General features: G+C 45.8%; 3 protein-coding genes and 2 long non-coding RNA genes across 18 annotated transcripts in view; 3 read left to right on the top strand and 2 right to left on the bottom strand.

The window, feature by feature from the left end:
• Nucleotides 1–32,530: 32,530 nt before the first annotated feature.
• LOC135906106 (GTP-binding protein 2) lies at nt 32,531–166,434 on the bottom strand. Of its 7 annotated transcripts, none has more exons than XM_065437314.2 (12): nt 166,411–166,434; nt 150,671–150,905; nt 132,361–132,536; nt 129,125–129,279; nt 123,692–123,891; nt 114,071–114,165; nt 92,711–92,800; nt 83,117–83,335; nt 42,828–42,956; nt 42,106–42,331; nt 37,603–37,829; nt 32,531–34,238 (listed from the first exon to the last, which is right to left on the bottom strand). In XM_065437314.2, the coding sequence occupies exons 2-11, from the start codon at nt 150,819–150,821 to the stop codon at nt 37,615–37,617; spliced, it is 1,656 nt and encodes a 551-aa protein (XP_065293386.1). In that variant the 5' UTR covers nt 150,822–150,905; nt 166,411–166,434; the 3' UTR covers nt 32,531–34,238; nt 37,603–37,614. The 7 variants fall into 7 exon arrangements, with proteins under 7 accessions (XP_065293386.1, XP_065293387.1, XP_065293384.1 ...); XM_065437315.2 differs by lacking the exon at nt 166,411–166,434 and adding an exon at nt 157,241–157,384; XM_065437312.2 differs by lacking the exon at nt 166,411–166,434 and adding an exon at nt 157,108–157,227.
• Nucleotides 72,264–75,583, top strand: LOC139049844 (uncharacterized). 2 transcript variants are annotated; one of them, XR_011508610.1, is made up of 5 exons: nt 72,264–72,598; nt 73,652–73,799; nt 73,902–73,982; nt 74,058–74,117; nt 74,629–75,583. It is a non-coding gene; the product is annotated as an uncharacterized lncRNA (long non-coding RNA). The 2 variants fall into 2 exon arrangements; XR_011508609.1 differs by having other exon boundaries at nt 73,902–74,117.
• A 609-nt stretch (nt 166,435–167,043) lies between the features above and the next one.
• On the top strand, nt 167,044–179,187 carry Gtpx (Glutathione peroxidase homolog with thioredoxin peroxidase activity). 5 transcript variants are annotated; one of them, XM_065437325.2, is made up of 8 exons: nt 167,151–167,223; nt 167,320–167,362; nt 167,688–167,721; nt 167,807–167,901; nt 170,294–170,441; nt 177,067–177,212; nt 177,385–177,469; nt 178,926–179,187. In XM_065437325.2, exons 3-8 carry the CDS (start codon nt 167,719–167,721, stop codon nt 178,956–178,958), a joined length of 510 nt encoding a protein of 169 aa, XP_065293397.1. In that variant the 5' UTR covers nt 167,151–167,223; nt 167,320–167,362; nt 167,688–167,718; the 3' UTR covers nt 178,959–179,187. The 5 variants fall into 5 exon arrangements, with proteins under 5 accessions (XP_065293394.1, XP_065293396.1, XP_065293397.1 ...); XM_065437322.2 differs by lacking the exon at nt 167,320–167,362 and having other exon boundaries at nt 167,044–167,167; XM_065437324.2 differs by lacking the exon at nt 167,320–167,362 and having other exon boundaries at nt 167,110–167,223.
• A 20,283-nt stretch (nt 179,188–199,470) lies between these two features.
• Nucleotides 199,471–288,358, bottom strand: part of LOC135906131 (glycogen debranching enzyme) — a 130,535-nt gene continuing 41,647 nt past the window's right edge. For all 3 annotated transcript variants that reach the window (XM_070525879.1, XM_070525878.1, XM_070525880.1), the window contains 17 exons: nt 287,336–287,444; nt 285,785–285,945; nt 284,958–285,142; nt 279,918–281,177; nt 278,455–278,729; nt 275,034–275,167; nt 273,884–274,017; nt 273,045–273,226; nt 267,389–267,491; nt 262,586–262,811; nt 261,060–261,171; nt 260,173–260,308; nt 258,468–258,580; nt 242,837–243,054; nt 241,266–241,363; nt 220,143–220,230; nt 199,471–199,835 (listed from right to left, as the gene is read on the bottom strand). In XM_070525879.1, coding sequence (XP_070381980.1) covers nt 199,545–199,835; nt 220,143–220,230; nt 241,266–241,363; nt 242,837–243,054; nt 258,468–258,580; nt 260,173–260,308; nt 261,060–261,171; nt 262,586–262,811; nt 267,389–267,491; nt 273,045–273,226; nt 273,884–274,017; nt 275,034–275,167; nt 278,455–278,729; nt 279,918–281,177; nt 284,958–285,142; nt 285,785–285,945; nt 287,336–287,444 — 3,825 coding nt within the window. In that variant the 3' untranslated portion in view covers nt 199,471–199,544. The remainder of the gene's footprint in view (nt 199,836–220,142; nt 220,231–241,265; nt 241,364–242,836; nt 243,055–258,467; nt 258,581–260,172; nt 260,309–261,059; nt 261,172–262,585; nt 262,812–267,388; nt 267,492–273,044; nt 273,227–273,883; nt 274,018–275,033; nt 275,168–278,454; nt 278,730–279,917; nt 281,178–284,957; nt 285,143–285,784; nt 285,946–287,335; nt 287,445–288,358) is intronic.
• Nucleotides 222,808–234,206, top strand: LOC135906105 (uncharacterized). The gene is made up of 3 exons (XR_010565633.2): nt 222,808–222,938; nt 229,547–229,796; nt 234,128–234,206. It is a non-coding gene; the product is annotated as an uncharacterized lncRNA (long non-coding RNA).

Here is a 288,358-nt window from a genome sequence, read left to right on the forward strand (position 1 = left end):
TAGAAAGTATACAACGTAAACAAGCGCACAGGTTACATTTATTCTCGCATTAGAAATCTTGCATGCCTTCTCCACTTCTGCACTCACTGAATATTCTCTCTCTTACATGTCTTGACTAGTGAGCGTATTACGGTCTAATTTTGCAATGTTTGTTTTGCAAACGGGGTGCCGTCCCTATTGGTGACGCCCGAGCCCGGCGCACCCCCATTTGGTTGGGGCCTGCGCACCCCACGGATACGCCGTGGTCAAAGGGGTTGTCATGCTGCCCGAATCTCTTCACGCCATCTCTGGACCGTACGTGTCGAACGCAGGGGGGGGGGGGGGGGGGGAGGCATAGTCAAGCAAGCGTGGAATTTCTGCAAAAATATTGCACACTTGTAGGCCCTTCACATCTTTATTAGCACAGGTTTGAGTTTGACGAATTACACGTATACTATGGCTGAGTGAGCACGCTACTCTACGAGTGAGAACGCTACCGCTCGGACCGACAAGCGTGTTCTGCCGCGCTAATATGAACGCCGAGCGAGAGGCCAAATTTAGCTCCGACTGCGTCAACAGACAACGATGCTATCTGTGCACGTGACAGCTGCATGATCGAGGTCTTTCCGCCTCACATATTATACCAAAGCAGGGCGCCTTGGCAGTACTTGTTGCGAAGATGTAAGCGATATTATAGTACGTGTTACGTGCGGTTCTAGCAAGCGAACCCTCCGACCGAATTCAAAACATGCAAATTAAGCGATTGCGTAGCTTGGCGAAAGGCTCTTCTTGCTGGGCTAGAACTTGCGTCGACCCGATACGAAGGGGAAAGCCACATTATCATCGTCATCATCGCGGCCCACTCAAGAGGACGCGTTTCTACCAGAAAGCATAGCATAGTGCATAGCGCTCGCCGCCAGCATTCCCCGGTGAACATTGCGGTTACATAAGCTATAGTTGCCGGGAAGCGTGAGAAGCAGTCAGGCATCTTTGAATGCTATCGCTTTCCACTCTTAAAGGCGATGCTTAAACGTACTCAATTTTTTTTCTTCTGTTATTGACGACGATGCTATTCTGAGGTTCCCCTAGGAAACCCTCTTCATTACTACCTACCTTGGCCTCCTGAGCGCCCGTGCACCCCTCCCCCCCAAAAAAGAAGCAACTGCGCGACCAGCAAGTCGCCAGCCCACTTCTCGTCAGCCTGTAATTGAAGTGGATCCAGCCTCGTTGAAAACCACCATACCTTCTCACAATTTCCTGTTTACTTCTACATCATCAAAACCTTTATCTCGGCTCATTGCCCACGTAGCCTCATTAGCAGCCACAACGGCTATTTGTACGTAACTGTCACTTGCAGGCACCGTTATTAGATTCGTCGGACGATTCCACCGCTGTCAACCAGATGTAGGAGTCGTCGGACGATCTCGCCGCTGCCACCATTTGAAGCAGTTGAAGGACGTAGAGAGGAACTCGATGAACAGGATTTATTTACATTATTTACATCTTAGACAAGACATACATCGACAGTCTAGCGTGACTCCCATATGGGGCCCGTAAGACTAACATACAGCAAACAGCTTACGAGCGCACAGCTCACGAGTACATTTCGAGCACTCAGCTCACTAGTACATCTCGAGCACGACAACGAGCACACTCTAGCAGCAGAAAATCGCTGCTTATGAGCTCTCCGCTCGACGTCACAGTTCGACGTCATTGAAGATGACCCGCCCTTTTGTAGGAGGATGAGGGCTGTCGACTTGGAGGAGGAGGAGGGCTAACATACACGTGCCGCACACACACACTGGTGTAAAGGTCCGGAGCCGACCTCAGAGGGGCTTCGTAGAACTCTGCTCCGTCCGGGTGGCGCGGCCGGGTAGCACATTGACTGGTGTCTCGAAAAGCTCATGGGGAGGTTCTGCCAATTACCTCCCCTCGAGAACTCCCCTGAGCTGACCCCGCGCCACGTGGCTGCCGGTTATCCGCAGTTCTCTGAAGTGCGCCCCGTCCCGGTTGCACTGGAACACGTGCAGCGGGCTGAAATAGCTGGCACCTTGTCACCTCGTACGGCCATTCCTAACTCCGTGAACACCACGATCTGCACCTGAGGAGACATCTCGCGCAAGTCGTCTACCCCCTTCGCCAAGTCGTGTCCCTTTTCTGTTTAGCACGTCATTTAGCCCAGCTGCTACTATCGTAGCAGCTGGGCTAAATGACGACAAGGTTGCGTCCGTGGTCATTTTCCGCGAACTTTCCTTTTGCTGACTCCATGACAAAACCCAATGTCCGCCCCGGAAATGTCCCTACCGCCATTCTTTTGTCGCCTTTCACCCTCTCCACAATTACCTCTTAACACCTAGCCAGGTTCGAGTCGCCAGCGGTTATCACCCTATCACTGTATTCTACTGGCGAGGCCTCTCCCTGCTTCCATTTATCATCCTTTTGCGCGTGATGTATAAGAACGCGCAAAAGCCTCGGCGAGCCGATCTTATCCCTGGCACGCGCAGGCCTCGGCGAGCTCCAACCCACGGATCATTTCGGGTTCTAGCTTTGTTGTCCACGTTGCCGCTTTGATGTGCTGAAGGCGCCGCCAATAATGCGAAATAATGACACTTCGTTACAATTAGTAAAGAACACGATTGAATAAACATAATTACGTCCAGCCGCCAACTTGTGACGCTAAGTTCAGCTCTATCGCACCCCGCGACTTCTGCAACATCAGTCAGAAATTCGCCTCTGAAGGTACGTCGGACAGAGACTTTCTCGCGCCGGCGGCGCTGGTGTCGAGTGAGTCATCGTCACCGGCGGCCTTTCACCCACTCTGCGTTCTAGATTTTCATTATATGCGGAGCGGGCTCTACTACGGTCGCTACTGCTCCCACAGAAACATCTGTGATGTTATTGACAAGGCACCTTGCCGTAAGGCGCGAGAAAGCTATGATCCACCACGACTGGGTAAGCACGAGCGCCACAGGTGCGAGACAGTCTGTCCGACACAGCGGTCGCCAATTCGGCCGTCAGTGCAGCTGCTTCACCTATTTTACCGCGCCGCAGTCAGCGTTCCGAGCGTAAACAAATGACTCCACTCCGCAACGCCGGCACGCCTAGGGACAAACGACTACATAAAAACCTCCTCCGTAAATATAGTGATAGGCAGAGTCATATATTCAAGGAGCAAAAGCCCCCAGATTTTCTCTCTCGCGTCCATATATGCTCGCGTCCACTCTTACTCGCGCCTGCGCAGAAACAGCTGGCGATCCCTCAAATGAACGTCTCGTGTTCGTGGCTACGTTTCTTCTTGCGGATAAAACCGTCGATAACAACGACCTGTACTGGGGGCAAGGAGTTACGGAGTCGCCATCTGTCGGAAGCGCCTCCCTTGCGTAGTATGAGGGATCACGCGGCGCGCTCCTCGTAGGTTTCGATTACGGCGCTCAATAAAAACACCACGCGGCAGCCTTCCTAGCCATTTATGTAGGTACTCTGAAAATGAGGGAAGTTTTTGACAGTCGATATAATAATCTTGGGCAAACTGGAAGCACAGAATCGTTTACAGACGCTGTCTCTTTACCGAATACGTATACAGTAAATTCCATGCGCGCGGTCGCCGTGATGGAGTCTCCCGAACCGGCTTCTTGCGTGAAAGGTAGGCAAACGCTGAGAGTAAGCTATGTGAAATTTGTTCTTATAGTGGGCTCTCTGCATAACCAAATGGGGCATAACAGAATGAAGCCTCAATGCAGCAATCGCACGGGTTCGTAACGACCGATTGCGCGTCTGCATGCATGTCCGCGCACAATGTATTGCTTTCGCTGTGAGCGCGTTTTCGCACCGTGCCGTGAGCTTTAGGCTGCAGCATGTGAGCATTTGACAGCACACTAGCAACCATTGTTGCGTGGACGCTATCAGAACTGCTCAAATATAATTTCGTTATAGAGACTTCGACGACTACGGTGACTGTGATGTGCCGTCGCGACGATTCAATTTATTTTTGCCTTCTAAATTCTTGGACATTTCAATATTATTTCTCAAGTTGCGTCGCACTATATGTCTAGCGGTCTTGTCAGCGTGCGATTTACCTCCGCTTCTTTTTCGTAATCCAGTGCTTTAATTCATAACACAAACATGACCATATTGCATGCCTTCTATAATGCGCGCTTTAGCGCTCCCTTTCCGTTCCAGTGAACTTGCCAGTATTTAGCATCAACAAGTTCATAGACCAAACCGTCATGACATTAGCCGGGCAGCGGGCGCGGGCGAGCGTCTGAGTGCGCGTTTTTTGCTACTCACCGAACATCGCGCAGTCCCGGCGCCGTAGCAGAAATCTTCCTCGCGTTTGTGCTTGCTGCATACCCGTGTTGTAGCCGATGGCTGTCTGCCGGTTCTAAGTTTCGCCAGCCAAGCTTCACGCAGCTCCTTGCCCTGCGGCTACGTGCAAGTAAGGCTGACACCGGGCTCCGTTGCGTAGGTGCGGCACTGCGGCACCAAGCAGTAGCCTGCCATGCTGCACGCCTCCAAATGCAGCCACTACCTATTATAGTACTTTTAAATGTTCTCAAGCGCACACCCCAAGGCGGGAAAACCTCCCCACTTAATCAGAAGCGCGGCGCGGGTGGGACTTAAAACTTTTGTTTTCAGCTCGCTTCGGCGCTTCCGAAGCAGCCGACGCGGCCGCTGTGTCCACGTGATCCCTCATGCCACGTCACGCCGACGGTGGCGCCAGCTTTTCCAGTGGTGGAGCTCGCCCCCAATAGGGTTGCACACACATTCAGTGCCATTCCACTCTGTGAAGGTGGATCACCATCGAAGCTGTGTATAGTGATGACTATATTGGTTTAACATATGGTAATTACTATTAGAGCGAAGCTGCATATGGCTAGGTTCTGGAAAAACTTGCACGCATCTATCGAGCCTTTTAGATCGAGAATTTTTCCCCATACGCATGCTGCAGGCTGATCCCGAAGATAGTACAATACCGGGCCGACCCGCGGCGGAGGCGAAACAGGCTTTAAGCACTTCGCCAACTTGCAAACATAAGTTTAATATCGCAAGTCCAAATACACTTTGACCACGAGGGCTGCAATGTGGGCTTGTTGGTAATGTATCTTCAAGGGGAGTACGGTAGGGTGATTAAAAGACGGGACAAAAGAAGACACATAGGGACACACACAATGTGTGTGTGTGTGTGTCCTATGTGTCCTATGTGTGTGCCCCTATGTGTCTTGTTTTGTCCCGTCTTTTAATCGCGCTACCGTACTCCCCTTGAAGACACTTTGACCGACGTCGGCCATGTCTATAGTATATAGCTTTCAGAGGGAATTTGTGGGGAACCAATTTTGCGTGACCTGTGTTGTGTGTGACCGCTTGTGGTTTTCGAGTGACCTCACAACCATTATTGCACTGCAGGACGTCGACCAACGCACAATGGCCTAGGCTACGGCGAAACAGTGTGTGCCCTCGGAGTGCGGTGAGGTGCGTTTTTGTTCTACGTACGTGCCGGGATTCGTTAGTAAAATGTGTCGTGCCTCGTTTTGCAACAATACATGGCTATAGGTATACACCCCGGTGCCTCATAATCTTCCGAGGCTCAACATCGTGGAGCAGCGACTAGTCGCCTTCCATTTATGTGCATACGGCGTTTGACGCACGGCAATAGACAGTTCGAGTTCACCATTAAGGGGTCCACATATACAGCTTCGCTTCATCCAGCTTCACAGAGTGGAATGGCAGCGAATTTTATTGACTGAATAAAGACACATACATGACTTCGTGATTCTACCGTCTGTAAGACGACGCCTGGTGCGAAGACAGAGCCCTTGTATTACAACGCAACCGCGCGAGCCAATCAGTCAGTCCCAACCAGACAAAACGATGATGATGATTATGAGGATGGCTATATACACATGAAGACGATTATGAACTACGCATTTTGGGCTCACACGTCTTTTATTTTGTTTTGTTACAATAGTGATCATCGCTTTATGGTCACTATGGTACACGGCCATGGGCTGAACGACGATGCTGGAAATATTTTTAGCAAACGTCAACCGATGACGCGTAGCTGGTACCTTGACACAGCACTGAATGCCGAACCTATCCTCCTCGCGGTATTCGGGGTCCCGAAGGTCATCGCGCATACGCTCGTCGTCGGTGGCCTCCTTCCGCCGCCGTGCGTTTCTTCACGGGCACGCTGCTGTTCTTCATCGGATGGGAAACGGCTACACGACGGTCCACTCCCGTCGACCGACTCGCGCCCGCTCACGCCGTCGCTCTTGGAGGGCACGCTGCTCTTCCTCGGTGCGCACCATACGCGTCCTAGCCATAGCAAGGCCAGAACGCAACTGCTGATAACGACGCGCGACGTTGACGTCACAGTAAAGAGGCGTGCACATAACGTCGGACTCGACGCGCCTTTAGCGTTTATAGTCAGACGTTATTGGCGCGCGGGCAAGTGTCGCTCGACGCCGGGCACGTCAGAGTGCTGGACTTAGCTATATATCGATTTCTTCGTCAACGCGAACCTCTTCTACACACGCAGGAAAAACGGGTACCTAGCTTCGCTGTAAGAAGTCGCAGTTTCGCCAGAAAGGCGAAGCATTGATTGCGATAGCAAATTAACACACATCCATTCGAAATAAGGATAGCACTTTCATCGGCCGTATCAACTTGCAAACTTGCTGACTAAATTAACAAGCATGGTGTCAGCGCGCACAGCAACGTAACCACGTCACACTCGATGACCGCGGGCATTCGCTGTCGAAACGCTGGCGTGAGCAAGCGCGGCAGCAGCAGCGAGCGAAATGACCTTCGCGCCGCTTTTCAAAGCGAACTGAGCGCCGAGAGCACACAGCACGCTTAAAGTTACGAGCCGTCGACGCACCTATAGACTTCGCCCCTACGCAGATCGCTCTCAAGATACGACTGCGCGACCCTGCGCAGCCTCCACGTACGCAGTTGCAGTCGGAGCAGAACGGCGCCCGCCCCCCTCCCCCCCGGTACCTCGCATCGTTGGGTGCTTCGCGCGCGACGGAAGACGATGCGCTTCCTTCCCGTTCTTCTCCCTTTCGCCCGGGTAAGATCGAGCCGCGATCGTTGGTTCAACTCGCACGCTTTCACTCGCGCATACGTCGTAGGGCGCGCGACAATAAAATGTGCCCTTTAACTTCATATGGAACAATACGGCGACGCCGACGACAGTAATGCGCCTGGAGAGCTATCGCAATAAAAGGACGTTGCAGCCACAGTTGCGGCAATGGGCTGCCAGGTGACCAGCTGTAGCACGTATAGGGATCCACATTGCATGCTGCCACGCGCTTTCACTTGTAAATGCGCCGCTTGGCTACAGCTAACAGCCAAAAGCTCTGTGACCGCTTCGACCTCCTCTCTTTTTTTTCTTCGTTGTCTCCCCCTCCATTTCCTTAAGGTATTGAGCCGAGCTCTCTAAAAGGTTGCAGAATATAGTGCTTCTTCTCCTTCACACTCAATCTGTCTCTCTCGTTCACTTTATTACCTTAGAAACCTCACTGTGTGGGTATTACATAAGAGATGGGTGCACAAGAATATGACAGATTGACCATATCTTGATATGAAATGAGCTTTTGCATGTTCAATGAAGGCTTGTGGATCGGTGATAACTACGATGTCGTAGGGAAACTTGTTCTAGTCTGCAGAGCGGTGAGATAGTACCAAATATTGTATCTTCATATGGAAGCAACCTACTCGTATTAACCAAAACGCAGCTTTCCAGCAACATTTACGACCTCGACGTTTTGTATATCTTGCCTAACATTGATCTATTCCGACAAGCCAGGCTACGTGTCAAATAAGGCGGTGTTCTTATCGCCTTAAACGGCGAGCTATCGTGCTGCCTCATCAACACATCACGTGATCTTGAAATCTTATGGCTCATCTGCCCCGCCGAAGCACAACTAATTCTTGGTGTTTGTTACAGACCATCCAACCATCGTCCCGATTTCCGCCGCAAACTGAACATCCCCAAGTGGTATCCTAATAATATTATTTATGTGGTATCGTAAAGTATCCCGAGTGGTATCCTAAAATTTATATACATTTTAATGCGCGCATTTTTCTCTTTGGATATTTTAATCACGCGATTATTGATTGGACTATACTTCATAATTAGCTACAGGCAACCCAGAAGCTACCGCATTCCTTGACTTTTCTCTGAACAACAATCTAACGTAACTGATAAAAGAACCAGCTCGAACCAGCTCATCAGTCATGCTAGACTGATGAACTGTAACGTTCTCATGTAGATACTGTAAATAAATCCCATATTCCCTTTTCTCGATGAGAACAAGTCTCTCCCTTCAACAATGTCCTCAGCGTGAATGAGTTGGACGACAGCATGGGCCAGCTACCATCTATTTCATGCCCGACCCCAATCCTTACACCACCCACCCTGAGGGCTTATCATCCATAAGTTACGTTAATGAGTTCAGTGACCACAAAGTCCATGCCAACTTTGTTTCACACCCTCATTTCGCCACTCACACACGAAATTTATTCGCTTACGAAAACGGAAACTACGCTGCCATAAACAACAGGGTACTTTACATAACATACGAGTTCAACTGGTTATCCTTTCAAATCAAGATAAATTATTTATTTGAGAAGTACAACTCAGTCATTTCAGTTTGTGCAAACCGTCATCATACATGGTTCACCAAGACCTTAGAACACTTGAGAAAAAAATAAAATCACCGGCGATTACGGTACGCCCTAATGCGAAATTTGAGCGCAGCTCTATGTGTTTTCATTTCGCGATATATTGGCTGGCATGGACAATCTGTCTCGTGCGGCACGTTGCGAACGGAGCGAAGTGTGGAGCGACTACCTCGCTAATCTGGAGATCGCGAGAGGCAGCGCGTGGGTGACGTATACGCGCGATTCGCGGCAGCCACCGCAGACGGACTACGCGCGCTACTGTGGCGCCATCTCGCAGCCATCGTCGGCGCACTGCGCTTTCCTTCTTACGCTTTCACCCTCCTCTTCCGCTTTCCCCCTGGCTTCAACGTCCGTTGCAGTACGTTCACGGAGGACTGCTCTAGGGGGCACCTCAGGAAGATCGCAAGGCATCCGGGTGGTTAGCTCTGTCACCTCCCCCTCCAATTTACCTCACAAGGCATGGGAAGATGCACGACGCAATAAATCAGTTTTATTTTCACGCAAACAAAAGATACATTAGTACATTTCATACAGATAAATTCCAGAACTCACCGAATACGTGCTGTGATAAAGCGCGCGAGCAATTCTGCTATTCTCCACGGCAAACTGGCTCACCTTTTCGCCAGTATATTTAAAATCCAAGTCCTCCAGCGGAGCAACAAAGTCGTCGTTTGCTTCGGGTGGATGCTGCGACTTGGTTGCAAAATAGGCTGAATTGTTTCTGCGCTATTTCTTAATATATACCACACATCGTCACCGGGAAACTTCCTGTAGACCTGTTCCAGGCCACGACGTCATGCAGATAGCTGCCTACCGTTGCCTACCGCGAACCTGATTTTATTGGTCCTGAGTCTTTTATCGTTCTACAGAAAGCCACAGATTATTGCGGCTACTAATTGAAGTGGCTCGACGAGGGGGGGGGGGGGATTGTTTTCTTCTGCACATGCGTCTGCGCGCTAGCGGCGTCATGGGTTTCCTGTTTACGAACATGAAGCTCCTTTATAGCATCGTGTTTTTTGGCACCATGATCTGTCTTGGAACAGTTGCGCAATGACCTTTGAATCGTCATGCAAAGCCTTTGTTTTCATTGTTTACGTTCGGTATACCTACACAGCTGGCTTCATCACCGCCGTGCGCAGTATGCACTTTCTGCGTCTCCAACCATATGCTTAATACTTTCACTGACAACAGCTTTAGCACATTATACTTACTGGCTAGTTTCCTGGTCCTTTTTCTCAACCGTGAATCCCATACACAGTAACCCAAGAGACTGCTTTCCTTCATGTTCTCCAGTATAGTATTTCGAAGCAGGTTTACTGAGCGCACATCAGTTATGAGCCAGGACAAGAGCTGAACCCGTCCGTACGTCCGTTTACAAGCATTGCGAACGAGACTCACGCAACATAAATAAAAAGGTGGCAGACTCGAGTGATTTTTTGAAGGCGCAATTACTGCGAATAGCAACCATTTTCTCGCGACTGCTTCCGGATCGGCTTCTTTTCGAACTGCGTCCTCTGCCTGGCGCTTCCGAAGAGTCTGCTGCAATTCTCTCCGGACCTTTTCGGCCAGCGGATGCGAAAGCCCCCGCCTCTCTATCTTCCGATCCGATAGCGAGGGTCTTTTCCTGTGGCGCCATATATTGGCCTCGAGCTCCACCACTGGAAAAGCTGGCGCCACCGTCGGCGTGACGTGCTAGGAGGGATCACGTGGACACAGCGGCCGCGTCGGCTGCTTCGGGCGCGCCGAAGCGAGCTGAAAACGAGCTTAAATTTCCTCGTACGCTGCGGTTTTCATTTAGTGGCGAAATTTTCACGCTTCGAGTGTCTCCTTTACAACGCTTGAAAGCACTACAATAGGTAGTGGCTGCCTTTGAAGGCGCGCAACATGGTAGGCTACTGCTCGGTGCCGCAGGGCCGGACGCACGTAACGGAGGCCGGTGTCAGCCTTATTCACACGTAGCCGCAGGACAAGAAGCTGCGTGAAGCTTGGCTCGCCAAACATAAAACCGGCAAATAGTCATCGGCTACAACTCGGGTATGCAGCAAGCACAGACGCGAGGGAGATTTCTGCTACGGCGCCCGGTCTGCGATGTTCTGAAAACGCGCACTGAGACGCTCGCCCCGAGTCCGCTGCCCGACTAATGTCATGACGGTTTGGTCTATGAACTTGTCGATGCTATAGATACTGGCAAGTTCAGTGGAGTGGAAAGGCAGCGGTAAGAAGCACATTTAAAGAAAGCATGGCATATGGTCATGTTTGTGTTATGAATTAATGCACTGGATTACAAAAAAGGAGCAGCGGGAAATTGCACGCTGAGAATGCCGATAAACATACAGTGCGACGCAACTCGAGAAATAGTATTGAAAGGTTAAAGAATTTAGAAGAAAAAAAGATTGAATCGTCGCGACGGCACATCACAGTCCCGTAGGCGTCGAAGTCTCTACAATGAAATTATTTTTGAACAGCTCTGATAGCGCCCACGCAACAATGGTTGCTTGTATACTCTCAAATGCTCATATTCTGCGGCCTTAAGCTCACGGCACGGTGCGAAAACGCGCGCGCGCAGAAAGCGAAACAGTGCGCGGACAAGCATGCAGACGCGCAGTCGGTCGCTGCGATTCTGCGCGATCGCTGCATTGAGGCTTCGTTCTATTACGCTCCATTTAGTTATACAAACACTATAAGAACATATTTCACATAGTTTGCTCTCAGCGTTTACCTACCTTTCACGCGAGAAGCCGGTTCGGGAGACTCCATTGCGGCGACCGCGCGCAGTGGCGTTCACTGTACGTATTCGGTGAAGAGATAGCGGCTGTAAACGATTGTGTGCTTTCAGTTTGACCAAGATTATTATTTAGACAGTAAGAAACTTCTCTCGTTTCGAAAGTACTTACAGAAATGTCCGGGAGAGCTCGCGCGTGGTGTTTTCAGTGAGCGCTGACAGCAAAACCTATGAGGAGCGCGCCACGTGATCCCTCTTACTACGCCAGCGAGGCGCTTCCGATAGAGGGCGACTCCGTAACTCCTCGCCGCCAATACTGCACCGATGGCGAGAGCCGGCGCGAAGCTTGTCGTAGCGATAGCAATAAAACCGCGCCAATATTGAACGGAGGCGCGCTCGCACCGTGCTGTCCTGGTGTGGACGCGTGGAGGATTAGAAGAGGCACGCAGTGAGTATGGATGCAAAAAACGACGAAGCGAAGTTGACGCCCCACTCGCGCTGCTGATTCCCGCGCGCGTGCCGCGTGCATGCATCATTGGCCTCCTTTTCACTGGGCTTTGTGACAAGGTTCCCGTAGGTCGTGCACCATTGTTGTGGATTCCGGTCATCGTTGCGATGCGCAGCAGCAGCCCTCGCGTGTGCGGCGTTGTGCCTCGGGATATGTCTCCTCACACCATCGCCCAGCTTGAGGGCCAGCCACGCCCGGTATGCATGCAAGGAGCGCGGCCCAATGCAATATAATATGGCGCCATGGAGGACTGGACCCGACGCGCTTTACTTCTAGCGATGCAAAGCCAGCACTTGGGAAGAAACAGAAAAATCCAGATATAGTAAAAGAGAACGTTGGAAATGAATCAGTCACCATAACTCCAACTAGCACAGCTTTCTGCCATAGGTGAACGTACGTGAAATCAAGCCCCTGCACGTAACCAACAAGTGCAGAGCAGGTATTTCCTTAGATTTTGAGGATCGATATTTCCAAAAAAGGATCCGGTAGGTGCACGTTACAGAAACGCAGGCGTACGAAACAAGAAAAAACAAGGACAACACAAGCGTTTGTGCGCCTGCTTGAATCATGAACCATGTTGCTCGGCTTCCTGTCCTACGTGGGACATTCCGAACCTAAGCCTTGCCAAGAGCTGGCACATATGTGCGCCCAGTTGACAAGCGTCTACATAGAAGAATCCTACAGTGATCGACCGTTGACGCCATGCTGGTGCCGCCGTAATGTTATTACAAGTATTGCGCCTGTAGCGAAAGACTGAGCCCCGCTCTCCGTGAACGCCCACAGAGCGCCACAACAATTAGCCCGGGTTGCCCGGCGGCGTGCAGCGGGGCGCGCTGCTCGTTAGCCGCCGCTGACCGTCGCGCTCATCGATCGGGGGCGGGCCAAGATGGCGGCCGCGTGACAGGATCTCTTTATTACGCGGCGCCGGGGAAATACCGTGAGCCACGTGCCGGCGGCAATTAGGCGGCTCTCCGCCCGCCTGTCGCGCGCCGCTAATAGCGCCAGGAATTTAATAAATCCTGCCGCCTGCTGACAGGCCGGATTACAGCTGTTCGGGCATGCATGCGCTCCTGTTGATCGAGCTCTCTGCGCGGCCGGCCTGCAAACATGGCGAGCCCGGCTCCCTCCTGCGGCAGGTGCGCGCGCTCGCGTCGATGCAGCCGAAATGCGCCGTCTGGAAACGAGTCTTCTATGCCGCTGCACAAGGACGCCGCCAGCGGCATGAAACGAACGCCTCTCCACGGCATCCACAGCCCGATGCTTTTGAGAAAAGGAATCAGCTGTGAATAATGGATGCCTTTGGAAAGGCAGTAATCGGAATCTGACGAGGGGATATTAAAGCCCCAAAATATTTTTTTTTATTGAACAATTATTGTGCGCCAGTTGCAGGGCTGTGCAGGATGCAGTGATCACAAGATAGAAATGTCCGAGGTTATATTCGATTTGAAGACAGGACGGTGGAAGTTGTCAGGAGAAAGCTGGTCAACTTGGCGGTCATGAGAAAGCCAGATGAGTTCAGGCTGCTGCTTGCAAGCAAATATGAACTTTAGAACAGATGATGAGGATAATGTAAACGCAGTAACATCTGAACTTTCTTTTTAATTAATGGGTGTGCTCAGGCACAAGCAAGCTCTCCCAAGCAATAAAATACCCAATAAAGAATTTCAGAGAATGGAAGTTTAGAACGCTATAGAATAGGCGGAATTGGCTTAACTGCCTAAATTGACTAACATGTGCAAAATAAGCACACTGTGCTGTCGTCGTCTTGCCACGCTAACATGTTGTACAACTCGCTGAACAACGCGCGCTATGTCGTTCTTTGTGAGAGAGGCCGGTCGGAAGAATGCGCGAGAAGTGAAAGCCAAGGGGAGCCGACCGACTTGCCCAGCTGTCGGCGCGCTTATAGATCCGCCTACATAACGCTTTCGTGTCACCGATAACAAGACGACAGTTCATCTTTGTACGAACTATCGCTTAGGAAATCGACAAAACGGAACCTTTCGCTTTCCCATTCTGTGTTGAAGAGATCATTGACACCGTTTTCAAGGATTGACATATACAAAGGGCAGATGCATCCCACAGAAGAGACAAACTGGGCTGTTGCTTCTGTGATACCTTTCGGTACACGAAAGACTCCGGAGGTTGGTTCCAGAAAACGATGAATGAAGTACCACAATTCGCCTGCGCCAAATTTACAATATGTACGCGGCGCGCCCACTGGCACCATTTCGACGTGGTGCCAATGGGCGCAATCTTGTCTGACGCGATAAGTATCGTCAGGACGTTTGTTTGGATACAGTCAGCTAATAGTCACCTCAAAACCACACAGATCTGTTAACATAAAACCGCACTACATTGAATGCCTTTCGGCTGGCGGCTTCCAATTATCAGCACGGTGGTAACGACATGTACAAAGAACAAATATTCGCCCTTAGCACGAAAAGTGTGCTTTAGGTGAACGCTGCGCCCTTACACAGAAACGAAAACGTTGTTTTGGTATTCAAAACACCCTTGCACCCACATTTTTGCGCGTTACTGTTTGTCAAAAGAGTGTTTTTTTGCGCTCGAAAGCCCCTTGCAAGGTTGTTCACAATCAAGCGTGTGCGCCGGGCCGCAGCTGTATGGCGACAGTCAAGAACTGAGCAGCCGGGCCAAATAACTGTGCGGCATTTGCATGGTTTCGGGCCAGAACTTCCTCTTCGCGAACTATATATACTCGCGCTGCCGCACGGTTTGGTTTTCCTTCACTGACAGCGGCGGGGGAGAATTATTGGCACCAGACGACGTTAGAAATGACGCTTAGTTAGTACAAGGGAGAAACCTTGCGGGGAAAATTAATAAAAAAAAAGAAATATCAAGAATTTATATAGAGAACTGTCTTGAAACAAGGACACATTTCTCCACGGGTGAGCAAGCACCTCTATGACAGTGTCCAGAGAGGAATCTAGAGAAAGGATGTCCGGAATGAAATCAATTATACCAAGTTGTATAAACCGTACTTCTAATTTTCCCCCCTTAGATATGCAAAATGGTAACAGAATAAGAAAACATCATCTCCCCATGTTGGGCACATATCGAGGAGCAGGCGCCAAACCAGCCCTGTGACGACAGAAGCTTAAGGCAGGTACCCCCGACAACGTAATCGGGTAAAAATTACGTTCGGGTGTAAAAGGAGATTTAATGCCAAGGGAGGCGTCGGTACTCAACGAAAGTGCAGCCGGGTGCAAAAAGAACTGCGTGCCTCTTGAACCTGGCAGCGGCTATGCAAGCAGACGCAGGAAGTATTAATCGAAGGAGGCTACTGTGTGATATGCGCTCAGCTGGCTATCAGCCATTTCGTTCATAAATAAGGTCTTATGCATGGCCAAGCACCCAGACCGATATAATTAACTTTACAGGCGCAAGAACCAAGAAACGAAATGTGTGTAAAAGATGAGCAGCGTTGATTGCTGTGTGCGGTGAACATAGATCTGTTATTATGAGAAATGTCGAGATTAATAATATTAGTTAGCGTCACGCTCACTGCTTGAAATATTCAGCCAGGAATACCGGAGTAAGGGATGAAAAGTCGGGCAGCACTCCTCCGAAAGCGAAAGCCTGCTGCTGCACACACTACACGATCAGAGTGGTCCGGCTTCTCGCGAGACATAACGAGCCGCGAAGCACACGTGTGGCAAGCGTGCGTTGCCGTCTTCGCCAACGACGTTTCTCTTCGACGCTGCACAGCAGGGGCAGCGGCCGCTTCGCACGTCGCGCTTCGTTTCTCGCTTGACCTCGGCCGCATCCGAGGGGAGTGTGCAATGCTTTATTGATGGTTCGGATGCTTGTTCTTTATTGAAGCTTATGCTGTTCTGTTTGTTGTATGGGTGATTTCAATGAATCTAGGCACTGTTCGCTTTGCTGAGCGCTTGTAACCTCCACCTTAACGGAGTACGAGTCATTGCATCTTTGCTTACTTACGGGGGTGTGAGCCATTGCTGATGACGATGCTTTTGTACCACTCGACTAGGCGCCGCGTTTCTTTAGCTATGAGCCATTGCGACGATCCACTTTAGGCTTTCGCCTTAATAACCAAGCAAGAACACGAGAAAAATGTCAAGGCCATTCCACTCTGCGAAGGTGGATGACCAGCGGAGTTGTTAGAAAACTTGTGGTAAAGACTTTATTGCATCGGTCAATCTCACTTAGTAACGATGGTCACAATGATTTTGTGGTCGCTATATGATATTTACCGGTGTACTTATCTTTTTCGGATGACCGCTATTCACCGTCTAACAAATCGTATCGCTCAGCGTGGGACGCGCCCGCATGAATCGGAAGTTTTTCGAATGTTATCGATGGTTCTATCTGCTGTCTGTTGTCACCGAGGGTCGTGTAATCTGATCGTATGTGCGACGCAAATTGTGTGGAACTTTCAGGAAGACACACGGGCACCAGCGGTTACACTGGAACCCTTCGATGACTCATGCATAAAAGCCGACGCGCTCGATCGGCAGAGCAGATTTTCGACGATCGCCGACTGTGTTCGCCGCTATCCCTGTGCTTTGAATGTAGCCTGCTTTTCTGGGCACAGGTTCGCCCAATAAAGATTTAGTTTCGCCATTTACAGTTTTGCCACTGTGTTCGTGACCGTCACTACCACGTGACAATATACACTGATCGGCACACTCGCAACTACACATTCTTTGATAATGTCAAATCGACGCGCGTACGCCGCTGGGAGGTCAGTTGGGACCACGGTGTAAGGATTATGATCATAATATTCTTACACCGTGGTTGGGACTGACCAGTGTGACATCGCAAGCGATATGCTTGCAACATGAAACGCGTAAACCGCCCCCTTTTTCGGTCCCGACACATCCGCACTGAAATCATCGACAACGACAACAGGGGTATATAAGTGCAATCGCAACTAACCCACGCAAAGTGAGTAGCCATGAAACTTACGCGGAGATGAGCGATTGCATTTTTTGCTTGCTTACGGGAGTATGAGCCATTGATGATGACAGTTTTCGACATGCTGTTCCGTATGTTGTATGCGTGATTAGAAATAATGTAAGCACTGTTGGCTTCACTTTGCTGACTGCTTGTAGCCTCTGCCTTACGGGGCTATGGTATGGTATGATGAACTTTATTAATGTCCTGAAGATCAACCCATAGGTTGACGCAGGCGGCTCCCATGTCGTGACATTTAGGCTATGAGCCATTGCATATTTTGCTTGCTTACGAGGGCATGAGCCGTTGATGATGATAGTTTTGTGTGCGGACACAAAAATTCTATGGTACCTTAGCCATATTCAGCTCCAGTGCGAAAAAAAATGCAATGATAATTTGTCTGCCCCCTGTGACGCGTCTCGCAATGACATTTATCGCTATACTTATCAAATTACCTTCTAGTATTCCCATTCATACACTATAGGAGAAGATAACGCATGCAGGCGGGGAAATGAGTATATGTTTTCCGATCTTTTTATATGGGCTTCACACATATTCAAGAACGTTTGTACAGTCAGTAAACGAAAACTGCACAAAACTGAGGCAACCAATTATTTCTTGGTGTAGTACATTATTGATACTACATTTTTGTAATTCGCAGCACTATCGCAGGGCCTCCAGCTTCAGCAATACAGAGGCGTAATTTATAAGCCTGTGCTCCAAAAAATAACACACGTACAAATTCTAAAATGGGGCGCACATACATCTTGTAGATCACCAGAAGACAATTTTTCCGCATTCCTGACCTCTTGTATCTGTCAACTCCTTTTTATTGCGATAGCAAGTATAGGGTCACTCAGGGCGAATTTCTGCCTTCGCCGTGGTGTTTCGCATACAGTCCAAGGGCGACAACCCGCGCGTCGTATGCTGTATGTGCGAGTGAAAGAGCGCGAGGGAACCTGACTATCGCGGCTCTATCTGGAGCGCGCGAATGAGGAAAGCGGAGAGCAAACGCGTCGCCTTCCGTCGCGCGAAAGGCCGTGAGGGCGCTGTGCTCCGGCATCGAGCTCCACCACTGGAAAAGCTGGCGCCACCGTCGGCGTGACGTGCTAGGAGGGATCACGTGGACATAGCGGCCGCGTCGGCTGCTTCGGGCGCGCCGAAGCGAGCTGAAAACGAGTTTAAATTCCCTCGTACGCTGCGGTCCTCATTTAGTGGCGAAATTTCCCCGCTTCGAGTGTCTCCTTCACAACGCTTCAAAGCACTACAATAGGTAGTGGCTGCCTTTGAAGGCGCGCAACATGGTCGGCTACTGCTCGGTGCCGCAGGGCCGGACGCACGTAACGGAGGCCGGTGTCAGCCTTATTCACACGTAGCCGCAGGACAAGACGCTGCGTGAAGCTTGGCTCGCGAAACATAAAACCGGCAAATAGTCATCGGCTACAACTCGGGTATGCAGCAAGCACAGACGCGAGGAAGATTTCTGCTACGGCGCCCGGTCTGCGATGTTCTGAAAACGCGCACTGAGACGCTCGCCCGAGTCCGCTGCCCGACTAATGTCATGACGGTTTGGTCTATGAACTTGTCGATGCTATAGATACTGGCAAGTTCAGTGGAGTGGAAAGGCAGCGGTTAGAAGCACATTTAAAAAAAGCATGGCATATGGTCATGTTTGTGTTATGAATTAATGCACTGGATTACAAAAAAGGAGCAGCGGGAAATTGCACGCTTAGAACACCGATAAACATACAGTGCGACGCAACTCGAGGAATAATATTGAAAGGTCAAAGAATTTAGAAGAAAGAAAGATTGAATCGTCGCGACGGCACATTACAGTCCCCGTAGGCGTCGAAGTCTCTACAATGAAATTATTTTTGAACAGCTCTGATAGCGCCCACGCAACAATGGTTGCTTGTATACTGTCAAATGCTCATATTCTGCGGCCTAAAGCTCATGGCACGGTGAGAAAACGCGCGTGCGGAGAAATGAGTGAGCGGACAAGCATGCAGACGCGCAGTCGGTCGCTGCGAATCTGCGTGATCGTTGCATTGAGGCTTCGTTCTATTACGCTCCATTTACTTATACAAACACTATAAGAACCTATTTCACATAGTTTGCTCTCGGCGTTTACCTACCTTTCACGCAAGAAGCCGGTTCGGGAGACTCCATCGCGGCACCCGCGCGCATGTGGCGTTCACTGTACGTATTCGGTAAAGAGATAGCGTTTGTAAACGATTGTGTGCTTTCAGTTTGCCCAAGATTATTATTTAGACACTAACCCCCGTATGCAGAGATGTAACTTAAGTCGAAGCACATGCTTGACTTGATTTAGATGACGCCTGGCGTTAACGTGCACGCCCAAAGACGCTCACTGCGTTTCCTTCGGCGCGTTCCCGAGAGGCGTCACTCGGATCAAGTCAAGCATGTGCTTCGACTTAAGTTGCATCTCTGCATACGGGGGTAAGAAACTTCTCTCGTTTCGAAAGTACTTACAAAAAACTGGAGGACGCTTAAGCTTCGCCTTCAAGAGTGGAACGCGACAGCGTTCCTGTCGACCCGCCAAGGGATTTGAGACAATGGGCTTCGGCGCAGCGACTACGCGCCCCGCATCGGACGCGGTGAGCGTCGAGCAACGCAGCGTTCGGCGCGGCAACGAAATGTGCGCCTGAGCAAGTGACGCACGCCTGAGCCTTAGAAGCATAGAGTTTCTCACTATAACACCTAGAGGGTAATCTGGCGCCACCGTCTATGGGAGTTTCTTAAGGGGGCACCGTGCCGTCGTGGGAATGACGGTATATGTGTCTGCGAGCCTCGTGTTGGCTGGTGTTGTAAGAGGCTTCGTCTGAAACGTGGATATGGCTACGCAAATAACGCGTTCTCAAAGTGAAATTTTCATAAAATGTTTCCATTCACGCATATTACATCTTTACTCACCCACGATGCATGACGAAGCGAAGAAAAGCAAGAACAGACGACCAACTCTTTCAAAGCCAGCGCGAACCTTGTCGTCTGTCCTCCAACTTTAGCGGCCCGCTGATACTTTTTACGGAACATGTAGTCGTACACACAATAACAACTTCTCGTAGTTAAACCATGTTTTCGCGTAATAATAAAGCTAAAACAGCATTTCACGTGCTGTTCTAGTAGAAAATGAATCATTGTGACAGACGGAACGGTACTTGCCAAGCGCGTTTTCAAGGTGTCCTGTCTCTACGAGAACGATGCCAATCCGAAGTCACAATACACCGGCATTCCCATGCATACCACAGCGCAGCAGCGCCAGATTTCCCTCTAGGTAATGTAGTGAGAAACTCTGTGCTTAGAAGAGCTCGTTTCTAAGGCAACACCGCATTCACTAGAGGCGCGTTTGTACCGCTTTGAAGCATGGAACTCGTGGCTCAGTGGTAGCGCCTCCATGCGCTTCCGTCTCACACTCCGGAGACCCTGGTTCGATTCCCACCCAGCCCATCTTGCAAGTTGTTTTTTATTCATGAAGGGCCTGCTGGGATTTATCGCTCACGGCCAACGACGCCGACGACACCGGCTTTTCTGCGACACGAGCTCCTTAACGCTGTCGCGTTAAAATGTCCGGGAGAGCTCGCGCGTGGTGTTTTCAGTGACCGCTGACAGCAAAACCTATGAGTAGCGTGCCACGTGATCCCTCATACTACGCCAGCGAGGCGCTTCCGATAGATGGCGACTCCGTAACTCCTCGCCGCCAATTTCGCGACCGGGCGCGGAAGGAACTGACGATCGCAGCTCAATCTCGCGCACGACAGGAAGGAAAGGAGGGAGGCAGCGCGGGAGGGAATGGGGGCGGCTTCAACTCCGCTGCAGACAAGTGCGTACTTAGCACAGCCGCGCGCGCCGTATCCTGAAAGGGATCTACAGACGGCGCATGCCTTTGTGCGCGCTGTGTTCTCGCCGCTCTCGCGCTTAAGCGATAGACAGTACGAAGGTCACTTCGCTCGCTGCTGCTGCCGCGCTTGCTCACACCAGCGTATTCACAGGGGTGTCCGCGCTCATCGAGTGTGATGTGTTCATGTTTGCTTGTGCGCGCTGACACTATGCTTGTTAATTTATTTAGTAAGCGAATGTTACTAACTTCTTACGGCCGATAAAACTACTATCCTTAGCATAGCTGTTTAATTTGCGATCGCAATCGATGCCTCGCCTTTCGGGCGAAACTGGGACCTTTTTAGTCATTATGAAGCCCAACTGAGGAAACCGTCATAAATCACACCAAAGTACTTGAGTGACTCCACTTGAGGTATATTCTCGAGACGGTAGCAGAGCATATGTTAACAGGCTTATGAAGAGCAAAAGTTATTAGCGAGAACTTTTTGTTAATGGGAGGCGAATATTGTCCTAAATAATAATGGCGAAGTGACAGCTCTTTTATGAACAGCGCGCTTGCCTGCGCACACTCTACAAAAAGCTTATTAGAGAACAAAATTTTCTCCCAGTCAAAAATGTACAAAACCATGGCACAAGATAATTTGCAAACTCAAGATTTCGTGATCCATCCAATAAAATATTGTGCTCTACGCTGTCGAAGGCTTTGGAAATGTCGAGTGCCACAAGCGCTGCTGTCTATTTCATTTCACAATTGACACATCGCGACGTGAGCTTGCCAGATGAAACATGAGGACCACGTATTTGTTCTGTGCAGTTTTCACCAGGCAGACATTCAAAATTGTTCCAATTTTATTGACCAAATTTTAGGTTAGTGCAGTTGGTCTAATGTTATATATTGCGCATCCTTCCCAATGATCTTCAAAAGCTGTAATTATTTTAGCAATGTTCTACGCGCGTTTTCCGTATTTCTGTCGTTATTACACTTAGAAGCTCACCATATTCCCACTTTTTACTTGGCCATTTGCTAAGTTCTTCCTCGACTCTAGCGACTAAATTTGCTATTTGCTCAGCGTTCAAATTTGGACTGGCCATTTTGCGCTCCTTGCTCTCTTTCCCAACTACATATCCCATTTTCAAAATGATGCGTTTATGGTCACTCCCTATGCTGCAAAACCCTTCCTCATCGATGGCCATTTCTCTCAACTTATCTATACGGTCTCTAACTTATCTCTATGGTCCAGAATAGCGCCCCTGGCGGCGTTTTCTCGACTTATTCCTAAATAAAAAGATGTTGATCCATAAATAGTTTCACAAGCAACGGTTCAATTTGTTATTTTTCGTTTTTTCTTCTTCTTTGGCTGTTGCCTCGGCTCGCTCCCTTATAGGTCGCTTAATTTCTCAACTCCTTGCGACTCATGTTTCCAGTTGCCAATTTTGCATGAAAAGTGCTGTTCAATTACGAAAAAAATTGGAGGACGCTTAAGCTTCTCCTTCAAGAGTGGAACGCGACAGCGTTCCCCTCGACCCACCAAGGGGTGTAAGACAATGCGCTACGGCGCAGCGATCACTTACGAGGCGCCCCGCATCGGACTTTGCACACACCAATCACGCGGTGAGCGCCGAGCAACGCAGCGTTCGGCGCGGCGACGAAACGTGCGCCTGAGCAAGCGGAACGAACCAAAGAACTCGGTGTCTCGGAGGGAGAAAAGATCTAAGCGAGCCAAACTTGGTGATCGGCACGGACAGCCGGGCCGCGACGCGCCTCGCACCGTTCCCCAGACGGCCCCAATGCTCTCAAACAGACGAAGGCGAGAAGCGGGCGAGTGGCGCGCCACCTGTCAGGGCAGCGTCGTACATTGCGAGGAGGGGGTCTTCTGCGTTTGCCGCAAGATGGCTCTGCGTGTGCGGCAAGCGCAGAAGAAATGTAGCGGAAACGTACTTCGTTGCGTGTTTAACTGTGACTTCTGTAATTTACATGCTCATAATTACCCATATACACCGCAGTATAACTTTCTACGGCACGTACGTTTCTAAGGCAACACCGCATTGACTAGAGGAGCTTTTGTCCCGCTTTGAAGCATCGAACTCATGTCTTGTATCGGTTAATGTTACAAGAAGGGCCTGGGCAAGACGTACTTAAAAGGGTTTAAAATATGTGGATACTGGCGAACGTTAAAACATTCTTCTTCAAGCTTCACACGGGAACCTTGCCTGTAAAAACGTGGTTAGAGGAAAGAGGGATTTATGTGCCATGGGGAAGCAGATGCTTTCTGTGCAACAAAGCTGAAGCGTTCGAACATGTTTTCATTGATTGTAATAATCCCATATTCTTTTGGGATATATTGCAGAGAACGTTAAAGGTAGGCCTACCCCTCAATCCACATGGCATTCGTTTTTTACCACCTGAACGCGATTTTGAACAGATGGATGTTATCTTTTTACTTGGGCTGCACGCAGTTTGGCGCAGTCTGTTGGCATATAGACATTGTGATGTTAAAGACATTGTGACGTATGCCGCTTAGATTCCTCCCCCCCCCCCTACTGGGTACGTGCCTGCTTCGAGTCATTAGGATTGCGCTGCTCGAGACAGAGGGAAAAGGTAAACCCACCGTGGCCTTTCTAAGACATCACATGAAGTGTACCACGGTTGCAGCATGCAAAATGCTTGTTATTATCGTAGTTATGTATGGTGCAATATATTTTATGCCGTCTAACAACAAAAAAAAATGGCTGTGGCTTAGGAAAGGTTAAGCCCAGGATGCGAAGCATACTAGCCTTTATTTTAGTTGTTGAACCACTGTTTAGCCTGGTGAACTGCTGTTGCTTGGCTATATTTGGTTCAGCTAGACGAAGAAACAACTCATGCATTACTGCTTCGCCTTCAAGAGTGGAACGCGACAGCGTTCCCGTCGACCCGCCAAGGGGTGTAAGACAATGGGCTACAGGGCAGAGACTACGCGCCCCGCATTGGACGCGGTGAGCGTCGAGCAAAGCAGCGTTCGGCGCGGCAACGAAATGTGCGCCTGAGCAAGAGACGCACGCCTTAGAAACAGCTCGTTTCTAAGGCAACACCGCATTCACTAGAGGCGCTTTTGTACCGCTTTGAAGCATCGTACTCGTGGCTCAGTGGTAGCGTCTCCGTCCCACACTCCGGAGACCCTGGTTCGATTCCCACCCAGCCCGTCTTGCAAGAGTTGAGCCAAAGCCACTTCTCCTCTGTCGTGACGTCACGGTGTCACGTGGTTTCATGGCGACACCGCCGCGCCTGAGGAGCTGGGTTGAGCTCTCGTAATATGCTTCGCATAAAAATACATGGATACAAAGTTCAATCGGCAACTAAAGCCGGCCCGATGCATTGCCGGCTTCTTGCACCGACAAGCGTTTCGCGCGCTCGACGTTCAGTCGTGCTCTGACGGAGGCCCAGCCCGTGTGGCCGGCCGCGTGCCTATGTAGCTGGAAGTAGACGTCGGGCCGACTGTTTTCGGAAGGCAGGTGGCCAGTGAAGCCGGCTTCCGACTATTTCTCAAAAATCGGCCAAGCATCGGCAGTCGGCTAGGGTTGCTTGGGTACGTATGCCGCTTAGATTCCCCCCCCCCCCCCTTACTCCTTGATATGTGCCTGCTTCGAGCCTTAGGATTGCGCTGCTCAAGACAGAGGGAAAAGGTAAACTCGCCCTCGCCTTTCGAAGACATCACATGGAATAATTAACTTAAGTGTACCACGGTTGCAGTCAAATAGTTGCATTCCATCTGCAGAAGCCAAATCACCAGCTCTGGAGCATTTGAACGCGACTTACTCGAATTACCTCCAAGTATACAAAGATGGCCCCATCAAAGCAGACGAAGAATGCTGCGCAGCTGCATTCTATACTCCCCTCTCCGAGATATGCGTGGTCTGGCCGTCTGGATTGTATATCCTCATGGACAGTTGTGGAATGCGTGGCAATAGCTGGTACCCTTTTGCCTCCACCAGATGTGGTTCTCTTATGGACTGAAAGACCGAGTTGCCACAACTCTACCGTGGTCTACCCTCCATCAAGTTCCCGCGCAAATCGCTAGCCCTCGTGAAAGAACTCGGCGATAAAGGCTTCACAGTAAAAAAGTTTCAATGGATTCCCTCCCACAATGGTATTGCTGGCAACGAGAAATTGATGATCTTGCATACGTAGCGCACTATCATCCTACCAAAGGCCCCAAAGAGTAATCAAGATAAAAAATCTGACATTCGAAATCACTTTGGGTCACTTTGGATTCCACCACATATGCCCTGCGTAACCAAGAGATTTCATCGAAAGGAAGCCTCATTTCTATATCGAATAAAGACAGGATCTGCTAGTGCACCAGCATGCTTACTTAAGACGGGACGTATCAATTCTCTGAACTGCGCGGCATGCGAGAAGACAGGAGACGTTGAACAGTTTCCATGGTCGTGCTCGAAATTCCAAGATGAAAGGGACAATCTCCTGGAGAATCCGGGAAAAAAAAAAAAAAAAACACCGACCTTCCGCATGCGTGCCTGCAACATCTAGTGTTCCCCGAAGGATAAGTTATAGCCCGCAAAGTTACTTCACGTCTCGTTATCGCGTTCTTAAGAGAGACTGGTTTGATGGATATGTGGTGAAACGCCGCAGTGATTCCATAAGAGACGCTCGGGCGGAACAATTGCCGACCTTGATCGCCAGGTTAAACCAGTCTATTGCTACAACTCGTCACCACCACCATAATAACATTTTCAGTGAGAAGGTAGAGGCAACTCAAAAGAAACCTCAAATGATGTAGGTAACAGAATTCTGGTAATGACACTTTAGGGGCCAGGGAGAAATTTGGAGGGCGTTCGGGCCCCGGCGCCCCTCTGTAGTGGGCGCCTATGGTTAGAGGTATACAGCTTCGCTGTAAAACACGTATGTAGTCTGAATACAAACACGCTATGACAAAGAAATCTGACACGGCTGTGGACGACACGAATGACGCCGACTGGAAGACACCACAGCGTAGACTTAGCCAGTCACACCAGGGACAACGTATAGCCCGAGCCCCACTTGCGTAGCGTTGGTGATCCGGCTGCGGAGCGCTGCACGACGCACTTCATTACATCTTCCCCCCTCGCCGAAGATGGAGCCAGGTGACCTAAGGCGTCATGAGGACGAAGGGCTGGTGATACGGCTTGAGGCGATCTACGTGCACCGTTTCACGGCCTTTGCGACGCAGGTCCGTAGGGGGCGTCAGAGGTTCGATGATGTAGCTTACCGGAGAAGTTTCCTGTAGGACCCGATAGGGTTTATGGTATCTGGAGACAAACTTGGAGGATACATCTGGTGCCGAAGTAGGAGGCAACCACAACCAAACAAGAGCATCAGGCGAAAACAAGTCGCCCGTCGTCATGACGAAATTTCTGTAGCGCTTGTTCTTGCGTCGGGAAGGTAAAGAAGAATAGAGGCAATGGGAGATGGCAGTTCTCGACCATATAGTAGACAGAAGGGAGAAAAGCCCGTTGTTGCCTGGGGTGCCGTATTGTAGGCGTACGCGACATAGGGAAGGACGAGGTCCCAGTTGGTGTGGTTGGAGGCGACATACATCGAAAGTATCGAAAGCCGTTTGTTTGCGGGTGATATGCGGTGGTACAGCGATGAATAACGCGGCATTCAGTGAGAAGTTCTTGAATGACATCGGCGAGAAAGACGCGGCCTCGATCGCCCAAAAGAGAACGAAGCGTTGAAGCAGGAAGGAGGCAAAGTCACGAACCGTCGCGGCTGGCAGAGCGGCCGTTTCTGCATACCTCGTGAGGTGGTCCATAGCCACAACGACCCAGCGATTGTGGGCAGCTGTGTATGACAGAGGCCCGCATAGGTCTATCCCAACCCGGTCAAAGGGTCGCGAAGGGCTCGGCAAAGGTTGCATTGGTCCAGCAGAGCAGGATTGACATTCTGTGAAATAGCGAATGTACTTTTGCACAAAGGTGTACATACCATGCAAATAAAACCTATGATGTAGTCTGGTGTAGGTCTTGAACATACCAGCATGTGCGCAATGAGGAACGGCGTGAAACGCGGCACATACATAATAGCAGCCACGTGCGGCCGTCGGAACAGTAGTTACGACGATGGGCGATGCCGTCGTGATGGCGAAATGCAAAGCTTGTCGGCGTAGCGCTCGCGGTGATGGGCATGCAGACGTATCAGAGAGCTAATCTATCAATGGTGAAAACCAGGAGTCCTTGCACTGCTCCAAAGCCATGTCGACAGAAGCTAATTGAAGTGGGTCGTCTAGGACGGAGACACTGACAATGTCGGCCTGGATAGGCGAGCGCGAAAGAACATCGGCATCGGCATGCTTCTTGCCCGAGTGGTAGACAACCCGGATGTCGTACTCTTGGAGCCTGAGTGCCCGCCTGGCTAGGCGGCTGCAGGGATCTTCGAGATACGACAACCAGCAGTGTGAGTGGCGATGGGTAACAACATCGAAGGACCGGCCATACAGGTGGACGAAATTTTTTTTATGGCCCAGATGATCGCTAGACATTCTTTTTCCGTGACTGAATAATTCGCTTCAGCTTTCGTGACAGTGCGACTCGCTTAAGCCACAACATATTCTTGGTAGCCGGGCTTTTGCTGGGCGAGCACAGCGCCAAGACCAAAACCGATAGCATCCGTATGGATATCCGTGGGAGCAGTTTGATCGATATGGTGCAGCATCGGTGGTGTTGTGAGCAGGCGAAGTAGTGTTGCAAAGGCAACATCGCAAGCCGGGGACCACTCCGAAAGATTGGGGTCTCCCCGAAGAAGCTCTGTCAGCGGTGCCACAATCGAAGCGAAATTTCGAATCAAGCGGGGGAAGTACGAACAGAGGCCAATGAAACTGCGCAAATCTTTTAGAGACGTGGACCTTGGGAATTATTTAACAGCACATAGCTTAGCGCCATCAGGGAGAACGCTGTCCCTAGACATAACATGTCCGAGAATGATCAGCTTGAGTGCCCAAAGTGACATTTTTTCAAGTTTAGTTGGAGGCCAGCGTCACTGAGACAGTGTGAAACCTGCTCCAAATGATGAAGGTGAGTAGGAAAATCTGGTGCACACACTACTAAGTCATCCAAATAACACAAGCATGTGTTCCATTTGATGCCACGGAGAATGGTATCCATCATGCGCTCAAATGTCGCGGGCGCGTTGCAATGGCCGAATGGCAACACACGAAATTCGTATAAGCCATCTGGTGTGATGAAAGCAGTTTTTGCAGCAAGTGCAAGTAATTTCCCCTATGTTGTCCTTGGTGTCAATGTTTGTTGGCTCGTTATGTATACAGGAAGGTGAGTCGCACCAGCTTGGAGGCCAAGCAGCGCGGTTGAGAGTGCCGAGAGGTGGCGATGAACAAAAGCAGTGGAAGGCGTGAAGGGTACGGTAGAGTTGGAGAGAACGGAACAGGATACAGGTTTCAGAACGGATGCATGCGGAGGCACCTGGACAACTTGGTGCAGGAAAGCAAAACGTTGCGAGATATGGCATTGCCAAGCGAAGACGACTTCAGCACGAGAGCAGTCAATAACAGCTTGGTGATGGGAGAGAAAGTTCCAACCTAAAATACTATCGTGGGAGCAGTGGAGATGAACGATGAAATCGACCATGTAGAGCCCTCCTTGAATTTCAAGTCCGGCAGTACACGCAGCCACCGGCTGGATGTGCTGTGCTGTGGCCGTGTGGTGTAATTGACCGAAGAAAGGCATCATGACTTTTCGTATTGAGCGGCATAGTTTTTGGCAATTACGGATATGGCAGCAACCGTGTCAATAAGGGCAAGCAGAGACACCTTCAACAGCGACATCAATAATGGCTGGAAAAGCGAAAGGAGAGGGCTAGCTTGGCGATGATGACGCAGTTCTTGCCTCAGGAACTGTGCCACTTAGTCTTCCATGTCAGCGGTAGAAGGATGTCGATGCATAGGGAACAGCGAGCAATGATGGGGAGAGGCGGAGAACGGCGGTCAAAGAGCTGGTCGAAGGCTTGGACAGGAAGTTGTAATTCGCGGTCTGTAGAGTAAGAGAACGGATGGTAGCACGTAGAACCCCTTCATCCACATTTCCGCCGACCAGGTTTCCACGTTTCCGCCGACAAAAGCGGCGGTGGCGCGTGGATAGAGTGGCTTTAGTCGTACGCAGATGAGCGTGGGTCGTCACGAGGATAAAGTGGATGGTGGCTGCACAGGCGTGCAACGTGTTCGGGAAGACCACAAAAACAGCAGATGGGCCGATTGTCCGCTGTGTGCCAGCGATTAATCGCGGCGGCAGACTCACAGGCCTGCGACAAGTCATTTGGGAAGTTCGGCCCCGTGATTTCTAGTTCTCGCCCTTGGTAGAATGCTATCTGTGGTTACCCTAGCAAAGCATGCATGTGTGCGCTGCTGTTTCGGTGATGGTCATGACAATTTATTGGCATCGCCTATGAGAGGGAGATAAATTATTAGAGGTCGGTCTGAGCTAGCATGCTCTGGCCTGCTACTCTGCACATAGTAAAAGAAAAATGGGACAAAAAAGTGACGAAATATGATGATGAAGACAGGAAGGAATGCACATATACATTAACACAGTGGTTTTCTTAAAGTTTTGAAATGAGGCGATGACACATAGTCACCTAACCTGGCTGAGTTAATAAGGTAAGCTGTACATGCTTCTCATTCTAGCATTTTTGCAGATATCCTTGATATTTTACGGCAACGCTGTAAAAGAAACCCTGCGATTTATTTGTCGCCGTTGATAGACAATTCAACCAATCACAGTGAAAAGTGCGCACTGCTGGGTTCCTTGCAGCACCACCAGATGGCGCTTGCCTCTCTGCATCCACTGTTGTGGCTGCAAATGAGGCTATATGGAGATTGAGCCGAGAGAAAGCTTTCGACATTGTACAAGTAAGCAGTGATACAAGTAAACAGTGATAAGATATGGTGGTTTCAATGAGACAAGATCCACATCAATCACAGGCTTGGGCTAGCAACTCGCTGGTAGCGCAGTTACTTTTCTGGGGGGGCCCACGGGAACTCAGGAGGCCAGCGTAGATAGTAATGAAGAAGGTCCCCTAGGGGAACGTCAGCCTAACACTGCCGTCAATAACAGAAAATTGAGGAAAACATAAAAGAAGAGAGCTCGTCATGCAATAGGCTAGATAAACACGCAGGGTAGAGATTGAGGAGCAGTTAAATAGAGAGGAAATAGGGGTGTATGCAGTGACAGACTGGAAAGAGCCTCTAAGGTGATTGAGAAATATGTCTGGGAAGGGTGCAACAGAACTAAATTGGAAAGAAAGGGAGTCGGAATGCTCATCCATCATGGAGCCAAGTGGAAAAGAGAACACATACTTCAGAACACACACTTCATATTTATATACCTGCGCACCTTCAGGCATCAAAGATATGAAGTATGTGTTCTGAAATAAAATAGTTGCGAGTGCAGTGAGTGTCGTTTTTTCTTGTGTGTCTTCACTGTGTCCGTGTCAGTGCGCTGCTTCACCAGCAAGGTATGATGATTAATCGCCAACTAGTCCAACTTTCCACATTACGGAAAAGAGTAAATTCAAAATGTCAAGAGCATATCTTTGGTTATCACGCACAATGAATGGGAAGAAAACTTGGCTACGTGTAATGTATTTGTGGACCGGAAATAATTGCAGAGAGAAGAATCAAGAGTTAGTGGAATGCCTGAGTGCTGATATTAAGGGTTTCGGGAATGGTGCTGAACTCATCCGATTAGGTGACATGATTGCCCGCATACAGGATCTACGTGGCTAAACCGGCAACAGCAGGAAGTCAATGCTAGATCTTTGTGAGCAACATAACCTCATTATCGTGAATAAAGGGCCTAAGTGTGATGGGCAAACCACGTGGGACGTGGTAACTGGCAATCGACTATTGTTTACTGTCTGATGACAGAAGGAACTTATGATAAGTTGAGAGAAATGGTCATTGACAAGGAAGGGTATAGCAGCATACGGAGTGACCATAAACGCATCATTTTGAAAATGGGATATGTAATTGGGAAAGAGAGCAAGGAGCCAAGAATGGTCAGTCCGAATCTGAACGCAGAACAAATAACAAATATAATCACAAGAGTGGAGAAAGAACTTGGCAAATTGCCAACCAAAGAGTGGGAATATATTGAGCTTCTAAGTGTCATTATGACAGAAATACGGGGAGAGAAGCAACATGCCCATCAGAAAGAAAAAAAATCAAAATGCTGGTGAAACAGGGAGATATGAGAAGTGATTGCCGGATGACAGAAAGCATACCGAGAGTACAGGCAGGCAAAAAAAGTGCAGTTGCCACAGAGTGAAGTAGCCAAAAAAATGGGACATGTACCGGGAAAAAAAATCTATGGTTCTAATAATACTGGTTCAAGCAAAGCTAAAAGGTGAAAGTGAACATTGGTTGTCAGAAATACGCGAGAAAAAGAAGGCCGCACCTCAAATATTTTGGAACCACATAAACTTATTAGGCGGGAAGTCTGGAACAATAGCACAACATATCCTTGACGAAGATGGAAACAAACAGGAAGGGGACACGGCATTAAATTGTATCTGAAAAAATAACAGGCAAATCATTTCAAGGCAGTGGCGAGGTGATTTCTGTGGGAAAAAAAAAAAAAACGAGAACCAGATTGGAAATGAGCTGGTGCTGACAAATTTGAACTGGAAGAAAGGCGAAGAGAAAATTCCTATGCGAACAGCCACAGGGTTTGACAAGGTTCCCATTAGGCTGATTAATGAACTAGGACTAAAAAGGTACGGCAGCTCTGTTAAGCAGTAGAAAAAAGTTTAAAGTATAGATGAATACCACACAGTTGGCAACAAAGTAGAATGAATTTAATTTATAAAGGTAAGGGAGATAAAGATAGAATTCACTCATATAGACCGCCGACCATTACATAGGTAATATACAGTTCAGCAATACAGGCGATTAAATTAAAACTGCAAGCATGGGCAGAACATAATGGGGTATTGGGAGAGCTTCAGAATGGCTTCAAAATCGATAGACACCTGAACAATAACTTATTTGTTCTTACTTAGTGCATTGAAATATCCAGAAAAGAAAGGAGTCCTTTACATGAGGCTTTTTTAGACATTCCTGGAGCGTATAAGAAAACATAAACCGCAACACATTGTTATGGAGCAACCAAAAGTGGCGCCAGTCAGAAGAAGACAATTTGACATGTATAGGTGGAATCGGTCTCGACAGCCACCTTGTTTATGCATCGTTGTCCCTCTTGTACATATTGTAAATACATCTTTGTATGTGACTTTTGCAACATAACAAATTGGTGAGAAAAACAACTGGCAAGAAAACACTGCCCAACGGCAGAATTTCGATCGCCATATTTGACATGCGGTGAATAAAATATTGTTATATATGTTTTTTTTTTCTCATAGCCCTAATGCATAAGTCGATACTGTGAAGTCGACTCATCGTTATGTGGTATCGTTATAACTCATATTATGTGGTATCGTTATAAGTGGACTGCACTATGCAAAAAGCGAGGTGCAAGAGCAGACATTAGTGACAACAAACTCCAAGACAGCCGCATTGGCAGATGGAACTTGGCGTGCGTTTATTGGCCGCACTGCTAGCACAACGCACTGAGGCCTGCTCACCCAGTAGTCGGCGAGTGCTACATAGCTTCCAGGAATTAAATGCTGACCCGGAGAAGCCATTCATGAATACCCGTGATCCACGAAATGCACAACCGACGCACACTCAACATGGGCGCAGGTACACAAATCAACCAGTGAAAGCCCCGGCACCGTTCCAAAACATTTCTCATGGCGTGCGGCATGGGGCAGCACAGAAACATGAAAAGGGCATGGATTGAGATCAAACATATCAACTCCAATTTTATTGAAGTAAGCTAATAAGACTGTAGCAGAAACAAAGTTCAATATTTAAACTGCTAAAACATGAAAGATAAAGTGTTGGGCCACGAGTATGGCTGCAGTATAAGTCATAGTTACATGTGAAATGCTTTACTGGAGTGTTTGCACGTCATATGACCTGTTAAAATGTACAAGAAGAGACAGTTGTTACTCTCTCTTCTTGCACATTTGCACAGAGATGTCTGAAAAATGTTTGCCAGTACATAAAATTTTAAGACTCTTGGACGGGACAGTTTTCTTGCCCATTGCAGAGCTTCTCTTTTTTCTTTCGCTTTTTATCTTCTTTTTTTTTTTTAATGGAACCCATGTGGGTTTCCTGTGTGGTTTCCAGTTTCATCTAACTCAGTTGGTTATCTACCAGGTGAACACAGCTGATCAGTGGTCGATTAGTGATGATTTTCAGCTCTCTCTGGTGGTTACAACTGGCTACGAATATGAATGGTACACTAACCAGTGAAATTACTGTGATTGTGACACAGGAAGAATATATCACAAGACAGCAGCTACAAGGCATGAAAGGTTATGGTTTGCAAAAGGCACTCGGCTCCCTTTTTTTCCAACAACAGTGTACTTAAGCTAAGGTCACACGACAAAAGTGCATAACAATAGAACAGTATTTATTCACTTTCCAACTTTTCATGCGTTTCTCTCCACTGTGAAGTCTTTAGCAACATGAGGCTGGGTCTTTGCACTTGCAATGACTAGCATGGTGCCATTTCTTGCACATGTGATACTGATCAAATTAGGTTCAAAAACAAGATCACAAGCCTCTAAGCAAGGCCATGCAGAAATGTGTTCAGCAAAGACAGTCTCACTAAAACACTAAAAGGTTAAAACTGAAACAGGAGTTCCTCCCACATTGTGGGCATTTGTGAAGAATCACAATGGCTTATGAGTATGTGAAAAGCACTTCAACAGGCTGTGTGAAAAGTGATGGCGATGCCGGACCATGTTGGTCAGCAACAAATGAGGGCCACTTCGTGATGGTGTTTCCACAGTATTGCCACATATACAGGTCAGCAATGTCAGGTGGATGCCACTGGTGTGCACACCAGCGAGCCTTCACGTCACAGCCTTGTGCAGCCAGGGCGATGACTTTGACCATGGCATTCAATATTGTGTGCTTCAATCCATATTCCTGTGCATCAGCACCATGCAATGTGCTCAAGCCGAAATGCATTTAGCAGCATTACTGCACTTCAAGTCTTACACACCACAATAATGTCTCATCAGCATTCAAATGAACAGGACAGCTAAGAAGTCTCTACACATTTCCAAAATGTTGGGGAACATATTCTGCAGCAAGAAGGTAGGGAAAGAGCACACCACAATTAAATGTGCAGATGCAACTTGATGGTTTATGTGCTTTCTAGGGCAAGGAGGCACTGTTCCCCTTGACATTTTTGGTGAGAACAGAATTGTTGCAGGAAAGCCCAGAGAGATGTGACATGTTACCACTCTCCTCAGCAGTACTGCACCCTTGTGGCTATGTTAGCCACCAAGGGCTTTGCAATGATCTTCTGCTTGTATCCTTTGCTGCTAGGCCGACATGCACATAGGTCTGCAGTTGCATTGTTTGACACTGTGTGAACAGTAACTCCAATGACAGCCACCACTGCTCTGCCTCGCACTATTATCAGCACCTGCATTTTTGCAAGAAAATAACAGGTTTTATGAGCACACATTTGAACATTTAGAGTTAAAACATTGCACAAAATTCATTATGGTACGAGTGTTAGCCTGGCAGACAGACAGACACGGTGTCATCTCAGCAGCCGTCAACTTGGTGGCTGGGTGCCTCACATAGAAAATAAAAAATGGATTTTAACCAACTAGCCTGCCAACATGTTTTGACCATGTATGTGTGTGCACACACTTTAATTTAACCGAGGCATGTCATTTTTGTGAGTTGTATAACAGAATACACTTCTTATGCACATGAGTGGCTGCCAGCTGGAATCTTAGTATAAGGTTGAATAAAGTGATAAACTTAATTAGGAAGAGTCAACACAAATCGATCTGATTATCAGTTCACAGCTATGAGTGCTTTTTTTTTGGAAGACATCCACCCCAACTGGTACTATGTAGAATTTCATGCGTGCCAGGTAGACCTTGCATGTAGACCTTACATCGAATACAGATATAGTCTGAACAGAAAGGCATGCTACTTACAAGTCAAATAATGCCCACCAATGTAAAAAATATATGAGCGGTGACATAGGTAGGTACTTAGCGTGTCTCTCTTAACAATGCCAAAGGCAATGGGCTATTCTTGTACCTAATCATTTAAGTTGTGCTTATGTCCCCTGAATTTTTACTGAAAGCTCTTCCATGATACTATTTCACAACATAGAACATTTCCTGCACAGGTAAAGAAAACAGAAATCACTACATTTTAATTAAGTATCTCGCTGCATCCAGAACTATTAAATAAAGGTCTGTGTGACATCATAATGTAGTCACAATAGCAGCAGTAATTCTGATCCTGATGTGTGGCACAAGAAAAATTAAAACTGAACAGAGAAAGTGTCCAAAGCCTGAGTGGTGCTCTGAAATGCTGCCCACCCACACTATTCTTGCCAACACTGCAGCCATTTCAGTCAGCTGTCTTACAAAGCACCAGTGCAGCAGTCAAGCATTGCTTCCACCATTATGCATCATGTACTATGTAGAAAGCTTGAAGCGATGTGCAAACACTTAAAACTTTCATGTGAAAATGTGCACCAGTTACAGTTGAACCTCAACAGAATGATCGTGGATATAACAACTTATCGGATATAATAAAGAAAGCTTAAAATATTTTTCCCCACGGTCATTGTGTAATGAATACGGTTGATTTATGTTAATTCTACCCTGAAGGGGTAGGATACGGAAAAAAAAGAAAGGCAGAGCACGCTGCTGCTTCATTTAGCAGTATTTGCCGATTCTAACATGCTCCTGAATCAAACGTGTGCCCACTTTAAATGTGCCCAAAGCAGAAAACTAATGCAGAAAGGACATTAAATCTGCTAAGCTATGTAGAAATCTAACGCACACCAGATTCCTTTAGTAAAACAAAAGGGGCAAGGGTATAATGTGCATTGCACAATGGCGACTACTTTCATAGCTTTGTTTCAGTACATGTGGGTTATGCGGTAAAGCATACGAATGCCACTACGGCAGTTTGGTTTTGTATCCGATTGCACCTTGCAAGCAATTATTGGCCAAATTTTTTTTTAAGAAAAGGAACAAAAGGTGCCCATTAAGATTGGGTAAATATATAATCAGGCATTGGGGGGGCGGGGGGGAGGGGGGGTAAGCTATGGTTACTGCTTGAAAATCTTCCTAGGACAGGTCAAAAATAAGTATTTATGGCAGAAAATGATGTGTGTTCGACACATTCACTGTCCCCTAAGCTAAGACAAATACTGCCACGAAAGGGGTCGCTATTGGGGTCAACATAGGGGTCAGGCTTGTGCATGCCGACTGGTCAAGTTCGAATTATCTGGCAAAGGCCAATATTAGGATTGAAATAACGAAAGTTTGGGGCTTATAGGAATGCATGGGCACTGGCTGCGAATGTTAGTTGGGATCAAATTAATAAAAAAAATCAAATGAACAGCAGTGGAAATAACGGAAGCCAATTGTATATGCTTATACCAAAGGTATTTTTGTGTTAGATGCCACTTTGTTATAATGGGGTTCGACTGTACTGTGATGATCGCTCAAACTGAACAATTGCACAAACTGTGAAGGCATTCAGTAAGCTCTGCAGTGCCTGCACACATTGTTACAGGTGCTCTCATGGTGGTCCAGAACAAAACATGTTTCAATCTAACCTTGTGAAGGCTGTAGTGTGCAAGACAGAGTGCAAAGCTAGGAGACAGTGGTGACAATGCCAATCGAATAAGGTGACAGGCACGAGTAATTACTACTTGGCAGGTGCTTCAGTCCTCCTTTTCATGTCAGCAGGTGGGAAAGAACGCTCGATTGTAGTGTTCGTGTGACCAATGCGGGACCCACCACTAAAGTAACTGGAGCTGTTAAATCAAGCTTGTTCCAGTAACATAAGTCTTCGTTACAAGTCTTGCATTAAAAGTTTATTGGAATGTGCAAATATAGCACTTCTTAGACCAGGTTGAATATGAATTGAATAAAGATGACACGAAATCAAGTATGAATCGGATAAGGCACTGAAACATAAATACATATCTGCCAACCTGTTAACGTTAAAAATTGTAACAAAGGTGTGGCTATGCCGGGTGGGGGGGAGGAGCACGCATTTTCTAAAGGTTTGCTCTGAGCATGCACCTATTGTGGGATACATATGCACCACTTTATTAAATGGGAAGATAGGAACAGCAGAGACTGAAAAGAAACGCAATGTATTTAGAAGATAACCGTGGTGTTTCCAGAGACATTGCATTTGCCGATTTTGCCACCTTCAGGAATGCATTTGAATAAACTTGCTTGAGAGCTGGCAGCACACCTTTGAGATCAGGCAGCATGCACCACTCGATCTCAGAGACCATAAAGAAGGCACAGGTATTATCACAATTTATTTCTCTGTATGCATATTTTGCAATCTGTGCTGTCCCATCCTTCGACACTTTTAAAATGTTTTGGCAAACAGAATCTATTTTTCATATCATAGAATGGGTTCAAATTTGTACACATTATAAAAAATTTGAGCGTTGGCAGGTATGTAAATAGCCATGAAATAATTTTCTAATGGTTTCCGAGCATGATGCAAATCTTTTGTACATCTTCACAATCACACTAGCTAAGTCCAATTTGGTGGTCCACTGATCCTCCATTTGGCAAAGGCACAATGGCTACTTGTTTCAAATCCATTTGTCAATCACCCACATGTTAGCATAGATTATTCCATAACTATATGAAAATAACATTTTAGACTTAGAATATCAGGAATTTGGCATTAAACATTTTCGAATGTTCACACACCCTTAAAGAAACCTTTCTCAAAAACAGCACTAAGATGGCAATAGAGGGCATGCCTTGGCAGACCTTCTGTTGAGCTCAGTGCAGGGCAGCTGGGACGTGCAGCGGGTACACCTGAAGGACACAACCAATGCCTCGTGCCTGCCCTTGGTGGAAGAGCAGGCGGCTACCTGGCCGCAGGCACTCAGGCTGTCGCACAAACTTGAATAGAAGCACCCCCCGGTCAGTGACCCCAAGGCTCGCACTGCTTCCCCCACGCACACCCACCACTACAGCAGCCTGCTGCACATTGCCTGCATAAACAGACGACAACCGCTGTGAGCACTCATAGACAGAGCTGTCACAAACGCTGCCACATGCAGACTGGCGTGTGAAATAATGGCTATCCCAGTCCCTCATCACAGCTGGCATGGTAAACAGTCGTGCTGCTCCATGGCATGCCTTCACCAAAGCGCCATGAGGCTTTTCACTTGTGCTAGTGCCTGGGCAGCATTATGGCCAACAATAAACAATGTATAGACCTATTGCAAATTTGCCTCCCAAAAGGGGGTACTGGTACTAGTACTACCAAATGTGCTGATACCAAATGTGATGCCAAATGTGCCAAATGTTCCCAATACCAAATGTGATACCAAATGTGCTGATACCAAATGTACCTGATGTGCTCATCATCTGCAACTGCTCAGCTTGGTAATAACATTTTGTTCAGTGATTCTTTTATCCATGACGCGGAAAACATACCTGGCTAGCATTAGACGTAGAGATTTCAAATATGTCAAGGCACACTTCTTTACAGCAGCGATTTCGGTGGAAAATAAGACAACTGTAGCAATGTACAAGAAGCCACTTTCAAGCAACACCATAAGCTAAAACTAACTAGGGAGCACATTTGTGGCAATAAAGAAGTCCGCTTGCATGTATGCTTTATTAGGGTTTTACACCATTGAAATGCAACAAGCTTTGTTATCATCATCAGCAGCATTCACTGAAACAGTTGATGGCAGTGCCAGGGTCACAAGAGAACTTCACCACACCCCTTTGCTTGCAAGCAAACAAAAACATGATAGGGCACACAGTGCACTTTCCTCTCTGTTGCTTTTCACTTTCCACTCCTCTTCAAGTGGAAAGGCTGTAAAATTTTCGCCTACAGTATACCTGTGCACCATCAGGCTTTTTGTTTCCACAGTTACAGAGCAAGAATGAAAGTGGTAGTCAATGGTTTCCACTATGAAAACCTCATGATCGAATGAAGGAAGGACGTGTCATTTACATGGGGCCCCGCTCAAACTGCTGCATTTTCCCACCTGATCAACATTCTCACCACACCACCTATACTGGCCCACTTTGACCCGTTTTCTCCTACAGAGGTGAGTACCAATGCCAGTGGTCACGGTATCAGCACTGTCTTGGCCCAGCACCAGCAGGGTCAGGTGCTGGGTACATACACCGTGCTAGCTTTCCTCACTGAAGGATCCTATCGGTCAGCTTGTGGGCTCTGCGGCTGCAAGAATATTCCTATGCAATAGTTTACAAGTCGGGCCGATTACATCAAAACGCACACCGTTTATCACGCTATCCAGTGGACAAACCACCCACCAACCCTGACCCCGATGCCGACGCTTGCATTTTCTCCGTTTCTCAGCTGCTACACGTTGCAGACGAGCAACGCCGTGATGCCACCTTGTGCACCATCAGTGATGGCTTGGAATCTTCACTTTCTGATTCGCCCTTTCACCTGTGTGTTCTCCTGGATGGTGTACCACTGCAATGTACACCCCAATGGTCCTGCCCTACTCCTTGTCATTCCTAAGCACCTCCTGTCAGCTGTTCTCTAAGAACTTCACGATTTACCAATGGCAGGTCACCTTGGCGTCTCTTGCACCTATGACCGGATTCACTGATGCTTTTTTTAGCCAAACCTTGCCCACTCCGTCCGGAAATATGCTGCGGCGTGTAAGAAATGCCAGTGCTGAAAAACACCATCGACGCTCCCTGCCAGGTGCCTTCAACCACTCGATATTCCTTTGGAGCCGTTCTTTCGCGTTGGCTTGGACTTATTTGGCCTTTTCCCTTTATCCACATCTGGAAACAAGTGGGTCGCTGTGGCGACAGATTACGCCACGTGCTATGCCATCACCAGAGTGCTTCCAACAAGCTGCGCCACAGATGTCGCCGATATTCTTTTATGCGACATAATTTTGCAGCATGATGCTCCACACCAACTGCTCACTGACCGTGGTCGAACATTTCTTTGTAAAGTCATCGCCGACATCCTGCAGTCCTGCTCAACCAAGCACAAGCTGACTGCGTCTTACCATCCACAGACTAATGGTCTCACGGAGCGTCTGAATCGCACCCTAACAGACATGCTTGCAAAGTATGTCTCATCCGACCATACTGATTGGGACTTCGCCCTACCCTATGTCACTTTTGCATATGATTCTTCGTGTCACGACACTGCCACTTATTCCCCGTTCTTTCTGTTGTTTGGCCGAGAACCCACACTGCCACTGGACGCATCCCTTCCATCTGCCGCAGAAGAGACCAGCGAGTATGCACTTGATGCCATCACCAGGGCAGCCCAAGCACACGAAATTGCCCGCGCTCGCCTCCTGACCTCGCAAGAGAAGCAACAGCGTTAGTATCATAGCCAACACAGAGGCGTCCGCTTTTCGCCTGGATCTCTGGTACTCCTGTGATCCCCGATTTGTCACATTGGCCTATCAGAAAAACTCCTGTCTCGGTATACAGGCCCATATAGAGTGCTGCGTGCTGTGACTCCAGTTACGTACGAAATCGCCCCAGTCATTACCAGTGCCTTATCTGCCCCAAATTCCACTGACGTTGTGCATGTCGCAAGCCTCAAACCATATTACTCTCCTGTTAACACCGATATTTAGACACACCGATGCGGTGCTTCTGCTGCCGGGGATAATGATACATGCATATTGCGTGTTTCTTGTGGACGATGCACGCAGGCACCCTGACGAAGACGAACGTTCTCTGGCTCTCGAGCTGTCGACTGAACTGGCCAGCACTGCAGATATTCTTTGTAAATAGTCTCCAGTTCTTAATCCTTCGTTTCCGTAACAATATGATTAATAAAAAATATATTGTTAAGGTGTTTATTTGATCAGACTAGGAGCAGCGCAGCGGCAACAGTCTAGGCAGAGCACGGACACTGAGCGCGAGCAGGCTTCATGAGCAAAATTGTGCAGGAGGACGACCCACTAGAAAGCGCTGGAGGGGATGACCCACTATATTGTTCCAATCCTTCCCTGCACCTTAAGCTTTCTTTACCTTGCTGCAACAAATTACTAATCAAGATGCTCTTTTAAGAATCTGTGTAACCATTACTGTTTACAAGGTGAAGTGTAGACAAGAGCAGTAGAGAGATTGCCCTGGGTTTGCTTCTATCTACTTTTTCCTGTTACTTGTACTCCTTGCTTTAGAAAAGTTCTTTTGCTATGTTTTATTGTCGCTATACTTTTATTATAATGAGTTTTCATGTACCGCATAAGCAGCATTTCACTTATATTCTGGCGTATTATGTGCCAAAATAACGATATTTTTACGAGACACGCCATAGTGGGGACCGGATTAATTATGACCACCTGGAGTTCTTAAATGTGCACCTAAATCTAAATACACAAGTGTTTTTGCTCCCATCGAAAAGCGGCCGCTGTGGCCAGAAATTTAACCCGCGTCATAGAGCTTAGCAGCATAACAGCTTAACTGCTATGCTACCACTGTGGGTAAAACAACATTTCAATAGACGTACACATCCAAATTTTCAGTCTAATCGCCCGCTACAAAGGCCAAGGCACCAATAATGATAATCATCATCAACAAATTTCCCCTAGCGTGCTTGGGCCAGGCCTGATCATGCACACACAGGCTCTGGCTAAGCTTAGTAATGAACACCCAGGCCCAGGCTGGGCCCGGGCTGGGTCAGGCTTCATAAAGTGGGCCCAGGCCAGGCCTGGGCCAAAATATCAGGCCCGTGCAGTGCTATAATACTATATATGTAGCCGTGTGTGCGAAAACAAAAGTCAGTTGACAGTTCAGCAATGTCCTTGTCTATCTTCCTTTATCCTATGTTTCAGTTCAGCTGTTCAAACTTGCCTTAGCCATGATTCAAGTAGCTTGGTTGAAAACGAGTCTGATAGATGGCATTTCCAAAGGGAGATTAAGTTTGTTCCACACATTCACTGCCCCATAAGTGCTACCAAGACAGATGCTGCCATTACTGGGGTCAGGCACATGCGTACTGACCAGCCAGGTTCAAATTATATGGCAAAGTTTCATTTCAGGATCAACATAATGACAGTTGCCCATAGAAATGTATGGACACCAGCTGGGACCTTTGATCGGGATCGAATTAACTGAAAAATTGAATTAACCACAGCTGAATTAACGGAAGTGTACTGTACTGCTCTCTCCAAAGCCTGTTCGTGCACCCAACAGCAACTGAGATTAGCGACGTGGAGGCCCATTGATGTGAAGCTAAATAGGGGCTAAGAGCATAAAAACAGTTGGGAGCCAGACAGACGAACAGTGGCAACTGACCAGCCTGCACCAATGCCTGGAATCCCACTGCCAGGCGTCCCGGGTGGCTGAGCACACGCACGCGTGCTCGGAATAGGCGCGTAGCTGTGGGGCGCACATCTGCCGGGCTGCAGAGCACCGTGCCTCGGCGAAGCAGGGCTCCTGCGCTGGGTGCCAGTGCCAGGGTGGCACTTTCCCCAGCACGCACCAGGCGGCAAGGTACCCGGTGTCGCTGCACTGACACCACCTGCACAGCACAGTCATACCCATCTCAAGCAATAAGAGGGGCTCTGTGAACTCAGCCTTGCAATTGAGCGTATCAGTGGTGTTGCATCAAGGCCAAATGCCATTTATGTACCAATTCTGGTTCTATGTAGTGTCTTTTAACATATACTGAAGTCAAAAATTTGAAACTCAACGTGTGGCTGAACCCTCAGACAATGGCAAAAAAATGCACAAGCCTGCTCTTAGCCCTTCCACCATCTCAAAAGAATGTTTACCAGCAAGCTGAAGGTATGAACAAATTTTCAAGACACAGCTATTCCTGGAAGGGAATGAGGGTGATGATGTTGGCTTGTTGGTTGATCATCATAGAAGGGCATGTAGTGTAGCTCAGAAGAAACAAGGATAGAAGAAATGGAGCATAGACACAAGCACTTGTGTCTTTTTGCCTCCTTAAACTTTATGCGGTACACTAGATGCCATTCCTGGCAGGGAAACTACAGCATTGCAGGAACACTGACCCGCACAGGATGGAAGCTGCCATCATGGCTGGGCCCTGCCAGCAGCCGATCATTTTCACGCAGTACACCTCGCGTCAGCAGGCCACCCACAACGGGACCAACATCAGGCACTTGGAAGGTCTCGTCAATCTGCACAGCCACCGCTGTCAATTACCATCAAGCCGTAAGTGTTTTACAACAAGTGAAGCAATGTCAACTTGAGCCTTGATTCAATACTCAATGATTAGAGGTCAGTCATAACCCTACTATAATTCTTAATTGAAGTGGTTTAAGGCAAGCTGGTCCGTCTCGATTTCAGAAATGTAGTGCATGATAAACAAGAACAAAAAAGAGAGATGGGGACACACGTGCTGAGGCACACACATTGGGAAGGCTAAGTGGCTTCATCGTCTCTCTTTTTTTGTCCTCCTACATCATGCACTACATATCTGAAGCCTGTTAGTACTTTATCTGCACTAGCATGATTCATTTGTTGTTGAGTGACACACCAGTGCAGACAGCAATAGCAGGCACAGACAGAGAGGACTACCCCGAAAATCACCTCATTACCTTAATATTGCTCACACCTCAAGATACCTAACACACATACAAATCATCAACACCATCATATATTATGCCTACTACAGGACTACTTACCCCACCTTGTATCATCTGGTTCCTTTGCCCTTACCACACCACCTAATTGTACACTGCATGCTTCTCTTCCTTTGGCACCTGCTCTTTCTGTTGATGTCAATTGGAATACCGCTGTGCTCTGTAACCCACAGCGACATCCTCCTTAAGCATTCTTTAATGTCTTAACATTGTGCACATACCATATTTTCTAGATACAACACTCTGGAAAGAAAAAAACAAATCTGCACATATAACCCACATTAATAACTGCATACAACAACGCTCAAGCCTTTGAAAAAAACAGTCTCTTTCAGAACTCCACCTTGTGATATCTTCAGCTAGCAGCTCTGGTCCTGACCTCTTCGGCGACGCTGATAATCTTTAGCTTCTGCTGAGCTGTAAACGGCTGCCATAGAGCGCAGCTTGTCATGATTTGAGCTTTGGTTCCCCTGACACACCATGCACCCTTCACTAACTACTACCACAGCCAAAACGTGAAATGTCGACCCTAAAAGAGGAAGGGAGTGGGCATCTAAGAAAGAGGGAAGAAGGGAGCTTCAACATGCAGGGGTGGGGAGACGGCAGGGATCCCTGGAATATTATGGAATGGGATGGTGGAGAACTTTGCCTTCAGGTGTGGCATCATGGCAGTGCAGTGAAGTTGCACCTGAAGGCGAAATTCAGCTATTTTCATTTCACTTCATTTATTTAGCCAGAGAATGCATTAATGTTTCAAACTATAACATTCGTTGACAACAACATACAATACATAGGAAATTTCTCTCCCAGGGAACACGAGGCAAAAGGCGCCTACGCCTCTGTTTGGTCTTGCAACCAAACAGAGTACACAGCACTGCAGACAGTTTACTGCCAATCTGAAACATACAAGGTCCATTAGATTTGCCTGCACCACTATGCACCAGCTCACGGCAGTTGATGAGAAGTTAACAAGAAATTGTGCAGCTTGAGTTCTTCAGTGCAGGCACAGCGTGACGCTTGAAACGAATGTCAAGGTGCAGACACAATGCAGGCATTTTGTTTTTTCCGACTAATGTGCATGGAGTGCATAAGTTTGAGAAGTCCTGAACTGCTGGTATGATCGGCTTCTGAGGCGTAAATACACCCACGCTAGCATAGACACAGCAGATGCACATAAGTGGGGTTGTAATGGCACCTACATATTTGTGCCATGTCATCCGCTAAGCTGCTGTTTCGCATCCGTACGTCTACACCAAGTTGACACCGAAAGTGGAGGGGATGCAGCAAAATCATGAACCAGCCCTGCATCTTTCCTGCACCTTCTGAAACAAAAGGCAGTGTGCAGCACCTTGTGAACTGGTTCAGGTGGTGCAGGTGAAACAAACGTTCCTACAGTGCAATACATACTACAGTAGAACCTTGTTGATACATTCTCATTACGTACGTTTTCCCAGCGCCAACGTTCGCAATTGAGAACACAAAAAATTACCCCATAGAGTTACGCTCATTTTTTACCAGTTAATACATTCCCGGAAAATACAATTTTTCGGCACCAATGTTCAGTACATCACCAAATTGCGATCGTATGATACGTTTTCCAGCAGCTAGATCCCATGTAAACAAGAAAATGCACGAGGCGCACACGATCAGCAACAGTCTATAGCTGTTAGCTGCGGCAGCTTCACCACAATACTCGCCCGCCTGTCTCCCGTGAAAACACCGCTGCGCACTAAATTGTTCATTTCGGTACCAGCAAATGTTCTCCAGGGTCGTCGCACGCGGAATTTACAGCTAGCACCGCCAGCCCTATTGCAATAAGCATCTTCGCCTACCTGTTTCACAGCACGAGGTGCCTTCGAAAGTGTAGCGTACGTATTTAATAGGCGATTACCGAAACGTGCCTCTGCTCCTTGCTGCAGACTGCCGTTGTATACATTTTCCAGCTGCTAGACCCCATGTGAACAAGAAAAGGCACAGTCAATAACAGTATATAACCCGTCTCACGTGAAAACGACAGTGCACACAGTTTTTGTCCGGGTCATCGCATGCCGCATCCACAGCTAGTGCCGCCAAACCTATTGTGATAAGCATCTTCACCTATCTGTTTTACAGCGCGTAGTGCGTAGTATCATTGGTAGTGTACTGCACACTTTTAGTCGGCGATAATCCAAATGTGGCACCATTCCCTGCTGCAGGTAGCGCGATTTGGGTATCACGTTTTGCTTTGGCAGCATACCGCGTCGCCCACCAACTCAATTTCGTTTTGGTTTGCCCCCCCCCCCCCCCCCCCGCCCTCGCCCTCTTAAAACAGCAAGCAATAGGAACACAACAAAACACATCTCGGATTGCCGGAGGACTACCATCTCGACAGGTGTCGGTGTCTCGTGCCACAACGTTCTGCGCGATGCTTCGCATTACGTAGATGTCAACAATAGTTGAGTATGTCAATTTTTTTAGTTACTTCGGATTGTATGTTTTCCCAGTTTGTATGCTTCTTCTTGCGTTCTTCCAAAACATATGAACGAGGTTCTACTGTAGGTGGCTAGCGTAACATACAGCGAAAATAGGTCATAGAATTCCATGTATTTATAACCTAAATATAACGAAGTGTGTTTATACACTATTTCAATATAATAAAATGTTACTGCCGCCTTGAAGAAATACCGTGACAACAAATTAAAAATTTCGCGCACGCAGATGGTCAAATGGTTGAATTACAGGCAGCTGCTTGCGATCACACCTCTGAAATGGTGTCCCATGTGTGCAGGAGCGAATGCCGAGGTGGAGCAGTGTACGGAGTGTATGTATGGAGCAGTGTATGGAGCAAAGTACAAATGCAATAAGATCTTATCGCGCCCCACGTGCTGTGTGCTTTGAGTGCGAGTAAAAGTGTGGGAGGGTGAGCTGAGAAGGATGGTGGCTTGATGAGCACTGCCTCACTGCACGAGCGAGGGGAAAGGAGGGAGGGGAGTGGGCTTGCGGTAACATGATTAGGTGTGTGCCAGGGGTGGGAGAGTGGAGTGGGGGGCCGGTTGGTCCGCGTCTCCTTGTATAGCACAACCGTGGCTGCAAATGGCTATGGTGGCATAGCGTGGTTGTCAGCACGGCTGAACACATACACATAGCATGCACCCTGTTTAAGAGGTAATCTACTACATTTGCAAAGAATGGGCATGCCGAGATGGCGTTGCATTGTGCAGTCCTTTCGTGCATTTAGTATCGGAGGTTGCGTAACCTCGAGTTTCGGAGACGCGTTGACATGGGAAGCAATCGAAGCATTCGCTCCCCACTGCTGACACTTTTCATGATAATCAGCGTCATCCCACTGCGGGCGACACTATCAGTCGTGACGGCAAAGTGGATGTGAAAGCATGGCTAGCTTAGCATCACACCACCTATGCAAATATATCGATGACACGGCATGAAACTATCTTTCGTAGTGTGGGGTCTGATGTGGGTTTCTCACACCGTACTCTTGGGACAAAGGAACGACAACACAGTAGTGCAAACAATCACAAGGGCATTTATTGCACCTTTCATAGATCAATGCCTGCTAGCCGAGTTGCTATCCACAAAACACGCCGATGGGCGCGCGACAAATCCAGAAGTCCGACTTACCGCGACTGGAAGCGAGCGAATATGTTCGCCCCATGCTGGATCCCAACGCCTGGTCGTTCGCGTGTATAGTCACGCGAATCGTGGCGCGTTCGAAGACGGCCACGCGAGGCGGTCTCGCAGAAGCATGGGTCGCCGCGCGCGCGCGCGGGATGTCCACGCCGCGCGCCGACCCGCCGGGAAAAGAGGGTCGCTGCACGTGCGGGGCGGCACATCCGTCCCGCGTGCTGTCTCGAACCCCAAGAGAGAGCGCCTTGTCTCTCCCGCACCCAAGTAACCGCGCAGCGGCGCGACGCTCGCGCCATCTCTCACACCACGCTTGTACCACTCCAACACCGTGGCCCACGCGGCAACGCCGCACGAAGACGGGGCTATGCGGGAAAACAAGCTATCAGGGGAGGCGCGAGGGTCGCGCATCCCCACAGTAGCTGACTCTCAAATTCAACAAAATGAATTTTTTTCGCTCATTCAAATTGGCTTTTTTTCGATTTCCTGATGATTCTGAAAATACTGCGGCCTTTTCCTCCTAAGAAAAAATCTATCGGTGACTCTACTTATTTGCATAAAAGGTCGAATTTCAATGCAATGAAATTTTGGTATAACGAGCAAATGTTATATAGAGGCTTAATGCTAATAATAATGATTTGCAACATGCCCTGGGTTTACTGTTGAATACTCTTAGTATTCAACAGTAACCACAATGAAGCTCTCGAGAATTGCTCCTGCTGCTTGTCTGCCAAAGTGGAAGAGGAAGGACGCCTCGGCGCTGCAGCTCGCACTTGCATTTGGCTTTGTCTGCTTGGCTGCTCTTTGCTTGACCCGATGTGACTGTGCCTATGGCTTTCTGCTAACCACAAATAAAACTTGTAGCATTTGGTGGAGGTGCTACAGCCATGGAACTCCGGAGCCGCACTCTTCTCACCGCTACCGCTACCACCATGCCACACAACGCCGGTGAGCGACCCTCTTCATCAACTGGTCCAGTTACCTGCGATGGCGTTCGTCAACGTGACCGAGCTGTGTTCAGTGGCACCACCGACACTGGCGTTGACGACTGGCTTTTGTTGTACAAATGGGTGAACAACCACAACAAACTGGACGATCCGACCAAGCTCACCAACATTATTTATTATCTAGTGCATGTCGCTAACCTGTGGTTTCACGACCACAAGGCAACCTTTGCGACATGGACTGGATTTAAGACTACCTTTGTGGAGGCATTCGGCCGACCTGCCGTAAGAATGCTTCGCACCGAACAATGCCTCCACCAACACGTGCAACAGCCAGGTGAGAATTTCACGAGCTATACTAAGGATGTCACCAATCTCTGCAACTGCATAAGCAAAACTATGACTGAGGAATGTAAGATTAAGTAAATCCTCAAGGTCATTAAGATGACACTAATGAGATGCTTCTGGCCATGAATCCTGCCACTGTCGCAGCAGTAGTCACCTATTGCCAAAGCTTTGACAAATTACGCAAGCAACAAGTTCTTGCCCGCCACTGTTTCTCAAGTCGCATCTCTTTCGAGCTTGGCGGATGCCCCGGACACACTTATGATGGCTCTTAGTTGCCCCGCAACAAAGCCTTCATTCGTGAAGAGGTGGTGCGCCATTTCACACTGCTCCCTTTCATCCAGAGGGAGAGAAAGAAGTTTAATGACACGAAATGCCGAGAGGTCGGCCTGAGGTGTATTCCTCTAGCCAGCTACTCGGCATTGGGGGAAGGGGAAGAGGGAAAGAAAGAGGGAAGAAAGAGGTGCATGATGGGTGACGATGACGATAGAAGGAAGATGTAGAACATATGGCAAGCAATTTGGCATGCTCAAAGTCTGCAGTCCAGGCCCGTAATTTTTAAAAAGTTCAGTAATGCCTTGATGGCCTTGAAACTCGACTGAGCGTCTGGCCAAGAGCCTAAAATAATATCCTCCGACAACGGTGCGCTGTCGAGATGCGTAAGGTCCTTGACCAACCTATCACGCTCTTCCACAAACTTAGGGCAGTCACAAAGCACATGACCTATAGTCTCAGTCACATTGCACATCTCACAGTGTGGAGACTCGGTGCATCGCATGAGGTGCACGTATCCGCGCGTAAACGCTACCCCCAGCCTTAGTCTGTGCAGAAGACTGGCACAGCTTCGTTGGTGAATTTTCCATGAATTTCCATGAATTTCCATGAATTTCCATGAATTTCCATGAATTTCCATGAATTTTTTAGGCTACCACGATGAATTTTCGGTGGTAGCCTAAAATTCATGGTGGGGTCCAATCTCTGGAGTCGTCTGTGGCGATTATCCGGCTTTGCTGTCAATTTTCGGATGACACTGGAGAGGAGACAGTCGGCGTCCGCTCTTGAAAAAGGAATTGAAAGCAGTGACTCTCGTTCTTCGAGTGCTTTCTTCGCTTCGGCGTCGGCCAGTTCGTTGCCCTGGATACCACAGTGACTAGGGATCCACTGAAATGTGATGTGGTGGCTGTTTTCTTGCGCTAAAGTGTAGAGCTCGGCAGTTTGAAGAGCCAACACTCTATAAGCGCTTTCTTTCAACACCACTCTAAGTAGTTGAAGAGCCGATTTTGCGTCACTGAAAACTGTCCATATTTGAGGAGGCTGTCGTACAATATATTGAACGGCCTCTCTTATTGCCACTAATTCCGTAGATGTTGTAGTCGTCTTGTTATGCAGACGAAACCGTCGAATGACTTGATGCGCAGGCACAACGAAAGCCGCACCAAACGCATACGACGAGACCGAGCCATCTGTATACACGCTCACCGAGGAGTCATATTCTTTCGACATATATTCAAGTTATAAATGTCTGAGGCCGACGGTAGGTATTCGCTATTTTTTAGAAATTCCGGGAATAGATAGACGTACCGGTATTTTGGACATTACCCATGGGGGCATATGTGGAAGGTCAGCCGGGGCAAAGTATGCTGGTATAGCAGATGCTTGGCATTGAACGGCTCTTGAAAAAGTGGAGTCCGGCCGTATATCGGGTAGTTTCGATAAGGGATGACGTCCATGGCGGCAAAGCAGTCGCAGGAATACTCGAAGAGGTTCGCATCGTAGATAGACAGGTAAAGGGGTGACGCGAGCTTCCTCAATTGCTCCGTAGGTTGAGGTGCAACGTGGAACACCGAGACATGTTTTCAGCATCTGCGCCTGGGCACTTTCCAGCGTACGCAAACATGACGGGCTCATACTTGATAAAACTGGCAGGCTATACCGAATGTATCCGACGTAGAGAGCCTGGTACAGCCGGAGTAGCGAATGCTCAGATGGACCCCATTTCATACCGGCCAGAAAGCGAAAAACTTGAGCAAGCCCAGTTAATTTTTTCTTTAACATTGCCACATGTTTCGACCATGAAACACCGCGGTCAATGACAACGCCGAGGTATTTGTGGTGGGTGACATATGGGATGGCATTTCCATTGATCATAATTGGATACCAACACATAAGCTTCCGTGTGAACGCTATCGCAGCGCACTTGTCTGGGGCCAGTTGCAGTCCTTGGCACTGCAGGTACTGAGACGTTAAAGAAACAGCTCGCTGCAATCTGGCACGAATTTGTGGTCGCGTGACTGCGGATGCCCATATGCATATGTCGTCTGCGTAGGTACTGATGCGTACTGTATCAGGAATTATTTCCGCAAGGCCAATAAGGGCAACATTGAAAAGAGTCGGGCTGAGAACTCCTCCTTGAGGCACTCCACGGACCACAGCGTGTCTTGTCGTTTCGCCAGCATTCGTGGACATGAAGACTGTACGACCATCTAGGTAATTTGCAATCCACATGTAGACGGCCGCCGATGCCTAAATTACTGAGGGCATCAAGAATGGCTTCGTGCAGTACATTGTCAGAAGCTCCTTTTATGTCTAAGAAAACTGCTCCTACAAGTCGGTGGCGCTTTTTTTCGTGTTCGATCGTGGACACGAGGTCAATGACCCCATCTATTGCAGACCGGCCACGTCTAAATCTGGTCATCATTTCAGGATAAAGCTCATTCTTTTCCATGAACCATTCTAGTCTAGTGAGTACCATCTGTTCCATCACCTTACCGACACAGCTAGCTAAAGCTACTGGCCGGTAAGATGACATTTCGTAAGGCGATTTTCCTGGCTTTAGGAGGGCCACCAAACGGCTGGTTTTCTACTGCTTCGGGACTGTACTGGATGACCACGTGGCGTTATAGTATGACAGCAGGACTTTCCGACCTTCCATCCCAAGGTGGCACAGAGCAGTATACGAAATACCGTCAGGTCCAGGGGCAGAAGATCGTCTAGACGCAGCAAGTGCAGCTTCCAATTCCGGCATCGTGTAAGGAAGGTCAAGACGATCATCTATAGGAGGTAGCACGGGTCGATCCAATGATGGACATGCTGAAGTATCGGTACCGGTTACTCTCTTACAGAAGTCTTCGGCAACCTGCACTTCCGTGAGACATTGGTGAAGTGCTAGAGCACGGAAAGGATGTTTTTGCTGAGGAGGGGCACGAAGGCTTCGTACTACCTGCCAGATCCTAGAAAGTGGCTTTCGAGGATCCAGAGACGAACAGAAGGTCCTCCATTGTTGCTTTCCCATTTTTTGAAGGTGACGCCGTATTTTTCGTTGAGCTCGTCGACATAAGACAAGGTCTAATGACGATTGAGTTCGCCTAACCTTCCTTTCCGCTCTATGACGGACCGCTCGGAGTCGTTCATATTCAATATCAATCGCCGTTCTGGATGTAGGTGCATTGATGAACTTAGTTGTCTTCTGCATTGATGATACAATAATGTCTTCTATATCAGATGGTGAAGTGATGTCTCCGCAGTACTCTTTGACAGATGTAGAGAATGTGGACCAATCAGTGCAGCGTACAGCAGGTGGAGTTGATTGCACAAACCACTTCATCTGTACATATGTTGGTATATGATCGCTCCCATGCGTTTCTATGTCCAAGCACCAGTTGACTAAGGGCAGGAGGCTCCGAGATACAATAGTGAGGTCTAAGCAACTTCCGTAGGTAGTGCCGTGGATGTAAGTTGGAGATCCATCGTTGATGACAGCCAGACCTTCACTGTCTATGAAGTCCATCAAGTTCCTACCCCGACAGTTCATTGCGGCACTTCCCCAGTAAGGATGATGAGCATTGAAGTCTCCAATAACAACATGAGGGCCTGGGGAGCTTTGTAATACAGTGGATAGATGAGAGAGTTCAAGTCCTTGTCTAGGAGGTATGTAGGCGCCGATGATCGAAAACACATGTAGTTTATGTTTTAGTGTCACACACACATATTCATTGCTGTCATGTGGAGTGATCGTGTTCCGCACAAACGTCATGTCACTGCGTATACACATTAACACTTTGCTCTTGGGTCCATCTTCACGTGACCAGAGCTTAACATATCCAGAAAGGCGAAATTCCGACGTGAGATTTGGCTCGCATATCACGATCACTGGGAAGCGGTATTTGAATACTCGTTGCCTAAAGTCAGACATGCGGCCGCATAGACCTCGAGCATTCCATTGCATTATAACAGAATGATGCATCTGCTGTTCCAATGTACAGTGTTTTATCGTGAGAGCCATGATTATTACCCTTATTTTAGAGCCGCTAATAGTGGCTCCATAGCATCTAACGCCTTCACGACCGACAGTGCAGTTGGCGTTGCCAATCCGGAGAGTAATATACGCATAGTGTTTACTAGCTGTTTAAGCATGTCTATCACCTTTTCATTTCCAAGCCTTTCAGTACCCTCCCGGCACTTGGGGAGCGTCGAAGGAGTATCTCCTCCGGAAGCCCTCAGTGGTAGCGAAGGCCACTCGATAGCCGAAGAGGTTGGACGCACGTTGGATGACGCCTCATTCCTTGACGGGCGCGGAGATACTGGGGGAGGCGCATCTTGTGTGTGCCGGCCTTGCTCTCTCTGTGGCACGGTTTGCATCCAAGTACTCAAAGGAACTGCCTCTTTACCCCGAGGCTTGCTCTGGGAGCGGCGACGCCTTTGCCGCAACCGGTGCCTTTTCTTGCGGACGGAATCGGCAGCCTCCTTGTGCGTGGAGTTCTGTCTCACCATTTTTCTCAGAATTTGCCTCTCCTCTGCCATTTTGGGGCAGTCCTTCGATGTCGCTTCATGGGCTCCGGAGCAATTTGCACATTTCATGGCGTCAGTCTCACAGGAGTCTACCTGATGAGCACCACATCTTCGGCACGACGTAGGATTCTTACACACAGCACTCACGTGGCCCACTTTGAAACACTTGTGACACTGTAACGGTCGTGGTACATATGGACGCACTGAGTGCCTCACATAACCTACTTTGACCGATGCTGGCATAGAGTCTGACTCGAACACCAACTTGATGCACCGGGAGCGGCCGAATCGGTGGATGTCGAGGATTCGCACTGTCGACGATAATAGAGATCGCAGGTCATCATCCTTTATGTCAATGTCCACATCTGATATCACACCAGTGCAGTATCAACTGGGATGTTGCCAACCACTTGAATGCCTTTCAAAGCCTCCAATACTGCCAGAGAAGTCACGTCCACCGTCAGAATGTTCTTCCGAGCATTAATGCGGATCTCTCTCACATGTCCTGAGGCTATTCGATCGAAGTATTTGGTCAGTGATTGTCTATTCAACGAATTCATATTCGTACCTTCCGTAGTTGGGGTGTAGCCCACGGAGAAGACCCGTTCGTCACATCTGCTGTTATGAGTAGAATCACTGCCTGCTGACGTCCGGCGAAGCTTGCGCTTCAAGTGGCGCGATTGGACTAGCGTGTAATCACTGTCCGAGTCCATCTCTGCCGCTGTTGAGCTGTCAGATGAATCGGGAAGCCTAGAGTCGGTGATGTCGCGATTTCCCACAGACAGGGCTACCGCTGCGGGACTCGCCTTGCCATGAGGGCGCGGAGGTCCTCCGTCCTCTATTCTGGAGGACGACGTCTTCGGGGAAGCTCCTGATATGCAGAAGGCGCACAACTTTGAAGAACCACAGAACAAGATCAACCGTTCCGCACTTCTTCGTCTTCCCCCCTTTCACCCAGGAGCCTGGTCAACCTTTGTCCTCGACCCTGCAGCAGACCACTCACGAGCAGGTTGCAGAGTTTCTCCCGCCAGTCCACCAGCAACCTCGGGTTACCACACCGCTGATGTATACAGAAGTTGTGTCGCGTTGTAGACTAACAACGCTCCCCTACTTGATGCTACAGCTTCCCTACTCAATGCCACAGCTGAGCTGCTCGACTCCAGATCTTCCCTATTCGACTCTACCGCGTCTAGCCCTACTCACCGTGCCTCAAGTGCTCCCTCAGTTCTTCCAGCTACAAGATACCTGGCACATGTGGGACAACAGGCCAATATGCTTCGCCTGCATGGGACGCGCGTCGCGTTCAAGAAGCAAGACGTGCCCCGCTTTGGCTCCAGGCATAATCTTCTTTTTGTGTGACCCACACGCTCTAGTGCCTCACCTCTTATGTCAAATGCTTCCTAAAAGTGAGCTCTTTTGAACCGTTATGGCCATTACTGCACCTGAAACTTTTTTCAGACTGTATAGACATCGAAAAGTCTGCTCCTGGCCAGCTGCTGTGCTGGGTCTTGCCTCGTTAGAGGCTAGGCCTATCACCGGTAGCGCACTGACCCCCAAAAGCCATAGAGGTGCAATCACAGGGTGAAGACCTACACCCAACTACGTTCAGACCCAGTGAGTGGACCACAATACTGCACGCATACAAGGGTGGCAAACCAAGCCCGGAAACACTGGTTGTACCTCCTCATGCAGACCCTGTTCGAGCTGAGCCTACCGCACCCGCCGTCGGTGCTCAGGCCGACGTTGCTCCTGTGACCTTCAAGCCTACATACCGCGCTCAACAACAGCTGCACGTGACACACACAGTCGCACTGCGAAGTAAGCAACTTGCTTCACTCCCTCCCGGCACTATAAGGGTAGTTTTCCGACCAAGAGGAAGCCTCGCTTTGAATGGAGCCATGGCACAGCCACTCATGCAAGCTCTGCAAGTCACTGCCGCTGACCGGGACCTAAGAGAGTTTCACTTCCGGATCCACCCTAGGAATAACACCTTCACGGTTGCTACACCTCACGAGTCAACGGCCCTTCACCTCATCCAGCTCAAGAAAATGGTCCTCCAAGAGACAAACTACCTCGTCGCTGCCTACATCAGACAGCCGCCTGCTGCTGCGCGCGGAGTCATCTCACAAGCCTACTGGGCGGAAACACTGGAACAAATGCTATGGGACCTACAGACTCGTAACCCAGAAGCTGATATCATCACAGCCCGCAGAATGAGTAGGCCCCTTTCCATATTGATCACATTTGCGCATGGTCCAGTCCCTCACACCATACTCTACATGAGTGTAGTCTATATATGCACGCCGTACAAGTGAAGTTCAGACACGTGCACAAAATGTCGTCGACCACGCCACAGATAAGACGTGTGTCCCCACCCCAAGAGTGGTCTCTGCCCGAGGTGCGGGGACAAGCATGAGCCGCAAGATCTTCCCTCCTGCACCCTGACCAGCATTCTCTGTGGGGGGCAGTGCACCTCACAGGCACCCGGTGGCTCATGCAAGGCAAGAAATGCCGCCACCAAACGGTGCAGTCCACCACCCCAGAAGACTAAGTGCCCTACCAAGAAGGACTTTCTCCCGCTTAGCACGACCCTCTCGTCTACTTCTACATGGGCTTCCAAGGCTGCCAAGACGAACATCGTGACCTCCCAGAACTCAGAAGTGAAGGCTCTGCGGGATGAGGTAAGGCAGCTCAAGGCAGCCCTCTCTACCTCCATCCCTGCTCTAACCCCCACTCCACCACCCCATCTTCTTCATCCGCCCCATCCGACCAACCTCCTCAGAAAAAGAGGAGGCCTGATGAGAGCCCAGCACAACCTATAGACCTGGAAGCCCGATTTCAGGAGCCCGCCCAAAGCCTAGAAGCCAAGTTCACAGAGCACATTACTGCACAGGTCACTGCGCAGTGCCAGACTGCACTATGATTGAAGCTACCATTACGGGTATAATGAATAGGGTCATATCTAGCATCATGACCAAGGTAGAGGAGTGTTTAGCTCTTTATTCCTGGACTCTCAACGGCCTTTCCTCCCACAGTCCCACCTTCCACACTCGTCCTTCGCCCCGCCACTATTCAACATGGCTCCTCCGAGAGGCCATAATTCCTTACAAATTATTCAATGTGATTGCAGAAGTTTTCAGCAAAAGCGCAACCCTCTGCAGCAGGTTATCACCAATTCTTTGTCCCCACCACGCATTGTCGCTATCCAGGACGCCAATGTTTGCAGGCAACTGCCAGGATACGCTACCCCCTCTGACTCCACTGATCTTTCTGGGGTGGTTACATACATCTGTAATAACTTGCATTACGCGGAGCACAACATACCTCTCCCATCGCTCACACCTTCATCGAAATTTTGCCCCCCACGCCTGCACAATCTCCCCTGTTCATTCTTAACTGCTACCTTCTCCCCATGACAGCCTATTCACCTACTCCCTCCACTCCTCAAATCCGTAACCCAAATGGCCAGATCAAACTCCCTAATGGCTGCCAGCGACTTTAACTGCGGTCACGTGGACTGGGGCTATTGGCGCACCAACCACAGAGGCAGTTTGATACAATGAAATGCTACTGCTCCGACGGACGGACGGACGGACGGACGGACGGACGGACGATCGTCCGATCAATCCGACCGACCGATCAATCAATCTTATTTAAGAGAAACAAAAGGAACTGGAGGGACACCTGGGCAAAAAGCTGTAGTAGCAGCTTGACAGTGGCCCAGGGTCCCTTACATGGCAGTAGCACTCGCATGATATATACACAGAAGGCTTTATACATAACAAACACCGCACATCGCAGGTATGCATAAAAAAATGACATTTAACACTTGAATGCAAATTACTAAAGTGTCGCTATAAAGAAAGTAATCACGCAAACCATTTTTATTTAGCGTAGCTGTGTGCTTATATTTGTTTGGTACAGTCGGTATATCATGTGTTAAGGACTGTAGGCTGTAATTGTTTTGAAACTATGGTACCTTCCATACCTTGGGGTTTCGTGCAGTCTGTTTTGTGTGAGTGCTGAGTTCTAGCTGAGCAAGGAATGTCAAATAATTCTTAACATATTCGGAAGAGAAGTAAATTGTTTCTTACAGTCCTTACAGTGCGCCGCTTTTGCCTTTCTTAGTTCAGCATTTAGCCTGTTTCTAAATTTTATGAGTGTTTGTAATGCTAATTCACACCGCGAGCGCAAGAAAAAGTGATAGAGATTATTTTTTGTTTTGATCATTTTTGCGAGCTCATGAGTAACCAAAGGCTTTCTAACTTTTTTGGAATGTTTAGCTGTCTTCATTGGAAAATTGCTGGCGTGCATATGGGTAAAAGTTCTAATAAATTCGTTATCTGCCTTATTTGCATCTGTTTTGTTCAAAACATGTAACCAATTGTGATTCATAACGTCATTTTTGAACTGCTCTAAACTTGCTTGTGTTATAGGCTGATAAGTGAACTGTTAACAGGCATCAGCTGTTTTCTTAGAGTCATCGGTGTAGATTAAAAATATAGGGCAGTGGTTGCTTACGTCTGACACCAATGTGCCTGTGTTGCATACAGTAGTGGAAATATCAACAATGAGTACGCCAAGCAAAGAAGATGTATGACTTTAATGCGTGTTGGTGTGGTGATTGCACTGACAAAACCTGCAGACTGGAGGCACGTGTTCAGTTGAAAGAATGAGTTACTCTGTTTAAGTACATCTATATTAAGATCGCCGCCACACACAAGCTTCAAATTGTTCATGCTTATATAATCTAGGAATGGTTAAAAAAAATCTAGAGAAGTGTCAACATCGTCGCTCGGTGGGCGATACACTAGAGATATTATCCTTTTTTTATTCTTTACAGTGAGTATTTCGTAGTCATCTGTTACTCTCGTATAGTCTGTTAGTAATTCATATTTTGCATAGCTTTCAACAAAAGGTGCAGCACCACCACCTTTCTTGCTGGGCCTATTAATAAAAAAGCAGTGATAACCTTGTAAAGTCAGCATAGCACAGTTACTGTAGACCATGTTTCTGATATCATGATCACATTAAATTTAAAAGTAAATTGTGCCAAAAAATGGATGATATCGTCACTCTTGTTGCATGCTGAGCGTGAATTAAGGTGCAAAGCAGCCGTGGCCGATGCATCCTGTTCAGCAATATCTTTAATGATTTCAGCCTACCTACACGGGTTGGTAACAGTGTTACTGCCGATACTAGCCCAGACCTCACGCTTGGTAAAAACTTGGCTCACCTACAGTTGGAAAGAACGCAAGTCGCAATAGGCAGCGACCACCACCTAATTCGCATAGCGGTAAACTATCGGCGACATCAGCGCACATTTACCGCTAGGCACACTAATTGGGACCAGTGCCAACAATTTACGCAAGCGCTGCCAGCACAGGCCCCCTTCGACCTAAGCACCTAGATCCGACTGCTCAGCTACAGAAAGACATAGGTCAACATACCCAAACGCTCAATACTATCCCAGACAAGCCCGTTATCGACAGTAAGCTCGCCCACCTCCTTGAAGCTCAAGAAAACATAACGCGAAGGTGGAGAACTCAAAAGCACAACAGGAAACTAAAACTCAAACTCACCCAGCTTCAATCCTAAATAGAACACCATAGTGCCCCTCTTTGCAAAGCTAACTGGGCTCAGGTTTGTGACGGCCTCTGAGGCAATCTCTCCACAACCCCCGCTTGGCACCTGTTACGCCACATGCTAGATCCAGCGCAATCTAAAACTCAGATGCATCTTAGCATTCGCCCACTCACTCATAACTCACTCATAACCATCGGCAGGACCCCGACGCCTTCCTCGCGCAGGTGAAGTGCACCTACATCACCCCAGGTCTTCCTTGCAAACCTCCCGAGTACTGTTAGATATGGCGCTGTTTCCTGAGGCTACTTCGAGTTCCCCAGACCACTTCGAATCGCAGCACAGCTAATTGAGGAATGCAGAAGCAGGGGTGCCACATTCCTGAGGCAGGACACTTGCAAACAAGTTCGTACGCCGCCGGGATTAGAAGGGGTCCTCGGACAATAGAGCCCAATCGTCACCCCTCTTCGCCTTTGAAGAAGGCATTTGCCACCACTGCGGAGCCGTACCACCGGGAGCAGGTGGGCCCTCGTTCAATGGAGCATGAGCGCCCCCCCCTTCTCCACCTTAGAAGTGCATTGCAAGTCTGCGAGGCAAGACTGCAGAGAGCCGCCGGGTGTGACAACGCAATACGGGCGCCAACCACTGGCTGAAAATGGCGTCATCTGAGCAGACTCTCCCATTGGTCAAACATGACGCGACTTCCAGTGCTCGAAGGGTTTATAAGAAGCCTTCCAGAGAGACCAGAGCATTCCCTGATTCCCTGATTGACCTCTCTCGAACTTCTTGCCGCGGGCCGCAGCGTCCGAGTTGCTGCCGGCCCGTAATGACTGTACGACTGTCATTGACGTCTCACCTCTCTGTATATAATGTAAAATAAATACTCCCAAGTTTGGTTTTCATCCCGAAGTCCGTCCCCCAACCCCTACATCTGGTTGGCAGCGGTGAGATCGCCTCCGAATGCATCAGCTGGTGGCAGCGCTACGGATAAACCTTCGTCGAGAGAGATCCTAAGGAACCGGGAAGAGCGAAGAAGAGAGAGCCTTCGTCGAAAGAGGTCCGAAGAAACTGGGAGTAGCGAAGAAGGAGCGAGCCTTCGACCCAGGGAGTCCGGAGGAACCGGGAACAGCGGACGAATGAACCGGATGGCAGGGTGCTGCAACCGTAAGTGAGCGCGTGGTTTTTTTCCTTATGATTCGCCAGACTCAAATGTTGTGTGTTCATTTTGATAGTTCTGGGAATCGGGAGTTTGATGCATTGTGTGTTTGCACAAATTAATTAAGGAAAACAGTTTTAACCACCTGTCGGGGCAGCTGCCATGGATCTTAGAAGGTTGACGAGGTTAGACTTGTTGTTGGTGTGCGACGATTTGGGAGTTGAGGCGGACGAACGGATGAAAACGCCAGCTATCATACGGGCGATTCAAGATAGTGGCAATGATGGCAAAAGCATTGAGCTTGCTTGGGAGGTGATACAGGAGCCACGGGAGCGTGAGCGTCGTGAATGTTTGCGGGAGCGTCGTGAACTTAGGAGTGAGCGTAAGCGTGAAGAACGCGAGAATGAACGGAAGCATGAGCTTCAAGAACTTACTCTTAGGTGTGAGCATCACGAACGTGAGTATCAGGAACGTAAGCTTGAGCGTGAGCAAAAGTATGAGAGAGAGAAGGCAGCACTGATCAAAGAGATACAGTATTGTGATCAGTTATTGGCACAGAGACAACGGCTGTCTGAGAATTCTGTAGGTAGTACAGAGCGAAAGAATGAGGCAGCATCTAGCAGATTTTCGCCAAAAGCCGACGAGAAGAGTAGTGCCTGTGAGATTGGCTGCAGATTCATAGGAAAAGGGAAGAGGCTAGCTGCTAACAATGCCTTAGTGGCAACAGAGGCCGTTAAAGGCCGCAAGGAGAGCGACGAGGTGCTGTGCCAACAGATGACTGTAGAGACAGCTAGGCCAGCTGCGAACAAATTGGCACAGTTACCGCGTGTGTGCGTCGCAGGTAATGTTAGCGAGGTTGCTAGCAAAGAAAAGGGTACTTCTGACCCGACACAAGCGAGCACCCATGTAGAGCCAGATGTGCGTGCAGAAGTGAAGTGCGAGCTGAGCGGTGCAGTTGAGGGTAATTCTCAGGATTGCGAGCTGCGTAGCTCAAGAGAATACAACTGCATTGTTCAGGGATCGGTGCGGCTCTCCGCCAGTCTAGATAGCCTAGATAGGGATGATTCAGTTATTAATCATTCGGACTGTGCGCGTGAGACAGCGATCGATACCGACGGGCTGTGTGCCAATGCACAGCGTGAGCTGGGCAATGTAGCAGAGGGCAGTTCGCAAGAGTGCGAGTTGTCTAACTCGAGTAAAGCCTGCTCCATTGTGCCAGAGTCGGTTGGGCTGTCCGCCAGTCGAGGCAGAGAGAGTGTTGATTTAAATGTAAATCACTCAGACTGTGCGGGTAAGAGACCGATCCGGGCCGACGAAATGTGTACCGGCCAGCACGAGGCACGAGAAGGCGACATAAAAGGGAATGCCAAGAGAAAGCGCCGCAGGAAGAAGCGCCCTAAAGATAGGAATGCGGTAACTAATGTAGCGCCGCCAAAGATGGCGAGAAACCCAAAAGGGCAGGGCGCGAGAAAGAAGGTGCGGTCGTCACCGACGATGCTGACGCATCCAAAACAAGCGAGTCACAGGTCAAAGGGGGACCGCGAAGCATGTTCTGCACAGACGAGGACAAAGGGCACAAGGCAGTTAATCTCCTCGTCGTTCCGTAGTTCTTTTCAAAGCTCAGCGTGCAGTTCGAAGAAACGCAAGGTGGCAGGACGAGACCAGGTGAGGAGTAGTGACGCGGTCAGTCGAGGTCCTGTTGAAAGCGGGGCGGGAGGACGCAAATTGGCAGGGGACTTTAACGTCTTGAAGGAGCTGATAGTGAGTCAGCCCTTTTGTTGTTCCTCCGTAGCCAGAGTAGCTTTGAAACCGCACCCACCTCGAGTCAGACTCAAAGTAGGAGTCAGACATAAGCGTTTGGAAAGGGAGGCCAAGAGAGCTTCCGTAGAAGTAAAACGTGTTATTTTGTTTTATTTTTGAGCATCGGAAAGTTTTCGCGATTTGAGACTAGGATTTCTTTCAAGGTGTAAGGTATGAGCTTTGTTTATGTTTTGGTTTGAGAAAGCTCCGAGATTTGAAAGATGCGTTTTATGTAAACCTGTAGTCTCGCGAGATGTTCATTAATAAGTAAATAGGCTTTCTTTTTTTGTGTGTGCGAGTAACCTGAGGGTCAAGGTTATTGTAGAGAGGCCTATCGTAACGCGCGTGTGATATTTAACCTTCTTTCTTTTTAGGTGGCTTTGAATTTTCTAAGGTTAAGCGCGTAGATTTTTAGTGAGTGCATAATTTGCACTGAGAAGCGTTCTTAGTTCCATTAGCGCGTGTCCTGTGTGGACGGAAGGAAGCAGATTTATGACTGGGTTGCTCGTGTGTGTTGAGGGCAGCCGTATTCTGACTTCTTTAATGAGTATGCGTGGAACGAGTTAGTAAAAGACTCATTATTTCAAGGGTTCTGCGGAGTGTGTAAGTCCCGCAAGTTTAATTGTTCGTTTAAGTCACGTGTCCTGTAGGACTTTCAGGGAAGAAACGTGAGTAAGCGTTTTGTTTAGTGACCACAATGCTAGCGCGCTTGTGATTACGTGCTTGTGAGGTTGACCAGATTGTTCAGTGGCACCAATACATGCGATAAGTACGCCACTGCGATAGCTTGGAAACATGCTGTTCGTGTAGTTAGGCCACTTAAGTTATGTTCGGCTGTTTTCATTTGTTGTTTGCATCGTCAACGACCCTTTTGTTTTGCAACAACAATAGTACTCTGGTCTTGTCGGCAATCGAGGAGAAATGGATAGCTGTTTGGAAGGGTGGTTGGAACTGTTTTGTCGAAATTGGGGAAATAAAAGATCAGGGTTCATTCTGACTCAGTAATAGCCTGGCGAGTCAGGGGTGAAGAGCCTGCGCTTACACGTGGGGCAGCGCTGTGTTGTTTTGTTTGTTTGACGTATGTTCTCCAGGGCCCAGGATCCCGAAGTTCGTCAAACGAGGCTCGACACCAATACCCTGCAGGTTCTTTCAGCGTTCCTCATGGCCAGCGAATTGAGTTCACCGGCCATTCAGAACAACCGGGGCGAGGACGAGCTGTTAGATATGGCGCCGTTTCCTGAGGCTACTTCGAGTTCCCCAGACCACTTCGAATCGCAGCACAGCTAATTGAGGAATGCAGAAGCAGGGGTGCCACATTCCTGAAGCAGGACACTTGCAAACAAGTTCGTACGCCGCCGGGATTAGAAGGGGTCCTCGGACAATAGAGCCCAATCGTCACCCCTCTTCGCCTTTGAAGAAGGCATTTGCCACCACTGCGGAGCCGTACCACCGGGAGCAGGTGGGCCCTCGTTCAATGGAGCATGAGTGCCCCCGCCCCCCTTCTCCACCTTAGAAGTGCATTGCATGTCTGCGAGGCAAGACCGCAGAGAGCCGCTGGGTGTGACAACGCGATACGGGCGGCAAACATTGGCTGAAAATGGCGTCATCTGAGTGGACTCTCCCATTGGTCGAACATGACGCGACTTCCAGTGCTCGAAGGGTTTATAAGAAGCCTTCCAGAGAGACCAGAGCATTCCCTGATTCCCTGATTGACCTCTCTCGAACTTCTTGCCGCGGGCCGCAGCGCCCGAGTTGCTGCCGGCCCGTAATGACTGTACGACTGTCATTGACGTCTCACCTCTCTATATAATGTAAAATAAATACTCCCAAGTTTGGTTTTTCATCCGCAAAGTCCGTCCTCCAACCCCTACAGTACACAGGCTCACCCCAACCACAGCTTGACGTGCCTATTATGGAATCCGAATTTTGCGAAGCCCTATCGAAATTGTGCAATACTGCACCCGGGGAAGATCAAATTACAAATGCTGCCATCCGAAATCTTGATGATGCCTCCATATCGGACCTAGTCACCTACTTTAATGAGTACTGGGAAGCGGGTACCCTCCCTGCCTCCTGGAAGCATGGAAAAATCATATTTATCCCAAAATCCCACAAGCCCATCAACCGCGACAACATCCGCCCTATTTCTCTTACATGCTGTCTTGGCAAGGCCTTTGAGCACATAATCCTTGCCAGACTAACAATGTGCATGGAAGACATTTTCCCCCACAGTATGGTGGGCTTTCGTGCGCATCTATCTGTGCAGGATGCCCTACTTCAAATTACGCACAGTGTGCTTGATGATACCATTCCCCATCTCACTAAAGCTATCTTGGCAGTTGACCTCACTAAGGCATTTGACAGAATTTGACATGCGGCCATCTTACGGGAACTGCAGGCACTACAGGTAGGACCTAAAACTTACAACTATGTTCGCGCCTTCCTCTCTGGCTGCACTGCCTCCTTGCATATTGATCAGATCAGCACACCCCCTTATACACTCGGCTAGTTTGGAACCCCTCAAGGCTCCCCACTTCGATTTAACATTGCTCTCATCCCCTTAGCCCAGAAGCTCAATCTCATCCCACACCTAAAACATACTCTGTACGCTGATGATATTACCACATGGACCACTCATGGCTCTGATGGGGAAATTGAGGAAACTCTACAAATAGCAGCCGACGCCATCTCTGCTCATGTATTATCTATCGGACTCGAGCGTTCCCCCTCTAAATCCGCGCTCTTCCTAATTAGGCCAAAATCTGCCGCTAACTCGCCCATCCAAATAATTTTACAAAGATCCCCTATCCCCCTCACTCCCACCCTGGGCATCCTTGGCCTCTACCCGCAGGATTCCGGATGGAATGACCATACCCTTAAAATACTCAAGGCTTCCACGCAATCAGTGTTGCAGCTTCTACGGCGTGTATCTTCCCTGCACAAGGGTTTAGACGAAACAGACAACATGAAAGTTTTACATGTCTTTACGCTTGGCCGCATTTCGTACGCCACTCCATATCTCAAGCTGAACCGCATGGAAACCGAGCACGTGAATGTCATGATCTGCCTTGGAACTAAGGCCGCCCTAAATCTACCCCGCAGTATACTAACACAGCCAAACTCCTTGCACTAGGCATGCATAACACGCTTCCTGAACTAGTTGAGGTGCACCTTCAGACGCAGTACATAAGACTTGCCGCGAGCGCCACTGGCCGCCATATCCTCACCTCCCTTTGCATCAACATACCCACTAATCAGTCAACCCTTATAGCCATTCCTCAACACACCCATACACCCTTTGTAGTGAAACCCCTTCCTCGAAACGTCCATCCCCAGTACCACATCTCTCACTGCGTAGCTTGCGCAAATGCCCTCCACAAGCATTACTGACAAGTCGAGAAAGCCATTTGGTAGACGTCGCATGTACAACGCATGAAGCTGTAGCAGTTTCTTACAACCCAACCCTACCCCGAACCCCTAACTCACCATCTTCCCTCGGTCTCTACACCTGAGAAGGCAGAGGAGGCTGACATCGCCTTAGCCTTTGCACTTTCGGATGCTGAATACATCTTTAGCGATTCCAAGACTGCTCTGTCCAACTTTGCCAGAGGCAGGATTCACACCCCTGCCTGGAACTTGTTAAACACCCCCACCCAGAATTTACCATGCAGGATAAAGCTTCGGTGGGTGCCGGCTCACTCTGGGAGCTCCGGAAACGAGGCTGCCGATAAATTGGCCTGAGGTTTGATTTGCCAGGCTCAGGACAGCCTTGATCTGGGCTTCTCGAGGGAGTGGGCACACAGCTTTGCGGAGCTCATGCAAGTACCCCGTTTGGACCATTGGACTTACCCTCCTCCCCACCCCTCCCTGACCCACTCCCAACAAATCCTCTGGAGATGCCTCCACACCCGATCTCTCCCATCCTCTCAGTTGCTATCCCACTACTGTGGCACCTCCCCTACATGCTCCCTATGCGGCGACCCTCACGCCACACTCTCCCACACATTTTCGGCTGCCCTGCTGATCCTCCCCCGCAGGGTCAGCCCGGCATCTCAAGGTGGGAGGACTGGGAGGTCCTGCTCTCATTTACGGACCCGACATCACAGCTTGCTGCGGTGGCTCGGGCTGCCGACATCATGAACAAAATGAACATGAACATCTCAACATAGTGTGGGACCGTGCAGTGGTCCAGGGACCCAGATGAGTCCAAACTCACTTGCTGCGAATAAAGTTTTTCTGTCTGTCTGTCTGTCTGTCGCCTGCAGTCTCATGGGAAATGTGGCACACTTGCTTTTGTCGCTACCATCTGCCGCGTTTGGATGTGACCACTGAGCCACATGTTACTGCAGCCCACCATTATGATGATCCTAACCCACCGCTGAACTTTTGGAATGCACGGCAGAACTTCAACACCCATTGTTCTCCCTCACCACGTCACCGCTTGATATCGCCATTGCATCGTCGCCCTCCTCAAACGAGGGAAACTAAGTGGTGCAGTTCCGGAGGCAAGAGCTGCAAGCTTGTCGAAATGTCCAAAACCTCCACTATAGCCGCAAAACAATATAAAAGTACAGGTCGAAGAAGTTGCTACATTTGCACTAGTTGATACAGGTGCAGCAGTGTCTGTTATATATGAGAGGCAATTCGCCGACGACTCGGGAAGGTTACGCGGCTCTTACTGGCGTTGTACTTTGCATTGCCAGCACTCAGCCTATCCAACCATGTGCTGCTTGCACTACAAGACCACAGAACATTCTCTATACTGTTGAGTTTGTAGTGTTGATTCCTGTTCTCATGACGTCATCTTAATTAAGGCGGGACTTCCTGTCTCGTCATAGTGCTGTCACTGACTGTGCCCATGCCGAATTCGCGTTGTGTGGCTTTTCCAACACTATCACAAGAAGCCAACAAACACTGACACCAAGGACAACATAGGGGAAATTACTTGTGCTTAATAAATGAAATAATGAGACGATAAATTAATGGAAATTAAAGTGGATGAAAAAACAACTTGCCACAGGTGGGCACCGAACCCACAACCTTTGCATTTCGTGTGCGATGCTCTACCAATTGAGCTACCGCGGCGCTGTTTTCCCATCCACTTTCTTGGGTATTTATGTGTACTAGTAGAACCCTGGGAGTGTTAGCCAGCGCCGCCACTCACAGACCTTGGCGGCGGACGTGGAACGTCCTTCTTGCCGCAGGCGTCACGAGAATGTGATCTTTTTTGGGGAAGGCAACTGGTCAATAAACCCACGTATGCTACAATTAAAGGCATCAATGTTGCCGGATTAGCGCTTTGTTTGGCTGGTTAAGCGCTGCGCCAACAAGTGTCTGGACCGTGCAGACCGATCAGGCCGCTCACGTACGTCTACGCCAAAGTTCCTTCATCAGCTTGAGTTTATGCCTCCAGTCATTTGCCGAAATGACCAGCTTGCCTGTGGTTAACGGAATACCAGACAAGTTCGGCGCTACGACAGAATGCTCGCAACGCACGCTGCTTCGATAGCTCTCGCTTGGGGTCGACAGCCAAGCAGCTAGCGGAGAGGTTTCGTGCGGGCGGGGGCGGGCTCCAAAACAACCGGAAGTGGACGATGTGACGTCGCATCGTGACGCAGGACCAGTGAAGGCGGAGCTTAGCCCCGCTCGCTCGACGAACGAGTTGAGGAGGAAAAGCATGGCTGGGGAGGAGGGTAGCTTCTAATTGCTTGTAGCTCCATTAATACGTAACGCTTCACTTAAATTGTGGTGCGAATGTTCTACTTAAGCTGTACCCTACGCGCCTACAAAATTTGTCCAAACTGTTTCAGGGGCCCTTTAAATGATCCCCCTGGCCGCCTTGGCCGCAGGGCGCTTTGGCTGCAAGAACAGGACATACAAGTGGTGTACAGATCTGGCTGGAAGCACACTAATGCGGATGCCCTTTCTCGGTGTCCGCTACCACTTGATACTTTCTTGGTGCTCAACTTCGATTCTATGCTGTCAGGGCAGCGTATAAGAATTCATGGATTGTTAGTATTATTGACATCCTGTCCATCCTATCCACCACTTTGTCTTCCCGTGCACTCTGCCATCAAGCCACTCATCTTGCTGAGTGCAAAAACCTGCTCTGCCCGTGGAACTATATGCCTGATGGTCGAAAGCGGCTTCTGGTCGTATCACACAGTCACATGCGCTCCAACATTTCTGCTGCTTTTCACGCCGACCCACAGAATGCGCATGCCGGCACGTTGAATACATACACGAGGTTGCACCAATTTTTTTACTGGCGCGGAATGTACACCTTTGTCTGCAAGTACACTCTTGGCTGCACCGCTTGCCAGGGATGCAAGGTGCCTTCTCAGCATTTGACTGGTGCACACCAACCTCTATCTTGCCCAGACCGCCCTTTCGACCATGTCGGCATCAACCTTTAAAGCCCACAAGTGTTGACCAAATCACCCGCTATGCTGAGACAACAGCCCTTTGTGTCGCTGCAGCACATGACCTTGCTTCTTCGTTGTATGCAATTTCGTGTTTCAACACGGTGCGCCTTGTGAAGTTCTCAGTGACAGAGGCCATGTGTTTCTGTTGGAAGTCGTCGCAGGCCTCTTTACCGCGTGTCACATAAGTCACTGCATGTCAATGGCATTTCACCCATAAACTGCAACGGTTTAACTGAGCATTTCAACTGCACTCTTGGCAAAATGCTCACAACATACTTTGCATCCGACCATTCCAACTGGGACATGGTTCTTCCTTTTGTAATGTACGCTTGTAACACCTGAAGGCAAGTGACTACTGGCTTTTCGCCATTCTTTCTGTTGTATGGAATAGAACCATCGTGCACACTGGACACTGTACTACCATACCAACGAGACGTCTCCGAATGCCGGCCCATTTCAGAACTCGGCAAGTACGTAGAAGAATGCAGGCAACTTGCTCGCATTTTGACAAGGGAAAATCAAGCGCACCAACAGAATAGACACGACACTGGCTTGACCACTACAACACTACACCCACCACTACACCTCGTTTGGCTGTGGATTCCACCCCACGCCCCTGGTCTTTCGTTGAAGCTTCTGGCTCAATATTGGGCCCTACTGCATTGTCAACCCTATGTCTCCAGTGAACTACGTGATTGAGACTTTCACGCCGTCTGACGACATGCACTGTCACAATTGCGGCACCTTACACGTCAGCCGCTACAAACCCTACTACAATCCTGTTACCGTATCTGCACCATAAGTTGCCAGGATGGCTCCTTTTCTCTCCTGGTGCCATTCTAATGAAGAAGAGCTCAAGTATCGCTCCTGCCGCTTGTACACTGAAGAGGAAGAGGACGCACGCTTCGGCGCTGCAGCTCGCTCCTGCGCTTGGCTTAGTCTGCTCGGCTGCTCCGCACTTCAGCCGACGTGACTGCGCCAAAAGCTTCCCGCTAAGCATCAATAAAACTGTTAATAATGATAATACAATCCACACCCTGAGTTTATTGTTCAATTCTTTAACTTTTGGTGTCGGTTATAAGCACAAAAAATATGGTGTTTACTCAATGATAGTGTGGTCCTTAGCATCTTAAATTTTTGTAACCACTAAGTTTTCACTCCTAGATTAATAAAGTTAAACCTCGATATAACGAACTTCAATATAACGAAATTTGCAATATAACTAAGTACAATAATCTCTCTTTATAACGACATCGATTTTCTCAATATGTCGCCTTATTCGAAATTTCTTCCTGTCTCGACCCAAGCGCTTGTATGTTAAGCCGCATTATTCAAAGCGCATGAAGAGCTTGACCTGCTTAGAGTGTAGTGGTGAGCGGAGGTATCGGCATGCTCCTTTTGCGCATGCAGTGTCAAATTAATGCCGCTACCGAATTAAGTCTCATGCAGGCACAGAACAGGCCACTAAAGTACCAAACCCCACGACTGATGATCACCTAGTAACGGGTACCAAGTGAGTGCCGAGTGATCCCAGCTGTTTACTGTGGAGCGAACGAAAGCTGTCAAATTCCATGGTGCAGTGCACGCAAACCGTTAACCTCGGTCGCAATCACATCGCTGGTGTCCTCCATGATCGAACCCACATGAAAATAAAGTTTTCCTGACGCTTTGCAATGCCAGAGAACTGCGGTCTCTTGGATGCCAAAAAGTGGCCAAAAGATCGTGGGCAAACTTGTGCCGTAGCATGCCATGGGGTGCGCTCAATGAGTAAAGTTTTACCACTCTAAAGAGCACTTCTGGCATTGAAACGTGCCAAAAAGCACGAAAGAAGTGTCCTTCCGATTATAAGTGCCATGTTCAACAAGAGGAGCTACGTTAACAAATTGGGAAGACGACTCTGGGTAAGCCGGTCTAGAAGTTTGCTCGCCGCTCACCACAATCAGCCTGCATCGCAATAAAACACCGCCCCTAGCTTCGTTGCACTTTTGACGGTGAAAATTGACCGATAACTTGCCAAAAACACGAAAAATCTGAGCGTCACCGACGGCGAGTCAGGCTGTCAACATGGCGGGTAAATGCAAGCTGGTGTTTGCCCAGCGATTTTCTCGAGCCGGTCATGCTCGATTCACGCCATCCGACTTTAGACAAACGGTCTAAATGCGTGGTAGGGTCATTGAATTTTTTTCCTGCACATTTGTAAATGGCGTGAATGCAACGATGTGCGAACACCGACGCTTGAACCGTAGAATTAGCACAGTGTCGTCGACAAAAGTGTGCCGAAAAACTCCCATTTTGTAAACTTCACAGCTGCACGCCTCGAGAAAAAATTACCCAGCGATCATGCAAAGCCCCTACTGCAAAACTGTTCAGTTTTCACGATCGCGCTGCGTAGCTGCAATGAGCAGCTAATCATTCTTTAGGCACAACAAACACAACCTCAGACTCGAGCCACGGCATCTGCAGCATTTTCCAGTGTGATACTCTCGTATTCTTCCGTGACCTCTGCATCCACCCTATAAAAGCGGCCACTGCCTTCGCCTCCTAATTCGCTCTCCAGTCTGCAAGCCGTTTGGATGCCAGTGACTCCTCTCACTCACTTTTATGTCAACTCCTCGCTTCCTCATTGCTAGCTTCGATGTTGCTGCTTCTCCAAAGCTGCCCTCTTCCGGCCTGCGGTTCTGAGCACAATCTTCCACCAACGGGTGCCCTTCCACTGTTCCTGCTTCTTGGTCTCCACAACTTCAATCGCCTTCCTTCCGCTACACGTTAAGCCGATGCCAAGCCCGCTATTGCAACTGTCGCCATCACCAGCGCACACTGATGAGAAGAGCAAGATGCCCTGACGACATTTTGCAGCTTGTGCGTTCTGCATCACCCACCATGTTCAGTCACTTTGGCGCCGACGGCCTGTGCATTCGGATCCATGCTGCAGGCCATGTGATTGTGCATTCTTTGGAGTGCTTCATTAGGCATTTTTCGCATGTGCTTTTGCAGTCTACAGTGATAAATGGCTCCGTCAGTCTCCGGGTGAAAGTGTCTGACTTTGGAGCAGAAAGTTCTGCTGATGAAAGAAGCAGTAAAAGATGGCCAGCAGAAAACTGATATTGCGAAGGAATTTGGCATAGCGCCGTCTACTTTATCAACTGTGTTGAAAAACAACGAAGCTGTGCTTGAAATGGCTTTGAAACGAGCGTCTTGGCGAAGAGAATGAGCAATCACGATTCGAAATAACCCGAAGTGGAAGGTGCACTTCTATAATAGCTGAAGAACACCAGGAGTGCAAATCTCCCCTTAGATGGACCTGCACTTACTGCAAGAGCCAAAGCTCTCGCCCTCCAAATGGGCCATAAAGATTTCAAGTGCAGCAACGGCTGGCTTGAGCGTTTCAAGAAACGACACTGCATGACCTCGAAGTCGATTATTGGCAAAATCGCAGCCATGAACAGTGACACTTTAGACGTATGGTGCCAACATCGGCTCCAAGCTCTATGTGAAAAGTATGAAGACAAAGACATCTAAAACCTAGATGAGGCTGCATTTTTCTACAAGATGCCATCGAATCGCACATTCACTACCGCCGGCAGATCCTCATAGGGAGGAAAACAGAGCAAGCAGCATGTCACTGTGCTGTTTGGTGCCAACGCAACAAGCGAGAACAAGCTTCCCTTGTTGATATTGGGGAAGCCGGAGAAGCCATGGTGCTTCCGAAATGCAACTATTCCCAAGGAATGCATCTACAAAAGTAACAAGCAGGCACAGATGACTGCTGCCATTTTTGAAGACTACATGCGCCTTCTGGACAGACGACTCAACACAAAGAATTGGCAACTGCTTTTCATAATTGACAATTGTCCGAGCTGCGGGAAGAGATCGACAACCTGAAGCCAATCGCTGTGGAATTTTAACCTGCAAACACAATATACGGTACTGCAACCGATGGATCAGGGCATCATTGAGACTACCCGAAAGCTGTACAGCAAGGCTCTTTTGCAGCGCATGCTCACAGCGTATGATGCCAGCAAGAGGTATAACATTGATCTGCTTGGTGCGATCCATTTTCTGAACTTTTCATGGAAATAACTCACACCTTCTAAGGTCGCCAACTGCTTTGCGCATGCTGGCTTTTCCGGTGGCGGCGGCAGCGACCTTGACGATGTTTGGACTTGCAGTGATCTATTCGCAACTCCAGCAATTCATGCGACACCTAGCGGCAGTAGGGAGAAACGAAATACAGAGGTCCAGTCGCCGTGTGTGCCGTGGAGGCTGCTGTCGCGGACGGAAGAATGAAGCTGCTAGCAAAGAAAAAGCGAACGGCCAAGCAGTTCTGCTGTGTTCCTCGGTGCGTGCCAGCGAGATGGAAGGACCGCGATATTTCCGTTCACGCACTTCCCTCCGAGTGGAAAGGCTGAAGCCGCAGAACCAGGTGGATCGCTAACCTCCGCATCGGCAAGGCTGTGACGCTTACAGTGACTGTTTGCTCACGGCATTTTGCACGGGATAATTTCTCCTTACCAGGTGAGACACTATTGTGAACTCGACCCTAATGCATGACCATTGTGCGTGGCCATTATACATGTCACTGTGTCACCTTATGTAAACACGTTTCGCATTGCGGGCACTGGCGATTGGGATATGCATTATTTGCTGCATATGTTAGCCGCAACGCGAAATTCGAGCACAGGTTCGAGACCTGTCACAGCGGTTTCTCCGAGGAACGTCTCTTCTGCACTCGTTAACCACATTGGCTGTAATTAGAGCTCATGTTCGACGCTTCACAGCGGTTTCTGCGAGCAACGTCACCTCTGCGCTCGTTGGCTACACCCGGCTGTAACTCGGGAGGCTTTTGATGCCCAGCACGTCTCGCGCAACTTATACGGGCGTCGGAGATTCAAATGTTTACGAATGATGTACTAGCAAGTTCGGGAAGTGTTGAGTGTAAACGTGCCACGTATGTGGCATGCTAAAGCGGAATAAATATCATGCGTGGTGCGGATGAACTTGCAGCACAGGCGCACTGCACGCGGGCACTTCCCAGCGCGACTGATTACGAATTTGCCACTTGCACTTGAGAATCTCTGACGTGCTCAAGAGTGGCCATATGACACTGGTATTTCGCACCGACGGCGAGCCTATCGCGTTCATTGCAGAAGTTTGCCACTTACGCGACAGCCACATGTCAATTTTACACGCGTTTGCTAGTTTCGAGGAAAATTTACGGCGTCCGCCGTCTACTGACGTGTCGCATATGTATGTGCAGTATTAGTACCTAAGCTAGCTTTATCTGTGTTATTAAATCATCCCCAACTCAGTGGCATAACTACTCCGGTCATGTGGTGGTGTTTGCACCTGTGTACTTTGTGTTATGAGCAGCTTTCAACTACGTTTTGCAGATGCTACATTCGGTGTACATCGTTGCATAGCCTTGCACACTCAAACCGTGCTTCATTTCCTTGCAAATGCTTTTTTATAAATATTGTGGCTTTGTTTCTGAGGTAAAAAGAAAAAAAATTCTGGGTGCAGCCCATATTGAGGCACAACAAAGCATAAACAATTCATTTATTTTTTCAGATGTAGCATGTCAAAGACAGCGGCTGAAAAAAATGCAATACCAACTGAAAACCTGCCAAGGACGTCATGTTATGATGAGAACAAGGATGCTCATATGAAAGAGCTTTCACTGGCAAGACTTCGCCGACGTGTGTATCGGTCAGCCAGAGTAAGTTAATTTGACTACATGGTGCAGCACTTATATGCTTATGGTACATACACCATGTCTACAAGCATGCAATAGATGTCAACACCTTTTAATGCATTACAGAATGAATCAAGCAAAGAAACTGTTGCCTCCCCATTAGAAGCAAAGGTGTTGCCCCATGCACCTGTCAGCACGACCACCATGGTAAATTGGCTGCCTGCAACTTGTGCACACATTGCTTCACCACTAATTCCTTGGGATTAAACTCTGACATTGCAGGACGATCTCCCATCCCCTGACCGCAATAGCATGGACCAAATAAGTGACAAAGGAAATATGGTAATTTCTTTTTGTATATGTATGTGTTGTGGTAGCTGTCTTTACCTAGACGGTGGCATGCTTTCTGGATTTACATCGTAAAAGCATTGTAGCACGTGGTGTGTGATGGGTGCACATTAATTGCAACTTGTGCACACATTGCTTAACCACTGGTTTCTTGAACTGAACTCTATCTGACATTGCAGGACGATTTCCCATCCCCTAACAGCATTGACCAAAGCCTTGCAAACACCATAAGGGACAAGGACATAGCAAATATGGCAATTTATTTTTTCTATATATTTGTGATGTGGTAGCTGTCTTTACCTAGCCGGCAGCATGTTTTCTGGATTAATTCGTGAAAGGATTGTGGTGTGTGATGGGTGCAAATTAACTGATGCAAAAAGCTTGGCTTTCCTACTTCCAACATTGAATTTAATACACTGACGTGCATTATTGGAATGACAAAAAGAAGCTGCATTTCGCGTCAGATATGTCAGACATTACAACTCTTGCTTTTGTTTTGTGACAGGAATGTGCTTGCCAACCTGGCCTCCAGACATTAATGGCAGAGTACTCAAGAGAAGAAAAAGACGTGGCAAATTTCCTACTAGAAATGGCTTCACGGACAAGGCTTACAGAAAGCAAGGCTGCCCAAGTGACATCGGGTACTTTTCCACAGAAGTTTGTGAACACGATAAATAGTAGCGACGTAAATACATTCACAGGCCTGCCATCATTCGATGTTCTGAATGCTCGTGTGACGTGCTACACAAAAATTCATCCACTTTCAGGACGGCACCAGTTATGTGTAAAAACAGTTGCATTGACATTGGTGAAATTGAAGCATATTTCCACTGCATTCTTGAGTCACCTTTTTAACTGTTCTCTAACTACATGTAGCAACATAATTGCAGAGACTGCTCAGTTGATGTGTGAAATTTTAAAAGTAACTGTGGCTGTGCCACCAAAAGATGAATTCCAGTGGCGCGTTTGCATATTCGGCATTAGGTGATTCACCTGAAGTCGTGCCATGGCTGGCGATATTGCAAGTAGCCTGTATTGCATAGAGGCATTTGTGCGTGTGACCTTGGCTCCATCAAAGCGTGGCGGCCTTGAGAGTAAGTGCAGTCTTCTGTTTGGAAATCCAGCATTTTTTATGCCACTCAGCCACTTCATACTTTTCAGACACGGTCGTTGCCATGTGATCTACATGCTGCACTTGTTTGCATTGGCCAAACCTGCAGACTTCAACTTCAACACACTTTTTGTAAATTAGCAATGCACATTCTTTTGCAACTTGTATTCTTCATTGAAGTGCTGATTTACACTACGCATTCTGATGCAAGTTTTCATCTTATGGTATTCCGAGATATTTGCAGTTCACTTATGATCTGTGTGCATAGAGTTGTGGTTATTCTTCAATGGCGGTTTGTTGTCCCTTTCCTTACTTGTATTTTTTCACAAAATAAACCACATGCACTCAATATTTTGTTCACTGTACTTGCCTCATACGTTTTACTCAAGCCCATTTTTGTTGCACTTTTTAGCATATGAGGGTATATCTGGCCAAACAGAACATGAGAAGTAACATGGAACAGTGTCAAACCTGCATACGATGAGTATTTAAAAAGTTTGGCCACCAGAGTTGAGTACTCTGAAAGAATGGTTTGATTCAAATGACCCCAGCTGGTATATGTACCATAATTTATGCTTCTTCCCAGTTTGTTGAATACAGTGCAAATGGCTGTCCTGGGAAGCATAACTAAACCACTGGTAATACAACATGGGGAGACACTTGTGCAGACTTAACATCAGTGAATGATAATTATTGACCTCCAGAGAGCATATAGAGCTGTCCTTACTATCAACATATCAATAAATGGAAAGTAAGTGACATAAAAGTTTAACATGCACTTAAAGCACTTAACAAACACTTAAAGGGGCACTGAAACGCTTCCGACTGATCATAGTTACCTCACTACAAAAGGACACCGCCTGCTGCAAAAATTTTTCGAATCATTGAACTGTAAGCGGAATTAGTAGTTATTGCACTGATGCATTGCTTTCTCCTTTCGCCTCAGCTAGTGTGCTGGAAGCTACACGGTGCATGGCAAGGTAGCAAGGTCCTGGTCAAGTTTTTTTTTTTTACACATTGCTACTTGTGGTTCAGGCATGTGTGGCACTCTCTAAACGCGAGATGGACGCCTGGAGCTACATCACTTACAGAGACCAATAAATACACACGGCTGTCTGATCGTCCTGCGAACAGAGCTTGTGGTGGTCGTGGTATGTATATCATGCGGCATGCCAGTTTCAGGGCCCCTTTAAGAAGGGCACTAACAAAGACAACAAAAGTTGGTTTCATGAGTTCTGCCTGAGTCGCCACTGATATAACGCAGTTGCTCGAGCACAAATTGTGAAACAATAGCGTATGAGCCATAGGAAACGAACAGTCATGTCGGCAAAAAAAAAAGAAAAAAAGCAGGATATGTATTGTGATAGGTAACCCCAAGCGCCACAGCACAAGGTGAAGCTAAGTTGCAGTTCGGCACATAATAGGATCTCTTCTGCTTACAACGGTGCACGCACATGAACATTCCGCTTTACTACGATCTTTGCACTATGAACAGCATTGAAACGCAATGTAGAGACGAAACGTTAAAGGGACTGACAACTACACCAAATGTTCCAGGATAAGGTGCCAGGAGAAACAGCCGAGATGTGCTTGCACTTTTGCGACAATCCAGCAGTGCACGAACACTTTGCCTCCACGATCGATGGGTCCCGGAATGCGTCGGCGATTCTCACCACAATCTCGTGCGGGTCCGCTGTCACGCCGGAGGTTTGCACACACGCGCGACCACTTCTACTTAATTACTCTTTGTACCACTGGTGCCGACTAAAATGAGGTGCTCGACGTCCACTACCCGTTCTCCCCCCACAAAACAGCGCGAATTAACATCGCAGTGCAACAAACTTAATGTTTTCACCAAGGAAAGCGTACGCGGGGACCTCCGTAAAGCCGCCATACTGCACAGTGTAGCCAGACCGGGTCAGGCTCCGCAGCGCCCCCTAATGTTGATTTGAGTTGCCAATACGAGGCTGTTCATAATATTGCTGGCCAAGAGGTAGAAGGCGACTTCAACACATTCGTGTCCGCTGACGCTGCTGCTCCCGCGGCCGCCCCAGCGACAAATGCGGAGATGCTAATTGACACTGCTGTTTGCCCCGACGAGGACAAAGAGCCACGTGAAGTGCCAACTATGGCGCAGACGCGGGAGTACCTACGCCTGCTGCGAAATAAGGTTGAATGCATGGGTGGCGACCACGGCCTCGTGCAGTGCTTGGTCAAATTAAAGCAGGGGGTGCTCGCACCCGGTAGGAACTTGAAACAGCCAAAGTTCACAGCCTTTCTTGCACCTGAATAAAGTTTTGCTTGTATTTTGACTTCCTCGCAGTTGTGGTGCAATTAAAGCTCAACTGCATTAGCTTGCCTCTAGTGGTCGCTTATATCGAATTGCCCCTTATAACGAATTTTTTTCACCATCTCGCTGACTTCGTTATAATGAGGGATTACTGTATTTGACTTTTCGTGACCTCTTGTCCTCAGAACAGCATGTGTGTATTTAGAACCTCAATATAACGAGGTGTGTTTGTATATGATTTCAATATAAAGAAATTTTGCTGCTACCGCAAAGGAATGCTGAGACAATAAAGGGAAACTTGCATGGATGCAGATGGTCAAATGATTGAATTACAAGCAGCTGCTTGCTAATGCATGTCTCCGCACATTGCGTCTCGTGTGACAAGAGTGACCGCCAAAGTGAAGCTGCATCATGACCTGTATAAAGTCCAAGTGCAATAAGATCCTATCGCATCCTGTGTGTTTTAGGTGTGAGTGAAAGCGTGCGAGGGTGAGACAAGAAAGATGGTGGCTTCACGAGTGTTGCCTTCCTGTGCAAGCAAAGGCAAAAAGAGGGGAGGGGAGTGAGCTTGCGTAAACGCGTTCAAGCGTGCGCGAGAGGGTGGGGGAGTGTGTGTGTGTGAGGGGGGGGGGGGGGGGAGTAAGTTGGCGAAAGCCTCGGTTGTGGCTGTGAATGGCTGTAAGCGCGACTGAGTGCATACTGAACCCCTCACCCTGCTATAGAGGGACTCTGCCGCATGTACAAAGAGTGGGTGTGCTGAGGGGGCATGGCACCTTGTAAGCTGTCTTCTCGCATGTTTAGTATGGGATGCTGCGTAATCTCGAATTTCAGTGCACCGTTAGAACAAAAGGCAGACAAAGTATTCGTTCCCCGCTGCCGGCGCTATTCCTCATAGCGTCATCCCAGTGCGGGCGACGCTATCTGCTGTGAAGGCAGAATGAATGAATGAATAACTTTATTTGACAGGATTAAAACCCTGCAGAACCTGCGGGGGTGCGAGCGGAGTGCACACGAAAGCACGGCTGGCTTCGCTTAATTTATACCACCGTTGTGAAGATGTTGTCGACATACGTGGCATGAAACCATATCATTCATCGCTGACTCCCAAATTTATCAAAATGAATTGTTTTCCCATTCAAATTTGCTTTTTTCGATTGCCCAATAATTTGGAAAATTCTGAGGACCCTTTCTGTGTGAAATTTCAATATAACGAAGCAAAATGCCGATTTTACCGACTTCGTTATATAGAGGCTTAACTTACTGGTTAAATGCAATGGATTGTGCACTTGTTGTCAAGAGTGATGGTAAGCTGTCAGTCATGATTCCAGAGCACCTGCCATATGTGCTTAAATGAGAGAAAGAAAAAGAAACTGCAAAAAGCTGGTGAGGCTTAGACACTAGCCCAGATGTAACAAACTTAGGAAGACCCACTCAGATTCAAAAAGACACTTTCTTACCAGAAAAGGCATTGGCCTTCCTAGTGTAGTATTTGCCAACTACCCACCTCATGAATTGCAATTACAGTCTAATGCGCTTATAACAATACCAGTGAATATAACAACAGATATAACAACTTTTGTGTGTGACTTATGGCAAAATAAACCACTTACTACACGGTTCGCATGTCACATTATCGGCTATAACAATTAAATGTGGCAACTCCTACTATTATCCAATACATACAATGATATCGACCTAACATTTGGTTGACCATGCTCCTTTATAATGAGCACTATTGCATTGCTGGTATGAAAAAGTTGAAATGCAGGGCCCACTGTAGCATCACTTAGACTGAAGCAAATATTTGTTTGCTTAAGATATGCAAGTTGCTAAATTGAGACACTGGCACATCTGCAAAAGTGACTCATACAAGCACTTTTCCATATGTTTCACCAATCCGATGCAGAGTGATGCGTGTATTGGGAGATTACGCCACGTAGGGGAAGAAAAGAGAATCCATGTTGAGCAAAGGCTTTACACCTTGTGACTATGCTTTGACAAAATAAATGGGTAGGTTGTGTTGGCACCTTAACTAAAGGTGCCTATGGCAAGAACAGAAGTAGTAAGGTGAAGGTCTCCCACAAACACTGCTAAACACAATTTGGAAAATACATTAGGTGGATTCGAAAGCATCATATGGCATCAGCAAGCTTACTTCATCAAGAACTGCTAATGTCACAGGCATGTGTCGGGCCTTGGGAAGGTGCGGAAGTCAGCCTCATTGCTCTGCAATGCCCTTCGGGGGAAAAAAAAAGCATCCCACCCATCATTGCCTCCACTCCTATCTAACAAAAAGCTGGACACACTTAGTTTTAAAAGGGTTCTGAATCGTATTTTATTGAGGTTGGAAAATGCATTTTTGTAAAATGCACAATTTCAGAAATACTTTGCAGCAAAAAGTACTTCAATGAGTTCAGCAGAAGCGAAGTTATTGATTGCCTTTGATTGCATTCCCGGAGCTCCCACCCCTTCAATGCCTTGCACGGTTTGCACTGCGACTACTTCTAATCTCGCTGCCTATGACGCATCAAACTAGGAGGTTATTCCTGAGCCTTCAGTTAAGCTCGCGGTGTCTCATCCCTTTGCTCTGCTACAGTGTACTAGATAGCTACATACGGCTGTTCTTGCACCGAGTGGCACAAGTAGCACGTTTCCTTTTTCCCTTATCTCTACGGCAATAGCACAGTTTCCAAGGGTTGAACAAACATCATTTTTATGTTTGCTGGTGTGAGTACGTTGGCTGCATGCACATCGGCTAGGCAGTGGATGCCACACTCCGGACTCACGCTGGAAGGATTCCTAAAGTAACGAGCTTCAACCCTGATGACGAACCACTTCGACGGTGTGCAATTTGGGAAGCAGATGACCTGTTCATCAGATGTGAGCAGGGTTGCCTCACCATACGCCTGGAGTCACGTCACCTACAGATACCAATCAGAGCACGCTGTTATGCTCAGTGATCCATGGCAAGCTCAGTGAGCGGGCTCATCACAGCACCCCGCGGCAGCTGTAGTATCTACTCTACGCTGCAGACACAGCTATGTGCAACTGTAGTGGATAACTACGTGCACGATGCACGAGAGGGCTGGAGTGTGTGCTTGTGCTCATGTGCTCCAGTCTGGCCATGTCACGTTGTGTGAATTGGCTTTGTCCTTCGCCAGCTTGAATGGCAGATAGTAGCCATGCGGGTGAAGAAATACCAGACAGACACTGGTGCCTGGTGTCCACAAGTTACATTTTAGCAGAGTCCGCTCAATCAGGCAGGAGCCTGATTCCGCCAATTCCACTGCTCGTGCACCGTCGGCGTGCTGGGCGTGTCATCGTCTTTTGTGACCAGACCACTGTGGCACATAATAGTGCGCTACAGTGCCCCCCTTCTAGCGAGGAAGCTGTGAGCTGGACGAATGGCTAAGCACGGATGGCAGTGGTGCAAAACTTATGCGGCGAGTAAGACTGGCCTGGTCGGGAGGCAATGGGACAGCAGAAGTGGCTAAAGTGTCACAGTCCAAGTAGGCAGGCTTCAGACAGTCGACGGAGACCGTATCTTCCCAGCTGTAGATGAGAAATAGAAAGTTTTTCGGTGGATGCTTGAGTACTTTGAATGGACCATCAGACAGGGGCTGTAAGGGAAGACGCACAGCGTCGTGGTGCACAAAGACGTGCCTGTAGTTCTCAAAGCCAGGGTTGACGTATACATGTCAGGAAGAACATCGTTGTCGGGGGGAATGACAGTATGCATAGCCCTGCATAGCCAGTAGGTTTGAGGTCACCAAGCTCCAAGAAGTTGTTGTAATCGATGCTGCTCTGTTTCAGTGGTGCGCTGGATGAGCGTCGCCTTAAGGTGGTCATAAGGGCAGTCGATGGGTGGAGAGCATAGAACATCGTGAACAATCGCAGCAGTAGTAGGTGGAAGTACTCCAACAACATGGTCAAACATGGTCAACTGCGAACTGAGGCAGTGGTGATGGAACAATGATTTGATGGTAATGAACCAAGGTTCGGAGTCCGATGACCAGAACTCCGGAAGCTTGAGAGCGGAAGCCTTGGGATCATGGGTAGGTGGCTCTGACGGCAGCACTTGATCGGGAGAATCTGAGGCCATGGCTGACTGGATAGAAGGCGGACTGCAAAGACAGAGGGGCTCGAGCTCCTTGCAGCGGTAGGCCCAGCGAAGCAGCTGAGGCAACCAGAGCTGAGAGCGATGACGTGAAATCCGGGTCACCAATTTGTGGGGGAAGAAAAACCAGACAGACACTGATGCCTGGCATCCACAAATTATATTTTAGCTGAGTCCGCTCAATCAGGCAGAAGCCTGATTCTGTAGACTCCATTGCTCATGCACCATCAGTCCGCTGGGCATGTCGTCTTTGTGACCGGACCACTGTGGCACATAGTAGTGCGCTACAGCCGCACCTAAACTGCACATTTTGAAGGACCATCAATAGCTCAATACGAAGAGAAGTCTGCCATGGCGTGTAGCCAGGAGTGGCTACGAGTGGCCAGGAGTGAGCACACGCTGGCAAGCATACATGTCATCTGATGTGAAGCCACTTGAGTGTTTAAGACTAATTGAAATTAGCAGGGCTCCACGGCTACGATTTAGCAGACAATAGTTGGCGACAGTATGATAGTTGTACTTCTGAAAGTACTATGTAATTCTTGTTGAAAATCGAAACGCAGATGTTTCCTAACTTGAGCCTGTTTATTAAACCGCGTCGATAAACATTAACAGTAAAGGTGGTAAGAAGCGCACTGATCCAAGCACCCTTTCTAATTGATGTGGGCTACCAGCCAATAGCAGATGTCTATCAGAATCTTGCATGTGACAACATATTTAAGCCGCCGGTGGCTTCAAAATGGGCGAGGAGAAAAGGCCTCGTTAGAAAAGAGATTGTTTGAGAAAAAAGTCACTTTGCGCTCTGCTTGTGAGCTCCATGTGCTGCACCCAACTGCAAAGTTTGGCCGAGATGTTCGCTAGCAGCATATGCTATCCGCAAACTGTGTTCTTTCCCCAAGCCCGAGGGTTGGTTCAAGATCACTTTAAGCAGCATAGAGTGTCCACACAGTCAAATCACAATACCATAGTGTTTCCTACAAACAGTGGCAAATGCACAGGTGTACAAATGCTTTATCAGCTTATCAAGTTGTGACTTAAGGCTAATGGTGATGTGCGCGATTCACTAGGATGGCAAGACAACAGACAAGAACAAGTCGGGCATTCTCTCATCAAGTTGAATTTCTGAGTGCCAATTTAAGTCCAAGTGTTCAGATTATGTACTTAATTCAAAAGTTACGTGTGATGAAGATTAAAAATTCTGTACCCTTATTTCACCTTTTATTTCCTTGCATTTGCAGTAAACATCATTACTTCGCACTTCAGTTCCCTAAACTTAGGTCTGCGTACTTGAGTTTTGTTACTAGTGCAACAATAATTGTGGAAGCTCGCCAAATAACACTTCTTGAGCTTGCACCTTTCAGACACAAAAGCAGCAAGCTACAATTTTTCATGCCATGCCCGACTGTGTGCAAGAGCTTCTACACTACTGTGCATTCACCAAGCCCTACTGCTGTACCGCAGCATGCGAGCCTTGCCTGGAACTCGGGAGCCAGGCGCATGAGCCCATCACGCTCCTTGGGCCCGTGGCCAGGTGGCAGCACATGCAGGAACGTGTAGAGCAGGCCTAGGCCGTCACCGTTCACACACGACACCAGGAACACAGGCACCACACTGCCCTCACGAACCCGTGCTGCTGCGGTCAGGGCATCATCCTCACAGAGCACCTCCAGGGGAAGCTTCTTGCAGCCGGGACCCTACACAGGGAGCTCAGGACATCAAGTGGCATGCACATTGCTGTGTTCAAGCAATCACTGATAGGCACAAGGATTACTTGTGCTCGCCATTTCTGCTTCTGCTGCAGCAAAGCCATGGCTGCCGCATGCATCAGAGGTTGGCTGCACTGTATAGTCAAACCTGAACTTAGCTTATTCTGGGGCCAAAACCTGCAATACCACAAAGGCCCCTATATAATATGAAGTTCCATTTTAAAATTTGACATGCGTAATCTCTGTGTCATATATTTGAGCACAAGAAATTTCCATATTCTATACTAATTATCTTGCACTGCGAAGGCTAAGGCGGAGCGACGTGGTATTACATGAGGGGTGGGCTCAAGTTGTACATCGTCTTCGATGATGTGCTTGAAATCAGCGGGATCGTCAGGTGCTGGACATGGCGGCCCAAGCCTCAAAAGCAGCAATGCATCGTGCAGCAAATGTTGAGCTGCCTCAGCAAACCGTGATGGAGATGACTATTCAGAAATCATGCTCATGCATGTAATAATGCTATATGGAAAATGACGCAGTGTCAATCCCCATCAGCAACCACTCGTGCCTCCCTTTCAATTGCTACTGTTACATTACTTGTGATATGGAGTGCATGCATTACTTATGTGTCTTATATTGAACATTAACTCTTTATGGTCAATGACGTAAATATATGGTGCTGCAAGCAAGTCCCAAAATGGTCGATGCCGTATATTTACGGCGCCGTCTGTACGCTTAAAAAGCGTACCAATTTCCTAACTTTTTCTTTTCCGTCATGTGCTGCCACTATGTGGGGATACAGTGAATTTTTTTCATGCGAGGCCTCCCTCTCTCGGTTTTTGTTGCATGGTTTGTTTTGGCGCTAGCTTGCTCCCGTGAGTCTATATACTACTGCTTGCGCATTGGCATGAGCGTGGGCAGGCGGCCGTTTGGATTTTGTTTCACGGGCGGTTTTGGTTTTTTGCGCTTGCGAAACTGATGGCTATCTCATTCCTAATCGCTCAGAAAGCGACCGCTTGTTTCTCGCTTGTTTAGTGCTCACAGGGGTGCGCATACGAAGGATGCCGCCGTGCATGCGTTTCCGTTTCTTTTCTTTTTTTTAAAGTCTCGCGAGAACTAATTGCCCTAGCTGGTTGGCGATAAGATGAAGATTAGCAGAAGTTTGTCACACGTGTTGCTTTTTTTGATGGGCACACAACCAAACAGTTTTCTTGATTGCGCGCACTTACGCAGTTCGATTACGCTATGGACGTACGTATTAGTGTAAGAGCAGGAACATTTGAGGCTTGCGAAACATCCTAGTGTGTGGATTTTCAGAGTCTTAAACTATGTGCATAAAAATGCATCAAAATTTTAATTCTGATAATTTTTTCCTTTTTATTGTTGTTATTCATGAATGAAGAGTGCATATATACCAACACAAAATATTTTTTTCTCCCTTTACGGTCGCCCTAGAAAAATTACGGTAATGTTTTTTCGAAATAAATCCTTAAGAAGAATCGGAATCTGCAATAAAAAAAAAAAAAACGACCCTGGGCAGTCGCATGTGGCGCAAAAAATCGACCCTCAAAGGGTTAAGAGCTGCACCGGCTTCTGATTACATTGGCTCACTTGTCATGTGCACCTTTAAGTGCGGAACACTGAATGATTTCGTAGACCCAAATGAGTACCTCTAGGAGGATTTCACCGGCAATGTGTAGTCTGAGAAAAGTGAGCGAATCAGCTGGCATGCTTGCATGGCTGTAATTTAGAATATTACTGATGTACGGTAAATATTCATGTTCTGCATTACATTATGTGCATAAAACTTTTTTATTTTTTTACTATCTCTATAATTACCGTGTGTATTATTTTCAGGTTGGTACTACATTTGGCTAAATAAAAAATGGGCTTAAACTACAGCTGTCATGCGTCAGCCACGAAAATAATGGTGTGTGAGCTGCAGCAGGGTCTCCCACTGCTGCCGGTTTTGAATTCTGCGGCCCTCGAAAGCAGCCGCCTTCGAGCATGCCCATAGAATATGTGGCAGATCCACCCTACCCATGCATAATTTACATTGATCATTGTATTGCCCTGGATAGAATGAGCTGCAGGCCATCGAGTGCGGATACATGAGAAATTTTTTTTCTACGAAGTGTGCCTTAGCTGTCCCTAAACCAGGCAAAAGCTGGCAACTGTTCCCGCTTCATCTTTCAACACATTCTGCTTCAGGATGATTGCACTTCCCCCAGCGAGCATTTGCACCACTACCCACGTCTGTCTAACTTTTGCAAACTATGCCTCTCCACAACTTAATTCATGGGGTTCTCGGAGTTGCACAGTGAGAGGTGCCGCAGTGGAGAACTGCAGATGAATTCTGATGACCTGGGGTTCTTGCATACCAAAAGCACAGTACACAAGCGTTTCTGCCCCCATCAGAATGTGGGAATCCAGCCAGTCCTGTGCTCGACAGTGGAGTGCCACAGCCACTGAGTTAGGTAGCATGCATCTATGATTTCATTATACGATGAAAATCACTGCACTCTCGGCACATGTTCTTTCAGTTTTTGCAAGAGCCAGAGTCACTGTGAAGCAAATCTGATGAATGTGCTGCTGGGCACTGCTGTGATGAAGAAGCACTACGTGACAAAACGTTCCACAATATTTTTAAAGTGCAAATACGGAGAATCTGTTATGGTGGCTTCACCTTGTGAAGCCACATCATCTACTTCGAATAGCATGTAGCAATATCAATGAATAGGCCCTTTTATTAATTGTAAAGCTAGCTTTCCTATGAGGCAGTTTATACAACTAATGGTGGAGTAGTCATTTTTGCAAACGGCATGTGCAAGCACAATTTGCTTTCGATTATGACATAAAAAATGTAGACGTGACTCTCGTAATGAAACCGTGTACAAGTGACAAGCTTCAGAGAATGCAGCTAGCACTTTTTCTTCATTTGAACAACGACCAGTGCCGCCATTAATTGGCCAAATGTGAAGTGCAGGGAAATGCAATTGCAAATTATGAAAAGGGTCTATTGACAGCGCGACATATCTCATTGAGCTGACTTGTAGCCTTTGTCCTTCACCAGGGGCATAGCTAAGGAGGGGGGGCAACACTGGGCCATGTCCTGCCCCCCTCCCCTCCTTAAGTTTCGGTTTTCCAGACTTAGAGTCTCCTACAAAAATTACTTGTGGCACCAGTATCTACAGGAGCTGCGAGCAGGGCAGTTCAGCCAGCACAAGAATGATGCTTACGGCACATGAATTTACCTAAACTTCATCCTTCTGGCTTCGAACGGTATTGTGACTGCAAATCGATCACTTTCAACAAACTACTGCACTACAAATGCAAAATTTCATAGTGCTTGTTCATGTAAGCAGTCTTATTGTCTTCTGCATTTAGAAAAGTAGGATTTCTTCAAAACTTGAGGCAAGAAAGACAGGTATGTAGTATACACTCAAACCTATTTACAACAATATCCGAGTGCCAAGAAAATCCCATTGTTATAACTTATAATTGTTACAGTGGAGTTGCACAAAAAAAAGCAGAGGGGACAAACATTCAAACATTTTATTCAGACAGGCCGAAGCACACTCGAACCCATTTATAGCATTACCAGTTTTAACAATACTCAAATTTAACAATGAGCAGTTGTCCCACCTTGAACTTTTGCATGTATTCTATGGTAATATAAACCACTTACTGCAATGTTCCCATGCCGCATTATTGGCTATAACAAGTAAATCTGGCTACTGGGTGTCTGCACCACAGAGAAAAGGAATGCAAATTTCAGGAAAGAAGAAAAAAGAAAACCCTGCTTTGCCACTCTCACCTCTGTGCTGCAGTGCTCCCCACACAGCAGGCCTTATACCCATGTCACACTGGAAGTTTTAATGTCATTCGAATTGAATGGCATTAGCACTGAATGACATAATTCAGCTGCTATGCAGCAATATTTAATGCCATTAGAATCGAATTACTTCCACAATTGAGTGAGTTCAAGAAACTCACTCAGCTTTGCACTTGAAGTGAGTGCATATTCTCTACCCCAGGGCCAATGTAAAAGATGACACAGCGTTTGTAACTTGAGGAGTGTTCATGTAAAAAGGTGTTTATTTTGCACGTCATTTTAACAAGAGAAAGCAGTACCGCAGACTGTCACAAAATGTTCTTGCTCTCCACCTCAGTGGCATCTGGCCGCCGTCGCTTTACTAGCCGGCCATACTGTAAACAAACGGACGCCTGTGTACATGTACAAAGCAAGGTATACGGCAACTAACCGTTTCACGTGCTGCAACGGAGTGTCATCATTCAGCACTGCCATGTAAATCATACTGTTTGTGTTCAATTTATTGACTATGACCAACTCTACGGCTTTGACTACTACGCTGGCTAAGCTTTGTCTCGGCTTATGTGCCCAGACATTTTGAAATAGAAGTTTTATATGAGTGTTATTTCAGCGAAGTGACACCCCATATTTATTCTGAAATAAATAGATTGACTTTTCAGGCACTTACACATACCTTGTTCTAATTTTCATGCCAATTTTTTTGGAATGATCGCCATTGATTTCATGACCAAATTACATTTATTTTTCCTGTGCAGCACCACTATAAGTCCAATGGCATTAATTGCACCGAATGCCATTCGAATCCAGTGTGACAGGGTATTTGTCGCCCTCTTTAGTATCCCTTCCACTCCTCCGATGCCAGCAAGAGGGTGGAAAGGAGAAGGGGAGGGGCGCAGCAAAGGAATGTGGTTTTGGTGAAGGCACAAGAACTTGGCATTACTTTTCCTTGCGAAGCACACACCCTGTAGCCAGCATAACATGGCGTGGGAGCATTGTAGTAAGTGTTTTATTTTACCGTAGAACACATGCAAGAATTAAGGGTGCCATCACTGGTATATTGCTATGTATCTGATACATTGTTAAAACCAGTATCATTATAAGTGAGTTCGACTGTAGTTGTAAACAAAGCCACAAGATCGCCTAAAGTCATAAGCATGAAGATTAGGCACATCCATGTACTAACAATCATTTGCACAGTATAGCTCAATGATGATGATGGTGATAACGACTATGCTTTATTGGCATCATCTTTGAAACATGGCGGTGACAAATAGTCACCGAGCCTGCTTGTTTTAATCAGGTATACTGCACATGTTTTTCATACTAGCATTTTGTATACACCTCCACAATCTCTCCCCCCAGCCTTAAAACTCCTCTATCTCCTTTGTATCACTACTTATGTTGTATAAATTTCTTCCATGCATTTTTTAAAATCAATACTCTAAACCTCTTTTGCTTATCTCGGCCGCTGACTAGTTGATGTTTCCATCCACGTTAAATCCAAGTGCTTTTGGAAGGTGTACATTACCTACGGGTTTCACTGGATGAATCCCTTCCGCATTCCATTAGGATGTGCTGAATATTCTCTGGAGTTTTACTGCAGCATACACATGCCTCCTCTAGTTCTGAATATTTGCTCTGGTATGTTTTTGTCCTTGGGCAACCAGCTCAAGCCTCAAATAGCAAGGCACTGTGCTTTCTGTCACCATAAAGATTCTCCCTTCTAATTTCTTTCTTCTAATTCTTGTAAATCTCCATGGTCTTTTTTGTTCCCATTCTGTGCATCCAATTCACTGTCTCTGTTTCTCTCACTTTCTTTCTGATGACTCCTGGTTGTCTATTTACACACTTTCAATTACCCTGTACATGGCTGTCAACTTTCTTGATCTCTTCCTCTGTTTGTGCCTATGCTTTTCAGGTACAGATACTTGTGCACTTTAGCCACCCATTTATTTTGATCCAGGTTCCCGAGACGTTCTACAAAACTAATCTTGCTCTGTGCTTCTCCGACTTCAAGAAGGCCCAACTCCTGTAACCCTGCACTGCCTCATTTATGGTTTTACCATGGGCTCACAAAGCCAACCAACCTACTGATCTTTGGTTAACTTCAAACCCCAACAAGATATACGATTTGGAGCACAGAATGGCATTTGCAAACATAGTGCTGGTACCATTACTCCTTTCCAGATTCCAAGCATCACCTCATATTGATTGTCGCCCCAAAGTACTCTATGTTTCATTATTGCTGCATTTCGCTACCCCTTTATTTCCAAATTACCTTGGTGGGTACTTGAGTAAGCTGTTCCTTCATTTATGTATACACCGAGGCATCTATATTGCCTGACTATAGGTATGACTTGCTGTTGAACTGACACTCCATAATTACTTGTCTCTTCATTAAAGACCACAATTCCCAATTTCTCTGTGCTAAGCTTAAGGCCTTGATTTGTCGATGCATTGCCACAGATATTTGCAAGTGTCTATAAATCTCTCGCATTGTCCACTAGTAGCACTATGTCATCCGCGTACATTATTCCGGGAAATTTCTGTTGTGCCATTTGTCCATTACTCATGTAGGATAAATCAAACCCTAATACACTATTTTCCAATCGTCTTTCTATGCCTTAACATAAAGCGTGAACAATAATGGAGACAGAGGACATCCTTGCTTCAGTCCTTGGTGAATATCCACCACTTCACACATTTTCTGCCTTCCCCTACAATTTGTACTCAGTTGTCTCTATATATGAGTAATCACTCAGCAGCTCCAAGAAATTGTCATCTATGCCTTTGTGCTTGAGAATATTGCATAACATTTCCCTATCTACGTTGTCATAGGCTCCTTCAATATCTAGAGATGCTATCTAAATAGGTCTATTCTGAGCTATTGAAATCTCTATACACTGAGTTAGTACAAACACACTGTCCTCTAAGCGTCTGCCTAGTCTGAACCCATTCTGTTGTTCTCCCCGGACATCATTTTTTTTTCCACCCACTTCGACAGTACTAATTTTACGACTTGCATTGCTATTCTATAGGTCACCAACATTAGCATAACATAAGAAGCCAACAAACACTGACACCCAAGGACAACATAGGGGGAAATTACTTGTGCTTAACTAACAAAATAAAGAAACGATCAATTAATGGAAATCAAAGGTAGGGACGGTTGTGGAATCGTTCCGCACCTTTGATTTCTATTAAGTTATCGTATCTTTATTTTGTTTATTAAGTTTGTGGGATCGTTCCCCACCTGCGGCAAGTTGTTTTTTCATCTACCTTGATTTCCATTAATTTGTTGTTTCTTTATTTCATTTATTAAGGTAGTGAGATCGTTCCCCACTTGCGGCAAGTTGTTTTTTTATCCACTTTGATTTACAATAATTTATCGTTTCTTTATTTTATTTATTAAGCGCAAGTAATTTCCCCTATGTAGGTTGTGGTATCGTTCCCCACCTACAGCAAGTTGTTTTTCATCCACTTTGATTTCCATTTATTTATAGTTTCTTTATTTCATTTATTAAGCACAAGTAATTTCCCTTATGTTGTCTTTGGGTGTCAGTGTTTGTTGGCTTCTTAGGATATGACTAAAGAAATCGGGCCCCTCGGTAATTTTTATCTCTAGGGCTTCTCTGTTCTTGCTGGATCTATTGACTCTGAACTATGCTTTCTTATGTGCAAAAGAGTCCCTAACAACGTCTGTGAAGTTATCCCTCATAACGTCTGTGATTTACCGCAGCGCATCGTCTCCTTTGTATACGTTACTGCGTTCATCCCTTATAGCCATTTGACAATTTTTAGTTGGAGCTCTGAGCGCTCTTATATGGTTCAAAAATCTTTTTGGGGCACCTTTGTCTCTTTTGCAAAATGTTATGCACCCAACGTTCACTTGCGCATTTAGTTTTCTCTTGCACGAGTTGATTTGCCAGCCTTTTTCATTTCTCGGTATTTTTTCAATCTAAGGAGTACCTCTTCTTCATGTAATCCCAACTTTTTGGCTTCTTGATGATCTCTAGAAGCCTGCTCATTGCTCTTCTATAGCTTGCTTTATTTTCTTGTTCCACAACTTATGTGGTTTCCTCTTTCCCATCCAACTTTTGCCATGTCTGTCTTTTCTGCTGCAGAACACCTCTCAGTTCCTTATACTTCCAGACTGTTGCAGGAGACATCTCTATTTTCTTCTATATGTTTTTTTGCAATATCTGTTATTTGCTTTGAATTTATTTGTAAAAATTTTGATGCTATTGGCTTCTGTTTTGCTTTAGTTTTTCTCCTAAATTTAAGGTTAAATGGTTATGATTGCTACACAGCCTTTTTATTCCATGTTTGTCTATCATCATTTGGTTGAATTGTTCATAGACTCTTATTGAGACTAAGGCCTAGTTGATACATGACTGCCTGTTCCCGCATTGCCATGTTACCTGTCCATGACACTTATTCTCCCTGTTAACTACTACAAGGTTCATCACACAGATCCAGCATTGGAGGACCGTTGTAATCCGCATATCCGTCTAAATCCTCCATGTGTGCACTCATATCTCCTACTAAACCCACTCGGCCTGATTTTTGAACTCGCTTCCAATGCAATCAATCAATTCTTTATCTTTATTTCTGCTATCACTACCTGTCCATTGGTAAACTACGCCAAGCCATGAATTTTTTCCTTCCCATGTCCCGCTAATCTATACATGTTCCTTACATGTCTCTCTTACCCTTTGCCACTTCATACCTCACCTAATTAGCATGTTTACACCCCTGCCCTTCTTTGATCCAGTCATTCTGTTGCACTCCTCTTATACAAAATTGTCGATAACAGGTGGGTGCATCAAATCACACAGATGCGTTTTGGTCAATGCGTATACGGTAATAGCTTTGTCATTGAGAACCGTTTCAATTTCCAGCCTTTTTTTTCCTGTCATGACCACCCTGCATGTTTATGTAAAAACTTTTTCTGTTTCTATACTTATCCCTTGTGCGTCTTTTCTTAACTCCTTGTGGTCTAATTCTGCTCTTTGCTGGTGTGTCACTACAATAAATACTTAATCTTCCTTCTTGATTGCCTGGGGATCGTCTAAATAAGCTACTGCTCATGCCGCAAATGGACATCCAACCGATGTTGTTACACTATCGCTAAAATGTATGCTAAATGTATCGCTAAAATGTCAAATGCATTCCGTCACACAGCGCCTTCACAGCCTGCTCGGTGCACTTCTCCATTGATGTCATTGACCGTAAAATCCATTGCCTTAGCTAGTATCCATATTTTCCTTTTCACTGCAAGCATTGCCTTTTGAATTGCATACCCCTGGCACTGTGTACACTGCAAGCAGAGTACACGAGTGCCCTCTAACAACATTAGTAGGAAACTCTATGGTACCAAGGATACCTGGCATAAAACTATATGCACACAAACAGCTGCTTGCCCCAAACCCTTTCACCAGTCAAGTGCATACCCCTCCTCTGAAAACAATTCCTGACTACACCACTGGCTTTCACCCAATTCGCAGTCGGGATGTGTGCCCCCTTGCCTTGAGCAGGCTATGCAGCTGTGCCAGGGTCTTGGCCAAAGTTGCCGATCCCACTGTGTCCACCTTATTCACCACAATGGCCAGAGGCACCTGCGCAGAGACAGTCAGTCAAGACACAAATCTACTTCATTCTGGTGTGTACCATTGCAGGCTACCATGCACATGGTTTTAAATTCAGTTTCCTTAGTGCCTGCATTCCATAATATGAGGCCATACTAAGATGGGCCTGCAGACAGTGTTTTACATGAAGCCACTGAAAAACATGTTACTAGAGAGGACCAAGTGTTGCAGCTTCTCTATTGCTGGATCTCTTTTAAAGCCTCACAGATACAAATGTGCCATTAAGTGCATTTCCTACAAAAATTAAACAAAACCCGATTGCATTTATATGTGGTCCCATCAACAAAAATGTGAAGGTATCAACGAAGAAGCACGAGCATGTTATTGACTTGAAGAAGTTTTTAGGAACCTATGTCAGCAGCTGTCTTCTTTTCTAGTAGAATGGTGCACCTATACAATGTGGTCTACAACACATGCCTAGAAGTAAAATTCAATGTAGCATCCCATTAAGTGAAGCTATTATCTAATATTTCCTGCAAACTACACAAAAGTCATGTCTACAGACAAACTTCTTTATACAAAACAAGTTATAAAGAACTAATGGATATAACAATTGTGAGGAAAGGCAAGGCGTGGTTCTTGAAGCCATGCACGCGGTTGACTGTAGTTGCCAGGGGAAGAAGGACCAGGTGGCATGAGTGCGGCGGCGACAGAACAAAGAAGATGCGGGTGGCATGAGGTGTGTGTGTGTTGGATGTAGTGTGCGTGTATGGACAGCATGTGGATAGCATGAGGGAAGAGTCACAGAGCGTGGTAATAAAGGGAATGTTTACGACGAACATGTTTACCTGATGTCGTTCGTAAAGAGTGGGGGCTCGTCCGGGATGAACATGAACATGGAATGTGCCCGAAGAGTTGCTGCAGCATCTGCTGGAGCAGACCAATGGCTCCACCATACAATGCGAGCAAATCGTGGCAGCAGTTTGAAAAAGACTGATGGCGGCAGAGGCAGCGCCAGCAGGTTCTGTGACAGCAGTGGCGGCGGTACAACCGTCAGGTGACGCTGCTGTGCGCTTCGCCGGAGGTCAGTTCCCAAAATACAGCGGATTCAACACCGTCCAGCCCCCCAATTGAGTTTTTGGTCTGGCTGGAGATGTATTGTTTGATCCCCGGTGTTGCTGCTGACAAAAGACTTACCCACATTGTGCCTGCTGCTCTGGAGGGCAGCATGAAGTCGTGGTGGGGCTTCGTGACCACGTCTGCATCGTGCGAGGATTTTACTACAGCCTTCATTGTGGAATTCTCTTCTATTGACATGAATCGCCGCTTGAAACACTTAAGAACTTGAGCTCTGCACGCAATACCGAGAAGAAAATTTAAAAGAATTTGCTTACACAATCACAGCCTATTATGACCGGAGCAGCGGCGAAGTTTCAGAATCAGAAAAGGTGGACCGCATGCTGTGGCAAATGCACCCGCAACTCCAAGACTTGGTAGAAGGCAAACAGGTTGCCAATCTCGTGGAGTTGGCTAAGACAGTTGACGGCAACACAGAGCATGCCTGGAGGCGGTTGCACTACAAGGCGCTACCGCCTCTGAGAGACCAAGTGGCAAGGGACCTTGCCTTCCAGTCAGCTATGAACCATTAAGACCAGCTTGTGCTAAAAGGCCACTTCTCGCAGCGCCGTCATAGGGATACCAACAGCGCGACTCCATGGGATTCCATGGACTCCAACAGCGCGACTCCAGCCAACTCTCAGACACCCTCTCTCTGGTCAGAACCCCGATAAATTCTGATCACATCACCGGAGCACAGCTGGCGATGCATTTGCACTAGTCCATGCCCACGTCAGCCACGCCAGCTCAGCTCTCCTCGGCCGCTTTTCCTGCCTCTTATCCCATGCTTCACATGCTTTCTCTTGAGATGACTTCTTTTTGTCTTCTTTCTCTTAGCACTTTGTACATTCCTTCCTTTTGCCGACCGGCGGCGTCATCTCCTTTACCACAAGACACATGTGGCTCGCTTGTCACTTGTGGCAGCTATGAGTAGCTGCAACCATCGCTTCCTGTGTGTGCCAGACTTGTGTTGGGACATTGTTCTCGGCATGGACTTTTGAGTGCAAAAGGCATCTCTATACATGTAGCACTAAGTGAATGGACTATTGGCACCGAGCCGCAATGCATTGTGCCGTCTGCTAAGTGCGGCAGGGGCCCAGTCACACTGCTTGTAATAGAAGAAAATGGAGAGTCTTACCATATGCACACCCTCTTCAAAGAGGTTCTTGCAGCTCCTGATATAGGGAGTAGAATTCCAACCGAAGAGGGCAAGCACCGCATTGTAGCAACAAAACTACAACCAAGCATGAATGAAGTGCTTGACGACTTCAGCCCTTTGTTCACTACACTTCCTTGGCGCACCACCTTTGCTCAGCACTGCATAGACACAGGGGATAGTACGCCTGTGAGGGGCAAGCTCTGTCTAGTGAATGCTAAGAAGCAGAAAATCATTGAAGGCTGCTTACATGACCTCCCAGAGCAGGGTCTTATAAAGCAAAGCAGCAGCCCTTGGACTAGCACCCCAATGACTGTCGGGAAGAAGTCTGGAGGCTACCATCTTGCTGTAGACTAACGACCGTTGAATTCACGAACCAAAACACCTGCCTACCAATGCGTCGAGCGGATTGGCTACTAGCACAACTTGGCAGAGCTCAGTAGTTCTCAAGCTTTGATCTCTTCAAAGGGCTTTTCCAGATTCCTGTTTGCAATGCCAACATAATGAAAATGTCCTTCACCTGTCATCAGTGTACGTTTCAATTTGTAAGAATGCCCTTTGGGGCGGCAGGTGGCCCGAAAACTTTTCAAATCTTGATGGAATGAGTGCTACGGGAAATCAATCACCACTTTGCTATGGCACTTTTAGATGATGTGCTAGCCTACTCGGAGACACTTGAGAGTCATGTTGAGTTGGTGATGGAAGTACTGCAATGTATTGAAAGTGCTGGCCTTAGGATTAAACTGGACAAAATACAGGTGCATCATCAGTCCCTTATGTTCTTGGGCCACATCATCACCTGGGCAGTGTAGGCCAGATGAAGAAAATGTGCGTGCAGTGTCAGATTACCCAAGACCCAGCACAATCAAGCAGTTGCAAGCCTTCCTGGGGCTTGCTGGCTATTATAGGAACGTCATCCTGCACTTCTCACTGACAGTGCATCCCACTTACGGACATTTTGAAGAAGAATGAGCCATGGCAGTGGGCAGAGAGTCAAGTGCAGGCTTTTGCTGCACTCAAGCAATCATTAGCTCAGGCTGCAGTTATGAAATTTCGAAATCTAAACTGGCCTATTGCAGCTGAAACTGATGCAAGCTCTGTCGGCACTGCAGCAGTGCTACTGCAGGCTGGCCCTGATGGACTGCAGCCTGTTTCCTTCATTAGTGGGGTTTTTACAGAAGTTGAAAGCCATTATACTGTCCAGGAGTGGGAATACCTTGCAGTAGTGTGGGCAGTGGACAAGTCCAGGGCCTATCTTGAATTTCCCAAGTTTTAAGATTCACCGTGACCACTGGCCCTTGTTATGGCTGTTTAGCACCGACTATGCTTCTCCCAGGGTCAAGCATTGGGTCCTACGAGTGCAGGGCTTCAATTGCCAAATCAAGCACAGACGTGGACTGGCAAATATATCTCCAGATGCCTTGAGCAGAGCCCCTCTCCAGTGTGAGGACCACCCAAGTGACAGTATGCATGAGACACTGTTCAGCATTACTGCTCCAGAACCTGAAGCGAAAATTGCATGTGAGCAAGTAGCAGTAGCCTTGGAAGAGGACGCCACAATCTTAGGTGACACAGTACAGCTCATCTAAGAACATGCTCTTGATGGTTGCCTCAGAAAATTGAACACTGGGGTCCAAGTGGCTAGGCTCCCAAGCTCGGTCCCTGATTACCACAGAGACAACAGAACTGGAGTCAATCAGCCTGCTGGTTCAGCAAAGAGGCAACAAGAAAGTATCATGGCTACCTGATCACCTCTGACAACTGGCACTGAAGATGGCACATGGCCACCCATTGGCAGGCGATGCTGGATGTTTCAAAACCATGTGAAGTGTCTCAGCACGGTTCGTCTGGCTGGGTATGGGCATGTGGGTTGACATATCAAAGTACGTACAGTGCTGTGCTGTCTGTCAGTGAACAAAAGCTCGACGCCAGAAGCCTGAAGGCCTCATGTACAGACAGTAGGCCACAACTCCCATGGAAGAGCTTAGTGTCGGTATTGTTATGGGAAGGAAGAAGTGTGCGTCTATTTACAGATGGCTTTTAATGGCTGAGCCAACAAGCGTAGAGCAGCGATAATACTAAACTCTTCTTCGTCGTCTCCAAGACCGCCTTCAGCGTCCTCTTCTTCCCACATTACCGACTGTGACATCACCCCCGTCTTAAGCACTTTATTGGTGTGGCTCGTCAGTCTTAGAAAGGTAAGGTTTGAGACGGCTGATGTGGATGATGTCAGAGAGAGGTGAAGGCACCGTGGCATTCAACGGAGGCACTTCATATGTGACAGGGATCACCTGGCGAAGGATGCTGTATGAGCCATAGTATCGCGAGAGGAATTTCTCCGAAAGACCAACACGCCGAGTTGGATACCAAACTAGCACAAGAGCACCTGGTTCGTAGTTCACATCGTGATGGCGCTGGTCGTAACGGCACTTCTGGCGTGGTTGGGTCGCTGTGGATATGACATCCCGAGCGTACTCTGTCGGCGAGTCAAGTGTGGTCAAAAGGAGAGCTTCAAAAGGCAAAGTCGGCTCATGACCAAAGAGGAGATAGAGGGGTGAATAGCTAGCTCTGTCATGGCGTGGTGACTTGTAGGCGAACATGACAAATGGTAGAGCAATGTCCCAGTTGCGATGATCGGAGGAAACATACATTGCCAGCATGTCAGTTAATGTGCGGTTCAGGCGTTCGGTAAGACCGTTAGTTTGAGGTTGGTAAGTGGTAGTAAGTTTGTGTTTAGTAGCACATGACCGAAGTAGGTCGTCTATGACTTTGGCAAGAATGTATCTGCCGCGACCGGTGAGAAGTTGGCGAGGTGCACTGTGGTGCAAGATAATGTCGTAAAGCAAGAAATCAGCGACGTCTGCAGCGCAGCTGGTCGGTAGGGCTCTAGTAATGGCGCAGCGAGTTGTATAGTTCGTAGCGACGGCAATCCACCTATTTCCGTCATTATAGGGAATGGTCCGAGGAGATCAACGCCAACGCAAAAAAAATGGTCAGCCAATATATCCAAAGGCTGCAGCAGTCCAGCAGGAGGCACAGTTGGTCTTTTCCAGCGTTGACACGACTCACACGCGGCAACATAGCGCCGGACGGAGCGGTTGAGACGGGGCAAGAAAAACCGTTGCCGAATTCAGTCATAGGTCTGCGTGATGCCAAGGTGTCCAGCGGTGGGAACGTCATGCAGTTGCTGCAGTACAATCTGTCGCAGATGAGACGGAATGACGGTTAGGAGCTCGGGCCCATCGGGGTGCATGTTGCGGCGATATAGGATGCCATTTTGCAGTACGAACGAGAAGGGATGGGTCAGACGGATCAGAGAGCAGGCGTGCAATAATGGCGCGCAACGACTCATCGCGTCGTTGTTCAGCGCCAATGTCTTGCAAGGCAGAGAGCGAAATAATGCAGATCGGTGCGACATCCACTAAACCATCCGGTACATCGACGGGATGACGAGACAGGCAGTCAGCGTCCTGATGTAGATGACTTGTAGACCACAATGTATGTGTATTCCTGCAGCCGTAAGGCCCAGCGACCAAGGCGTCCGGTGGGATCCTTGAGGGAAGAAAGCCAACAAAGGGCGTGGTGGTCGGTTGTAACTGTAAATGGTCGACCATATATGTAGGGTCGGAACTTGCCCACTGCCCAAATGAGGGCGAGACACTCGCGCTCAGTAATTCAGTAATTGTGCTGAGCAGGAGAGAAGAGACGGCTGGCGTAGGCAATAATGCGGTCGTGCCTACATTGGCATTGAGCTAAAACTGCGCCAATGCCATAGCCACTGGCGTCAGTGCGGATTTCTGTCGGAGCGGAGGCGTCAAATTTGGCGAGAACAAGAGGTGTGGTGAGCGGCGTGATGAGCTGCGAGAAAGCAGACGCTTGTTCAGAGCCCCAACAGAAAGGAACATCCTTCTTCAGGAGGTCAGTCAGGGGACGGGCAACATGGGCGAAATTTTCCACAAACCTGCGGAAGTAAGAGCAAAGTCCAGTAAAGCTGTGAACATCTTTGTCACAAGTTGGTACGGGGAAATTCTGCACAGCATGAACTTTAGCGGGGTCGGGGCAAATGCCTGAAGAATCGATGAGGTGTCCGAGCATGGTTATTTGGCGGTGACCGAAGTGGAACTTGGACGAGTTGAGCTGCAAGACTGCGGTGCGAAAAACAGAAAGAACAGATGAAAGTCTTTCAAGATGAGTCGCAAAAGTTGAAGAGAATACGATGACGTCATCCAAGTAGCACAAACAGATGGGCCATTTCAAACTACGCAAGAGCATATCCATCATCCGTTCAAAGGTCGCCAGGGCATTGCACAAACCAAAAGGCATTACCCGAAACTGATATAGGCCGTCTGGTGTGACAAATGCGGTCCTTTCACGGTCCATTTCATCTATGGCAATTTGCCAATACCCAGAGCGAAGGTCTATAGATGAAAAATAAGTGGCACCGTGGAGACAATCCAGAGCATCGTCAATGCGGGGAAGTGGATATACATCTTTCTTGGTAATCGTGTTTAGATGACGATAGTCAATGCAGAATCACGAGCTTTTATCCTTCTTTTTTTACGAGAGCAACAGGGGACGCTCACGGGCTGGAAGAGTGTTCAATAATCCCTTTGGCAAGCATCTTGTCAACCTCGCTCTGAAAAACTTGTCACGCGGAGGGTGACACCCGGTATGAGCGTCGGCGAACAGATGCTGCTTCGCCAGTATTTATACGATGCTTCACGACCACAGTTTGACACAAAGGGTGATCGTTCAGGTTGAAAATGTCGGAGTAGGACTCGAGGAGGCCATGGAGCTTTGCGGTTTGTTGGATTGAGACGTCCGGTGCAATCATCTTTGTAAAGTCGTCGGTCGGGGCTGATACAGGAGGTGCAGAATGAGCATTGGTCGAAAACGGCGCAACAGATAGAGCAGAAATGTGGCACTCGTGCGTCGGTGACAACATGGCAAGAGACATGCCTCGAGAAAGTACTTGCGGGCACTGTCCGAAATTTAGGATGAGAAGACATGTCTGACTGTCCGCAACAGAAACGATGTTGTGAGAGAAGGAGAAATTGTGAGAAAGTAGGACTGAAGTCGCGGGAGTAAGGACATAGTCTCCGTCAGGTACAGGTGGGCAGGCTAAAACAGGGATGCAGGTTGCTGCAAGAGATGGCAGACGTATAAAATCCACGGAACAAAGCTGAGTCGGAGCTTGATCAGGAAGGTCAATGGGAACAGGTAGGGGTAGGTCAAGTTGTACAACACCGGCGGAACAGTCAATCAGAGCAGAATGGGCGGCCAAAAAGTCGAATCCAAGGATCACATTGTGAGGGCAACGTTCGAGCACACTAAACAAAACAGACGTGTGGCAATCGGCGACACTGACACGAGCAGTACACATTCCAAGCACAGCCGGAGTTCCACCATCGGCGACCTGGAGCAGTCGAGTCGGAGTAGGAGTAAGGACTTTCTTCAAGCGCGTTCGAAGCTCCGCACTCATGATGGAAATTTGGGCTCCAGTGTCGATGAGTGCTGTAACAGGCAAACCATCCACGTCCACGTCCAGCAGGTTCCGATTGGCAGGCAGGGTCAGCAGAGGAATTTTAGACCAGTGTTCTAGAGCAGCGTCACCTCCAGGAACTGCCCCAGTTAGTTTCCCGTTGGAGAACGGTGACGGTAAGCTGGGGATGGAGAGCGACGCAGCTGGGGAGAACGGGAGCGGCGACTATGTGGTGATGGCGAGCCGCTGGTCGCGGTGGCTCGAGCGTTGTCAGGTGCATCTCCAACCTCGGTGGAGAGTGATGGCGGGCGAGGATTCAGTGGAGAGCGGCGGTAGGCGGGAAAGCTTGGTCAAGAGTGGGCTGGCCAGGTACTTCGACAGTGGCGAGAGATGTGGCCCACACGTCCACAGTAAAAGCAGATGGGTCTATTGTCATATGTGCACCATCCAGCTGGATTGCGATAGCTTGCATATGGACCGTATGGGCTCTGGTGAACATGGGCAGAGGCAGCAGACGAAGTAAAGTCAAGACGGCTGGCGGAGCAGATGGATGGAAGACCCACATTGGCAAGTTCTTGAATGATCGACTGAATGAGTGACACAAGGGGCTGGGAATCGTCAAAGCACTGCGTCACTGGCGTGGCAGGAGATGCTGCTTTGATTTCTCGCTGAATGATACGTACGACGCTCTCGCAGGAGGTGGGCTCATGCGGTGGTCAAATGTCTTCACACATTGATGAAGCTGCAGTATTAAGTAGACGCGTAAACTGTTGAACTATGCAGTGACTCTTCGCGTCTTCAAAGCGACAACATTCGTTATTGTTATGTTCTTGTAAACAAGCAGGTTAAATGCGTCGTCCGCGATGCCTTTTAAAACGTGGCTGACGTTGCCTGCCTCTGCCATATTGTTGTCCACTTTGCGGCAAAGAGCGAGGATGTCCTGGATATACGGCACGTAAGATTCAGTGGGCGTCTGTACACGGGTCCCAAGGTCCTTCTTCGCAGCATGTTGGCAACCGACGGGCTTGCCGAACAAATCTCTAAGCTTCTGTTTGCACTGGTCCCAACTCGTAATCTCTTCTTCGTGTGTTTCGAACCAGACCCGTGCTGTTTTCTTGAGGTAGAATATTATATTAGCCAGCATAAGCATGTTATCCCACCTGTTGTGTCAGCTGACCCATTCGTGATTCTGTAACCAGTCATCGACGTCAACGTTGCCAATGCCGGAAAACATGCCAGGGACACGAGGCTGGGCCAGGATGACCATTGGCGGCGACAACATGGCTATGGTTGAACTCTCTACTTCGGATGACACGGCGGCCAGGTTACATCCACTGCAGAGCTCCGTCTTGCGCAAGTGATTACCCAGCACTTCCACCAATTATGTTACGGGAAGGAAGAAGCGTGCGTCTATTTACAGATGGCTTTTAATGGCTGAGCCAACAAGCGTAGAGCAGCGATAATACTAAACTCTTCATCGTCTGCTTGACCACCATCAGCATCCTCTTCCAACATTACCGACTGTGACAATATTATCGGCCCTGGCCCGATAATATTGTGCAGTAATAGTGTGATAATAAAGGGAATCATACTTCTCTTTGAAATTTTCATAGAAACCAATACAGTTAAGCCTCGATATAACGAACTCCAATAACACAAAATTCTCGATATAACGAAGTGTTTAACTTGTGATAACCTATTGTCCATAGAACACCATGTATTTAGAACCTCAACATAACAAAGTGTGTTTGTATGCGATTTCAATGTAACAAAATTTTGTTTCCACCACAAAGGAATGCCGAGACAATAAATGGAAACTTCCGTGGATGCTGATGGCCAAAGGATTGAATTACAAGCGTCGGCTTGCAAACATACCTCTGAACTTGTGCGTGGCGCGACAAAAGCGAACGTCGCACTGGAGCCGCATCATGTTCCGTATAAAGTCCAAGTACGATAAGATCCTTTCGCCGCCTGCGCACTTTGTGCTTTAGGTGTGAGTGAAAGTGGGCAAGGGTGAGACAAGAAAGATTGTGGCTTCCATGTGCCACTTTCCCGTGCGAGCAAAGGGAAAAAGGCAGAAGGGAGCGCGGGCAAGGGATGGGGGTAAGTTGGCACTTGCTTCGCGATTTCTGCCGCACGTCTCGTCCGTGGCTGGGCATGCCTGTAAGCGCGGCTGAATGCACACACAGCCACACACCCTGCTTTAGAGGTAATCTGCCATGTGTGTGAGGCGTAGGCAAGCCGAGATGGCATGGCATCATGTTAGCTGCTTGTTAGCAATCTTGAGTTTTGGTGACTCATTGGAGCGAGAGGCAGACCTTCGCTCCCCACTGCCAGCGCTTTTCATGATAGCATTGTCCCAGTGCGTGTGACGCTATCAGCTGCGAGGGCAGAGTGCAAGCGAAAGTGTGGCTGGTAATTCGTACCGCTGATGTGAAGATATTTTAGACGTGGCATGAAACCTCATCATTCATTGCTGACTCCCAAATTGATCAAAATAAATTGTTTTCTCATTGAAATTAGCTTTTTTCGATTGCCCGATAATTCTGAAAATTCTGCGGCCCCTTTTCTTGTAAGAAAAATTGATCGACAACTGTACATACTTGCATAAAAGGTGGAATTTCAATCCAATGAAATTTCGATATAAAGAAGTAAATTACCGATTTTACCTACTTCGTTATATTGAGGTCTAGCTGTATATCTAAAATTTTCTTTCATTGAAGCAAAAATATTTTATAAATGAATATAATAGGTCTCTTCTTAGTTCATGAAAAAGATTTGCTGATAATTTTGAACCAATTAAGCCAGAACCTGGCGGCACAAGATGCTGCCAATAACCCACCCAATACAGCAAATAAAACACTCCTGTGTGGTGTTGGTTTCCTGGCAGTGTGCCAAACTGGCCACATTCTAACACTGCCACCTCACCACTACCATCTTGCACTCTACGCACACAACATGCTGCGCCTTGATTGAGAGGGTCACATACCATTGCATGGGTTGGAGCACGTGGAGGAAGCTTCCCTGCTTAGCTGCAACTGGGATAAACTATTGAACATACAATCAAGGAGTGCTTTATGTCCTAGGACTGTATTAATATTATGAGAAATTTTGTCTTCTGTTTTTTTTACGCTTTATCATTGACTTAGTTGAAGCCATGCACAAGGTGTATACCAAATTGACATTTTCAAATTCTCTATGTTTTCCAGGTTTTCGTTGAGCGACACGGAACTTTATTTTATGTCAAGACAGGCTGAACACCCCAATGCCCAATGCTGTAACTCTCAAGTAAGTATTTAAAATAATAATGATAGTAATAATAATAAAAACTTAATCCAGTTTGAATTGTAAGGAGTAGTGTTTACTTTATTCAAAAAAGAAAACTGAAGGTAAGGGATAGTAAAATGCACAGCAAATAAAATATCTTCAAAAAAGAAAAATGATTAAGCTCATTGTAAATCGTGTAGAATGTTTTCAAATACGAATAAACAGAAATGCATACAGAAGCAAATATTTTCGAAAATGAGCTATTTCTGTCAAGTGATAGCAAGATCATCGGTATTAGGCTCGAACTTTGTCCCAACTGAGATATTCCCAGTAGTTGGAAAGTCAACCTAAACTGTCCTCACATACTCTTAGTCCATGCACAAAGCCTCTGTTTTGTGTTTCACTACTTTCAAAAGTTTATGTTGGATTGGATGAGGGTCACCTGCATCTTTGCCTCAGCCAACACTGCTTTTTGAGAGCTCAAGCTCCTTCAAAGAAGAGGCGGCACAGTTCTCTTTCCGATCATTCCGCAATGCAACGGTCATTTCTGTTGTTGTCCTCATTCCGCCGTGCGTTCCGCCATGCGTTCGCCCCATGGACCATTTAAGCATTCTCTTGGTCAGTTGCAACGTCAACTTCCAATTTTTCGTACTCCCTAGGGGCCATGAAAACATTCGAAAAATCAAATCAGGCAGTGAGAAAAAAATATCATCATCATCATCATCATATTTTATGTCCACTACAGGACAAAGGCCTCTCCTCATGAACTCCAATTGCCCCTGTCCTGCGCCAACCAATTCCAACTGGCACCCACAAATTTCCTAATTTCGTTGCACCACCTAGTATTCTGTCATCCTCTACTGCGCTTCTCTTTTTTTGGTACCCATTCTATCACCCTAATGGTCCAACAGTTATCTACTCTACGCATTACATGACCTGCCCAGCACCATTTTTTTTCTCTTCATGTCAATCAGAATGTCGTCTATACCCGTTTGCTCTCCGATCCAAACTGCTCTCTTTCTGTTTCTTAAAGTTATGCCTAGCATTATTCGTTCCATCGCTCTTTGGCAGTCAACTTGTTCTCAAGCTTCTTTGTCAGTCTCCAAGTCTCTGCCCCATATGTCAGCACCAGTAAAATGCACTGATTGTACACCTTCCTTTTCAATGATAATGGTAAGCTTCCAGTCAGGAGCTCACAATATCTGCCATATGCAATCCAACCCATTTTTATTCTTCTGTGAATTTCCTTCTCATGGTCAGGGTTCCCTGTGATTAGTTGACCTAGGTAAACATACTCCTTCACAGACTCTAGAGGCTGACTGGCGATCCTGAATTCTGGTTCCCTTGCCCTGTTATTCATCATTATCTTTGTCTACTGCATATTAATCTTCAGCCCCCCTCTTACACTCTCTCTGTTAAGGTCCTCAATCATTTGTTGTAACTCTTCTGCAATGTTGCTGAATGGAACAATGTCATCAGCAAACCGAAGGTTGCTGAGGTATTCACCATCAATCGTTAGTCCTAAACCTTACCAGTCTAATAGCTTGAATATTTCTTCCAAGCATGCAGTGAATAGCATTGGAGAGATTGTGTTTCCTTGTCTGACTCCTTTTTTTTATAGGTATCTTCCTACTTTTCTCCTGTAGAATTAAGGTGGCTGTGGAATTTCTGTAGATATTTTCCAAGGTATTTAAGTAGGTGGTCTGTACTTCTTGAGTACACAATGCCTCTATGACTGCTGGTATCTCTACTGAATCAAATGCTTTTTTGTAATCTATGAAAGCCATATAGAGGGGCTTATTGTACTCTGCGGATTTCTCGATAACCTGATTAATGACATGGATGTCATCCATCGTAGAGAATCCTTTCCTGAAGCCCACCTGTTTCCTTGGTTGACTAAAGTCCAGTGTTGCTCTTATCCCATTGGAGATTACTTTGGTAAATATCTTATATAATACTGGGAGTAAGCTAATAGGCCTATTTTTTCAGTTCTTCAATGTCTCCCTTTTTGTGGATTAGTATAATGTAGGCGTGTTTTTTACTGCCTTTAAGGGCTCTAATTTTCACAGGCACTTCCAAAACGCTCTGAAGGCCTGCCAGTACACATGTTAGACATATTGGTGCTCGTACTGTGACAGGAGATGGCGGGTGAACGCATGTATAATTATGGAATGCTTACTGTGTCCCACGCCAATTTCCACTTCCTAATCTTGGTATGCTTCACCGCAATACTTCACATATGCTATTCCGCTTAACATTGCTGTAGTGAGGCGAAGCTGACTTTGGGAAACTGGCATTATGCAACTTTCCGTGCTTTCGAGCTTCAAAGCCATTGGCAGGGATTGCAAAGGTGGAGTCAGCGCCATTTCTGACAGCGGTGAATTCTTTCAATGAAAAACACAGCACGGAATGGCAAGAACCTTAACAGCGAACGTCAAAGTAGCTAAGCCTAGCGTTGCCGCGGTGGTGGCTATGGCTGCTAGCAGATCTATGTGCGAGAGCACTGATTTGAGTCTTCGAGATAATCAAAAGGGCGGTGTTGGCTTTGATTAATGCCGTTTCGGACCTGTGGTCCTGGCAAAATGTCCGGAAAATCGGACAGTGAAGGGTTGTTGCGTCTAAAATTACAGACGTTCTTATACAATGACTCTATGGGGCAAGTGGCGGTGCCACGAAGCCATCCGCATTATCGGGCATTTCACAAAAATAAGGTGTCCGGAAAATCAGTCGTCAAATGTACATTCGCTACCAGGCTTCTTGCTGCTCGGTGCCATGTTTTTCATTGAAAGAATTTGCTGCTGTCAGAAATCGCGCTGACTCCACCTTTGAAATCCCCGCCAATGGCTTCAAAGCTCGAAAGCACGAAAAGTTGCATAATGCCGGTTTCAGAAAGTCAGCTTCATCTCAATACAGAAATGTTACGCGGAGAAGCATACGCGAAGTATTGCAATGAAGCATACCAAGATTAGGAAGGGGGCAATTGTCGCGAGACACATTATGTATTCCTTTCGTTTCATTTCGTTCCATTTCACACGCATGCACCCGCTGTCTCCTGTCACATTATGAGCACCGATACGTCTAATAAGTGTACTGGCAGGCCTTCAGAGCTATTTCGGACGTGCCTGTGGCGAATTGAGCCCTTGGGGGAAGTAAAAAGCATGCATTAATATTTTCGGGCGTTTTCACGGTCCCTAGGAGTCCGAAAATTGGATGTTGACTGTATACACAGTAACAGTAGAAAGAAGTCCACTAATCGAAACACCCTTTTTGATTGATGTCAGCTATTGGCTAATAGCAGCCACACATTGAAATCTACTATATTACGAAATAAAGCTTCCAGAAAAGAGTGACAAGCAGTTTGTGTTGAAAAGTGAGTGTTTGAGAGAAAATTGTGACTTCACGCTCCATTTGTGAGCTTCGCATGCTGTGCAAGGCCGCAAAACTTTGCCGAGATGTTCACAGCAGCATATGCTATGTGCAAACTGTGTTTTTTTCACCAAGCCCAAGGGGTGATTCAGGGCCCTTTTAACAGACCAGAAAACATATTTATTTATCATAGTGAGACAGACCCCCAGTTATCACTGGGAGCAGGGTGATCAGTTCTGCTTATCATATGCGGATTTGATGGGAATTCCACCTTTGCAAAGTTCCTTGCATAAAGGCCGTTTATTTGGGTCGTAGAGCATCAGCAGCAAACGAGGCACCAGCAGGTAGGGCGTAGCCAGAGAGCAAACTGGGTATGAGCCACACGATGGCAACGGGGCTTTTCAGCCTGCTGATCTTCGTCACGATCACCCCCGGAATTGAAGAGTAGCCATCCTGGTGACCTAGGTAGAGGTGAGGGGATTGTGATACGGCTTCAGCTGGTCAGTGTGCACAGACTCTCGCCCCCAATGACACAGATCGGGAGATGGCGATATAGGTTTGACCATGTAATTAACTGGTGATGGTTGCACAACCACATGGTAAGGCCCGTGGTACTTCAGGAGGAGCTTGGATGAAAGGCCAGGAGGAGCAGCAACAGGTGGGACCCACAGCCACACGAGTGAGTCGATAAGGAAGGACTGAGGGGGTGGGCTGAGGTTATGATGCTCTTTTTGGCGGCACTGTTGAGCAGACATCAAAGAACAGGCCACTTGTCGGCATTTCTCCGCATACTGAGCGACCGTAGAAACAGGTGAGCATTCAGGAGGGTCCAGCTGGTACAAGAGAACCATATCAATGGTGCTGGAGTGATGGTGGCCGTAAAGCAGAAAGAATGGTAAGAATCTATTAGTGGCTTGAGAGGCAGTGTTACATACATATGTGATGAATGGAAGTACAAGATCCCAGTTCAAGCGGTCAGATGAAACATACATTGATAGAATGTCACCAAGAGTTCTATTGAATAGTTCTGTGGATCATAAGCAGAAGTAGCGCAGTGAACAACTTGGCATTCAGATAGGAGTGACTGCAGGATGTCCGAGAGGAATACGCGACTCTGATCGCTCAGCAGTTCATGAGGTGCGCCATGGCGGACCTCATGAATGAACGAGGCGACATCTTTTGCTGATGCGGCAGGCAAGGCGGTGGTTTCAGCATATCGTGTCAAATGATCTACGGCGACAACAATCGATCAGTTGCCAGCGCCAGTAGATGGAAGAGGCCCGTATAAATCAATGCTGCCACAGTCAAATGGCTGAGCTGGGCAGGGAAGTGGCTGGAGAGGTGCAGTGAAGAGATGTGGGACGTATTTGCGTTGTTGGCAGGCAATGCAGGAGCGTACGTATTTGTGGACAAAGTTGTACATCCACGGATCAGGGCAGATCAGAGTGAAAAGCGGAGCATAAATCATAATCAAAGGTGGTGGGGCACTACTAAGAGCCATGTGCAGCCGTCATTGTGGTAGGTATAAAAGTCCACCTCAGATGGTGAAATGCTGTGCCTGTCAGCATAATGCTCGATGTGCCGAAGCTGCCAGAGGATTTGACAAAAAATCCAATACCATGACGATCCACTGGTCTTTTCGTTGCTCCGAGGCCATATCCAGGATGTCAAGTGGTGAAATATCATGTCTGTAGGTAGAAGTACAGGCGTCTGAAGTAACTGGGAAGCGCGAGAGGGCATCGGTGTCGGAGTGTCTGTGTCCAGAGGGATAGACGACATGGATATCATATTCCTGGATTCGGAGGGCCCACTGAGCAAGGCAGCCCGACAGGTCTTTGAGGTTAGACAACTATCAAAAAGTATGATGATTCATGACCATGTCAAAAGGTCAACTGTAGAGATATGGGCCAAATTTCTGAAAAGCCCATACGATACTCAGGCACTCTTTTTCTGTTACTGAGTAATTGGCCTCAGGTTTTCTGAGGGCACAACTGGCATAAGCGACCATGTATTTAGCATTAGTGTTCTTAGGTTGTGCGAGCACAGCACCAAGGCTGACACCACTGGTGTCAGTGTGAAGTTCGGTAGGTGCGCTTAGATCAAAATGGCACAAGATGGGCAGAGACATGAGGAGGCAACGAAGAGTAGTAAAGGCATCATCAGAGGCTTCCGACCAGGTAGAAAGTTCATTGTCGCCTTGGAGAAATGGTTTAGTGGTGCAATCACAGTAGCGAAATTGCAAACGAAACGTCGAAAATAGGACCATCGGCCAATGAAACTGCGCAGTGCTTTCAAGTTAGTGGGCTTCGGGAATTCGGATACGGTGCGAAGTTCTGCAGGATCAAGAAGAATGCCTTCTTTGGAGACAATGTGGCCTAATATAGTCAGTTTTCGAACTGCAAATAAACACTTCTTTAAGTTAAGTTCAAGACCAGCATTCTGGAGACAGGTCAAAACTTGAAGTAAACAGTGAAGATGGAGCAGAAAAGCAGGGGAAAAGACAACGTCGTCGAGGTAGCAGAGACAAGTATGCCACTTCAGGCTATGCAGGATGTTGTCCATCATGTATTTAAAGGCGACAGGCATGTTGCACAGACCGAACAGCATTACAGTGAATCAGAAGTCGTCTAATGTTACAAACATGGTTTTAGAACAGTCAGCGTCAGTCATGGGCACCTGCCAGTAGCCAGAACGGAGATCTAAGGAGGCAAAAAACTCTGCTCCTTGCAAACAGTCAAGTGCGCCATTGATACGTGGCAATGGGTATACATCCTTTCGAGTAATCTTGTTAAGCCTTCATTTATCAACGCCAAATCGTATGGTGCTGTCTTTTTTTTTTAACTAGGACGATTGGTCATGCCCAGGGACAACTAGAAGGCTGGATGACACCATGTTTGACCATATTGTGCACCTGGTCATCGATAATGCATCTTTCAGTTGCCGATACACGGTAGGGACGCTGTCGAATGGGTGCATGGCTCCCATTGTCAATAGCATGCAAAAGAGTTGTCGTGCGGCCGAGTGATGTTGCTTGGCAGCCAAAGATGAAGAGAAGCCTTCGAACAAATGAAGAAGTTCGTTGCGCTGCGTCGTCGTAAGGGCACTGGCAATAGCTGGCGTAAAAGAATGCAGCAGTGGTGTCGTCCATCATGTCAAATATTGAAGGTGAGGCCACTGGCTCTGCTCTGCCAAGGCTTTCACAGCGGTGCGAAGTAATTGGTTCGGCTGATGGGTTTGACACGTGCATGAGGGATGCGCCAGTTTTGAACTTGAGGACAGCAAATGGCAGTGGTAGTAAACGGCGACAAACTAAGAGCTCAGATAAAGCGAAGAGTACTGTGCTGTCATCTACAGAGTCATAAGAGATACTGACACGAGCGGAAGACCAGGCAGGTATAATGGTGTTTTCTGAAACGGCGATTCTGTGACAAGGGCCCTTGTGGTCAGTGATAATATCGGTCGAAAACTGAAACAGCTCGATTTTAGCGTGGGCGTAGTCAATGATCACATGATGTGTGGAGAGAAAGTCCTAACCTACTATGACGTTGTGTGAACGTGATGGCAACATGATGTATTCTACAATATAAAGCACCTCCTGAATGATGACGCGATAGGTGAGGCGCCGGATGGCTCAATGTGCTGCGTGTTGGCAGTCTAAAGGGACAGTTCAGAAAGCGGCATCGTCACTTTTCCTATCTTGCAGCAAATACAGGAATCTATTGCAAAAAGTGCAGCGCCGGGGTCAACAAGTGCTACCGTCAATGTTCCTTCTATTGTGACTTCAATAACATTTTTTGGGGAAGTGTGAGGCCTTATACATTTCGCTGACACCGCAGTTCTCGCCTCCAGAACTGTGATATTTAGTTTTCCTGGCGCAAAGGGCTCCGCCGATGGTGCATAGGGGAAAGGGAGCGGCGGCCAAGAGAAGGTGAACGGCGAGCGGAGAATGCGGTCTCGACGGCAGGAGATTCAAATGTGTCCGAATAGTTGCGGCGTTGTTGGAAACGTGGCGCATATGGACGCACATTGTTGAGGACGTTCGGTGTAAGGAGGCGACAGTGACGTGCTACGTGTCCAGCACGGCCACAATAAAAACAAATCGGACGATTCTCTTCCATGCGCCAATGGTCTTGAGGTCATGCATACTGCACCACTGGCCGGGCAGGAGGGGATACGGGCGGGTGCAAAGGCGGGCGAGGGGGACTGTAGGTCTGTGGTGCAGGCCTCATAGCAACACTCAGAGCCTGCTGGAGAGAAGGTGAAATGCGGTCAGCTACCTGCTCCTTGATGACATATTGGAGAGCGGGCACCAACGGAGAACTCGACTGGCCATGTGTAAGTGGAATCAGAGAAAGCTGACAAGCCACCTCTTCAAAGACAAACTCCTTGATCTGTAGCAGCAGCGAAGTGTTATCAGGGGCAAAAGCCAAGCTTGACATTGAAGTGGCCTTAGAAGGAGATTGGCAGGTGGCTATGCATTGTTTGAGTAGTTTCTCGAAACTTTAACAGAGACTGACGAGTTCAGAGACTGTCGCCGGATTTTTCGCCAACAGCATTTGGAAGGCATCGTCTTCAATGCCTTTTAAGATATGGCGCATCTTTTCAGCATCAGCCATCGTGATCTCAACGCGGCTACAGAGGTCGACAAAATCTTCCACATAACTGGTAAATGACTCCCTGCACTGTTGCGCACGATGACATAAACGTTGCTTGGCGCGAAGCTTGCGAACGGCGGGGCACTCGAGTACCTCCATCAGGTAAGTTTTTCAGGCCGTCAACATCGTGAGATCACATTCGTGGTTGCGGTGCCACACGCTGGCGACACCGCTCAAATAAAATGACAGGTAATTCAGTTTTTTGGTGTCGTCCCAGTGGTTGTGGATTCTCACTCGGTCGTAGTCAGTGAGCCAGTCATCTACGTCATGGTCTTCGGTACCGCTGAAGGTGGGTGGGTCGCGTTGACGCAACGAGCCAGGGCAGCGGGTTGTGGTTGTGGTGGTCCTTGTTCCGGCATAATGAAGAAGGGCTGCAGTGTCCAAGTGTGAAGTTCCAGATTTCCTGTTGTACCCAGCAGCTCCACCAATTGTAAAGGGGGTTTATTCAGGTCGTAGAGCAGGAGCGACAAACGCAGCACCAGCAGTTGGGGCACAGCCAGAGAGCGAACTGGGCACTAGCCTCGTGATGGCAACGAGGCTTTTCAGCCTGCCAACCTTCTTCTTCAGACTTGCAAAGTTCTCCATTTGCCTGTCACAAGTTTTGAGGGTTTGTTTGCACTGAAGCTTTTTTGAAAGTGTATTTTGATATGAATTCTTGCAGTAGTGAGTCATGTATCATACCCATAGCTCTGATTGGAAATAAGATAAGCTACTGAAAAGTTAATGTAGTAACCTGCACTTTCAATTTTAGTAGCTTCAAAGAAGAGTTTGCTGTACCATTTCTTTCTTATCAACAAATGGCATCCTTGCTTGCTTTGTTCGCCAAGAGAAGAAATGAGAACATCCAGCCTATACAGAAACTACAGCTAGGTTTATCTTCCACCTCTCAGAGCCGGTTTGACCCCCACATCGTCACATCACTTGCCAGCTTTCCTGTTGATTCTATATTAATGCATTATAATCAGCATAGCAGATGCACTTTTGGGGGCTCATATATATCAGGTGGCTGTATTATTGCAAGTGCACTCATTCTAATTTCTTAAACTCTTTACCAGTGTGTTCTAACACTGAATCATCCACCATTTTGTTTTATTTATTTTTCTTGAGAGTTTCGTCCTACAAGTCCAAGCGCATCCTCAGCTTATCTCCGATATGTCTTCGCGGCAATCAAGCATTGTCGGCACTTATGGCGTCAGCCGGCATAACCAGTTTGAGACACATGAGCGAAATTGGTGCACACTTCACTGACCCCCACATGTCCTGACAACCATGAATGGCTTTGGCAACACTCCAAGGGTCAGATGTTGTACACCTACATAAATATCAAGACATGTGAATGTGGGAACAGCCTTAGCTCAATTGGTAGAGCATCACATGCGTAATGCAAAAAATCTGGGTATGGCTCCCACCGAGGGCAAGATGTTTTTTCGGCCACTTTCATTTCCTTATTTTATCATTTCCACATCTTGATTAATATGAATAATTTCCCCTGTGCTTTCCTTGGCGTTATTACCTGTTGGCTTCATATGGTTGTGACTAACGAAAATCAGGCCCCTTGGCTCCTTGTCTTCTTCTCAGTAAATAATGATGTTTTAGGGAGTTCAAGCACAACAAATTTTGATTCGAAATTTAAGATGGAATACTACTCCTTGTGGTGGTGAAGTGGCTATGGCATTACGCTGCTAAGCTCAAAGGCACAGGATCAAATCCTGGCCGCCGCGGCTGCATTTCTATGGGGGCGAATTGCAAAAATGCCCGTATACCGTGCATTGGGTGCACATTAAAGAACCCCAAGTAATCAAAATTAATCCGGAGTCCATCACTACGGCATGCCTCATAATCATATTGTGGTTTAGGCACATAAAACCCCTAAATTTAGTTAACTTTTTTTTATATGGAACAAAAAGCAATAAGCACAAAGTCCTATACTGAAGTTGATTGGCTAAATATGCAGGTCACTTTGCTGTCATTTCATAATGCAAGTAGTATTATAATCAATCATGATGACCAGTTCTCGGACACATTTTTCTCACCAGTGATTTAACAAAATAAGCCACCTCCTAGTAGAATGTTCCAAGTGTACCTCTATTCAAAAAAGCCAAATATTTAAATACATTCCTTGATTGAAGTATTTTGCCTGCCCTTTTGGGCATCCCCACCGCTCACTAACTTTCTCTTGAGCGGTCTCCAGCAGCTGCCAGGCCTAGTGCACTGGCAACCACATTTATTACTGCACCTCCAGAAGGAGTGGCACTCACCTGAAGAGCCAGGGCAAGCAAAAGGTGGTCACGGCCTGTGCCAGTCAGCCCGCTTGCAGCATTTACAACCATCATGACAAAGTGTGGACTGTGACCTGCACACCAATACAAGGGACTCTCTCTATGCATGAACATTAACCACTTGCTGCTGTGTTCAACAGCCTGAAAAAATGCGGTAGACAATAGACAAATCACTGCACAAAATGTCAATGATTTACTTTACACACAGTTCCACAGCTGAACTACATGCCACACAGAAAGCTCTGAAAACTGTGGAGATGGATTTGCACACGGCTTACCCTATGAGCGACAATGAAGAAAGGGCACGACGCCCCTCCACTTCGTAACGCAACAAAGGCAGAGTTCATCGACTCTCCGACATGGAGCAGAGAAGACCCCAGCATCAGATCGCCAACAAACGCAAGTTTATTAACTCAAGATGGAACACAGTAAAGCAGTCACAGCACTTACGGGCAAAGGCTCACCACAAGACCGATCTGAGTATGCGCAGCTGCTGCGCTAGGGCTCGCCGGGTAGCAGTCCACCAAGCTTGAGAACATAAAGTCGCAGGAGCAAAGGTCCCATGTAACCAACTCATTGCGGGCCTGTGAGCATCTGCTGCGGCGATGAAGTGCTCAGCAGAAGAGAGCTCAGACAGAGAAGGTGCCCGGGGCCCAAAAATAAAAATGGTTGAGTCATAACTGGCTACTTGCGAACACACCTCAAATCATGCGCTGTGTGACCAAGAGCCACTGCAGAAGTGGAGCAGTGTTATGTTCTGTAGAAAGTCCAAGTGCAATAAGATCCTATCGCACCCTGCATGCAGTTTGCTTTAGGTGTGAGGGAAAGCACGCAAGGGTGAGCCAAGAGGGATGGTGGCTTGATGAGTGCAGTCTTCCCACGTGAGCAAGGGGAGAGGGGGGGAGTGAGCTTGCAGCAACGCAATCAAGTGCGTGTGGAAGGAGGGGAAAGAAGTGGGGGTGCACGTTGGCACAAGTCTCCTTTTGTAGCACGGCCGCCATAGCTTGGCATGGCTGTCTGCTTGGCTGAGCGCATACGTAGCCCAAGCACCTTATTTTAGAGGTAATCTGCCCCATGAGCAAAGATTGGGCGAGCTGCGATGACATGGCATCATGCATGCCAACTTTCTATGTGTTTATTACTGGAGGTTGCGTAATTTTGACTTTCAGGCATGTGTTCAAGCGAGAGAAGCATTCAATCCCTGCTGCCAGCACTTTTCATGATAGCGTCATCCCACAACGGGCGACACTATTAGCTGTGATGAATGAGCGGATGCAAAAGCGCAGCTGGCTTCACTTCGTACCACTGTTGTGAAGATATTGCCGACACGGCATGAAATCGTATCTGTCATCGCCAATTAAATTCAACAAAATGATTTGTTTGCTCATTCAAATTTGCTTTTTCCGATTGCCCGATAATTCATAAAATGTTGCGGGCTCTTCAGCACAAGAAAAACTCATTGGCGACTATACTTATTTACATAAAAGTTCAAATTTAAATGTGACAAAATATCAATATAGCATAGCAAACTGTCAACTACACCGCCTTCGTTATTTTGAAATTTAACTGTATATGCGTGGTGTAGGGACGCTCGACTCTCACACATGATCTTGTTTTCCCCACATGGCTCTCAAGTCTCCTGTAATCTGGCTTCTCCACGTAGCTAAGTGCCGGTGGCGGTCGGTGTGGTGGCAGATTAGTATGAGAGATGGTGCGAGTGTTGCGCTGCTCACACCACCTAATGGCGGGGTTACTCGGGCGCAAAGGGGTTAGCCTGTTCCTTTTTCTATTGGGGTCAGCGGCATGCATGGTCGTCTCACGTTGGCGACATATTGTCTCACGTTGGCCGATCCTCTGACCGCCAAAAAAGCTTTGGAGCAGCTCTGCGAGCAGAAAATTCAGACCATTGGAGCAGGTTTGGAGCATGAACTGCCCATTTTGGAGCACTAAATACGCTAAAGGTCAGTATGAATGAAATACAAGCATACAAGGAAAAGGTGTTCCTTATTTGACTTTGCAGAATACTATCAGGTTACAGCAGATCAATTCTGTGGAAGCCAGCAAGGCGAGCAAAAAACCCGACTGTAACATAAAGCTACGGAGAAAACCCATATGTATGTTTCTCAGGAACTGCCATTAATTTACATACCTGATGTGCCAAATAAATGGGGTCAAGAAAAAAAATAACTGAAGGCTTTCCGTGAACAGTGCCCATTCAATGTTGATAGGCTTATGTTAATGCTAGCCGAGTTGTTGTTGTTGCTGTTGTTTTTCATTGTGAACAAACAACTAATATTTAGTTTTAATGAACTAAAAATTATTACCTTACTTGTGCAATAAGGTGTCCATGCAAAGGTTGTGGAATATCTTGAGAAATTACCAATAACCGCGTATATAGCGACCTAGGTCTTGTGTTGCCCTTTTGCCGACCAAAAAAAAAAAAAAGCCTGCGAATATATATATTTTTCTAATCCACATGGCCACGTATCCCCACAAGATACCCATGTGGTCCTTATCCCCATGTGGTCTAAGATGTAAATGTCATCATCAGTGCATTGTGCATATTACAAACATGCAAAACTGGTTCACGGTCTTGTAACGGTTCAAAAAGCAAACTGTTACAAGATTGCGCTACTTCGTGTTTGATAGGGAGCGAAGATGTTTGTCAAAAACTGTTGACATGGTGAGAAAAACGCGCACCCGCTTGTCCCCAGTGTCTCTATATGACGAGGTGTGTATAAAGATTGATGCAATCTTTGGTGCACAGAAGAGTTGTCATGATTATAGTGGTTTTTTGTTTGTTTGTTTGTTTTTTACCTTTTGTTTATTTCAAGGGCTTTCTTTCTCATTAAAAAGCCTTTGCGAATACTAGGTTGTTTCAAATGCTGCTATCGGTCATTTCTCAATGTCATCCCCAACTTCTTAATTGGCATCTCATCGATTAGGTAAATTCAGAAATTGAGCTACACATTCGTGCACAGTTAACGAGAGATAGTCACAGTGGCCACTATGAACCACACTAATCAAGGTACAGTGAATGCCATATGCGTATGCCCTTAGGTAATTTTTAATTCTCGGCGACTTCCAGTTAAGATAGCAGAATACTGCAGAATAAATGTGAAGTACTGGTCATTGCACGTTTGCCAGTATTTCCCACAACGCTTGCCGAGAAAAAGCTCCAAGATATTTTTAAAAACAATAAAGGGATAAAAATGTTCACTGGCTTTCCAGTCTGCTTTGTCTACCAATAGAGTCAAATTTCGATATAATGAACCATGTGGGGCCACTGAAAATCATTTCTTATTCTGAAAGGTCGTTATAGTGAAAGCCCCAAAATTAACCAATCCGCCCATCAACCCATCAGTTCATAAGTTGTCACCGTTTGAGCTATCCACAAAAACGTTGCTGTGGGCTCTCGGCCTGCACTGTTGCTATTTTCCATAGATTCTGCTGTCACGCACCACCGAAGTACTGTATACTAACAGTGACATGTGCAAAGCATATGCTGATGCTGAGAAAACTACTGACAAAAAAGAAGCTCCATGTTGCCTCCAAAGCACAATGTTTCTTGTTTGTTTTTCACATTCCTTGCCGTGGACACTGCAACCGTCTCATTTGAGGCGGACACCTGAACTATTACTCCAAAGTGCAAGCGCATGTAAACGACACCGCCCGGAAAATGCAAAGTGCGACCGTGTGGCATCCTCGCGAGTATTGGGGTTACATTTCTCCGTGCGCGCAGCTAGTACACTGACTATGAGCTAGTATGGCTGCAGAAAGAAGCACAAAAGAAAGAGGCATGTACAGAAAGAAGGAAGAGGCATGCCTCCGTTGCTAGGCGGCACTTGCGTGGCTGGAGCATGCGCTCGCAAAACCTGATGCATTGTCGTCTCCGGAATAGATTTAAAAAAAAAAAGAAATCTCTCCTGCATTTTTTTATAGAGCGCCGTCTCAGGTTTTCCGAACCCGTATGCCACGGCGTCTGCTTTCTGTGCCTTGTCGTCTGCTAACCTACTGTTTCAGCTGCCATGAAGGCTACATGGAAATTTAAGAATTCCCAGTTTCCAGAACATTAGTTCGTAGTACTGAAATATTTTTACATTGAAACGATAAAAAGTCAGCTGGGTATTTCTGAAAAGTTTGTTCATGTGAAAATTTAATTAATGTGGTGTTCGTAGTAATGTACTTCACTGTTCTCTGAATTACCTAGACTATTCAGGCTTATTTGCAGTTTCGCCACAGGCACCATAAACCAGTGCAAAATTGCAAAGGATCTTTCATGTACCAAACAATGTTTCATTAAAATTTGTGAACTTGATCTGCGTAAGTCGCATCGTGAACATGGTTGCCTCGAATGCAATTTTGGAGGTTTGCAGTTTCGCTGAGCATTTAATTATGACCGTAATTTGGCTGCTAAGGTTGACTAAATACAAATCTTTACATCCTTGGCTTGCGTTCTGCAGAGGCAAGAGCCTGAATTTGAGTGGTATGGCCGTTGTAAGAGTTGTCGGACGATCCTACCGCTGTCAACCAGATGTAGGGGTCGTCAGACTATCTCGCCGCTGCCACCATTTGAAGGAGTTGAAGGTCGTAGAGAGGAATTCGGTGAACAGGATTTAATTGCAGTTTTACATTTTAAGCAAGATACATTGGCAGTCTAGCGTGACTCCCATATGGAGCCCGCAAAACTAACATACAGCAAACAGCATACGAGCACACAGCTCACTTGTACATTTCTAGCATGACAACGAGCACTCAGCTCCCGACGACGAGCACGACCTAGCAGCCGGCAAACGCTGCTTATATGCTCTCTGCTCGACGTGATAGTTCGACGTCATCGTTTGACGTCACCGTTCGAAGTCCCCGTGGACGGAGTCCCAGTGGACGGAAACGTTCGTCCAGTCATTGTAAACTAGCTGCCCCCCCCCACAGGACAGTTTACGCACACATAGGCACACACATTCCGATGTCCGGCGCCGACGTCAGAGGGGCGCCGTTCCACAGAACAGTTTACGTACACATAGGCACACACATTCCGATGACCGCGCGCCACGTGGCTGCCGGTCATCCGCAGTTCTCTGAAGGGCGCCCCGTCTGGCGGGCTTGGAACACGTGCAGCGGGCTGAAAGCTGGCACGTTGCCACCCCGTACGGCCATTCCTAACACCGTGCAGAAAATAGTGTAGCCCAAGTGCACATTTGAGTGATGACTGTGGTTGCCATTGGATATTTATGGCCAAGAAGTTTTATGAAAGCAAGCAGGTCGTTTGTCTGTGCGCCGCACTATCATCCCAGTAACCAGACATGGTGCACATGCAAAATAGATTTAGAAAGTCACATGCACAGCATTTGCCCATTAATTGACACAGACGTACCAATAGGGTGCAAAATCGAGTGCAGAAATGTATAACAAAACTGATGAGCTACACAATGAGCCGGCTGTATGACCTTATTTATTCAGCACGGCTTTCCTTCCCGACTGCCCCATGAAATGAGCACCAGTTCAAAACATATTTAGCTGGTCCGCATATACACAAATGCATAACACTTTTATGAAGCATTCGTAGTGCATTGTACAGCATAAAACAGTTTTCATTTTCTTGTGGCCTAGTCACAATTATGCCACAAAACACATTCACACTATAAAAATGCTGTCGCTAAAATGGATTGCTTAGGCTTGGATTTCAGGGCTAAGGGCAAGCCAACACCTGTCTATGGCTGAGTGGTTGCCACTGAACAAACACGTCCTGCTAAATTTGCCAACTTCATTCAAAATTAGTGTTTTGGGAGAGGTTGGTGCAGCTCAATGGTTTGGCGCAACATGGTGCAATTGGCGCAGCACTTCCATCCCAGGCTTCGGAGTGGAACACCGGGATGGATGAACACGATCGTTTCAATGCGCCACCGTTCATGTGATTGTACACGCAAATGATTAGGCGTTGGTGCCTCCAGCATGAGGGCGAACATATTCACTGAATATCCTGCCATGGTGAGTTGGGCTTTTTCGACTCATCCATGCCCATTGGAATGTTCTATTCAGCTAGCTAGCACTGGTGTATGAAAGGTGCAATAAATGCCCACTACTGTGTTGTTGTTCCTTTGTCCCAAGGACACGTTTGAGACCCCCACAGTGGCTGTCAGCTTGTGCAGCTGCACCTCACCCTAGTTACAAGCACACAAGCTGTGCACAAGCTAGTAAATGTGCATATGTAAAGCATCCATACCAATATTGAGTGCAAATTTCAGGCTGTTACAATGCCATTTGAACATTGTTCACAGGCCCCACAAAGTTTTGCTGCTGACAGCACAAAGACAGAAGTTGTGCAACTCCAGTCAAATGTGCCACTTAGAAAACAGCTTCTTTTAAATGGCTTACAGCCTACAAGTCATGACCCAAGGAGAAGGACCATTTCTATGGCTAAACAGTAGGGTTGTGCGAATAGTGGATTTTGAGTTCGAAGCGAATTCGAAGCGAGTAGTGATTATGGCCAAATATTTTCTAATTAAATTTCGTATAGTTGTTAAAACATAATTGGCCCAAAGGTGACAAGAGCATTATTAGATGCGTGCAATAATTAAGTAGACTAACTTAACTGGTGAAAATGAGGCCACAATAATTTCTAGTATGAACTATTTATTAGAACGCAAATATGAAAGACTTAATGAAATGGGACACAGAGTTCAGTCAGTTGTCACGAAGAAATATAAGTTGTTCGACATGCTCAGGAAGCAGTTGCTTCCTCCTGGTCATCGCAATGTTGCCTGCTGCTGCTTTTGCTGGATGCCTGGGTAGCTGGAATTGGCAGGTACCTCTGCGCGACTATAGCCACCGCAGGGTAGACCTGAGAGCCCAAAGTTGACCACCACAGGAGGGGATCCTCTGACCGGCCAAGCAGTGCGGTTTGGAGATACTCATTCACCTGTTTCTTGTACTGGGACATGCCAACCGCCTGCAGTCTTTCCTCTGAAGCCATCTTCACTTTTGAAAACGCAGCCCACACAGAGCATGCCTCTTCTTTGGTGCTTGCGGCGCTTTCATTCTCTCTGGCTTCGTCTGTCCCAGACGGGTGGAGCTTTTCAACTTCAGAAAGCAGCAGGCTACTCACACAAACCTTTTCGCTTGGTGCGGAATGAAAAATTGCCTTATAACGGGGATCTACCAGCATTGCCAGCACTAACAGTGGTCGCAGCTTCACATCCACAAACCTGGTCTTCAGACTTCGCAGGAGGCTGCCAGCAAAGGAGGCTGCCTCATTGGCTCCCGAAATGTACTCTTTCAGTGTAATCTTAGTGCACCGAAGCAAGGGCATCACCTGCGGGAGTGTTGGGTATGTGGTCGCAGAAAGTTCCGTTGTTGCTTGGGGCTGAAGTACACTGACCAGCCCTGCCATTAGCTTCCACTTTGCGGACGACAGGCTTTCAACACCATCCAACTTGGATAGCTCTGCAAAGATTGCAGTACGAAGCTCAAGGAGCCTCGACATCAGGGCATGTTCGCGCGTATGTCTTGCATGACTTCGAGGTGTTCAACCCCCTTTTTTTTTGCATTTCTTGCAGTCGGGCACGTGCTTGAGTGCTACGTTTGTAGTGACCAACAATAGGACGTGCCTTTGCACACAGCTGAAAGAAAGGTTGTGCTTGCTTTTTTGCGTCAGTGATCCAGAGTTGCAGAGTGTGGGCGAAACACTGAACCCTGTGCCACTGGGAATGCTCCATGGCAGCGACAAAGTTTCTGCCATTTCTGGACAATATATGTCGGCAAGTCTTCTGGAAGCTCCCAATCCCTAATCACCTTCTGCAGAAACTGGCAAATGTTTTCCGCGGTACAGTCTTCAGCCATTTGACTGCATGTTAGAGTGTAGGTGTGCAGCACAAACTTCCTGTCCATTATGTGGCACGTCACACTTACGCAGCTCTGACAAGCGCGCGAGATCCAGCTGTCGGTGGTCAAACTGTAGCACTCGACTCCAGCATCAATTATTGACCGAAGCGCTTTCATAACTTCACCCTTTTCTGCGGCATACAAAGCGGGGATCACCGACCTCGAGAATGTGGTCCTTGAGGGCACGCTGTACTCGCGAATAGCTCACCTCAGCATTTCGGCAAAGCCACTTTCCTCGACCACGCAGTAGGAGTGCAAGCTACCCGCGATGAAGGTCGTGATTTTCCCAGTCAACTGCCTTGTCTTCGGTGCAGTCGACTTCAATGTCAGCCGAAAGTGCGATGAAACTGACGGCTGTGGCGTAGACTGCCCAGCGATCTTCTTTTGTCTTTCACAAGTGGCGCATTCTTGTTCGTAGGCTGCATACAAGCTCGGATGCTTCTTCAGGTGGTTTGCAAAGGTGATTGTTGTCCCTGTTGGCATCTTCAGTAACTTTTTGCATTGCTCACACCATGCTTTGTTTTTAATTGGAAGTTTACAGAAATACCTCCAAAGTGGGTTTTTCACACTGCCGTCTACTCTACCGACCAACGAGGCGAGGCTTCCGCCATTTTCAACTTTGACAATGTCGATGTCATGCTCATTCACTGAGCCTTAGCATATCGTTTTCTATTGAAATATTATAGTAGATGACTACAATATTTCAAAAAAAGGATAAATTAATGAAGCGATTATTTATGAGCGAAAACATGTGTCAGATCAAAATAAAAGGTTATCCTTATCAGAAACTCATATTCTAACTGTAGATTTGGCGCTGGTGAGAAAAGACTGCTGGCAATAAACGCGTCAAGACAGCGTCGCCCTATGCCGGCGCTGTATCGGCATATTGTCGCACTTTTTTATTTCTTTTTGGCAGTTGGTAAACAAAGTCGATTGAATGACTATAAATAATATATTTGAAAGCTCCCACTATAATATTTATACAATTTTGCCGAACGCATGAGTTTCTTTATCTTAAGAACTCTGCTTCACCGATTATTGGACAGTAAACAGATCTGCGACCGTGAGTTTGCCAACACTTAGAAAAGCACAAATATTAGAACTGCCCTCGAAGCGAATATCGAATAGCGTATTAATCGAAAGTACTATTCGAAAATTCGAATATTCGCACAAGACTACCAAAAAGAGATCGTGTAGTCTCACCTTAATCATTGATTATCACCATGCAGCATTGTAATCACTGATAACCTCACATAGCTCGGGCCACAAATTATGAGAACAGACCAACACTGTGTCATGGGCTGGGCCAGACATCATAGCTGCTGCTCATTCCTTTCCTGAATAAGTGTAAAGCTCATCGCATGGCAACGAGGTGATGTAGACTGACTGGCAACATGTTGAGGATGACGGCAAGCTTCGACAGCTCTCCATGCCATGGAGCTCCATTATGACCAAGTTGGGCAAACCATCCCCATTGGGCCAACTTAAACAGCGAAAGAGGCCTTGGGAGGGCCATGACGAGGGTCATGACAGTGGTAGCCAGCGCAGCATGTTTGCCCATTTATTTAGGAAGCCAATTGCTGTAACATCCAGCCCTGACAGTGACATGATGACATTCTGTTTTCGCATGTTGTACTTCTAGTCATGCTAGCTTATCAGCTATAATCATGTGATGGTAATCAGTAATATAGGTAAGACTACGATCAAAGCTCACAGTACCTGTGAGTCCAAAGACAGTGGTGCGCAAGTACTTGTGGTGTCCAGCCAAGTCGATGAAAGTGATGAGCTTGGCCGAGCGCTCGCATAGCTCCTCCGGGCTGCGACAGCGGCCATACGTGACTGGCTGCCCCTGGCTTGTGAACCCCAGGATCTCACGACTAATTGATGACGTGTGCCCTGTCTGAATCTCGTGCAGGTGCCTGCATATTCAGAACAGATCATACTACAATGCCTCTGCCACATCGCTGCCTTCCACCATTTGCACTCACAGGTTCTCCAGGGTGGCATATAATCTTTTAAAGCAGCAATCCCTATCTTTCATGCATAACGTGTATAAACCTTAGAAGGAATGGGCTCACCAGGCTCATCTGGCAAAATGCGACAAAACCCGCCAAAAGGTAACTGTGCACAAGTGTCGTGCCTCAGCTTTGAAGTTGCAGCTGCCGTGTAAAGATGTTTTTCAATGAGCTTCCATGAGTGCCACCATATTTGATCACATTGCCAATGCTTGCTTCTGCTGGTCTCTTGCTGCCTCTGTTTATGACAGCAGAGCATGGGACTGGCATGGCGCAACAAGCCAATCATCAATGAGTGTGTGAAGGAAACAAACCTTGGGCCAAAACATCAAAGGATATGTAAATGTCGCATTTATGTGCTCCAATGCTCCTAACGCCTTGTCCAAATGCTGTGAGCACTGCCATACGGTGTGTGTACTAGAACTCGGGGATAGAAATTATGTTCTAAGAAGCAGTCATACACAATTTTATACAATGTATTAAATAAGGATTACTGTCATTTGTTCATTGTTTTTTCTTCATTTATTGTTAATGCCTTTGAAGTCACATGTTGTCTTGATTTCGGTTCAGCAAAATATTTTTCTGCAATGGCATTGCATTTCTTAATTCAACCTAATCACTCGTGAATGTGCCAACTGCAGTAGATTTGTTAATGTTGTGTTCTGAGCTTGGAGCATCTATGTTTTTAAATTTTGTAGTAGCTTACAGAAAAGACATATCATTTGTCACTTGTTCACATTGTAGTTCGACACGAAACGTTCAGCTTTGAACATCCTTACATAAGTAAACCATCCCATCGTCGGCATACTTGTTAATGAGTTCATTTATTCCTGATATGTGAGTGTGAGTCTTAGTTGGGTTTCAGAGCAGACATTAGCAGAGAGCACAAAAATGTTGTTTACAGGTATGAATGACTGGTCATCAAATTTTTCCTGAAAGATTTCCTGTGATCAAAAATAATCAAAATATTGTTAGCAAAACCTTTATTTGAGTTAGATGATGGTTTGACATATTATTCCGAAGTCCTGGCAGAAACAAGGATGAAGAAAACTTATGAGTACAGTGGCCACAGTGATGCAGAGTTGGCAAAATATAATTACAGCTATTTGAGGTAATAGTTCTGCTGAAATTGGCAAGGTGGAGGGAAGTAATTAATAAAGAGAAAATGAGACATCCACCCAATCGTAGCAATTGCTACAAAGGAAACCCATATGGGTTCCTCGAAAGAAAAGTCTCGCAGTTGAAGAGAAATTTGTCCTGGTCCGGGACTTGAACCCGGGACCACTGCCTTTCCGGGGCAGCCGCTCTACCACCCGAGCTAACCAGGCGGCAAGCAGATGGCTGGGCAAAGTCGAATTTATTGACAACTCCAAGCAAAGACAAGTGTTTCACATAATAGTTCTGCAGAAACCCGCAAAGTGGTGTACAGTTGAACCCGACTATATCGAACCCGTTTACATCGAATTATTCTATATATCGAACAATTTATGGGCATAGTAGTTACAATGAGTATATATAGCAAAAATTATGCTTACATCGAACAAAAATAGCAGCAACTTCCGATATATCGAACGTCAAGCTGCGGAAATGTGCCCCCAGAAGTTGGCTTTCCCTTGTGGTGGCGGGGAAACCCGGCAGCGCGGGTCCATCCAATCACTCTTCCTACCATGACCGCGCTGCCTCGGGCAAGCCATCGACACCCCCCTGCATAAAATGATCCTGGCCCGCCCGCAGCGCTTGCTCAGACAGCCAATCAGAGGCTCTTGTGCCGTCGTCGTGCACAATAGCAAAAGTGCAAGTTGTCTCACTGCTTTTCTCGTTCATTGTGCGTGTGTCTTGTGAGCCTTCTCCCGCATTGTTGCCGTGATGAATCCGCAGAATTTGCTTTTCGTCGTGAAGCTCGAAATCATGTCGGGTCGAACGTGGTGAGAAGTAGGATGTCCCTGCAGCGTGCAAGATTCTGAGGAGCACTCCCAGGATGTTCTTGAATAAGGGGGAGATTAGGGCTAAAGCGGACAAACTTGCAACCCGGTGCCCGTGGCGCCTGACGCATACGCACGGCCGTGTACAAGTGGTTCATCCGAAATTGCTTCTGACGTGCCGGCTTCTGCGTGCTCGGTGATGACTAAATTCTGATGAATGCGGCAAAGCCGTTGCCAGTGTTGTTGAAGCTTGAGCGAGCTGTCAGAATTTCCGGAAGCTGTTGACGAATCAACAGTGGACGAGTGCGTGAGTGCAGATGATGGTGTCGCGGCCACAGGAGAGCCCGAAAACGAAGACTACATTGCCAATATTGTACCAAGTACAAGTGAAAGGGGGCACAATGAGGAAAGCAACAACGGTCCTTTGCCCACATCCTCCGAAGTGATTGGTGCACTGGCATTAGTCTGGTGCTTCTGCGCGAATGCGGAAGGTTGCGGCCTCGGCTGCTACGACTCTAGACAATGTGGAGAAGTATGTGCGTCGCAGGCAGCAAAATTACCCAAGCAGAAGAAAATGCACAACTATTTCATGCGAAACTAAGCTAGTTTCATGAACAAAGTGATTTTGTAAATGGTACGTTCTTTTATGACATCCAATTATTTAGCAGGCTCATATCGAATTATGCTCCATATCAAACTGATAGGCATTTTCTTGCGAGTTCAATATAGCCGGGTTCAACTGTAATTAATAAAGGGAAAATGAGACGTCCACCCAATCATAGCAATTGCTACAAAGGAAACCCATACGGGTTCCTCAAAAGAAAAGCCTCACAGTTGAAGAAAAATTCATCCCGGTCCGAGACTCAAACCCAGGACCACTGCCTTTCCGGGGCAGCCACTTTCCGGGAAACCGTATGGCTTTCCTTTGTATATGACTGGGCGGATGTCTTATTTTCCCTTTATTAATGACTTCCCTCCACCTTGCGGGTTCCCGCAGAACTATTATGTGAAACACTTGTCTTTGCTTCGAGTTGACAATAAATTCGACTTCACCCAGCCATCTGCTAGCCACCTGGTTCAGATAGTAGAGCAGCTGCCCCGGAAAGGCAATAATCCCGGGTTCGAGTCCTGAACCAGGACGAATTTTTCTTCAACTGCGAAGCTTTTCTTTCGAGGAACCCGTATGGGTTTCCTTTGTAGCAATCGCTACGATTGGGTGGATGTCTCATTTTCCCTTTAAAAGTAATTACACCTAATGCATGTTTTTTCTAAGCTTCTCCACTCTCAACCCAAATGACTGAAAGCTGAACACACAAAAATTACTCATCAGGAAGCAGTCTTACTAAAGCATGTGAGCCTACAGCTCATTAAACAAATTAAGAAAAAGAATAGTGGAGTTAATCGCCCTCAAACTGCACAGTGGGTTATGACTGACAAGGGATGCTGCAGTGTGGAACTCCGGATTAATTTTAGCCATCTGGTGTTCTATAACATTCACTTTAAATCTAAATACAGGAGTGTTTTTGCATTCTACACCCAACAGAACACGCCTGCCATGATTGCTAATCAAAGCACTATGGAGGCAACATGGTAGGTATTGAGGCAAGAAATGGCTAGGCCCAGTGAAAGCGCCATATCTCATTTATAGAGATCGGACTAGCCAGTTAGAAAGCTGTACAGAGAGCACCTCAAGAACATCACTTATGACACCATTTGAATTGTGTACAAATTACAAAATAAACTGTTCAAACGTGTTTTTTTTTTTTTACCCTCCCCTCACTACTGTCTGTCGTTGCTCTATGCGACTGAGATATTGGTTCCCGGTTGCACAGTAGACTCGGCCAAGGAATATTATGGTAACTTACCATATTTACTCAATCAAATACGAGTTCTTTTCATGATTTTCAGTGCTTGAATTCAAGTCTCGTGTTACATTTGGATAATGGCAAAATTGACCATTTTAATACAAATATGTACAGTAATTCCTCGTTATAATGATATCGCTTTACTCGAAATATTGCTTTATTCGAAATTTCTTCTGGTCAAGACCCAAATGCATGCATTTTAAGCCACACTACTCGAAATGCACAAAGATGTTGACCCACTTAGAGCGAAATGGCGAGCAGAGGCATCGCTGCCGTCGAGCAGCGGCAACCCTTTTGCGCATGCAGTGTCAAATTAATGCCACCGATGAATTAGTCTCATGCAGGCACAGAACACGCCACAAAAGTACCAAACCCACAACCAATTACCACCTAGTAACGGGTACCAAGCGAAGTACCAAGTGCTCCCAGCAGTTTATTACGTAGTGAACAGAAGCTGTCAAATTCCATGGTGCAGCCCGCCCGAACTGTTAATATCGGTCGCAATCACATCGCTAATGCCCCCCGTGATAGAATCTACACAAAAATAAAGTTTTCCTGACGCTTTGCCATTCCAGAAAACCACGGTCTCTTGGATGCCGAAAAGTGGCCAAAAGACCTCAGGCAGGCTTGCACTGTAGCACTCCATGGGGTGCGCTCGATAAGCAAAGTTTTGCCGCTCTAAAGAGCACTTCTGGCACTTAAACGTGCCAAAAAGCACAGAAGGGTTCCTCCAAGTAGAAGTGCCATGTTCGACGCGAGGAGCTATGTTAACAAATCAGGAAGATGACCTTGAGGAAGCCGGTCAAGAAATTTGTTTGCTGCTTGCCATAATTGGCCTGCATCGCAATAAAGCACCGCCCCTAGCTTCGTTGCACTTTTCACGGTGTAAATCAACCGATAACTTGTCGAAAACACAAAAAATCTTGCCGTCGCCAGCAGCGAGTCAGACTGTCAACATGGTGGGTCAACACAAGCTGGTGTTTCACTAGTGATTTTCTCCAGCCAGTCATGCTCGATTTGCACCATCCTACTTTAGTCACATGAAGTCCCACTTAATTTTGAGAAAGCGAAACTATCTCCGAAAGTGATCACAAGAGAATACCACCTAAGGAAAGATCTGCCTTCTCCTCAGACAACAATGGTGAGTGAAGAGAACTTGTTTCCAAATTTTACCATTTCTTTTTCCATTCATCTCGTGTTACATTCGAAGTTTTATTACTTTTTTATTTCTTGTGACTGGTAGTCTACCTTTGCACTACAATCGCAGCCGCATTACATTGGAGTATATATGGTAGTTGGCTGCCACAGTGACTTATAATGTATCCAAGTGAAGCAAATGAGTTCACTCACCGAAAAAGGTTGAGCCTTGCACTGCCATGGCCATTGTCCAGCTCACCCTGTGTGAGTACACCCAGAACAGTGCTCTTGCCAACATCTACACTGCCCAGCACGGCCACCCGGATCTCAATGCTCTGCTGGTCTTCGGGCACCTTGCGCACCAGCACCTGTACAAAAATCACCAGAAAGGGTCTGCGAAAGGCATACAGTGCGATGACGCATGCAGCCCTAACAAAGGAGGCATCATGGCACAAGACAAATGCATTTTAAGACGACTTGACTTTATGACAGCAGCAGAGTTGGGCAGACACTCACTGAATGAAAGACACACTCTTTTCGTCCAACATAATGTAGACTGGCAGCAGTGTTCTTTTGATTTTTGCATCAGTTACAGAGGTTGAAGACAGAGAGAGAGAGAGAGAAAGAAACAACTTTACTGAGCCGAGCTCGACATCTTCTTATACGCCGTCGATGGGAGTGGTTCCCTCTTCACGGGACCCATATGCTTCCCTAGCCGCCTGGCCCCTGGAGATCAGGACGAGCTGGTCTTGCAGGGCGGTGCTGGTTAGCAAGGTCTCCCATCGCTCGGTAAGGGTGGATGAGGGATGGGGTAGGGTAGTGGGGCAGGTAAGAGGTGGGGGGGATCGCCTTGATGAAATCGCATACTCCAATGACGTGTTGGAGCGTGCCTAACTGAGTTTTGCAGAAGTTACAATCCTCCTCGTACCTTTCTGGGTACATCTTGTTTTGAAGGTAAGGGTGCGGGAAGGATCCTGCCTGTATTTGCCTGTAGATCGCTTGCTGTTCTCTGCTAAGCGATTTGTGAGTATCGGGGTAACGGCGCCTCTCCGTCTTATAATGGTTCGTAATGTCTCTGTAACTAAATATGGACTGTGGCTCACCTTCCTCAACCAATGGATACAGAAGACAGAGACTGACATCCATTGAGTGCCGTTTATTGCTGGAACAGCTGTGACTAAAATGGCGCTGGCATGAGCCCTCATACTCAGCATTGGCCTCTTCTTTCTCTACAGTTGTCAACAGACTGTAGCGGCTGCCTAGCGCGTGTGTGCTTCTAGGAGGTATAGCCGCTGGACAGGACGTCTCATGTGCAGGCTGTTCGACAGGGAATGATCTGACAATACTGCCCCTTCTTGGAAATGCTTTTGCACCATGGCCGATTTTCCATCTCAGAGGCAGCGTGTTTATGTTCTTGACAACTACACCATCACCGGGTTGTAAGTAGTAAGACAGCATCAGCTTGCTGTGTTGAGCAGATTATAGAAATGGGAAGCATCCCTTCTCCCTCCGCTTCCCACCATGTTTGTTGTAAATTTGCAACGTTGTGCACATGTGTCACAGGTCTGAGGAATCGAACAAGATCCGGTATGGCATCTAAAATTTTGGCAGCCATTATGCATTGTTTCTAGTATTGGTTCGATGAGTAAAAAAATGCAGTTTTGCCTGAAAAATGAAGCAATGAAAATGACAGCAAAGTATTAGACAACCACACACAGGTTCGTAGTTTTATTGGCCATATAAATTGCAGTAAACATTCACTTACCAATTAAATTAACAAGCACGGTGTCACGCATGCACAGGTAAACATAAACGTATCTCAGTTGATGACTCCAAACAATTGCTGACACAACGCTGATGTGATGAAGAGCTCAGGCATATGGGAGCAAACACTTAGTCTGCCGCTCACTTCAATGCATGTTCGAAGCTTGAGATTATTATGCGACCTGCAGTACTAGGTGTGTGGGAAGACAGTGCACATAAAGCCACCAGCCACCTCAGCACGCATCTGTGCTATGCTGCGCTGACAGCCAGGTTAGAGGAAGAGACACACCTTGGCGAGCTGTCTCAGATGCTGTGCCACAGCGGCCAGGCATGGGCTCCAAATTTAACTTGGCTCATACTGCAACTCTCATTCGTGCTACAGGTTAGACAGTGGTCATCACTCGTCACAAAAGGTAAAATTAAGACAGTTTATGCTAGTGACCACTGTTTTGTGTAAAAAGCAGCAGTTGGTATCACCAGCGATGGGAATGTGCTTAAACCAAATGGCTGACAGGGCAAGGAGCTGGCCCACCAGCTCCCTGCCATTGTGCAAGTGTATATATGCTCTAGTGGGGGGAAACTGCTATTTGTGAGCAACTATGCATCGAGAAAACTGCGGACAGCAAAGCACCACGCTGTGTGATTGTAGGATTACCGCGTAAACCTATTTATTTGTTATAACAATTGTGTTTTCATTTGTTGTGCAATTGCCTTCGGTTTGAAAAGTGGTATATGCAGTGTTCTGCCATTACACAACATAATGTGGCCATAATTTTGGATAGAATGGACTTCAGATATGAAGGACCTTTTTCACTGCATTATGGTCTGTTGTAACAAGCGTTGACTGTATTGTGCAGCTGACAGCTGTTTATGGTACATTAGCTGACCTTTTGAAGTATGGCTATGCACACAATATCAGCCGCATGGTGAGAATGATTTGCCATAAGCATGCCCCACCATATGGCAAGCTACCACCACTGGTGAGCACACACCTCCAAATCAGTCACTTCGAAGCACATTGACAAGGGTTGTGCACAGCGTGTCAGGTGTGCCTTCAAGTACACGCACAATTTAGAATGCATATGCAGAGTCAATAAATGCAGAAAGCCTGCCTGTCAACAAATCAGCATCACCAATAGTCAGGAAACCTCTGTCACCACTTGGAATTGCCATACTTCTTAATTCCCTGCAGCAGTGCAGAGGCTATGAAGGTGGCTTGTTTGTGTGATGCATGCAGTGCTCACAAGAAGCCCTTAATGCTTTCACGCACAGCAACAATACATGCACAAGCCCATATAGTGATGCGGGAATTAGCCTTTATGATCTACGGAGACAGTATATCGACCAATTTAAGCTCATCCTTCGTTTTTCTTTGTATGCAAAGTTGCAATAACACCAAGAAAGTATTTCGGTGTGTCTGATCCATAATATCAGGCATGTCAGTGGGGAAACTACATAACCTCGAAGATGTTTTGTTATACTGAGTGGAGAAAAAGTACACAACCTACACGACCTCATGCATGTGCACGTGACTTTTGCCAGCGTCTTACCTAAAAAAGAGATGTTTCAAGCACCTATTTCTGTTGCTTTCCTGTCTAAAGATCGAATCTGAAGTATGTAATAAAGATCGCATGATTGTCACACCAGTAATTTGCCCGTATTATCCTAAGCGTGCAACAGCGTACCTCAGCTGCCTTGCGGGCATTTCCTATGGAGCGCTCACGCAGCACAGTCAGCGAGGCACCCAGTTTGGTGGCCATGCACCCCAGAGTGGCCAAGGAGGCCGCCATGTCAGTCGCACTCAGTCCCACCAGCAGGCCTCCATCCTCCACGCCAATTTCATAGATGGCTTCGCCCTGGCCTGCATACATGCATGTTTGCTCAGAAGGTGACACATCATTCTAATAACTTCAATGTCCGCACTAAAAGCACTGTATCTGCCAAGTCAAAAACAAGAACAGATCCGAAACCTTTAAGTTGCTCAAGCACTTTTGAAGATACCGGCACACCAGCAGCTGCCATGAGCCTTTTTCAGAAACAATAGTTTGAAACGGCATTCCTTCTTTATATGTTTTTACTGTGAAAAGCATGTCCAAATGCAAGCCTTACTAATCCTAGAGGCCAATTTATCAAGACCATTCTTCTCTTAAAGAGCTGCAGCCTTTAGGGTTACGGCCTCTAAAGAGCTACAGCATAAGGCCAAAGGACACTAGACTGTCGTCAAGTGCAGATCACAGGCAATTCTCTGCCTATATCGGACAGACTGTGTAAACATAAGATTACAGGAGCACGAATCATCAAGACAAGGCAACTCTCAGTCACACATTGCCTCGCACTAAAAAACATCATCTCAGTAAACTTGGCTCCAGTGATGGAGGCCAGTGGTGTTCAATGAGGGGCTGCTCATAACCTGGCACTACCGTCTGCCTTGTCAGTATCATTTGGCACTACCTGTTTGTTCTAATAAAATGCTTTTCAGTATGGATAACTGGGCTATATCATTAGCAAGGTGAGCTAGAGCAGTACAACAAACACAAAAATGTGTCCTCTTTCTCCATTTTTGTTGTCCCAATGCTCTAGTTTCTTAATTAATCAACTTTTCCTAAACCAAAAAAAAAAAACTTTGTTGCATTGTTCCTATTGTCACGTGGTAGTGACGGTGAAGAAAGAAGCAATACGGTGGAATACAAAACTAGCTTTTATTGGGCGAACCTGTGCCCACAAAAACAGGCTACACTTATAGCACAACGGTAGCGGCGAACACGGTCGGCGATCGTCGGAAAACTGATCAGCGGGTCAAGCGCGTCGGTTTTATAGATCAGTCGTCGAATGTTCCAGATTAACTGATGGGACCCGCGTGTCTTCCAGAAAGTTCTACACCATTCGTATCACGCGATGGCATCTGATAACACAAGGTTCGGCGACAACAGACACGCAAATAGAAGCGTTGATAACTTTCCAGAAACGTCGGATACATGCAGGCGCGTCCCTCGCTGTGCGATTACAGTTGTTGAGCGGCGAAACGTGGTTGCCCGATAAAGATAAGTACACGTGTCATTACCCCCCTCTTAAAAAGCATCGACCCGATGCTGCAAACAAACAAAAGTAACAAAGAAAAGCACTCGTAGCAAAGAAAACAACAAACTAAGGAAGTTCATCAGCGTCCGTAAAATGGTTTAAGGCGCACCACGTGGACCACTTCAGATCGTGCGCGGCGCCGCTGTGAGTGCGAAATGCCATCTGGCACGACCTCATAGTCTAGTGCGCCAATACGACGGATGACCTTGTAGGGTCCGAAATAGCGTCGCAGCAGCTTCTCACTGAGTCCTCGCCGGCGTATCGGGGTCCATACCCAAACACGGTCGCCGGGCTGGTACTCGACGAAGCGTCGTCGGAGGTTGTAGTGTCGGCTGTCGGTACGCTGCTGGGTCTTGATCCGTAGGCGGGATCAAGACCCAGCAGCGGATCAAGAAATGCGTCGGCCTGCGGCGTTTCCCAATTGAACTTGACATCAGATTTCGTTAGATGTGTTAGCGGCTCCGCGATGCGCGAAAAGTCCTTGACAAAGCGCCTATAGTAGGCACACATGCCAAGGAATCTGCGCACTGCCTTCTTGTCGATTGGCTGCGGGAACTTTGCGATGGCAGCTGTCTTCTGCGGGTCAGGGCGTACTCCAGATTTGCTGATGACATGGCCTAGGAATAGAAGCTCATCGTAGGCAAAGCGACACTTTTCCGGCTTCAGGGTGAGCCCTGATGACTTGATGGCCTCTAATACTGTCGCAAGCCGCTTAAGGTGATCGTCGAAATTTCCGGCGAAGACGACGACGTCATCCAAGTAAACAAGACAGGTCTGCCACTTCAGTCCTGCTAAAACCGTGTCCATCACGCGCTTGAACGTTGCAGGCGCCGAGCACAGTCCAAATGGCATAACCTTGAATTCATAGAGGCCGTCTGGCGTGATGAAGGCGGTCTTTTCGCGATCCCTTTCGTCGACTTTTATTTGCCAGTAGCCAGACTTGAGGTCCATTGATGAGAAGTATTTAGCATTGCAGAGCCGATCTAATGCGTCGTCTATCCGTGGAAGGGGTATACGTCTTTCTTCGTGATTTTGTTCAGTCGACGATTATCGACGCAGAAACGTAGGGTTCCGTCCTTTTTCTTCACTAAAACAACTGGAGATGCCCATGGGCTTTTCGACGGCTGGATGATGTCGTCGCGCAGCATTTCGTCGACTTGTTGTCTTATAGCCTCGCGTTCTCGCGTCGAAACTCGGTAAGGGCTCTGGCGTTGTGGTCGAGCGCTCTCTTCGGTGATTATGCGATGCTTTGCGACTGGTGTTTGTCGAATCCTTGATGACGTCGAAAAGCAGTCTTTGTATCGTCGAAGCAGACTTCTGAGCTGTTGCTGCTTAATCACGGGGAGACTTGGATTTATGTTGAAGTCTGGCTCGGGAACTACGGTCGTCTGGGTAGATGCAACAGAATCCGAGAGGACAAAGGCATCGCTGGTTTCCTGTATTTCCTCGATGAATGCGATCGTCGTGCCCTTGTTGATGTGCTTGAACTCCTGGCTGAAGTTTGTCAGCAACACTCTCGTGTTTCCTCTGTGCAGTCGAGCGATCCCTCTTGCGACACAAATTTCACGGTCGAGTAGTAGACGTAGGTCGCCTTCGATGACGCCTTCTACGTCAGCGGGTGTTTCGGTGCCGACCGAAATAACGATGCTGGAGCGAGGCGGGATGCTCACTTGATCTTCGAGCACACTCAAGGCGTGGTGACTACAAGGGCTCTCCGATGGTATCGCTTGATCTTCCGACAGCGTTATTGACTGCGACTTCAGGTCGATGATTGCGCCGTGTTGGTTCAGGAAGTCCATGCCGAGAATGACGTCTCGTGAACACTGTTGCAGGATAACGAAGGTGGCAGGGTAAGTCCGGTCATGAATGGTAATTCTTGCCGTGCAGATTCCAGTCGGCGTAATGAGGTGCCCTCCAGCGGTCCGAATTTGGGGGCCCTCCCATGCAGTCTTAACCTTCTTCAACTGGGCGGCGATGTGTCCACTCATTACGGAGTAATCGGCCCCTGTGTCGACTAAGGCAGTGACTGCGTGGCCGTCGAGAAGCACGTCGAGGTAGGTGGTTCTTTGTCTGGCGTTGCAGTTAGGTCGTGGCGTCGGATCATGGCTGCGTCGTGTTGAACTGAAGTTCGAACGTCGCGTCGTGAAGTCGTCGTTCGTCGGTGTAGTCTTGCCTTCATGACTTCGTCGGGACGGCAGCATGTCGTTGTTATGTCGTCGAGATCGTTTCTTCTTCGTCTTCGGCGGCGGCGGAGGATCTTCGACAGTTCGACGAACAGCAACCGCACCTCCATCGGTTGCTGCTTTTAGTTTTCCGGATTTGGGCTCGCAGAGCGGCCCCGGACTGGGCCGGTGTATGGTCGGTGCTCCGGCGACAGGTAGCGGCCTGGTGACGGCGAACGGGACGGTCGTCGAGGGCTCCACTGAGTAGCGGCGAGGTAGTCGGCGATGTCACGAGGGCGTTCACCTTCCCTCGGGCGCTGTGCGTTCACGGCGAAGCCTCGCAATCCCAGGTCGCGGTATGGGCATCGGCGGTACACGTGGCCGGCTTCGCCGCAGTGGTAGCAGAGTGGGCGGTGGTCGGGGGCGCGCCAAATGTCCGTCTTCCTCGCGTAGATGCGCTGGGCGACGGGTGGGCGTGCTGGCGGCAGCGGCGGTGGACGACGGAATTGCGGCGTTACAGGGCCCTGGCGTTGTCGCGGAGGGGGAGCTTGACGGCGTGCGACGGCGGCGTAAGTCATCGCTTCGGGCTGGGGCTGCGGTAATTGTGGTTGCACCTCAGGAACTCCTAGCGATCGGTGCACCTCTTCTTTCACGATGTCAGCGATCGAGGCCACTTGAGGCTGCGACGATGGCAAGGCCTTGCACAGTTCTTCGCGCACGGTGGCCCTGATGGTCTCGCATAAATCGTCTGTGGCCAGTGATTGAATTCGGGAGTAGCTTGTTGGCTTGGTGCGTCGGTCAAATTGCCGGTTCCGCAATTCCAGTGTTTTCTCGATGCTCGTCACCTCACAAAGAAACTCGTCGACGGTCTTCGGTGGGCTTCTTACCATACCGGCGAAAAGTTCCTCCTTTACACCACGCATCAGTAGACGTACTTTCTTCTCCTCGGACATTTCTGGGTCGGCGTGGCGGAACAGACGGCTCATTTCCTCAGTGAAAATCGCGATCGTCTCATTCGGCAGCTGCGCTCTTGTCTCCAGTAGAGCTTTGGCTCGCTCTTTTCGCACAACGCTTTGAAATGTTTGCAGGAAGCCGCTTCGGAAGAGGTCCCACGTCGTCAAGGTGGCTTCTCGATTCTCAAACCACGTCTTGGCGGCGTCCTCCAATGCGAAATAGACATGTCGTAGCTTGTCGTCGCTTGCCCAGTTGTTAAACGTAGCGACCCTCTCATACGTTTCCAGCCAGGTTTCCGGGTCCTCAAATGCAGAACCGCGGAACGTCGGTGGTTCCCTGGGCTGCTATAGCACGATGGGGGACGCTGGGGCTGCCATTGCGGTTGCCTTGGCCACAATCTTCTTGGTCTTCTCAGGTAGAAGTCTGTGCTCCGGGGGCAGCTGTTGAAGACGGCGGCTTGCTCGGTGGTCCAGGACTACGTTGGTGTTCTGTTTGCAGTCTGGGCTGGGATCACGGCTTGTCGGGGGCGTTCTGTACATGGACGAAAAGCACCTCCACCAGATGTCACGTGGTAGTGACGGTGAAGAAAGAAGCAATACGGTGGAATACAAAACTAGCTTTTATTGGGCGAACCTGTGCCCACAAAAACAGGCTACACTTATAGCACAACGATAGCGGCGAACACAGTCGGCGATCGTCGGAAAACTGATCAGCGGGTCAAGCGCGTCGGCTTTTATAGATCAGTCGTCGAATGTTCCAGATTAACTGATGGGACCCGCGTGTCTTCCACAAAGTTCTACACCATTCGTGTCACGCGATGAAATCTGATAACACAAGGTTCGGCGACAACAGACACGCGGATAGAAGCGTCGATAACTTTCCAGAAACGTCGGATACATGCAGGCGCGTCCCTCGCTGTGCAATTACAGTTGTTGAGCGGCGAAACGTGGTTGCCCGATAAAGATAAGTACACGTGTCACTATTCTCATCAATACACTAGTAGCTTTTTGCTTCCATCAAAGTCCGGTTAAAAGCCAACTGCAACAAAATTCAGGGCCATATAGAAAGGTTAGTGTAGATATACAGCAGCCTCCAAGAAAAAATTTATCTGAAATACGGGCTTCATGAAAGGCTTGCAAAAGTAGATGTTCTTAAAGCAGAATGAAAAAACTAAATATGCAGATCCCATTCACTGCGGGAATCAATGCAGGTGAAGCTTTCTGTGCTGTCCGCATTCATTGATAGTATTTGGCGGTGATGTTGATGGCATACGACAGTCATGATATGACACAAAAGGAACAGTAGGTGATTTGTTATCAAGTGAAGCAAATGCTCGACACATTGTAATTCAACCCTCAACCAGCCTGTGGGCGTCCCCTGTTGTACATATGAAAAAGAAGAGCTGCACTCTTCGATGTTGTGTGGATTACCACAAACTGAACAAGTTGATGAAAAAAAGATGTCTACCCTCTTACCCACATAGATGGATGGCTCTCTAGACCACCTTCGACATGCCTGATACTTCTCGTCAATGGATTTGCAAAGTGGATACTGGCAGATCGAACTTGATGAACATGACTGCGAACATGATTGCATTCGGAACTCCTGACAGCCTGTATGAATCTAAGGTGCGGCCGTTCAGATTATGCTCAGCTCCCATGACCTTGCAAAGGATGATGGACACCATGCTGTCATGTCTTAAGTGGGAATCATGTCTCGTCTATTCAGATGCATCATTGTTTTTTCTCGGACTTACGAACACTTGCAGCGCCTTCATTCGTTGTTCCTTGCAATTGGCTTTGCAGGCCTATCATTAAAAGCTGAGAAATGTCACTTCGGTTATAGGAAGATGAAGCTCCTCGATCATGTTGTCAGTCATGATGGCGTTTGACAAGACCCTGAAAAGAATATGGCTGTTGCCGCATTTCCACCACCTGCCAACAAACATAACGTGCACCGCTTCTTAAGCTTCTGCGCATACTGCAGACGTATTGTGGATAATTTTTGGAAACTCGCAGAAACCCTGACTCGTTCAACAAAGGTGGATGTCCTGTTTGTTTGGGGTTCGGAGCAGAGAGACACCTTCTCCCAGCTTCAGCAGAGCCTCCAGACACTGCCCTTACTTGGGCACTTGGATGAAGATGCCAACACTGAACTGCACACTGATGCTAGCAACATTGGCCTTGGTGCAGTCCTTGTGCAGTGGCAAGATGGTGTTGAATGTGCTTTTGCTTATGCTAGCTGCACTTTAACTTCTGCAGAAACTAACTACTCTACCCCTAAAAAAGAATGCCTAGCTGTCGTCTGGGCAACGAGTGTGTGGGCAATCAGCCAACAAAAAGCAAGAGCTTTTGGTTGGCTAGCTAATCTCTAAGATCCTTCAGGGTGTCTAAGAGACTTCGTCTTCTAAAATTTTATGTAACAATCACTATAAGTCTGGCCAGAGGCACACTGACGCTGACTGTCTTTCACATGCTCCACTTGCAAAGGTGTCAAGTGATATGGATGACTACAGTCGTTTCCTTTTCACTGTCAATATATCTGACTTGGCTCAGCAACACCGGGAAGATTTAGAACTCTGGCAACTTATCAACTATCTTGAAGGCTGCAATTCGTATCCTCCACAGACATCCGCGCATTCACCATCCTGGTTCTGTGTCCGTGGCAATGTCTTGTACAAAAAGAATTTCCACCCATTGGTGACTGGACATCTCCTTGTCGTTCCACCCGTGCCGCGTGCAGATATTCTGTCCACTTGCCACAATGAGCCCTTTTCCAGCTATTTGGGATTCATGTATACCTTGGCCCGAATTTGTCATCGCTACTACTGGCCTAAGCTTGCCCAGGAAGCCAAGCACTACATGAGAACACGCCGCGACTGCCAGTGCCGAAAGGTTCCACCTCAGCGCCCAGCCAGTTTTCTAAATCTTGTAACACTGCTAACACTACCCCTTCTACAAATCATTATGGACTTGCTCGGGCCCTTCCCTCAGTCTATTGCTGGCAACCGCTAGGTCGTGGCTGCGACTGATTATTTGACACGATACTGCGAAACTGGAGCCCTTGAGCGAGCCACAGCCGGTGATGTCGCGGACTTTTTCATCGGCAACATCTTCCTCCAGCATGGTGCACCAGCAGTAGTCACAACAGATCGTGGTACAGCTTTCACAGCCGAGATGATGCAAGACGTCATGATGTTTAATGGAGCAGCTCGTTGCCAAGCCACTGCATACCATCCTCAGACCAACGGTCTTACAGAGAGGTTAAACAAGACAATCGCTGACAGGCTTTTTATGTATGTCAACAGCAACCACAGGGACTGGGACAATGTTTTGCCTTACGTTACATTCGCATCCAACACTGCTGTTCAAGAAACTACTGGGTTCAATCTTTTCTGGTTGCTCCACGGCCGTGAGGCAACCACCGTGCTAAACGCCATGCTCCTACCTGCCCAATACGTCATCACCATTGACATGGATGAATTTACCTGGCTTGCAGATGCAGCTTGCAAGCTTGCATGCGAGCGAATTCAGAGTCAACAATACGTAGATTCTAAGAGGTATAACACTCGCCATCGCGAGGTTATCTACCAACCCAGTGATCAAGCTTGGGTATGGACCCCCATTCGCCAATGTGGTTGGTCGGAAATGTCACCATGCCGCTACTTCGCTTCCTACAGAGTACTGCGCCACCTCAGCGAGGTCAACTATGAAGTTCTCCCTGAAGACACCACTCGGCGATCCTGTCATGTGCATCAGAAGGACATTGTCCATGTTTCCAGGATGAAACCACACCACTGATGTTGACAAGACCATTCTCATTTCTACCCACGTCCTTCCTGCTTGTGTGACCCTCTCCTCTTCATAAACTTCATCAGTGTTAGAATGTGTGTGCTTTGTATGTTTATTTATCTTTTTTGCATTTGGAGCATCGAGAAGATGCTTTCTGGAAGTGGGGTAATGCCACGTGCAAGCAATTGGCTGTTTCGTGGGCTTGCCGCTTCTGTAGACGATTAAGTAAGCTGGATGTCGACAGCGACGGAGACACGTTCTCAGTGCAGGTGTCGGACTTGATCTCTTCGATTTCTTTAAATTAAATTTTACAGTTCTTGCCATATATACAGTAAAGGTAACTATATGATGTTACATGTTACCTTGCCTGCCCAACATGTCTGTCCACATAGTACACAGAACACAGAGAATCGTATCATTCATTCATTCATTCCGTCACTTAGAGAGCCCAAATGAGCAATGCTTTCTGACGATGCATTATTTTTCTCCCGTGTCACGTTAGGTGAACTGCCATGAGTACAGAGGGGTAAGGTTAATCACAGTTTGGCAGTGGTGCGACACGGTAACGCGCATTGACTTTCCTGCTTTTTGCAGCTCAACTATAAGCTGGCTGGTAGCTGCATCGAAAGTTTGTTTTCTCGTTTGGACAAGACTGCACTGCCAAGAGGCAGATTCTAATCTACCAAGAAAGAAATTGACGTCGCCGACTGATATCAGCCTGGACCTGCTACCGAGGATGCGCCAAAATCAGCCCCACCTGGATCAACTATAAAAGGACCTTGCTACTTCCAGAGACGTTTAGTTCGGCAGTGGTGCGACATGGTCACGCGCATTAACTTTCCTGCTTTTCGTAGCTTGACTATACGGTGGCTGGAGGCTACATCGAAAGTTTGCTTTCCCCACTGGACAAGACTGCACTGCCAATCTACCAAGTGTGTGTGTGTGTGTGTGTGTGTGTGTGTGTGTGTGTGTGTGTGTGTGTGTGTGTGTGTGTGTGTGTGTGTGCGCGTGCGTGTGTTACTTAACATGGACGAGAACCTAAAAATTTTTGGGCAAGGGGAGTTCAAGCGCTTCAGAAAAGTGCTCAGTACTGTAGTGATACCTGCGATACAGTGGCTGAATGTCACAAGGAGGTCAAAGAACTTATGAAAGAAATTAAGTCACTCAAGACTAGCAACCAAGCTCTGCAGGAGGAAAACCGCAGGCTAACCCACCGAATCGAAGACCTCGAACGCTATTCTCAAACAAACAACATTGAAATTAAGGGTGCTCCTGCAGACTATGAGCCACTTGAAGCCATCACGAAGTTGGCCGTGTTTATCGGAGAGCCTGTGACCGAAAGTGACACTGATGTTTGTCATAAAGTACCAAACGTAAATGGAAATGAAAGAAACATTGTCGTGCGGTTTATGAGGCGAGGAAAGTGTAATGCAGTCCTTACGAAAGCAAAGAAAATGCAGATCACGACTGCTGTGCTGGGGCACAGGAAATCGAGTGCCATGTACATCAACAAGCATCTCACCCGAAAAAGCAAGCAGATACTTAGCACTGCAACAGCAAAAAAGAGGCAGGTGGGGTGGAAGCACATATGGACTAAGGACGGGAAAGTCTTCGTACCTCGAGAAGATGGCTCCCCTGTGTTTCGGTTCATCAGCCCCGAGGACGTACAGCTCATGGCAAACAATGCGGAACAGCTGTGATAAGCCTTTCAGAGCAATCTCTTTCAATCCCAAGCTTATGTCTTATTTTGTTGTTGTGCCAAGATGGCTGTTGCGCCAAAAAGCCTAAACACACTGCGAAACAAGAACTCTCCAGCCTTCCATCATCTTAATTCGCGATCATTAGAAAATAAGCACAATGATATAGATTTGCTCATTGATTCTACTGGTGTTCACTTTGATGCCATAATGGTCTCGGAAACTTGGTACTCGCGACAAAACGTTCCGTTTACGCATACTGGTTATCAAACATTCGTGCTAAACCGTCCGCAACGCCGGGGCGGTGGCGTGTTGCAGTTGGTTAGTTGCGCTCACGAAGGGCAACTTCTGAAGGAATTCTCTGTCTCAAATGATAATTTTGAAATATTAACTTTGCAAAATGGCTCCAGGATTATATCGGTGGTCTACTGGCCTCCTAATGCTCGGAGTCAAGTTTTTCTTTATTTTCTTCAAGGAAATGTTAGAATTTGTGTCCCGAAACAAATATGTACTGTTTCTCAGCGGTAACCTGAACATAGATTTGCTATCTGTTTCCAGCATAAGTAGTGATATTCAGTCAATTCTCATATCTAGTGGACTTAAATATGTTATAAATAACCAACCCGCATGACTGATAGAACATCAAGTCTACTTTATCTCTTTATCACAAATGCAGACTGTGAAATTGTGTCAAGTGGAACACTTACGTGCGATATTAGTGACCATCTTCCTGTCTTTGCTTTTATTTCTGATGGAAATGAAGTAAAGCGTGAATGTTGCAGTCCTGTGCATACGCAGGATATTACAGATTATTCCCTTTATGCCTTTTCAAATGGAAGTTCGGATTTATGATTGCAGTCATGTTCCATTGTGTACCGACGCAGATAGCGTGCACGAAGCATTTATTGTGGATTTTAAAGCTATGTATGAAAAACATTTTCCAGATATCGTTATCAGAAAATGTAAGAAGTCTCGAACACCTTGGATAAGCACTTCCCTTCACAAGCAGATAAATTTGAAAAACCACATGTACTGGGAATTTGTGGTGAGCAACTCTGCTCTGTTCTGGAAGCGACTAAACAGTCTTATAAAACAGACCAGTGTTTCTAATGTTGACAGCATGCTTGTGAACAACCGCGTTGTCTGAACAGCAGATATTTCAAATATTTTGAATGATCATTTCATAGCTGTAGGAGAGCCTACTAGTTGTAACAGAACAAGCATACCCTCGATTCATAAAACTGCACAATTTTCTGGTAGTATGGCGTTTCTTCCCATTAGTGAGAATGAAGTTAAAAATTTGTTTTACAGCCTAAAAAAATTCCAAGTCATATGATGCAAATGATGTGCAAGTTAAGCCAGTTAAACTCGTTATAGACATAATTGCGCCCATTTTAGTTTAAATTTACAGCTTATGCTTAGACAAGGGCTGCTTTCTGAAGGAAATGCAGATTGCAAAAGTGGTAGCAATTCACGAAGGTGGAAATAAAAATGACCCAAATAATTTTAGGCTGATTTCCATTTTACCTGTTTTTTCGAAAGGCTTAGAAAAATCATACACAAGCAAGTGTATGGTTTCTTAGACAAACACTCGCTCATCTCGACATCACGGTATGGTCTTCTCAAAGGCAAATTTGACGGAATTGGCTTTACTAACACAAAAATAATTTATAACTACGGTGCTTGATGTGAAAGAACTGGCTTTCGGTAAATATTTAGATTTCACGAAAGCCATTCGATACTGTACATCATATCACACTTTTAGCTAAGCTTGAACAACACGGAGTACGTGGTCACGCAAACAAGTTTTTGTCTTCGTGTCTGCAACATCGGTCTCGGCACGTTTGCCATAATGATTCAAACTCAAAAATAAAACCTATCCCGCATGGTGTGCCAGGAGGGAGCATTCTCAGACCACTTCTTTTCGTTGTTTACATTAGTAATCTTTCTTTGAACGCTGAAAATATCAAATGGATAGGATATGTAGACGATACCACAATTTTTTTCAGGGGCACTATTCCAGACACTCTCGTCAATTATGCAAACATTGTGCTCCAGGATATCGCAAACTGGTGTCTTAGAAACTATTTAATAATTAATGCTAAAACAACACATGCGATCATGTTTTGCCCAAAGCATAAGGCCGTAAATCTTGAAGACAGGTTGTATTTAAAAAGTGAAGAAATTAAAATTTTCAATGAGGTTAAAACACTAGGAGCTATATTTTCAGAAAATCTGCTTTGGAACAAACATGTCGAGTGTCTTTGCGGAAAGCTAAACAGAATAACGGGACTGTTACATAGACACCGACATGTCTTGCCTACCATTCTGAAACGAACTGTGTATAACTCACTTTTTCTTTCTACACTAAATTATTGTCACCTAGTCTGGGCAACAACATCAAAACAAAACATCGTTAAACTAAAATTATGTCAAAAACAAGCAATTCGGCTGTAGCTAATCTTTCCTCCAAAGAACACACGTCTAAATATTTTTACGAATGCAAAATAATGCTGGTTGAATTCATTTATTTATTTCGTCTAGCATGCATGTACAGAACAACGTTGAGAAGGGGAAATGTTGATTATGTACATTTGTTTAACCTGAATTGTCGCGAAATTCCCTAAAACACGAGACATGCCGACATTTGGTTAACATGCTTTTGTCGTACTAATTACGGAAACCAATCTGTACTTTACCGCATTGCTGATCTTCTAAACACCCTAATTACATTGGATTAAACCCAGATACTATGCCTCTTCGTCCCCTTTTCACTCATTTCCTTTCGCAAAATCTCACTGTGTGATTCCTGTACTTGTATTTGATAACTGTATACATATTGGTATGCATGTGCATTCCTACCTCTCTGTGTGTGTGTGTGTGTGTGTGTGTTTGTTTGTTTGTGTGTGTGTGCGTGCACGTGTATGTGTGTGCACGCGCGTGCATGCATGTGTGCATGTGTGTGTGGTGTGTGTCCATATGCGTACGTCATCTATTTATATCCAGTTTGATGCATTGGGTGTATTCATTTTTGTTTTCATTTTCTTTTTAACTGCATTGCCACAGCTTACTTTGTGAAATTATTTTGTATGTACCTCTCTGATACCATTTCATTTTTGTGCCACAAAAAAAAATTACTGCCTGTACATCTATGTTACTATTTCTTTTTTTCTTCACATTTTCTGTAAAGTGCCTAGACTTATGTCTTTATGTGCGTATGTTACTGCTGCACACTGTCAAATTGTACCATATGGGGCCGGGCTTAGTCAAGCTGCAGTAATGCAGCTTTTTCCCGCCACCCCTTTTCTTTCTTTGTTGAAAGATGAAATAAAATTTTGCTTTGATTTGATTTGACTTGTTTCCTGACTGCATTGGTAGCGGATCCAGTAGTACCCATTACCTGCCACCTCTCTCTCTCTACTCCCTCTCTAACATTCTCCCTACCTCCTCCCTGGACTGTCATTGCTGTTGCGTGTGAGCAAGGAGGTAAGCGCGGCAGCTCCTGCAATGATTTTGCAGCGGGGGGGGGGGATCATGCCAATCACGGTGTCCAGAAGGTATTGTGTCTCCCAGGCTGCTTCAGAAGGCATTGTGGTATCCCCCAAGGCACGTCAAAGAGCATTGTGGTCCCGCTCTGCGGAAACATCACTGATATCGCCTATCTTGTCTCCCGCACCCCTGCCTTGAGCTCTCAACCACTCCCCGATGCAGCGTGCAAGGCAGCAGCAGTGGAAAAGTCGAAGGAAGAGGCAAAGAAGGCTTCACTTTAAAAAACTGCCATTGCCCCAAGTGACGCATGGCTCAGAACGTGTGGCTCCTAGGCACGACCTCCAAGATTAGGTTCTGCTAGCATGTGCCCATGGTGCACTGAAACATCTTGGAGGGCACGTGCTGGAATGTGCATCATATCCACTAAACTCTCAACGCGTGCGTCGTCTGTTTAGGTGCCATTTAGAAGCTGCTAATAAGAAAACTATACAATTACCAGCCATGTAGCTTTGCCAAGATTGTTTCAGTACAAAAGTAAACTTCCGCTAATTCGATTCTGGCTAATACAACTTTTTGGTTGTCTCGATCCTGTCTGGCACCCATGCAATTCTATGGGCCAAGCCTTTCGTTATTCTGATCCTAAACCTGGCCTTCGCTGGAGAATTCAAACTTGACCAGTCAGCACGCACATGCCTGACCCCTTGGTGACTCCAATAACGACCCCTTATGCGGCACCAATTGCCTCGGCACAGATTAGAAAACTGTGAATGTGTTGAATACACATCATCTCTCGTTGAAAACGACAATCTTTGGCCTGCCCTAGGAATATTTTCAATCGATAGCCATAGCTCCCCAATGTCTAGTTACAGTCTCTACCCAATCGTAACGCACACTTTTTTTTTCTACAAAATGGGCCGAAAGATGCCTGCGCGGTGCAATTGGATACAAAACCAAAGCTGCCTTCACGGTGTTTGTATGCTTTACAGCAAAACAAATATATACTGTGGCAAAGATGCCTTTAGGAAACCGGCCACCATTGTGCAACACTTTTTTTCTTGCTAAAACATTGGGTGTGCATTAGATTTCTACTTTGTTTAGGAGCTTTAATGGCATTTCCAGTTAGTTTGTTACTTTGTACAAATAGAAAATCGGCGCCCATTTGATTTGGATGTATGTTAGAATTGGAAAAATACAGGAAAATGCATCAGGGGTGTGTTCTGGCGTTTTATTGCAATAGCAACTATACGGACACTCCAGGCGCATTTCCACTGTCATCGCTGCCGTGGTATACCGTATAAAGTTCAAGTGAGATAACACCGTTGCAGTGTGCCGTATGCTGTATATGTGCGAGTCTAAGCGTGCGAGGGTGAGAGAGAGAGAGAGGGCTCTTTATAAGAAAAACTGAGAATTTTGCCAGCGCGTATATAACCGCTGGCATGCTACTCTGTATAGGGATGGGGAATGGGATTAAATGATTCCAGAGGAGAGTGGGAGAAAAAGAGAATAAAAATAAATATGAAATGTCCAAGTGGACCTGACACTAATATTTACAGATGACATGGCGGGTAAATTTAGGCTTTTGTATATGAAGTGTGCAATCTTTAAAGCTTTCCTGCTAGACCAATTTCTGACAGGTCTTTGAACAATGAATCCAAAACCCACCACTCTTTTGAAAGACCGGGCATTAGACCTAAGATGCTCGGTAATGTTAGCGGTTCGTGGCAAATCATGTCCATTTGTTGCTCAAAAAATTGTCTCTCGTCATGGTACGCGGGGCATTCTAGTAATATGCGCTCCATTGTCTCTAAGTTACAACAGTTATCACAGTATGGGTTAGTGGTAAGCCCTATGCGGTACAGATAATTGTTTGTGTATGCCATGTTTAGTTGAAGACAATGGTACAACGTGTCTAAGTGTCGAGGAAGTGGTCATGGAATTTTTGGTCTCATTTCTGGGTCAATGTAATGCAGGAACTTATCTTGGTGAAGCGGCAGATTCCAGATGCGATCTTTTTCTTGATAGGCATATTTTTTAGCCATGTTTGAAGTGTTGGGTTTTGTAAAAAATGTTCTTTTGAAATTGCGGTATTGGAGTCCATTTCTGGCAGCTTCATCTGTTCTTTCATTTCCCGAAATGCCGGCATGGCCAGGTATCCACTGGAACTTGATGCAAGGCCCAGCAATCTTAGCCTTGTGGTGAAGATAAGCAATGTCAAATGCTGCAGGTTGATTATCGCAACGCTTGTGCCTGTTCCACATACTTTGTAGGGCTGCTTTTGAATCTGTGAAAATCACCCAGGTCTTTGGCGGCTGCAGTCGTAGTACATACACAAGGGCCTCCTTAATGCCATATAGCTCCGCTGAAGTAGAAGATGTCGCTAGCTCAAGACGAAACGAGAATCGTTGCCCTATAGAGGGAACAAAAAGTCTGCACGATAAACAATGCGGAGTTGTAGAGCCATATGTGCGTTGCGGCTGCATATTCTTTGCGAGGGTGAAACAACAATGGTGGCTCAATCTTGCACGCGCAAGGGAAAAAAGTGAGTAGGTAGTGCACAGTTATCCATTGCGTGGAAGGCACAGAGGAGGAAGGGAAGGGGGGGGGGGGGGGGCTCTACTCTGGTGGCCGTACATTTGGCGTGGCCCTATCTTGAAAGCAATATGCGATGGGAACAGAGCGCGCCGAGTGTTGGTAGCTTCGGGTGTGCTGTGCTCTTGCCGCTCAGTTCGTGAAGCGAGAGGCAGCATGAAGGTCAAGTCACTCACTGCTGCTGCCGCACTTCTTCACTCCAGCATTTCAACTGCGAGTGTGCACGGTTATCGTGGGAGATGTCTTCATGTTTCCTTGTGCATGCGCGACATCATGCATGTTAATTTAGTTAATAAGTGAATGTTTACAAGTTTATATGGCCAATAAAACAACCATCCTTACTTTGTATAGCTGTTTACTAATTTGCTATTGCAGTTGATGCTTTGCCTTTCGGGTGAAACTGCAACTTTTTCCTGCATCTTGTTGAACTGGACCCGCTGGATAATTCGATCAATTTCATCGGTCCCGTCAGAGCCGAATTATTGGAAGCTGACTGTATATACTACTAATATATAACCAATCCAGCCAAAGTGAAATTTTGTTGCAGTTGGCGTTTAACCCTTTAGGCACCAATATTTCCCAAATTTTTATTGACTGATTTATAATAAACATCTTCCATTATTGTAAAACCGGAAATTCATTAGTTATTTCTGTTGTCTGTTACTGTTAATTTTTCCATGTTTTTGAGCTGCACATAGGCATGGCCACAGAAACAGTCAGGCTTGTACATTACGAATTAAATGTAATTAATTACTTGTAATTTATGGCACTGTCTTGTATTTTTGTAATTTAACAATTAATTTTTTCTTAGTATTGCTCACTGTAATTCATTAACTCTTTTAAGTAACCAATTACATGTAATTTGTTACATTACTGATGAGACAAGCTGTAACAGGGGATGCAGTTTTAGGAACCTGAATTTGGCGGGAAATTACAACACAACAGAACACCTGAGATCATGCAACACACCAGCTTTGCGGATGTGCATGTTCAGACAGGCAAATCCAGGATCTCAATACCAGTTTCCTCATGGTAATGCTCCACCAGGTGTTGGCCGACGAATTGAACCAGCACTGGTATGTCTCTATAGCGATGACCACTTAGGACGTCAATGCCAAAATATCGCCCATGGACAATTTGTACAACTTTTCATTGACCCCAACCGGGAGTGTCTTCTTCGAGTCCCAGCAAAAATGAAACGCTTTGCGTCACAGAGGAGCCAGATGCTGGGCAATCTTGTATGCAAGATGTCTGTACATTACAGTACCATTCTAACCCTCCAGCACACACATTGAGCAAGTTTTCATTTTCGCTGCTGATGTATTTATGACAAAATGAGGGAAGATGACCAATTAAATCTTAGAAAAGCTATTATTAGTTAAGATAATTGTTAGTTAATTGTGATAAGTAATCAGGAAGGGCTGCAGAGGACGCACTGAATGCGCCAGGCTAGCTCATTCTGATTACAATATCTGTGAAATGTTATAAAAAGTTTGAACAAATGTAACATAAAAGTAATCTATAACTTTTGAGTAATTCCTTAATTATTTTCCTCGGGCAGTAATTGCTAACTGTAATCAATTACATTAGTGAGTAAAGTAATTGTAATTGTTTTTTTTTCTGCAACGTGCACAAGTCTGCGAAAAGTCGACATCAAACTTGATATTTCTTGGAACAGAAGTCTAGTGCTACATGTCGTTCCTGGCGATGCAAGCAAAATAAGTTGCAAAGGTGCCAGCGGCAAAGCGTTTTCTTTGAGCCACGTCTGCGTGGGAGAGGCCGCCAGATGTTTTAACTCTTTCACGTCAGTAGTGCTAAGGTGAAGCTTCAAACACGCCTCACTAGAGCATGCCATGTCTAATTGTTTGATGTGGTGAAGGTGAAGAAAAGTCCAACACTACCATGATTCCGGCCTATAAACAATGCCCGTTGTCACTGCAGCTACCTAATTCCATGTGCCACCATTTTTAAATCACAATACTTGCACTGCATTTCCAGCAACAGTACCCACAAAAAATAAATTTTCTGGGAAGCTGGCACTATCTAGCACCACAGTGTTCACACTTAAATGGTAAAACGACTGCCACTCATCTGCGGCAATCAGCAGACAAAAGAAACTCCTTGGATGAGTAGGACGCTTCATGGGCATATATTGGAAAAAATGCAAGGACGAGTGAGACTCATCGTTGGCATGGGAAAGGTTAACAATGTTGCATTGTTAAGAACACTGAGTACCCTCGCGCAGCCTCCACTTCATCTGGGTTACAAGATGCTCCAGGCGGCTCTGTGACGGGTTTACCAGCTTCAGCTTGTACTCGACATTTCCCTCGGCTGCCTCCGGGGGCAGCCACAGCTCCTCTGAATCAGGCCCAAACAGCGACTCCATAGTGGCAGGATTTATGGTGCAGGGTTCCACAACTTGTGTCACTAAAGGCACTTTAGTGAGACATCCTCTCTAGGACATCATGTCCTGCAAAAGAACAAACCACATTTACAAGTATGTTAGGACAGGAATGTTTATATATGACGTAGTAGTTCTGCGGAAACCCGCAAGGTGGAGAGAAGTAATGAATAAAGGGAAAAAGAGACATCCACCCGTTCGTAGCAGTAGCTACAAAGGAAACCCATACGGGTTCCTCGAAAAAAAATCCTCATAGTTGAAGAAAAATTCGTCGTGGTCCGGGACTCGAACCCGGGACCACCGCCTTTCCGGGGCAGCCGCTCTACCATCTGAGCTAACCAGGCGGCTAGCAGATAGCAGGGCGAAGTCGAATTTGTCGACAACACGAAGCAAAGGCAAGAGTTTGCCGTAGTAGTTCTGCGGAAATCCGCAAGGTGGAGAGAAGTAATGAATAAAGGGAAAAAGAGACATCCACCCATTCGTAGCAGTAGCTACAAAGGAAACCCATACGGGTTCCTCGAAAAAAGAAAAAAAAAAGGACATCCACGAAAAAGAGACATCCACGAATGGGTGGATGTCTCTTTTTCCCTTTATTCAATGTTTATATATATGACACATCAGTGTACCATAACATAATTCCTGTGCTTCCATGCTCAAAGTTTGGTGGGGGTGGCACAGTGGCAAGCACCCAGGCTGGCCATGTCAAATTGTTGTGGCTTCACATTAAAACCTTGGCAACTTCTGGCATATGGTGGCCACATCCTCCAGAACACCATTTACAAGGCAGTGAATGTAAGTTGTAGAAAACAAGGGTAACAGTTTCCATACATGATTGGTGACTTCTGGTGTGGTGTCGACTTGCAGCAAGGTGTTTCTACGACAATTAATCAAACATTGGTGTTCTTTATATAAACCTGACACACTGGCACTTCAAGGGCCTTTGGCTTAGGAAACATCTATGGGAAAGGTGTTCGTGGGGACAAACTAAGACAAAGCAGCATCTTCTTTAGACAGGGGCCTCTCAAGGAATGGCAGACATCTGAATTCCTTCATAAGCCTAAAGGGCTAACCTTGTGCACAACTCAACTACAGTAACCTTGTCAAAATAAACATTTTAGTGCCTGAATTTACCCTCGGCAGTCTGGCAGTTAACCTTTAGCGGAGTAATACTCTCAAGCTGGGGCAGCCGTCATGCACTACAGCCACCACCATCGCTTCGCCATTATGTGGCTTCTTCCAATTCTGGCTTAGTATAACTTTTATAGTCCTCCTCTCTGTGTTCACTTGGACAGTTGCATGTGTAGCATGAATCGTATGGACACATCAAATCTGGCGTCAACAGCACACAGGCAGAAAACACTGCACGACCAAGAGCAATTCCTATACACACCAAACAGTGACTGCTCATTGTGTTTAGACCAGTTTTAATTTTGGTTAAAACGGAAAGTGATGTTAAATATTTGATAAATATGCACACTGTAATACACAGCTTTAGTTAGACATTTGCTGTCCATTCAGACCTGTGTATCCTAAGAGTTTGCACACAGTTGCTCAGATCAGTGTGCGAGATGGTGACTTGTGCTTTAAATATTAGCACAACATTTTAGCGAGCAGCGGAAGGAAGAACGCTGCCCCTGCTTCAATGCTGAGTGATCTGAGTGGAGCCTGCCCATGGCTTTGTTGTTTAGCAGCCAAGCTCACTGCACATTACTTGCATCTCTGGAAAACACGCTTATAAAAATTTAAATTAATGCAGCTCTGTGCAGTGTATGAGAGCATGAAATCTGAGCAGAACAGACCACAAGTGATGCAGAGCTATAATGGATGCTGTGACAAGTTCTTAAGATATATTTCAACATTTTTACATGTTTTACGTGTTTTATCAGTTTCTATGTAAACAAGCTGTGCCATTATTTTTACTGTGCTGCTGATAGAAAATATCTATAGGAGACCATGCTGTACTGTTTGTCAGTGGTTAGACTGCCATTGGTAAGGGGTCCTCCAGAATAATAAAAAAAAAGTGAAACTAAATTCCTGAAAGGACTTTAGTTTGGATGTGCACCGGGGGTTTAAGAAATAGTGGTGCCATTGTCAGCATCTCATGCTGAAGGTAACAGTAGTAAATGGTCATTTATTGAATTAATAAATAAAAAGTACGGGAAGGAAATTGCTGCTCACCCCACTGTAGCTGTCGTATGTGGCGACACAAGCGCAGCAGTTTAGCAAAATTTTAAACTGCCCGAACAAGACAAGATGTGAATAGAAACATAGACGCACACACAAAGCACATGGTTGCAGAGCAGTGCTCGCTATCCTTACCACCACCGCCACCACCGAGCCATCTACTATCATCAATGAAAGTGCTCGGCTTAGCTTGTAGCCTTGCGAGGACTAGTAATGTATTGGAAATTAATAAATATCTGTCCTGTTCCACCGTCGTTTTCCTCAGTTACGTGACGGTAACTATTTAGCATAGTCACCTGAATGGCAGTTGTATGGGAGTAAAAGGACAGGCTGGAGTAAAGAAAGGAACTAATATACAACAGAGCGATTAGCTTAGATTTATTCATAATTTTCTTGTGGAGTGACTGCAATGAAGGCAAACTGTGGAAATGGTGTCAGGCCAAGCACATTTTGAATTTGCCCACGTGTTTGCAAGCTCTTCCTGAGGTTTAATGTGCTATTCCTCCAGTAAATCTTATTTGCAAGCAGATTCCTTGAATGTAGCCTAACAAGTTAGTGCTTGCCCTTTCTTTCAGTGATGGTTGCACCAAGTACACTTGAAAGCTGCTCTAGGCCTTCTCTCTTCTTTTTTGTAAATGGATCATTGCACGCCAACTGTACCAACCTTGGCGCTCAAACATATGCGATTTTCTTCCAAAAATTATAGGTGCTTGCGTACAACATAAAAAGTCATTCCACAAAATATATTTCCCTAAAACATTTTTCACCGGCTCAAGTGCCACCTAAACTTTCTCGTAAGACACAAAAGTAAGCACCATAAAAGGCATTGCCAAAAGGGTGGTACCGTTTCCCCAGCCACTTTCTTGGGTATTTATGTTTCCTAGTACAGTGCCACCACTCGCAGACCTTGGCGGAGGATGTGGAACATCCTTTCTGCCGTAGGCGCCACAAGAACATGATCTTTTTTGGATGAAGGCAACCGGTCAATAAACCCACACATGCTATCTGAAGACATCAATGTTGCTGGATTCGAGACCCTCGTTGTGTAATAAACGAGAAGAAAGGGGGTTAACTGAGGGGCCCGATTTTTATTAGTCATATCATAAGAAGCCAACAAACAGTGACACCAAGGACAACATTGGTCTGTGAACGGTAGCACTGGCTAACACTCCCAGGGTTCTACTAGGAAACATAAATACCCAAGAAAGTGGATGGGGAAACGGCGCCGCAGTAGCTCAATTGGTAGAGCATCGCACGCGAAATGTGAAGGTTCTGGGATCGTTCCCTACCTGCGGCAAGTTGTTTTTTAATCCATTTTCATTTCCATTAATTTACTGTTTCTTTATTTCATTTATTAAGCACAAGTAAGTTCCCCTAAGCTGTCCTTGGTATCACTGTTTGTTCGCTTATTATGATATGACTCATAAGAATCGGGCCCCTCGGTTAACCCCCTTTCTTCTCGTTTATTGCCAAAAGCTGCGTTTCATTAAAAAATTTTCCACAGAAGACTGACGATGGGTCTTACACCTAAAATTGCATTCATCGATTATTAGCCATTCCTTCATTTTTGATAAGCCATTAAAAATGAGAAAATTGCTCCATATTTGGGATTTTTTAAAAAATGCTTTCATACAGAAACACACAATTTAACCAAGCAAAGAGCCTAGGAGCTGGGCTTTATGTGACTAATGTTTTTGGGCTGATATACTGCGCAGAAGTACACACAGGTGCTGATAAATATGCAAAAGAGTCATTTTTGCCTTGTGTTTAGCTGCCAATTGAACACTGAGGCAGTCCTAGTAAAAATATGCTAAACAGGGTTTCTGAAGCACATTGTAATCTTTTCAAGCTGAGAAAGTTTTATCAAATTAATTTTTATTTTAAGTGAGAAAAAATGTTTGCATTTGCCTCCCATTGGCTTGGGAAATTTTCGTCTGGTTCGTCTTCAGTGCGAAGCCTCTTGGCAGCAAATATAATGTGTATGGATGAAAGCGTACTCGGGCCGATAGAGGAGTGTACATAAGGTGCTTGCACCGCTTTTAAGTTTATTTCATCACAGCCAGACAAGAAAAGTTGTTTTCTTCACTGCTGTGAGCGCAGTAAGTCAAGCTGAAGTGCAACCCCATGTTGCTGTATGTTATTGACCTGCTTGGCATCCTCACATGGCACCGGGTACCGCACCAACACCCATGTTTGCTACATGACTACTATTTGCACTAAAAGTTAAGGTTGCGAATGGTGCAATTTTTGACAGAAATGTAGAGCATGCTAAGATTACTAATTTTATTAATCAAAACAATCTTTTTGAACGTTCCCGTGGAGTGCTGTTGGGCTTTCATGGCGTCGCGTCACATAAAGTTACGTGCACTTAACCTCAGACGGTCATGTATAAGGAAAGGAATTACATTTTGTGGTTCTGCTATTGTGCCTGGGAAGAAATGAGACAAAATTAAGTGCTGTTCTGGTATTCATTTGTTTTGAGAATGACACACAACATCTACAGGTGACAGCGATTATGACACGGAGACTCCGGCATAGCTGTGTTCCTGGAAGATATGGTACGAAATGTGTTTTTCACTACAGCACGAAGTCATCATCCTGAATAAGAAAGAAAAGCAAAGTTAAACACACATTATCAGAAATATGGATCACATATTAATAACACTAATTTTAGGAGTCAACACACTTGCTTGAATGACCCTGCATAGTGACATTATGCTTTCCCAGAAGGAATTTCATGAGGATGTGTCTAATACTAGAATGGACAACCCTAAAACATGCACACTGACGTGAGAAAACATTTTTCTTCGCTGTGCACACAGCACTTGGATTGTGTGCATGTGTCACTGGGTGTAAGACCTGTCTTCAGTCTCCTGAGGAAAATAAATGTTGATCATTTGTCAACGAAACTCAATTTTTGGCAGCACCTTTTATAGTGCGCACTTTCGTGCCTTACAAGAAGGTTCAGGTGGCACTTGAGCTGGTGAAACATTTTTTTCAAGAAAAATATTTCATAGAGTGACTTTCTGTGTTGTACGCAAGCACCTAAAATTTTTAGAAAGCAATTGCAGATGGCCGAGCACCAAGGTTGGTACAGTTGGCGTGGAATGTCTAGTATGTAAACCATTACTTTATAACTCCGCACATTGAACATTCAGTTCAATGTCATGTACATTCTGAATTAACGGACTGCACAAAAAGTATATAACACTTGCAATCACGATCACATGCTTAATGCACGAATTCTCTACTGCTTCAGCATGTACTTCCCCGAGGAGCTCTGTGCAATGAAACCACTTGCAGGCCGACCTGAACTGTAGTTGGGGTGAGATGCTTGCATGATTCAACTGCAGATCGAGGCAGTACGGCTAACTGTGCTGGTTTGTCGAGGCCTTCGCTTTCGCTAAGAGAGCAATGTGCAAAAGGGGAACCAAAGTCGAAAAGCAAGATATGCGCGCATTTGGAAACATGCACACGCTTGTTGCCTCTGCGAAGGAGGACGACAGATGGGAAGCACTTTGGCGGCGAGGTTACTAGATCAACCTGCAGCAGCAGCTGGTATACCGCGCGCGATAAAACCGGTTCATACCGAATATCACGCGGTGCAAAACAATGCGTGAGCAATCACCTGTTTCCACCCCTCAATCTGAAAGAAACTTGGCGGAGAGTCACAAGAATAATATTTTCGCGCAGGCGAGTGCCAGCAATGCCGACGCTTGTGTGCAAATATATGTCTATGCGCGACCTTGGTTATGACGCGATGGTACGTATCGTGTAAGCAAGCATATGGGCAGCACGATCCCGCGCGTGCCCTATACATATCACATCAACAACGGTGATTCGCGTGACTGGCACTGTTAACCGCGCAGGCAGCATCAAACGTAGATAGAATATTGTCTTGTCATTGAATGAGGCTGTAAGCTATGCCACAGCCGTTACTTTCGCGCAGGCTGATAACAGTCTCGAGAAACGAAACTCAGCGGAAGCGCTGATAGGGTTGGGCGTGTAATCACATCAAGTTTGCGCACTCACTGACAGTCGGTAAGTGGTGTACAGGCACCCAGCCCATTCGCAAGAACCCACACACCTTACGCCATACATCAGCTGCTGGCTGGCATGCATGGCAGCAAATGGCAGCAAATACCGACCGCGCATGCGCAGAAGGGTGCGAGAAATCGAAAATTGGCTCGTTTGTCTGGCACACTTTCATATTATTTTACCTGCCGCTGTTATGCGCGTGCAGCCCTCTCAACAACGTAAACAGCCATATGAGACAGCGAATGACGCAAGCTCTTTCGGTTTGTTGCCTGCTTCAAGTGCGAGCGCGCGATAAGCACAGCTAGAAACCGAAACTGCTGAATTCTTGCACGGTTTTCTCTTTTCCCTCGAATGCGGCGATGCGCTAGCTCCCGGATGCGTGTTTTTATTTGCTCCCAAGCCCAGCGCTCGATCGCTGCGCCGCCCGCACGTACCACCTTTCTAGGTACTTTTTCGCCGTAGCGCCATAGAATAAAGAAGATACTGGTAGCGCCATGACACGCGCCCTACTAGATCGTTCTATTTGGTTTTGCTCCCCTGGCTGTGCCAGGGCGCGCGGTGTGTTCGGCCCAGCCTGCATTCGCTGTGTTTAGGCGGTGTAGTTAAATTTTAGGTAGTGACTACAGTGACGGGGCCCGGCACTTTAACATCTGCGCTACAGTGACGGGGCCCGGTACTTTAACATCCACACTACGGTGACGGGGCCCGTCGCTTTAACAACAACACTACACCGACGGGGCCGTCACTATAAAGATGTCGGTATTGGGGGCGAGGACGACTTACGGAGTCACCATCTGTCGGAAGCGCCTCACATGCGTCGGCGTTAAATAAAGGTTAAATAAACATACTACGCGGCAGCCCTCCTGAGCAATTTTGCAAGTACTCTCGAAATGGCAGTATTCTACCTTTAAAATAATCATGTTGGACAAACAGAAATAATAATAATAATATATGGGGTTTTACGTGCCAAAACCACTTTCTGATTATGAGGCACGCCGTAGTGGGGGACTCCGGAAATTTTGACCACCTGGGGTTCTTTAACGTGCACCTAAATCTAAGTACACGGGTGTTTTCGCATTTCGCCCCCATCGAAATGCGGCCGCCGTGGCCGGGATTCGATCCCGCGACCTCGTGCTCAGCAGCCTAACACCATAGCCACTGAGCAACCACGGCGGGTTGGACAAACAGAAAGCACAGAATGGTTTACAAACGCTATCTCTTTGCCTACTACGTACAGTAAGCTGGGACACTGCGAGCGGTCGCCGCAATCGATTCCACCGAACCGGTTTGCGCGAAACGTAAGCAATCGCTGAGAAAACTATGTGAAATATGTTCTTATAGTGGGATGGCTGTCTGTGTAAATAAATGTAGCATAACAGAATGAAGCTGCAATGCAGCGATCGCACGGGTTCGCGGTGACCGACTTCGCGTCTGCATGCATGTCCTCGCGCAATGCTTCGCTTTCGCGCCGAGCACGTTTTCGCACCGTGCCGTGAGCTTTATGCCGCAGCATATGAGCACTTGACAGTACGCAAGCTACCACTGTTGCATGGACACTGTCGGAGCTGTTCAAAAATAATTTCGTTATAGCTAGGGTCTTCGACGCCTACGGCGACTTGTGATGTTCCGTCGCGATGATTCAGTCTTAATTTTCTTTTTCTTTTCTTCTAAAGTCTTGGAAGCTTCAATATCATTATTTCTCAAATTTCATCGAACTGCATGTTTATCGGTCTTCTAAGCGAGCAATTACCCGCTGCTTCTTTTTCTTAATTCAGTAGAATATTCATTGTCTGGTGCTACACAAGCAGGAACATGGGCCGTGCCTTTTTAAATGTGTTTTTACCGTTCGCCTTCCATTACAGTGAACTTTCTTTCTTTATTATAATCATCATACGTGTTACAGTGCATACGCAAAAGATTGTACATTCGTGGACAAGTACCCATTGCGGTCGTTCGATCCGTATGTGTGCAATCAATGTATTCGATTACTGCACGGAAGTTGCTGACATTGTGAAATTCACGTGGTGTTGTGGACAGTACTGGAATAAAATACCGCGGTCCGTGAAGTGCTTGGCATCCCCATAGGCGCCAGCACCGAGAAGCTCATGCAGCTGGGGGTCCACAACACTTTCGATGAAGTTGGGTCACAGAAGTTAGTCCAGGTTGCCAGGCTCGCTTCTTCGCCTGCGGGGAGGCGGATCCTGGAGGCGCTGGACTTTAACCCGTCAGGGAAAGGCGGTGCGTGCTCGACGCGTGGTCGCGGGAGGCCGTCACGGTCTCGCCGTTCCCGCGCAACGTGCACCCGCAACGCAATGTAGGCACACGCCGGGCCCGAGCGGCCGTACTTCTCGGATCCGTCGCCGACGATCCACGATCGGTCGCGTTCGTCGACGTCGCCCAATATGGTTAGTCCGACCGGCTCGCGGCGGCCGTGGTGGATCACAGGGGCAACCTAACGCCGCGTCCGTGCGGCGCAGGTATCCGGATTGCGGAGATCCATTCTGCACTTTAGAACACATGCTCTGGCGGTGTCCCTCGTTACGGGACCAAGGTCATCTCACCACAGAAGAAGAGTGGGAGGAGGCGGTCAGGCACGGCCTGCCCTTCCCAACGTCGGAACGGCTCGCGGCGGCCCCCTCCCTCATAAGGGGGTTTCGGAGTCGCTCCTCAAGACCTTCATAAAGTTCACTGCCTGCCGTGAAGTGCTCGAAGTTGTTTGCATAGAATGTTTGAAAGAAGCTTGTGCGGACATTGACGTCGCTACAGTGTTGACGTAAAGTGCCGGTCCCGTCTGTGGTTAAGGAGACGGGCCCCGTCACTGTAGTGTATATGTTAAAATGCCGGGCCCCGTCACTGTAGTACAGATGTTAAAGTGCCGGGCCCCGTCACTGTAGTGCACGCATATGTTAAAGTACCGGGCCCCGTCACTGTAGTACAGATGTTAAAGTGCCGGGCCCCGTCACTGTAGTCACTGCCTAAATTTTAATTCTGAATGCTTAAGATTACCCTAAGCTTACCTTAAGCTTAATTTGTATGCTTACCCAAAGGGAAAACCGTCCCTTCGTCCGTCCCGTAATAAGACGACCGCTTTCGAGATAGCGCCCGCAGTTTCTGCGTGATTTTTTTTTTTTCTTGTTCCTGGACGTTGCGTATGCGTATTGTATGCATCGCTAACGCCTTGCTATTGTTTCTGCTGGAAGAGAGATAGTTATGTCAAGAAGGAAAGGAAGCTTGAGCGCAGTGATGATGTGGCTAGTGGTGCGAGAAACCCTCCATGCCCCACGATTATCCCAGCTTTTGTAGATCGAAGCGCCTCGCACACCACGACCAACTTCTTATCCCATCCCTTTATCCCCTTATCCAAACTGAAAAAATTCGTCCAGTGTTGCGTCAGATTCCGCACGCAACTCTTATTTCGAAACAGCCTAGGCGGCTTGTTTTGAAAAACCTATGTTCTCTTAAGCGCGCCCGCTTCCTTAAAATACTTCCAGAGGGCGTTCGCCTCCGCGCATCACCGCACCTGCAAGAGGCCGTGCGCCATGTTTCGACCAGAAAGCCTGCCTTCGTGCATAGAGTTTCCCGGTAAACATTACGGTTATACAGTAAAAGCTCATTAATTCGAACCGCAAGGGGAAGCCGCTTCAGTTCGAATTAACGAAAGTTCGAACTAACGAAAGTGAAGGAGGGCAACAGTACACTGCGATTTGGAAGCAGTAGGGCATGTCAGAAATTTGGCGTGTCAGAAAGTGATGGCGTGTGCCGCGGGCACATGCCATCTTCAAGTCGAAGCTCTGGGTCCGACTGTGCCACACCACCGATGTCCACTGAAACGAACGTTAGCCGAGGCTTAACACCATCACAATGAATCGCGACGGCCGATACCTCCTAAGCTGAAAACAGAGGTGCACAACCGATGAAGACTGCTGAGACAAAGACGCTGAACATGTGAAGGTGGCGAAGGCCCTGATTCGTTGGTTCTTGATTGCAAGCGCAGCTGCGACGTACTTGATTCGCTGTGTTTTGGAGCTTGCCGTGCCATCCCCGCACAACATTAGCAGCTGCACAAGATTTGGAAAGCCTCCGAGATTCGCAACGGGAAAGAAGTCTCAGAGGTTACGTAGAACGGAGAGGCGGCAGCCGCTGCTGCCTTCTGGCTGACCCCGCGTCGATTATATTTTTTCCGCTTTTGCCTTCTCTCGCCGTTCTCTCCATTTCGGAGGCAATACAGCCTTGTGTGTAGGCAGTAGGCGCGTTTCTCTGGGCATGTGCCAGGCTAGCGTAGTTCTAATTATCCGTGAGGGAACCTTCTCGCGTTCGAATTAACGGACTTTTTTATACATAGACTTCTGTGGAGCTTGGCCGGACCAAATCATACAGTTCGAATTATCCATAAATTCGAATTATTGAAGTTCGAATTAACGAGCTTTCACTGTATAGGCTGTAGTTGCCGGGAATTGTGGGAAGCAGTCGGGCATCTTTGAATGCTATCGCGTTCCACTCTTAAAGGCGAAGCCTAAGCGTCCTTCAATTTTTTTGCATGTGCGTCTAGCAGTGCTTTAGTTTAAGTCGGTATGGCCAGGACTGAATAACTATAAAAGCAATTTCCGAATTCGTCTCACTTGCTTATCCTATGTTTCAGGTCACCCGCCGTGGTTGCTCGGTGGCTATGGTATTGGGCTGCTGAGCACGAGGTCGCGGGATTGAATCCCGACCACGGCGGCCGCATATCGATGGGGGCGAAATGCGAAAACACCCGTGTGCTTTGATTTAGGTGCACGTTAAAGAACCCCAGGTGGTAGAAATTTCCGGAGTCCTCTACGGCGTGCCTCATAATCATAAAGTGGTTTTGGCACGTAAAACCCTGTAATTAAAAAAAATAAATGATGTTTCAGGTCCGCCGGCAGTGGACGAACTTGTACCTAGGCTGTTATGCGATGAACAAGATCGAAACCAGTTCAAGCTTGATGTGGACGGCTGGTAAGGGCTGGAAATCGTGAATTTGAACTTAGGAAGTACGTTTCGACTCAATTTGCACGTCAGTAAATGGATACACAAGCGCATACGACATTCCCGGCCGTTGTCGGTGCGATGTTCTCATTCGGCGGCCGATCCCACGGCGATCGGCACACTGATTTTTCCGGCGTCGTGGGCATGAAAGTCTAATCTTATCGACATCAGTGTCGTGTGAAGAGAATTCATGGGACGGCCGGCTAGAAAAGCCAAGGAGGAAGGTAGGGACCTCGTCCAGTGTGAGAGGTGTGAACGATGGTGTTATTTGGATGAAACGACATTCAAAACTGTGGCGGAGGCGGAAGGGAACGGCTTCATGTGCAGGCTGTGTAAGGTGATTGAGAATTTGGAGAAGCAGCTAAAGAGTGAAATGGCGAGGACAAAGGAGGAACTCGAGAAAGAAAAAACGAAACGCGCAGAGTTTGAGGAAAGGGTCGAGAAGGGGTGGGCCTCAAGAATGGAGGCTGTAGAACAGAAATGGAGTGAGGAGCGAGAGAAAGGGCAGCAATTGGAAAAACAATTGAAAGAGATGAGAGAGAGAGAAGCTGAGAGGGAGGCATAGCAGGAACTGAAGAAAAAGGAAGCAGGAGGATCACCCAGTAGAGCAGAATTGGGGGCGGACACGTTAACGTGGGGACCGCGGGAGACACAGGTACAGAGGGATGAGACGACAGGAGGCAGGGAAGACCCAGCCGACAGAGACAGGAGGGAGGCAAGATTTGCTTGAAGACAGAAAGGTCTGGGTCGTTGGAAGCTCCAACGTATCGCGAATGCAAACAGCACTCCTCAGAACAGTGCAGTATGACAGACGAGTGAAGGTCGAATGCATGCCGGGGGCTCGATTCGAAGCTGTGGCGGAGAGAGCCAAAAGCAAACTGAATGAAAACAGAGAGGGAAGAAACCTGGTAATTTTGCACGCTGAGGTGAATGACGTCCTGCAGAATAGGGGGCGAATGCTGGGCAGACAGATTCAAGAGAGAGTGGCGAAATTAAGGGCGACCTCTGAGGCGGTGCACATTGCCCTGTGTACTGTCCCAGAGGTCAGGGGAGCGGGCCCTTTCATTGAAGAACAGGTAGTGGCGGCAAATGTAGTGATTAGGGAGTTGGGGCGAGCCCTCAAGTGTGATGTGGTGGAGGTGAACAGAATGATTGGGGGGAAAAACTTCCCCCCTTTCAGCCCGGATGGCATTCACTACACTACACCAGCGGCAAGGCAGGTAGGACTGAGGGTGGGTCGTAGGGCTCAGGCTTTTTTGCAGGCGCACAGGGCGACCCTGCAAGCCAAAACGTAAAAGATGAAGGACAGGGGAGGGGGGGCAGGACAGGAGCACGGAAGAGGAAGAGGAAGGCAGTAAATGCGGGGTTCATCAACATGCAGGGGGGAAGAAATCGCATTAAGTGGGACGAATAGAAGAACAGTTACTAACGGAAAATTTTCAGGTATATGGAGTTGCCGAAACCCATTTAAGAGATGAGGAAGAGCCACCATACATTGCAGGATACACCTGGGTTGGGTGCAACAGAAAAAGAAAAGAACGCAGAGGAGGAGGCCTTGGGGCGCTAGTGAAGGGACAGGACTGGGAAAGGGTAAGGGAGAGCTGCAGTGAGCACATGTGGCTCAAGGGCACCGTAGGGAATGTTGAGACAATCCTGGGAGTTGTGTATCTGAAAACGGGGAATGAGTCGAAAGAGGAGAATGCAAAACATTTCAAATGTATGGCCAAGGACATCAGCGAGTTAGCTATGAAACGGGAGATAATCATCCTAGGGGACATGAATGCACATTTGGAATATATTGACGGGGCGACAGATGCAACAGGGCAGATGTTAGTAGATTTTTGTGAGGCTCATGATTTTGTGATAGTTAATACTGAAATTAAATGCGATGGGAAAATAACATGGGAAAGAAATAACACCCACTCAACAATCGACTACTGCCTAATGTCCCACAAGCAGTATGAACGGTTGGGATGTATGGAAATTGATGAAGAAGGTACAAAAAGCCTGGGGAGTGATCACAAACGAATCAAAATCAGTTTTGGAAGGACAGTACCACTGGTAGAAACTAAAGAAAGGAAAGGAATGAGCAAATTGAATGACAGGCAGCTACAAGAAGTGGCGAAAAACATTGAAAGCATGGTATCCAAGCAACCGCAAAGGGCATGGACATACGACGAGTTAATAGGTATGTTTAAATGAGAGCTAGAGAAGGGACAGATTAGGAAACTAGGAAGTAAGCAGGGAAAATATAAACCGAAAAGCTGGTGGGACCGAGAAGTTAAGGAGGCCTAAGAGCAACGCAAAGATGCGTGCAGGAAACACAGAGCAGCGAAGAAAAGGGGAGCCACACCAGAAGAGGTGGAGACAAAATGGGAGGATTACCGTGCAATGAAAAGAGAAGCATTGGCATTAATTCAAGCCAAGATAGTAAAAGTTGGGGTACAGTGGATGTTAGAGATGCGAAAAAAAGACAGGAATGCCTCTAAGAAATTTTGGGAACACATAAGGCAACAGAGTAAGAAGACAGAGGTGGTTCAGCACTCACTGACCACACCAGAAGGAACAAAGGTAGAGGGAGAGGAAGCTCAGGAATATATTAGGTTCACAATAGAGGCAGCATTTGCAGAGCCAGTGGGTAGCGAAATGGAGAACAATGACAACAGCAGGACAGAATTAGAGGAGGAGTACAGAAGGATGACAAGTAAGGAATGGGGCAGAATAGAACACAAGGTCCCCTTGGGAACAGCGACAGGACCTGATGGCATACCTATGAAATTGATAAGCATATTAGGACAGAAAAGTAAATTCAAATTACGACAACTTATTGAACAAATAGTAGTAGGGGGAGATGTTCCACAGGACTGGAAATCATGCAGAATGATATTAGTTTACAAAGGTAAGGGAAGCAAGGACAACATTAAATCCTACAGGCCAATAACTATCACATCAGTCATATACAGAGTAGCAATGCAGATGGTGAAAGAGAGAATGGAGGAATGGGCAGAACATGAAGAGATCTTGGGAGAACTGCAGAATGGATTTAGAAGGAACAGAAGGCTAGATGATAATTTATTTGTTATAACACAGTGCATATAGATAGCGACAGCCAGGCAGAAACCGCTATGGATAGCTTTTTTAGACATTAGAGGAGCCTATGATAATGTAAACCGAGAAAAGTTATGGAGCCAGTTGAGGGAATATGGTCTAGATAGAAAGATGATTGAGTTCCTACAACAAGTTTATACAGATAATGAGGTAGAGATAACATGGGAGGGGGAAACTACAAAGCCAGCTAAAATAAGAAGAGGTCTCAGGCAAGGCTGTCCACTGTCGCCTCTGCTTTTTATGATCTACATGAGCCAAATGGAAAAGAGACTAGAACAGAGCACAATAGGAACTGACATAAGCTATATGATGGAAGGGCAGAAGGTAGCTCAAGTACTAGCCGGACTGATGTATGCAGATGATATTGTACTGCTTGCTGACACCCGAGTGGGGCTACAGGAACTAATGAGCATATGTGGAGAGGAGGGAGAAAAATTGGGACTGCAATTCAGTAGAGAGAAGTCTGGGATAATAATATACAATGAAGAAAGGGGGGAACCATTGGAAATACAAAGCACTAAGATTGATCATGTTGAAAAATACAAGTATTTGGGCATATGGCTAAACGAGGGCAAAAAGTACTTGGAAGAACAGGAAAAAATTATGAATGAAAAAGTGAAAAGGAACTCAGCTGTAATGAAACACAAGGCACTTTGGAACTATAATAGGTACGAGGTGGTTAGGGGGCGTATGGAAAGGGGTTATGGTACCTGGCCTCACATTCGGAAATTCAGTACTGTGCATGAAATCGGAAGTTCAGGCATGCATGGAAACGAGACAGAGAAATGTAGGCAGGTTGGCCTTAGGAGCACACGGGAACACCCCTAATGAGGGAGTGCAGGGGGACATGGGATGGACGTCATTCGAAGGTAGAGAGGCAATAAGTAAACTAAAATTTGAACAGAGATTCCCAGCACTGGAGGAAAAAAGGTGGGCAGGAAAAGTGTACAAATATCTGTACATGAAAAGTTTGAACACAAAGTGGACACTCAGAACGAGGAAGCTGAGGAATAGATACCTACAGCCGAGGGAGGGGGCCCAACGTGGTGCTGGTGTGGGAAAGGAGGTGAAGGAGACGGAAAGAAAAATGTGGGAAGAAGGAATGCTCGGAAAGCCAGCGCTATCAATGTATAGGTCACAAAAACAGGAGATTAAGAGAGAGCTCTTATTTGATAACTCGCGGGGCAGCTCACTATTATTCGAAGCTAGGACGGGGGTTTTGAGAACGAAAACATACAGGGCTAAATTTGAAGACGTGGACCTTCGGTGCACAGCTTGCGGAGCCGAAATGGAGACCATCGAGCATATAGTGCTAAGATGCACAGACCTTCGCCCGACCCTGGCAGAGGGAACAGTGGCAGATATGGAAGGGGCATTAGGTTTTCCCGGGGAACGAGGGCAAATAGACGAGAAAAGAGTGGCAGTAACGAAGGGGAGGCTAGAGGATTGGTGGAGGAAGTCAAGGGATAGATAATACCATAAATCGGGGAGATAATGTTTCCTCTACTGTTTTAGATAGTTATTTGAGGGGGGGAGGGGAGTGAAAACTAGGTTAAAGAAAAGAGGATATAAAGAAAGGAAAAAAAAGAATAATAATAAAATAGGAGGGGGAGCAAAAGGCTAGGTGGCGCCAGCCGCCGCCCGCCGCCATCCACCCACCCAACCATAGAGTTACTATACTGTGTGAACTTTAGAGTTTCCTACAAAATTATGTAGGAAACTCTATGGTGTGAACCTATATTGTGACATACCGCACGTTAACTGAATATCATTGTGAACAGCTGAAGTTTCTAGTGAAACAGCACAAATATTGTATCGTCGGCACAGTCGACTATGCTGCATCCGCTGCACGAAACACCGACGCCGTACAAAGCGTTTGCGGCGCTCGCCGCTAGGGTACAACGCATGCGCACTTGGATCATGCAAATGCGCTGCAGGGAACAAGCACCGGTTCGCGTACTTTCGATAAGTGAACGCCAGCCGTAAGCGCACAGGTGAGCCTGAGCTACACAATACAGCGCTTTAAGGACACTTTCGAGTGCCCTGGAAGGTAATTTTTGGCCATGAGGACAATTTTATTAGGGAGGTTTTAGATTATACAGGCAAGATTTGCCTGGCTTTTGGTGTGTCGTCCACATGTTTTCAGCTCTCTGTACCGCCGTTTTTCCTCGCCTCGTCGACGCATCAAGGTCAGTCGAACCGAGGCTATGCTGTGTAGCGCACCCACCCTGCTGTCACTTCCCGTAGTACTCGCTAACCGCGCATGAGCGACGATTAAAAGCATGGGCGATAGTGCAAATCCTTGCTTGCCATTCAGTTTTTCCCTTGGGCGCTGAAGCGCTCAGCAGGAACGGTAGATGGATGGTCCGTGCGATCGAAACTCGACGTTGCCTCATGTATCGACTCTGCACACTCGCCCCGCCTTTTAAGTATGCAGTTGTGTTGGGGCCGTTGCTTGGTGCGTAAGAGTATCGATTTGTCGTTCAATAATATTCGTCGCACTCTTCTTTCCAGGATAGGGACCGTGGTGCTAGCTCGCAAAATCATGGTAAGGTACAGTCTTTCGACTAGTCGGCGATTGTTATTTAACGAAGTGTTGCTTTATCATACTCGAGTGTTATCGTTGTTTACAGGCGGCCGCTGACGAAAGCTGGAAGGACGCGTCCTCTATCTACGACTTCGCAGCCGTTGACATCGACGGCAATGAAGTGTCTCTCGACAAATACAAGTGGGCGCACTGCTTAATTGTTAACTGCATTTGAGAATAGTTAACTGGCGCAGCTGCCTCGGACCACCTTTCACGTCCCGACAATGCTTGTCTGTCAGCCTGTAAAAAAAAGCTCGATCTATCCGAAACGTTGGCTCTATTCAATATAGCCACGAATCGATAGCGTCGTGCATATTTTCAGTGTCGCGCTAAATACTAAGACTCCTTACCGAGTGTTCAAATGTTATGGCGTTTAAACAGTCATTGCCAAAAATGTGATTCTAACAAGTGTGCACGTGTAAGTGCAGCAACTGGCTGAAGTTGCATTATGTTGGCAGCATTAAAGCCCCTTAAACTTCGTAAAGTAGCGACACTCTCCTCCTCCGGCTTTACTCCTCGTTTCTCCTCTCGTTCACGCCCCCTCCTCAACCGTGGCGGCGCCTACACCGCTCGAGCGTAGCAGACGACCTTTCGCAGCATGAATGCAGGCATCACAAAGCGGTGCGCTTCTATCTTCTATCTCCTAGTAACTTTGTGTACAGCATAGAATTTCTATATGGACGGTTATACAAATTCAGTAACGGGAGATTTTTTTCTTTCCTGTTTTTATAATTGTTTTTTAAAAAAGTATCTGAATGAGCGCTAACACTGTGCCATGACTACTCCAAATGTATCACGTGCACTACAATCAGGTATACAACATTTGTCAAGTGAGTGTTGCAAGATGTTGCAAATAGTTGTAAGTAACACATTTACGATCGAATGCCAACATCGTGACGTAAATAATTCGTAGCCTAAATAATTTGCGGCGTCCTTACCATGTGAATTCGCAGCACGTACCACCTATGATGTACAAAGGTTGACAGAGGGCACGAGCGATTGCTGCTATGAAGGTTCTAATGAGTATTACAAGCTACAGTGCCGCCAACGTGCGTGCTTGCCAATCTTCTAAGCATGCGCAAAGGCTATTATGTTTCGTGCGCTTCAAAGTCGACAGAAATATGCGCAGCCGATCATCTAGTTGAAATTCTGTGTATATAGAGAATTAAATAAGTTTTTTTTTAAATTCGTTTGCGAAGTGGTAATGCGGCAACAGTGCTTCATTCAGGCTCAAACAAGTGCATTATCTTTTTAGGTTAGTGACTCATCACGAACATTAGCGCGTCCGTTCACGAAGCGACTTCCTTGTCGCGAACTGAGTTGCACTAAGGTGCATGCATTGAGGACGGTTGCGCTCACTCTGAAATAACATTTGTGAGATACGACTAGCGTGATGGCCGCACAAAGAATTGCCGCTCTATGACGCAGCCGAAATTGCGGTTAGTGAAATAATGCAGTCGTTCAATTGAGGCGCCATTTGTCTCATTACACGTGTCTCAGACATAATGGTCGAATTTGCTAATGGTTGAACAAACAAGCGAAAGACTACTAAACCAGCCAATGAACAAGCGGGTGACTGCAAATTTTTTGTGCGAGTGCTCCACCACCGCATTTTAACCTACACACACTTTAAACCTTGCACGAATTAGCATGTACGTCTCAAAGACTTATGATGCTGTCGTTCGGTGATGAATGCGGTTTCGGGAGAGCACGCACACTTTTCCTTTGTATCACAAGTCCACAGGGTGACCGCCAATGACAAACACAAACAAAAGAGGCAAACAAAGCTATTCGCTCTAGAAGGCTAGTTAGCAACCAAAAAATGTAGAGTTGCTTTCCTAAGATGAGCGTTCAGGCTCGAGCCTCAAATTTTGTCAAAAGGAATGCGCTGAAGCCTAAAGGTTTCATAATCACGTTTTCACACGCAGCCTTGTGGCCCGCAAATTAAAGCCTGTTGGCGTACAATATGATTAAGCGCACCAAATATGACCATGCTATTTACATAGACAAAGTACATGTCACATAGGACTATCCCGTGAGAGACTCGCAACTACTTCGTATAGTCGCGTGGAGAATGTTGGTCTGAAGTTATCCCTCCCAATTCGATGAATCCATGTCTTTCTTTCTAACCTGTAGTGCTTACAGGACGGTATCGAGAAGAGCTTCTTGTCTTTGCTGAAACCATTTTGGCATACGAAGGCGCGGCAGGTTATGGTGATACAAAATACCGTGAAGTGACGTCGCACTTACCACAAAAGTTCAAGGTGTCGCAAACCAAAACAACACAGAAGAGCAACGGTGCCAACATGCGCTCCTCCCCACTCCGTAAATGCTTCTCAAGCGAAAATGGTGCTGAAGTGTGACTGTAAACAAACGAAGCTGGCGCGAGGGCCCACGTGATGCCATTAGGCCAATGGCGACGTGGCATTCTTCAAAGCGTAGCACAACTTTATGAAGTTTAAGGGGCTTTGGGCAGCACCAGTCATTACCATGCTAGCTCTTTATGTGCGTAATCTCATACTTTCCTGTGCAGAGGTCACGTGGCACTCATTGTCAATGTTGCGTCCAAATGAGGAAAAACCAACAAGAACTACGTGCAGCTCGTTGAACTTCACGAGAAGTACGCCGAGTCAGAGGGTCTTCGCATTCTCGCTTTTCCCTGCAATCAGTTCGGGGGTCAGGTGTGTATCATTAGGCGCGACTCAGTTGTGCTGTTCAAAAAAATTCTTTGAACCTTGTACCGACCTCTGGCTTTCTTCCTGACATACCTATTACTGCAAGCTCACATTCATTGGAATTTTCATTGCATGCCAAAATGGGCAAATTCAGTGAGCAGTGAACTTTTAACATGTTTTACAGTGAAACACTTCAGGTCTTTTCAGAGGCACACTGGATGTTAAAGACACCATATGGGATTAGTCTTTAAGAGAAACTGCAGTGTACATATGGAGAAAAGGCCATCTTTTTTTTAAATATACCAGTGTCCTTTTCATTCTTTAAAATCAGTTCTAAAAGTGTAATTTGCCATTTAATAGTGCTGTAACAAAGAAAGGCTGTAAGCTGTCAGTTACATGGCTGTTCAAGTTTTTCACTGCGCACAGACTGTCGTTGTAGCAACATGTAATGCATTTCAACCATTGTGTGGGTGTGGGTACAGCACCTTGTGAAAGTACATATATGCACCATGCTACCATATTGTGCAGCTTTGTGGGTGCCATGCTCATTTTAGAAATATGCTGATGACCTTTGAAGTGAAGTACTTTTTGTTTACAGCTTTATTGCAATAAGGCACTGTAGCTTTGCAATTAACAGCACTGGCTTTGCTTTCTTCATTCTCACAGATATTTGAAAACCTTCATCTGCTCTGGCATCACACTTAGTGATTGCTGGCACACACTGCATTATTCTGGCACATGACGCTGCACATACATATATATATAGATATATATAGATATATAGATACAAATTCCCCGCGCCTGTCCTGTGTGTTCCTTCTTTGTCCCTTGTTTTTGTGCGGTTACATGATGCATTCCAATAACGACCACCAACTAGCCCGCTTATCCCTGTTAAATTTTATTATCTATTGGAATTGTAGAGGTCTCATACACAATCTAGGTAACATCAAAGATATCAAGATCTTTTCACCAGTTGCGGTATGTCTTCAGGAAACAAATCTCGGTCCGAAAAATAGTCAAATTCTCAAAGGTTTCACCGTTGTCCGAAGGGACCGTGAATGTTCCAGCCGTTTGTCAGGCGGAGTGGCTACAGTCGTGCAGGGCGGCACTCGTACCCGAAATGTCCGATTGAATACGTCTTCAGAAGCCGTAGCTGTCGCTATTATATCTTACAAAACCATCACCATTTGCTGACTGTATATTCCACCCCACACCCACTTCTTCATCATCATCAGCCTGGTTATGCCCACTGCAGGGCAGAGGCCTCTCCCATACTTCTCCAACTACCCCGGTCATGTACTAATTGTGGCCATGTTGTCCCTGCAAACTTCTTAATCTGGGTGGTGCAGTGGTGGCGTAGTTGTGTAGTGGTGCAGCGATGGCGTAGAGGTAGAACACCCGCCTCGCGTGCAAGAGGTCCGTGGTTCGAATCCCGGTGCCGCGCGATTTTCTACCGGATCGAAAAAAAATTCGAGTGTTGATAAAATTGCATAAACAGGCCTGGAGTGTGGTCTGATCCCGGTGACCAGAACCGGCAATGCGCACTCCCTCACCAGAGCAGGATTGGCCACCCTGGTGCAGTACTTGGCCACAACCCCCTATAAATACAACAATCAAACACTCGCTTCACTACTAAACAATTAGAAAATCTAACAGATCAATTACTGGAACCTTTGTTTTAGTAGGGGATTTTAATGCTCATACTCTTTGGGGCAGCGTCAAAACTAACCAAAGAGGACAGCTGGTTGAAGATTTTATCTTATCCAATGATATCTGCCTTTTAAATACAGGTGCCCCAACATACTTTTCACCAATTTCCCGCAGTTTCAGTTGTTTAGATTCTTTTTGCTCACCATCTCTTTTTAATGATCTTGAGTGGGAGGCCCTCGACACGTCATATGGTAGTGATTACTTACCAGCAGTCATTAAACTCTTATCATCACCACCAACCTTAACCACTAGGCCACGCCGATGGAAACTAAAGCTTGCTAACTGGCTGTTCTTTATAGAAAATTCGAAACTGGAAGATGTCTTTTCGCCAGACCTAAGCGTTCATGAACTTAACAAAAAATTCACTGAGGTAATAATCTCAGCGGCAGAAAAGGCAATACCACAGTCATCGGGTATTGTGTGCCAAAAGCTAAACCCCTGGTGGACAAAGGAGTGTACCAATGCTAAAAACAAAAACAAAATAAGGCCTGGGGAATCCTATGGAAGTACCCCACCTATTGCAACCTCTTAAACTTCAAACAAGCCAAAGCCAAAGCACGATTCATTAGAAGACAAGCTGAAAAATCATCATGGCAAAAATATATATCTTCAATTAATTAATAGTACGGTCACCCCGAAATGAATGTGGGACCAGGTGAGGAAATTTAGAGGACAGTACTTATCTTACACAATACCGTTACAAGTCCAGGAACACAAACAATACAAGAACAGGCAGATATACTTGGAGAACATTTCCGCGATGTATCGAGTTTAGGGAATTATACAAAGGAATTTTTACAATACAAACAGTCTGCTGAAAAACAGAAGCTGCCCACTACTGGCGCATCAAATGAACCATACAATTCCCCCTCACACAACAACAAATAAACAGGGTTCTTTCTGCAGGGAAAAAAACAGCGCCAGGTCACGACCGTATTCACTACGCCATGCTGGCTCATCTATCTCAAGCATCTGTAGACGCTCTCCTTAAATTTTTTAACTTAATCTGGGAATCTGGCATAATGCCAGAAGAGTAGAAAAAGGCAATAGTAGTTCCATTTCTAAAAGCCAATAAATCCCGAACATCCGCAAGCAGCTACAGACCTATTGCCTTCACAAGCTGTTTGGCAAAATCATATGAAAGCATTATCAATATAAGACTCACATTTATTTTAGAATCAAGGAACCTTATTGACCCCCACCAGTGTGGATATAAAAAGGGTTGTTTAACTACTGACAATCTTGTCCATCTAGAACATGAAATTCGATATGCATTTTTGCACAAACAACACTGTCTTGCAGTTTTCTTCGATTTAGAAAAAGCCTATGATACCACATGGAGATATGGAATTTTAAGAGACCTGCCTGACCTCGGCATCCGTGTTAAAATGCTGAATTGCGTAGCAGATTTTATGTCTAATAAAACATTTTAGTTATGTCTGGGTTCAGTACATTCCCATACATTTACACAGGAAAATGGCATTCCACAAGGCTGTGTTCTCAGCACGACACCATTTATAGTAAAAATGAACTCAGTTAATCAGATTATACCGTCGTCTCTTATGCACTCTGTTTACGTAGACGATCTCCAAGTGGCTTGCCGCACCTCAAATTTGCTAACCTGTGAAAGGCAGCTTCAACTCACAATAAACTTGCACAATGGGCTAACAAAAATAGTTTCTGTTTCTCCACACAGAAAACAGTTACTGTTTTGTTCTCTCAGAAACGAGGGCTACACAGCGATCCAGCCCTAAAATTGAATGACGTCATACTGCTGGAGAAACAACACCATAAGTTTTTAGGAGTAACCTTTGATACCAAACTAAACTTCCTAGCCCACATTAAAACACTAATGATTAAGGGAAATAAAGCATTGAATATCCTCAAAGTTTTATCTCGTAAGCACTGGGGTTCCGACCGAACCTGTCTTTTACGTATTTACCGGTCTCTTGTGCGTAGCCTTTTAGACTACGGCTTCATGGTTTACGGCTCAGTCAGACAGTCCTACATCCAGCGACTTGATCCAGTACATAACCTTGGACTGCGACTGGCAAGTGGTACCTACAGAACTTCACCTATTCAAAGTTTATACGTTGAGTGTAATGAACCCTCATTACAGCAGCACAGAGCAATACTCACTTTTTCCTACTTACTCAGAATTCAGTCATCACAGCAACACATATGCTACAATATCCTCACACATTGCAACTCACACTTACACTATACAAATAAACCGAACATGATTAGGCCACTTGTCCTGCGGTATGAGCAATACTGTCGGGATTATGACATTCTCCACGAAGTCCTCCAGGTTGCCAAGAAACCACAACGGTTGGCCCTGCGGTACGATTTCACACAGTTGTTCGACTGGACATTAACGCATTTAAGAAAAACAGACTTTCCACGTGAACACATTATACATGAATTTCATGCTTTTCAGGACAAATATCAAAATCACATGGAATTCTACACTGATGGCTCCAAAACAAAAGAACATGTGGGTGTAGGAGCTGTAACAGAAAATTGGGAAAGAAATATTCGTCTACCAAAACATGCTTTTGTTTTCACTGCTGAAGTTTATGGTGTATGGGTTGTAGTTAAAAAGATTATCACTGGCAAGCACAAAAACATGGTCATATACAATGAAGGCTCTAAATCTGAAATCTGAGTGTGAACCCCCTGTTAGGGAATATACTAAACATGGTCGCACTTAACAAATACGGGAAATCAATCCGCTTCTGCTGGTTACCAAGTCATGTTGGGATACCGGGTGACGAAGCAACCGATAGATGTGCATCGATGGTAGCGAACAAAGAGATAACAAACACAACACTTCCATACAAAGATAGCATCCGTGTGATTAAAAGAGCCTTAACGGCAAAATGGCAACGCGAAAGGGACCATTGTGCCAACAACAAGCTACATCTCACGAAACCCATAGTTGGCAAGTGGAAGTGATGTTATCATCAGGAGTGGTTTATCGAAGTATTTTATGCCGACTAGGCATTGGGCACATGCACCACACACACAATTATTTACTTAAGAAAGAAGACACACCAGCATGTGAGAAATGTCAAGAACCACTAACAGTTATGCACATATTACTGACATGTACGCATATTGAAACACACAGACGAGCACTTTTGCACAAATTATATCAACTACACATACCTTTACACCCTGCTCTAATTTTAGGTGATGATCTGCTAGTCCCAATATGTGACATCCGTAAATTTCTAGATGACACTGGCTTTTTACATAAAATATAGGTTACTAACACAGCCTTTTCCTTTATAAACTAGATTTTAAAACACCTCGTGTTTGGCACAGCATATCCTTAGCCGCTCTTGCGCCATTAAACCCCATTTAACTAACAAAACTTACTTTTCAATTTTGGATACCGAAGCAGCAGTGTCATGCAGCAAATGTGGCATAGCGCTCCACACATAGCTTCATGTGAGCTACATTGCAAAGTTCAAAAGCAGCAGCAAAGCTGTTCAGCACAGGTCAGTTAAGCCATGTTAAATGGTTTATTTGAAAGTGCTTTAAGATCATGCGATTATACATTATTTATATACACAGTACAAACTGGAAATCCAAGTACCAGGCTTGCAAAAATCTTTTTTTTTTTCTCACAATTTCCTTGTCCCATAACTTTGACACCACAATTACCTCCTCAATACTGTTGGGTTCATTGCATTCACCACAAACATGCAATTTGTACTTGATATTAAATGTGACCTGTGTTGAGCACAGGTACATTAAGCTTGTTAAACGGCAGGATTTTGAACATTAAACCTATATATCGAAGTGATGCACGAAATGTGTAGCCAGCCCTAGAGCCCTCACGAGCTCCTGCATAAACACCATTTGCTTCTCAATAATTTGGCTCACTTGAAACATTGGGCATGCTAAAGAAACAATAAAGACATCTCGTATGCCAGTTCTCAGCTGAAAAGGTTGCACAGCATCAAAAAAGGAAGAGACAATGTGTGCATGCACGGAATGCAGCACCAACCTTTCATGGACACACGTGGGTGCACAGGTTTAGGCATGACAATTCTTTATGAAGGATAACTGAAGGCTAGCTTACACATGTGCTACTGCAATTGTCGATCTGGCATGGCTCTATCATATGATGCACTTCTTTATTGCTGCATCTGAATAGAACTTCACTATCTGAAGATTCTGTACTACATTTGCGGTTCTGCAACTAAAGCTCGGTGTTCCACTAGTCGCTGACCATTTGTACCAATCAGCCCTTTTCATTCTTCTTGGGTACATGTTTTCTGCACCCAATTTTTTAAACCATGAATCCATAATATCACTCAGCTGTTTGCTGTTCTAGGTTCCATCACTGCCATTAATGCCACAATTAAACACTCAAATGGGTATTCACTCCAGCATAGGATTATTTTCTCGCAATGATGTTTGAGTGGTTATTTAATTTCACAGCGAAGCTGTCTATGGCTAGGATTTGGTGGATGGCATCCGCATGTAGAGCACCAATCTTTCATACGTAAGCCTATCCCGAAGATAGTGCAATACTGGGCCGACCCTTGGCAGAGGTGCAGCAGGCATTGAGCACTCCCCATACGTGGGCCAATCCCGAAGATAGTGCAATACCAGGCCAACTCGTGGCAGAGGTGAAGCAGGTGTTAAGCACTGCCCACACACGGGCTGATGGTGAAGATAGTGCAGTGGTGGGCCGTCCCGCAGCGGAGGTGAAGCAGGCGTTAAGCTCTCCCCATACATGGGCCGATTCTGAAAATAGTGCAATGCTGGGCCGACCTGGGGCGGATGTGCAGTTCGCCATAAAAAGGCCCACATACACAGCTTCGCTGGTCATCCTTCACAGAGTGGAAGGGCAGTTTTTTTTTCATTGCTGTGGTAGCTTTGTTTCAATATCTGCAATTTTCAGGAGCCCGGCACTGAGGCAGACATAAAGAAGTTTGTGGAGAAATACAACGTAAGGTTCGACATGTTCAGCAAGATAAATGTCAATGGGGACAAGGCACACCCCTTGTGGAAATTCCTCAAGAATAAGCAGTCCGGGTTCTTAACAGAGTAAGTGCATCTGCCTAGGTTACATAATTGGTCGATGGAGGCTAATATTAAAGCACACGAAGCTGTCAAAACAGCTTGAATACCCATAGCATCTAGTTTTAAAAAGGGAGTTATGTTACTGGGCAACAAGAGCAGATCTTGAGATTTACTTCATCTTAACCTTTCATCACAGTGCCATCAAATGGAACTTTACGAAGTTCGTTGTTGACAAGGAAGGCCATCCCGTTCATCGCTATGCGCCCACGACTGATCCTTTGGTAAGATGAACATTCATGGTCATATTTTTCCTTGTTCCGATAGCACAAACATGTTGGTTCATGCAATTGTTGCTTTCAATATCTATTTCAATGAGAGACAGTCCAAACTGAGCAAATAGGTAGCTCAAACTATTAAGGTGGCACGTTATAATTCTGATATACTGGTACTTTTGTTTTCTGTGGAAAAAAAAAGTCTGAAAAATATTTCGTTACCACAAACTGTTCTAGTAATGACCATGGATAATGCAAACAATGCTGCAACAGCTAGCTTTCTGCAGCACAAAATCGCAGAATGCCTTGGGTTACTTTTTGTAACATGAAAAAAGCCAAGAACATTATTAGCCTTCATCAAAAGAAGTGGTGCCAATGGAGAATAACATCAGTACACCACAACAGTACTGCACAAATTCTTTTGTGCTCAAGGCATCTGTGAAAGTCTGGTTCTTTTACACTTGGTAGAATAATTGTTCAAACAGGGACACAAGTTGCTGTACTGCACCAACTGCGCATTTTCTGCAAGTGCATGTACTGCCTTGTGTTAAGTTCTCTTCTACAGTCAAGGCCAGCATGTACCTTATGAGGCTTTTGCACATTCCTTTCACCAAAGAAAAATGTTGATTGGATAGGCTTCCATACAGTTCTCCAGCCTGCTTGGAGTGGTGGTGAATGAAGTGTAAAAATGCGCATTTTGCTTATGGGCATGCCAGGCAGTTTTTTTCCCACAGCACGAATGTTTCCTTTAGTAAAGATTTTGCAACTGTACACACTATAAATGCTAGAAAATTCCTACTCTTCCAAAACCTGGTGGTTTGGGCACTCTTAATTGCACACCTTCACAAGGTCCTGTTGTGTTAAAAGGGTCTGCTCTGAATGCCATAGCCGCTGATGGCTCAGCAGCTATGGCATTTGACTGCTTAGCGATAGTAGTGGCTGCACATTGATTGGGGCAAAATAACTTGTGCTTAGATTTAGGTGCGCTTTAAAGAATCCCAAGTGATCAGATATAATTATGAGCCCTGCACTATAGCATCCTTTGTAAACCACGGTGCAGTTTTGGAATGTTAAACCCCACAGCTTATGAACTTGACATTTACCGATTGCAGCAGATTACTATGAATAGGATCAGCTGATGAGTAGGGTTGCTGGTGGCAGCACCAGAGGAAATTAAATTTGAAGCACATGGAGCTGATGCAGTGTATGACGAAACGCCACTGTAAATATGAAAACATTCCATGCAAGGGAAAACTTCACTGTGCTTTGAATTGTCAGTGCTGCTTCTGACTGTAAACTGCCAACCTCTGCACAGGCTCACATGCCAGAGCGGCTACTCAACTGGAGACTGCTTTGGTTCAGACATACAGATAACATGGAATTCTCAAATGCCGGAACTTCGTTACAGGAATTTTGTCGTCTTCTAGTTTGATTTTATGCTAACTGCATTTTTTTTTCTGTACAGGACATCGAACCTGATCTCCTGAAGCTCTTCTGAACTGTCAACAGCAGACACATCGAGGTGTCCTCAAATGTGGAAAGCTTCCTTGGCGAGAGACCATATGACGGGCAATCTACAAACCGTGACCTGCGGCCAGCTTGCCTCGATGTTTCTTCCGTCTCAAGTTGAGGAGAAAATCACCTTTGTGGGAACTTTGAAAGTATTGCTTTTGATGCCAGAAGCCCAAGTAGTCTTGATCAAAATAAAGCTTTAGTTCGTCAATTTAGTCATTGCTTCTTTGAGCAGAGAAACTGACATGACTGCACATAGTAAAGAAGTGAAAGCTGACAGGAGAGGCTCCGGGTATTTCAAATGTGTGGCTTAATGCCCGTGGCTTGTTACATTATCTTCAGTATACCAGTGCTGCCACAAACATTGCCAGCATTGCCGCTATCACTTGGCTAATCATTTGTGTGAGTCATTCACCCACACAAATGAAATCGACCTCCAAAAATGCGAGTACTGGGCGACATCCACTGTGTGGCTAGGCTCTATACTCTACTCCTAGCAACTAAGCATACTGGTGGCATTGACTCCAGCATCATTACACCGGCACCAACAAGACACCATGTGGTGTGGGCATGGTGTCTTGTGCATGGCTGACATATGCAGTATTTTGCAGACTCTGCTGCAGTAAGTTTTCCTAATAAAGCTGGTAATTTTGCCCAAAGGATCCTCGGTTGTGCTACTTTTCCCCAGCATCTTCCATCAGCAAGCAGAGTAATCTTGGCAGAGAAAAATTTTTAGCTCTTAAGGCTTCAGGTATGTCCTACATTGGTGCGGCAAGCAGCGCTACTTGCACAGGCTCTAATGCCCTTCGGATGTTGTCCATTGCAACGTAAATTAGGTGTGGAACTTGGCTTGTGCATGCTACTTCATTTCAGACTAGAGACACAATTTGAACGCTACTTCCCTGGTGAACAATTGATCTTAAAAGTGCATAGCTTCTATGGAGTGCTAAACACAATTGCAAGGAGAACACCAAAAATGCATTTAAAGATTTCCAATATGTTGCCGCACGAGTGCTATGGCACAGATCGATACACTGGCATCTCTCCATTTCAACTAAGCCACACATCAGCACACTTTCAATGCAGCACAGCCTTCCCTCACCACATAATCTTTCTCACCACAACTTTCTTAGCAGCAGTAAAGAAAGTTGCGAGGCCTTTGCCGCTGCGAGTGCTAATCACTCACGAGATGACGAGAATTGCTGCTTCCACACTGCTTGTGTGCAAAATAGAAACACTATTTGCCGATTCATACAGTAAATAAAAGCGTGCTGATGTAGCATTTGTTTATTGTTTTTTGATATGCTCAATAATTCGACATTCGGTTAATTGTGACATTTTTCTCTCGGTTCCGTGAAATCTGAATTAACGAGGTTTTACTACTCTAACCAGCTTGCAGCACTGTCGTGGCATGTGCACCAAGTGCCTGTCAGCCTCAAGACACACCGCTAGTTTAAGGAGTACTGATGCGTCATTTCTTCCTTTTTTTATGTTAAATGAAGGTTGCAGTCTTCAACACCCTGGAAGATAAACTGGCAAGCCTCAGAATGCTCTGAATAATTCACTCTAGTAGCTTTTCTGCAGGCCAATTTCGCTTCCCATGAGGTGTAATATGTCTTGTCGTGATGCAGATGGTGGTCAAGCAACAGCAGAACATTGCGACACTTGCTTCAGCTCACTTAGTTGCCTGTTATGCTGTTACATCTGGCTGTGCAATGAGTAGCAACATAGACAACAACCAAGCAAGCAGGAGTTGGGAAAACCTGGACAGGAACATTACTAAAATTAGGACATACAGCACAGAAGAAATTGCGACAGGTTCCAGGACAGTGCATGGAGCACCAAAATATGTTTTGTCTTTATTTGCATCAAAATGTTTATCCTACTCTGGCTATCAAAATACATGCTACTTTTATGTGCTGCTTTATTGTCGACCACTGAAATACACTGTCAAGAACATCTCGAGCGGCTGCTCGCTCAACCTGTCTCTTTCCTATAAAGACAAAAGGTAAAAAAATCTGAGTGTTCATTCTACATCCAAGTTTCAATTGCCATTTGCTGCTCTTGGCAAATGCAACCACTCACTGTCAGGTTTCTTCACGAGTTTTTCTTTAGCAGGACCCTTTTCTGTTCACCCTGATGTTTCTAGCCGAGCAGTTGAACTCGTAATAAGCCCATACTTATCTGTGGTTCTCGAAGTTGCATCAGTGTGCCTGCACATGTCAGGCGCAGATCATGCTAAGAAGCATGTAAGGAATGCAAACACTTTTGTTTCTCACATGGGCTCAGTGTATGCAACATTGCAGGACTTGACAGCCAGCCCCATCAGCAGCTGTTGAATGACTTCACACCCTGACGTAATTATAGTAAACTCTATGCAGCATACACTAGAGTACACAAAGATGCGAAGTATGCATTCCACGCCAAGATGCAATAGCTGGATGAATTTACAGCAAACCTCTGACGTTTTGTAAGCATGTGCTTGGAATGAAAATTAAAATGTCATTGTGATACCTTTAGTTTAAAAGCTGTTCTGAAAGTGGGCACATACCCACATCAAGAAACATTATGGCAGGCACCTCATGACACCTGACATGCATGAAATAAAAGTGGTAATTTCGCAGTTACAATTCCAAAGGAATAAAATACAGTGTACAGAAAAAGTGATTTGGACACTGTGGGCACATAGCCACAGGAAACCACTAGTGCTCCCTGACAAGGCTAAAATAATGTCGCGAGCCTTCAGAAGTACTCTAGGGGTTTTAATAAACCGAGCAGCTGGTCTTTGTTCTTTTGGGCTCTACCCACTCTTGCCCTCGACCAACTACCTACATGTGGCAATATACAGTTAAATGGCAAAGTGAGTACAAGCATGTCTATTAAATCACTGGAAACATTATAGAAAACTTGGACAACTGGGAAAACCTAATTTTCCTGGACACCCAACGAAAGCTGCTGAATATCAGGAGCAAACAATTTGGCAGCAGATACATGTACATGTATCTGCTGCCAAATGGTGTTAGTGCCATGTGGCTGACACTAACATCGGGTCATTTTTTAAAACTGGGACATGTCCCGGAAGCCTCAACTCTAATCATCATCGACACATTCCTGGAAAACCAAAACTGGTTTGTAGATAAGCTATTACAGTCGATTATTCAGGGTGCTCCAAAGGCTGCCAGTATTTTTTCTAGAGATTCAAGGTCCAGGACAATCATTCAAAACAAAAATGAGAAGTCAAAAATTCATTTCAGCATTCCTTTAACTAAATTCTGGGGTATTACATGCTGAAACAACCTGATTATGAGGTACGCCAAAGTGGTGGACTCGGGAGTACTTTCGACCATCTGGGGTTCTTTAATGTGCACCCAATCTATGGTACACCAGCATTTTTGCATTCCGGCCTCTTTGGAATGTATTCCTTTATCCTTGGGCCTGAAAAGGCTTTCTGAAGAACACAAAAATGCACTATGCCTTCAAAGTTATATTTTCACAAACTTCATGAAGTAGTAAAGGCAAGGCACAGAAGACCAGGACTCAAGAAGAACACAAACGACAGGACCGGCGCCTCCTGTCGTTTGTGTTTGCAGCAAAGCACGCTGTTGTTCCAGTTAAGACTAATTAGCACTGTGCATATTTTGAAGGAGTTTTCTTTCTGTTTATGTAGAGCATATCTTTAGTGAATGAGATGCTTTGTGCACTGGCTGGCTTCAATTTTGCTATAATCACAAGCCCTCTAAAATTTATTCATGAATTTTAGTTAATTATGTATGTCTGCCAAGAGCCATAACAGGAACATTAGCATTTGTGTAGCTTCTATTTTTTTCTGTGAACGTACAACCGATGTAAAGGCATGGTATATACAACTGGTGTCAAGTAATTACCTGTTCAGGGCTGTCCTGAGTGGTTTAAACTGCACAAAGTACTGACAACTGTAGTTTCTATAATAAGACTTAGAAATGCTATTATTCCAAAATTTTAATTAATGTGAGGTTTTAGAGAACTAAAATATAAGGTATATTATATGATGACTCGCAAGAGTATTACTTGCGTCATAGAAGTCCGCAAAGCACACATGAAGAGAAAATCTGAATCTTTCAGTAGACCTTCAATTACAAACATGGCAGCAGTAGACTTTAAACATGCAATTTTGTACTGCACTTCATTCATCAAAGCAAAACAAATGAATGGCCACCACAGGCATCGAACTCAAGTTGAGAATCTTCTAATGAATGACTGGAAAATACATAATTTACTCAGTTAATTGTACTGTAAACATCACAGCACATATTTAAAGCTTGTTCAATAACCATTAGTGGCCCAAAAAGAAAAACAAACGTCTCATTTTGCCACGGCCAACACCTTTCATGCTTTGACGAGAATATAGCCATGGTCGAAACTCTGCTTTAAGTTAAAAGTGGTAGATTAATTTAAAGCTTTTTAATTGAAGCATACGCATTGCTTTCAGCAAGAAATGGAGATAAATTGGTTCTTCCTCTCATAACAGTGTTAGTAAAAGATTGTACAAGTAGTTATTCAAAAGTTCACTAGTCAGCATTGCTGCGTGGCTCTTCGTGCATACACACACACGCTACAAACGTCAGAGAGAAGGAAACACTGCAAGGCCATGTTAACACTAGATTCTATGGTCAGCATTTTAACAAGGGCTGTCATATTTACCACCCCTCTTTCAGCTATTATGAAAGAAACAAAATGCAATGCATGAAAGAGTGCCATTACTGAAACTCTAAAGGGGCCATGCAAGTAGGTTCCCAGAAACCACTTTAAAAATAGAATGAACAAGGAGAAGGCAAACAGAGGAGCTCGATTTTTATTAATGACGACTATATAAAGCCAGCAGGCAATGAAGCCAAGGAAACCATAGCAGTAATTAGCTACGATTGAAACTGAAATGCAGAAAATAATGAAGGGTAAATGAAAGCGGATGAAAACATAACTTGTCGCTGGTGGGTACCGAACCCACAACCTTTGCATTACGCAAAGGTCACATTTGTAATGTGGTCGTTACTTTAATGTAGTTAATATGACAGTTAAAGATAGAAATGGTACATGCTGAGCAACACAATGTCCCAATACGTGCTAAATGAAAGTAAAACACACCTCAAAAGACAAGTATGTTGAAGGAGGCAGAATTTGTTCAGCAAAATAATAAAGACACCATTTTCTTTTACCCTGCAATGATTCCAGAAGACAACATAGGGTAGAAAATGCTGTTATGCAAGAAACAAACACATGCCTAAACGAACTAAAAGGAAAGTGTTCTTTTTTTTTCTTTAGATCGGTAAATGAAGCACGTCGGCGGTGAATAACCACGTCTAATAACTTAAAGGGGCCATGACACAGCCGTCCAACAGTTCTCAGTTTATATTTGTAACTGAGAGTAGAGGGCCCAGTATTTTTATACACAATATTTTTATACACAAACTGGGCTCTCAATGCAGATATTAACCAGAAATTTTAATGAGAAATTGCTGCCTCTCAACTCCTCCAAGTGACAGAAACCACCATTTTGGCAAGGCTGTGTGACGTCAGGAACTGAGGGATTGCCCGTGTGTTGTCTCCTTTGAAACAGTTTGAGACCACATCTGGTGCCTTTCTTTGCATGCCCTAGCACCCAAGAGCATAGAAACGGCGCTGAATTGTGCCCGCAATTCTTCACTTGCTTGACAAAAAGCAGTACCAAACCACAGAGATGTGCCAACGCACATGCAAAAATGAAACGGCGGATGGCATCCATGACATATCTTCAACTCCTACAATCGCCTCCGGTGCTTGCAGTACACAAAAGCCTTTGAGACCAGCTTCTGCTACCCAAGGGAACCATTTCTGGCATAGAGTTTCATACAATAATTACTAGAGGGAGCTCTGGCGCAAGTGTCTATGAGAGCTGTAATGGGAACGGTTGCACCAGCATGGGAATGATGGGAAGTACATGGATTTGCCTAAACTTCGTCCTTCTGGCTTCAAACAGCTTCGTGACTTTGTAAATACATCATTTTCAACAAAGTACTGCGTAACAAATAATTCAGTAAACATTATTAAAATCGTCCAATGCCAGGATTCGAGCACAAGATCTCTAGCAGAGAAGCCCAACGTTGAAACCATTACGCCACGGTTGCATGCATCGACAAGCGATGTGAAACGCCCTTACGAATTTATTGCGGGCATGCCAGCGCCTTGAGACACTTGGCAAGTTCTGATTTGGCCACATCAACAAGCTGAATTGTTGTAATATGTAGCGATTGTAAGCGTTCGCAGTGTCTTCTGCACTTTGAAGAGTATAGATTGCTCTGAAATTTACGACAATGAAGGCATATAAAGCATAATAAATAAAACCACAAGTCTGAACCTGCAGGCACGAAGATCAGACAAATCCATGTACTTCCCATTATTCCCATTATGGGTCAACAACTGCAGTGCCAGAGTTCTCTCTAGTATATTGTAGGAAACTCTATGGTTTCCGGGGGTGCCCATTAACTTCATCACCACTCAGTGTCGCCAGACTGCTTTACGGTTCAACTGTGACATCAAAAAATTCAAATACAAACATTCTACTGCACTGAATGCACTCAAATTTTGCCAGCTCGCTGTGGGACGTCTACAGTTTAACATGCAATGCATAATTTAGGCTTAAAAATTTGGTGTCATGGCCCCTTTAAGTACTGCTTATACTTAAATGCTTATGCTGCTTATGCTTATACTTATGCTGCTTCCTGGAAACAATTTTTCTTTTTTAAGGATGCTTACAGGCGCACCAGTTTTTCTTGGTGTAGGCCACATTTTAGTACTGAAACTTCACAAATGACACGCTTGGCTAAAGTTGCAGCCATGATCGACAGTTTCCCTACACAAAGTGTTTAATTGGACAATAAAGCCAACACAGCAGATAATTTTACAATACCCCATCTGATGGTGGCAGTTTTTCACGAGAGAAAGAAAAGGCCATGCAATGAGCCAGAGATGTGTGATAAAAGTACGAAGAGAAAGAGAACTAAACATTTATTTTCTGAAACAGTAATCCAAGTCAGAACCCGGTTCACCCTAGGTGGGAGAATTCCTTATTCCAAGAACCCTCTGGTTTGGGCTGCCTCGTTGGCCCTGGCAACGAGATTGCGTTGGTCGTCCAGGTCATCAGAGGAAAGCTTGGCCTCCCACGTTTCAGTTGTCGTATGGATCTGCGGTGAGTCGGGGCGCTCTTCTTGTGCTTCTATGGGGCGGCCTTCTTTGGAGTTGTCTTGTGGAGCTTGTGAGGTAGGGTCTGGGGATGTGTGACACAGTGGGCAATCCTGAACCATGTGTTGCAGGGTGTCTGGAACGTCGCAATGGGGGCATGTGTACGAGTACTGCGTAGGATAGTCTGTGCATGATTATTCCTTATACGTAAGTGTTGGCCTGTAGGCGGAGTGGGATGACTTCTTCCTCTTTGCTCCGATTCTTGTGTGGTGAAGCGTATGTTCTTCTGGTGAGTCGGTGGTGTTGCAGGAGCTCTGAGTACTTTAGGGCGATGTCATCAACGTTGGTGGCCGGCCTAGTGCGGGATGGCAGGAAAGTCCGGCTGGTATGCTCGCAGGCAGTGGAGCGTGGCGCCTCATTTCTTGTCATGCCCTGATGGCCTGGAACCCAGTTGATGTGGGTGTCAGGGAGCGGGGCGCATGCAATGTGATTTCTAAGTATTTTGAGTGCGGTTTCTGATATGCATCCTTTTTGATAGTTGCGAGCTGCTGCTTGGGAGTCTGTTAGGATTACTGCTACTTCAGGGCAAGTTATTGCCAGAACGATTGCCGTTTCCTCTGCAGTCTCAGGGGCTCTTGCTCGGATGGTGACAGCTGCAAGTTTTTTGCCTTGGTGATCCGTGACATTTGGGACAAAGGCGTTTCGTTTAATATACCGGGCAGCATCGGTGTACCTCGTATCAGGGTCTCTCCCATATTTCTTGCTGAGTGCACGGATTCTGCTTTGCCGACGCTCCTTATGGTAAGTTGGATGCATATTGCGCGGTATACTTGCAACACTGATACAGTTCCGAACTCCAGGTGGGATTTTTGCTTTCTGCTCCATGTCTGCAATGAAGCTTTCACTGTAGTTGAGGTAGAGCAGAACTGTACGTCTGGTGGGCGTGAGCTTGAGCCGCTCCAGTTGGCTGATCTTATTAGCCTCGACAAGCTCTTCCCATGTATTGTGGGCGCCGAGCTTGAGGAGTTTCTCCATTGATGCCATGGGTGGGAGAGTTAAGGCTACCTTGATTGCCTTCCGAATGACAACATTGAGTTTTTTGATTTCTGCTGGCTTGAGCGTCAAGTAGGGTGTTCCGTAGGTGATATGGCTAGTTAGGAGAGCTTGAAAGATGCTTAGCGTGTCGTGCTCCTCGAGTCCGCTTCTTTGGTTTGTGATCTTCTTGACTAGGCACGTAACTTGTGACAGTGTGCGTTGGAGACGCAGGAGAGTGGCTGCCCCTTATCTGTCCTTGTAGATGTGAAGTCCAAGTACACGAAGGGAGTCGAGTGTAGGGATCTTGGTTTCATTGAGCGAGACGCTAGGGTCGGGTTCGATATAATTAGGTGGTCTTCCTTGTGTCCGTGCTCTCAGGACGAGAAACTCCGACTTTTCGGGTGTGCATTGGAGACCACAGTCTCGGAGGTATCTTTCGATAGTATCGACGGCTTCTTGTAGATTGTGTTCTTGTTGTCCAGTAGTAGGTGCTTTGGTCTAGAGCGTGACGTCGTCGGCGTAAAGGGCATGGCATAAGTTTGGAATGGCGTTCAGTTGTTTCGGTAGCTTGATCATTGCGATATTGAAAAGGAGTGGTGAAATAAGTGATCCTTGTGGGGTTCCTTTGTTGGGTAGCCGAAATTTATCGCTGTGGAGGTTGCAGACGCCTACTGTTGCTGTTCAATGTGTCAAAAAGATGCTGATGTAGTTATAGATCCGAGCTCCGCAGCCTGTATTCTCGAGGTTGCAGAGAATGGCTTCGTGGCTCACATTGTCAAATGCGCCCTTTAAGTCGATTGTCAGGATTGATGATTTGCATCTGTGATAGAGGTAGTCAAGCAAGTCTTCTTTGAGGAGCAGGAGTACGTCCTGCGTGGACAGATGCTGTCGGAATCCGAACATGGTGTTTGGCAAGTGTCCGTTGTCCTCGAGGTATGGTGTTAACTGGTCGTGCAACATGTGCTCAAGGAGTTTACCCACGCAAGGTGTGAGGAAAATGGGACGGAAGTTTTCGATGCGAAGGGGTTTGTTGGGTTTGGAAATCATGGTGACCTCCAAATGCTTCCAGGCTGCTGGTAGGTCCCCCTTTTCCCAGCAGTCGTTGTAGTACTGTAGCAGTGCTGTAGTGGCAGATTGTGAGAGGTTCCGTAGGAGCTTATTAGTTATTCTGTCCTTGCCGGGACTGGTGTTTCTAGTGAGTTTGGCTAAGGCTGCGTTGCGTGAATGGTCGATCGAGATCTGGGTTTGGTGCACCATCCTACGTCTTTCCGCTCGCTGAAGTGGGCTTGTCGCTGCTAAGTTTTTGCTGAAGCTCACGAAGGAGATCATGCTCCGATCCAGCGTGATTGTGGATCAGTCTGCGCAGATCTTGCCTCTGTTGCACTTTGGTTCGATCAGTAGCTAAGAAAGCGCATAGGAGATGCCAGGTTTTCTTGGTGCTGAGTGTCCCTTGTATGCTGCCACAAAAGGTGGGCCAATTTTGCCTGCTAAGTTGCTCCGCGTAATCTCGGGCCTGTATGGTGAGAAGGGCGATTCGTTTCTGAAGTTCTCTATTGAGCTTTTGTCTCTTCCACCTCTTTACGAGGCTTCTTTTGGCCATCCAGAGATGAAGGAGATGCAGGTTGACTGCGGGGTGTTGGTGCTTAGCTGGATGCTCTTGGTGTGGTTTTCTGCGGTGATGAGAAGGCCCTTGGGCCAATGGTCGATGTCGTCGATTGTTGTGTTGCTGTTGAGGTTGTCTCTGAAGGACTTCCAGTCTGTTAGTTGAGCAACTCCAGTCTTGGTTGGTTTCCGGTTATGCGTGACATCAAGTTGGATAATGTGGTAGTCGCTTTCGAGCGTCTCCGAAAGTCGACTCCACGCGACCCAGTGGACGTTGGCTGTGAACACAAGGTCTAGGTTTGTGTCCCTGGAGACACTGTTCCAGACTCTCGTGGCCTGCAGTGGGTCGTTCCAGAGGGTCAGCCTGTGTTGTTGAGCAGTGTCATGCACTCGGGCTCCCTTCTTGGTGGTGTTTGGATAAGCCCATGCTGTATGTCGGGCGTTGAAATCTCCCACTATGACAACTTGATGGCCTTTCATGCGTTTCCTGAGTTCACAGACAAAGTGGTCGAATTTCAGAAGTTGATCACAAGGAGGGCTGTATATGTTGGCAATAAAGAGGCTTTGCTGCATTTTTCTGTCTGGTATGATCTCCGCTACGGTGTGCTCGATGGGGATGTCTTCTATTTTGTGTTCCTGCGTTGTGAGAGTTTTCTTGGTAAGGATGGCTGCGTGTTGGGTTTGTGTATGAGCAGTGTATCCTTGAAGTCGAACGTTGTGGGTATTGGTTTCCTGTAGGGCAATTACATCAGGGTGGTCCTGTTTGACAAGTTCTTATAGGTTTGCATACTGGGGTCGGAAGGATCGACAATTGCATTGCCAGATACGCAGAGTTTTTTGCGGGCTCTTTGTTGTGGTTTTAGGTGTCGCCATCATGAGACTCTTCGACTTCACAGGCAGCTTCATGGTTGGGTGAGATCGAGCGGGAGGCATTGCGACACTTTATGCAAGCCTTCGTTCTACCCTGCTCAGTCGTGTTTAAAAGGCTGTCGAGGTAGGACTTTGTGACGTAATTGTTCTTTGCATGTGCTATGAAATTGTTGACCTGGGCTGTTAGGCTGGTAACCTGGCTTGTGAGAGTGGCGACTTGATTTGCGAGCATGGTGACTTGGGTGTTAAGGGTTGCAAACTTCTCGACGATAGGCTTTGTGATGTTTTCAATCAGGACGAGGATGTTCTTTGTGAAGAAGTCCTTGAAAGCCTGGAGGTGCTTTTGAACTCTAGCTTCGATTGTGGAATCAGCTGCCTGCGTGGTTAGCGCTGTAAATGGTTGCTTGCTTCCATGTTGCTTCCAAAGCACGGAACATGTGAAAATAACTAACATAAAAATGTGAAACTCCTTTTTCAAGCACCCACACATATTTTTACATTTTCATTGTAAACATATATAACCACAGTGCTGTCACAACAGCTCTCGTTTTCATTTTCTTAAGTGTGGCATGTAAGTGACGACAGACTGGATATCACAGGAGACGGGAGCAGTGGAAGCTTGGCTACGTCCACTTTCTTTTGCACCTGGTGGTTTCCTTGCACACCTTCTATTTATTCAACAAGAGCTGGCCAACCAGCTCACATTCCCATTATTACTTTCCCAATTTTCTTCCAAACCTTATGAAACTGCAAACTCCACTATGAATGCTTGAGACTGAAAATCTTGGGATATCAGCACAGAGCTGTGCACAAGTGACACATAGACACCAATATTGCATCATTTCAGAGCTCTATGAATTCCCAAGCACAGTGACAGGTCAAGCTCAGCCTCTCCTGGTTTCATCGTTTTGTAAGGTACAAACAAGCTATTCAAGTAAACAACTGTGTAACATCACTGGTGTATGAAGCAGTGTATTCATAGCTGTACAGGTGACAGCAGGTTTCACACTAAATTCTAAACAGCAGCGAAACTAATCAAAATACCCACCAATACATTTTCTGGCAGGTGCATTTGATAGCTGGTAGTTAAATTTGCAAGCACTTTCACAAATTTACGAAGCAGAAACCTCGGGTCATCTTTGTAATATTTCAGTTAAGCTACTTGCTAACAAGTAAAACACATCTGGCATAAGAAACAAATACAAGGAATCTCAAAAAGGAATGACATGGTTCCGCATGTATACTTCACTAGAATTGTGAACAGTGGTCTTCTACAACAGCAGCCATTTTAGTCCTCTTTGAGAAAAATACCAATAAAAAGTTTAAGTGTGGTCTACACAAATGGGAAGAACATTAGGCAGCAAACTTGTAATTGTGCAAGTAGAGAAAGGCATACTCAAATAATGACACCAGCAGCATCACTACAAATATCCACCAATACACAACACCTGTATGCAATCTGATGAGCAAAACGTGAACAAGGTGAATGCAGGAGCCAACGTTTCGACAAGTGGACTTGTCTTCTGCAAGGCAAGTCCACTTGTGAAGACGCCTTGAAGAAGACAAGTACACTCGTCGAAACGTTGGCTCCTGCATTCACCTTGTTCACGTTTTGCTCCATCGTCTTGAATTTCCATCTCCTGCATTCCCCGTCTTTTCCCTGTATGCAATCTGTAAGGTATGAACACCAACTGCAACACACTGTCTGGCATGGTCCAGTTCCACACACCAAGAACACATATGCATGAAATGAGAAAGTAACAGATGACTAAACAAATAAATACAAGTCAGTATATTTTCTAAGGAACACTTTGAACACTTCACAATCATGCCTTACATGGCTTTTGAGAGTAAATACAAGGAAGCAAGGAATAAAATATGGAACAAGAAAAGTCAAGAAAATCTCAGCGGACAAAAAGTGTGCACACTATTGATAAGCATCTCCTGTTCCTAAAGACATGCCCGACTGCTTGAACAGAAAGCATCTGTGAAATTATTATGGCTAATGAAGCACACTTACACAGGCATCAGGCATCAAGCCTGCAGATGATAAGTTTTTGGAGAGTTAGTATATCATATAGTATACAGAATCTATGCTGAAAAACAGTCAAGCATGTTAAATCATACTAGTTCTAGTAGGTACCTTTTCTTTTAGCCATTATTATACAGCCCTCTTGTCAGTTTGGATTGAACCAGATGCAAGAACTAAGGATCACTTTCACCTGAACTTCTGCTGGCTTAAAAAACGCACAACACTGAAAAACGCAGAGACCAATGCAATACAGTACAATAATGGTTACCATCACAACTGGTTAGCATACTGCTAGATTAGGACATGATTATCATGATGGCTAGCCATATGTTCTATAACAGGCAAAACCAGCCGTAGAATCTTACTTTTTACCCATTACTGCATAGTGCTGAAAAAAATGTAGCAACCTGTTAACTTGTAGTCCAAAGCTGATGCAACAATTCAAAACAGGTAATAACAATCATAACAGATGGCCAAAAAATTAGTTGAATGTAAGGAACTGTGAATGCAGGCAAATGTAAGCAAGTGCAACTCATCTACTGGCCTGAAAGTAGATATCACAAAAAACAAGCAGTAGGCCGAATGAACACTTACGGCTTTTATGGCGTTATGTAAATGTTGTAAATAGTTTTAGGCGAAATGGCATTATATGCCACAGTGCAAATAATTTTTCATGCTGCTGTCTCTTTTACTCGAAAATTAAGGATAATTATCATACAACAGCCCTAAATGGCAAGTTAACTGCTTTATAACAGCTATTTCATGCAACTTTGATAGAAATGCCCTGTAAGTATGCATGCATCTGATATAAAAAACAGAAGCAAAACCGCAGCGATGGCATGGCATGTAAGCATGGCACCATGCTGCAAACCTCAGCGCTTTCCACAAGGTTGGCATAAAAAACAACATATTTCAGAACAGCCATTTTCACAGAGATTCTTCTCTGCTGGGGCATAGAGAGGCTGTAAAAGCAGTAGATGACAAAAACTATTTGCAGTAGCAAATTTCTATTCTTTTCTTCTACTTACAGCCAATCACTCTGCTCTCACATTCCATTTTTGTTGACTCTGTATTTTAGGCAATCCTGAAGAGTATTACTAATCTTGTAGAGCCTTGCCAAAACATTGCTCATCAGTGGTCACCAAGTAACCAAGCAGAGCAAATTTTGCCTGCACATCTGAAGTCAAACCCTGGGTCCCTTAGACCTGACCCTGATGCTCTAATGACTAATGCTGAATTCCAATGGCGGAGTCGCAGCAGCCGACGGACTCTGCGAACCAGCACGCGACTCTGGCGCAGAGCAACGCCTCCAAATCCGCGATTTGAACACAACTTGCGCCGTTGGAGCAAGGCGGAAACAGAAGTTGTATCGCCAAGTTACCCAGGATACCTTGCGTGTAGTCACTTCCTTCCGCTGTTTGCTCCCACCACCGCCACACCGGTCACTTGTCTCTTCAGCGCCGTTCACCTGTTATTTTTTTTGTAAAGTGCGGAATGGATATCTCTCCAAGCGTGCAGCAGATTTTGCTTCCTCGCGAGTCGTGACCGGTGGCGCCTCCCAGCAGAAAAACGTCGTAAAGGAAATACGTTACGCAGAGTTCCGGTCCACTCCGCCAATTTTGGTGGAGCATCTTTTTCTGCTCCACGGAGTGACTCCCGCTCTGAATCCACTCCGACTCTCTCATTGGAACACCTTACTCCCGCTCTCACTCTGCCATTAGAACAAACTTGCTCTGAAACGAGCAGAAAAACTTGCTCCGACTCCGCCATTGGAATTGGAATTCAACATAAGCTGTAACCTCATTAGCACCAGCAAGGACTTAAAAGCACTAAGTTAAACAGCAGTTGGCCCAACCCATAGAGGGCCACATGTAAAGGTGAAGTAAGAAAATAAACATACACAGGTAACCGTATTTCAGTCCTCTTCCTAGCCCTTGCTTGTTTCTTACATTAAAGTTGCCCACTTAATCATGCTTGGTCGAACTGACCAACAGCAGAGTCTTCGACAGTGACAACTTTGCAGGGACCAGAATGCACAATTTGGAAGTGAGGAGACAAGTTACTCTCAGCATTAAAAATTAAATTGTGCTTTTTAATGTCCTAAACCTGCACAGTGTGAAATACACCTCATTAACATGCACAACTCATTAACATGAGTTGTGCATTAACATGTGACCACCGTGACGAGGAGTCAAACCTGCAAGTTCATGTTCAAGAGCAGAACACCGTAGCCACTGAGCCACCGCATGAAATACCCACGGGGTAAGGAAGCTATATTCACAGTCTGCAAATGCAGTCTAATTTGTATTTCCAGCACGCATAGTATTTGTGAGAGAACTACACAGTGTTGAACTGTTTAATTGGCTACAGGCATAAACTGCACGGGAATTTCAGCTTTTTCATTAACTTTTGAGACTAACAGTACACATCATTTTTAATAATTTTATTGTTATGCATCATGTTCACAGCTACTAGCTGGTATAGGACGGATGTTTCTTTTTTTTTTTTGCCAGTAGCTGCCAAGAGCACCTACAACTGAACAAAGCACACTTAATCAAGTTTCTTCAGAGATAGTGAAACAGCCAACTTTCTACAAACTATGTAGTATATGCACCCACATTCATCCCACTTGCAAAAAAGAAAGAAAAGAAAAGAAAAGAAGGAAAGAAAGGAAGGCAAAAAAAGCTGATTCTGGGGTTTTACATGCTAAAATGACAATCCGATTAATAGGTGGAAACCACTGGATTGATTACCACCAGGGCTTAGTACACAAGCGCTTTCGCTTTTCGCCCCCATCAAAATGCAGCCGCGATCAAATCGCAACCTCGAGCTCAGTTGTGCAACACCATAACCACTAGGCTGCCACATTCCTACTAGCGAGGACAGCTGTCCCAGTACGAATATGAGTTGTTTGACAACTGCCAGTAAGCATCACAAAAAGCCACCATCTAATGCTAAAAGCACAGTCATGTGTGTTTGCAGATGTCAAGCACACTATGTTTGACAGAAGACATCAGCAGGAACTTATGCTGCATGCTGCACCATGCAAAATTGAAAGCATTCTCGAAATGACTCTTTGAAGAAAACAGCCCTTGCTTTCAATCAGTGTCAAGAACTGAATGAGCAGTCTAGCTGGCATGTCTCCAACGTGAAGCAAAGTCAGGCATCTGTTAGGGTGACGGTATAATGATCATACCTACAAACATGTAATTTATTTTGCAAGCTCCAGCAGACGGCCACAACTTCATCATTTGTGAAATTTGAACAGGCGTAGCTGGACTTTAACAGTCAACTAGAGTCAGAATGAACTCAAATAATTGCAATACCTGTCGCCATGAGCCAGAAAAAAAATGCATTCCATGGAAGCTTTCAGCAGAGGCAGGTCACGATGGAATAAAGCCCAGACCACACATATGCTTCTATATGCACATACCTTGCGCACCTTGTGTTAAACACACCTCATGAGGAAAGGCAGTTTGCATATATGAGACGCACGCCAGCGCATACCCACTCGGCTCACCCATAGCCGTGTCGACAGAAATCATTTCATACCTTGTCATTTATTGACAGTGCTTCGAAATTATAAAATATTGATGAAAGCAACTGTTATATTTTTACTCATTAGAACAGCACAAAAAGCAAAGAAAAAGCACATTCTCATGACATAAACCTGCCTCACTGAGTGTCGGTTGTACCACACTGTAGCTGCGAAGCCAGGCGTGTGGAAACACGAGATAGCCAGAATGCTGATGTCTGTCTGGAACAGATATCTGTGCTCGTGTCGCACTTGGCCACTTACAATCTGTCTGGCACCATCTGCACATGTGTAGCTGTGCCGAAAAGCATACCTGTGATTTGGCCTTACTACTGTAATGCCGAAATACCTCCGTCAACCTGGCTACGAAGCAAACACATGACAAAACTGTTTTTGTTTTTGTGCACTGCCTTACAATGATGAAATGTTAGGCTTGCCCTTTCATGTAGTCTGCTAGTGCACGGGCTCTCAAACTAGGTTTCCCTCAGAATAGAGAAAAACTGTTTTCAAATATTGAAACTGTTTCCCAGATTCATATTTCCTGCCATCCCTACCGCTTTGTATATATCAGTGTACTTATGTGGTAAAAATAAACTTCTTCTTCCTCTTAAAAAAATATTCAAAAAAAATTTTTTTTTTACTTAAAGCTTGCACTGCATTTTGGATTTAATGAAGAGACCACACACCGCACCTGCACTTTGGTAATTTTCATGAGACTAACACGGCAGCAACACGCAAGACTCATCACTGTGCAATCTGCAGACCCATCATGTCCACGCTGAGTGTTCTTAATTTGTGCTCGTGAATGCAGTTCATTACGTGTGAGCCAGAACCGACTTGAACGTTTTGCAAACTGAGGGTCACTTCCGAGTTTAGAGGCATCTGCCTGGTCAAGAGACTCTTGCTGCTGATGGACGGTGATATTGGCAGTATAGGTGGTGCATTGTAGCAGACACGTGGGGCGCACTCACATGTGATCTGTTCCAGAAACGTGTTGCTGTAGAGGCAACGCCAGAGAGTTTCCTATAAAATCATACTGTATGCACAGCTCAGTTCCGATATAAGCTAGTTTTCTACTGCACTGCATCATTTTTTACCTTACGTGAAATAAGAAAGCCCTTTGACGGACACGAGGCACACCCATGTAGCTGCATGCCAGGCAAAGCAAGCTTTTAGGCTTAGCACTACAAGTGGTACTTCGAAAATAATTTGTGCACAGAAAAGCAAAAATAAACTTTTCTGCATCTGACACTTTGTCTGCGTCAGGATGCCATTTATGGCATGTGTGCCTAGAGCCAATGGTAGCCTTAAATTCGGTGAGCGCTGTATTAAGGTGCATAGAGCAGCTTGAAAGAAAACATTGCTTGTCTATGTATTACCATCTGTTCCTCAGTCCAGAGCGATGGCCTTCGTGATAAAAAATAATGCGCCAAACTGCAAACTGCAGATGCTACACACTTGCACAGTGGCGGCGCTACTTTGATTATTGTCTCACTCAAGTGGCTACTGTGTTTGCACAAAGGATGCCCAAATTTCCAGTGAAACTTTATTTGACCCTTTAACTGCCGATGAAGAGATAACTCGCCATCACACGAACGTCCTATAGTGCCGATGATGAGTTAACTCATAATAATTACTTGGCAATTTTCGCACATGTGCATGTGTTCAGCTTCTTGTAATTTTGACAAGAACTTAAGTAATACGCAATGACTGTTGGCAGTTTCTTTTGCACTTTTTTTTTTAATTTGTCGTGGCAGTTAAGGGGTACAATATGTTCATCCCACAACGTGATAGCCAACATGTATAATTATTTTAACTTTTAAAACACAAAATCCTCAATCATACAAGAAGTTCCCTCGATGCAGTTTCCAACTGCAGGTATGGCATAATATAGGCTCAAATGCACAAGATGCTCAGACTGACTCAGTGACTCTCTTGACTCTGTTAAGTGGCATGAAGCCACACACCGACTACCTTATTTACATAATCTAGTAATTTATGCACTTTTTTTTTCTAATTTCTGCATAATATACTCTGTATAGCTATCCATTTAATTCACTGCAACACTTATAGCGAAGGTGTGTTTCGGCACATGGGTGGAACAGAGGGAGGATTTCCACAGCACTCTTGGAAGGCTGGTGGGGTTCCCCAAGACTGGAAAGACTGAGAATCCCTGTGCATCTGCACCAGTGCATGCAGCTCCTGTGTTCGGCCGAGAACTTCATCACTGTTCTGTATCTTATCCACTGTGCACTTTTGTATTGCACTTGTGTGTGCTCTAAACAGGGCAAGAAGTTTGCACTAAACAGGGGGCAAACTTCAGTCATCAATGGCATAACATTGTGCTCAAGGACTGTGTAATTGAAACGATGCATCATGTACAAAACAATTTCAACCTTGCCTTGTACTGAAGAGTTATGCAAGAAATATGCCTTGGTATGAAAGGCAGAGACTGTCACCCACCAGAAAGGAGCATCAAGCTACAAAGGAAGCCCATATGGGTTTTTGAGAAAGAAGGCTTTGCATTTGAACAAAAATTCACATTGGTCTGAAGACTGAACATTTATGAGGCAGTTGTGCTGCCATCAGAACTAGCCAGGAGGCCAGCAAGCACGTGGTAGTGCAGGGCCAAATTAATTGACAACACACAAGCACAAAAGTCAGTTTCCTAAGGCGTTCCAGCATGTGTATGATGACTAGCAACTCTGCCAAGTGGCAATGTTCCTATGCAAAAACAAAAAGTACCAGATGAAGTGCCAACAGCAGTTGTGACCTACAGATTAGGAGCAACCACCAAGCTTTCTGGCTTGACATTAATGTTTCCAAGATAAATCAGCGATGAAAGACTACTTGGACACTGTTCCTGGTTTGTCAAAGGTACGACCCCCGCCCCACCCCTGCCACATATGTGAGCTTGTTCAACTAACCATGGTCATGTTAGGAAGGTATTATCTACTTGAAATGCGTAAACTAAAAAAAAGAAAGAAAGAAAAGTTTTTAGACATGGCGCAAGTGGTCGAACCTTTTCTGTACAGTAAGTCATCAAACAAAATCCGCATAAACTTCTTGTTTCTAAAGTGCATGGCTTGCTTGACTGACCATGGAACTTTCCAGCCTGGTTGTGGTAAGCTTTGTCTCAAACACTTTCACAAAATTGCCAACATTATGCGGCACAAATTAGTTTTGTTGTTATTTAGATATTTTGCGACACCAACCAGTTCACGAAGTTGGTTTCAACCTTACCAATGTGTAAATACGAGGAAAACCAATGCGTTGATAGTTAACAGTGATCATACACTTTCTGCCTCATCGTACATATGTAAGCATACATGCGTACTGAAGCTAGAAGCACACCAACAATAGTAATTTATTGGTCCTCAGTTAAGCAGCAAAAGATCAATACTTGCAAAACAAGAAAAAAAATTTTCAGTTATGCTATTTCAACATGCATTTTAGCAGCAATTTTCTTTCCTTTCTTTCCCTCTCTTCCTTTTTTTTTCTTCTTCTCCAATTTCACAAGTGTAGTTTGCGCTCTAGAGTCTATGCTTGTGCACTTGCCACTGGTGACTGCTAACCAGTGAAGCGATCTGTTAAGAGAGGATCAAGATCATGAACATCCATATCCATATACTGTATTCTTCCACCGTGAGGCACATCTAGAATTGCATTTCGCTGGCCAAACGAATTACTCACTGACATTTAAACATAAAATAGTGAGTAAATGACCAATATCTATTGTAGTAAAAGTTCTAGCTTCACCCCTGCCTGTCACAGAGGCTTTGCAAAAATCCATGCAACGTGCAAACATTCAATTAGCAGCTTACTTTTTTGAATAAAAAAAGGATGTAGCACATGGTACTCAGTAAAAATGAGTGACTAAGTAATACAAATAAAAAGTAAATAAGGACAAAGAAAACAATGTTGATTTCATCCTGAATACTAAAGCAAGGTCCACAATGTTGAAATTTGGCTGTCGGCTTGTCAGCTTGGACAATGTGTTGCTGGTACCTAAGGCTTACATAAAGCAGAAAATAAATAAGTTAATTGGGCAGCTCATTAATGATCAGTATTTCAGCAATTCCTTTTCCACACTTCCTAATTATTTCTGCCAGCAATGGATCTGCAAAGAAAAAAATTCTAATACCCTAAAAGCATGAACACCACACACATATATTCCATATTGGGAATAAAAGCCAAACAAGTTGCACGCCAGGTGATCTAGTGCCATGCTTCCATTAATAATAAATTTACTACACTCCTCGGCAGAAGCTGCAATAGCAACCCTTCTATCATGCCTGGAGCTTCTATGATGCCTGAAACTGTGATGCCTGGAGCTTCTGTAGGTCATAAACCACTTCCAGAAGGCAGGCATGGCTCCAGGCCTGAATCGGGCATGAGTCGGGGCAGATGTCCCCATCGCGGTTAGTGAGTTCGGGCAGCCCCCGCCAGGGTGACGACTGGATAATCTGGTAGTTGTTGGAAAGGATCGCCTTGACCTCGTCAACAGCAGCCGCCAGTGCCTTTTTGCTGTCAGGCACCTTTTGTGCAAAGTATAGCCTGGCCCTGAGGTAGAAGCCCATCGGCCAGAGCCATTCCTGAGGAAGCAAGGGACACTTGTTTTAAGACCATTTAGAACAGTAATTCTAAAGAAAGCTTTTAATTCAAAATGACAGTGCACTTGATTAGTTTGGTTTCTGTATTTTGTATGCTTTTAATTTTTGTGCATACAGCAATCCTTCATCCCATGAAACTCATACTTATAATGGACATTTTCTGCTTATATTTGTTTACAATGCTTCAGAATTATAATGGCGCAAAACCGACAACTACAAACAACACACGCAGCAAGATGGGTGCTAATGGTACCCATGCTGTTGCATGCATTCACCCACAGGCTCGAACCAGGATATCGCTTTACAATGCTCTTTCTTAAATTTTTTATTATTTTCTTGTAAAACAATGCCCCTGTGCTAGCTATCACTGTATAGTTATGGCATGTTACTTCTGAATTCATGCTGCATTGTTTTTTTACTTGTGCAGATATAAACTAGTACCATAAACAAAATTGTGCTCATAGCAACTAGTCTTTATCATGTTCTGCCTTTTGCTGTTGCTACGATTTCTGGGATTGATATGAGCCAAATGTATACTCCTTATTTCTACTTTACTTCTGAAACCCATAGAATTCTAAAACCTGATCCGAAATGTGGCCACTACACAAAGGGGACACACTTGTCATTCACCTGCGACCCCACAGTCCCTTCCTTCATTTGTCAATAAAAAAATGACAGATGGAGACTGATAATCCAGACCCATTGGCAGAACATGTCCTACTTCCATTTGACCCCCCACACCATGGGGGAAGCATTATTGACACTGAACTTCACACCAACTCGACCTCGTGCTGTTCCAATGCCTGAGCCGATCACATTTTTGTGCCAACACAATGCTGTGCAGTTGCAAAATTCATGCCACTAGTTGCCAACATTCTCCACCTATTTTCACTGCTTAGCACAGCCTCACTTGCTCGGCGTGACATTTATTCCGTTCTTATAACTGCATTGCAGATAGTGGGCACCTTAGAGCCATGTTTTACTACAACTAGTTCTTTGATCCCCATTTTATGGAGATAAATGACATCTTTCGCAACGTCTGCTACGCACATATTACACTCAGGACACAGCATTGACGTTGACATTGATGTTGACATTGATGTTGGCATGCAGCAGCTACAAAGGTGAGACAGCTGGCCAAACACAGCTACCAAGAAAGTGCAGGAATATAATATGCTTCTCCTTAAGAGGTGCTCCTTGTACAAATACATGCAAAAAGCAGAAACGCTTTCATTAGGCTACTGTCAGGCCAGTTCGAATAACATTTCTTGAATTTGAGAGATAAAGCTGAATGCTCCTTCACTGCAGGAAGCAGAGTTTTTTTTAGGGCCTCATAGCTTTTAGAAAAGTTGTCAAAAACCAACAAGATAAAAAAAATGAAGTGTTAAGCTTACAAATCTGCAGCTCTGCACCATAAAGAGACATTGCAGTTCTGCAAGAACTGCATCTGATCTCATACGGGCAAATGATACGTATGAGTTTACAGGTTAAGTGAAATTGTTACATATAAACAAACTCAATTCACCTTAATTCAATGACGAATGTTGTATAAATGTAGAGTAGAATGTCTAATGTATAGAAAACTGTATTCCCTATACAATGTGCTTCTCAAGTTCAAACATTGTGCAACTCGATAACAAGATTTTTTCACTTTGTTTCAATTAAGACTTTTTCTGTGTCAAAGGGAGGTGTGTCTGAGAAAAGTAGTTTCGGTTCCATTGTGTGGAACGGTTTCGCTGCTTAATACAAAGATCTTAGTTAAAATAAAAAGTATTTGGGAGCTCTAAAAAACCCCAAGGTAGCGGAAGAGGTGGTGATAGCCCTAGCCATCGTTAACCCCAGTTGTAGATACGTAATCAGTGACTCCCAGACGGCGGTCAGAAACTATGCACAAGGCAGAATTTCGCCGAAGGCTGAGGCTATACTCAAAGCCAACGCGAACTATGTCACCTCCGAGGAGACGGAGGAACGACACATTATATGGTTCCCGGCTCACACGTCCCCCGACACCCCCGTACCCAACCTCAACGAGGAGGTCCACCGCGTAGCGCGAGGTCTCACGTTCCGCGCCCGCGAAGAAGGATCCTCTCTTGGGGTTGGAAATCCAATGGAGGCATGGACAGAGAGGGGCAGAATGACCAGATACTGTGATATTACAAAATTTTATCAAAACTCAAGGCGGGTTTATCCGCCCTTTAACCCCAAACTCGACAGGGCCCAAGCGGTAGACTGGCGGCAGCTACAAACAAAGACCTTCCCCAACCCCGTCCATCTCAGGAGGATATATCCGGACATCTACTCAGATGATAACTGCAAGCTATGCAGCAGGGCTCACGCAACTCTTAGACACATTCTCTGGGAATGTGACGTTATATGCGAAGAAAATGCAGTTTCCCCAGATGAAGCTGCGGCGCGATGGACGGCCGCATTGCGCAGCTCAAACCTCGAAAATCAACTATGGGCCATCCAGCAAGCCCGTGAGGCGGCGAGGAGACAGGATCTCCGGACCTCCTCGGGGGCGGCCTAGGCCCAGGCCACGAATTCGCCGGATTGTTAATAAAGTTGTTACCACCACCACCACCACCTCTTTTGCAAATGTCTTTATCTAAACACACCCAGCTTACTCCTCTGCTGCATTGACGTGATAGTGCTTTCCCACTAGGCTGGTGCATCAGTCATATAGACGGGGAGCATTTAAGATAGAAGGCGCAATTGGAGAGTAGTACCAGAAGTAGTTTCCCCAGACCAGCTTTATATAGCTCGCAAAGTGCGCTCTCGTGTTCTCGCTACCTCATCATACCATAGTATAAAATACAGATGCAGGAACCCTGAAAACACAAGCTCAACTCATTTCATGGCTCAGAAGAGGCAAAAAAGACAAAATCTGAGTAACTTTTCGTTACTACCACAACAACGACAAGCTCGAAATACAATATGGATGTAATTTCAATTTCACTGTTAGAACTACACAGATCACAGGAATGACCACACAAGGTTCTAAATACAGGCAAAATTTTTCCGCTTAATTTATCAGTCATGTGAGGGCATTCAGTAAAGTTTCAATGAAAATCAACAAATATTGTTTGTTTTAAAATGCCCTTAAAATTGACCAATTTTTGCCTATCTTTGCAATTTTGGCATTCTTGAGAATTTATTACAAAATAAATATGTAATGTAGCTCATTATGCAAAATAGAAGGCGTTCGTGTTGTCCACTTCTCTACTCTTGTGTCCTGTCTGCATGCCTCACTTCTATTTTGCATAATGAATCCTTACCAACTAGCTCAGCTTTCTGTCATTCTAATGTAGCTGCACATTTATTTTGTTAATTTGCAAAAAACCATTTGAAAATTTGTCAGAGAATGTTTTAGCATTGTCGGCTTAGCCCACAAAGCCACTGATTTCTAGGTCAGTGAGAGGCGTTTGCTCAAAGAGCGAAGTTAGGAAAATTTTATGCCAATAGTGCAGGTGCCGTAAGTGAGTTTCCCTAAGTCGGCAATTCCAAAAAGCTAAAATTACAAGAAAGCAATGTTTGAAAAATGTTTGGCAGCATACAATGTTTTAGTTTCTGAGTGATAAGTCTTCAAACTTGAAAACACTACTAGTCGCAAAATTGCTATTCTCCATCTTTAGTGAACTGCAATTTTTCTTCTGTAAAGCTGTGCTGAATCTTACATTTAAGATTGAAATGTCTCTACAGAGACATTTGCCCACTTTATATAAAATTTTAACAACATAAAAAGTAGTCAGGACCCCCTCCAGTCTATTCTTAATCCCTCAAAGGAATCGAAACCACCCCCAAGGCATGGTGAAAAAAACATTGTTCACAGATAGCAATGCTGCTGTGAACATCCCAGCCAAGCTTTGCAGTCCTGCACGGCATGTGGAGCTCACAAATGGGGCGCAAAGTCACCTTTTCTCAAATGCTCTCTTTGCAACAAAAGCCTGCTCCTCACTCTTTTCTGAATGCTTTATTTCGTAATATAGCAGATTCCCATACGCAACTGCTATTGGCCAATAGCTGACATCAATCAAGAAGGGTGTTTGGATCAGTGCATTTCTTTCTACTATTACTGTGTATATTTATTGACAAAGTTTAGTAAACAGGCTGAAGTAAGCGAAAATCTGCTTTCGAATTTCGGTAATATTTGTGTACTTCTGGAAGAAGCCGGCTATTGTCTGCTCATGACTGATCACGGCCACCCGGGTAGGAACTAAACTCTGGCCACTCTGCTTATTGGTGTCGTAGCCGTCGGGCCCTGCTAACTTTGACTAGCTTTGAATGCTCAACCAGCCTCGAAACACATGAAACGTAAGGTCAGACCACATGCACGCTGGTCACTCCTGGTGGCTCCTGGTTAGACACCTAGGCAGACATATTGATAGCGCTTGAAAATGCGCAAGTTTGATGTAGCTACTATCCATTGCTCAAGCTGGTGAAGGACAAAGCTGGTCCACACCACATAGCACCGTCAGACTGGAGCATATGAGTGCGAGCACACACTCAAGCCTTGTTGTGCACAAAGCAAACGCTGTGCATATGCACAACAGATGCATAAAGCTGCAGTCTGCTGCGTAGCATAGATATCATGGCTGCCGCGGGGCACCGTGACAAGTCCACTGGCTAGGTGCACTGTGGCTCACTGAGAACAACCGTGTTTGGCTAACGTTTGGCACGTCGTAGGTACAAAAATCAGAAGCAGTGGTGTCTACGTTAACATCCAAAATTAAACCTGAACTGTGCGCCACAGAGACGTTCAGTAGGTGGAGCTTTGTGGGCATGTCCCACTCCTCCGTAGCCTTCGCAGTACAAAGCATTGAAGAAGGAGCAGAAGCACCGTGAAGGGCGTGTTTAATTGCCAATAAATCCACATCTCCTGAATGCATTGAAGTACACAGGGTGTCTACCAAGTTGACATTTCCAAATTCTCGGAGTTTTCCAGGTTTTCCCTGAGTGCCATTGCGAAATTCCCAGAGTGACACAGAACCTTGTTTTATGTCAAGACGGGCTGACAGCATGTCATCCAATGCTGTCACTCTCTAGTAAGCAGGTTAAAAAATAAAAAACTACTTAATCCAGTTTGAATAGTAAGCAGTAGTGTTTATTTTATTCAAAAGGAAAACAGAAGGGAAGAGTTAACAAAATGCATAGCGAATAAATTATCTTCGAAAAAGAAATGGTAAAGCCCATTGCAAATAGAGTCAAACATCTTCAAAAACAAATAAAAAGAGATGCATACAGAAGCAAATATTTTCGACTATGAGCTATTTCTATCAACTACCTATTCATGACCATGTGGCATTTAGAAAAAAAAAATACTAACGATCTATGACTGTTTTTGATAACCATATGATCACTTGAAATCATGTTTATAGATTTTATAGGGATATCACGTAGGCCCACTCAATTTTGTATAAAACCTCCTAAGTATTTTATTAGTACAATGTTACACCACATCTGCTACATTTTACCATTGTATAATACCTCGTTCTTGAATGTCTTTCATTTGTTTTCGTGTTCTTGTTAAAAATTATTGTCTAGTCCCCCTCACATGATACTCCTACATAGAGCCTGTGAGGTATGTGTTATAACACACACACACACATGCATGCACGCACGCACGCACACTGACAGCAAGCTCATTGGTATGAGGCCCAGACTTTGTCACAAGTGAGATTCTCTCTAGACAGCTGGAAAGTCAAGCTCAGCTACCCTGACATAATCTCAGCTAGCACATGACACCTCAGTCTTGTGTTTCACTGCTTTAAATCTTTTGTTGTCACGAGAAAATTGTCACTTTTTATAGGCCTCAGAAAAAATTATTAACCACCACAAATAATATTCCAGCACACATTGCAGCATAGCATATTGTGCATAATGAAATGCTGTTTCCAAAAGCCAAGGTTGCCAAACAAAAATTTATTAGGTAAAACATAAAAATTCTATAAAGCGCCATTTTTGCTGCCAGTTGATAAAACCAACAACAAAAACGTGATATCTACAAAAACATTAATATCAAAGCAAATTCAGAATGTACATTTCAAAGATAATTAACCCAGGAATAATGTATGAAACAATAAATGCTCAGTACAACACCGTTCTTTGGATACAAAAAAAAGAACTATGAGCAGTTCATTGCTCATGCTATGTGGAGCAGCAGTTCCTGGATTTTGTGAAGCATAGGTGCACTCCGCACTTTTTCCACAAAATATCTGGTTTTCATCCAACTTTGTGGTCCTCGTAACACATTTTCCACTTCCGCTTTTACAGCGTCTTCTGAGGATGGTCCTATGAGCAGTCCAAAGAACGTACTTCGCCAGCTCGTCTAGAGTCATGCACCTCTTCGAGGACCAATCGCTCCCAGCGTAGCTGGGCAACTACAAGATTATGCATCCAAGCATATCTGTTTGCATTTTTGCAGATTGTATTCATCATCTCTGCGGAGAGAGTAGAAAGAAATCCTATGCCGGGGGTTGTAAACTGTCTTGCGCTGACCTGTAGTGCTGGGCGGAGATGTGCTACAGGTGGCCTTCTTCGCATGAACGAAAGTTTCTTTGCTGCCGAAGGCAGCACATCATAACCTACTGAAGTATGCACCCTGAAGATAATCAGTAGAGCTCTAAGGTCATGCAAAAAGACTGGCAGATAAGTGCACACAAGGAAGGAGACCGCTCAAGGACGTAAAGGAAACTCGCCGGTGAACAGCTGCAGATGTCCCCATGCTGATTCAAATCATCATCCCCATCAGAGCTTGAATGTGCTTTGCTGTCATCTTTGGAATCATGAATCCTTATCACTGAATTGAAGTGTGGTTGCAGCTTAGTTTTGAGCCCGACCCTTTTTTCGCGACACAGCCGTGTGGGATGACACCATGGGAGCGATTTTTGATAACTGTGCAGAGACACTGGCAGCGCCCCTTGCCTGGATTTCACGATAGAAGCAAAACGGAAACTCTTGGAAACTGGTTTAAAATGCCAGGTCCACATGTTGAACATGCGGCGGACTTTCAGAAATACACTTTGGTGGAATAAAATGACTCCAAACCAAAGCTTACTAGTGCACAGCTGGTGTCATTTTCGGTTAATTATCACCGCTCAGCACTGTCAGACGGCAAAGCTGGCAATATAATATAATTCTTGACTTCCTAGGAGTCATGCTAGTGCAGCGTAATCCTGAGTGGCATGCTTTCTTCCTGGAGCGCAAAAGAAGGTGACAGCCATGCCTTTTTTTTTTCTACAACATACACACATTAATTCGCAGAAAGGTTCGTCAAAAATCACAACATTGCAGGAACGTGAGAATTTAAACTGATTCTGAAAGTTCAGTGCCTGTACTAACTACTGGATGGCCTTAAGTGGATAAGAAACGGCTTCAACATGTCGAAATTGGCAATCTAAAGCATAGATCACCGGTGATCGATTTGAATAGGCTTGGTAATGAAAGAGTTAAAGAGTTTATTTTGGTTTGGATGAGGCACAGCTGCATGTCGGCGTCAGCCAACATTGTTTTTTGAGCTTAAGCTTCTTCAAAGAAGCGGCAGTACACTTCCTTTCCCGTTCCTTCCTCAATGTGTTGGTCCTTTCTGTTCTCGTCGTCCTTCCATGGTGTGTTCGCCCCACAGACCATTTCAAGCATGCTCCTGGTCAGTTGTACAGTCAACGTCCAATTTTTTCAGGCTCTCTAGGGGTCGTGAACAGGCCCGAAAAAAAATGAACACATGTCTTTTACTGCCTTTAAGGGCTCAAATTACCACGGGCACATCTGAAAAAGCGCTCAAGGTCTGCCAGTACACTTATTAGGCATATCGAGCCTGGCACTGTGACAGGAGATGGCAGGAGCGCACGTGTATAATTGAGGAATACATACTGGGTCCTGTGACAATTGCCCCTTCACACACTTGTTCAGTGCAGCGGTGCACACTTGTTCAGTGCAAAGTGCAGCAGTGGCGTAGAGGTAGAGCATCCGCCTCGGATGCAAGAGGACCGTGATTTGAATCCCGGTGCCACGCAATTTTCTACCGGATTAAAAAAAAAATCTGCGTGTTGATAAAATTGCATAAACAGGCCTGGAGTGCGGCCTGATCCCGGTGACCAGAACCAGTAACGCACTCCCTTACCAAAGCAGGATTGGCCACCCTGGTGCAGTACTTGGCCACAACCTCCTATATGAGATTGAGAGATGGAACAAATGCGAGTTAATGACATCTTAGTTGAAATCAAGAAAAAGAAAATGGGCATGGGCAGGACAAGTAATGAGGAGGGAAGATAACCGATGGTCATTAAGGGTTATGGACTGGATTCCAAGGGAAGGGAAGTAGCAGGGGGCGGCAGAAAGTTAGGTGGGCGGATGAGATTAAGAAGTTTGCAGGGAAGACATGGCCACAATTAGTACATGACCGGGGTAGTTGGAGAAGTATGGGAGAGGCCTTTGCCCTGCAGTGGGCATAACCAGGCTGATGATGACAGTTGTTAAGCTTCATCAAAATATTTTGTGTATGCTTCACTGAGGCGAAGCTTGCTTTCGGAAACCGACATAATGCAACACGCCGTGCATTCAGAGCTTCAAAGCCATAGGTGATGATTACAAAAGTCAATGGAAACTGACCCTAGCAATGTCTAACACCCGAACTCTCTCAGAAGCTAGCTCAGCAGGACTCTTTGAGGAACTATCAGGCATTGTTTGGGATATCACTGGCCTTAGTGGGGGTTAGAACAGGTGAGGCTTATACAGTGCTGACGAATGGCCACGTACTTACCGTAGAGGACTTCCAGATAAGAAGCAGTATGGAGTAGGACTCCTAATCCATAAGGACATAGCGGGCAACATTGACAAACTATACAGCATTAATGAGAGGGTAGCTGTAGTCGTAATAAAACTGAATAACAGGTATAGATTAAGATTAACAGGTATAGGTTAGGTTGGAGCATAGGCCAGTACAAGCCTACGCTCCAACCTCCAGTCATGATGATGATGAAATAGATCAGTTTTATGAAGATGTTGAATTAGTGATGAGAAAAGTGCAAACTCAGTATACTTTAGTAATGGGCGACTTTAATGCAAAAGTGAGGGAAAAGCAGGCTGGTGAAAAAGCAATTGGCAACTACGCCGTCGATTCTAGGAACACTCGAGGAGAGATGTTGGTAAAATTAGAGGAAAGAAATAAGCTGCGAATAATGAACACTTTCTTTAGGTAGCGTAGGAACAAAAAATGGACCTGGAAAAGCCCTAATGGTGAAACAAGAAATGAAATTGATTTCATTCTGTCTGCCAATCCCAGTATAGTGCAGGATGTAAAAGTGTAACGTAAGGTAAAGTGCAGTGATCAAAGGTTAGTGACGTCCAGAATTCACCTTAATTTGAACAGAGGAGTAAAATTGGTCAAGAATTAAAAAAAATTAACTTATCAAGTTTTACGAGCCAAAACCACTTTCTGATTATAGTGGAGCCGTAGCCGTAGCGGAGGACTCTGGGAATTTCGAACACCTGGGATTCTTTAACATGCACTTAAATCTAAGTACACGGGTGTTTTCGCATTTCGCCCTCATAGAAATGCAGCTACCGTGGCCACGATTCGATCCCGCAACCTTGTGCTCAGCAGCCCAACACCACAGCCACTGAGAAACCATGGCGGGCGCAAGTACAAGAAGAAACAGGCCAACCTAGATGCAGTACGGGTAAAAGCAGACCGATTCAGGCTGCTACTTGCAAACAAATATGCAGCCTGAGAACAGAGCGATGAAGATGACATAGAGGTAATGTATGAAACCGTAACTAGGCGGGCTCCAGAAGCAGCAATTGAAATGGGAGGTAAGGCACCAAGGCAGCCAGTAGGTAAGCTCTTTTAAGTAGCAAAGCACATCATAAAGAAACGACAAAGAATGCAAGTGTAGAACTCAAGAGATAAGACAGAATTTGCGGAACTGTCAAAACTGATTGTGGTGACCAGACCCGCGGCCATAGCGTACGGCAATGAAGACACAGTAGCTGCTAAGGGGCGTAGGTACACTGCCCGCACAGGTCATGTGCTCTTCTTATTGTGCATTGCGCGCCCCCTGGTGGTGTCATTTACCACACTTCCTTCCCCCTTAATACAATAGATTAACAGCATATAAGCAGTTACAGTTCAAGGAGAAAACCGAAGCACCGGACGGCACTCCCTAGTGCTCCGACGAAGCCGAGGTGTGCAAGGAAGCAGGGAGCAATCAGTGCATGTTGATGTTATGGTGTCACTGGTCTCCAGCTGATAGGGCTCGCCGGATAGTAATGGTTGACCCTCCAAGCTTGTCGCTGCTTCAGGTAAACCACTCTAAATTGTACCTCCAGTCCCTGAGGATAAACTCATATGTGGTTCTGAGCGTGCGGTAGAAGGGCTGGAGCACTGACAGTTGTGCTGGTCGGGCATCGACTGTGGCCTTACATGGTCGAGATGCCGGGTCCATTGTTGCTGATCATCCAATTGTAGCTCCTCCGTGAATTGTGTTGCCTGGTGACTACATAGCGAATCCAGCTCGGACCTGGCTGAAAATTCCTGGTAAATAGCGTCTCCTGGTTGTGCTGGCATCCTCGGTTTCGTTCTTTGATCATACTCCATCTTCTGAGCGAGTTGTTTCCGGAGGACTGTTTTCCTTAGGTCCGGCAGCAGCAGTTGGCCCAGGGGACTGCCAATGCAGTCCGCTAGGCCAACTTTCTGTAATTTTACTTTCATAGTTTGAACGGCTCTCTCCGCCGCACCATTAGAAGCTGGGTGATATGGTGGTACTAGCATCCTGTTCATGCCGTTCTTCTTCAAGAATGTCTCGTACGCTTCACTCGCGAATGCGGGTTTATTGTCCGATACCACCATGTCTGGGAGGCCCTGATTCGCAAACATGACTCGCATGCATGCAATTGTACATTCCGCTGAGGGTGATGAAACGGGGAAAACTTCAATCCATTTTGAGAATGCATCAATTGCAATAAAAAAAATTGGAATTAACGGTAAGGTCCAGCATAGTACACATGGATCCTTGACTAGGCCCTGTCTGGGAACGGCCACACCATCATAGGCACTGGTCTCAATGGTCTCTGCTGTTGTTGGCAGGCGAAGGAGTCTTGAACCATGGTTACGATGTCGCTGTCTAACGATGGCTACCACACATGACTTCGGGCGATGGCTTTCATTTTTGTGACCCCAGGGTGGCTCTCGTGTAGTAACTTGAGGACTCCCCCTTGGAGGCTGGAGGGTACCACAACATGTTCAAGACTTGACATCAGAGGGGGGGCCGTACATATCCCGATTCAGCGAGTTGAGTGTGCATCAGAACTGTGTGCTCTGGGGAAACCATGACCAGACCATAAATCCTGTAGCGCTGTTGACAACACCAGATCTCTTGCAGTGGCTTCTGCAACCACCTTTGATGAAAGGACACGGGGATAGACACTTTCAAGCATGAATACCTTCGCAGGCACCCCTGGAGAGCAATCAATTGTTGGCAAGCGGAGTCTACTCAACCAATCTGCATGGGCTATCAGGCTTCCAGACCTATAGCTCAAACCATAGCTGTACCCTGCCAGCAGCAACGCCCAGCGAAGAAGCCTCGGCGAGCAAGTTTCCGGAATAGGCCTTCCAGCACCTAACAGGCCCAACAAGGGTTTGTGGTCAGTCCCTTCAAAGTCGCTTCAGTCACTTCGAATTTCTGTCCCCAAAGATATTGCCTCAAATTTGTGACATCAAACACGAGACCAAGTGCCTCTTTATCCAACTGACTGTAATTCTACTCAGTGGCCGTGAGGCTTCTTGATGTAAAGGTTATCGGTCGCTCTTCTCCAATAGGCTCTCTCTATGCCAGGACTGCCCCCAGGCCATGAGGGGAAGCATCAGTAATCAACACCGTGGGTTTGGAGGGGTCATAATGGGCCAAGACACGGGTGGATACAAGCAGCTCCTTGCTCTTCATGAATGCACATTGCTCAACTGCTGTCCAGCGCCACTTTGCTCCAGTGCTGCAAGCCGTTCAATGGCTGCAGTACATCTGACAGGTTGTGAAGAAACTTTCTATAGAAGTCTTGGCAGGATCTGGATATAGCCCGGCAGCACTTATTATGTGGCCTAAGTACTGGACTTCAGGTAACAAAAACTTGCATTTTGCAAGTTTCGGCTTCAAGACCACCTCTTGAAGCTAACGTCTAGTACCTTGTAGACGTTAGCCCAATGTTCGTCGTATATCGCGCCTGTTACCAAGATGTCATCGAAGTAAACTGCGGCATGATCAAGACCTCCCAGGAGGTTTTCTATTTCCCATTGAAATATGGCTGGGGCGGAAACAATACCGAATTGCAGTCTCGTGCATTGAAACAAGCCCTTGGGTGTATTGATAATGACAAACTCCTGTGACTGTTCTTCCAGTACGATGTGCTGGTAGGGAGTTCTGTAGGTCTAGCCTTGTGAACCTTACTCCTCCCTGGAGCTTTGTGAACAATTCCTCTATGCATGGCACGGGATACGTTTTCACAAGTGCTATGGGATTTACAGTCAGCTTGAAATTGCCGCATATCCGCAACTGCCCATCTTGTTTTGCAGCACTGGAACGACAGGTGCTGCCCATCTGGCAGTCTTCACTGGTTAGGTAATACCTTGGTGGAGCAGTCTCTGCAACGATTCCTCAAACTTGTCTTTCAAAGCAAAGGGCATCTGCCGGGACTTAAAGAATCTGGGTTTGGTATCTGGCAGTGCCAAGATGCGAACCTTAATCCCACGGAATGTGCCTAAACCATCTGAAAACACTTCTTAGAAACAGTCCACAGCTTCTTCTGCAGATGACACAGACAAAATAGATTCAGGTTAGCCGATTCCCAACTGGAATTCCTTCATCCAGCTTCTACCAAACAATGCTGGGCACTGCCCCTTTACCACAAACAGAGGTAGCTGTCTCTCCTCCACCCCTAGTCCCCAAGCTTTACAGAAGCCAGAAACTTTTCGATGACTGGTCGCATATCTCCACAAAAACTCCTCAGCTGTATGTCGGATCGTTCCATGGCCAATGGGAACAGTTGCGTGAACTTTGTTTCACTTATGGTTGAGTCAGTGGTGCCAGTATCAAGTTCCATCTCTAGTGGAACCCCGTTAATGATAACCGCAATGCGCATAGGCGCCGGCTCAGCTGCCTGAAGTGCCCAAAGGTCGTATGCTTCCGGCGTTTTCATGCGCCTCGACAGTGTTCATGCGCCGCGCCCTGTCTGTTTACCAACTCGTTATCACTTTTGCACATTCTTGCCAGGTGCCATTGCCGCCCGCATTTGTAGCGAACTGATTTGATGTGTTGGCACTGGCGCGCTTGATGGGCACCGCCACCGAGGAAACACCCGCGTTCGCGACGCCCAGGTTGCACTACGTTTCTTACCCCCATGACAGTTCCGACTGTCAACTGGGCTGACTCCGACTGTGGCACTGGGTGCGCGCTCTGCATACGGGAATCCTTCCGAGCAGCCTCGATGGCCCGTACCGTACTCATTGGGGTTTCCAGGTTTAACTTGGCTGTTTCCAGTAACCGCATATACATTGGCACGTTGTCAATGCCACCAACGATTTGGTCTCGTAGCATGCGGTCTCGGAATGACCCAAATTTGCAGTATTCGGCCAGTCGCTTTAACGACAAGAAGCACTTGCTCACCGCCTCTGTCCCGCCTATGTTGTGAGAAGAACTTAAAACTTGCTACCACTTCCGACACCTTTGGCGCGAAGTGGTTGTTGAGGGCCTCAAAAATTGCCGCTAAGTTCACTGCGGCAGGTTTCTCAGGGGCCAGTAGGCTTCGCAGCAAGGAATATGTCGCGGCCCCGCAACACGTTAGAAATACGGCCGTGTTCTTACCATCTGGCATGTCGTTCACCGTCAGGAACAGTTCCACCCGCTCTCGGTACTCGGTCCAGTCTGCAGTGTCCGCGTTGAACTCACATATCCTTCCGATGACCGAAATGCTTATTCTTGCATCACCGTCACTGGTGTCGTTTACTTGAAGCATTTCCCCTCGTCGCCAGTTGTGGTGACCAGACCCGTGGCCATAGCGCACGGCAGTGAAGACTGCCCGCACAGGTCATGTGCTCTGCTTTTTATTGTACATCGCGCGTCCCCTGGTGGAGTCAGTTACCACACTGATTAACATGGAGAAAGTAAGGAATATTCTAAATTATAACGTGAGAAAGACTGAGGAAGCAGTAAAAAAACTGACGCAGCATGAAATCAATGAGAAGAAAACTTGGCAGAGGACAAACCAAGATGTATACACTGAAAGATAAGCAGGGTAATATCATCAGCAACCTTGCAGATATAGTAAAAGCAGCGGAAGAATTCTATACTGACCTGTGCAGTACCCAAAGCAGCCACATTACCTCCATTCGTAGTAGTAATGAACAGGTTACAGAGGCTCCTTCTATAACTAGTGATGAAATTAGACGGGCATTGCAAGACATGAAACGGGGAAAAGCGGCAGGAGAAGATGGACTACCAGTCGATTTAATTAAAAATGGAGGAGACATCATACTTGAAAAGCTTACGGCCCTTTGTACAAACTGTGTATCAACTACAAGGGTCCCAAAGAACTGAAAGAATGCCAACATTATACTAATCCATAAAAAGGGAGACGTTAAAGAATTGAAAAATTATATTCCTATTAGCTTACTTCCAGTATTATATAAAGTATTCAACAAGATAACCTCCAATAGAATAAGAGCAACACTGTACTTTAGTCAACCAAGGGAATAGGCTGGCTTCAGGAAGGCATACTCTGCAAAAGGATAGACAGTTGGGCGAGTTGGTACGGTAGCATGATCTTGGCTTGCAGCGCGAAGTGAACACGGACACAGAAAGGAGCAGACAGGAAGAACGCTCGTCCTGTCTGCTCCTTTCTGTGTTCGTGTTCACTTCGCACTACAAGCCAAGATCAAGGCATACTCTACATGATTGCATCCATGTCATCAATCAGGTAATCAGCCTCTCTATAGGGCTTTCATAGATTACGAAAAGGCATTTTAGGCATTTGTTCAGTAGAGATACCAGCAGTCATAGAGGCATTACGTAATCAAGGAGTACAGACCACTTACGTAAATACCTTGTAAAATATCTACAGAGATTCCCTAGCTATCTTAATTCTACACAAGGAAAGGAGTAAGATACCTATAAATAAAGGTGTCAGACAAGGAGACACAATCTCGAATGCTATTCACTGCGTGCTTGGAAGAAGTATTCAAGCTATTAAATTGGGAAGGCTTAAGAGTATTGATCAACGACAAATATCTCAGCAACCTTCGATTTGCAGATGACATTGTCCTGTTCAGCAACACTAGGGACGAGTTACAACAAACAATTGAGGACCTGAACAGAGAGAGTATAAAAGTGAGGTTGATTAATATGCAGAAGACAAAGATAATGATCAATAGCCGGGCAATGGAACAAGAGTTCAGGATCGCCAGTCACCCTCTAAAGTCTGTGAAGGAGTATGTTTGCCTCGGTGAATTGCTCACAGGGAACCCTGATCATGAGAAGGAAATTTACAGAAGAATAAAAATGGGTTGGAGCACATTCGGCTGATATAGTCATATCCTGACCGGAAGCTTACCACTAACATTAAAAAGAAAGGTGCACAATCACTGCATTCTAGTGGTGTTAAAATATGGGGCAGAAACTTGGAGACTGAGAAAGCTCGAAAACAAGTTAAGGACCATGCAAAGAGCGACGGAACGAAGAATGTTAGGCGTAACGCTAAGAGACAGGAAGAGAGCGATGTGGAGCAGAGGAGTGGGTGCCAAGATTAGGTAGGGTGATGAAATTAAGAAAGTCGCAGGTGCTAGTTGGAATCAGTTGGCGCAGGACAGGAGTAATTGGAGATCGCAGGGAGAGGCCTTCGCCCTGCAGTCGACATAAAATATGAAGAAGAAGAAGAAGAAGAAGAAGAAGAAGAAGAAGAAGAAGAAGAAGAAGAAGAAGAAGAAGATGATGATGATGATGATGATGATGAGGAGGAGGAGGAGGGGGGGGGTCTGAGTTGACTCCATTGCTAACAGCAGTAAACTGCTAACAGTAGCGAATGCCGATGTAGCTAGGCCTCGTGTTGCCGCAGTGGTGGCTACGGCTGCCAGCAAATCTGCGTGTGAGAGCGCCAATTTGAGGTGGCGTGATAATCAAAAATGGCAGCAGTGGTGGCTTTGATTAGTGCCGTTTCAGATCTGCGGTCACAGCAAAGGGCCCAGAAAATCGGACGGCAATGAGTTCTTGCATAGGAAATTTAATTTATTCTGATACACTGACTCTATGGCGTACGTGGTGGTGCCGCTAAGCCGTCCGCATTATCGAGCATGTCCAAAAAATCGATGTCTGGAACACGGTGTAAGAAGTATACAGAGATGTGTTGACACTCTCCCCTCGCAGCGCGAGAGGGCCGCTCGCTCGCGGCCACAGTATGTTCGGGGGTAGCGAGCCAGGAGAGGGGGCGTGGTCACAGCCGACCACATTTCACAGAGGGCACTGTGAAATGTGGTCCCAAATCGTGGCGAGCTGCCACGTGCGTGCTGCGCTACCTTGCTGTTTTTGCTGGTGCGGCTAAACTTCCTTGGTGTTTTGAGCACGTTTTTTTATTCCCGTGTTTGATGGCCTTGTGTTTAGCTTTCACCGGCATAGAGGCTCACCTCTGGTGGGCATTGCGCAGACGAAAGTAGCAGCGATTTTTTTGTTTTTGTCTGTTTGTTTGAGACGTGTTTGCAATGGGAAGAAAGTGTTCCGTCCCGAACTGCAATTCGCGCTACCGGACTTGCACGGAGCGTGTGCCCCTATTCAAAGCTCCGTCCGACAATTAATGTTAGTTTGGAGCAGTGGCTTGTGCGATTCCGAGGGCAGACCGGACTTTGACACCTACCGACCATGTCTGCGCCAAGCATTTTTCTGAGGACGTGATATCCCGGACATATTACGAGAAGCTCAATGGAAAAGTGCTGCTTAACGCCGAAAAGAGGCCTGTACTGTCTAAAGACGCAGTTCCCACCTTATTTCCAAATTGCCCAAAGTATACCTCACGCGGCCAAACAGACCTCGAAAGCAGCCTTATAAGAGGGAAGCTCCCGGGCGAGCACCCAAGCGACGTCAGCCGAAAGTCGACGACAAGAGTGTGACGCAGCATCTGCAAGCTTCTTTGCCCGCTGCGACACCTGTGGACTCGGAAATAGCCTTGGAGCCAGCGGCTAAGCGACATCATCTTCAATATGCTGGGAAAAGGAACTTCAGTGTGGCTTGATAACAAAAGACATGTTCCTCACCAAGAGCACATCTGAGGACCTTCGAGTCACATCAAAATCCCCAAAAGAACTTTGCAATGCTCTCCTGCACGATTACAATATTAAATATGTCTTGACAAGCAAGACATATTTAATAAGGTAAGATTAGCTGGAAGCATAATGACAATCCGTCAATGCCTACTTTCTTGCAGCTGTACCAGACATTATACATATACACCCTCCTCAATCCTCCTAAATTTGGCAACTGCAGAGTAGTTGAGGGAGAGAAGCCGCTGCTAGACATATCCGATTTCAGGGCCTTTATAAACCCGGACAATGTCACATCAGCAAATGACTTCGTAGATGCGGTGAAGCAGAAACTTGACAGCCTTATCTGTGTAGAGATCTGGGAATGTGATGATGGCAACAAGCGACACTGCATCTGGGGAAATGGGCTTTAAGTGCTCCGCGATACGCATGACATCATTAACTGTTTACAGCAGATACTTTCATATCAGTAAAGCATTAGGCCTGACACACGCATGATTTCATTACATGTAAAGCATTTTCTCAGCGCTTTCAGTTGTACTCACGCTACTAAACTCGAAAACCGAGCGTGGGCAGTGGGATCTCAAGGCACCAGCCCTCTGATCTGGGCCCGCTGGTCGCGGCGCCACCTGTCGTCTCGCAGTAGAACTACAGGGTGCGCCCCGCTGCGGCCGAACATACTATGGACGCGCCGGCGGGCGCAGTGTCAACACCTCAGTATTTCGTACACCGTGGTCTGGAAAATCAGTCCTTGACTGTACGCTGGCAACTTCTCCAGCAGACGACATGGCGCCAAAGATGATTCATTACGATTCCTCTCTGTTGTTCGAGCCAGCATTAGCGCGACTTTTGTTCCCTCGAAATAACACTACAGCTCATTTTCCCTGGTAGAAACACAAATTCCTTGAGTTTTTCCGGACTTCAAAATCCAAGAGAATTCTTGGTTTCCGCCACTTTTTCCCGGTTGGTAGGCACCCTAAAGCATACTTTTTTGTGGTAAAGTTTTGCAATAGCAAATTTTAACTTCTAATGCATTTCTCCATTTCGATAAGAAGTGGTTCAGGGCCTATCTAACTGCCGAGATAGACGGACGGACAGACGGACGGACGGACGGATGGATGTTATGAGAGCCCCCTTTGGAATGGGGTGGTGGGTTGCGCCACCAAGCTCTTGCTATTATATTGTCTAACGTCCTACATAGGTTAATAATAAAAAAAGAAAGAAAAACACTATGAACACCCACAACCAAATTTTATGATCCCCTATTGCGAACTGTGCTTTTGTACATCTCCGTTTTTTGTCGTTTCCCTACTTTTATTCCACCAATCCTCCAATCGCCTCCTACTAATCCCTATTGCGGACATGTTTACTTTTCCATCACTCACCATCATAACAAGCATCCTCTGGTGCCGATGGCGAATTTTTTCGTTGTGAATTTTTGCCGATTTTGGCACACGTGTATGTGTTGAGTTTCTTGTAATTCTGACAAGAAAATAATACACAGTGACTTTTGCCAATTTTTTTTTGGCAGTCCTAAATTTTTTTTACTGAATCTGTCACGGCAGTTAAGGGGCCAACACACCCAGTACTCACAAAATGATGAATAGGCCAAGGCGTAATGACACAAGCTGTAACAGCACAATGCAATGGACAGACAGAGCAAACCCTGTTTTGAGCTCTTAAATTTTACAGTAAAATACAGTGACAGCAGGCTTGTTGATTTTTGTTTTCTTCAAACAGTACAAAACATAGGGAACAAACAAGTGTTGCGCTAATACCCAAGGCAAGTGCTGACGCACATACACTAAGCAGTAGCAAGGTAACATGAAAACACAGTTATGAGCCCCAAGCATTGCCACTCTAGAAACAATATGTAAGCTCTGTTATATTTGACGTGCGCATACTTGAACATCTAGCTTAAAGTTAAACTTAATATGTGTGAACACAACAAATAGATCACTTTGCAAGGAAATTATCAAAAGTGTCTGACTTGTATGAAGGGTCTGATTTGACCCACATATAGCATACGTTACAGTGAAAGGAAACAAACAGCTTCTGCATGCTTGAAATGTTACTACAGAGGCAAAAGTGCAAGGAGCTTCACAACATGGCCATAGATCATTCATCATAATCCATAGCACATGTGCACAGCTTCTGACAGCATGATTCGCACTGACTTGCACCTACACTTATACACAAAGCAACCTTTAGCTATACTTTTACTAATGTCCATGCCTTAAACCTCACAAAGTGTATGTTTTATTTGAATGCATAAAGGACGGCACACACCAGGGAGTATCCTGTTTGTAAAGGCCTATGCCGTCAGCCACTGTTGTGACGCAGTTCACAGAGGATACCAATACAGAGGATACAGAGGATACCAGAGGAGGCAACCTTTTCAGTAGGCACTGGTGCAATAAAATTTGTTAAATCAGTCTACAGTGCAGTCGTGATATTTCCTTGGTCTGTAACTTTCAACTTCACGAATTTCAGTACTTGAAAAAACCGACAAAAAATAGAATTTTGATTTCCTGCATTCAGGAAAGCCAGTAAGAGAGAAAGGAAAAGAATTAGTAGCCGCTATACTGTTTCATGTTTGTATAGCTTTCCTGAGAATCCTGTGTGCATTTGTCACTCTCGCACTCCAATTGCTTCGGACCCACCGTAGTGGCGTTGCTTCAATTGGCATTGCACTGCTAAGCCCAAGGGTGCGGTATCGAATCTCAGCCACTGTGGCTGCATTTTGATAGAGGCAAAATGCATACATGCTTGTGTACCATTAATTGGGTGCACATTAAAAAACCTCAGCTGGTGAAAATTCATCCAGAGTCCCGCACTATGGCATATCTCAATCATGTTGTGGTTTTGGCACGTGACATCCCAGAATTTAATTAATAATTTAATTAATTCAGCAAAGAGCATAGACCATAACTACTTGAGCTCCTCATGAAGAAATTCAGAGAACATGAGGTAAGAAAATGTAAAGAAAAATGGGAACTCACCGGACCCTGGTGGTAGTTGAAGCCATGAGCACACTTGTAGTCATGAGAATCATTGCTGTTGTAGTAATAGCCATTGTAATTCATGTCACTGAAAGCACAAAAAATTGAAACTCATTATTTTATCGTACAAGCGAAGTATACAGCAGCAGCTATTGCAGGAAAAAAAACAATACACCATGCTTCACCTCACTGATAATGTCTGTGGTGTCACCTACTAGTAGCTTGCACTACTAGACTACAAAACTACCTCAGCACTTCCTTTGCTTCAGCATGCACTGAATAGATGACGGAGTCTCCAAACCAAGACACACAAGCCAGATACAGCCCACAGATACCTTGTGGCCAAATAAATTCGATGAAGTGTCTGTTCATAAAATTATTAAAGTCAAAACAAAGGGTAACCACACAATGCTCGGCATGTTTCAGTTGTTCCTACTAAATTAACTATGTGAAATAAATTCAGGTCTTGTAGACATACACAAATAACTAACCAAGTGGATGGGAGGATGGCAACAGCAGTTGCTTAATTGGTAAAGTATTGCATGTGTAATGGGAAGCTGTGGGTTTGGCTCCCACTTGCAGCAAGTTGTCTTTTTGTGAACTTTCACATCCCTGTACCTTTAATTTCTACATTGCAATTAAAAATAACAGTCAGCTTGCTCTATGCTTCCTCTGGCTTCATTGTCTATTTTCCTATGGGTGTGACTAATAATAAATCGACCCCCTTGGATTCCCTTACTCTTCTTGAGCAATACATATTCAAGCATATCATCAGACTTCATACCTAAGGACTTTTCTACCTTTTAAACCTTCATACCCTTTAGAGCTCTGTTATGGGAAAGCTTCAGCTAAGGCCAACTTCAACTTCCCTATTCAAATACATGCAAAGCACAGAAATGCCTTCATTAAACAATCAAACTGAGTGACACCTACTGAATTGGTAAGAGAACGCTGAATGCTACCTATTGCATGAAGTGGTACTTTGACTTCGGCTACAAACTGTTCAAAAATTGTCAATAACTGATAAATGGAAAAAAGGTCTCCACACCAAGAACATGTAGTATCAAAATACTGTAAACTGCCCCTGTGAAAGCATCCAAAGCAGGCAAAAATTACAGCGAAACTGTTAGCCTCTCGGTGGTTGGCATTTTTCGTGTCCGTTCATGAAAAAAAATTATCATCAGCAGCAACTGTTCATACCACCCTAAGCAAGCAAAAAATGCAATGGCTCATCCCTCCTCTGTGGGGGTTCCACTCTGCGTGCGGCTAGGGATGAAGGCAAGCTCCGGATCTAGCCCCACGCAGTCGCTTTGTGTTACTCCCCAACCCGTAGCGCGGGAATCGCGGCTACGTCTGGTTCGAATGAATAAGGCAACCAGCGGCGTCAACTGTAAGAACGTTTATTGCTACCGGCAATAAAGAACACTGGCAGAGGGACGTCCTCTCTGTAGTAGTAATAAATAGGCTGGCCTCGTTGCCCGGGATAGTCAGGTAACGTGGTCACTCACGGGTTGCGGCAGGTACTCCAGTCCGGCATGTTAGGGGCCCGGCCTCAGAGAGAGAGGGTCTCCCTCAGTCGCGCTGTTTTGTACCTTTTTACCTGGGCGAGGGGAACGTCCTCCTCGCCCGTCAGCTACCTGTCCGCGAGTCGGGGAGGAAGGGCAAGCGCGCGTCGCGAGAGCGAGGGAGAATCGAAAGAGGGCATAGTGTGCCTCTCCGCCGTCTATGCCGGCTCTCGACGCGACGGCGTGGGGGAAGATGGGCGCGTGTGCTCCCAACACCTCGTAAGGCAGAGGCTACAAGCGCTTAGTAAAGTGAAGTGAACAGTGTATACAGTCATTGAAATCAACAATACAACACACAGAACAGCATACGTTTCAATAAAGAACAAGCTCAAAACAAGCATATCTGAACCATCAATAAAGCACTGCGTAACCCCTCAGCAGTTTTAGTGGTGGTATTGCAACAGCTTCGCTGCAAATCTGCTTTCACAGGGCTGGGATGGCAAGTCATTTTTTTATGTATTAGTTCACAGCTGACATGAAATCATTAACTTATGCATACAGGTTTAGCGAAAATCCTATTCCACAGCGGCCGCATTTTGATGGGGGCAAAATGTGAAAGCACTCGTGTACTTAGATTTAGGTGCACATTAAAGAACCACTGATGGTCCAAATTTCTGGAGTCTCCCACTATGACTAGCCTCATAATCAGATCGTAGTTTAGGCATGTAAAACCAATAATTTAATCTAATTTCAAAATACTATTGACAAATTAAACATTTCAGAGCACTGTATATCATAATAAATTTGTCCACTTTAAATTTCCCAATCAATCCAGTTTGCAAAATTGTGCTATTGTTTTTTATTGCTAATTTTCAGAATTCTCAACTTTGCACATCAGTTTCTTTTTTCCTATGTTCAGGAACTTTAATTTAAAAAACTGAATAAACAATCTGACAGCTGCAATAGGTAGATTTAATTTTTTTATTTTAAAGGTGAGAAACCTTATCAAGTATGGTGCAGTGTATGCCAAGCAACGCAATTCTCTCTGTTTCCATGTATTTAGATCGTAGGAGTTCCTAAGGCAAACCTTCTTTTTAAAGCAAATACTTAAATTCCACTTTTATCCTTTCCACAGACAAGTGAGGCAATGGGCCTGCTTCTCGACGGGATATGCAGCCGCGGACGAGAGAGAGCAACGAGAGCAATGCAGTGGAGGACATGCAAACGAACCAGGAGCAGAAAAAGAAACAGTGCACCTGCCGTGGTGGCATAACGCTGGACAAGTTATGTGGTATAAGGCGCTCAGCGGAAGCGTGGCAGAATCTGCAGATGTACAGGGGTTGGCTGGGCTTCTTCGTTGCCTAGGTTATTTATGATCACGGCCTCTGAGATAGGGCAGTGTGCAGCTGCATGTGCCACCCTATCTCAGAGGCCATGCTCTGCTCCAACCCTTTGTCAGTGGCATGTGCTCTGTGTCCAACTCGAGACCAGATATATGTGTGTTGTTGCTCTTCAGCTTTTTTACATTTATGTGAGGAAAGTAAATACTTTGCTTTAGGAGTGTGCGAATAGTGGATTTTGAATCAAATATTGTAATTAATCAAGAAGAAAAAGACGAATATTGAATCGAATATCAAATATCAGAATATTTAACACAGTCTTATGCTTCCATATTTTATGCAAAAAACTGCACATGCTTAGGAGGTTAATCACGCTACTTAACAGATACTTCCTAGCTATAACTTAGGCATTGGTGTAACACCCACTCTCCCCTTCTCCCCTCTCCCATAGTTGAGGAAGTTCCAGGTGGTGGGCTAAGAAAGAGTGACATGGATGAAAGGGAAAGGTTAAAGGTTGAGAACTAGTGGCAGTCTGAAGGGAAGTGGGGGAGGTCAGGGGTTTTCCTCTCTCCCATGCACACGCACAAAACACCTTCGCCGTCACACCAAGAACAAATAGACAAAATATGCATCCGATTATGGAAAAAGCAACTACATTTGTGCTTGCTGGAAGAAAGAATTTCGCTGGCCACACTGGCAAAAGCTGACACCTGAACATTGGCCAGAAAGGGGGATGGTGCAAGAAAGAGGCATGAGAATTGGAGAAAGCACAGAGTGGGGAGCAAAAAAAGGATTGAGGGCCTATTTGCAATTGTTACAGTATTTAAAATAGTGAATATTAAGGCAGTTTACTAAGACATTTCATCTCCCACGCACGGGACACAACAGTTAATAGGGCATGAATAGGGCAAGCAGACAATTAGGAGAGCCGATTTCAAGAGGTGCAAGCTGACACACTATTGTATCTAGTAAGATACAATAGTAAACCACAGCCCCCTGAAGTTTATTATAGCGAGACTTGACTGTAGTACAAAATGCGAGGCTCTGCTGGAGACTGCAAGGTGCCACGGTATATCTGCTCATTTGAGCTGTGTTGCAGTGGTAATTTCAGAGAATTTTGTGCATGGAAGCAATACGCCCTGCCAAATTGGTGCACTGCGTACAAGCACTTGAATACGCAGTTCCACTGCACTGCCGCTATCAAGTGTGTACCGCTGAAGTGAGGCAATGTCAAGCTGGAACAGCAGATGTTTGCAATAGGTGTCTATCTTAAGCGAGCTCACCAACTCAGAATTATGGCCCCTAAACGATGAAGTAAATAATCAAACTAATATAATAATAAGTTGCTACGGCTTTAGTACAGTGACTGAGCTTAACCGGTTCTGGTACGTGTTGACCGCTGTGACTGCGGGCCACATATACATGCTTATGCCGCAAAAGCACATTTCCAGACATTGCCATCGGTAAATGTCATGACTGAGTCTATATAGGGTATAGCGCTCAGTGATTTGGGTTATAGAGAAAGAAAGATGCAGCAGCTACAATTGCATTTGTTTCAATTCATTTGTTTAAAGTAACATATGTGACAGCTGGTTGTTTAAACACCACTTTTTATGTACAGTCCTCTAACTACTTGCTGCAACTGACTGTCTGTACCACATCAGTCGGTTGATTTTGTTTCTGTTGTCTGCAGCGACGCATTCTGAGACAGTTTTAACTGTTTTATGAACATTCAATTAATTACGTATATGGCTTCACCATTGGAAATCCCTTTACATCCTGTAAATTCCTGTACATGATAGTTTCCTAACAAGAAAAAAAGAGAAAAAGAATACTAATACACCATTCGCAGTTTTAGAGACCCGACTGCATCTTTACATGGTTAAGTGAATTAAGAACAAGGTAAACTCTTGACCTGGTGATACACAGGCTACTCTCAGTAAACGCAGGTGCCTTTTCCCGTAGCTGAAGACTAAAATAACATCAGAAATTAATCCTGAATACACACACACACACAAAAAAAAAATACAAGCAAGACCAGCTGTCCAACCCAGTGACAACGTAACTTTATGCAGACAGCTGCGACGTGTGCACTACCCAGCCAATTTAATCGCTGGCCACCAAGTCGAAACATGATGTGTCACTGCAGCGCGTCAGTCCCACAACTCTCATGACAATTCACCACGCAACAATAATGATGGTGATGATGCTTGGGAACCGCGCGCTGCTTAGCATAGTCTGCCGCAGTTGCTGGGTTCGGCCCCCCTTCAGTACGGTTTATTGGACAAAGAGTGCCAACTTTCCATAATATGTATTACAGGCAGTAGCACACAATGTCCTACATGCATGTCAAGCACTTTTTGAGTGCAAGAACTGTGCCCATAACTCAAAACAAAACACAAAACGAGCGAGACCCATGTTATGCTACAGGGCAGCATCTTTTCAGTACTACCCAGCCAACTTTGATGACTACCACCAGGCAGCACCACAGTGCATTCAAAATTCCAGCCCAACAGCCCCATGGTGTGGCTATGATAAATATTCACTTCTGGCCAACGTGATAACGAGCCGCAAACCATTACAGATAGCTGTTGCTATATGTTTCCACATGTGGTTTATCAGTAATCCGTTGCGAAATCATGTGTATGGGTTAGACTAACGTAACTTTCAAGAAATCTAATATGGTAGATCTTCAATTTGTGAATTGAATTAAGGTGAAACCCCGATTACACGACTTTCTCGGGACCGCAAGAAAGCATCGCAAAATGCGGCCATCGTAAAATCCCGAGCATAAATTATGCCTATAAATATACTACTTATATCGTGCAACACATTTGCGAGAAACTTCAATGTAAACTATTAGCATAGTACTCTGAAGGGCTTGGAAACCCAAATTACCAAAAAAGTAAATGCGATAAGAATTAATGCTGCAGTACAGGTACCAATCATGCGTTATTCAAACGAACCTTTAACGCACTCCATTGCCCGGTGCTGTGATTCCCGCCAGCCAGAGCGAACCTTAAAAAACTTCAGTAAGTCTCTTTTGGATTTTGTTTGATCCGTGAACCAAGAGTTTTCGCTCGAGTTGGGCAACGACCAAAAGGAGGTCCTCTGCAGCATCACATGAACAGATGAAGTTCTGGATGCAGTCTATGTGCTGTGGCACCTCGACGAACGTGGTAGGCACAGGCACGACGTGTGGCGTCGTCGTTGTCCTCGTCCGATGTTGCAGCGGTGTCGGCACTAGGCAAAGCCTCCTCAATGGTGTCATCCAGCAACCCCTCACCGCAGATCGCAATGTTGTCGTTGGCCTCCACGTACTCGGCGAAGGTCATGGTGAGGTTCAAACCGTCGAAATCGTCGTTGGCGAAGCCTGCATCGGCCTCGAGCGGCACCGAGGCTGTTGCGTCCCCAGCAGAGGAGGCAGTCTCTTGCTTAAAGCCACAGTGCTTGAACGAATTAGCAATTGTGCTTTGCGACACTGCATTCCACGAACTGGCAATAAAATGCATGGCATTGATCACACTGATCTTCTTTTCTGACTCACTGCGCTCCATGGCCACCAGCCAACACTGCACTAACCGCTTCAGGTACCCTTGCTTGATGCACTTAATGATGCTGGCATCCAGCGGCTGCAGCCAGCTTGTGCAGTTGGATGGAAAAAAATCAACCTTTATGTTCCTCAGGCTGGACGTATCGGGTGGGTGGCACGGCGCGTTGTCCACGAAAAGCAATATTTTCCTCGCCTTAGCACCCATTTTGTTATCCAGCTACTGCAAAAAATTGCTGAAGAGCGAAGACGTCGTGACTCATGACTGACTCTCTTCGTCATGACTCATGGTCATGACGAAGACGTCATGACCGTCGAGATGACTCATCTATGTTACGTATTTTGTTCCTTTTACCACCTGTGCTCTGCTGTATCAAGTTTTTATCACATGTTCACTTTTCTTCAATTTGTCCCCCCCTGCAATAATGCCCTTGTGGCGCTGCAGGTACTTGTATAAATAAATAAATAAAATAAAAAATCCACGCCTTTTTGTTGAAGCTGTAGCTGCACGGCAGCGTCTTCAAGTTCTTAAAGCACTTTGGCTTTGGAAACTTTCCAACAACAAGCACGGGCAGCCTCTCAGAACCGTCCTCGTTAGCACAGAATAGTGCCGTCACACGCTCTTTACTACGCTTACCACCATGACAGCTGTCACCCTTAAACGCAAGGGTTTACTCGGGCTGCATATGGTAAAACATACCGCTCTCATCGGTGTTGAAAACGTAGCAGGGCTTCTATGCAGCAATCACCTCCGACAGCGACTCCATCCACTCGTTCATCGTCGAAACGTCCAAGGAAGTGCTTTCTCCGCAAGAGTGGCTGTACACAATCCTGTTTCATTTTCTAAAGCAATCCAGCCGCCTGTTTGATGTCTGAAAGTCGTTGATGCCAAGACACAATGCCACAAAGTCCGCCTTTTCTTTTAGAATGGTGCCGTCAACATTGATTGCAGAGCTTCGTGCTTGATGCAGCCACTTCACGAGAACTTTTTCTAACTTCTCATGCTGTCCTTCTCTTTCCACTTTCCGCATGAGCCCGAACTTGTTGGCATTCTGCAATATCAATGTTTTGTTTGCCAGGATCGTCTTAAGCGAAGTTTCGGGTATCTTAAGGTCCCAGGCAATGCTGGCTTTCGTGGCTCTGTGCCATTTTTCCGCTTCTTCGATAATATTCAGCTTATCGCCGAGCGACAGAACTGACCGCTTTCGGGACATCGTGCGTCGCGTTGCTCCACATAACTCAACACCTCCGCTGAATGCTGGTCGCTAGGATTACGACGAAGAACATGTGTGATAAACCTAGGCCTCTCCGCACTACCTTGTCGGCAGTCTGCTACTGGGAAACTGGAGAGGCAACGCCGCCGAGTAGAGAGGGAGAAAGTGATTGGGGAGAAGAAAAGCTGCTATTTCAGCACAGCGGGCATCACAGGCGGCTGCTGGTAGAGGGGAGAGAAATGCTTCCCCAACGCGACAAGAGGCGACACTGCCAAGAAGAGAGAGAGATAGTGATTGTGGAGAAGAAAAGGTAGTATTTCAGCACAGCAAGCGTTGTGGGCGACTGCTGGTGGGGGAGAGAGAAACAGATGATGAGACGAGGCAGGGAAGAAAGCTGTGCCGGAGCGAACCAGTCGAGCAGTGTCAAGCGCTCCGCATGCGGAGAGATGGAGCGAGGTAAGAGACCCACGGCACATATTTTTCGTCCGCCGTTCCATCCCACACTTCACGAGGGTCGTCGTATAACGCGGCTCAGGCGTAAAATTGTGTCGGATAACCAGGGTTTTTAATGCATTGCTTCTATGGGGACTTCACCAGGACTGCGCTAATCCACTGTAAAGCCGGGTCATCGCAAAACCAGGGGACGTATAACCGGGGTTCCACTGTAAGTGAACGTTCCTTATTCAGTTCTAAATCGAATATTAGAGTATAGGCACACCCCTACTTTGACCTGTTGCATTTTATTTCTGTGTTATCTTGTCTGCTTAATGCAAAGATTGTTTGTAAAGGCCGGTACTCAAGTGTTTACCTTTCAACATTCGCAAATTTAAAAGGATTAATGCATCCCGGTTGCATATTTTAGTTACCAAATAGCACTACTGCTTGGTCTATGTGTTCTGCAAATGTGGAAGTTTTGAAAATCTTTGTTTTGGTTACGCTACAGTAGAGCTCATGGCGTAGATATCCACAATTCTAACAATTTCCATTAGGAGCAGTCTGTGTTGGATATAATTTCTCTAAAATCATGTACTTGACTGAACTGAATTCTTCAATGCACTATAACCAAGAGTATTCAGTGTAAGGGACTTATTGCACATTATTTTACTTCATATTTTTATTGTAACTCTAAATGTTGTATTGTGGGTTTGAGAGCTTTTCTAAGCAATTGATTAGATGGCTTTTTCCTCTCAAACATCCAGTATCTTTCAACACCTGAAATAAAGTTTCAGTTGGGTGACTGACTGATAACAGAAGCACTGTAAAAAATGTAATGTTGGTTCCTTGTGCTCATTGAAGGATTAGGACTTTGACAGTGACTCCAACCAAATAAGGAAAATTATTAGCCCAACATTTCGGAGCCCATTTGGCTCCTTCTTCAAGGGTTATTCTTCGGAGGTGGCGGCGTGCAGCTTGCAGATTTTAAAAAGTCCATAAAGAAAAGGGGGGGGGGAAGGGGGAAGAGGGGACAGAAGGTGGGGAGACACTTGCACATAAAACCTTTCCTTGACAGACGAGATAGGTGGAAAGGTGATAGGGTGGGGCTGGTGGCAGTGGTGCTGGTGGTGGGACGACCGATGCGGGGTTGCTTGACCTGTGGGAATGCGGTTGATGGGAGTGGCAGAGAGGGAAGCGTAGATGTTTCGGGGTTGGTGACCTAGAGCAGGGAATTATCTCGCTGCGTGTCTTTTCTTCTTATTTTCGTTGTGTCGCTGCGTTGTGTACTGCAGCGCAAATTGCGCTGCAGTATGTATAAATAAAAAGGATATACCCAGAGGGGAGGTTGTCCTTCATGCAGGTTATATTATCCATTGGAAAATACCGGACCTAATGAAGACACCGAGCTGAAAGGTTTCCGTTGGATGCGCAGTCAATCGTCAAGTCCGTCACCGGATCAACCACCAGTTCTGGATACGACTGCATTGCTCGGCTGGCAACATGGCACCTTATCTACGGCATGCACAGTACTAAAGCACACCCATTTCGACAGCACTTCGGGCCACGACACCGCAGCTGTGATGCCACGCTCACTTTTCATGCTTGTGCAGGTGAGCCTAAATGGTGCTTTTTCTTTTCGTAACAACGATGTGTTCTTATTAGCGGTGTCATGGCCACCCGATTCAATGAAGTGTTTTTGTGATTGTGTCTTGCATCTATGGCGCCTTTTGCTGCTTGGGGGCGACGTAGAGGCAAACCCGGGTCCCATGACTAAACCACAAGAAGAAAAACTTGATTTTGTATTCAACACTGTTCAGAGACTAGATTCTAATAGTATAGGTATTTTAGAATCTGTTAATAAGGTACTACAAATCCATATTGGCATAAAAAGTGACCTAGACCAACTAAGTCGACGTGTTTCTGAACTTGAAAGTAAAATTCTGTCCAATTTTTCTGAGAAAGTAGCACTTAACTGCGAAGAACGCTTTTCTAAAATGCAGAATCAACTCGATGATTTCGAGCGAAAGATAACTTCAGGGCTTTTGTCAGGGGAGGCTAATGCGCACTCCCTTCCAACTCACGAATTGAGCATCTCCAAAATAGAAGATAAGGTCGACGATTTAGAAAACCGCTCCCGCAGGTGCAATTTACTATTTTACGGGCTTTCTGACTCTGAACAGAACGAACGATGGGAAACTTCTGAGCGCCTGGTTCAAGAATTTTGCGACAATCATCTTGGTATGAAAGTGTCCTCAATAGCAAGAGCGCACAGATTAGGTCGTTTCTCTAACGATAAAAAGCGACTGATTATTGCAAAATTTTCCAATGACAAAGAAATTGATGCACTACTTGGCTATGGTTACAAACTAAAAGATAAACCTTTTAGCATTTCCCGTGACTACTCTGAAACAGTGCGAAATAAACGCCGCAACCTTCTGCTATTTTCCAAAACAATACGAAAGGAAGGCGATCGTGTGCGACTCGTGTTCAACAAGTTGTTTATTAATAATGACGTTTATATCTGGGATAGCGATCAGAAATGCGCAAAGGGACTGTCTGAAAGAGCTACAGAATGACGAGTGTCATGTGATCACACTAACCATCAATCCACTGGACCGATATTGAGGAAGAATGACGCCCAAGACCGCATTCCATTTCTTTACACAAACATAAGAAGTGTCATTTCTAAAACAGTACAGCTATCATCCATCATTGACTCATGTTCAGCATCGATAGTGATACTAACTGAAACATGGCTTACCGATACTGTCCCCGATACCTGCATTCTGGAAAGCTGGACTTCATTTAACTACTTTCGATGTGACAGGACAAATCGAATAGGTGGTGGCGTTTTGGTGGCAGTGCAAAAAAATCTTTTCGCCACACGTATTCACCTTGACACTTTTTTAGAGTGTGTGTGGGTTTCCATAAAACATAAAGCAGGCCTAATAATCATTGGTGCTTTTTATCGACCTCCTGACATGGGCAATACGTTTTCTCGTGAATTCCAACGGCTCCTTGAAATCATTGCTGTTCGTTTTTCTAAATCTCTAGTACTAATTTTCGGTGATTTTAATTTCCCCGAAGTTGATTGGGCTAACCTTTCAACAGCAACCTACCTATCTGAGGCCCACACTTTCCTGCAGTCATGTCTCGACTTTTCTTTAACACAGCTTATCACCCGTCCTACGCGATCTTCGGCTACATCCGCTAATATTTTAGATCTAGTATTAACCACTGATCCTGACGTGTGCTTCGACTTAACTCATCAAGATGGGCTATCTGACCATGATATCATAACAGGCAGTCTTGCAGTTTCCCTTCCAAGACGTCCGTGCTCTGATAAGTACATCCGATGTTACAATCGAGCGGATTTTGACAGCATTAACTCCGCGCTATCTGACTTCTCTTTACATTTCCTCAATAGATGCCAATTTCAAACCATCGAACATAACTGGGCTGAACTTAAAACCACTCTTACTGAACTAATTAATCGATTCGTCCCTCTAACAAAAATAGCCTGCACCCCGACAGCCCTGTGGTTTACCGTAAAGCTTCGGCGCCTCAATAATAAGAAAAAGCGTTTATATCGTAAAGCCGATAAAGCCCGCGACTCAGATTCCTGGCACCGTTATAAGACCTGCGATAAGCAATATCAGTCACTGCTAAAATCATCTAAACGACATTTCTTTGCCCATGACCTATATTCTATGCTCACTAACAATCCTCAACGTTTTTGGCGCGTAATAAACCCGAAGAGCTATCCCGATTTAACACTAGCCGATGAGCACGGTGATATGGTCCACCACTCGGAATGTGCTGATTTATTGAATAGTGCATTTTCATCTGTATTCACACAGGAAGACACCATATCTTCACCAACCCTTGACAATGTCATTAACATATCAATGCCAGAAATAATTATTAGCGAAGCAGGTATTTCTTCTTTACTAAATAAACTTAAAGTTTCTTCCGCCTCTGATCACACTGGCATTAATAATAAAGTATTAAAGCATTTATCACCTAGTTTATCACCTATATTATGTGCACTCTTCTCGCAGTCTTTATCAACTAACACTATTCCGCACGATTGGAAGGTGGCAAAAGTCATACCCATTTTCAAGTCCGGAGACCGAACTCACCCATTAAATTACCGCCCCATCTCCTTAACTAGTACTATTTGTAAATTACTTGAACACATCTTGTATACTGAAATCATTAACTACTTAGAAGAGCACAAAATTATTGTTGATTACCAACATGGCTTTCGTCGTGGTTATTCATGCGAAACACAGTTAGCCGGCTTTTTACATGATATACATTCATACCTAGACCTAGGGTTTCAAGTTGATGCTATCTTCCTGGATTTCTCGAAAGCTTTCGATCGCGTTGCTCACCATAGACTAATACTGAAGCTAATGAACCTTAACATACACCCAACCGTTATTGGATGGATTAAGGATTTCCTCTCATCCAGAGTACAATATACGTCTGTTAACAACAGTAATTCCTCTTATACCAAAGTAACCTCCGGTGTTCCGCAGGGCAGCGTTCTTGGCCCTTTACTTTTCTTAATCTATATTAATGACCTGCCTAACTGTGTGTCTTCCCACATCAGACTTTTTGCCGATGACTGCGTAATATATCGATTAATTTCATGCGACAATGACACAGATATTCTTCAAACCGATCTTAACGCTATTAACACATGGTGTTCAACATGGTTGATGACTCTTAATACAGCTAAAACGAAGTTATTATCATTTACTAGGCGCAACCACCGTATTCCAACATCGTATGTAATATCTAACAACATAATTGAACTTACAACTTCATATAAATACCTTGGTGTTCACTTACAGTCTGATCTCACGTGGCATCATCACATCCGCCTGACGTTGGCATCAGCTAACCGCTCTTTAGGCCTCCTCAAACGCAACCTTAAGCATGCTCCAGCTAAACTACGCAGACTAGCATACATCACATTAATACGCCCCAAAATCGAGTATGCATCAGCCATCTGGGATCCTTTTCAAACATATATCGCCCAAGAAATCGAATCACTGCAAAACCGCGCGGTCCGTTTCATTTTTTCTGATTATTCACCCTATACTAGCATTTCAGCACTAAAAGCTCGCACTCAGCTTGACGACTTATCTCATCGCCGCAGAATTGCCCGCCTCTCACTGCTGCACAAACTTTATCATCATCCGCACCTTCACCGTATCTTCGAACCAGCGACAGCCTTCTTTCCACGCACAGACCATATCTTCAAGATAAAACGCATCAGTTGTCGCTCAGCTAACTATGCTAACTCCTTTGTTCCCCGAACAATTGTTGCATGGAATAACCTACCATCACACATTGCCACTCAAACCGATTTCGCATCCTTTCAGGAACTATTACGCAATAGTTACGTGTAAATATCCATCATGTACCGTTTCTTCATACGTTGTTCAGTGTATATATTGTTTTGATCATTTGTCTTACCATTCTGCGTGCACATTGTACAAGTCGATTCATGTCTTATTAATTTGTTAACATGACAACTGACGCATTTTCGAGCAACACCCCGTTTTACTTCTTTTACATTGTACCTATTTTATTCCCTTAATTTATTTTCTCAGACAGTTTTGTACTTTCTGAGTTTCACTTGCCTAATGTATTTCGTATATTGTTTTACTTGTGTATTTTGCTAAATATCGTACTTTTGTATAACTTTTGTGTTTTCTTTTGTAAAAATTTTGTATAACTTTTGTGTACTTCAGTTGTTGTTTTTTTTTCCGTAACGCGCAAAGCTCACATCTTTTTCATGTATCTGTACCCCCTATGCAATACCCCTTCGGGGGCCTTTAGGGGTATTATGAAATAAATAAAAATAAATAAATATTGGTTGCCGTATTTTTGATGTACCGTGACACAAGCAGCATCCTTTTTGCAGGTTCGTCTCTGTTTGAAGGATGTGGGTTTCTTGGGAAGCAACCGCTAAAGAAGGAGCTAAATGAGCTTTGAAACATCGGGCTAATAAATTTCCTTATATGGTTGAAATCACTCTCAATGTCCTGATCAATGTTCCCAACCAGACAGGCAATTCTGCAATATGTTCAGCTTCATTGAAGCATGTGCCAAAATCCCTGCACAGCACCCTTTTCATTCCACACCTTTTCAAAGTAACAACTGCAGTTAGATGGAGCTTGCCTGGCTGTTTTGCACCACCAAACAATTATGATAATGATAATATGTGGTGTTTTGTGGTTCAAAGGCATATAGCCAAAGAGCACCATGCTAGCATTAATCAGCTGGCAATGGAGAGAAGAATTACGATAGGCAGATGTGATGTGGTTGTAAAGAGGCCTAAATATCAGTCTGCGAAGTGTGTAAAATGTACATGCAATAAGTAGTGTTGTGCAAATATTCAAATTTTAAAATAGTAGTTTCGAACATTATGCTACTTTATATATGCTTTGAGAGCAGTTGTAATATTTTTGCTTTTCAATGTGTTGGCAAACTCACGGTCACGAGTTTGTTTACTGCCTAATAATCAGTAAGGCATGATTTTTAAAATCAAGAATAGATTAGCGTATTTGGCAAAACTGTCTCAATATTATGGTGGGAGCTTTCAAATATATTAATTGTAGTCATTTCATCAACCTTGTTTAACAATGTGCAAAAGAAATCGAGCAACGAGCTCCAGATACACCGTTATACGTTGACACCATCTTTGCCAATCTTGGCACCCTTGATTGCCAGCACTCTTTTAGATACACACCCACGCATGTACATAAGTATTCCAATAAATAAGTCATACTTGAATTAATTGTGGCCTCATTCTCACAAATTAGTTCACTTAATCAGTGCATGTATCCAATAATTATCTTGCATGCCACTTTGCAGCCAAGGCTTTTGAATGGCAACTATACAATACTGTTACGTAGGAAGACGCAGACGAAAAGCTATGTACAAGTATATTTACAAGAAAATACGCTGCGCTTGGCCAGGAGGCAACAGGCCGCTCTAGCTTCTAATCATTGTCGTCGTCTTCTTACTGCTCGGCTCTTCGTTATTGGAAATACTATCTCGTAGCACTACCCCCGGCGGCAAAAGCGCCGTCCCGAAGAGACTAAAGGCTGGAGTCTGAAGCAGTGTAGTAGGTCTTGAGCCTACTGACATGCACGACATCACTAGATGCCAGAGTAGATGACGAGGTTGAGCTCACAGGAGCAATTTCGTACGTCACAGGCGTCACCTGGCGCAGCACGCGGTAGGGCCCTCTGTATCGCGAAAGGAGCTTTTCTGAAAGTCCGACGTGACGAGAGGGCGACCATAGGAACACGAGTGCACCAGGCAAAAACTGTACGTCACGGTGGCGGGCGTTGTACTGACGCTGCTGCGTGGTTTGCGAGTCCGTCAGTCGAGCACGGGCAGGCTCGCGTGCATGGTCAGCGAAGGCGATGGCGTCGCGCGCATACTCGGTTGTTGAGGTCGCAGCAGGAGGAAGTACCGTGTCAAGGGGCAAGGTCGGTTCGCGACCGTAGAGTAGATAAAATGGAGAAAATCTGGCAGTGTCGTTGCTGGGAAGAATTATAAGCAAATCTGACGTAAGGAATGGCAACGTCCCAGTCGTGGTGGTCCTTCGAAATGTACTTGGACAGCATGTCGCTAAGAGTACGGTTTAACCGCTCTGTCAGGCCATTGGTTTGAGGATGGTATGAGGTAGTCAGCTTGTGTTGAATAGAGCAGGAACGCACAATGTCGGCGATAACTTTCGAGAGGAAGTTACGACCATGGTCAGTAAGCAGCTGTCGCGGGGCACCATGCACTAAGATAATGTCACGCAAGAGAATGTCCGCGACGTCAGTGGCGCAACTGGGAGGAGAGCCCGCGTGATAGCGTATCGGGTGGCGTAATCAATTGCGACGGCTACCCATTTGTTCCCAGAGGATGACGTGGGAAAGGGACCGAGGAGGTCTAATCCAACACGAAAGAACGGTTCCACAGGGAGGGTGATTGGCTGGAGATGACCGGAAGGTAGCACCTGAGGTGTTTTCCGACGTTGGCAGGGATCACAGGCAGCAACATAGCGTCGGACAGAGCGAACGAGACCAGGCCAATAGAAGCAGCGGCGGACGCGGTCGTACGTGCGGGATACCCCAAGATGTCTTGCAGTGGGTGCGTCATGCATCTCAAAGAGCACACTCTGTCGTAGATGTTTTGGCATGACAAGAAGAAGATCAGGGCCATCAGGGAGGAAGTTCCTTTGGTACAGAATGCCGCCCTGGAGGACATATCGGCGAACGGATGCGTCGGTAGGTGTAGAGTGCAGACGCTCGATGAGTACTCGCAGCGATAGGTCTCGGTACTGCTCATCGGGGATGTTAGCAAAGGCAGACACAGAGAAAATGCCGTTGGCACTACTACTGTCGGCGGCGTCAGGCTCGTCGACCGGGTAGCGAGACAGGCAGTCAGCGTCCTTGTGTAGTCGGCCAGATTTGTAGTAGGTGACAGAGAACGAATATTCTTGCAGGCGTAAGGCCCAGCGACCAAGTCTTTCTGTAGGCTCTTTCAATGAGTATAACCAGCAAAGCGCGTGATGGTCTGTGACAACGGAAAAGGGTCGGCCATATAAGTGTGGGCGGAACTTCGCAACCGCCCAAACTAGGGCCAGACACTCACGCTCAGTGATGGAATAGTTGCGCTCCGCGGGCGAGAGGAGCCTGCTGGCGTAAGCGATAACACGGGCGTGGCCACGCTGGCGTTGTGCCAGTACTGCGCCAATTCCGTGACCGCTGGCATCAGTACGGACTTCGGTAGGCGCAGAAGGATCGAAATGGGCCAGAACGGGAGGCATTGTGAGAAGGTCGATTAGAAGCGAGAATGCAGAGGCCTCATTATCGCCCCACTGGAAAGGGGTGTCTTTTTTCAAAAGCTCGGTTACTGGTCGTGCTATGGCCACGAAATTTTTCACAAAACGGCGGAAGTACGAGCAAAGGCTGATGAAGCTGTGCACATCCTTGACACACTTTGGAACAGGGAAGTGCGTAACAGCATGAATCTTGCCTGGGTCCGGTTGCACTCCGTTCGCATCAACGAGATGTCCAAGGACGGTAATCTGGCGACAGCCGAATTGGCACTTCGATGCGTTGAGTTGCAGACCGGCTCGCCGAAAAACGCCCAGTACTGCTGAGAGGCGCTCGAGGTACGTAGCGAATGTTGGGGAGAATACTATAACGTCGTCCAAGTAGCACAGGCACGTGGACCATTTGAAACCATGAAGAAGGGAGTCCATCATGCGTTCAAAAGTGGCAGGAGCGTTACATAGACCGAACGGCATCACTTTGAATTGATAAAGACCTTCGGGTGTTACAAAGGCAGTCTTCTCGCGGTCGAGATCGTCCACGGCAATCTGCCAATAGCCAGAGCGAAGGTCAATAGAGGAGAAATAGCGAGCACCGTGGAGGCAGTCAAGGGCGTCGTCAATCCGAGGTAGCTAGGGGATACAAGTCCTTTTTGGTAACCCTGTTAAGGTGCCGATAATATACACGCAAAAGCGCCATGAGCCATCCTTCTTTTTTTACCAGCACAACAGGTGACGCCGATGGACTATATGACGGTTCAATAATGTTCTTGGCAAGCATTTTGCAAACTTCGGTGTGAATAACTTGACGCTCAGCCGGTGATACTCGATATGGGCGGCGATGAATATGAGGGGCATCGCCGGTATTAATGCGATGTATCACAGCTGTTGTTTGGGCCAAAGGACGATCGTTAAAGTAAAAAATATCTTGGGTAGGAAATCAGAACGCGGTAGAGCGCACGAGCATTCTCGGAAGGCATGACGGGTGCAATCATTTTCTGTAAGTTGGCGATGGTACAAGTTGCCGACTGCGACAGTAGAGGAGGATCGGCTGAATTGTCGTCTACTGAAATCGATGCTACAGAGTGATCCTCGAATGAGCAAAGTTGGGCCAGAGACATCCCGCGTGGCAGCGCTTGTGTTGTCAAGCCAAAATTGACCACTAGCAGGCAGACGCAATTCGCCGTAATAGATAAAGCTGTGTGAGGTACTGTGATCCCGTGTGTAAGGAGGACGTCTTGCATAGGAGCCGCGATGTAGTGACCGTCGGGGACTGGTGGGGATGACACGAAGTCAACGTAAGTCAGTGCCGAAGGTCGCAAGCGAACGAAGTCGACAGAACTGAGGTGAGTAGGGTGTTGTTCAGCGGGATCCAGAACAGGCAGGTCGAGGCGGAGAGTACTGGCGGAGCAATCGATGAGAGCAGAATGTGTGGAGAGGAAGTCTAAGCCGAGGATGATGTCATGGGGACAGTGAGCGATGACTGTGAATAGCACGATTGTTGAGCGATCGGTGAAGAAGACGCGGGCGGTACACATACCTATTATGGGGGCTGTTCCGCCATCGGCGACACGGACAACAGGCGTCGTGGCGGGCGTGATAATTTTCTTGAGCCGGTTACGAAGGTCAGCGCTAATTACGGACAAATGCGTCCCAGTGTCAATGAGTGCAGACACAGAAACACCGTCGACTTGCACGTCAAGAAGGTTCAGATGAGTGGGCAACGTCAGTAGAGGATTTGGCGGTGTAGGGTGCAATGCAGCGTCACCTCGAGGTGCTGCATCATCTAGTTTTCCGGCTGGGAGCGGCGTCCGAAGGGAGTCGGCGAATAGGAGCGACGGGACTGGGGAGAGCGAGATTGTCATCGTTGGGGCGAAGGCGAACAAGAATAGGAGCGGTTTGGTGCAGGAGAATCAGCGGCAACGTTATCGGAGCGTGCGGCTTAGGGACGAGAAGGGCCACCTGGGGGGCGAGAGAAGGCAGTATATGTAGGCCGGGTCGGGGAACTCCAGCGACTGCGACAGTGCCAAGAAATGTGCCCGATTCAATGGCAGTGGAAACAAATGGGCTTGTTGTCAGCAGTGCGCCATTCAGATGGGTTGCGGAAACGTGGTGGGCAAAAAGATGCGGGACGGGGCGGAATCGAAGAAGCCGGGCGGGTATCAGGACGATGGGCCGAGCAGATGGTGTGAAGACCCATGTTTTCGAACTCTTGGCGGACAACTGCCTGGATCAGTGAGACCGTCACTGCAGATGTGTTGGTAGGACTGGAGTCGAAGGCAGCCGGATAGGCGGCCTCGATCTCACGCCGGACGATCCTGGTAACATCGGCAATGTTGTTGGGACGAGGAGTGTCGGCACAGGAAGATGTCACTGGGGTGTTCGGCAGACGGGCGAAATGCTGGTCAACACGTTGGCTTTTAGAGAGTTCCAGGCGGTGGCACTCTTTTATAACAGCATCCACCGTTGCTACGTTGTTGCAAACGGGCAAGTTGAAGGCGTCATCGGCAATGCCTTTGAGGATGTGGTCAACCTTGTCGGACTCAGTCATGTGGGTGTCAACTTTGCGGCACAGAGCCAAGATGTCCTGAATGTACGTGACATAGGGCTCTGTTGATGTCTGCACACGGCCGGAAAGCGCCTTCTGCCCGGCAAGTTGGTGACCGAAGGGGTTGCCGAACAAGTCTCGAAGCTGTGTCTTAAGTGAAACTCAACTGGTGAGCTCATCTTTGTGCGTGCGATACCAAACTCTAGTTGTGCCACCGAGGTAAAAGACTATGTTGGCGAGCATAATAGTAGGGTCCCACCGGTTATTGCGGCTGACGTGTTCATACAGGCTGATCCAGTCATCGACGTCTTCCCCATCTTTGCCCGAGCATACGCCAGGATCACAGGGAGCGGGGAGAGTGATGCAGATCGTCGAGGTGGCAGCAGGTGTTGGAGCTGGCGGAGTCGGGTTGTCATCGCCGGGAGCCATGAAGGAAGGCTCGACGTACCGTCCACTGCGAAGCTCCGTGACGAGGTACAGGGAACGTCCACCTCCACCAGATATGTTACGTAGGAAGACGCAGACGAAAAGCTATGTACAAGTATATTTACAAGAAAATACGCTGCGCTTGGCCAAGAGGCAACAGTCCGCGCTAGCTTCTAATCGCCGTCATCGTTTTCTTACTGCTCGGCTTTTTGTCATTGGAAATACTATCCCGTAGCAATATTCAATTCGAAAATGTTCAGCCAAAATCACTATTCACTTCGAATTCGCTTCGAACTCAAAACCGCCTATTCGCAATATCCTAGTAATAAGATTATGGCAATGGTTTATGAGGTGTACTACGAAAACAAATAATACATTGCAAAAATATTGTATAACACACTAAAACCTCATTATAATGAAGTTGAAAAGGCAGTCTAAATTACTTCTTTACATCAGTTACTTCCTTATGTTCATTATAACTGTTTATTGCAATACATGCCCAATGGGGTGCACAATAGTAAACATGGAAATAAGAAGACGGCTTTGCAGCCCGCGGAATAACTACACGGCCACACATCCGATGAGGTTTAAATAAAAGAACAAAAGAATCTTCGGCATGTGCAACACGACTTAGCACCTGATGAAACAGCCTCTACACAGCTGCCGTCTGTTCCATTGTGATGGTCCTTCGTGCCCGCTTTCCACTTGGCTCATTGCAGTCGAGCAGCGTGTGGCACCGAACACAGCGCGCAAAAGTGAATGCATTTATCTTTTGCACCACCACGTATGGCGTGGTTTGTTCAGCCAGGGACATGCAAGAGAGAAAGGTCAGTGGAGAAGTGTGATAGTAAGTTGATGCTTATGCGCACCTGTGCAGTTTTTCTCGACGACGTATTCGACGCGGGGACGCAGGAGTCTTTACCTGCCATGGTGAACGAGTGCTGAACCATGCAGAAAGCCATATAATCGGCGCACAACGGTCGGGTATTTTTTTTTTTGTTTCAAAGACGAATCTAGTTCACTACATCCATTTACAGGACAATTTCACTTAGTCAAAACGAGATTTTAAATACATGAATATTTATGGAAACTTCAAGGGGAATTTCATTTACTTCGTTATATCCCATTTCATTAAAATGAGGTTCGAGGGTACACTGAAACATGTCAGCGGCAAACCTTTGCAAGAAGCACCACTGCTTTAACAGAGGCCACAAAACAATAATTTCATATTGGACTGCCTTTAATATTCACCTGGGATCAAGGGTCTTCATTCCAAAGGGGCCAACAAGGGTCTGTTTGACAATGTTTAGAGCATCCCAGGCCTTCTCAACAGTGAAAAGCTCAGGTGCCTAGAATGATTAAGGAAGAAAGATGCACTAAAGATGCATTAAAATATACTACATTTCTTAACTACAAGCTAGGACTAGCATAAAATGATAAGACCAATTTTATCCCCGTATGATACTGAAACATGTGCTTCCTAGTTGGTGCTGCCACATCAGCCTTGATTTACATCTTAGACACCCGATGCTTATAACTCCATCAATAATGTAACTTAACAAGAAAGAGCACTACAAGTGAAATTGGGTAGCTATCAAGCCAGATAATGATTGTCATGCAAGAATTACCCTAGATAAAGCTTACACAGCAGGTCTAAATTGCACAGTATTGTACAGCACTGCACAGTGATGACACAATTCAAGGCAGAAAATTGATCCAACACTGTCTGCTGGGCGGGCTCCAGTAGTTTGTAAAATTTGCAATATGATCAACATGTCAAAGTCAAAAACTGTTTCACAAGCACAAAACCAGACTTCCTCACATAACATGGTGTAGAGAAGGCTTCTAAAGGATCTCTGTATATCTTACCTTCTAAAAAAAATACTCTGAGATTACTGGCAAATCAGTTCTGTGGAAGTCCGCAAGGTGGAGGAAAGTACATGAAAGGGAAAAATTGGCATCCACCCGCATTGTAGCATGACGCTATAAAGGAAACCCATACGGGTTTATCAGAAAGAAAGCCTTGCAGTTAAAGAAAAATTTGTCCTGGTCTGGGACTCTAACCCAGGACCATTGCTTTTCCGGGGAAGTCACTCCATTATTTCTGCTAACCTCCCAACTAACTTCCTGGTTACCTCAGATGGTAGAGATGGTACATATTCAGTATCCCAGTGCCTCAAGTTGATGATTAATTTGCCCTCACTTTGCGATCAGCTAGCCTCCTGGTTAGCTAAGATGGTAGAGCGACCACCTCAGAAGGGTGCTGGTCTCGGGTTCAAGTCCCGGAACAGGACGAATGTTTTTTCAACTGCAAGACTTTCTTTCTGAGAAACCCATATCCACTTCCTTTGTAGCTTTATGTTACAATTCAGGTGAATGCCAATTTTGCCCTTTCATTGAAATTACTTCAAATTTTGCTCATGCAATATGCGACAAACTGAGGACAGAACTCCCATTTAACATGTCTAAAGCAAGTTTACCTCAATTTTCTCTCTTTTTTGCAATAAGCCTAAGTAAATCTATGCAAATTGGATTGCATTTTTAGAACTACTTCGGCTTTCCCTTACCTTGCCTCACACAAGTTGGACCAGCAACATTCTTCCTTTTTCTTTTTCAAATTACAGCTGAACATACCTTCATGAAAGCACATGGCAATGCAGTTCTTGGCCCTATTACATTTAAAAGGCAAAGCCAAGATAATGTGCCTGCACCTCACACTCTCCTAGATAGGTCACAATGCTTTAAGACTTGACGCCCAAAGCAAAGCCTTGTCGTCCATTTAGCACAAAACAGCACCATGAATGATGACAGTAGCAACATACCACCACCATGGCAATTGGAAAGTTTGGCCTCAATTGATAGTCAGCCCACGGCCAAATGGCCCCATACGAGTCCTTGTAGATCAGACGGCGATTAATCATTTCAGGATGCAAATCGTCATGGTGCACGGGCTGGTGTGCAGGAGGCACCCAAAAACATGGCTCAAAATTTTTCTTGATCAGTGACCCCCACTGGTCAAAAGTCATCACGGTCGTCACACCTGAAAACAGAAAATGAAAATGAATCAATTTGCCGATCCCCGCATATCAATAACTACTGCCAACTACTACTTGGCAGCAGCAGCCGTGGCAAAGAGGACACACCACTAAGCAGTACTTTTTGGTTACGCAGATCGGAGCACAGTAATCGGCAAGCGTTGATTTCTACCGCCGTTGTGCTGACAAGCATATGGCTATCCTGGCACGTGGACTTCACGCCCACCATCCCCGCCAGTCGATTTCACCGTGGCCACCTGGTGACATCTCGCAATGCTACCACTGAACTGGACCGCTCCGTGGCGCCACCAGCACTACAAAAAAGGGATCTGTCTGGTCCTGTGCTTCACTTGGCAGCAGCAGCCGTGGCAACAAGGACACACCACTAAGCAGTACTTTTTGGTTACGCAGGTTAGTCTTCGCTTTTATACGGTATTTACCATTCTGTTCTTAACTTTTGTCAAGCCTGCTGCTGCCAAGGTTACTCCCACGGTTTTTTAGCAATGCCCAGTAATGCAGAACTTGCTCGCGATGTTGACGCTCTTTGGAAAGAAATCGCAGAAATGCGTGAAAGTTTGCGCAAGATGAACCAGCTGCACAAAGGATCGAGGGGAAAATGTGACGCTGTGAATGCAGAGAACAAAACACTCGCAAAAGAAAACGAAAAGCTTGCTAGAAGGGTAGCGGACCTCGAGCAGTATTCTCGTACAAACAATGTCGAGATCAGGGGTGTGCCGTCCACACAGGGCGAGAATTGTGTCACTGTTCTCCAAAAAATCGGTGACAAGATTGGCTGCCCTGTGGCACCATCTGACATAGAAATCGTTCACCGCGTCCCTGCGAAGAAAGATAAACATATTGTAAGCATTTATGCGGACTTCATCTTCATCTGTACAAAGTCATCATCAAGCATCAGCTCGTGTTCGTTTTTGCATTGGTGCCATTTTTCCTTCTTGGAATAAAGCGTCGTCTCGACCATGGTATTTCAAGTGGTGGAGGCGCTTTAAGACCCCTTCGACCTCAATCCACTTCAAGATCTCTCCTGAAGCTACGTTCGGGACGTCGCTTACGCCAAGAGGCCGCCATGTCGCAAGACCAGACCGCAGCGTCCACCATCTCGGTGTCGTCGGCACAACCCTTCTCTGTCGTCGGCATTGACCTTTTTGGGCCACTCCCACCTACTCCAGACGGCAACCGATGGATCGTCACTGCTGTTGACCATTTGACCCGGTACGCTGAAACAGCCTCAATACGCTCAGGAGCTGCCTCAGAAGTAGCGGCCTTCTTCTTGCAGGCCGTCTACTTACGTCACGGGGCGCCTCACGTTCTTTTGAGCGACCGGGGCAAGGCATTTCTTTCAAGCCCTCTTAATCAAGTTCTGCAAGCGTCCAACACCGTGCACAAGACAACGTCTAGCTACCACCCTCAAACCAACGGCCTAACAGAGCGATTTCATCGCACGCTGTGCGACATGCTATCCATGTATATTCAACCTGATCATCGTAACTGGGATGCGATTCTCCCATTTGTAACATTTGCGTACAACACGTCTGTTCAACGGACCACCGGATACTTTCCGTTTTTCTTAGTATACGGCCGCCACCCAACCTCATCACTCGACGTTTTTTTCTTCTCTGGCCCCGTCAACGCTTCACCATTCATTTGCGACCAGTTTGTGTCTCGTCTTGCCCGATGTCGTCGTCGCGCCCATATGAACAGTGCAGCAAGCCAAGACAATCGCAAACATTGGTACGATGCCTCTCATCGCGTTGTTTCCTACCGCCCTGGTGACGATGTGCTCCTATGGACCCCTGCATGAACACCCGGTTTATGTGAGAAGCTTGAGTCTCGATATCCAGGCCCCTACAAAGTCATAGAGCAGACCTTGCCGGTGAACTATCGCGTTACACCTGTTGAGGCACCAACCAACCTACGCTGCCGCGGAACAGAGATCGTGCACGTTTCTCGCCTGAAGCCCTTTCATCTCCGTTCCACTGTCTAATGTGCGGCCAGGCTGGCCGCTTCCGTCCACGGGGGAAATTAGTGTAAGCATTTATGCGGACTTCATCTTCATCTGTACAAAGTCATCATCAATCATCGGCTCGTGTTCGTTTTTGCATCGGCGCCATTTTTCCTTCTTCGAATAAAGCGTTGTCTCAACCGTGGTATTTAAATATAATTGCACGCTTCTGTTCCCACACTAAGAAGGCTGACTTCGTAAATAAGGCCCGGAAAGCACGACTAAACACTACTACTCTCGGCTTCCCTCCGTCTGCAGAGGCCAAGGTCTTTATTAACGACCACTTAATAAATGACAACAAACGTCTGTTTGCTCAAGCCCTCGAACTGAAAAAGCAGCACAACTGGAAATTTCTATGGACGGACAATTGCCGCATCAAAGCACGAAAGACAGAAAGAGGCCGCGTGTACGTTATTTCTAGCACACGCGACCTTTCGCTAATCACCTCGTAGCTGTTCAAGCCTTCCATTTTTATATCTAATCAAATAAATATTCTAAACAATGTATTTTTCTTCAGAAGAACTAAAACGTTCACTAAATAACAGCAGGTTCACCCAGAAATCCCTGATACACTTCAACATACGTAGCCTCTCAAAGAACTATGATAACATGATAGATTTCTTTTCTAATCTAAATAACCCTTTCACTATCATTTGCCTCTCAGAAGTATGGTTGACAAACACTGATAGCAAGCTATTTGGTATACCCGGATACACAATGGAAGCATGTGTCCGTAAGGATGTTTGGTATGGTGGTTCAGCAATTCTTGTCCAAGATAACCATCCACATCACCGTCGCCATGATCTATCTTTCTATTGCCCTAACGTTGAATCTGTATTCTTGGAATTCGATAAATCCTTTCTTTCAGCTAACAGTAGAAACACAATAATTGGGTCAGTATACCGTTCCCCATCATCTTGCTCTGCAAACTTTTGTTCTCAACTAGATGCTATCTTGAACATCATTGCAAACGAAAACAAAAAGGTTGTCATCCTCGGTGACATAAACATAGATATCACTAAACCCAATGATAGTCACTGCTCTAATTATACCAACTGCTATGCGGGATATGGCCTAGATTCATTAATAATCGTACCCACAAGATGTCCTCCATCCGGATCTCACTCTTTAATAGATCATGTATTATCAAACTGACACCTAGAGCAACGTGCTGGCGTAGTCACTGTTCCCATAACAGACCAATATCCTGTATTCGTTCTATTAAAGTCTATTAACACACCGTACCAATGAAACATAAAAACGGTGAACTTTCACACCACTAAGTTCATTAGTCAAATTGCTGAAATCGACTGGAACCCGATTCTTTCTATAACAGACCCAATCCTGGCATTCGAACAATTTAACAACAAAGTTAAAAGCATGTACTTGGAGTGTACTAGCATAACACAAAATACTCACTGGTTCTCCACCCCTAGAAACCCGTGGATAACAGGATCCCTCTTAAAAAGTATTAAAAAACGTGATGACCTCCATAAAAAATTAAAACGCCAACGTTTTAATGTAACTTTAAAGCCGTGGTACATAACTTATTCTAACACACTTACCAGACTCTTGAAAGAAGCCAAGCGTTCCTACTTTGAGAAAACGATTGTTAAACACAAAAATATCACCCGCAAAACCTGGGATACCATTAGGTCCTTTCTTCATCTGTCTTCACCAAACCATGCACTGAACCAACTTAATACAGGAACAAGGGTAGTAACGGAAGCCACTGATATCGCAATTGAATTCAATACTTTTTTCTGTCCTACACATGATCATTCACTAGACAGTATACCACAGCCAGTACTCAGGCAAACACCTTATTCATTTTACTTGCTCCCTACATCACCCATAGAAGTATCCGATTCAATCGCTAGTTTACGAACTACAGGTCCCGGCCTTGATAATTTACAACCTTCTAAAATCAAGTTAGTATCATCTCATATCGCCGATGTACTCACGCACATTTTTAACTGCATGTTCATAACAGGCGTTTTCCCCGACAAATTAAAGCACGGTAAAATAACTCCCATATTAAAAAAAGGTAACAAAGAATTAATTTCAAACTACCGTCCCATCTGCATGCTATCTTTTTTTAGCAAAATCATTGAGAAACTACTTGTAGCCCGCTTAACAAACTACTTTCACAAATTTAATCTTCTCTCGCATGAACAACACGGGTTTCGTAAAGGTTATTCAACTGAAACAGCTATAACATCATTCACTGACAAAATAAAACATGCCCTTGACAACTCCCATATTGTCGGTTCAGTTTTCATTGACTTTAGTAAAGCATTTGACACCATCTGTCATAACACCCTTTCTTACAAGTTAGAAGCTCTGGGCATTCGTGGCCCAGCTCTTACACTCATCCGCAGTTATTTGACTAACAGAACCCAAGTTGTAAATTTCAGAGGTTCACTTTCACGTACTAAATCAGTCACTAAGGGTGTCCCACAAGGCTCACTTTTAGGCCCTTTACTTTTCCTGGTGTACATCAATGATTTTCCTCACTGTTTAACCAGTACTTCATCTATACTATATGCTGACAACACGACTATATCTACTAATAGCAAATGCATAAATACTGTAATAAAACGACTAAATTCTGACCTAAGCAAGTTATCTACGTAGTGCACAAGTAACAAACTTCACATCAACCCTTCGAAAACTCAGTTTATGCTTTTTCATACACATAAACGTGTCATCGCGCCCACGCCACCGCTCGTCTTAGAAACTCATGTTCTCTCACCTGCACATGAAGTTGTCTTCCTTGGCGTCAAACTTGACCCCCAACTTAAGTTTAACTAGCATGCTGACATTGTCTATAAAAAAATTGCCTTTGGAATAAGAGTACTAATCCTAACGCGCTCGCATTTTCCACAAAACGTTAGAATTTCACTTTATTACGCATTTATTCATTGTCACCTGCAATATTGCATTTCAGTTTGGGGTGTGGGGTCTGATGTGGGATTCTCACACTGTACTCTTGGGACAAAGGAACGACAACACAGTAGTGCAAACAATCACAAGGGCATTTATTGCACCTTTCATAGATCACTGCCTGCTAGCCGAGTTGCTATCCACAAAACATGCCGATGGGCACGGGACAAATCTAGAAGTCCGACTCACCGCGACCGCAGAGCGAGCGAATATGTTCGCCCCATGCTGGATCCCAACACCTGGTAGTTCGCGTGTATGGTCACGCGAATCGTGGCGCGTTCGAGGGCGGCCACGCGAGGCGGTCTCGCAGAAGCATGGGTGGCGCGCACGCGGGAGACATCCCCGCCGTGCGCCGACCCGCCGGGAAAGAGGGTCGCTGCACGCGCAGCACGTCCGTGCTGCTAGCTGTCTCCAACCCAAGAGAGAGCGCCTTGTCTTTCCCGAACCCAAGTAACCGCGCAGCGGCACAACGCTCGCGCCCTCTCTCGCACCACGCTTGTACCACTCCAACGCCGCGGCCCACGGGGCGACGCCGCACGGAGACGGGGCTATGCGGGAAAAACATCAGGGGAGGCGCGAGGGTCGCGCATCCCCACAGGGGAAACACATATTGCTCGCACATAATACATCTACAACATTTACAAAATCAAGCCTTGAGGATCATCAATTTCTCTAGTTACATGTCACATGCAGTACCAATTTTCAGTTCCTTAAAAATAGACAGTTTTAGTTTAGCGTATGCAACTATAGCATACGCTATACGCTATATAATAGCGTACGCTAAGCAGCGCACATTTTCTGCAATTTTAGTTGGCCGACGATAGCTTCGGATCTCTGAGGCCATATTCCGTCGTTGCGGCTATTTCGCGCCTGTAGCGATAGGTGGCGCTGACATCTCAAACGTTTCTTTCGTTAGGCTTCGACTCGTTCGAAACGAGAAGCGACCTCAAAAACACCACGAAGTTATCCATAATACTCTGTCGTCGAAGCGGCCTGAGACTAAGCGAAAGCCGTTTACACAGTCGTTTGCTACGAACGAAGTGCATTTTACAAAAGCAACGCCAAATTCAATTCGAAGCGGGCAGCCGGGATCGCCGCCATGTTTCTCGCAAACTCCGCAAACCCCGCAAAAACGCTAACGCTAACTCGTTTGCGTTGCGTACGCCCGCTATACCCGCTATTTCGTTTAGCGTTCAGCGCATGCGCAGTGACGACCCGCTATTTTTTAGCGTACGCAATGGAATAGCGTACGCTATACTAAAACTGTCTAATACCCGTGTCACACGGGCACATTTGGAAGGCCTTCCAGTCGACGGCCTTCGAAACGCCAGAACTCTATCGACTCAAAGGAGTTGCCGCGCTGCTACACGGCACTTTTGAAAGGCCGTTGAGTGGTACCGGTGTTTCTCGCCAAATTGTGTGGCGCTGCGTATCTTTATTTTCGTTTTCATGTCACAAAAAGTTAAACAACATTAAAACCACTTAAAAAGCACTATAATTTCTTTTATGTTTCTGTATACATTAAAACAATTGTTTATGCATTGTCTTACATGTATGTTTAGTTTTTAAGTTGAGTAGCGAAACTGCGGCAATGTTTGCGTCGCTGCACGTCGCTGTTGTCGAGAGTGTGTGTAGTTCGAGCATATCAAGTGGCAAAAATACTTTATTGAATAATTGACAACACTCATATATAGTATTTTTAGAGCATTTTGGTTTGATTTGTTCTTTCTAACCGTGAGTTGGAGCACACTGTGAACGAGAGGGCATGTTCGCGCTGTTTCCGTTTCCGTTGCTCAAAGGCCATCGAGATTTCGATAGAGTTGTAAGGTGCTCCGTTGACTCGATAGACTATTGACTCGGCGGCCGTCGAAATCGCCCGTGTAGCAGCTCGAACTTGACCTTTGAGTCAACTGACTATCGGTTGGAAGGCCTTCCAAACGCCCATGTGACACGGGTATAATACTACCATTACGTTACATGCTCCAGCTCAAATTGGTTTTACTAATATACCACACACTAAATCATGAAATAATTTTAGATGCATTTATTAACTCTGCTTTTACCAACACTAACAATACGAGACTTTCCTCTAACAAAAATTTTTTACTCCTTCGAATAAACACTAATTATGGAATGTTTACTTCACTTTTCACGACCATTAAATACTGGAACAGACTACCACCCCATATTAAAGCCTGCCGCACAACATTAACATTCAGGAGAGATACGAAGAAATATTTACTAACAACACTACTGGCTACTGATTCATTACTATAAGTATATATTGTCTACAAATCTATTTACCAGTTTTCAATGATTCTGTATTTACCTATTGTATCAACAGCTTTTATTTATTTGTTATTCTATATCTTCCTTTGTCTTCTTTTTTCTCCTTTCTTAGGCATTTGAAATTTTTTGTTGCATAATCTATATAACATTTTTACTTTGCGTACTGTAAGCATATATTTGTTTCTAATTATCTGTTACATTAACCTCGTGTTCTTTGACATGTGTCATTCCTATGTTTCCATAATGTGTCAATTACTACATATTTATTTATTCATACGCTGTATCGGTTTCATCTGCTTGTGTTTTGAACTTCAATTATTGTAAATAACTTTTTGTATTTGCTTATTTTTTCATTACCTTCGTGTTTTCTGATGTCTGTCGCTGCTATGTTGCCATAATGTATTAATTCATGCAATGTTAAATTACTAATAGGAGGTCCCCCTGACAGTTCTAGCAACTCCGGGACCTCCTTCTGTACTAATGATGAATGATGAAAAAAATAAAGAGTTTCACTGCATCATGCACATGAATCTTTCATGAATCTTTCATAAATCATTGTTAGCAGGAATCAGACTTGCACTCGGTAATGCAGCCGAGTGTGGTGTGGGAGCAACAAGCTCACTGCATAAATGTATTTGTACAAAGCATAGATTTTGTGCAGAACACGCATGGATTCAGGGCAGCACATGCCAGCAGGTGCCACCTAAGCAAAGGAGCACACATTCATCGCATGAACATGCACACACATGAAGAAAGCACAATACCACAAGCAATGGGGTGCCGGGGTATGAATTTCATCACGACGCCAACATTCGGTTGAAAATGTTGCCTTTAAACAATAGTAACAACCAAGAGAGACAACCAAATAGGAAACCAATAAGCCTCTATGCCCCATTCGGATAGTGCGGAGGTATAACACACTGCACGCTACACAGCCGAAGTTAATAAGGTGGGCATTTGAAAAAGGTGAGTGCAGCCCATGCATGGACAATTTTTGAAATAATTACTTGTGAAATAGCGAGGCCCTTATACAAATTGGGTACACGAACTTCAATATAATAAAACTTATACGTAACTAAGTGGCAATTCTTATGGCTTCAATGTATATCAACATTTTCCCTTATATGTTTGCAACTGCTTCCATATGTGCTTATTGTTTTCATTTGGTCTATGTTATTACGTTTTCTGTCATGCTTTATACATGTTCAGCTGCATTATCTGTTATTGTTGTTGTTGTTTACACTTCGCTCGCACATTTTTCATAGAGTGCCAATTGTTTTGATGGAAGCTTGTCTTCACCCTCATCACATCACTGTCGGTGATTACTGCATTTTTCAGTGTATAAGATGCACCGCTGTATATAGTAAAAACCTGCATATAGTATGAGGTTTTTTTCCCTATTATTAGAGTCCCAAATTTTCGCCTCGTACGATATGCGGATCCAAACGAAAATTTCAGTCAGAAATTTGGGCTAGAAGTTTTGGTTTCATTATTGCTGCGTGGCTATGGCTTAACTTCGTTATTGCTGAGTGGCTACGGCTTGGTTTCGTTATTGCTGTGTGACTACAGCGTCGTTTTTTTGTTGTTGAGTGCGTGCTTGGGCAGCACATGTGCAAATCACACTTCGCAATGTGCATCTTTTTTGTTCCGCATTGAAGGACCAAGATGTCTGGTCCACGAAAACAGTACTTGAATGCTTTCAAGAGAAAGGTTATTTTAGCCACACAGGACATTGGCAACAGTGCAGCCGGGAGGCAGTTTGGCGTCAATGAGGGAAGCATTCATGGATGGCATTTACAGAAGGAAACGCGAAGAAGCTTTTGCGGTCCAAAGAGTGGGACATTCCCGGAAATCGAACTTGCCCTGACGGAGTTCGTACGCCAACAGCGAGCCGCGCATCTAACTGTGAGCATGGAGCTTATGCAGGCAAAAGCTAAGGAGCTCGCCACTGTATTTATTGCTACATGTGCCATGCTGGATTTTTCTTATGCTGCCGAACTTCGATTTCACAAAAGCTGCCCGAATCGTTTGAAGAGCTGCTTGTGGCTTTCCAGCGCCATGTTATTTCGCTGCGCAAGTCCAAGAACTTCCAGCTAGGGTAAATCGGCAATGCTGACCAAACGTCAGTTTATCTGGACATGCCATTGCCCCTCACCATGCACGAAAAGGGCTCTAAACAAGTTTATGTCCGGTCCACTGGAAACGAGAAACCGCGAGTTACTGTCATGTTGTCGTGCATGGCAGACGGATGCAAGCTCCCGCTATATGTCGTCTTCAGCGCAAGACAATGCCTAAAGGTGAGGAGCTGCCAAAGAATGTGGTCATGAGATGCCATGAGAAAGGCTGGATGAATGAGAATCTTGTGCTCGACTGGATAAAGTCCGTCTTGTGTAGGCGACCCGGAGCACTGTTGTTGTTCCCGTCCATCCTCGTGCTGCATGCATTTCATTGCCATTTGGCTGACTCAATGAAGAGGCTGTTGCACTCATCGTTATCCCGGGTGGGATGACGTCTCAGCTGCAGCCTTTAGATGTTTGCGTGTTTGCATTCAAGGACGCAGTCAAGCGGTATTACGCAGATTGGATGCGCTCAAGTGAGCCTGTAGTGACGCCGACCGGGCGGCGGAAGCGGGCTTCGCCAGCCACACTATGCAAGTGGATTCAGGATGTCTACCAAGTTGACATTTCCAAATTCCCTCAGTGGCTTCGTAAATTCCCTGAGTGACGGAGTACTTTTTTTTATTTCAAGATGCGCTGACACCATGTCACCTGATCCTCTATCACTCACACCTATCACTCTCTAGTAAATATCTTAAAAACAAGAAAAGCTACTTAATCCAGTTTTAATAGTAAGTAGTAGTGTAAAAAAAAAAACAGAAGGAAGAGGTTAGTGAAATGCATAGCAAATAAAATACCTTCGAAAAAAAGAAAGGTAAAATTCATTGCAAATCAACTTCAACATTCTAAAATATGAATAAAAAAGAGATGCATGTAGAAGCAAATATTTTCAATATGAGCTATTTCTATCAATTGATAGCAAGCTCATTCGTATGAGGCCAGAATTTTCTCACAAGTAATATTCTCTCTCACAACAGCTTTTAAGTAAACCTCAACTGTTATCACATACTCTCAGCCCGTGCACAATACCACAGTCTTGCGTTTCACTGCTTTAAAGAGTTTATTTTGTTTGCACGAGGGGCACTTGCATCTCGGCATCAGCCAACGCTTTATTTTTTTGTGTGAGCTCAAGCTCCCTCAAAGAAGCAATGGCATGCTTCCTTTCCTGTTCATTCTTCAATGCATAGGTCCTTTCTGTTCTCATCTTCCTTCTGCCATGCATTTGCCCCACAGACCATTTGGAGCATCCTCTTGGTCAGTTGTACAGTCAACGTGCAATTCTCTGACTCCCTAGGGGCAGCAAAAATGTCAGAAAAATAGGGCAGTCCGAAAAAAATGAATGCATGTATTTTACTGCCTTTAAAGGGCCCCTCACCAGGCCCCATAACAAATTTTGGTTACATGCTGGAAGTTGTTACGTGTCCTCTAGGGAGCGTTCTGCCAAAAGAAAAAAAAAAGAATTTTTTAGATCGGCTCATTAATAGCTGAGACAGAAATATTTTAGTGCCGCCAACCCATGATTTCAAAAGGTGAGCTCCACTGCCAAGCAAGACACTCTCCACTCGCCCCGTCTAACCTCCGCAAGCGAAATTCCTTCCCTGCGTTCTCTCATACCGCACCTCTACGGTCGCGTGATGTATATGTCATGAGCCTCACCTTCATTCTTTTCTCTCCTCGCTTTTCTGTGGAACAAAACACTTTTGGTGACAGCTTCATGCAAGAGCTGTTGTGATTGTCTTGTTTCACTCAGCGCATGATTTTGCATGATGTGCGCAAGGACACCTGACTAGTGGTACAAGTCAGTGCTACACGAATACTGAGGCAGACTCAAGCGGATCACAGAGCATGATTTCGCGCTTTCGGTGTCTGCGCAGGTGATTGCACGATGTGGGAACAAGCAGATGAAACGGAAGTGCATCACTCTTGCTGCAGTGCGAAGTAAAACAAAAACATGCAGACATTCCATTTCTGTGATTTATAATTTCTCTAAGCTTTAATTCGTGTGTTCAAGCAACATAATACACAAATAACAGATGTTGCCTGAATAATTCTTGAAGACACGTGTCACCATGAGTGACGTCACAGAGCAAATACATGTACGAAGGCGCACTAGCACGTGGACGTCATCCTCTGGCTTGGAGCGTGGCGGCGGCGAGGAAAAGGGAAAACGACATTCGGTTTGAAGTTTTAGGTCTTTCCGCAGTGCGTAGCGATGTAATACTTTGCAAACAGGACTGTTATCACACAATGTATGCTCTGCGTATGTCAGCTCAAAATGGCTAGACCTGGTGAGGGGCCTTTTTGGACTCAATTTGCCACACGCACATCCGAAAAAGCTCTGAATGTCTGCCAGTATACTTATTAAGCATATTGGTGCTCGTACTGTGACAGGAGATGGCGGGTGCACGCGTGTATAATTAAGGAATACATACTGTGCCCCGGACAATTGCCCCGTTCCATGCTTGTTATGCATCACCGCGTAGCACCTCTGTACTAAGGCGAAGCTGACTTTCGGGAACCGGCATCATGCAACGCGTCGTGCTTTACGAGCTTCGAAGACAATTATGAAGATGACAAAGGCGGAGTCGATGACATTGCTGAAAGCGGCGAATTGTTTTAATGAAAAACACGGCGTCGAACAGCAAGGAGCTTCGTAGCGAATGTCGAAGCAGCTAGGCCTAGCGTTGCCGCGGTGGTGGCTACTGCTGCTAGCGGACCTGCGCGTGCGAGAGCGCCGGTTCGAGGCGGCGACATAATCAAAATGGCGGCGGTGGTGGCTTTGATTAATGTGATTTCGGACCTGCGGTTACGACAAAAAGTCCGGCAAATCGGACGGCGAAGGGTTCTTGCGTCCGGAATTTCAGATGTTCTTATACAGTGACTCTATGGGGTAGGTGATGGTGCCGCGAAGCTGTCCGAATTATGGGGCGTCCGGAAAGCCGGTCGTTGACTGTACACTGGCAACTCCTCCAGCCGACGACACGGCATCAAAGTAGATTCTTCACGATTCCTCTCTGCTACTCGAGCCAGCAATAACGCAACTTTCGTTCTCTTTAAAAAAAGTTACACCCAATTTTCCTTGATATAAGCACAGACTCCCTGAGTTCTCCCCGAGTTTTTCCAGACTATTCAATATCCCCGAGAATTCCCGGTTTTCCCGATTGGTAGACACCCTGGGATTGTGGATGCATGGGCCAGCATAACAGAGGACCTTGTGCGCGTTGCGCATTCAAGAAGTGCAGCATCTCGAACGGGCTCGATGGCCCAGAGTATGAGTACCTCTGGGAAGATATGTCCGACAAGGAACTATCCGAAGAGAGCGCAGCTGAGGAAGACAGTGGTTGAAGTGCGGAGTGCAATTTAAATAAATTTTTTCCTCGAGTTTTTCTAACTCATTATATAAGCGGCTAAAACCTTTTTTTTTCGATTACGCGTCCCAAAAATTTCACCTCATACTATATGCGGGTTCATATTATATGTGGATTTTTATGGTAAGACACAGAGCTGTAAAAGAGTCACCCCCCGCTTTTCACAAGATTTGGAGAAAAAGTTAGTATATAAGACGCACCTGTGTACAAGATGCACCTTGCTCACTTGTTTACTCACTTGCCACAAAAACATTTAATTGTGTGGTATGTCTCGAAGAACTTAAGTCTCTGTAGGCACACTTGCGAAGTGCCAAATTCGCGGGGAAAAATTTAACGACTACGTAATAAGAAACATCCCACATAAACAAAGGAGAAACATTCTATGCACTCAAACCCTTCAAAGTCTTCGTCTTCCAACGCGCTGACAAAAAGTTCAGCAAGTTCTGGTGGTAGCATCGCTGGGGCATCCCCTTCAGCTTCTGAATCGCTGTTGTGGCTGCTTCCGTTGTGCTGGGGCACTGATGAAGCCAGTAGGCCTCCTTTGCGGAACACCTGCAGTGGCTATAGCCACCAACACACCACCACTCCAGGCATCGCAGACCCACTTTACAACTTCGGTGAATGAAATGCACCACATGAGCCCTATTGCTGTATAGCTGCGATCCCCTTCAGTCATCCATGCCTCCCACACATGCCACAAAAGAGCGTTACAGCTGTGGTTCACCACAAAGTTGGGAGGCTGCAGAATTTTTGTTGTCCTCCTTGCCTGCAGCAGTGCAGCCTTTCGCTTTGATGTGCTTGAGCTTCAGTTCAGTAACAACGTCGTAAATGGCAACTGGTTGGAACCTGCCAAACCAGGTGGAACAACGTGACAAATGCATGGAGGTACTAGAAGTACAAATGGGTTGGTGACGATGATGTTGCCACACCCATTGCAATGAGCTGGCACTCTACCATTGGCAGGTTGACGGTTCAGTATCGTATTTAGGACGCATTATTCATAATGGGCCATTGTAAAGGTTGAAGAAAAGCCTAATCAACATCAATTCAGAATTTGCCAAAAAGAAAAGAAAACAATACCATATTTTTACGATTATACCGCGCCACCGCTTCTAGCTTGCAGTTATATTACCGCCCAAATATCTATAAAAAAAAATACCTTAGTGCCAATTCTACTGTGCACATCAAATAACGAAACCTTAGTCAACGCATAGAGTGTAGAAATGATGTTATAGAACATACGAAAGCACGCATATACACACACAGCTGAACCTTAGCGGCTAGTCGCTATCGTAGTGCGACGACACCTTTTCACTGTCTACTGACCACAGAATGTCATCTTCAGTTCCATTTAACGCATTAGAAATGCCACACTTCTCGAAGGCTCGCGCTACCACCGTCTGTGGGCGGGCATTCCATGCACCATAGAACTACCTTTCGGTGTTTCCGAGCGTAAATTTCTTCAGATGGCCCATTTGATGGCAGTGTGGCTAGCTACCTTGCATAGAGCTCTTTTATTTTTTTTTTAGGTAAGAATTGTCTTCATTTTTTATTTTGTGCAGAATTAGTTAAGACTGTAATGCTCATGCAGATTTAATTGCACCTTTTATTCAAGAAAAGTGCACGTTATAAATGTGCAAATACGGTATATAAGACACACCTTTGTATAAGACGCATTACCAAAAATTTAGGAAAAAAGCTGCATCTTATGCACCGGAATATAAGGTACAATGCCGTTCGCCAACCTTCTCTCTCTCATTCGAGGCAACATTTTCACCCAGCACCCACCTTGGCATTATAGCATAGTTTCAATTGTGTGGTTTGTCACTTCTTCCATTCTTCTAAAGGCTGACATCCTGCATGGCATGTTGTTTGCAAACAAATATGTGATGTGTGCCAAACACCCACCCTGCAGCCGACACGAGAACACCATACAAAAGAAATGTGATTGGCAAGGTGCCCCATATTGGGTGGATGTTGCAAGGAACTGATTTTTTCTGTTCAGCACAATGATCAATAAGGAACCTAGCTTCACTTGACATGACTGCACTCTCCTATGTCATTGGTGCAAGCGTGCATAGCATGTGAAGTCCTCAGAAGACAACATAGGCCACAGCTACCAGCAAAGTGTTAGACTGAAGCAAAAAATGCTTTGAATTGAAAAAAAGAGGCAGCTTATACAGTATACATGAAGTGTGTACAAAGGCACACCTACAATATAATGAGCTCGCTAAATCTCTGTGTTCGACAAAATTAACAGCACAAATGGAGACAAGACAGTAATCTGAAGACTGTGCTAACTACACTACCACCAAGTTGCTCTGAAAATTTTCCTTCGTTTTTGGAACAGCAGTTTCTTCGATTCAAGAGGGTCACAAAAGCCATGAGTTTGTGTGGCCTGTTAACAGGTTAAGCTATGCAGCTGCACAAGTTGGTTCGTAGTTGGGAATAACAACAGCATGAGGGACAGGAGAAGTAACAGTACTCTCATCATCATCTTGTCCATTGCCAGGTTTATTGGACCTGACACAGTGGATCCCAATCCAAGCAGTGCACCATCTACCAACTTGCCCAAGATGCACAATTACTAGCTGTGTGAGTAGCTAAGACCCTCTCGCCACTACAACCACTGGCAACAATGTGTGAGAAGGCAGAATTCTGGAGGTGTATTGCCATACCATGCTCAGTCTTCTCAACTGCATTGTATGGGTAGTAGCCGTCCTTGTACATCTGATCAAGCCACCGCAAGGCGGATTTGCAGAGCCCTACAAGCTCCACTGCAGACCCGTCTCTGCAGAAAGGTAGATCATGCTGATATGTAATAAGCAAATCCACAAAGCCATGTAGAAGGAGCATCATTGATTCTCTTGACTGAGCTCCTCGGAGACAAACCTTGCACAACAGTATGCGACTGTTCACCCACACAAAAGTTCTCAACCAGGTAAAATTCTGAAACAATACCTGTAGTGCTATAACACTTAAACCTTGATATAACAAAGTCAGCCAAATCGGCACTTTGTTATATCAAAACTTCGTTATATTGAAATCGGACCTTTTATGCAAACAATTACAGTCGCTGCCACCTTTTTCTTGCACAAAGGGGCCATAAAATTTTCGAATTACCGCAGAATTGAAAAAGGAACTAATTTCAGTTAGAAAAAACAGTCAGTCCAATCACTCCATACAGATGGTTAAACAGCAAAGCTGAAACGTGCGGCCCCGGTGTTTATCACTGGGTAAATCCCGGCTGTTCATTAAATTATTTTTCAATTATTAGTTACATAGTTGTGTTTCGTAATTAATGAATTAATTAATTTCAGGTGTCCAGTGAAAGTTCAGGTGTTCAGTGAAAACTGGAAAAGTTGCCCATGCCTGCAGCCTCTTTTCCTTTTCACCTTCCTATTAGCAATAATTTACTTCGTTTAAACTTCAATATAACAGACAATAAGATTGGCAATTTGCTTCGTTACATCAAAATTTGATCTTTTATGCAAATAAGCAGTCACTGCCAAATTTTTCTTACACGAAAGGGGCCGGAACATTTTTTTCAGTAATCAGGCAATCAGAAAAAGCAAGCACGAATGAGAAAAAAAATAATTGTGTTGAATTTGAGAGTTATTGAGAAAATATAGTTTCCTCAGCCATACGAAGTGAAGCCAGCCACACTTTCACGCCCACTCTGCCCCAGCAGCTGATAGTGTCACCTGCAGTAGGACAACACCATCATGAAAAGTACCAGCAGCAAGGAACGAATACTTTGTCTCCCTTCAACGAGTCTCCAAAACTCGAGATTGCACAACCTTCAGCACTAAACGCACAGGAAGACAGCGCACATGGTGCCACACCATCCCAGCTCACCCAGTCTTTGCTCATGTTGGCAGATTGCCTCTAAAACAGGGTGCACGGGCTGCATATGCACTCAGCCACGCACAGCCGCAGCTGCGCTAGAAGAGGAGACATGTGCCAACTTGCCCTCACCCTCCCGCCCTGCTTGACTGGCATTACCATGAGCTTGCTCCCCTCCCCCTTTTCCTCTTGCTCACAAAAGTAGAAAGCACTCATCATTGTATTAAGCCTCTGCTGGACTAGGTTTAACAAGACGTGAATGCTCCTGCAATTCAACATAATTTATGCACCAGTTATAAGAAATTCCATGGCATTGTTTAATGGGACCTGATTTGTGGCATTACTTGATAGTACCCTGATACCTGATATCCTGAGACCTGATATCCATGATTTGTGGCATTACTTTTCTTGACAGGGCTACAATGCTACCAAAACTAGTACATCATCAAAACGGCCTCATATAATGGTGAACAGCACTTTCTCACTGGTACTGTTCTGCAACAAAGACTAGCATCACAAGCACTTCCAAATTAGTACCTGGGTGTGGCAGGATGCCCCTTGTTACCAGCTTTCTCAGAACTCCCCATCTTGTCCATCCATGTTCCACAATTCCAAGGATTGCCACCGTACACAAAGCCATTCTTGACATCTATTCCAGCCGTAACGTTGAAGCCTACAGGGTAAAAACACAGTAACTAAATAGACAAGCTGAGCATCAACAATGCAAGCAACAAGTGTGCAATCTTAGCAAATTAGCAGAAGAGCAGACTTGCACAGCACATAAAGAAGTGACAGCAGTATGGTACCTAACAACCCAAAAGTTGCTAGTTGTACGCAAGACGATGAGCAAAATGGGAACAATGTAAAAGCGAGAGCCAATATTTCGATAAATGGACTTGTCTTTTTCAAGGACTTGTCTTTTTGCCTTGATTAAGTCAAGTCCATTTATCAAAACGTTGGCTCCCGCTTTTACCTTGTTCTCGCTTTGCTCATCGTCTTGAATTTCCATCGCCTGCCTTCTCCATGTTTTCCCTAGTTGCACACAAGTACATTACAATCAATCCTCAGTAAGGAGGCCCAGTCCCAGGTGCTGTGTGAGTGCACATCAAGAAAAATATGCAACAGCATGACCTGACATGTTCAAGGAAAAAGAGTGATAAAACCGGCACTATTCTGTGTAACACCACGGGAATGTGACAGCAGTGCTAAGCTGCCCCTCCGCGAAACCATGGGAACCATAGCAACACAAGCAGGCCAAACCGACTGCTCAAGTCAACTGAAAGTCAGCCCAAAACCTGTATTTCCCACTGATCCTATAGTGTTTAAACCATAGCTCTCTAATCATATCAGCTGTGATATTACCCAATGGTTTTTTTTTAATTACTTCAGCACTGGACTCGTGTTTAACCTTACACTGCGCTCACCTTCATCATTCATCTGGCTGTCAATCTGGTGGCCAGCATTCCTCTCTCGGAATGCAATGCCTGCAAAATGACGCTGCAGGGCCTCCTGTATCACTTCTTCAAGGGGCATCTCCTGTGTAAGGAAATGGCTAATTTGACAGCTGCACAACTTAAATGGTATTACCAATACCAAATCCTTGCACAACCATGCAAGACAAAGAATAATTTGTGCATTTCCCTCAAATATGTGCAAAGTAATTAGAATATGTAAGAATTGCACATAGCCGCCTAAGGCATGTACACTACAACTTGCCATTGCTTTTCAATGCTCCCTGCCCTTTCCTTCTTCCCTTCTCTCTCTCTAGAAACTAGAAACAGTTTTTTTCAATATGCTACAAGAGGCATACTTTTTGGGAAAGTTACAAAGCATGCTTAAAGTGCACTCAGGTCATCATGGAATAGCACCCAGACTGTTGTAGTATTTGTCCAATGTGTTTTCAGCACGCTGAAAATGCATCAAATTTGATGCGCCAACATAAAAAGTATGTTACTAGCTCCAATGTAGCAGGTAAATGAACACAGCTCACTATGGTGCTATGTCAGAGCTCAGAGTTAGGGAGAAAAGCAGGCAACTGTTCCTACCACAGCCTCAGTGTAGTTAGCAGTACATTATGGCTTGGTAGCTTTTATAAGCAAGTACAGTGAAATCCCGGTAATTCAAAATCTCCCAATTCTAATTGATGGATGATTTGAACTACTCCGTTGGTCCCGTGCACCACTTTTTGTACAAACCCGAGCCTTAGGCAAAGGTTCTATACGTCTCTGGCTACCGTGATGTTGTGTGCCGAGGCTGAACCACAGTAAGCAGAGCGATGCGCACTCTCCTTCAACGTCCGGCTTAAAAGGAGCAGGAACGAAGAAGCCCCCAGCTCGTGCTTGATGGTCATGCTATGGCACTTACCTAAGCCCCTCCTAATGTGCTTGATCACATTACCACACGCTCATCTCCAAGATTGGACACACAGGAGGATGGCATGCATCAAAGCACCATCCTTTTATCCCGCGCACCCACAGAAAACGGTGCAGTCTTATTGCACTTAGACTTTATATGGCCTATATATATATACTACGTTTTATTTGAGTAAATTTCCGGTCCCCTTGGAGTTCGAATGAATGAGATTTTACTGTATAATTGTGGATTTAGTATAGAGAGCTTAGCAAGTCAAACATCAACATCAATTTAACAAAGCTTTTTACTAGCCTAAAGTACTAAATTTAATGAAGTAATCATGCACTGCAGTTTCAATTCAACCCCGCCTTTGTTCATCACACATAACAGATGACGCTTTAGCAGCATCTGGGACAACAACATGTGTGGAAGGAGCGGCAGAACAAATTGTTGTACCTGTGTCCCTTCATTCTTGGTTCTATTGCCTTTGGAGAGGTTGCTTTTTTAATGAAATCAAATGCCGAATGGGACTGTCCCCTTTTTCAGTGTTCCACTTGTTTTGAATGCAAGTGCAGTACCTTGGAGGTGACCAACACACCTTGACACCAGGTTCCTGTGGTGGACTGTCATCAGTTGGATAAAGGCGTGCCACTCTGTCCTTGAGGATGAGGTAGCCGTCGGGAGCCTCCTTGGAGTAGTCCTGAATCGCCTGCAGCCACCACCAGATGGCATCGCGGCAGTTGTATCGTGCATGCGTGCCCTTGTCCAGCAAGTTAGGAATAAGACCGTGCCGGAGGCAGCCCGCAAATGCCAGGATAATGTACCTGCACCATGTGCAGACAGCACAGATGCAGTGCGGGCTGACCACTAGCATTGGGAAGGAGGGCTCTCTGTGAAGCAAATAAATAATAAATAAGAGAATACATTGGCAAGCTTATATAACTGACGACACCATACAAAAGCTTAAAGAAGTACTCGCATGAAATTTTACTATTCATTTGTTTGCATTAAATGAAGGTTGTAGACCTCTAAACCTTAGAAAAGACAGTGACATGTTTCAGAGTACTGTAAATAATTTAATATAATAGCTTTTTTAAAGCCAGCTTCAGATTAATTTTCCGAGATCCTGTGTTGCGACGTCACGACACAGTATGTGGTCATGCGGAAACACGACACTGCGACATTAGTACACTCGCTCCAGCTTGATTGGTTGCCTCATATGCTGCTACTAGTTGTGAGAGCCAATATAGCAGTACAGCGGACAACCAAGCAAGCCGAAGCAAGACTCAAAATGTTACAAAGTCCTGCTCCCACATACTATGTCCCGACATCACGACGACACAGTACTTTCCTGGAAAATGAAATCAAATCGTGGACTAGAAAAGCTGTTATATGAAATTATTAACAGGACTCCAAGGCTTGTCACTATTTCTTCTATTGTTCTAGGGCCTAAAGGTCTAGGACCTTCATTTACTGATTGAAATGAATAGTTGAAAATATCTTGTAAGTACCCCTTCAAACGGGCAGCCTGACGTTATACTAAATACATCTGATCATCAATCAGGCATAATTGGCAGTTGACAATATTGTGTAATTGCCGATAGGCCACATAGAAAACAACTACTTCAAGTGGTTCATGACCTTGGTTTAGACAAACAGATCCAAACTGACATCTTATTCTTACACTTTGAAAAAGCATCTGATCATGTATCACACCATAAACTGCTTACCAAACAAAGACAAATTCTTTAAAAAAGATTTCATTGGCGTGGATCGAAGCATACTTAAACTGCAGGCATCAGTGTGTCACAATTCATGGCATCAACTCACCATCTGCACCAATTCAGTCTAGCATACCACAGGGGTCCATCCTCGGGCTGCTTTTCTATTTTATTTTTAGTAACGACATTATCCATTACATCCCAACCAAGACAGCTATTTGCCAATGACTGTATGCTTTATCAGGAAGTTAACACCGACAGTGATCAAGTCCTCTTGAATAACTCTTTAATTAGAATTCAGAATTGGTGCTCCACATGGCAAATGAACATCAATGTGGAAGAAACTGTGGCAATGAATGTAACCTGTAAGAAAGACCCTTAAATATTTCAATAAAAACTGGGCAATAATTACTTGTCTTTTGTTTCAGCTTATATATGCCTAGGCTTTGTCATCGCATCTAATTTAAGATGTGACAAACATACAGCATATACTGAAAAATAAGGCTTCCAGAAAACTTTGATACTTAAGAAGGGCGCTAGCTAAAGCAACCTACGAAATTAAACCCCTTGTGTCTCGTGTACTTGTACTTGTTTGTAATTGTACTAGTACTTGTACTTGCTCTCGTGTGCTTTCACACATCTATTTTAAGATGTGACAAACATACAGCATATACTGAAAAATAAGGCTTCCAGAAAACTTTGATACTTAAGAAGGGTGCTAGCTAAAGCAACCTACGAAATTAAACCCCTTGTGTCTCGTGTAATTGTACTTGTTTGTAATTGTACTAGTACTTGTACTTGCTCTCGTGTGCTTTCACTATGTTGTACTCGGCATTATCATCGCCTTAGGTGGTATTTACCGCCACTGCAGCATAATCTGATGCAGTTGTTCTACTTGGTATTCGACGTCATGTTTCTGTACAGTACCTCTATCTGTTTCGGCGCCACTAATTATACCATATAAGTTGTATTTGCCCTGTTGCTGTAGCATCATGCTACTTTGTTTTCCGCACGTGTAGGGTAGCAAACTGGACTCAGTCTGGTTAACCTCCCTGCCTTCCCTCCTCTCTCTCTCTCTACTTTGTTTTACTCTATATCTCATTCAGGCTTTTTTTTTCTGAACGACTGATCATTTTTCCACTGTATTTTGTTAGCTCTACATTTCACATTGTTCCTTTTATATACTTAATTTTTTTTTATTGTTACTTCCAATGTATCACCCACTCATGCCTAAAGTGTGGCATTAGGACTGGCAGTACTTTCTTAAATGAAAAAATAAATAAATAAATAGGCCTTTATTATTTGAGTTATGATGCAGAAATCGAAGAAGCTGATTTCGTGCAACTTTCCTAAAAAATTAAGTAAAACAAGCTTGCACAAAATTTGAACCAAATGACACAAACAAGAAAATGGACCTCATATTCAAAATAAGCACATATAATTACATATAATTACATACATATATATATATACAAGTGTTCAGTGCCATAACTCGAACAACTATATTTTTTCGTTAATTTTTGGTCTAGAACCAAGCTTCCCTCTTACAGGTAGGTGAAAAGAAGGCACTAAATGAAGTTGGATTCAAGTTTTTTAAGCTGCACTGTGAAATTTTACAAAACAAGCATGTATACAGCATCCACGTGTTTGTTTTATGACATTTCCCAACATCACCCAAAATTATGATCCTCCACCAACGAGGGCTAATCCAAGCTCTGCTGAAGTTTGATTTGTTGATCAGGAATAAAACGAAGGTGTTTTTTGTGTTGAGATATGAAGAAAGGGCATTACACAGGCTGAGAACGATCTTCGGCCTAAAGTCCTGGAAACACTACTACAGTTAAACCTTGATATACAAAGTCGGTAAAATCGGCAATTTGCTTCGTTAATTTCATTCTATTGAAATTCGACCTTTTATGATACTCCACCAACGAGGGCTAATCCAAGCTCTGCTGAAGTTTGATTTGTTAATCAGGAATTAAACGAAGGTGTTTTTTTGTGTTGAGATATGAAGAAAGGGCTTTACACGGGCTGAGAACGATCTTCGGCCTAAATTCCTGGAAACACTACTACAGTTAAACCTTGATATACAAAGTCGGTAAAATCGGCAATTTGCTTCGTTAATTTCATTCTATTGAAATTCGACCTTTTATGCAAAATAAGTACAGTTGCCGATCAATTTTTCTTATACTGGAAGGGGCCGCAAAATTTTCCAAATTATCAGGCAGTCGAATGTAAGCTTATTTCAATGAGAAAACAATTTATTTTGATAAATTTGGGAGTCGGCGACGAATGATAGTTTCATGCCATGTACGTTGACTATATCTTCATGGCAGTACGAATTAAGCAAACCCAGCCATCCTTTCGCGTGCACTCCACCCCCGTGGCTATCGTCGCCCACACTGGCACGACGCTATCAGAAAAAGCGCCGGCAGCGGAGCGAATGCTTGGTCTCCCTCTCGCTCCAACGGGTTACCGAAACTCGAGATTACGCAACCTCCAATACCAAATGCCCGGTAAGACAGCTTACATTGTGCCACGCCATCTCGGCACACCAGCTCTTTGCAAACGCGGCAGATTACCTCTAAAGCATGGAGCAAGGCAGCATATGTGCTCAGCCGCGCTTACAGCCATGCGCAGCCACGGCTGAGACGCACACCAACTTACTCCGCGTCCTCGCGCGTACTTGATCCACGCTTACCGCAAGCTCGCTCCCCTTCTTTCCCTTTGCTCACGTGGGAAGGCGGCACTTGTGAAGCCACCAACTTTCTTGTCCCACCCTCGCACACTTTCACTCGCACGTAAAAAGTACACAGTCTGCGGGGCTCGATAGGATCTTATCGCACTTGGACTTTATCCGGAACACGATGGGGCTTCACTTCGGCCGTCGCTCTTGTCGCGCGGTGCACAATTTGAGAGATGTGTTTGCAAGCAGCCGCTTGTAATTCAATCATCTGACCATCTGTGTTGGCAGAAGTTTCCATTTATTGTCTCAGCATTCCTTTGCGGTGGCAGTGAAATTTCGTTATATTGAAATCGTACACAGACACATTTCATTATATTGAGGTTCTAAATACATGGTGCTCTATGGACAAGAGGTTACGAAAAATTTAATACTTCGTTATATCGAGAATTCCATTATATTGAAGTTTGTTATATCGAGGTTTAACTGTATTACATATTATACTTCTTTCATACGCTGGCAGCAACTGTGTAAATGAGAAAGGTGATTCATAAAAGCAAGAAAATATAGACAAAGTCTAGACCTTCTCCTCTCAATTTCTCTTGCTCTAAAACTGCTGCAGTAATTCTGCCAGATTTCAGACTTTTCACACATTTGGGTCCTCCTCCTGTGTGTAAAACTGACAAATGTTGCAGAGTTAAATTTTCCAATTGAAAGCAACGTCAAAAACTTCCTTATCCAGTCACCACAACTTGCGACATCAACAAGGTTGAAAGCTGGGCCACTTGCCATAATTATTAAATGTGAAAAACCAACTAAATACACGAAGTACACAAGAAAGAAGACAACAGGATGAGGCTGTAATTAAATTCTTCTTGCTTGTGCAAGTTGTCTTTTTTGCCGTTTTGCACCTTAAATCATTGTGACATGTCTTCTGCACATTCTCTGTGCAATAGATTACCTCGGAAGCGGCAGCACAGCTCAAAAGCATTCGTACCTTGCCTCCTGGAACCTGCCAGTCAGCAAGAAGAGACCCCTGAGAGCAATGAATGTGTCTCGGCCCCAGTTTCTCATATAGCCAGCTGCAAAGTGTGGCAGTCCTGCAGGCACATCAGCAAGACATTACTACAGGGAGGAGGCAAAAATTCAGTGCTACCCTAGTACTAGGTATCAGTGGTTGGATAACCTAGAGCCAAATTTAATTAGTTAATTATTTTTAACTACACTTTCATGCGATGATGTTCCCTTATTTTCTTTTTACCAGCTTCATAGCTTCTCTGACATCTGACATCTGCTTAGGCAACTGCTTGGGAGGTCACAGAAATCTTCCATAAAGACAATCCACAAAATACATGTTTAATCTCTGGTCTATGGCTTTACATGGTGCATTAAGGCCATAAGAAAGCTCACCAAGGTATTTTTCCATGATCAGCTCATTCAGTACAATCGAGTCACCATAACGTCAATGCATCGACTAGCTTTACTGTAAACAATGCTGATACATTCACTGACTGATAATTCAGACACTGATAATTTGCACACGCTCAATCATTCAGACAGCTTTGCGGCACCACCACTGGTCCCACAGACTTGACATATAAGGACGACCAAAATTTCCAACACCTTACAGCATACTATTCGAAAATTCAGACTCTGCCTGCCTGACCACATGCTAATTTGGCCACTAAATCGGGCAGAAAGAGCAATATTTTTGTTTTGATACATAGCTGGCAACATGCTCGTCAGCCATGCTGCCATTGCTTTCTCAGAACCGAAACTGGAGAAATCAAGTCAATTCAGAAGTCACAGGCTGTGCCCAAAGCATGCGGCAAGCCAAGTCAAGCTGCTAAGTTTTAAAGGCTGCATTGGCTGTTTGTCATGTGAGCAGAGCAAGTTCTGCAGAGTCCAGCGTTTGTTTACATTTTGAACAGAGACACAGCCCTGGGCAACTATTATGCAATTTTGTCACAGGCAGCGATTAAGCGAGGGAAGTGCTAGACATTCACTGTTGCAAAGAAACTCATGATCATTGGACTGTTGCAGCACGGTCGACTTCTATTGTGTTACCAGGGTATAGAGACTTTCGCCTACCTGTAGCGACAGCATGACAATGGTCAAAATGCAGACTGACCAAGTTAAAGGCAAGTGTATGAGAATGTAGAAGTGCGTTGACAAGCTTTTTTTCAGCCACTTGTGAGATATCGTCACTTATTTTCTGGTGAATCCGCTATTCCAGACCCTAACTTATTCTGACTTTTCAGGAGTTCCCGTTGAGTCCAAATTATCAGTTGGTGACTCTATTGTGACAAACATGATATGGACTATGCTGACATTGTGACAAATGCAGTATAGACTTAGGCAAGCTGCACACAGCACCCAACAAAGCAGCAATCGCCCCACAACAAGGACTCTACTATTGCTCAGGGTCGTGGGCCAGCCGCTTCACGCTATGTAATTCTTACAGCCGGGAAGTGTACAGTCTGTTTGCCAGTTAGAGTAGCAACCATACGAAACACAATTAAACAATGCTTTTGGCTCAACTACACGTAAGAGGTGGAACAGCATTTCACCTTTTGACACAGATCTTGGTGCAGGAAGAAAGCTAATTTGGTGCAGCGATAAGCACTTTCGGCACAATGAAAAACATCCATCTATACACAACACATGGTCTCAATCAGAGCTGTGAAGTGAGGCTGTCCATTCCTTTTCTAATACATTCTGGAGAGTGAAAATCCCCATAATTCCACTTCTTTTAACACCTCAGAATGGTGAATTTTGGACCATTCCCACTCCTGGAGTGGCTGAGGTTCTCTATTCCGTTCCTCCAATTCCAGTAAATTAAACACTTTCTCTATAGTTGCTTACTATTCGTGTCTTTGCGTGCCTAGTAACTAAAAAAACATATTTTTTAAAAATCTTGGTGTTACAAGTAATGTGATGCACTATTTCTTTTTTTCTTGCTCAAGGACAGACATGCTTTGTGACCAGTTATCTCTGCATCGCGTTGTTGCCTGTAATCTCTATAATATCTGTTTTTAAAACATGCCATTTCTCAATTTTGGTTTCAGTAAATATTCCTCTATGTATAGTGAAAATTTTAGCATTAGCATACAAGCAAGGCTTAAAGGGATACTGAAAAAAATCTGAAAAAATTAGGGATGCATTAAAATTCGACTCAGAAGACGCGACTGTTCTGATACGCAGTGCTTATTTCACATATTTTTCAATGGATAGCTGCATTTTTTTTAGGATTGTGAGCGCCCGGCAGCTGCACGCCAATATGCGCGGGGCTGCACACCAACTGCCATGACATCATGTGTACCAGCTTGCAGCAGCAGCTGCAGCAGTATGCATTGTTGTAACAAGGCGCTGAAGTTTCGAAATTGTTCGCACTTAAGTTTCTGGACACTATACAGAAACAGGGTGGCGATTTGAACATTGTGTCGACGATTTTCATAAGCTGATACAGGCAGTCGACCAATGCGCAATAGCAAGCGTACGCATAGAACGTCTGTGGTGTCTGTTCATCGTCTGCTCTAGTCCGGCTTCTACTTCCGCCAGCACTGTGGTGCGTCTAATGCGGATGCTATATGAAGCTCTCCCATACCGTTACACAAAAGTTTCGTGACCAGGTGGCCGTGCTCCCTCAGGGGTTCCAGAATCAGGCATCTTTTCCTTCTTTAGATCCCTATCTGACCAGATGAAAAGCAGTAAAGGGCCCTGCTGCTACGATGGTGCAGCGCTCTTTCACTGATATGCCGCAGTTCTGCAGCAAAGCAGGGCTTGTCTGATAGTCGTCAACGAAGTGTTCGGAGCATGGAAAGTCACACTTTGATGGTACCCATGTTGGTTACGATGGGCGCGCAGCACCAAGCTACAGCTCTGCCGGAAAAGTATGACATGGCTTATCTCACCCGACGATACTTTTCTCACACTCTTGCACACAGCAGCGTAGAGGCATTCTCCTGCGTTGAGCCGGGTGCTTCAGTGATCACATTACAAAGCAGCACACAACACAAACGGTGACTTTAAAGACTTGGGCACAAGCTACACTTGCGGAAACAAGCAGGCGGCCACGAGCAATTGCGCAGATGAGACATCGTTCAATGCCGTCCTTGTGGGTACACAGACGTGGGCAATGACTGGCATGCCAGTATCTGGCACAGACAACGTTACAGACACTAGACGTGGTATTTTGTGAAAAATGCATTAAATTAATTATTTTCCGCTGGTTTCTGCTTGAAAACACGGTTGTATCAACCACTTTCAGCACCCAAGCTTTCATCTGGGCTAAAAATCTGGGCGGCAAAAGATTTGTTCGGCATTCCTTTAAATAAAATCCACCATTTTCAAACATGTGCAATTCTTCTGAAACTATATTTTATTTGAGCAAAGCAAAACGCAAGATAATCTTACACCAATGTGCATGCCATGCATCCAGCTAGATTATTCTGTCACTTTGGTGACAAACATAAAAGCAAAACATATTGATCCATTTTGCAGGATGATTTGTCTTGATTCACATTTACCCTCACATCAGCAGGCACCATTTCTTCCTGCACACTTCTCTGGCTGCCTGTTATTACGTTTTCTGGATACCCAACAGTGAGTGAAAAAATGTGCCCATTCCGGAATCTCTGGCTCCCATTCCTTTGTCATTCCATCTTCCCAACAGATGTCATCATTCCATACCATTCTGGGTGTCTAAAATGTGGATTGATTCCGGAACTCAGAAGTTGCCACTCCGCAACTCAGGTCTCAATATGAACTGAAATAGTCAACAAACACAGCAGAGCTGGCTTATAATTTACAAGTATCAATGCTGCATTAGCAATAAAAATTACGAGGCTAGCCTCATTAATTTTTAATAGAATGCATTTCCCTGTGCATATATAGCAGTATAACGCCATTTCTACCATTTCAACTTGCAACAAGTGTGCGCATTCTCTCTGCTTCAAGTGAGCAAAAGAAAAAAAGAAAAGAGCGTGAAACAAAGACATGCAAGTAGGATGATACCCTATGAGAGATGTATGACTGAACAAAACTTAGTGATGACGTCCAGAGGTTTCTGTACCTCTAATATGCAAAATGTCTCCTGCTGACCTGTGCATTGGGTCATGTGAAAGCTGATTAAATTACAACCACGAGATCTGCTCTTATGATTGTGCAGGGTTGTAAGGAAGTCCCCCCAATGGCAATTCATTAGCCAGCAACTGCCAATCTCTTTGCCTTACCCTCTCTTTTTCCTTCTCCTCCTTCTAGCCAGCAGCTGACCACGCACATTACAAGGCATCTCTAAAGTGGCACCATCAACAACTATGCTAAACAACGTGCAATCGAACATTATCCAATGTTCCTTTTGATCCAACAGCCTCCTTGAAGGAACTCCGTGCCCACAGTAGTAGTACAAAGAAACATAACTGCACCAAAATGGCACAAACAAGACCGCGCAGTGGCAGAACATTAAAACCTCCATCAAAGGGAAATGTAACAAAAGAGAATAAACAGCTAATGGAGGACTGATGGCATCGGCTATATCAATGGCCATGGCCATACCGTTCACCTTTGTGATGATGATGATGATAGCACACTAGGTTTTGGCTTCAGTTTTACTAGTGAGACAGCTCTTGTGCTGTCTTTTTTTTTTTTAATGGTAGTGGGGCACTTAATATGATCTTAGAGCAAACTAGCTTAAAAACAAACTAGCTTTTCTAAATTTAGAGCAAACTATCTCTAAAACAAACCATGCAAAGAAAACAGAGTGAGGGAGGCACAAGAAAAAAATTCCCTGTAGTCCCACATAGTGGCAGCACATGCCAGGGCAAAAAAAATTAGAAAATTGGCGCGCTTTTTAAACGTACAGATGGTGCCGTAAATATACAGCATCTACCATTTTCGACATGTTCGCGGTGCCGTATATTTACGTCACTGATCCTGAAAGGGTTAAGTAACCTCAATCAGTGTCATGCTGAAATTAAACCTGAGAAAGATATGGACAGCGTTGATACATCACATCTGCAATAGATTACAAATGCAACTCTGCACATAAAAGGTCGTTTCAAGAGATTCTACCAGCTGCCGAAAAAACAGTCAATGTTGTGAGGACACTCGACACTCTCTGGCCCCCTGATGTTTTCACTGCATGGCTCTTGCACCTTCTTAAACCCGGCTTGCTTGCATTGCATGTGCACTGCCACTAATTGGTAGTTGCAGAGCTACACGAAAGATGGCACTAAGGTTCCAATGCAACGGTAACGCATGGCGACGCCTCGCGCATTGGTCGGCATACTTCACAGGATAGTCCCACGAAAGGCGTCAAGAGCGAGGTGCTGGGATGGACGAACATGATTGTTCAAACGCATCACCATTCGCTTGACTGTATGAGCGAACAATTAGGCATTGGTGTCCGATACAGGGCGAACATATTGGCTTACTACCTTGTCATGGTGTGTTGGACTTCCTCGATTTGTCAGTGCCGATCAGCATGTTCTATATGTACAGTAATTTGGCTAGCTGGTTTATTGCATAAAAGGCACAATAAATGCCCCTTGGATTGTTTCTACTACTTTGTGTTTCTTTGTCCCAAAAGCAAGTTTGAGACCCCGCAATGTCTACTCCAAAGCTAACACCTGCACCAATGTACTGCCCCCTACCTGCAGAAATGGTGGTGCAAGTCTCCTGGCGAGCATCGGTCTTTTCGTCAATCCGGTATGGCTGTTGAGGTGGTGTCAGCTGACGCGACAGTGGTGGCAGATGGGCTCCCGGAACGTAGCCACCCAGAGCCACTGAACCCAGGGCCAGTTCTCGCACCAGTGTTGAACCATTCTTTACAAAACTGCAATAAATTCATGCTAAAATTTTGTACTACACCATGTCTTTTTATCTTTAGTACTGATGATAATCATCAGAACACACTTTTGAGAGTACTTTTGAGAGTGCAAATAGCACAGGTTTGGTTAAGCCCTGATATGGTTCATAAAGACAAGTGACAGCCAACTTTAAAATCCTCAAAGCAACTTTCTGTGGTGTTAACCACAGTGGTAGTGACTCACAATTGCTAGTGAGCAGCTGATAGTTAAAAAGTTACAACAGAAAGGCTCCATAATTACGAATGTGCCTTCTCTTTTTCACCCTACTGAGTGCGGGTGCATTGACCCATGGTAAGGCTGTACAGTAGAACCTCGTTGATATGTTCCCCTTACGTAAGTTTTCCCAGGGCCAATGTTTGCAATCAAGAACACAAAAATTGACCCAATAGAGTAGCACTCATTCTTTTGCCAGTTCATGCATTCCTGAAACACACGATTTTCCTTGCACCAATGTTTAGTATGTTGTCAAACTGCGATCCTATGATATGTTTTCTGGCTTCTAGATCCCATGTAAACAAGAAAATGCACGAGGTGCGCACAATCGAATACAGTACAGTCAAGTCAGTGCACCTCTTATGTCAAGGAACAGAAACGAAAGTGAAGGAAGTGAAATTGCTGCTTACTCTGACATTTTGTTCCATACTTCCTCAAGCACAATGCAGTATGTGCTGGTCACCACAGCATCAAAGTAACAGGGAATCAGATAACGAGGAGCCTTCTTCACTGATGCAAACACTTGGTCCAGCCACTTGGCAAGCTGCATGCAGTGACACAAAATAGTCTCTGAAAGCCCTCGGTAACAAAATTTATGACCGACCACACAACTGATTTCGCCTCATGTAGCGTGCTTTGCACTGCTAATGCAGCAGCAACAACACTGCACAGCCGAAGAGTGGCGGAGTCCTGATAAGTGGAATTTGATGGCGTTTCAAGCCGGAAAAAAGAGCCAACCTGACATTTAGTACAGACTTACTGTCAACGTATCTTCTAGAGAAGTATGCAGCAAGGGGGACAGAGCACCCATGGGAAAGATAGCAAAGACAGGGGAGAAACCGCCCACTTGTCTTGAAGCTCAGAGTGGTTAACGTGCCCTTTAAAATTCGTAAAAAACCCCCAGACACAACACCGGAAGTTTGCCCTGAGCACACATATTGCGGGATACATGCGCACATTAATAACAATGATTCACATCATACAAACAGCAGCAAACTTGGAACAGCACTAACTCACAAGCAATGCATTGTTTTTTGGTCACAGAAATTTTTTTCAGCGACATAGTTTTCACCAATTTCACCTGCTTCAGCAACTTCTCTGAATACACTTGTTTCACCATTCGCCCTCTGGTGTAACCCTCTGGTGTAACCCTCTCGCATGTAACCCTCTGGTGTCTTTTCTCTATCAGACTTCTGCGGATATGTAGTTAGAGACCAATTTAAACACAACAGTTTTTTGCGAACAAAAATCTTATTGTAAACTTGATGGAACATTCATCAGATCTTAGAACAAGCCCGAATCCATAAACATTACAAGAAATTCTGGAGAGTCAACAGGTATGTACACATCATATTCGTGTGCTTGCAAAAGCCAGTAATAACATATAATACAAAGGGCAAATAGCAACAACACAGTCAGTGAAACTCTCATTTCTTAAAATTACAAGAAACACAGCAAAATTATTTTTCTATCACCACAGAGTAGCCATCTACATCAACACTAATATACAGGGTACCATGTCCAACAGACTATATATACAGCACAAATAATAGTCCTTGCCTTCCCAGTGGTACGCTCCTGTGCAAGGCGATTGCTGATGTACTCCATGAGCCAGTCACCGACACGCAAGTTGTCGCACACAGGGTGACCAAGATCGTTCCTTATGCGAATCTCAGACAGCACAGACATGATGCCTGCAAAAGAGCCAGATCTAAGCAGTCATAACAACAAAGCAAGAAATAATGGCTGAAAGATGCTTCAAGCAAAAATTTGGCATGGATATAATGCCACAAAGGCATCATTAAATGATCTCCATCTAATGGCTTGCACTGGTAAATTTTCCAATGTGGTGTATTCTAAGCTGAAGCTATTCCGCTTTCACATTTTTAAGCACTTAAAAAATTGAAGAACTTTTGCCATACTTTTGCCATCTGTCATCTATGTCAGAACCTAACCTTTTCTCACACTCAAGTATATTGTACAGCCTAGCAGCTTCCCTGAGAGACACAATGCACAAAATATTTTTAAGCATTGGTCACATTTAAATAAAACAAACGGCCATTCTTACACTAATAATTAAATATTTCTCAGCCAAATTATGGGTAACAATTGTGAGAAGTTATGACAAGTACAAGCGCAACATTACTATATTTACTTGTAAAAGCTATTTTTTAGAAAATAGATGATGGCTAGCATTTTTATGCCTTAATTGCACAAAAAGTATACATAAATTGCACACCCTTCTTCGCACATAGTGATGCTAGCAAGGTAAAAGCTGTCAAATTGCAGGTTGACAAAGTGAAAGCGCCAATGTGGTGAGAGCCGTGTGTTGTGAGATGGGACGGGGCATGACTATCATGTACCAGTGATCCTTTTGTGAACCTTCCATTCAGCTGGCGTTGTGAAGGAGGCGATAAGGGGATAACAATGGTGGAGCCTTTCTTCCGGTGTGTTGATGCGACCTGTAACTTTCAATGCACTGCACGGAGTGGGTGAGCGTGCGGTGAGGACGGCACAGCACTCAAGGGGAGGATAGCAAAAGTGAGCGAGAAAAAACAATTCCGCACTCCTCCCTTGTCTTTTCTGGTCCATTTGTTGCACGTTGTGATGCTAGTCTTAAAACAGTTACACCCTTTGGAGTGTATATCTGTCCCACAACAATAATCATCTGCCTTGCTTGTGTTTCCTTTCTTGAAAACTCGGCGCTCGCTACTTTTCTGTTGAGAATGCTGTGTCACACTGATAACGTGCAAGCCGTTCGTGACTGGGAAGTACCGGGCTCGCAGCGTTAAAGAAAGGAAATGCGGGCAAGTAAGGTGACGATTATTGTTGTGGGCAAGATAAGCCCCAAAGAGTGTAATTTTTTAAAAGAGTGTAGCAGGGTAAAAGCTGTCGAATGGCAGGTTGAAAGAGAATGAGAAACCACAAACGTGACGAGAGCCACCTGTGTGTTCTGAGAAGGAACGGGGCTTGACTGTCATGCACCAGTGATCCCTTTGTGAACCTTCCATTCAGTTGGCATTGTGGAGGGGGCAATAAGAGGTGGTGGTAAAGCCCTTCTTGCGGCGTGTTGATGCAATGTGTAGCTTTCACTACGCTATATAAAGTAGGTGAGGAGGACAGTGCACCCAAGGGGAGAATAGCAAAGGTGAGTGAGGAGCAGCGGTGGCCGCATAGTCGTTCGTCAAATTAAAAATTAAATTATGGAGTTTTACGTGCCAAAAACACTTTCTGATTATGAGGCACGCCGCAGTGGAGTACTCCGGAAATTTCGACTACCTGGGGTTCTTTAACGTGTACCTAAATCTAAGTACACGGGTGTTTTGGCATTTCGCAGTTATTCATCAAATGCCTATAATTTTTATATTACGGCATCACTTCGAAAAATTTTTGCAGATGAATGTTCATAGTAGACTAGTGCACAACTTCCATGTTATATAACAATTTTTCAAACTCAGAGTGGTTTGGGAGCCCTTTCATAATTGTACGTTATTATAAAGGAAGCAGAAATATTAAACAGAGGAGTCCACAGCTCATAAATTTCGCCCCATAAATTAAGCAAATGCCATAAATATAGTCCAACCAACTAATATTTTCTCCTTAAGTTCAAAATGCCCAAGATACACCGCTAGAATGTATTTTGTTGTTCATGTATATCTGTGTAATTTTTGCACGTAGTTACTGCTGCCGTGTAACAGTACCAATTTATTTCCTTTTTGGCTCTAAGAACATTCACATATGCTATTACTTGTATAATCAGTAAGCATGTTGGTCAATTTACCACCTGGTGTATAATAACTTCCACATTGACCCTAGAGCATTGACCAAGATGGCCAGCAATCTTCAGATTTTCCTTCAGATAAATATGTGAGCAAATAAGGATATCTTATGTAGCGTGCAAGCGATAGTTTTTATAAATTCATCCTTTAGTGGAAAAACACAAATAAGAAAAATAAATATTCAAGTTTCAGAAATATTGAGCTTCCCTTCCAGTTTCTTGAAATATACCATTATCACGATTTAGGCTATCTTAATGTCCGCATTTTTTGCACAGCAATAACTTCCGAGCTTCTGAACCAAACTCTTTGTTGCCTCTCTCGAACCTCAGCTACAATGCACACAATTTTCTTTTTCCGCAGAATACAGCTGCTCAACGGGCCGACTCAAATTTATCTTTTCTCACCACTCTCTACATCCATATCAGCATCTACGTGCATATCAGAGAGCAAGAAAAGCTTACTGTACCTCTTATGTTCTTCACGTCCCATTTGCCTAATGCCTTCTCCAGTTTCAGCAACTGATAGCTTTTACATTCTTCACTTCATAAATACAGATCCCCCATCAAAAATATTTTTAAAAATTGATTGATGGTTGTAATGTCCTACACCTACAGATTAAGGACACCATATTGGACAACTGCATTTATTTTAATCAGATAAGCTTTCTTCTCGTGTACTAAAACCCCAGCTCACAGGTGCTCTCACTGAGATACCACCTAGGTAGCCAGGAACAAAATCTTGATCTCATGGTTGGAATGGCAGACAGTCCCAACTGCAGAACATGTGGTGTCGAAAAAACGACCAAACATTTCATGTGCGACTTCCCCACATATGAAGATGAGAGAAGTTCCCTTCTGACAGTTCTGGAGAACTTAGATGACAGGTCTTTCACAGAGGAGACAATCTTGGGCCTGTGGCCTCGTATGTCTGCTCTGTGCAAAGCCACAAAGGCGCTGGTGCATTTCTTGAATGTACCAGCCTGTATAACTGCCTGTGAGTGACTCAGCGATGAACGTTTGTGTGTGTAATTGTGCAAACTGTGAACTTCTCTTCCTTCTCCTGCTTGAATCCCCTTTCCCCCTTCCCTAGTGCAGGGTAGCCTACCAGGCTCAGCCTGGTTAACCTGCCTGCCTTTCTCTTATGACTTCTCTCTCTCTCACTCTAACCTCATGCAAAGTGAAGGCAGCATGTGAGGCACCTACCTTGAAGGCCACAGTAAACGAGGCTGCCAAACCTCGGAAAGTTGTAGGCCGCCCCACCCCTGTCCTCTGCCCGCTCCTCAACGTCGCAGCGGAACAGGACTCGGTTAAGGTCTGACAGTGTGAGGGCCTTGACTATGCTCTCAATGCTCTCTTCATTAGAGCACACAGCTGCCCCAGCAGCAGCTTCAGGCTGGGCTCCCAGAATATATCCCATGTGGGTCAGGTGCCGGCGAAGGTATTGAACTGCGGCTTTGCTCACTGGATGAGGGGCCACCCTGAGGAGAGCAAGGGAGAAATAATTTATTGAAGGAGAGAACATAGGGATGTGAGATCACGAAAGGGCACATCCAGAGTGCATTTGTTTCTGCTTTAGTTTACATATTAGGGACAGGTGTTCAGAATATGGTAGAAGCGCCAAGATCAATGTAGCCTTGATGGATAATGCTTCCAGCCACGAGCAGCAGCAGATGCAGATATCACAAGCCTATCAAGATAAAAATTTACACATTCTTTTCTTTTTTTTACGATAGCTTATATGTATCAGCTCTCAATGCAGCCACACCATATGTTCTATTATACTTGCCTTAATAAGCAGTTTGAGAACGGCAACAAAAAACCATTGAATGTGCTACAGAACACAGTCAAACATATAAGCGAATCCACATAGCAGATCCAAGGTGTGCATTCATAGAATGTAGTGGGCAAGTTTGCAGGTTGTACACGCATGCTATCTTTAGGACTTGGCATGACTTGCGTAACTAGAAAGACAGCATGGCAGTGCCCGGAGCACTCACTTCAAATGAAACTCATCATCATTGCGATGCTTCTGTCACAGCTGCAGAATATAAATGGAAAATTGATCTTTGCTTAGGCTCACCTCTTTTCATTTTGATGACAACGCATCAGAGAACATTTGTCACTGTATGTGAGATAAATTATCTGTTTTGATGCCGTAAGGCCTACTGAGATACACCAATGTTGTAAAAAGGTGTGCTTCGGTTCCCACTTTCCAGATTGTGCCAAAGCAGTTAAGGTTGGCCATATAGAATGCTCTTCTAAGAGCTTCTTCGAAGTAGGGAACAGGCCAAAGCCATTTTGTGTGCAACCATAAAAAAAAGCAAGAACACTAACTAAATGTATGATTACATTGAAGCTCTCTTTCACTAGAATACTCAAAGTTGGCTTGTGAAATATATTAGGCAAACAGAGACAATCTCTATATTATTATTCACTTGCAAGATGTATTCAAGAGGCTAAAGTAGAAAGGACCACATAGCGCAGCATGTAGGGTGGCCTGGATTTTTCTTACCAGCCTAGCAATTTCAGAAACAAATGGGCAAGCGATGAGGTAAAGTGGAAGAAGCTTATCATAAACAGCAACATCATGTGAAGCTAAAAATAAGAAAACACTGATAGAAAGTCAAAGAAGAAGAAGACTTTTACTTTGGCTATGTCACACCTACCTGAAAGCAATGACAGAACCTGGCGTGAAGTTGGAGAAGTCCAGCTCTTGCAGGTTCTGTTCACTCGCGTCGCTGAGGTCCACCATCTTAGATTCCACTAGTGAGATGTGCTCACGGATCTCAAGTCGGTAATCACTGAGCCCTACAATGTACTCCTTGTTCTTCTCCTCTTTTGTCTTGTTATCCTTGTTCACCTTGACAGTCTTTGCCTCGAAGATGACCTCCTCAATCACTCCAGGGATGCACAGTGGTGGGATACAACCTGTCTCGTTCGGGTTCCCAGGCATCTGGAATGATGTACGGGCCACCAGGACCACCGACTCATGCGTTGAAATACTGTGTCGAGTGATAGCAATTGTGTTGGGGTCAACCTGGTCCACAAAAACTTGCGTGAAATCTTGCAGGCCAAGCTCGTAATGCAGTCGGTTCAGTGCTCGCTTTGCAGCGATGATCCCTGAATGCAGGTGGACAGATGAAGGCTTCTCAGTTGGGTTCACTGACCAAGCAGGGTACTGACGAAATTCATCAACAACGTGAATATGATGGGACACGAGCTCATCGTAGCCACGGTTTGATCCAGTTGCACAGCATGCCATTGACACAACAGCAGCACTCGGAAGGTAGTCGTACACTGAACGCTTCTCAAAAGGTGATGGGTTGTCATGCGTGATGTCCATGAAAAGTGCATGTGCAATGCATGGCTTGAGGCAGCGAATTGGTGGGGGAATAAAGCTTCCTACAGGTTCACCACCATACCGGTAAACAAGCCGGCCCAGCTCACGAGCATTGTGAGCACTCATGGCTTCACGAATCAGAGAGCTGATTCCAAGTCGATTGACAAAGATGTTGTCAACTTCCTCCTTCGACGTGAAGAGCTCGGCAATCACGTAGAGGTCTGGACGTACCAGGCGTGCAGCATCCAGGACATACTCTGCAAGTGGCAGTGGGGTGCTGTGGCAGTTGTCAAGGCGTATGCCATGAAATATCTTGGCCGTCTCACAGACATAGTCCTTCATGTACTCCCACAGGAACGGGCAATCATCAGGTGACTTGCCGTATCGAAGCTTGATGCTGTCACCCCAGGCTATGAGCTCACGACGAAGATACACATTCGACCCTGGCTCAGCAAAATTCCGCAGTGGATCATCGTTCATGACCCAACCATTGTGGGCCATAACAAAGGCAGATCTGTCACTGAAGATTAGCTTCTCTGCCTCCTTCAGGTCCAGGACTGGGATATCAGTGTTGACCACAAAGTACCTGCAATTTACAAAGTGTTGAGCTAATTTTACCTATTCAGTGTTGAACTAACTTCACCTATTCAGTTGCATCTCTCTTCACATTTACACAGCTGTATCTGTATGCAAGACTAGACCGGAAAAGTAAAGGACTAAAAGGCAAGAATTTCAATTAAACTGAATTTCATGTAAATTTAAGATAAATATTTACATTGGAGGCTCCCATCTAAATAGACGGGAAGGAAGAAAACGTTTTTCTCGGCAAACACTGCACCAAATTTAATGAGGATAGTTGCATTTAAAATAAAAAGAAGGTTAAAATCTAGTGACTGGAGGAAGCAGGTCTTTTTATTCGCTGCATACATCACTGCAAATTGCAAAATTTCAGAAAACAAAACTGAAAGATATCTATAGCGGCTCCACAGCCACCGTAGTCCTCCATAAAGAAAGCAACAAAATCCCAATAAAGAAAGGCGTCAGGCAGGAAGAGACGATCTCTCCAATGCTATTCACAGCGTGTTTACAGGAGGTATTCAGAGACTTGGATTGGGAAGAATTGGGGATAAGAGTTAATGGAGAATACCTTAGTAACTTGCAATTTGCTGATGATATTGCCTTGCTTAGTAATTCAGGGGACCAATTGCAATGCATGCTCAATGACTGGAGAGACAAAGCAGAAGAGTGGGTCTAAAAATTAATCTGCATAAAACTAAAGTAATGTTTAACAGTCTCGGAAGAGAACAGCACTTTACGATAGGTAGCGAAGCACTGGAAGTGGAAAGGGAATACATCTACTTAGGGCAGGTATTGACCGCGGATCCAGATCATGAGACTGAAATAATCAGAATAAGAATGGGCTGGGGTACGTTTGGCAGGTATTCTCAGATCATGAACAGCAGGTTGCCATAATCCCTCAAGAGAAAAGTGTATAACAGCTGTCTCTTACCAGTACTCACGTACGGGGCAGAAACCTGGAGGCTTATGAAAAGGGTTCTACTTTAATTCAGGATGACGCAACGAGCTATGGATAGAAGAATGATGGGTGTAACGTTAAGGGATAAGAAAAGAGCAGATTGGGTGAGGGAACAAACGTGAGTTAATGACGTCTTAGTTGAAATCAAGAAAAAGAAATGGGCATGGGCAGGACATGTAATGAGGAGGGAAGATAACCAATGGTCATTAAGGGTTACGAACTGGATTCCAAGGGAAGGGAAGCGTAGCAGGGGGCGGCAGAAAGTTAGGTGGGCGGATGAGATTAAGAAGTTTGCAGGGACAATATAGCCACAATTAGTACATGACTGGGGTAGTTGGAGAAGTATGGGAGAGGCCTTTGCCCTGCAGTGGGCCTAACCAGGCTGATGATGATGATGTGAAGCTGGAAAATGACCTCTGTAGACGAAGTAGCCACTCGTTTGATTTTTACATAGAGACTTTCTACAGGGCTTGTTCTGAAAGCACCGGTCACTAGGCAGATACCTAGGTGGTGCACAGGGTCTAGAATTTTTTGGCACGCTTGGCATTGCAGAATGATAGATTATAGCACCATAGTCAAGACGAGAGCAGACAAGGCACCTGTACATGTTCAGGAGACATTTTTCGACCACTACGCCATGTTGTGCGCGACAAAATTTTTGAAATGTTCATCGTCTTCAGACATTTTGCCTTCAGATATTTAAGTTAGATCGACGATTGTAAGCCTCACTCGGTGAACCTTTATGATTAAGGGGCTGTCTCTTTTCACATTCTTTGAACCTCAGGAAAGTTTCTGTATAGTGCGATGCACTGGAAACACATTAAAAGTGTGCGCCTAAACAATTGATCACTACCCATGTCTATCACTACCCAAGGTGATAGCCTGACCTTCCAGGCTATCACGTTGAATACTTACTCAGGGTAGAGGATGTATCTGCCGGCCTATTAGTTTATTCACCCTAATCCACTTTCGTCTCGTCCGTGTAGGAAGTTATACCGGAGACATACTTGGCCCAACTCTCCCTTTTAGCACGTTGACGTGTTCTACCCTGAGCCTTTATTAGTTTAAAACTAACCAAGTTTTCGGCGGTTAGAAAATAATGAAGTCGTCCCCAAGCATTGTTTTGGTTTTTTCGCGCTTTTTCACATTCTTCATTCCACCACGGGATGCGACACTTATTCAACAATCCGTTAGTTTGACGAATGCATTTTGTGGCAGCCTCAATTATAAAGCCTGTTATACAAGCCACAGCATCATCTATATTAAAAGAGTCAATTTCATACTGCATTATATATGTTACCTCTTAGAAAACTTCCCAGTTAGCTGGTTCAACCTTCCACCGGGAAGCGTGTGACAGGCATGCATCTTGTTTTGTTAAGTTTAACATAACTGGAAAGTGGTCGCTCCCAAAGGGGTTCTTGAGAACGGACCACTCCAGGTACGGCATTAGTGTACTCGACACTATGCTTAAATCTATGGAAGAGTATGTAGTATGTGCCACGCTGTGGTATGTTGGCTATCTTTCTTTAAGGATACATGCTCCTGAGGAAAAAAGAAAGTTATCAATTAGGCGACCTCTCATATCGCAACGAGAGTTCCCCACAAAGTGTTATGTGCGTTTAAATCTCCGACAACTATGTGTGGCGCCGGAAGTTCATGTATGTAGTTTTGAATTTCAGTCTTAGTAAGTTGATAATTAGGAGGGATGTATACTGAGCCGAGCTGATAGTGACTAGCTTGTCAAACAACACCCCTTGGTCAGCAACTGCCTCTAAGGGCATACAAAATTTTAATTCCCGGCAGGCAACACATTTGTCGACAATGATAGCCGCACCACCGGATGACACGACAGTGTCATCGGGGTCTTTACGAAAAATAGCATATTGTCGGAGGGAATTTGTTTGCATATGTTTGAGGTGTGTTTCTTGAACACACAGCACCTTTGGACTATACCTATGTAGGAATTCTTTAATGTCACCTAGATTGTGCAGGAGACCTCGGACATTCCAGTGTATTATTTGTGTATCCATGTTGAATGTGGTTTTTGTGCTGTGTATTTAAGAAAGAGGAGTTAGCTCACAGAGCCCTTTCCGGGCGCCATGATGCGGTGTTTTTCTTTTTTTGAGCTATCACGAGAATTTCGCCACTCCTTAGGCAGTGGCGGTACCGTCTGAGTGGTTGTTGTGTCCATCGCCCCTTGCGAGCGCTGCGTTTGAGGTGAAGGCCTCATCTCAGTAAACGAGACCATTGAGGCCATCTGCCCAGAGGTCGATGGTCTCTTCTGCTGGGGCGGCGGAGCAGTGCTAGCTTCAGCCGCTGGGTTGGGGGCAGGTGGCATCACTACCACCTCACTGTGTGTGGGTCGAAGAGCCGCCGCAGGCCGTTGTGGCACTGCCCCCTGACATGCCACTTCGGCAAAGCTGTTCTTTGGCAGGTAGGAAACCCGCCTGTGTGCTTCTCTGAATGAAATATTCTCCGTTATTTTTATCGTCACAATTTCGTTTTCTTTTTTCTATGATGGGCACAACCGTGAGTATGCGGCATGCTCGCGGTCGTGCCCCAGTGGGTTCCTCCTGAGTAATAGTCTGCCCAATAAAAAGCTAGATTCTTGCCACGCAGTTTCAGCAGTATTCCTCATCAAGAGGGCAATACAAGAGGGCAAGACAAGAGGGCAAGACAAAAGGGCAATATGCACAGCCTTTTCTAGTGGAGTGTTCCATCAGAGGACAGATTATATCATTTGAAATTGGCCACGAAATCATTCAAGCATATTTTAAACATTGTATTCTGCAACCTTTACTAAACAAAGTAATGGCCAGCCCTGCTTACCTTTCCACGAGAGGATTCTTAATGGTGACTGCAGTCTTCTTGGGTCCATCCTCTTGAACACGGAGGTAGCGACAACCACGTAAGATGTTCTCCACTGCTGCCTGAAGATGGCTGTGCAGCAAATTCCACTCGATGCCATTTAAGTGCTCCAGGTAACGCCTGAAGTCGCTACAACACCTGTCAATCTGAGAGAAGCACTTTCATTTGCAAATGAGAGCACAACGCTTCTACATCACAGAGTGGGCAAGCAGTGTAAAAAAAACTGCTACGAAAGAAGCAGGTATACACATGTAGTGTTACACCAGTTATTCAACACTTCACCCTTTCCTTACTGAACAGCTTTTTTTAACAAACAATAAAGAATGACATATTTGATTGTGTATGGAGGTTTGTACAAATTAAATATAGAACAACTTATTTCAAGAAAGTCCCACTTCCTTAGGACTATGTAGTCATGAAATGCAGCAATTATGTCTTGGCCATTAGTGCATTTAAACGGGTATATAAGGTGTTACTGCGCTATTTGCAAGTAAGTTTCACAGAGTGCAAGATGTGAAAGAGTGCTCAATATTTCTAGAGTTTGGGCACACAACCTCGTATTCAGACTTCTAGTTTCTACTGGTATCCGCAAACAATACAATGTTGCATGATTTTTCTGGCAGCGGGCACAAACAGTTTGGAAATCAAACTTTTTTTGCAGAACAAACACGCCATAAACTTTTGGCACCAACTGTACATACACAACACCGTATTATTTTGACCGCAAGGATGTCTTGGTGCATATGCAGACAGATTAACTGCGGCCAAATCAATTATACAGTACATACCAGATCGGGAGCATCGGGGCTACTAGGTTCCCAGTTGCGGTTGAAGATCTGCAGGGCCTTATTCATGTCAACAGTGGAGCCATTTCGCCGGTACTCTGGATCCCGCAGCACTTTCAGGTTGCCACCATCAGGCATGGGACCAGTGTTTGGCTGCCCTTTGTCTGGAAACGGCGACATTTGTCCAAATGCAAGACAGCAAATTATGTATCTTGTAAAGAATGTGAGGTTACTATGTTTTGCACAGTTGAAATGAGACCATAAAGTTGATGTGATGAGGAACCTTTGGCATGAAAATAAAGAAAATAATATTATGACAAACTCACATACTTGTAGCTACAGGCATACACGCAGGGCCACTTGTTCATGCCATGGGCCCTGCATGCGCAAGCATGTAGAGCAGAGTGCCCAATTAAGCTAAAATTGTGCTGAACAATCTTGTATTTTTCACACAGTCTCCAGCTTGTATATGCAGTTTCCATGTAAGCTGTGGCAACATGTGCAGTGGCTTGTTGTGCTACTCATCTGGTGCAACTGGTGGTGCCCAGCTACCACCTCAGCTGCTGCCCTGACAAGGGCTAACACACAAGCGTGAGCTCAACGCACTAGCTAGTGCACAAGCACAGTGGACACTTCAAACAATTCACAGTCATGGGGTATGCCAACAATTTCATCCCACTTAAGGTGGTAACAAGGAGGCACACAAAACAAACATACTGTTAGGATTTACACCATACTCGTTATCCCTACAATTCGATATCGCAACTAACATGTGCCAAGTTGACGAATTCTGCAATGCATGCAATTCACGCAATTCAAATGGTACTAAATAGCAAAATAAACCACTTGTATAGCCTGTGTGTTCAGCATTCCCTGTAAAACAAAACAGTGTGAGACAGCAATGAAGTGAGTGCTTATATTTCTCATAGATTCTAAGTAAAACTTGCACCCTTTGTGATTTACCTTGTCCCAAAACAATAATTATCATCCATCTTGCATGCTTTTCCTTTCTTCAATGTTTCAGGCCTGGTACTTCCAGGCCATAAATCGCATGCACGTTATCAATGTGACACCGCATTCTTGACTGGAAATTAGAAAGTGCAGAGTTTTTAAGAAAGGAAATGAAAGCAAGACAGCTGACGATTATTTTTTGGAGCCAAAATACAGCCGAAAGGCTGTAAACTAATCTTTAGAGTGTACATTCCCTCCAGAATGCAACAAGAACCCAAATTTCATGACTGTCACTCCATGTATTTTAATGAGCAAGCAAACGAGTATACCTGACCAAAAATGACATGTGATCAGGAGTGTTGACAATTAGGCATGTGAAGACAGAATTTCCAGAATGTCTAATGACTGAAAGCCAAGCTACACTACAAATTTATTTGGTTACATCAGGCGAATGAAATATTCATGCTCCAACGTCTCACAGAAGAGCCATTCAGTGGCACAAGCCTTGCGAGAATGCTGCACAGCGCAGCAATCACATTTCATTTGTGGTCTACTGCTTATTGTTTCGCACATCAGGAAACGGAGAAGTTTAATTCTGCCTACCAATAACCTTCTGCCTGAATGTGTCAACAATGCCATCCACATTGATGGTGAAGAACTCCTGCAGCTGCAACATTGGGAGCCAGTTCAGTTCAAATACACGTCTCAGCGCCTGAAACGAACAAGAGGCATGTATTATTGCATTCCTCAGGACGGTTCCTTCTGGCACTGCTAGGGCACCACCAGGAATCAATAGTGACATCCCAAATGAAACCACTTCAAAAACTATTTATCTAGAGTTTGTAAAGTGCGTTCTTGATTACTATTTTAAGGGCTATGCCAAAAGTACTTGGCAAAAACCAGAAATCTTTTACATGCTGAGACCAAACTTTTCTTCAAGAGCAGCAGTTTGGGTTAGAGGCTATTCACGATCATCGAACAATAGCGCGTGAAACGAGGGATGAACACAGAGGAGACACACACAGCCCTGAGCACTGTGTATTTCTCCTTTGTGTTTGCCCCTCAGTCTACAGGCTATTAGATTATATTCTTGGAGGCGGACACACCCTTTCCGCCTCCCTTAAACAGTCGCACCCCAATTTTCCACACAGACACACATTGTGCCCGTGTTATGTCCGTCATGGAAACCTCCAGCAGATGCAGATGAACACAGTCAAGTCAAAATGGAGAACTTGAAAGCACGTGCAGCTATTAAATCCTTGTGCGGAAAAGAGCTGACCACAGCCAGAATACATCAAGACGTGGTAAAGACATTGAGAGAACGCACAGCAAAAAAGTGCGCTGCTCTATTCAAGTAGGAAGAAAGAGCACTCAAGACAATTAATCTTGTTGCAACGAATGTGGGTGCACCAGAAAAATGCAGCATCCATGTTCAAGATTGTTTGATGGCAAACTGCTGGATCAAAATCTGGACAATTTTCCAGCTGAAAGAAATATCGTAAACCAAATTTCGATACATGCTGGCCACCAAAAACTATATGCACAAAGCGTCTGCAAGGCAGGTGCCAAGCAAGAAGGCATTTGATGGATAACGTCCAGAGACAACCTACAACTTATCAGGTCAGA

Source organism: Dermacentor albipictus, chromosome 9 (genome assembly GCF_038994185.2).
Source record: "Dermacentor albipictus isolate Rhodes 1998 colony chromosome 9, USDA_Dalb.pri_finalv2, whole genome shotgun sequence".
Classification (NCBI taxonomy): Eukaryota; Metazoa; Arthropoda; class Arachnida; order Ixodida; family Ixodidae; genus Dermacentor; species Dermacentor albipictus.

What these genes read in the sequence shown, in the direction of transcription:
- LOC135906106 (XM_065437314.2), bottom strand. Translation starts at nt 150,821, where the DNA reads ATGGAGTCGCTGTTTGGGCCTGATTCAGAGGAGCTGTGGCTGCCCCCG. An exon ending in GAAGTGGAGGCTGCGCGAGG is followed by an intron (nt 132,537 to 150,670) that starts GTACTCAGTGTT and finishes GCATGTATGCAG; the next exon opens with GCCAGGGCGAAGCCATCTAT. An exon ending in TGCTTGCCCTGGCTCTTCAG is followed by an intron (nt 92,801 to 114,070) that starts GTGAGTGCCACT and finishes GTCTCTGCGCAG; the next exon opens with GTGCCTCTGGCCATTGTGGT.